At 37.1% G+C, this 288,358-nt stretch overlaps 4 protein-coding genes across 10 annotated transcripts; 3 read left to right on the plus strand and 1 right to left on the minus strand.

Annotated features, from left to right (window-relative positions):
- Nucleotides 1–232: 232 nt before the first annotated feature.
- On the plus strand, nucleotides 233–89,563 carry rapgef4a (Rap guanine nucleotide exchange factor 4a). Of its 3 annotated transcripts, XM_051905060.1 has the most exons (32): nucleotides 236–394; nucleotides 11,112–11,254; nucleotides 11,609–11,697; nucleotides 16,775–16,921; nucleotides 49,229–49,301; nucleotides 52,744–52,808; nucleotides 60,199–60,249; nucleotides 60,385–60,491; nucleotides 61,675–61,796; nucleotides 62,066–62,249; nucleotides 62,584–62,668; nucleotides 66,068–66,128; nucleotides 66,310–66,386; nucleotides 66,635–66,781; nucleotides 68,870–68,967; nucleotides 69,095–69,180; nucleotides 70,991–71,069; nucleotides 71,268–71,418; nucleotides 71,579–71,667; nucleotide 72,151; nucleotides 75,398–75,427; nucleotides 75,516–75,594; nucleotides 75,875–76,021; nucleotides 81,722–81,819; nucleotides 81,930–82,055; nucleotides 82,173–82,351; nucleotides 85,678–85,768; nucleotides 85,861–85,911; nucleotides 86,032–86,119; nucleotides 88,052–88,116; nucleotides 88,193–88,247; nucleotides 88,337–89,563. In XM_051905060.1, exons 1-32 carry the CDS (start codon nucleotides 312–314, stop codon nucleotides 88,465–88,467), a joined length of 3,078 nt encoding a protein of 1,025 aa, XP_051761020.1. In that variant the 5' UTR covers nucleotides 236–311; the 3' UTR covers nucleotides 88,468–89,563. The 3 variants fall into 3 exon arrangements, 1 of the variants encoding a protein (XP_051761020.1); XR_007931552.1 differs by lacking the exons at nucleotide 72,151; nucleotides 75,398–75,427; nucleotides 82,173–82,351; ... (4 more) ...; nucleotides 88,193–88,247; nucleotides 88,337–89,563 and having other exon boundaries at nucleotides 233–394; XR_007931553.1 differs by lacking the exons at nucleotides 60,199–60,249; nucleotide 72,151; nucleotides 75,398–75,427; ... (5 more) ...; nucleotides 88,193–88,247; nucleotides 88,337–89,563 and having other exon boundaries at nucleotides 233–394.
- Nucleotides 89,564–91,651: 2,088 nt separating this feature from the next.
- map3k20a (mitogen-activated protein kinase kinase kinase 20a) lies at nucleotides 91,652–143,965 on the plus strand. Of its 2 annotated transcripts, none has more exons than XM_051905062.1 (20): nucleotides 91,652–91,825; nucleotides 96,185–96,375; nucleotides 98,250–98,337; nucleotides 103,509–103,610; nucleotides 106,337–106,402; nucleotides 106,508–106,536; nucleotides 106,659–106,796; nucleotides 110,409–110,495; nucleotides 110,588–110,662; nucleotides 113,284–113,390; nucleotides 115,272–115,407; nucleotides 124,987–125,031; nucleotides 125,108–125,135; nucleotides 126,066–126,199; nucleotides 128,517–128,579; nucleotides 128,911–129,009; nucleotides 139,147–139,263; nucleotides 139,525–139,599; nucleotides 141,555–141,705; nucleotides 142,726–143,965. In XM_051905062.1, the coding sequence occupies exons 2-20, from the start codon at nucleotides 96,217–96,219 to the stop codon at nucleotides 143,403–143,405; spliced, it is 2,379 nt and encodes a 792-aa protein (XP_051761022.1). In that variant the 5' UTR covers nucleotides 91,652–91,825; nucleotides 96,185–96,216; the 3' UTR covers nucleotides 143,406–143,965. The 2 variants fall into 2 exon arrangements, with proteins under 2 accessions (XP_051761022.1, XP_051761021.1); XM_051905061.1 differs by having other exon boundaries at nucleotides 125,108–125,134; nucleotides 126,062–126,199.
- A 277-nt stretch (nucleotides 143,966–144,242) lies between these two features.
- Nucleotides 144,243–150,016, plus strand: cdca7a (cell division cycle associated 7a). 2 transcript variants are annotated; one of them, XR_007931554.1, is made up of 11 exons: nucleotides 144,243–144,408; nucleotides 145,126–145,263; nucleotides 145,376–145,504; nucleotides 145,608–145,841; nucleotides 146,086–146,163; nucleotides 146,645–146,836; nucleotides 147,839–147,973; nucleotides 148,123–148,272; nucleotides 148,387–148,523; nucleotides 149,614–149,744; nucleotides 149,853–150,016. XR_007931554.1 is itself a non-coding variant. In XM_051905063.1 (10 exons), exons 1-10 carry the CDS (start codon nucleotides 144,397–144,399, stop codon nucleotides 149,642–149,644), a joined length of 1,236 nt encoding a protein of 411 aa, XP_051761023.1. In that variant the 5' UTR covers nucleotides 144,243–144,396; the 3' UTR covers nucleotides 149,645–150,016. The 2 variants fall into 2 exon arrangements, 1 of the variants encoding a protein (XP_051761023.1); XM_051905063.1 differs by having other exon boundaries at nucleotides 149,614–150,016.
- A 73,430-nt stretch (nucleotides 150,017–223,446) lies between these two features.
- On the minus strand, nucleotides 223,447–239,050 carry sp3a (sp3a transcription factor). Of its 3 annotated transcripts, none has more exons than XM_051906262.1 (8): nucleotides 238,861–239,050; nucleotides 238,534–238,607; nucleotides 238,290–238,397; nucleotides 235,115–236,116; nucleotides 232,546–232,762; nucleotides 230,364–230,454; nucleotides 229,983–230,179; nucleotides 223,447–226,874 (listed from the first exon to the last, which is right to left on the minus strand). In XM_051906262.1, the coding sequence occupies exons 1-8, from the start codon at nucleotides 238,865–238,867 to the stop codon at nucleotides 226,555–226,557; spliced, it is 2,016 nt and encodes a 671-aa protein (XP_051762222.1). In that variant the 5' UTR covers nucleotides 238,868–239,050; the 3' UTR covers nucleotides 223,447–226,554. The 3 variants fall into 3 exon arrangements, with proteins under 3 accessions (XP_051762222.1, XP_051762221.1, XP_051762223.1); XM_051906261.1 differs by having other exon boundaries at nucleotides 230,364–230,553; XM_051906263.1 differs by lacking the exon at nucleotides 238,290–238,397 and having other exon boundaries at nucleotides 230,364–230,553; nucleotides 238,861–239,040.
- Between the last annotated feature and the right edge of the window lie 49,308 nt (nucleotides 239,051–288,358).

The following is a 288,358-nucleotide window of genomic DNA, read 5'->3' on the forward strand; positions in this document are numbered from 1 at the left end:
AGTAAGGCATTTAAGGCATTTAAATGATATGTTAATTTTAAAAAAATTTACGTTTGAAAAAAAAATTGACAAAAAATTACACAACGTGGTGAAACATACAAAACCACTGCATATGATACGTAGGCTACTTTTGACTCAAAACCTTATAGCGCTTGTGACAACTTCCCTGTGAGACAACTAGCCCCGGTGTGTTTCCCTGTGTCAGCTGTGTGGGCGGCAGCAGCATCGGTCAGACTCGAACTCGATCGCTCTCAGTAAAGTCACATCTGCTCATGATCAGGTGCGGACGATGCGAACTGTAATTTTACTCCATGATTTCACCGAAGATGGTCGCGGCACACAGCTCCAGCCACGCGTCTGCTTCTGCTGAGTGGATCATCTGTCTGGACAAGAGGTACCATCGTTTACCCTACAAAAACTTAATTCTTCTGTCTTCGTGTTGTTGTTCTGATTCACCTGCAGCAATCTTTTACACATCAGTGCCTCGTGAAAAAGACACCCCAAGCTCATTTGATTTGTTAAACTATATTAGAATATAAGTTTCATCTCATAAATGTCAAATGCGATTGTTAGTGTGATTGATGTATTCATTCAGATGCAGCATTCATTCTCAGCGCGACAGATTGTAGATGAGAGATGGATTCATTGCAAGCTTCACGTCTTTCGCTGCTTTCAGTGATGGTGAATTGAAGTGTTTTTGAGTGTAGTTTGTAAAGGGTTGTTTGTCACCTGGAGGAGGTCACCAGTGCTGCAGTGCTTGTGTTACTGCAGACGCATGAAGTGACACTTTCTGCTGTGAAGGGCTTTAGTAACAGAGACGAAACTTAAAGGAATATTTCACCTAGAAATTCACCCTCATGTCATTCCAAACCCTACTGTATGCATTTCTTTCTTCAGTGGAACACAGAAGGAGAAGTTTAGCAGAATGTCCAGGGTGCTACTGATACAGTAAATAATAAAATGAATGTGATTTGATGGCTCAAGACTATTTACCAGCATTATTGAAGCAAAGAACTAGAATCATTATGAATGACAATCAAATTAAAAATTACAGATAAATATAAAACTATAGATTTTATAGATGATGCTTATGTTTAGAAACCACACATTTTACATGAATTGCAAAATAAACATTTTGTATATATGCATATTCTGAAATAAACAAAATTTAGAACACTGCGAATGACGTGACGTTATAGTCTCCCAATGCTCAAACTACTTATGCATATACAGTATAAAATATTTATGTTGTTTGCGTGTATGGAGTAGGCTGGCCCTAAAAAGTTATTTTCACACGATTTTCTTGTTTTGATTCTCTGATTGATTGAGATTTCTTTGCAGAATCATGGGTAATGCAGTTTTTCATGAGGAATTCCTTCGTTAAACACAGTTATTTAAGAAATAAGTTGAAACATTGCGAGCTGATGCTTTGCATTCTGTATGTCATCATAACACCATAACTAGGGCTGTCGAGCTCCAACGAGGACTAAAAGTCACAATTAAAGGGATAGTTCACCCAAAAATAAAAATGGTATCATCATTTGCTCACCTTCTTGTCATTCCGAATCCATAAGACTTCTGTTCATCTTCAAAACACAAATAAAGATATTTTTAATATTCTTTCATAATTTTAATTTTAATTCATCCTCCGCATATAAGCTTAATAAAGCCTGAACTTTGTCGTCGGTCCATCTGTCGTATTTTTAAACTCTATTGTTGATTCGAATAGCAAACAAAAAAGAAAGTTCCGGAACTTTAAAAATTACTACCTCGTGAGCAGGGACTTTCTGAGGGGGGAAATTTTTACCCGGAACTTCATTTAGACCCTGGTTCCTGCGGTTGAAACACACTGAGTACCACCCAAAAGTCCTTAGTTCCTGGGGAAAGTTCCTACGGTGGAAACGCGGCTTAAGCAACCAATATTTACATAAAGACATTGTAAAAATAATCCTTGTGAATCGAGCTGTTTAATCCAACCCCTCCGAAGAAGCGATCGCTTTATACAATGAACAGGTTTATTTTAGGCTTTTCTTCACATATAAACAGTGATCAACACACATTCATAGAGCACATCAAATATGGCAAATGGAAGTTCAAAGTGCTTGTTTAATGCGAGAACCAATGAGAATTGAAAGCAAGTACATTTGATAAACCGCTCAATTTATATGGCCATTATGTCTTTTTCTACTTTTGTACTACTTTTCTACTATGAATGGAAGTTTTGGTTGCATGAACTCTCAATGGATGGACAAAAATAATTAGATAATATTAAAAATATCTTAATTTGTGTATTGAAAATGAACAGAAGTCTTATGGTTTTGGAATGACATGAGGGTGAGCAAATGATGACAGAATTTTCATTTTGGGGTGAATAATCCCTGTAAAGTAGTCCATACCACTAGTTGAAATATGAGACATAACTTGTATGGACTACATTTGTGATACTTTTATGGTGCTAATTTCAATTTTTTGACGGCCACTGGTCTCTGTATGCTTTCACTGTGTGAAGAACAGCCAGTGAATTCTGTTAAACATTTCCTTATGTGTTCCACAGAAGAATCTCATACAGGTTCGGAATGATACACGGGTAAATGATGACAGAACATTTTTTGGGTGAACTTTAAGAATTTTGGATCTCTTTAAGAATTAAACATTTTTACACATTACACTTTTCATTTGTAATAATAGCAATACTGTGAGTCTATGGACTCTGCCCATGATAGCCTAGAAACAGGACATCTAGTATATATCCAACATTATAAAGCAGTTAACAAACATTACAGTCTCCTTGTCAAACATGGAGCAGAGATTTGTGTGTAATGTGTTTATGACACACTCTAATGGCTCCGACCGTCTCTTCCTGCAACGAATGGCTCCATCTCGCTGTAGATCAATATTTACACATCTAAAGCAGATGGACACAGGTCTGTTGAATTTAGTAAATATGCCAGCACTCAACTCTCTCCATTCCTGTCTTTATCTCCTTTTACCTGACATTGTTTTAATGGAGAGATAGATGCATAACAGCAATGTCCAGATGTGTTGAGTGGAGCTGTATTTGATTTTCACTGCAGTGGTTTCCCCTCTGACTCAGACGACAGCACATTGATTGCTCTTTGAATTATATGAACGTCATAAATTTCACTATTGAGGCTGAAAGTAGTTGAGTGCTTAGCTCTTTACTGTTTCAAAATGCAAATCTTCAATGAAAGATTAAGAATATGATAACAAAGTCCATAAATGCCCAAGTTTAATTAACACCTGAATTAAGGAGGTTGTTCAATTCATTAGCCCCTTAGTTTGAGCAATAGTACTTGCTACCTAACTAACAGGGAATGCTCTCAAAACTTTGGCTACACACTGTTAAAAATGTTAGTGTGAAATTACAGTATATTCCAGGTTAGTAATTGCATTATTTTCACGGTAATTTCACAGTAGGACTTCTCTTGTATCTAACTGCTCTTTCATTTCTTGTAAAATCTACAGTACTTTACTGGCAATTTTTGTCAAGTTTTTACAATTGTACTGTAAAATAGCTTTTTACATTTTGCTGTGAGTTTACAGGATTGGAAAAGACAAAAATGACCGTAAACAAACAACATCATACTGTAGTTCTATCTACAGTTCATATGTACTATGAAGGCACTCAGAATGCAATGCAGCATGAATAGATTATTCTGTAGAGTTATTTGATACGTGTTGGCTTTATCTGTGCTGCTGAACTTATTTTTTGGTTCACTTTTAGCAGTTTGTGTTGTTGGTTTGTATTGTAATGTCGGTTTATGTTGTAAGTGGTTTTTTTTTTTTATTTGTTGAGTGTCACCATTGTTGTGTTTTATATGTCTAGTATTGATATCTGTGCAGCATTAGGTGATGCTTATAAGAAAAAAAATCTTGTCTTGCAAGATGATGTCACATCTTTCATAGAAGTACCTCAGAAGTTGCTTCACTATTGTGAAAGATCCATCTATAAACAGGTATGAATTTGAAATAATTTATTGGTTAATCTTCATGCTTAAATAATGCTAAAATAGAATCTTCATATTCATACTAAGAACTTTACTTACAATCAGCCAATTAGCCAATTAATTTCATATTCTAGCTTGTCTGACTTGGCTAGATCAGAAATTTGAATATTAATATATACGAGGTCCAAGATCCCAAGCAAATGAAACACTGATCACCATTATGGTGACTTCAAAACAATTACAATGGTAAAGAATTACATTTTTTACAGTGGCATGTCAACTTTATAATATGAATTCACATTAAAACAAGAGCAGTAAATTACTGTGATGCTAACATTATTCTGCTGTTGATTCACATTTTTAAAATGTTACTACTTGTTTCAGAATGTTTAGAGGATTTTCAAAAGTAACTTTCCCTCAATGTTTGCACAATGGTAAAATGCAATGTTTCCTTCCTTTAAAAAACGTTTTGAAAATTCAGAGAATGTTTAGAAATAATGTTTTCATAACTAATGGGAACGTTAGCAAAATATATTTAGAACATATTTTGTTAGCTAGGTTAGGAGAAAATCTGTATTCAAACTGTTTTGTTCCGATGAAACCTTTGGGTTACACATGTTGGTCACATTGATAGTGTTATTTAGGTTTTGATGTAGAACTGTTTGCATAGTAAATGGATTTTTAGTCCCTGTTAAACACCCTCAGACACACAGAGGCACATGCTCACATACGTGGCTTATTGTTTGAACAGGTGTGTCTGACCTCTAAGTGGACATGTGCTGTTTAGTAGAAAAAAAAGACACTGTTTTTAAAACTGACTTCTAATTTTAATCTTAGGCTAATTTTATATTTAAAATGTTCTTTATATTTAAATTCTTTAGTTCATTTAATGGCTGTCAGATTACATCACTGCAGTTGTGTGACAGAAAAACAGTTGTAACAAGTGGAGGAAGATGTCCTTTGCAGCTAAACGCAGACATTTATTGTTGCAAGCCGTTAAACAAACTCTCTGGACTGATAAAACCTGTAATGATTACCCTACTATTAAAGCATGAATTTGATGTAAACAGTAGATCTACATAATATTAAAATGAATAAAAGTCATTATATTTTTGGGCCATTGCATTACATGGCATTTTGCAACTTGAACTAATCTTGCCACATCATAAAAAGGTCAAATTATCTTATATTTTAAGATACTTAGTTCGTCTTTGCCATACAGCCATGGGGGTCTGCAGTGGTCTTTTCTATTATGTAATTTCCTGAGTTCAACAAAGATATTAAACAGCAAAAACTGTTTACATTGATAATAGTATAAAATGTTTCTTGAGCAGCAAATCAGCATATTAGAATGATTTCTGAAGGATCATGTGACACTGAAGACTGGAGTAATGATGCTGAAAATTCTGATTAGCCATCACATAAATAAATTACATTTTAAAATATATTACAATAGAAAATAGTTATTTTAAATTGTAATAATATGTCACAATATTATTGTTTTTACTGAATTTTTGATCAAACAAATGCAGCTGTAACACTCTGGGGTAGCAGGCAACATGCACAAACTAAGAATTCTCTTTGAATAGACTTTAATGCTGAACACGGGAGTACCACTACCACATTACGCCACATTACATAAGACAATACCCGTCAAAGGACTAAATAGAACAGAGAGTATATATGCAGGGGATAATCAGGAACTAAATAAGTTCCAGTTGATGATAATTAATCACAGAAACAAACAGGGACATAATCAGAAACCAAGGAAACAGAAACTAAACAGAGCAGGAAACAGGAACTAAAGGAAACAGAACAGAATATCAATCCTGACAGTACAGCTGGTGATGGACTGTAATGAGGAGGAGTCAGTGGAGAGAAACATCACAGTGGAGCTGACAACGGGAGGAGCCAGGGTGGAGCTTTGGCTGCATGCCCAGGTGGAACCCAGGGACTGACTGATGAAGGCAGAACCAGGGTGCATGGAGAAACCGGCAGAGCAGAGAGGCCTACGAACCAGGGTGACATTTACGGCCCGGAAGCCCAAGGTAGAGCTGCTGGCTCACGGGACCGAACGGAGACGGTGGCTCGGCAGACCAGGACGACGATGGAGGGAGTGAGGACGATGGGGAAGCCAGAGGAAAGGAGAAGGCTGGTGGAGGATCAAGGCATAGCTGGAGACTGACTTAGGCTGAGCCGGAGGGACGAGTCCTAGGGCTGACAGACCACTCAAAGGAGTTGAGGCCTGGAGGCTTGAGGTGAAGCTGGTGAATCGTATCCTCGTGCTGAGCTGGTGATCGGGAAACCCGAAGCGAATTTGATGGGCTGCATGGAGTTAGCAGCGGGGACAGAGCCGAGGAGCTGGGCGACACCAGTGAAGCCATAGCATCCAGGGGACTGCACTTAACCAGCGGAGGACATGGGACTAGGAAGTTGGGCAGACACATTGGAGGAGGAAGATTTCCGGATGGGACCGGAGCATCCAGATAGCCGGATGAGACCAGCGGAGAAGGTGAAGACACAAGAGTGGGGACTCGAGAGGGAACTGGATCCGTGGACCACAGATCTATTAGGCAGAGGTCTGCTCCTGGCTCTGAGATGGACTGGGCAGCTTGCTTCGACTCCAGAAAGACCCAGGTAGCAGGCTCTGGCTCGGGCTCCTTCTCTGCCTCACTGATGGTGAAAGGGGATGCACCCACCACCAATATTCCACCAGCGATCTCTGCTCACAGGTGGTGAGGCGACCCAATACTGGTAAGTCCATTCTATATTTTTTTGGTCAGTTATTCTGTAATGCTCTGGAACAAGAGCAAAAGCAAGAGCAAAGAGACTTATTTTTAAAAAAAATATTTTTGTCTGCATGTTGGTTGCACCACATGATTTGATATACAGGATTGAAGCAGTGAAGAATTAAAAAGAAAATTTTTTATATATATATATATATATATATATATTTTTTTTAATATTATGATTGTAATGTTCAGGTTGAGGAAGAAGATGAGGCGAGCATAGCGGATCTATTAGCAGCAAAAAAAAAAAATGTATTTGCAAATACAAAAGCAATCTAATCTAATCTAAAATGAATAACAACAAAACAATGTGCTAAGGCACATTCAACACCAGAAAAGGAACATCTGAAACTGAGGACTCTATATAAACAGGAACTAAGGATCTAAACCAGGAGCAGGTGGATGAAATCAAACACACAATGAGTAACTATGACAATCAATGAAATCATGCTTAGAAACCATGACAACCAAGGAAATAAAGGAAACAATGAGAAAAAAAAAAAAAACATGAAAACGAAACTAATCCGGGGAGCCGGCAGTGGATGAGACCAAGGGGAGCCAGCAGCAGACGAGAGCCCAGAGCGACCCAGAAGCTGGCCAGGAGGATGGTGACCCACGAAGGAACCAATGGAGGGAGCCAGGGTGGAGTCATGACTGACTGAGGGGACGTTGGGAGTTGTAGAGTCCCAGGCAGAGTCTGATGGACCAAGGGATCAGGTGACACCAGAAGACCAGGAGACCAAGGCAGAGCCACAGTGATGAGAGGCCAAGGTGGAGCCAGGTTGCTGGAGGACTAAGGCAGAGCTGGTGGGAGTGTGGACTGAGGTGGAGCCGGAGGTAAGGAGGAACCCAACGGAGCTGAAGAGGTGGAGGACCAAGGCGCAGTCAAAGGCCCAGAAGTCCATGCCGGAGGTAGAACGATGACTGACCAATGTGGAGCCGGAGGGACAAGGAAGCCTGGTAGGGAGTGAGAAGGATGACAGTCCCAGATGGAGCAGAGGGGGTGAGGAGCCAAGGTGGAGCCAACTGGTCAATTGGGGAAAGTTGGAGTAGTGGATTCAGCAGAGAAGAAGACTTGGAGCTGGGTAAAACAAGTGACAACGAAGAAGACTTGGAGCTGGTTGGAACCAGATGCGGCGAAGAAGACATTATGGCCAGGCAGGACCGGTGAAGCCGAAGGAGAAACCGAAGAACACTTGGGGCTGGGAGGAACCAGCAGAAGAGGAAGGGCTTGGACACAGGAAGTCATCAGGAAATCGATCACTCTGGATTGAGGTAGACTAAACTCCAATTCTGGAGGATGGGGTGACCACCCACTTCTTCATCCAGCTCCAACAAAACTCCTACTGGGGTGGGTGTAGGAACCGGCTCACACACCTGGTCAGACTGGGCGGCAGGTTTGTCTCTGGGATGGACAAGGCTGCAGGCTGTGGCTCCATTGCGAACATAGGCTCTGGCTCTCGCTCTGGCAGATCTATTGGCAGCAAAATCTTTATTTACAAAAACACCTGAAACTGAGGACTACATGAACTAATGATCTAAATGAGGAACAGGTGGATGAAATCAATCAAACAATAAGAAAGTATGACAACCAGAAAACATGCTTGGCAACCATGACAAACAAAGAAACACAGGAAACAATGAGAAACTAACTAAAAGTCCATGAAAACGAAACTAACACAACAACTATACATGACAAAGATATTAGGACAGTTGTATCACCTTGACAGAGAAAATCTCAAACATGCTTATCATATAAGAGGTGTATTCAAGTCACTGTGTGTATGAATTGTATTTTTAGTGTATGTTTGAGTAAATTAATAGATGGGACAAGAAAATCTGCATCACGTTATTGACCCACATCAAAACAAACCGTGGTTGTTTTGTTTAGATTTGGATCAGACAGTGTCTTTCTGGTGGTTCTTTGCCGTGATATGCTGCATTATGACTTCATGTCAATCGTAAAAGTTATGGCTATGCAAGACTGATCATGTTGTTGTCACTTTGATCTGAGTGAAACCTAGAGATTCGGTCACACAAACTTGTACCTCTTTAGTTTGCAAGACATGCTATGACTGCAGTGTTTTGCTTTACTTGCTGTGTGTGTGTGTGTGTGTGTGAGGTGTTAATTAGCCATTACTGTCAATATCTCATTACTCTACGCTGCTTAAACCTTTAGCATTCACATGTGATCGATCTCAGTGCCATTCTGATGACATGGAAGTTACTAACAGTACCTACACTGTATCGGCAATCATTCAACCTGCTCTGTCAGCACTAACATTAGTCATTAAAATCCCATATCACTCCACCACTAGCTTTGTGTCACATATATATCATGACTTGTTGTCATTTGTGTGATATTGTGTTTCCTCAGTGATCTGTGATGTTTGTGTCCAGGAATGATGTTCATTCTCTCTCTGAGCTGGTGCTGAATAAATCAGACCTGCTATATTGCAGTTCTTGAACTGCTTCAGGGGACAGCAGCAGTCAGAGGTCCCTTAAACATTTATAAACCTAGTCTCACATATTGATAGGTTCATTTAGCTCACTGTATTGGTACATATTATCGTATGTGCTTGGGTTTTGGTTTATCATCAGAACTTCTAAGATGTTAACAGACAAACCAGCTCCACCATAGTGTGGAATTCAAAAAATACTTTAAAGTGTTTATTTTATTGTACTTCATCTACTTGTGTCTGTAAATTTCAATTACAGTACATATCTTTAAAGGCCGTTTTTGTTTCTTTTTCTTGTGCACTGAGCCAGAAATCCCACACCAGCTTTACATACATCAAACTTTACTGTTTTATTCATATCTATATTCTGAAGGTTTGTTTGTTCATATATTGCCTGATTTTATAAAACATTACATTCCTAAAAACATGGTGAAAATGTATTTCTTTGGCTGTTGACAGTATTTTCTGATTTATGGAGCTCTGATTTAAGAGATATCGGAAATCCCTACTGTAAAAACCTTTGACTCTAATATGTCAACAAAATGACAAAATGAAACAAGAATTTTGAACCTGGTTTCATCCAATTTTCACATTTCTGTTCTGGAAATGTACAGTACTCAGCGTAAATGAGTACACCCCCTTTGAAAAGTAACATTTTAAACAATATCTCAATGAACACAAAAACAATTTCCAAAATGTTGACAAGACTAAGTTTAATATAACATCTGTTTAACTTATAACATGAAAGTAAGGTTAATAATATAACTTAGATTACACATTTTTCAGTTTTACTCAAATTAGGGTGATGCAAAAATGAGTACACCACACAACAAAACCTACTACATCTAGTACTTTGTATGGCCTCCATGATTTTTAATGACAGCACCAAGTCTTCTAGGCATTGAATTAACAAGTTGGCGACATTTTGCAACATCTATCTTTTTCCATTCTTCAAGAATGACCTCTTTTAGAGACTGGGTGCTTGATGGAGAGTGATGCTCAACTTGTCTCTTCAGAATTCCCCATAGGTGTTCGATTGGGTTCAGATCAGGAGCCACTGAATCACTTTCACCCTGTCCTTCTTCAGAAATCCAACAGTGGCCTTAGATGTGTGTACACTTTTTTTCACCTTTCTGGTGTAAAGAAATTATTTTCTTTCTCAGGTCTTGCGACATTTCTCTTCCATGTGGTGCCATTGCTGACAGCATGAAATGGGAAGGGGTTTTAACACCCTTTTATAGTAAACTGTCTGCGTGACACCTGTGTAATGAATAATTAGACTCACATGTGGTTGAATTCTTGTTATATTAGACATTTGTAGTCTAAAATTTAGCTTAGCTCCAGAGACTTTCAGTGGGGTGTACTCATTTTTGCATCACCCTAATTTGAGTAAAACTGAAAATGTTGTTCTCCAAGTTATATTATTAACCTTACTTTCATGTTATAAGCTGTTATATAAAACTTAGTCTTGTCAACATTTTGGAAATTGTTTTTGTGTTCTTTGAGATATTGTTTTAAAATGTTACTTTTCAAAGGGGGTGTACTCATTTATGCTGAGCACTGTATGCAAATTAGTGCATATTTAATTAGAGAATGCATCATTTGCATATTTAAACATAACAGTGCAGAAAACTTGCAATGCAAAAAATGTTTGCAATTCTTAATGGAATCGATCAACAGAGGAACTATGGTGATATCTATTAGTTTTTACCATATTCACCTATGGTGTCTTGCTCAATATTAGCTAAAATCACTTTGAATTGACAAAAGCAGCATGAACATTCTGCTGAAGAATGTCATTCAAGTTTGGAGCAACATGAGGATGAGTAAATAATGACAGAATTTAGTATTCCTGTAATTTGATTTGTGTGTGTTGTATGTGTGTTTTTATGCAGACCAGAGGAGCGTTCGGGTGAGGATGTGGACATTATCTTGGCCCGTCTGAAAAGTGTGAAGGCCTTTGATAAGTTCCACCCTGCTCTACTTCAGCAGATCTGTCTGTGTGGCTTCTATGAATGTCTGGAGAAAGGCATCACATGTGAGTCAAACACACATACACACACACACACACACCGTTTAGTATGTTTTTTTAAGCCATTTGGTTTACAAGGACACAGGAAGTGTCCTCATAAACCATGTTTACGTTGTAATACCCATGTCATTATACACATTTGTGTCCTCATAAACCATGTATACAAGAACACACACACACACACACACACACACACACACGCGCATTCACACTCACACATATATATGGTTAGAAAACTTTGTTTGTTGACAGAATTACTTAATTTAATTTGTAAATTCACACAGGGTTGCATTTGGTGTTATAAGATGATTTCTTTAAATACAGAACTCCTCTGTGTGTGTGTGTGTGTGTGTGTTATAGTATACAGGCAGGGTGACATCGGCACTAACTGGTACACTGTCCTATCTGGTTCTCTGGATGTCAAAGTCTCAGAAACAGCAAACCATCAGGTACATTATCACTTTAGTTCTGTTTCTGTCTCTGTACTATGAAAGAAATGAAAATGTTAATGAAATTTTAACCCTGTCATTTATTTGCATCATTTACCCGTGGCAGTGAGACACATCACCAAATAGTAATTAGGCTTGTCACTACATTAAATTGTTATAAATTGAACAAAACCTCACAGGTTTCAAAATAAACACATAACAAATAATAATTAATAATAAATTATACATCTACTCTAAGTATATGCAACCTCACCCAGATACATACAGTACACTTGCGTAAAGCGATATGTACTAAATAGCAAATCTTGGCTTCATGATTGTTTATATCATAGCAAATTAAACAATATTATCACACAGCTCTCTATATAAAGTTAGATATACAGTATATCCAACTTTACCTGCATACTGTCACAAATGGGTTACACAAATTGCATGACAATAAAGAATTCAACAACAATGTCTTTAATCACAAACTTTGAAATATGCAGGAGAACTTAGGAATCATACTCGTAGGAAGCAACCACGTCAAACGCAATGACAGTCAACCCTGAACAAAGAACTGTGAGAAAAGAAGAATTAAATACACGGATTAATCACCGGAACAGAGAACAGGAGTGAAACTCAAATCAGTAACTAACAATATCAGGGAACACTGGCAAACAGGAACAGAACAAAACCAAAAAAGGGCATGTTTACAAAACAATGATGTACTAAAAACAGTTTGCGTTTTTCACTTACAGATGACAACATTGTCAAAGCAATCCTTGATCACACAGTTCTGCAAAAACGTTTAAAAATGCTGTATTCTGCTGCCAGGCCAGTAGTTGGCAATGTCACTTTGTAAAGAAACAGTACGCGCCTAGAGACTGAACATGTAATACACATGTGCATGCCGTCACCGTTTTCACAAATTCGTGTTTTTGTAGTTTACATGGAGATTATAATGGGATTGTTTTTAAAAAATGTGCACTTTGAAATCCGCTTTCAAAAGTTTGCGTTTTCAGGCCCCCAAAACGGCATTGTCGTGTAATGAAAGGCCAAAATGCATAAAAAGTTATTCGTTTTTAGTTGAAAATTATGTTGTGTAAACGGCCCCTAAAACACAAATAGAACTGAACATAACCCTGAAACATACATACAATACACTCACTTAAAGCAATAGTGTATATACCTATATGGCAAATCCCAACTGCTTGATTGCTTGTATCATTGCAAAATGTGGACAATATTATTGACCAGCTCTGCATGAATTTAGATATATAAGTATGTCCAACTTTATCCGCATACATACAGTACACTCAAGTAGAGCGAAATGTACATACAGAAGTGAAAAAAAATTGTTGGTACCCTTGATAGTTATGATCAAAGATGACTGTAAAAATAAATCTGCATTGTTTATCCTTTTGATTTTTAATTCATAAAAATTAGCAAAAATCTAAGCTTTCATTGGAAGAAAATAATTGAAAGTGGGGGGAAATCACGTTTTTCTCCAAAACACGTTGGCCACAGTTATTGGCACCCCTAGAATTTTTTATGAGTAAAATATCTCTGAAGTATATTCCCATTCATATTTACATTTTTTAGCACACCAGGGTGATCATGAACATGAAATTGTCCAGCCATGAGGAACATGAGGAAACACAAAGGCCAAATTCCCTTAATCATTTATCACAATGAGAAAAAAACAAAGAATATAGTTCTGATATGCAGCAAAAGATTGCTGAGCTTCACAAAATAGAAAATGGCTGTAAGAAAATAGCTAAAGCATTAAAAAAATCCCCATTTCCACTATCAGGGCAATAATTAAGAAGTTCCAACCAACTAAAGATGTTACAAATCTGCCTGGAAGAGGACGTGTGTCTAAATCGCCCTAATGCACAGTAAGGAGGAGAGTTTGAGTGGACAAAGACTCTCCAAGGATCACAGCTGGAGAATTGCAGAGATTAGTTGAGTCTTGAGTCTCAGAAAGCCTAAAAAAATTATCAAACAGCACCTACATCCCCACAAGTTGTTTGGGAGGATTTCAAGAAAAATCCTCCTCGCTCATCCAAAATCTCCATTATAATTATTTGTCAGACAAGACTGGAACTTCAAATGGGACCAGCTTCTATGGTCAGATGAAACTAAAAAAAAAAAAGCTTTTTGGCAGCAAACCCACCAGATGGGTTTGGTGCACACATGGATAAAAAGTACCCCATGCCCACGGTTAAATATGCTGCTGGATCTTTAAAGGGGACTTATTATGCCCCCTTTTACAAGATGTAAAGTAAGTCTCTGATGTCCCCAGAGTGTGTATGTGAGGTTTTAGCTCAAAATACTCCACAGATCATTTTTTACAACATGTTAAAATTGCCACTTTTGGGGGGTGAGCAAAAACGCGCTGTTTCAGTGTGTGCCCTTTAAATGCAAATGAGCTGCTGTGCTCAGCATAAGAGGGCGGAGCTTCAAGAGCTTGTTCTTCGGTGTCAGGAGTCAGTCAAGACACAAAACTTTACAGATGAGTTTTATGACGTTTATTGTGCACAAAATATGAAGTGTCTGTTTTCACTCTAGAAAATCACTGTAAGAGCTTAATAAAACACAGTGCACGTGTGCATTAAAATATTATCCATAAACTCTCTCTCTCTCCCTTGCATTATCATCAACATACACAACAAAGTACACAGAAACACTCGTTACAACTAACTGTAAACAAATATATAAAGACCTTATGCCTTTTCGGGTGATGTTTAATAAACTGGTAAACTTTATATCCTGTAAATCAACTCTACTGTAATAAAGTGCTCTCACCTTTATTACTGCTGTATCCAGTATCACTCTGGAGACTGTAAGCTGGACCATGAACAGTACTGATTAGCTCAACCTCTGTTTTGTATTGTCCCTGTATTGACATTCGTTCACAAAGCAGTCCGGTGTGAAATGATTCGCGCAGACATAAACTAATTTCGGTAGAGTTGAGGGAGCATTTTCTTCGAAAACAAAATTAATCCACCTCGTCTTCAGTGGCTCAGATTTCAGGAGTAAATGGGGAGAGCTATGTGGATTAATCCATCCAGCTACAGAACACCTGAAAATCTTGGGAGACATTCTCGTCAGTGCAGCAATGGCGGACTGTACAACTCGCTGTGAACTCACTCAGGGCGGTTCTATGTTAAAACGGCAGTGTCTGTCAACATTCGTGGGCGGGGACTGTGGCTAATGTGACGTCGCACTGCCAGGAACCTGCAAACGACTTGTTCTGAGACACTGCTTATGAATTATGGGGATTAAAAAAAAAGGAGTGGGTGGATTTTTATCATTATAGGGTGGTTGTGTACACACACTGCCAACACACATTTATAGCCAAACACCATGCAAAAGTGAATTTTGCATAATAAGTCCCCTTTTGAAGGGAAAAAAAAATAAGAATCAAACAGCACCTACATCCCCACAAGTAGTTTGGGAGGATTTCAAGAAAAAACCTCCTCGCTCATCCAAAAACAAACTCCAGCATATTCACTTGTCAGACACAACTGGAACTTCAAAAAGGACCGGCTTCTATGGTCAGATGAAACTAACAAAAGAGCTTTTTGGCAGCAAACCCACCAGATGGGTTTGGTGCACACATGGATAAAAAGTACCCCATGTCTACGGTTAAATATACTGCTGGATCTTTAATGTTGTGGGCCTATTTTTCTGCTGGAGGTCCTGGACATCTTGTTCAGATACATGGCATCATGGATTCTATCAAATACCAACAGATAAAAAAATCTAAACCTGACCACTTCTGCTAGAAATCTTATAATGGGCATGGTTGCATCATTCATCAGGACAATGATCCAAAACAAACACAAAAATGTGTCACTCAGCACAAAATGAAGCTTCTGCCATGGCCGTCCTAGTCCCTGACCTGAACCCTATAGAAAATGAGTGGAGTGAACTGAAGAGAAGAAGCACCAACATGGAGCTGGGAATCTGAAGGATCTGGAGAGATTCTGCATGAAGGAATGGTCTCTGATCTCTTCTGAGGTGTTCTCCAAACTCATCAGGCATTATAGAAGAAGACTCAGAGCTGTTATCTTGGGAAAAGAACGTTGCAAAAAAATTGAATAAAAGGGTGCCAATAATTGTGGCCAACGTGTTTTGGAAAAAAAAACATTTATTTCATAATGTGATTTTCCCCCCACTTTCAATTATTTTCCTTCAATGAAAGGTTAGATTTTTGCTAATTTTATGAATTAAAGATCAAAAGGATAAACAATGCAGATTTATTTTTACAGTCATCTTTGATCATATTATCAAGGGTACCACAATTTTGTCCACGTCTGTATAGTCAATCCCAACTGCTTGATTGTGTATATCATTGCATAATGTAGAGTATATTATCTCCAAGCTCTAACCTGCTGCTTTGAAACAGTTTGTATTGTGAAAAGTGCTATACAAATAAATTTGACTTGATAATAGAATATGTGCATGCTCATGTATTCACTGGTTTAATCATCATGGATAAACATAAACTTTCATAATTCACATAACTGTAATGTATCACATTAACAGGCCTCCTTAGACATCTCTCACCTGTAAAATATATATTTAGATACAAGACAATTACGATAGAATATTTACAGTTTGTCACTGCAATAACTGGCCAAATTCTGTTCTGGTTGTTTTATGTGCTTCAGTTGTTCCGTCTTTCTGTTCTTTAACAGTCTGTTCTTGTACAATCTGAATCGGATCCAGAATCGTTAAACTCCTTACGATTCCCACCCCCAGTGAAACTAATAGGAACGTACATTCAGCGGCTCACAGTGGAAGTTTTCTATTGAGTGCAGCTGCTTATTATAGACCGCAGCAGAAAACTAGAGCAACTCCTAACAGAGCTGCGTCTTACATTACAAACCTTAGGGACAAATGAGCTGACCTTTCTCGTTCTCTGTGTGTTGGGTGAAACTGCTCTGTCCTTGAGAAAAGCCTGAATCTAATTGGAAGTACAACAGTCTCTCAATCAGGAAAACATCAGCTTTCTATGATTCCTCACCTCTTATCTCTTCCTCTTTGAAAGTGTTTTGCTCTGACACGTGTTCTTCCTCATGTTAAGGATGCTGTCACCATCTGTACTTTGGGCATCGGCACAGCTTTCGGGGAGTCAATTCTCGACAACACGCCACGGCACGCCACCATTGTCACCAGAGAGTTCAGCGAACTACTGCGAATTGAGCAGAGGGAGTTTAGGACCCTGTGGGAGGTATGCCAGTCTATTGACAATACACCAATGATGACATAATCATATTTGAAAGTTTGATGTACATGCTTTGTATTTACATTCACTTATTTTACGGTTTTGATAGAGAAGGAAAACATTTGGAAGAGTTATTTTGTGTTTGTTTCTGTATAAAATGTAGAGTAAACTTGAATTTAGAAATCAAAATTTCCTTGATGTTTTGACATATAAGAGGTCATTGTACTGTAAAAACATCCTGTAAGTTTCAGAACTCAAAACTTCCTTGTTAGTCCAAAAACAGCTTTTATTGAATCCAAGCTCTGAAAATGACTTGTTTCAGATTTAGTCACATTATTTATTTTAAAGGGGACCTATTATGCCCCTTTTTACAAGATGTAGTATAAGTCTCTGGTGTCCCCAGAATGTGTCTGTGAAGTTTCAGCTCAAAATACCCTACAGATCATTTATTATAGCTTGTCAAATTTGCCTCTATTTGGGTGTGAGCAAAAACACGCCGTTTTTGTGTGGCACTTTAAATGCAAATGAGCTGCTGCTCCCGGCCCCCTTTCCAGAAGAGGGCAGAGCTTTAACAGCTCACGCTTCAGTTGCTCAACAACAACAAAGCTGGAGAATCTCACGCAGCCAAAATGAGGACTGTCAGTAACGGTGTTCAGCCTTACATTGTTCAAACCGGAGTCGAACACTGACGGAGAGGCTCAGGAAGAAGTTACAACTTTTAGAATGAAACTGGACGTTTCTAAATGGTGAGTGGATAAATTTATGTGGTTGCTGTGGAGTTGATTCAACTCATCGACTAGCATGTGCCGTCATGATAAACTTTTGTGCAAATCCAGTGAACTTTGAGCATCATAACTTTGCAGATGTTGTTTGTGCTCAGACAGCAACATTACACACTAACTAAAGTTAATAAAGTGAAATCATAATCAACCACCCCCTTGAACTATGTGAATGTCTCAGTAGAGCATTATTTGTTTGTTTGGTACATTTTACTATAGATCCTTTGGTAAATCAGTCACAATTTTGGTCAAATGTATCATATTGTTGAAACATTAAATATAACTTTAAAATTACTCAAGTGTCAATAAGTCAGACAGTCAGCATATCATAAACATTGACATTAACACACAGGAAAAATGTGCACTTTGCAAATGCAAACAGGGGTAAATAGTGTGTTTTTGTGTTAACTTTGGCAGCATGTCACATTATTTATTACTTATCAGAGCTGTTGAAACTGGATTCACACTGGAAATCATTTGGCATGCCTGTGTTTTTATAAAAATCATATAATCCACAGATAAGATGAACTCATCTGTGAAATCATTTTAGATGATGCCCATGTGCATTTAATATACAGATGTTTACTCTAACAATTGATAGAAATATTTGAAGAAATTTTTGAAGCACACTATAAATCTGAATAAGTTGGGCTAACTCAAAAAATTTGAGGTAATCAGTTACATCAATTTTTTTGAGTTATGATGTTCCCAATTTTAAGTCAGCAGAACTATCAAGTTTTGAGTTTGTAGTACTCATGCATGTTAATTGCTCCTAACTTGAAGTACTGAGTTAGCTAACTCATACATTTTGATAGCAATTAACATAAAATATTTAGTTAATTAACTTTTTATTTTGAGTTCTTGCAAATCAAATTAGTTATTTACTTCACTGAAAACCCTAAGAAAATACAAAAAATGGCAACCTGTTAGTTTGCTAACATGATAACAATAGCATGGTAGAGCACTTACTGAATGAGTACAGCAACTTAAAACTTGTAACTTCCTGCTCTCAAACCAAGCCGCATATGCTACTTGTCACCATGATGGTAACTCTCTAAAAACCCACATTAACAGAAACTCTTCTAAATTAGCATAACAAAACATTAATCACTACTAAATCGCCCTTACCATTAATCTTGTGCAAAAAAAAACATCATATAACACTTCATTTTAGCATTTACTCTCCCTTTCAAGTGCCATGGGCAAAGCATGCTGGGAAATAGAAATCCCAGCCCAGTTTCAGTTAAACTTAAGTTAGTCTAAATTAAAAGAAATGAGTTCATACAACTCAAAACAATGAAACAGTTCAGTTTACTTAAAAGATATCAGTTCTGTGAACTCAAAAGAATAAGAAAGTTCTAAATACTCATAGCAGTTAATTTAACTGAACTAATTTGTTCAATATAAGTTTGTCCTACTCAAAACAATTAAGTGTTTTGAGCATTAGGGTTTACAGTGCACGCACTGTCATAGAAAGCTCCATGTACTAAGTCCTAAATCTTGTGGTAATGAAAACAGTCCAAACAGACAAGCTTTATGTGTACAGTGTTTTTATTTAATAGAGAAAACATCACAGAATCACGCTTCTCAGTGCAGTGATTTGATTGGCTATTTGGGCTGTCACTCATTTATCTGTCAGACTAGGACAACTTCAGCAAAAAAAAAAAAAAAAAAAAGTATTTTAGCTGCTTTATCACCTTTAGCCAGCAGGGGGCGGTGGAATTATAAGAAATGTTCTTTTCTCTAATCTTAATATTTTTAAGTCATCCTCTAGTGGAGTCGTACCCACTTTTAAGTGGCCACAAGAGGGTTTAAAACAAGCTTTAAAGTAAGCTAAAACAGCATTAAAAATATCCATTCTTATCTCGTATTCATGAACCACTAGAAAAGTGTAAATTCATTGGTCATAAAGAACTCTGAAGAACATTTTGTTCTTGAAACTTCTGGAATTACAAAACATAAATATTTTAATTTTACTTATTTATAAATAGTTTAATATATTAACTCTCCCAGTTGAAAAAAATAGCTTTGTCAAAACAGCAGAAGTGCCAGAAATATCTTAGTCTATATGGCTTTGAATGTTGGGGAGCCTTGGAGTCAAAAAGGTTGAGAACATCTACTCTAGTGTGACACTAGAAATACAGCATTTCTGTATCTTTTATGTACAGAGTTGTACTTAATTCCCAGAACTCAATGAATTTTCTATCACTCATTTCTCCATAGAAGAATAAAAAGCTATTTTTCCCTTTTCTATCTTTGGCAGAAAAGACAGCAGTGCTTCTGCTCTTTAGGGCCGTGAGTTTATTTCTGTCGTAGGCTTTCATTCTCTCATTTTGTTCTTTCTAGCCCGTAGGCAATCAGAAATTCTGGGCCTGATGGGAAGCTTTTACTGGAGCAGGTCAGAGAAGGACAAAGAAGCCTGGAGCTTTAGCAGAATGAGAGGAAGACAGGGGGAAAACAGGAGAAAGAAACACAAATAGAGGAAAGGAAGGAGAAGGCTGGGGAAAGATACCAAGATGGAGACACAGAGTTTCCCCTGAGAGGGACTGTCCCTCCACAGAGAGTGTGTGTGTGTGTGTGTGTGTGTGTGTGTGTGAGAGAGAGAGAGAGAGAGAGAGAGAGAAGCACACTTGGGAATTGAGAGGACCAGCAGAAGTTCTCTGCTCTATCTGATAACTCAAGGTGATGTCTTATCTCATCATTTCTGTGTCTGGCTGGCTCTATTTGTAATCAGATTTATTTGTATAGCAATTTTCATGATATGCATCATTTTAAAGCAGCTTTACAGAAAGTCATACTGTTATGTCTATAATCCCTTAGTGCTTTACCATAGAGCCAGTTTTAGGGCTGGGTGACATGATGATGATATAAAACAATGGTACGAGTGATTGTCTGGGTTTAGGTTTAGCATTATTGTATTTATAGTGTTGTCTAGCACATGTATCAGTGCCGCTGTGGCATACGTCTGAGCGTTCAGTTAAGAGATTTAAATATTGGTCTGGTATTGAGACATTTAAATGTTGGTCAGTTTTGTCCTAAGCAAGTGTTTCTCAAAAAGTAATAAATGAAAATAAGATTGGATTAAAAACATCTGATGCATGGGCAAGAGGACAAAATAAGGGATTTTGATTTTAGATTTTAGGTTTTGTTGTAAGCAAGAGTAAACATTTAGCATCACTGAAGGTACGATTGTAAGTATAGATATGGCTTTAAGCAGTAGCATCTCCGATTTCAGGCAGAATTACTGTAACACAATGGTGTTCCTTACTGTGGTTTAAAATTACACAGTGGTGAAGATTTTGGTTAAAAATGACTTACAATTTAGTAAAGATTCTGGTCTACACCAACCTATAAGTAACTTAAAAAAGGGAGCTGCTAGAACATCTAAAGACTTAATCATTATGGCGACAGTGGCATGGAACAAAAAACTCTATTTTGCTAGTAACAGTAGATATAATATGCATATAATTTAATAATAACTTAATGTTTTAGATCCTTAATTTTTTGTCATGCTTTAAAGAAGTGCACTTATTTTGATATGTTGACTAACATACTGAATCATGTAAAGTACTTGATTATATATAAAAATGATAATTTTAACTGTAGTGTGGTAATCAGTCTTACATTTAAATGTACTAAATTGCAACTTCATCATTACAAATGTGTAATTACAAATATATTTAAATATGTGACAGAAATGACATTAAAGTATATTTTAGTTGACCATAAATGCTTCATTTTCATTTCATTGTAATTAACATGTAATTAAATGAACAAAAACAGTACATTCATTTTGCATTTAAGTATATTCTTTTAAAGTATATTACTAACAAGTAATTACATTACAAGTAATGCATTATAATATTGCGTTACTCCCTAAAAAAGTAACTAATTGCGTTAGTTACTTTTTATGGAAAGTAATGCGTTGTTACTTTTGCGTTAATTTTGCTTTACTTTTTCTCATCTGGGCTGCGCTTGCTTATTTGTGTTTTAAATACAAAAGGCAAATGTAAAGGCCCTTTCGCACCATAAGTGAAATGAATAAGCCTCAGGCTGAAGAAAATGCAAATTCACACCTCTACAGTAGAGGGCGCAGCTCAGACAAGAAAGCTCAAAACTCTTCAACAATAAAAACAAAAAATAAAACACAAATGTGATGTTTATCTAAAGTAATTTTTGCTTATTAGTATGGTTGAATTGGATCGTTGAAGGTCAGCAGCAAAGACATAATAATAATGGTTTATAAAGTGAGATTAAATACATAAAGTATATTTGTGTAATTCAACATTTAACTAGTGCAGGTTTGTGCAATATTCTGAGGTTGCATTTCACTGTTTTTATTCATTTTGAGGAATACTGAATGTTTTTGTGAGTTGAGTAAATGCATGTTCACATTTAAGTAGAACTACAATAACCATCATGTTCACACAGCACACACAACGCCTCTGCACTTTATTTCTCTCAACATGAGGACAGGAGAGTTGTCAGTCAATAAATGACAAACAAAGCAACTTGCGTTACATATTTGAAAAAGTAACTCAGATATTTTCTTGTAAATTTAAAAGTAATGCGTTACTTTACTAGTTACTTGGAAAAAGTAATCTGATTACGTAACTCAAGTTACTTGTAATGCGTTACCACCAACACTGGTCACAAGTACTCTTTTTAAAAGTATCTTTACGTGTACTTTTTTTTCACAAGGGTAATGTGTGCTGACCAGCATATACTGTTGCTTATCATCAAGCTAAGTTGCTGCTGAATACTGAATATTGAATAGGAGTTGATGTGTAAATGTGGGTGGTCATATGTTAATGAGATCCTGGTTGTGATATTGTGCGTTGTTTTTGCAGTTTGGTTTCATTAAATGTTCTGAGTGGACTGGGAAGGGTGTTTTTTTTTTATTGTAAATGATAGACTATGTCTAGATTACACATCACTTTCTTTTACTACAAAACAGCAAGAAAAATGCTTTTTGTCCATGATTTTATCACTTTAAGATTCAGTTTAGTGTATGTTTAAGTTGTTTTGTAGTTGTATAGAGTCAAAACAAAATAGTGAATGACTGCCCAAATGATTTATGTCTTCTTTCCTTTGTACAATTATAGATGTTATTCACATGTCTGCTGGGAAACAGAGGTGTGTTTGTGTATGGGTTTGTAGTGTAATGCTGGGTCACTGGGTGGGATGCAGAGAAAGCTGACTAACAGGAAATTAGAGAGACACTGACTGTGTGTGTGTGTGTGTTTGTGGGTTTATGGGGATTTTGGGATGGGCAGGATGGCCAGGATGGCCATGTTCCCTTCCCGCCCACACCAGGTTACACATGGATGCATATAAATACACATAGGAGATGTAAAAACAAAAGTTTCTAGAATGTTTCCTTGAGCTTTTGAAATGTTTTAAATCATCAGCTATATGCAAATAATATTTTACTTAAAAATATGTACACATTCACTCTTGTTTTTATGTCTAATATGTCAAAAACACAAAATGTTTCTTGTCTTGTCACATTCAGTTATGAATAACATGGAGTAGTTTGCATTACTGTATATTACTGAGGATCGTTGAACATATCTATCATAAAACAGCTGTAAAATGTTAAATGTTTAGCTACTTACATCTTACCACACATTCTTTTACTATAAAAATGAAAAACGTCACATTGGAATTCACACTCGTCTTCAGTGAACAGTAAGCCCCGCCTTCTTTGATCTGATTGGCCATCATTTACACACACAGTCGAACGCACAGCCTTGCAGAGTATACTTCATTTGACTCGTACGCATACACAGGTGTTCATGCGCAGTTTTGAGCAATCTCTCATGTAAACATCTTTGTATTCTTTCATGCTAGAGCTGTACAAATTAGGGTACTTTCTAACCTCTTCACACAATCTCTCGTCTATGTGGCCTCCATTGTCGCTGTAGCTTGCATGTGTTCCGGTCTGTTCTGTTTATGCAGTTTTTCTTTGACTACCTTGTGAACCCCAGGGTAAGGTTAATTACTAAAATAAATATAAACTAATTACTGCAACAAAAAAAAAATTAAATGTGCATGTGCGACCTTTGCGTACTCTTCTGATGACAAAATTCACATCACGCGCACTGTACACTGACCCTCATGTACATGTAAAAAGTGAACTATACTTTTGGCTTTAGACTGCTTAGGCAGACCAACCTAAAAATGTAACTTTTTGGCCATTTCTAATTATTGGGCAACTTGTCATTGAGATCATATTAGTTTTTGCTTATCAGTCATGTCAATTGTGGCTTTATGTTACATTTTATGATGGTGTTTTGGATGTGTGTGCACCTTCTATATATATTTATTTATTTCAGCTTGTAGAAAAGCTTGTGATGAACTTTGATTCATCATGTGAAGGTGGTTGTCAGTATATTATGAAGTAAAGGTAATAAACTAAGCTTTTAGTAATTTGGTATATTATCATTATTTCAGTTAATGAAATATACATTTTTACTGTAAATTTAAGGTCAATCTGTAAAATTTAAAATGTTGCTACTGTATTTTTTTATGGTAAATTTCTGGCAACCACAGTTTCTGTTTTTTTTTTACTGTAAATTTCTCAGATTGGTTCCAGATTGGCCAGTCACATTATTTTGCAGTCAAATATTTTTGTAGTAAACACTAAGGGCCAGATTTACTAACAGCTTGCTCCAGTGCAAACCCTCTTTTGGTGTTAAAAACTACTGTCAGGATTTACTAAAATCATGCACTGAAAAATTAGCGCTTAAAAATTAGTTATTTTTGTGGCTGACTTTATTACATATGCATATGTAGGAGTCTCCCTTGCAGTTTTCCCTTTCATGAATCATGTGAGGTGATTTACTAAGGTTTGCACTAGTCAATTTTTTACTATTATTTACTGGTATTATTTACCGCCCCAAAAAAGCATGTCTTAAACCAGACGCTAATTTGCACTGCTCTTGGTAGATTGTGTTGGTCATTATGGAATGATCCAGCTGCGTTTGTGTTTTTTAATTTGCGCATCATCAGTAGGTCGCGTGTCGAATTTTCCACTCCTGTCGCTCTTTTTGAATTGCGCTTTCACGCTAATTTGCCCTGTTTAGTAAATCTGGCTCTACAACTGCACAATTTCTTACTGATCACAACACAGCATGTAATAATGTGTGTGTATGTGTGTTTGTGTATATACATACACACACATTATATAAATACAAATTTATGACAAATAATTATATAAATACTAATTTTATGACACATAATTCATTTTGATAACCAATATGATGGCTGAGATAACATAATCTTGGTCGATACCAAATGCATCCCTAATTTATATTTCTTTCTCCATATAATTATCATTATATAATGTTGTTATAAATAGTACCTGGTGTTCTCGTTTTGGCTGCTTATTGGCATTTAGAGGAAACTATATTCATAGATAAAAGAACGCTTTGGCAGAAACCAGCAGCACCTGTAAGTAACTCATTTCTATTTCAAAGCCTGAAGCTCTGCGCTGGGTAATTGTGATGTTTGCTTGAATGACAGTTGTCTCTTTTGAAGCAGCATGTCTCTGTGCCTTTATAGAGGGACAGCTGGCCTTTAATCTGAGACAAACAGATCCTATCACAGCACAGACTCTGCCCGTCTCTGAATTAAACCCGACTGCAGACACTGTGTGTCCATAGGAACTGCACAAATTGAATGTGGCTTTTCTGATCCAATATTTCTATCCAAGGTTTGAGGAGGCAGAGATAGAAACTAGAGCCTGCGACTTGGACTCGATTCGCACTTAAGTCGCAAAAAACCCCCCAAAAAAACAACAACTTGCGACTTGATTTGGATCCTGGCCTTTAGGGACTTGTAAACATGTCTATGAGGAGGGTTATTTCACCACAGAATATTTCCCCAAAATTTTTAAGATTAAGCATTTTGTGTGTCAGTATTTTGTTGTCAGTTCACGTTGTTGAAAATGTCTGGAAGGGCTGTTAATGTGACGCAGGACTGATGAAGACCAGATACACTTTATTTCGATGGTCCACTTTAGACATTCTACTAACTATAAGCAACTACATGTCAACTAACTCTCATTAGAGTATTAGTACTGTTAGGTGTTAGGGTTAGGGTAAGTAAAATAAGTTGACATGTAGTTGCAAAGTTGCTTATAGTTAGTAGAATGTCTAAAGTAGGACTGTCAAAATAAAGTGTTACCCGAGCATTTTACAGCACTGGTTGGTGCGCCCATCTTGATACTCACGGGCCGGAAACATGCTCTTTGTCAGTGGTTCTCATCTGACTCTCCTTCAAGTGATTTTACATCAAGAGGTGACCCAATACGGCACCATAACTATGGAATTACAATAAGATTAAATCCATTAACATTAGTTGCATTAAGTATTAACATTAACTAACAGTGAACAATAATTTTATGAACTGTTCTTTTGTGTTCAGCAGAAGAAAGAAATTCATACAGGTTTGGAACAACTTGAGGGTGAATAAATGATGACAGAATTTTCATTTTTGGGTGAACTATCCCTTTAATGTTAATTTCTACATATACATTTTTTTTTTTTTTTTTTAATTTCAAGTTGTATACATTCACATTTGTTAATTAATACTTTTATTCAGCAGTATAATTTATAAAAAGTTACAGTAAAGACTTTTACATTGTTACAAAATCTATTTCAAATAAATCCTGAAAAAAATATCATGGTTATTTCAAAAATATGCAGCAGCACAACTGTTTTCAATACTGATAATAATCAGAAATGTTTCTTGAGCATCAAATCATATTAGAATGATTTCTGAAGGATCATGTGACACTGAAGACTGGAGTAATGATGCTGAAAATTCAGCTTTGATCACAGAAATAAATTACATTTTAAAATATATTCATATAGAAAACAGGTATTTTAAAATGTAATAATATACTTCTCAATAATACTACTCTATTTTAATCAAATAAATGTAGCCTGGGTGAACATTAAAGACTCAAAAACATTAAAAAAAATCTCTTTGACCCTAAACTTTTGAACGGTAGTGCTCGGTAATGAATGTCCAGGATGAATGACCTCACTGGGTCACTGATGCTACATTTGTCCAGTCCTTTGATTATCTGTGATGGAGAGCAGGTGTGTCTGATTCCTCTGTCTCATCAGCCCACATGGCCAGGCTATTGCCGTCGCCCAGAGCAACGCTAACAGGTGCTCAAATGACTTGCCATAATAGCAGACATTTCCTTTTACTGCAGTGATGCTGCTGCCTCCAAATCTGAAGTTCAGCCTCAGTGTGAGAGAGCACCTCTGTGTCTCTCATTCAGTCTGATTATCAAAGTTCTGCTAAAGACCAGAGCACCAAACACATGACGACATGTTAAAAGCACATATATTATAAATTACTTGCAGATAATAAAATATTAATGAAATAAAAGACCACTTAAGTGTACTAAAGAGAGTACACTTTCATCACTGTTACTCAAGTAACTTAAAAAGTACACTTTGTAATGTCAAATTAAAAGTTTTACTTTAAAGTACATTTTAAATCATTATGTTTCAGTAATCTTTTGTCATGCTTTAAAGAAGTACATATATTTTGATGTGCTGACTAACATACTAAAGTGCATGTAAAGTACTTTAATATAAGTGTAACTGCAGTGTGCCATTCAATATTACATTTAAAGTTAATGTTTAAGATGTACTAAATTGCAACTTCATCCTTACAAATTTGTAATTTCAAATATGTTTAAATACATGACATAAAAGTTTCAATGTAAAGACATTTAAGTATATTTTAGATCACCATAAACGCTTGTCATTATTGTACATTCAGCAGTAGACTTTAACCATATTTCAGATTTATATTACATATAATTTAATATATATTTAAACTAATACATTTTCATATAATTGCAATTAACGTGCATTACATTCAGTTCACACTTAAGTATATTCTTTTAAAGTATATTATTTCAGTAATAAGTAGACTACTGTTTTTAAAAGTAAGATAAAGTGTACTTTTCCCACAAAGGGAGTGCAAGTCACTTTTGTTTTTATATATTTTAAATAGCTTATAAATTACAGAAATGGGGAAGTTGGCTTTGTTTTACTTAAAGAAACATATAGAAATTCATGTTTCTAACAATTGTATTCTTCTCAAATCAGTGTTACATAGCAAAATCCCTGGTGTATATGAGATTTTTCATATTAAAATTGATTACATTTGATTCTCTTTATTGATGTCTTTTATTCATTTCTTTTATTAATTTTTCCTTTTGTGAATCTTATTAAACTTCTTTACAAATTAATTGATAGCTATATCAGGGTTTCTACAGGATTCATCAAATCTAATTGAATTCTTTTTAATGCCTTCTTAATGCCAATTTTTAAATTTTTAATGGCATATATATATATATATATATATATATATATATATATATATATATGTCGGTAAATGTCAATAGATGACGTCATACAGCAAACAGAATATTCATCATGTCGTTGTTGTATTCGCATTCTGCCAAGTGCCAGCCCTTTACATTTGTTTGCTTCTCTGGTGCTACCCTTTTTGCTCACATAATATATTTTAATACAGCCAAATTCCCAATAAAATTGTTTCATCTATATATTTTCTTTTTGTGTTTTCAGACAATATGAAATAGTGACTGAAATGTGGCCCATTAAGACTACATACAGGGCTGGACATTAAGCCTTGTCATGTGCTTGTACGATTCTTGTACGATTCATGTAAAATTCATGATTCATCTTTCATTTTAAATTCTTAAATTCGATCAATAAATTTAATTAGAATAAGACACTAAGGGCTGTTACCAATCAAATTAAATAATTTACAATAAAAAAATTACAACTGCATTAAATAATGTTATGGGATTGTAAGAAATGTTAGGGGGAAATGATACTTTTAAAAATGAAACTAAACCACCAGTAGGCGGCGTCAAGTAACCGTCTTAATAAGTGAGTCATTCATTTAAACGATTCATTCCAATGGCTGATTCATTCAAGAATGAGGCAGTTGTTTATGAATGGGTCATTTAATCTTTGACTCAACTGATTCATTCAAGACGCTGAATCATTCAGTAATGAAAACAAGGCTGAGTGTTGCGCTATGGTACTGCTGTGATCTTTGTTTGAAAATATTTTTGCAGCTAAAATAGAACAAAAACAGCCAATGTTCCTTCTAAAATGTAAGTGACTTAATATTGACTATTTGTTAACTGAACAGTTGTATGAAATCAATGTCACATTTTTAACCGTGATGGTAGCCTATTTAGGAAAACAGCAGTCTTGGTCGTGTTATTTTGCTTACCAAGTTTTAAAAACTTCTTTTTGTGTGTGCTTCGCTCATGTTTCCATTTCTCCTCGAGATGGTGCGCGAGCCTCAACAGTGCAAACTTGTTATCATCACTGCATTATACAGCCTATTATCATCCACTATCAATTGCCACTTACACTAAATGTAATAAAATCAGTCATTCTCACGTTTTTTTTTTTTTTTTTTTTTTTTGGTATTGACGTTTTAATCAGGTCCTTGCCCCGCCGGGCAAGTAAAATTCTCTTTCACTCGGCCCTTAAAAAAATACACTTATCCTGGACTAATTGACAAGCGTTAGTGTCGATCCCTGACATGTTAAACAAGCGCTAAAATCCTGATTTATAATCGAGACGTTGTCTGACAAAATCACCATACACATAAATATAAAGATATTTGCTGTGATTTTGGCTATATGTACACGTAAAATTATAACTCAGGTTAGAAGCAATAGTATCTATTTTATTTGTTCTCTGACATCCTGAGCTGAATGCGCTGCTACTCTCAGCCACTCACTGAACAGAGCAGACACAGGTGCGCCTGCGGCAGGAAAGCAAGACCTCGCGCTCCTGCGGCAGTACCGGGGAGTGTCGGAAGCTAGATTAGGTTAACAAGTATATTCGTCACAATGCGCTTTCTTGGAAAAAAAGTCGCAAAAGGGATCTGAAAAGTCGCTAAGTTGGCAACACTGATTCAACCTTCCGTCTCCAGGTCCCAGCCCGCCGCTGTCCAAAACGGCGTTACGTTAATTTTGCACCGGCCTGAGGCAATTACCAAACTGGTTCCGTGTGTGTATCACACCAATGTACATATTTTGCGACAGCAAATCAAAGTTATTAATTATGAAGGCTATATTCATTATAAACTGGTATTATTTTCCTTCAAAACTATCTAAAAAATTAATTCCTGTAGGAATAAAATTTAATGCTTCTTAATGCCATTTAAGGCCTTTATTTTTTTTTACAAAATCCATTTAATGACTTTTAATGCTTTTTAATGCCCCGCGGATACCCTGTAAATATTCATTTAATCATCATTAATAATTACCTTATGTTGCATGATAATTCGTTTACATGTTATTGATTTCTTTAATCATTTACATACATATTCTACCATACACTCTGTTTGTTTGATTATTCTCAAATGTATGATCTTGTGTCTCTTCTGTGCTGTAAGATTGAGGGGTTCATCCTGTTGACAGGATGTGTTTTCCATCAGAATTGATTACGTGATGTACTTTGGTATCAAAATAGATTTGTTTCCATCTGTGCAGACGTGAGGTAATATAAGATCTGCGATATTCTCTTAAAGGTCTTAAAGGTGTTAAAACCACAATTGCTTTTTTAAGTTGTTTCATTTGCCTTACAAGGACCATGGTGACCTAATAAGACCTGCTAGTGTAGGTTTTGTCTTAATTGCATCATTAAATGGTTGCAAGAGAAGTTTCCATAGGTACTTTCCCTAGTCCCTTCCTGTCCCGTAGACGCAGCATACAAAATGTCTTACTTTAAAACTTATTTGCTATTACAATTTTAATATTTACTTTATTTATTTATTTATTTTACATTTTAAAATGTGTTATTCCTTATTTAAATTTGATCTCTGACATAATCATTGCTTATCTGCCTGGATCTCACAGCACTCATTTTTTCCCCTGGAGAGTGGAAATGTTAAAAAGCTTTTTTAGTAGAGCGAATAAGGCATAGCAAACGCACACCTAAAAAGGTGCAAGTTGAAGAAAATTGCAGTATAGTAAAAGGAAAACAACTGCACACTCACTGAGGCACAGGCTGAATATTTATTCACCAACGTTTCGACTAGTAGCCTTTGTCAAGATATGACAAAATCATACCTTGACAAAGGCTACTAGCCGAAACGTTGGTGAATAAATATTTAGCCTATGCTTCAGTGAGTGTGCAGTTGTTTTCCTTCTACTAAAAAGCTTTTTTAGTCATGACTTTAAAGTGGGCATGAAATGGAAGTTGCAATAGTCTTTTCTTCCCTATTGTGACGTATATGGGTCAATGACATGGCAGGTAATTTTTTTTTTGTCCTAAGGTCTTAATAATAATAAAACACAAAGATATGACATACAAAGCATGTAAGGTAGTACAACAAGATCTCTTTTATTGAATCCAAAAGGTTTTAATTATATTTTGCTACATATAAAGTTATTTTAAAGATTTTAAAGTGTCAAAAGGTCATTCGGTTTAACCGTCTACAGTCCAATACAGCCATTTCATTTGTGATTAAAATATCTTAAAATGTAATAAATGTATCCATTTTTTATTCTGGCATGATTTTATAACATCATATATCAACAGTGCAACATGGTATTAAAATTATGTGTAGAAGTTGTTGCTTTGCTATGAGAAAGAATGTCCAGAAAAATGAATTTCATTGATGTCATTTGGAGTAACCGATATAAAGGGACCATTTTGTCATGCGGTCAATATTATGTGACAGGATGGGACATTATTCAGACACCTGCAAAGGACCACATGGTCATGAAGCAAAGTAACTAACTTTCTACTATTTAACTATTTAAAAAATTCATGTTTTCACTTGCTCATACGCATGTCCCGAAACATCAGGTCATTCGGTACAACCGCTATAAAACATTGAAAATGTTGTAATATTTTAAAAACTTGTACTAAATATAAAATGTTTGATTGTCCTTTTGCTAGCTAGCTAGCAAGCTAACTAGCTGGCTAGCTAGATATCAGCCTGTTAGCATTGTTTGAAAATATCGTCATTCGGTATAACCAAAAGTGTCTTTCAGTAAAACTGAAATTTTGGTTAAACCGAACGACTTTTTTGGGGACAAATTTTGTCCATCTTGTAAAAAATGACAAAAGCAGTGTAAACTGATTATAAAAAAACCCACATAATCTCATTGTTAACACTTAATAAAACTTAAAAATTAATTATATCTCCATTATGTTTTTTACACTTTTAAAAACCGTATTCATCAATGAACCATATATCTGAGTGAAGCAGCTTCTCAAATGAGAAAAAAACAAACAAAAAAAATGTAGGACGGGACTTGATTTTGTCCATGGTGAAATGATTGGATGGTTGTGGTTTGCTATTGGTGGATCACATGTGAGTAGTAGGTTGTCCCACCCTGGTGCCAGTAAACATCATCATAGAAGAGATGTTGTTGAAAGAGGTAGGGGAAGTAATTTTGATTTAAAGATTATGAGGGCACATAAATATAAAAAAAAATATGTGCACAGATAAATCATTTATAATACTTTTATCTAAAATTTAGAATTGTCATTTTGATTTCATGGTGACTTTAAGGTTTGTGTCTATACAAAAAAATTGACTTTCAGAAGTTGTCTTAACGTGGGAAATATTCACTGGAGTTAAGTGAAAACTAGCCCCAGTCTCCTCTGTATACATGCTTGGTTGTTGTCAGAGGGGCATGTAGTTCAAAATCCAAAAGAGAGATGCGTGATAGAGAATGAATGAATAACCAACACATCAAAACAGAGACAAAGAAGACCATGACAAGAAACTAAACAAGACAAGGAAACTAAACATGATCGTGACATAACTCCCACCCCCCCCCCCCATCCCGAAAAGCGTGTCCTTGCACAGTAAACAATAGTCTAAACTGAGGAGGGAGGGAGGTGGGGGCTCTAGAAGAGGATGAGGAACAGGCAGAGGGAGACAGCAGGGAGAAGACGACCAGAGGAACCAGTGAGGAGAAGAAGGTGAGCTGCAGGCAGGGCGACCGAGGTGGAAGCATGGGCTCGGCAGACCAGGGCAGAGATGGCGGTAGTGAGGACAATGAGGCGGGAATGAGGGGCCCGGTGGAGCCAGAGGGGTGGAAGGTCGAGGTGGAGTTTGGGGCTTGGAGGCTTGAGGTGGACCTGAGGAATCCAAAGGCCAGGGCAGAGCTGGAGACTGGAAGGCTTGAGGCAGCGGATCTGAGCAGTAGAGTGGAGCCACCAGAGGAGGAGCTGGAGGGACTGAAGGGAACCAGTGGAGGCCAGGCAGAGGAACTGGCTGGCTTAGGCAGAGAAGGCGGGAGAGGGAGGCTGGTTGGGACCACTGGTGATGAAGGAGACTTGGAGCTGGGCAGGACCAATGGTGACAAAGGATACTTGCAACTGGGCTTATGCAACAGTGACTTAGACAACTTGGAACTGGACTTAACCAGCGCTGACTTAGATGACTCAGAACTGGGATTATCCAGCAATGATTTAGACGACTTGGTATTGGGCTTATTCAGCGATGATTTAGACAACTTGAAATAATAAACCAGAGTGAGTGGTCTGGGAATTGGGTGAGGCATGCCAGAGGGAGCAATCTCCTTGTTCTAGCTGGAGCAAACGGACAGCATGTAAGTCAGTCCTTTACTTCTGCTCTTTTAATCTTTTCTAGGTCTCTTATTCTGTCAGGGGTGCATATGTAGTTTAAAATCCAAAACAGAGATGCGTGACACAGAACGAACAAACAACCAAGACAAAACACTGAGAACAATACTGCAATACACAATCCATAAACGTTACACACTAAACAACTTTAAAGAGACAAAATGAACTGAGGGCTTAAATACACGAAGGAAGATCATTAACAGGACAGGGAACAGGTGTGGACTAATCTGAAACCATGACAACTAATGACGAACTCGTACACAGGCAAAACAGAGACGTGTCTGAAATCGCCCTCTATACCCTTAAATAGGGCACTATTTGAGGGAACAGCCATTTTTAGTGGTGTCTGAAACCTTAGTGGACATTATCGAGTGCACTCATTCAATCCCGCAAAGCACCACAATAACAAGTGTACAACTGATGTACGCTTGACGGCTAGAGAATACCCATAATGCACTGTGAGAGTCAGTTTCTGAATGAGTCTCATATATAATATATCAGTACATACAGTAGAGTACTTTCACTTTATATCTGTGTTCATCTTCTTGAAAATACTGAATTATTGAGTGAAGTCCTGTTACCTTTAAAATGCTTGAACAGACAAACACAATTTTAAGCATGTTAGGCTGTGAAAATGCTTGTTTTTGAGTGTTTAACTTTCTTTGTGTGCGGATTCATCTTAAACATGAAATTATTATATTAAATTATTACTGAAGACCTTCAACCTTTTTGGACAAAAATATGATGTCAGGTTCTGAGTGGGCTTGTTTTTATATGTACATATGTATGTTTGTGTGTTTGTGTGCATGTGCAGTCAGTAGTCATCAGACCATGATGATTGGAGTACTCAAATTGCCTAGCAACCACTCTGCTCTCAAAGGGAGGGGGGTCAGCTGCCCGTTCAGCCCTACACACGCGCTCACTACATCAGCACTCTTCCTAACACACACTCAGACGCATTCTGGCTGCCGCCCGCCACACACACTAAAGCATGCTTGAGCTGTCATAGAGCTCTCTATATTAGACACTAATAGCTAAAGTGACAAAAAGAGAGATAGAGTAGTACTGATTGCTTCAGTCCTTCACTCATGGGTCCGTCACTACTGTAGGTAAGTGTCTGAGCGGTCACTTGATCTGCTTTTCTTTATTTTTGTTACTTAGAGGTCAGTGTTTGACCATGTGCTTGATTTTTCTCTGTTTCATCTTGGGATGCAATATGTGTAACTTTCTGCACTCAGATTTAGGACAGTGGACCACATGCATGTGCATGTGTGGAGGCATGCAAGTGATATTGAGGTTTGATTTTGAAAGTAAGTCTTCTGTTTGCTTTCGATGAGCTGAGGTCTCGTGAGAGGAGAATAAGTTATGCTGAGAATGTCTGTATGTGAATTATGTAATGAATGTGTTTTAAGCAACAAAAGAAAAGTGCAGTGAAGCGCAATTATGGGATGCATTTGTTTGTCAAGCATGAAAGAGAGACAATTTAACACAATTCTCTCATATTGCTGTAAACAGAAATCAGTAGAAAAACACAAAACGTACTGGTAATTTTAAGTTTATAGACATTTCTTTAAACCCTAAAACACAACAGAATGCAATGCGTAATTTAAAAAAAATCAATGCAGAAAATTCCTTCATGTTAACAGTACTAATAGGCCTCTATATTTATAGAACTTTCTTAGAGTGTATAATGTGATGTTTCTTGTACTTGTGTCTTACTGAGTAAGTTCCTTTACAAAAACATAATGTCCTGCCAAACCCTGTGGCAAATTTTAGTGAATGTTACTGCAAATGTGCCACAAATTCATATCTTCGCGATCAGATTGGCTTTGCAGTTGTTGCAACGCTAATTGTGCACTGTAAATTTATTGTGTACTATAAATTTGCAATATTCTAAATTTAAAAAAAAAAAAAAGACTTGGCAGACAGACAGTTCTACTTTATGCTGTGGATTCAAGACAGTACTTTTAGATTTATATCATCAAAATCTTGATTTATATCATCAAATCAAAAGAACTGTGCCGATAGTGGCAGGCAGTTAATTATTGTCAAATGTTTACTGCCAGTTCACCTCCATTGCTGAAGACTGGTACTTGTTAGAAATCCTAACAATTACAAAACACATTCATGTTGAGATATGACGGCATACGCTGCAATACAGTGCAGTATTATAAAATGCAGTAAATAAAATGTTTATTTTGCATATAAAAAATCTACGTGAATTACTTTTATGAAGTTTTATCTTGTACAGAGAGTCTGATTAGTAGGGATGCACCGACACCATTTTTTTAAGGACCGAGTATGAGTACTGATACTTTTTAGTACTCGCCGATACCGATGCCTATACATTTATTAATTTCTCTCTCTCTCTCTCTTTTTTTTGTTTGTTTTGGAGATGTTGCAGTTTTCCAAGCACAACAGTGAGACTAATGAATGAAGGACAGCTTCTTTATTATTACTCTAATGAAAAAAGTAATAATTTTTATGTGCTTGTCACAAACTTAAAGAACAAATATTTCACAGTGTCCAATAACCTTCAAAGGAGATAATTACCAATATATATATAATTGTTGTTATATAAATAGAAATGTACAAACAATGCAACAAATACTATAGAGATACAAATTAAATAAACTTGTTCTTCAGATACAGTAGGTTTATTTACCATGTATACATTTATTTAACATATTTTGTTGTTTTATTAACATCAATGACAAATATAGGCTACGGTCCCTTTAAGACCGAATTCACGGATACTGACACATATCCTGTTTTCACCCAAATGTTTACGTCCACTTAAGCCTTAACCGACTATATTTACGTGAGATACTCCACACCATGGACATTTTGACAACTATGTGTGCATTTGACCATTCAGGCGCGAGGAGAACTGATCGCGCGCTGTCTGGGAGAACTGGGATCGCGCGCAAGAAAGAGAGAGAGAGCGCGCACGCGTGAGAGAGAGCTCTTCTGGTCTGTGTCATTCAGCGCGATTCCGCCTATCTCGCCTTCACTAAACGATAACAAATTGTAATTGAAAGCTTGCAGTTCGCAATATGTGTGTTGTCATCATTAATTTTGAAGTATTTCTACACCCTTGAGGCTGACATTGTTTCTGCTGCTGCCGCCGGTGTCTCTGTGCACGGAAAATTCTGTCAGTTACATCAAGTGAGGTATCGGTCTTTGGTATGGGGGGTATTTTTACGAGTACTAGTACAAGTACATGAGCTTGGTATCGGCCCAATACTGATACTAGTGCATCCCTACTGATTAGCAAAACAGCAGCTTAAACACTAAATAATTTTTAATAATTATATTCTAACATTATAAAAACATATAGCTGCGAGCAGTAATTATTGGGGTTAAGGCGCTTTAAGGCCTTTACGCACATGCGTAAAAAGGTATTATGTTTTATTTAGCAAGCCTGTAACTATCTTGATCATAGATGAAAAAGAGAATAGTTTTTTGTGTAGTTTTTTTAATAGAAGATGTATAGTTTTTAAAGCTATAAACAGTTATCGAGGTTGAGCCAAAAACCTAGGACTAGTTCGCCAAAGTTGGTTTTTGAAATAATCTCTAATATTTAAGGAACGATTTGATGGAGAGCGGCGGTCCTAGAGGCAAAGTTGCTCAGAATGAGAAGCTCTACCATGAATGCCGTGGGCGTGCGCGAAAAATCGCACGATACATGATTCTTTACACACGTGAAAAACACAAAGGCGGCCCCCGGTAGCCGATTTCTTTCTAATTTCTCACAGGCCTCTAGGGCCATGAGTCAAAAAAGCCCTGCATGTTTTGCTCCGATCAGCCTCCGTTAACCTTGTCTGATAGCTGCTCAAACTTCAGTGGCCGATGGCGGACATGTTTTTCGAGATGCGTCAATGTCCTCATAGACAGTCATGGCACCTCGGACGAAGACACAGCATGCCAATTTTCAAGTCGGTGAAGTAGTTGTAGCCATTTTCATGTTTTTTTTCCTGTTATAGCGCCACCAAGTGGCCGGTCACCACGTCCTTTTTCACGCAACCACAGAATGAACTCTTACATAGGTGTGTTGAGTTTGGTGAAAATATCTCATTCCATTCACAACTTAGTAAAAGTGGCTCCACCCACTTCAAACGTTTTGGCGGCCCTTAGGGACCGTGAATTGTGAAACGTTTTTTTGATAATTATTGACAATAAAATCCAAAATGGCCGAAAATTTCGCAGAATGCTAAGTAAATCCGGTATCTTGTCCGTCTTGATCCAAGGATTCCAACGATATAAGACACTTGATCCTACGCCTAACAGCTATGCGCTTGAACCCCTAAATATTAAAAAGGTTCAGGTTTTGATGACACTTGTGCACTGCAGTTTTGTAATAATTCTGGAAATTCTCAGCTGACATTTACCTGTTTGTTTCTGAGCCAGTCCAGTGTTAATTAGCCTTCCGTTTGAATCACTGTCCTTGAAGGAATTTATCCAAGATTCAGTTCAAGTTTCTTTTGAATGTTTCCATGTATCCAGTATGAGCTGATGAAAAGCATCCGTGCAGGCGTACCTCCTCCATATTTCACTCTAGGTATGTGGATGTGGGCAGTGTTAGATCTAGTCCACACTGAAGTTTGCTCATCCACACAGCTTTATCTTGCTCTCATCTCACACAACATCTCAGTTGCGTCATTATTGTGCTTTTTTGCCCCAGACATGGATTTTTTTGAGTAAAGCCATCTTTCTGATGGTTGATCGCTGCATCTTTCCTAAGTTCTCAGCTTCTGAACTTTGCTGGCGTCTCTTTGAGGTGCCTGGATGATTTGGCTTTCATCTCCTAACAATTGTACCTTCTTCCTAATTGAAGCATTGGTTTGACTTTACTTCTATGTTCTGCCCTGTTGATTTATAACCTGAATAATGATCCTAATGATTAGTAGTTATTGGTTGAAATGATTATATTTACTATAAAAACAATTAATTTTAGGTTTTGTTGTTTAGATCAAAGAGCGGTGGGCTACTGAATAGCATATATTGTTGTTTTCCAGCAAGCAGTTTGAAGCAGAATGTCTGTTAATGGTCAGATGCCCCGCTGATGCTGGAAACAGACCTTCATCTTTACAGTCAAAAAACTCCCAAGTCAAACTCTAATTATCTCAGTGCATGAAGCGGGCTGCCGTTGTCATAGCGATGAGACACTCTTATTAGTTCTGTATATTATCAGGGTGGCATATATCTAACAGATGGTCTATGGTTTTTCATAAACTTTTTCTTTTCTTTTTTGCGTATCATTTGTGCAGACCACCTTCACAATGGCTTATTTCAGTGAAGAGTACTTTAATTTCCTGGTGATATATTGGGTTTCTGCATTCTTACAGATGTAATCGACTAGAGTTTACTGTAAACGCATGCTGCAGCACTAATGAGCAGATTATTGGATACGAGTTTTCATTACTCTCACAAAACTAACCTGATCATTTATATGAGAGTGGAGAACAGGATCTATGAGATGAGCAACCCTTAAAAAACTGAATCAATGTAGAAGACTTATAGCAAAAAATACTACTTCCCAAAATAAAGACAAATCATAAATGTCATCTCTTTATTTACAGTCAAGTCAAAATTTATTCAGACACCTTCAACATTTCACACATTATCCCAGTTTATTCTATTCTATTTTATTACTATAATTAAAAAAAAATGGTAATAAAATATGACAAGATCTCAGAGTTAAACTGTGTCAGAAAAAAATAATCTTAATTATGTCAGATAACACTTAAGAAAAACACGGTCAGGTCAAAGTGTCTGAATAATTTTTGGTTCCAAATTTTTATCAATTTTACTGGTAGTCCACTGTATGAAGAATTTTTGGGTATAATATGTCACAGTTTACTTTATTTTGCTATCCTCACTTATATAAATGAACTATAGTGTCCTGCACCCACTAGTAAAAATATATCAAAAATGTCTGAATAATTTTTGGTTTGACTGTACCTCACTGGTTTCTCCTAAACTTCATGAGATAAAATTTAGAGCAAATGGAGACTTGTTTAAAGATCCTATTAAATCAAAATGTGAATTTTGTTGCTTTTAAACATTAATTTCTGTCAGCTGTGAGGTAATGTATGTTCACCTGCAGTTAGGCAGCATTTATTCAGACTGCATTTATTTGACCAGTAAAAACAGAAATATTACGCAATATTATTACAATTTAAAATCATTGCTCCAGTCTTCAGTCACATGATCCTTCAGAAATCATTCTAATATGATGATTTGCTGCTCAAGAAACATTTCTGATTATTATCAGTTGAAAACAGTTGTGCTGCTTCATATTTTTTGTGGAAAACATGCTACATTTTTTTCAAGATTCTTTGATGAATATAAAGTTCAATAGAACAGCATTTATTTGAAAAAGAAATATTTTGTAACATTATAAATGTCTTTATAATGACATTTTTAAAAAGTTTTTGACAAAAACTTTTGACACGCCTCTTCAACATTGCATGGGAGTCGGGGACAGATCCCAAGGAGTGGCAGACCGGGGTGGTGGTTGCCCTGTTTAAAAAGGGGGACCTGTGAGAGTGTGTGCCAATTACCGGGGTATCACACTTCTCAGCCTCCCTGGAAAAGTCTACTCCAAGGTGCTAAAAAGGAGGGTGCGACCCATAGTCGAACCTCAGATTGAAGAGGAACAATGTGGATTCCGCCCTGGTTGTGGAACAACAGACCATCTCTTTACTCTCGCGAGGATCCTGGAGGGAGCTTGGGAGTATGCCCAGCTGGTCTACATGTGCTTTGTGGACCTGGAGAAGGCGTATGACCGAGTCCCCCAGGAGATACTGTGGGAGGTGCTGCGGGAGTATAAGGTGAGGGGGTCCCTTCTCAGGGCTATCCAATCCCTGTATTTCCAAAGCGAGAGCTGTGTCCGGGTTCTCGGCAGTAAGTCGGACTTGTTCCAGGTGGGGGTTGGCCTCCGCCAGGGCTGCGCTTTGTCACTAATCCTGCTTGTGATATTCATGGACAGGATATCGAGGCGTAGTCATGGTGGGGAAGGGTTGCGGTTCGGTGGGCTGGGGATCTCATCGCTGCTTTTTGCAGATGATGTGGTCCTGATGGCATCATCGGTCCAGGACCTGCAATACTCACTGGAATGGTTCGCAGCCGAGTGTGAAGCAGCTGGGATGAGGATTAGCACCTCTAAATCTGAGGCCATGGTTCTCAGCAGTAAACCGATGGAGTGCCTGCTCCGTTTAGGGAATGAGTCCTTGCCCCAAGTGAAGGAGTTCAAGTACCTCGGGGTCTTGTTCACAAGTGAGGGGACAATGGAGTGGGAGATTGGCAGGAGAATCGGAGCAGCGGGGGCGGTACTGCAGTTGCTTTACTGCACTGTTGTGACGAAAAGAGAGCTAAGTCGTAAGGCAAAGCTCTCGATCTACCGGTCAATTTTCATTTCTACCTTCACCTATGGTCATGAAGTCTGGGTCATGACTGAAAGAACTAGATTGTGGGTACAAGTGGCTGAAATGGGTTTCCTCAGGATGGTGGCTGGCCACTCCCTTAGAGATAGGGTGAGAAGTTTGTCCATCCGTGAGGAACTCAGAGTAGAGCCGCTGCTTCTTTGCGTTGAAAGGAGCCAGTTGAGTTGGTTCGGGCATCTGGTAAGGATGCCCCCTGGGTGCCTCCCTAGGGAGGTGTTCCAGGCACGTCCAGCTGGACCCAGTACTAGGTGGAGAGATTATATCTCCACGTTGGCCTGGGAATGCCTCGGGATCCCCCAGTCAGAGCTAGTTAATGTGGCTCGGGAAAGGGAAGTTTGGGGTCCCCTGCTGGAGCTGCTGCCCCCGCGACCTGATCTCGGATAAGCGGTTGAAAATGGATGGATGGATGGACAGTCACTTTTGATCAATTTAATGCAGCCTTGCTGAATAAAAGTATTAATTTCTTTAAAAAAATATTTTACTGAGCCCAAACCTTTGAACCTTAGTGTGTATGTTGTTGTAGTATTAGTTGATTAAATAAAGACATTATCAAAAATATATCATACTTCATTATATATTGAATATCATGGAAAATATTATTTTTTTTTTTTTGCTAGATCACTCTGGCCTACTCTTGATGTGTTTTCACTAATCTGGTGAGTTTAATATCTTTGTTGTTTTCTGTCTGTTCAGAGATTTGATTCTCAGTAGCTTGTGTAAGTGTAGGGGTGGGTTATGTAAGAGTTTGCTCGAGATATTCACACACCCTGAGCATGAACGCTTCATTACTCATTACTGTGCTCAGGTTGAATGCCTGCAACTTAAAGAAACAAATCCTGCCACTTTTAGTATCACTCTACACAGCACACGAATGTTCATTTGTATATCAGCTGTGTGTGTGTGTGCAAGTGTGCTTGTCTAACGTGATTGTATTCATTGTGTCTCATAGTTATATGTTTGAGTGAGTAGACATGAGTGATATTTATATACTGTATTTCACATATAGTACTTCATTGTCTTCATTTCCAGATTTGTGTGTGTGTGTGTGTTATTTTCTATTGTGTGTATTGAGGGTCTGGGTCTTCCCGCTATTGGAAACTCAATTTAAATCGAACTCATTACTGTCTTGAGCATCAGGCTGCTTGTTTAAATTGACAGCACTGCACAGCTACAGTGATCTAATTAATTAAAAGGAATTTTTTTGTATTTAATGCTGCAGAAACACTGTATAAATATGTGATTTTGTGTGTGCTGTTTGTGCGTTTGTGCATCTGACTGTGTAATTGTATATCAGCCTCCACTAAGCACCTCTGGGCTGTCACGTCTCCTCCAATCACAGCACTCCACTAAAGCCCCAGGGGATGCTGGGTAATCTGTCATGTTCTGTTGCTGTTTGTACATAATTTAGGTCTTTAGAGTTTAGTGTATAGCATATATGCTACATATGGTACATGTATTTAGATTTTATATATTTTTTTATAATTAAAGTGCCCCATTATGCTTTTTCGATATACCTTTCATGCAGCGTGTAACGATCGGCCATTTTCTAAAAAAAATAAAAACGTATATACTTTTTAACCACAAATGCTCGTCTTGCACTAGCTCTGCGATGCATTGGAAATGTCACGTGATGACCGATCGTTTCGCTAGATAAGACCCTTATTCCTCGTCTGGGATCTTGTAGAGCCCTTTGAAGCTGCAATTTGGACCTTCAACCCGTTGACCCCCAGTGAAGTCCACTATATGGAGAAAAATCCTGGAATGTTTTCCTCAAAAACCTTAATTTCTTTTTCGACTGAAGAAAGAAAGACATGAACATCTTGGATGACGTGGGGGTGAGTAAATGATCAGGAAATTTTAATTCTGAAGTGAACTGATCCTTTAAATGTGTCCAAATGATCCTATATCTGTAAAAATGTGTTCCACTAGGCAGGATTTAGAATGAAAAAAGGTTCTTCAAGACCTTAAATAGCTTACTTATAGTTGACTCTGCATGACACGACACTCTAACATGATTTACCTTTATCACTGCCTCAAACAAGTGTCACCCAGAGAACTTAACACATGTGAAGATACAGACTACTTCAAACTGATTGCCCCCAAATTCTGTCACCATGGAAACTACTAAAGTGATAATAGCAACCCATGTTCAGCTCATCTTTTTAAATTAAATTGTTAGTCTTTTTCATCTTTAATGTACTGGACGATAGCAGGAGGGACAGGCCACAGTGGTAAAGGACCTAGACTCAAACTCCACTCACAGCTGCACCATATGTTGGAGCGCGACCTAAAAGACAGTCGGTTGTTTTTATGAAGAGTCTGTACTTGCTGGAATTGTAACCTTTGACGCTGTGCCTGGTGCTTGTATACTTCTCCAAACCCACACACAATCTGTATCTACAGGAAGCACCTCAGAGTTCTATAGTCATTCACAATTCTACACATCTCTCCCCTCTTGTGTGTTCATAATGTATTTTGGCTAATTTTATTGTGCTTTCAGCCACCAATAAGTGGATAGTACTCTCAGGTCTGTTATAGGTGTATAGGTTATAGGAGTACAGATTGGAAAATTCTGGATATATTCCATGAAAATCAGTGCTGAAATGTGAAATTTTGTGTGGGTCTGCCCACCACTAACTGAGACTGTGTTAAAACTGATTTCACATAATTATATAAGAGACCATTTTTGTGATCTGTGGAATAATGAGCTTTTACACAATAATCATCATTAAATATAACTGTTGCAGAGTCTACTCAAATGAAGAAGCGTTTTGTGCATTTAGACTGATTACAATACAAAGATAAATCATTACAAATACAATAGAAACATGACTGAGAGGCAGAGCAGAGTCATTTTCAATTAGCACTCTGCACTGGACTGTCAGACATATTAGAGCTGTATAATGTGAGCAGTTCCTCTCCAGAGATGAAGAAATTATTGATGACTAGAGTAATTTCACATAAAAAAGTACTTATTGCAGAAATAATATATTTTTAAATGATTAAAATTACACTGAATGAAATATTTTTGATCACTTAACTGCACATTATTTGCAATTAAAGGTACACCATATGACTTCTTTGTTCAAAATTAACATTTAAATAATGTGTCAATACATCATCAATCGTTTTTCCAAAATGTGTTTTTGTCTTACCCTGATTCAATATGGTAAGCCTGTTATAAGTGTTTATATTTTAGACCTGTCAGGATTGTTTTTTTTTGCAGGAAATTGCGTTCATATGTCTTGTCATATCTGTAAATAGAGAAAAGTTGCTCTGGTACTTTGACACATGTCTGGTGTGGGAGTGGCATGGTTAGTTGTCACAACGAGCAGAAAAGGTTGAGATGGAGCATGCTAAATCTCCAACCTCTGGGGAATCAACCATTTTAAACAAACGCCGAACAGAGGAGAGTCTGCTGACAAAAAGAGAACGAGACAGAGTTCGTAATAAAATGAGAATAAACATTGGCTTGGCTTTTTGGAGATGGTGAGAACTGAGGGACCCTTAAGAGATTAGAAATGTTGTAAAAGCGATGCAGAGATGGCAGTTTTATTACTCAACAGGTAAGGTATTTATTGAACAGATAAAATGCCAGATTTAGCTCTCTAACAGAGTTCATTGTGAAGCATTATCTATTGTGAAGAATAGAAGTCATTTCATTATGGTTGTTGTAGTGTTATGCTGGAATTTATTTTCAAGGAAGTACTTTGTCTATTAATGGGTTTAGCTACAGTAACATCTTCAGCTAGTCAGCTTGAGATCCTTTCCATCTAAATGTTATCAGTTTGTAGCAGTAAATGAAGAGGTATATCGATCACAAGTTTAGTATGGAGTACCACAAGGCTCAGTACTAGGACCGTTGCTTGCTTGGGAGATATCATTAGGAAGCATGACGTTAGTTTTCTCTGATGATACTCAGCTCTATATTTCTTAACGCCCTGACGAAACATATCAATTCAAAAAATTACCAGAATGCATAGTTTATTTAAAAAATTGGATGACTAGTAATGTCCTACTACTAAATTCTGAAAAAAGGTTTTAGATATTGGACCAAAAACCTTCACACATAATAACCTAGAATACTGTCTAACAATTGATGGCTGCTTTGTTACATCTTCATCGTCAGTTAGGAACCTGGGTGTGTTATTTTATAGAAATCTTTAATTTGAAAGCCACATTTCTAGTATTTGTAAAACCGCATTTTCCATCCTAAAAATATCTAAATTACAACACATGCTCTCAATGTCAGATGAAGAAAAGTTAGTTCATGCGTTCATGACCTCAAGGCTAGATTACTGTAACGCTCTACTGGGTGGTTGCCCTGCACGCTTAGTAAACAAACTCCAGCTGGTACAAAATGCAGCAGCTAGAGTTCTTACTAGAATCAGGAAGTATGTCCATATTAGCCCGGTTCTGTCAACACTACTGGCTCCCTATTAAACATTGTATACATTTTAAAATCTTGCTAATCACTTACAAATTTCTAAATGGTTTAGCTCCTCAGTAGTTGAGCGTGCTCTTAACGCATTATAGTCCTTTATGTCTATTGCAGTCTCAAAATTCTGGCCAGTTGATAATACCTAGAATATCAAAATCGACTGTGGGCGGTAGATCCTTTTCCTATTTAGCACCCAAACTCAGGAAAGGTCTTCCTAGCGTTGTTCAGGAGGCAGACACACTCTGCCAGTCATACAATCTGTAATGTATAAAGGGCACTAGAGCCCATAAGTTTCATAATGTACCTTTAAATGAAAATTTATTAGTTTAAATTTATATTAAATAAGATAACCTTTAGAGTGCTTTATGACCCACTTAAGTAGGACTGAATGTAATATCGAATAACACACTAAAGTTAAAATTATAATCAAGTACTTTACTCTTTATATACGCTTTAGTATCTTAGCCAAAAAAGTGTACTTCTTTAAAGTACAACAAATCCCAGAACATAAATAGGTGCACTCTGACCAATGAGAGGACTAATTAACTCACACGTGACTTATATTAACAAATTTTGGTCCATTTAGAAATGTTGCCTTGTGAAAGCAAACCGAACCAAGAAGAAATTGCAACATCGTAACAATTTCAATCCATGTTTCGAACAAAGTAAACAATCTACAGGTCTTTAAACAGGTCTTAAAAACTCTTAAGACACACTTTGACACTTTTGACTTTGACATGAATGTTGTTGCATTAGATAAAAAATGAAAATCTGTAATCATTCATTCACCCTCATGTCAGCACAGACTCATATGACTTTCTTTTATGCAACAGGACAGTACTGGTTGCTCTTTTCCATTTAAGAACAATGAATAGGGTCTAAAGCTTTAAATCTTCAAAAAAGGACAAAAAATATCATAAAAGTGGTTTATATGACTTTTCATATGCTCTGTTCAGTATATGCTCTATAATTCAAGTCTTTTGAAGTCATATGTTATCTTTTAAACCATTTAAACAATGATTCAATGATCATTTTCCACTCTAGTGAGTTGTTAACCACTGTTGCCGAATCATTCAGGTAGTGATTCCAATTCAAGACTCATTTAGTCCAATTCATGAATGAATCATTGTGAACCAGATCATCCAAATCACTGAAAAAATCTGACTTGTGGAAGAAATACAGAGTTATGGATTTGGACAACATGATGGTGAGTAAATGATAACAGAATGTTCAATTTTAGGAGAACTGACCCTTTAAGTGTCCAAACACATTTTGAAGCCCACCATACGCAGACTCAATCTCTGACTGTTGTGTTCACTGTTGTGATATTTATTGATAGACATAATGACATATTAGGTTAGGTTTGTGTGATTAATGGGATGTATCCGTCAGAGATAATGACTTGTCCTCTTACAGAGAGACTTCCACTCCCCTGAGAGCAGGACACTCACATCTGTGCCCCAGAAAGGCCACATTAACTGTCCCAGGTGTCCTGGTTAATGGCTCAGGCCGCCTCTGTGTCATTAGTCACTGAGATTCATTTATTGGCACCTCCTGTTACTAAAACATTCAGCTTTGAGAGTGATAAAATCTGCTTATTCTGTCACACTCCTATATGATGATATTTATGAATCATAACTCAATAACTGCTATATTGAATTGCATTTTCTCAATTCTGAATCCTATAGAGACAGTGATGTATAAGGTTAAGGTCTTCAGTTCTGTATTGGGTTTGATGGATCAAAACAGATATGAATTGAATTTATCGACATATTGAATATGGTCTTTGGGGATGTATGAACCTCTGCATGTGGTGGGGTCTTAAACACATTACCTGACCTTGATGGACGAGCTGGACTTTCTGCTCTCTTGCCGAACACTAAATGGGCACTAATCTCTCTCATGTGTCTATAATTAGAAGATGTTTTTGTCCAAAGCAACAGAAAGTATACTAATGCTCTCCTCCAGAGAAATCCAAGGTTAAGTGCCTTGCCCAATAGCACTATCTGTCCGTCTATCTATGTCTTTCTAGAATTTGATGTCAGCTTGAACTGTCTAGTAACTTTGACTGTGTGATCTCTGATTATCATCCTTTTTTCAGCAACATATTTTATTTCTTAACACTGTATTATTTCTTAATAAATTGCTAATTGTTGTTAGTCCAGAACACCAGAAAAATGAGATTCTCACAAACTACTGAAAATAATTTCATCCCTATGATCACTTAACTGTAATATTATGATAAAAGAAAGCTTAGTAACATTTTCCGAAAAAGAAGTGTGCTTAATTGTATTGAATGTGTACTTCAAATCTTAAAGGTACAGTATTTAAAAACAGTACTTGCAGATAATATAATATTAAAGAAATAAAAGGACACTTAAGTGTACTTAAAAAAGTACACTACACTTTCATAGGATTCTTAACACACTTAAGTAAACTTAGAAAGTGTACATTTTAAATCATTGTTTTAATAATCTTTTGTTGTTTTAAAATACACTTACTTTGATGTGTTGACTAACATACTAAAGCACATGTAAAGTACTTGATAATTTTAACTGTAGTGTGTTATTCAGTATTACATTTAGAGTTAATATATTTTAAGTGCACTAAATTGCAACTTCATCATTACAACTGTGTAATTACAAGTGTATTTAAATAATAAATCAATTAATACAAATGACAATATAGTATATTTTAGTTTACCATAAATGCTTGTCAATATACTTTAACCATATTTCAAAGTAATATTTCAAGTAATTGTGAAATTACATATGAACATTTACTTAAGTCCTACTTAAGTGGGTGAAAAAGCACTCTAAAGTTCAACTATTTGCATTTAATATAAATTTAAACTATAATACATTTTCATTTATTTGCAATTAACATGCAGATAAGGTTCTGAAAACATCATTCACACTTACGTATACTCTTTTAATGTATATTATTTCTATAAGTACTCTATTGCTGAAGTGTACTTCTTTCTCACAAGGGCTATCTTTAACGTTGTGAAGTTAAAATTTGGTCTGTGATACTAAGACATATTTGATAGAGGTATAAAAATACATTGCATAGTGAAAAAGACTAAAGGGGTGGATAAGAGATAAGAGTTGGTACCTGCAATAGTATTTGAAATGTTGTAAGTGTGTGTGTGTATGTCATGAGCTCTTTGTCAGCAATATGCATATGTGTCTGACCTGTGTGTGCTGTCTGATCTTTGATTCAGAAATATTGATTTAATCCAGCGTAATCCCTTCTGATCTGCAGTCAGACCTGATTAAAGAGATTACAGATGGCACTGCCTCTAAACTGCTTTCTTTATGTGTTCTTAGACGAATCCATCGTTCTCGGCTGCAACTCCAAAGAAAAACTATAGATTTTAGGCGACTATGGCAAGAAACTTCATTGGATGTTTGGGTACTAAAAAGAAAATCCAGACTCAGCTGGGGGATGAGGTTTATGGTTTCTTTCATGTGTGTGCTTTCTCTGATGACTATAGCATTTACATAACACTGAGCATATGTGTGTGTTTGTGTGTGCGTTCATGCATATGTGTGTATATTATTCATATACAGAATGACAAACTCTTTTACCCAATATGCTTTAAGTTCTCAAGAAATGGTGTTTATAATTCACTTACCTCTGCAATCTGATGTATTTCCAAAAAAAATGTGGGAGGGGATTTGATTTTATCCATCAGGAGTTGGCTGGATCATGAAAAACAGTCTCTATACCAGGAGATTTGTAGGGAAGGGTTAAAAATAGGCATTGGTGATGCTCAATACAAAGGAAAGATGAAAGATTGAGAAGACAAACATGTTTTTACTGTAGTAACTGATGATGATTTCACAAAAAGACCAGGAACAAATACTAAGAGATGTTTTAGTCATTTATTACTCATTTACTCAGTTTCTTTGTTTATGCTGTCTTGTGACTGGAGTGTTTGTGTCTTTCAGAATTATCGTCAGTGTATGGCTGGTCTACTGGTCCCTCCCTATGGTGTTATGGAGAGTGTCTCAAATGCTGACAGTAAGTACAAACACTTGTCTTACTCGGTTTACTCACTGATGTTGTTCCACACCTATGACCAGAGGTGGGTAGAGTATCCAAAATCTGTACTCAAGTAAAAGTACAAGTACTTATAGAAATATTTACTCAAAGTAAAAGTGAAAGTAATAATCTTAATAGTTACTTGAGTAAGAGTAAAAAAGTATCCAATGAAAAAACTACTCAAATAGTTAGTTACTAGTTACTTTGTAACTATATATGTGTGTGTGTGTGTATATATATATATATATATATATATATATATACACACACACACACACACACACACAACAATACAATAGCCTGTTATTATTTAGATAGATATTTAAATTATTATCATAATTAGATATCTTTGCAACAGACACAGAGGAGACAAGCATTATTTATGGCATCTGTAGCCCAAATATCATTGCATGTTCTTTGCTTTGTATAATAATAATATATACAGCTACATTTGAAAGAAGAAAGAGAGAAAACTCTTTACATGTGCTCGCGCTCATAACTGCTGAACATCTAAACGCAATGATAAAATGCACATTGACGGATCTTCTTCCGTCCGTTCTCCAAAATATAATCAAATGTATATTTCTGCAGGCGCGTGTAAACTGGTTAACTGTGTCTACCCCAAGGCGATAATTTTCAAGACGAACAGGTCGCCAGCGCCGCCACTGCGCAATACCCACAAATTACCGCGGGACGGCGGGTGTTCATTTCATACTCTCTGAACAATGGTAGCTTATTTAATGTATACATTAAGATATATGTCCATAAAAACGGTAAAGAAATGCTACATACTTTGTTATCGTGGCGTAATCATTTGTTTGGTTGTAAAATGTCGGCTATTTGGCTGTATCATGAATTGAAATCGAATGAAATCGATACCTGTGGAATTGTTCACAGACAGCATACGCAGTTCAACTAATAAAGATCTTTTCTGATCATCGCTGGCATACAATAGGATGTTTTTGCACATTTGCTTTTAATTGACTGTAGGTCCACTGCCACTTCATCCAACGCTCCGAGTGAGAAATCGCTTCAGTCGATTCACTGCGTGCAGGGAACTGAGTAAATCATTCAAAATGATTCATGTCAAGTCTTTGAACAGAATCGACTCAAAAGAGCGATTCATTTGTGAATGGGGCATCGTTCATGAAAAAAGAGACAGCGCGCTCGCAATAAACTACGCATTTCTTAACATATACACAGTACTGCATTAAAATAAAGTAACGAGAGGAACGTCACCCAACGTAGCGAAGTAAAAGTACAGATTTTTCATTACGAATGTACTCGAGTTAAAGTAAAAGTACCCACATTTAAATCTACTCTAAAAAGTACAAATTTTCCAAAAAACTACACAAGTAAATGTAACGAAGTAAATGTACTTTGTTACTACCCACCTCTGCCTATGACTGTCATTCTTCTGTGGAACACAGTTGTTCAGAATTTCTAAACTGCTATTTTTCATAAAACTAAAGCACATTGTAAAAAGCAAAAATCACCTTGAAAGTATCATTTAAAGTGCCCCTATTATGGATTTTTGAAAATGACCTTTCATATAGTGTGTAACAGCTCTAAGTGAATGAAAACATCCTGCAAAGTTTTAAACCTGAAAGTGCACCGTATATAAAGTTCTTGTCCCTCAAAAGTAAGAGTCAACTCAAAGTCAATTAAACGAGTCGTTTGTAAAACGAATCCCCAAGCCGCTTTGTTGTGACGTCAAGACGAAACATTAGCATATTGCCCATCCACTTATTGCGTACGCAGACGCCAGGGAAAATTAATTTTTTCAACAATACCACAGCAGTACAATCTTTTGTTGTGTTCCCATCATTTTACTGACGACTGCTTCTCAAACCTCGGGGAGTTTAACGCAGGATTCACAAAACGTTTGGTCTTAAAATATGGATCAATGCCCAGTTTATTTGGACCAGCTTGCTCTTTTGAATCTTAACCTGTAAGTATGATTAATAATTGATGTTTATATTTTCTAGCGATTGTTTAAAATTCGTAGCTTTGTATGTTATGTTGTGTAACGTACACCCTAGTCTGTATGTCTCCTGCTAACCAGCTAACTCACATTTATGTAGTTCCGCTATTCAGATGTGGGTCCAATATTGTCTAAAAATGTGTCGATTAATGCAGCTTGTCTGTCTTATTACTTGGAGTAACGATCAAGGATGGAGCACGACTTTTGTTTACAAAATGTAATGCAATATCAGCGATTCACGTTTGTGCTCGGCTAACGTGGGAGTTTACAACATACAAAACAAACTGTTTTTTTTCCTCTGTGTTTTTAATATTACAGTAGAGTGGAGCTCTATCTGTATTGTAATAGGATGTTAAGATGCTAGTCCGCGCTACTTTCTCTCTGTAAACAGTAAACACTCATTGTAATTGATATAGCCATTTTTTAATTTGTTAATAGTTATGACGAAAAAGTCTGTGCACATCTGGCATAATGTTTATCTTATGTTAGAGGTTTTCAGCTTCGCTTGGCATTCTGTGCACCTATATAAAGTATAACAGTGACGCTGCTATCACGTCTTATAAATAACTAAGGTGACACTTACCATATAGAAACGTCTTACTCCAGTCGTGATTGCAAATCAGTTTCTGGTTGATCGACTACTTCAGACTTTCATCGTCAGACTCGGGCTCAAATTGATACGAATTGATGCTATCTTTTCTGTCCATACATCGTATACAATGTCTTGCAAATTGATAGCTGTCATTCAGTCATGGCAATGGGTGCGTGCAGTAGACCAATCACAAAGGATTGGGCCATCTGACCAATCAGAGCAGTGTAAGCTCACAGAAAGGAGGGGTTTAGAGAGACTGATTCATTGAACTGCTTCAAACGAATCGTTTACCAATCTTTGGTGAACTGAGGTGAAATTAAATGTATATTATGAGAAAACGAAAGTGTTTTTTGACCTTGCATTTTTGACTCCCAAAACAATATTAGGAACCTTAAATAGGGCATAATAGGGGCACTTTAATGCAATGTTAACTAATAGGACCTTATTGTAAAGTGTTAGCGATATTTCTATGTTGATGTGCAGAATTCAGTAAGAGACGTTGCTCTCTATGTATATAAAGAGGGATGTGCTGTTTTATCATAGATGAGAGTCTTCCAGGAATAAGTTATTGTTCCTGAAGGAGAAAGCTTTTGTGTTGTGGGTAATGACCCACCCCTGCTCCCCGCGGCCCCTCAGGACCCATTACTGAAGATTACACACATCCTGCATCCCCATGATGACTTTACACACATATTTAATCTTCTTACTTAACTATCACTTCTGCTGAATCTGCTGCATTTTACTCTTGCCTTGACTAAATGATTGATACTCATCTTAGATTTTAAAGTCTTGATCTTTATTTAATTAAATGTGTTTGTCATATTTATTTATTTTTTTTTCCACAGGAATGCCCGACAAAGAGAATCTGAGCAACAGTTCTTCCGGATCATCAACCAAACACTTAAATAAGGTTTGTTTTAGCCCAAAAATACAAGTTTCTGACTTTGAAATCACTGATTATCTGTACAGTCATGCCACATGTTCACTCTCCTGTCCGGAGTCATGACCATCTGATGACAGTCTCTGTGATTGTCATCCTGTGGACCCCAAAAGTGAAAAGTCTGTCATCATTTACTCATCCCCATATAATTCTCCAGTTAAACACAGAAGTTTAGCAAAAATATCTTGAGTGCTCTTTCCCATGCAATGAAAGAGAATGAGGGACTGGTGCTGTCCAACTCCAGAATAGAAAATAAAATGCCCAAAAAATATTTAAAAAAAACCATATGACTCTTTTGACATATTCTCTGAGTTGTTTGTAGTCGTATAATATAATATGTGAGGAACCGATTGAAATTTAAGCAATTTGTTGATAATCTTTCCCTCTGCCTCATTCATGTTAGCTTGCATTCAAGTATGGCATGTAAAGATGCACATAAATTAAATACATAAATATTAATAGAGTTTTCATTTGAACTGTTCCTCATTCAACAATATTAAACTATCACAGTGTAGGACTGTGCATGCTCACGTCAGTCTGCATAATAACTGTTTTTCAATATGTAATTTTTGCCTCATTTTGAGGTGGTTTGTGAAAAATTTAGTGCTGCTGTGAAATCTGATACAAACTCTCACACCAGGAAGCAAACTTTCGATGAAACAACTTCAGCTTCTCTTCTCTTTATAAATAAGCAATGTCCAAAAACGTGCACAGAGAATAGATTTCTCCTAGTCTGCTAATGAGAAGTTCCTTAAAGCCCGTGTTTGCCTCACCTGATGAGCAGAGAGAGTTTGATTTTTATTTTTATTTCTCCTGTTTGCGTCAGTTCTGATAAAACTACATCCTTCCTTCCCACCATCTCCTCGACAGAACAAGAATACATTTGTTTGAAATTTAAAAATGAACTAGACAGCTCTGGCATCCTCTCTCCCATTTCTGAGCATGTGTCCATTTAGAGATCCTGTTCCTCTGACCTCTCGGGTCATTTCCCGTCCGCTGCTCATCCACTGCTCAAGTGCTTTGTTTTCCTTTTTTTATTGTTCTATAAGGATGCATCTAAATAGCAGGCAATCAATATTGGCCACAACAGAGTGTCTGTTATTTGCATAATGGTGTTGTTTTATTCACTTAAGTCTGTTTGTGGCTTTGGTAACAGAAGGCAGAATCCGTCTTACAGAGTCGTTATGTAATGTAGGAAGACACTTCCTCCAAGTGGACAAATATGCTGTAAGAAGACTGACACGCTTAAATTGATTTGAACTTGGAGGATTTCACTGTTAATACTGCTCAGAGTCTGTTCTGTGTGAGTGTAGTTTGGCTGGATTGCAGACAGAATGTGTTTGTTTGGAACAAAAACAAATTTGAGATATTTTTGCTTCTTAGTTTTTAGTTTCACTTAAAGTTTTGAGATTATTTTTATAGTATATTAAATATTTTTTTTCTCAAAAGATCAAGGACTTTAATTCATATATACTATATTCATAAACACTATTTTCAGTGCATTTCTTTCCATTTTTTCATTTCCGTTTTAATATACATTTATTATGGTCCTTTTAAGGCAAGACAGCACAGGTGAATTGGGTAAAAATGTAACTAATATCACCACACTTCCCCAGTTGTTTAATCACTACACACTAAGACAATACATTTTGTATTACAAGATTTCAGAAATGTTATGTTTAAATATGGAAATGAGGCTTTATCTAATTAAAAATGCACTTATTTGCATACATTACCAGAACAGAACTGTAAACACTGGATAAAGCCAGGTTTAAAATTAGTTCACTTCAGAATTAAAATTTCCTGATAATTTACTCACCCCCATGTCATCCAAGATGTTTATGTCTTTCTTTCTTCAGTTGAAAAGAAATTATGGTTTTTGAGGAAAAGATTCCAGTATTTTTCTCCATACTTATAAGGGTCTTGTCTAGCAAAACGATCAGTCATTTTCTAAAAAAAAACAAAAATGATACCTCAGATGCTTGTCGTGCACTGCTCTGTGACGCATCGCAGACATAAACATCTTGGATGACATGGCGGTGAGTAAATTATCAGGAACTTTTAATTCTGAAGTGAACTAATCCTTTAAGGGTATTTTGGATATCTATTTTTTATCTCTCCATAAGTCAGAAAATGCTGTCAACAGCCTGGAAAAAAAAAAGAAGTGCTGCTGAACTGGAGATTGCTTCCACCCCTAACAGCTTCCACTCTTCTGGGAAAGCTTTGCAGAAGATTTTGGAGTGTTTCTGCAGGAATTTTTGGCCATTCATCCAGTAGAGCATTTGTGAGGTCAGGCACTGATGTTGGACGAGAAGGCCTTACTCACAATCTCTATTCCAGTTCATCCTAAAGGTGTTTGATGGGGTTGAGGTCAGGACTCTGTGCGGGACAGTCAAGTTCTTCCACACTAAACTCATCCAACTATGTCTTTATGGACCTTGATTTTTGCACTGGGGCACAGTCATGCTGGAATAGACAAGGGCCTTCCCCAAACTGTTCCCACAAACCATAGCACTGTCTAAAATGTCTTGGTATGCTAAAGCATTAAAGGGTTAGTTCACCCAAAAATGAAAATTCTGTCATTAATTACTCACCCTCATGTCATTGCACACCCGTAAGACCTTCGTTCATCTTCAGAACAGAAATTAAGATATTTCTGATGCAGTCCAAGAGCTCTCTGATCCCCCAAAGACAGCAACACAGTTACCACCCAGAAAGGAGGTAAAGACCTCGTTAAAAAATTCCATGTAACTACAGTGGCTTAACCTTAATTTTATGAAGTGACGGGAATACTTTTTTTGCACAAAAAAAACAACAAAACAAAACAAACAAAAAAAAAACCCAAACAAAACAAAAAGAATTACTTTATTCAACAATTTCTTCTCTTCCGTGTCAGTCTCAGAATCTTTTCACATTGTAAACACAGTGCAGTGCTTCCTGGTTCTATGTCAGAATGCATCAATGCATCTATGTCAGAACCAGGGCTGTCAAGCGATTACAATTTTTTATCTAATTAATTACATGATGTGACGATTAATTCAATTGTAAATTAAATGTACATCAAATTTGGCTGAGAAATTACCCCCAAAAGATCATTTAAAAATCATTATTGTGTAAAACAAATAGACATTACAAAAAAAAATAGTTTTAGAAAGAAATATTTTATTTGATTCATCGCATTTACACTTGTGCAAGTCATGACAAAAACAGCACTGATATTGCGCTAATACGCGAGTAAAATAGCTTCACTATATCATATGATGTAAATATGAGACGAAAACTCAAACTGTGGAATTTTTGCCCCCATATCTTGAATTTTAGAGTCATTCTAACTACATTCTGTAGGCTACATCACGTAGTGAGTTGTTGCCCTTCATCATATTCATCATCAATCAACTGTATGAAATGTCAGATGACCTATGTAGGTCTGGGGCGGGGCAAGTGTGTTAAATGCGTTATTTTTTACAATTAATTAATCTAAATAATGCATAGAATCATCAGCCCTAGTCAGAACGCATCAAAAATATCTTAATTTGTGTTCCAAAGATGAACAAAGGTCTTACGGGTGTGGAACAAAATTAGTTGTGAGTAATTAATTACAGAATTTTCATTTTTGGGTGAACTAACCCTGTAAGATTCCCTTGACTGGAAGCAAGGGGCTAGGCCCAACCCCTGGAAAACAGACTCATACCATTATCTCCCCTCCAACAAGCATTACAGTTGGCACAATGCAGTCAGGTAGGTAACGGTCTCCTGGCATCTGCCAAACCCAGACTTGCTCATCAGACTGCCAAACAGAGAATCGTGATTCATCACTCCATAGAGCACATTTCCACTGCCCCAGAGTCCAGACTCCATCCAACACTTGGCATTGTACTTGGTTATGCGAGGCTTGCATGCAGCTGCTCGGCCATGGAAACCCATTCCATGAAGCTCCCGCTGATATTATGCTGATATTAATGCTAGTGGAAGTTTGGAACTCTTCAGCTGTTCCTAAAGTCTTCCACTTTACAATAATTCCACTTACAGTTGACCATTGACTCTAGCATGGATGAAATTTCATGAACTGGCTAAATGCAAAGGTGGCATCCTATCATTGTACCAAGCTTGAATTCACGGAGCACATCAGAATGACCACTTTTCCCCCCACAAATGTTAGATAATACAGACTGCATGGATAAGTGCTTGATTTTATATACCTGTGGCAATGGGTCTGATTGAAACACCTGAATTAAAGAACTAAGAGGTATGTCCCTAAACTTTTGTCCATATAGTGTATCTCAAAATTGACCAATACTTGGAAAAAAAAAACAATGTATTTGCCTGTAGTGTCTTGCCTCAAATGTAATGTGATAATTCTACTGGCAAAACTGCACCCAATACTTACAGTATACATCACAGAAACTCATTGATTGATAGAAGCACTGTGAACTGCGCCTAGTAATAAACACTGTGTGGAGTTTGATCGTGGGTCATGTGTTGTTGTAGAAGTACAGCCTGGGTGAGGATGGTATTGAATATTTGAAAAGGTTTGGTTAAAAATGCAGCACCATGGCCCTGGCACAGAGTTGTTCCTCCAGTGCGGCAGGAGGGAAAGCAGTGCCACAGACACACCTTCTGTTCAATGCGCTGATAAAAACTGCAGTATCACACGGGTCTTGCTTGACATAATGACATGAATTTTTATGTAATATGAGAAGAGAATATCTGGACATCAGCAGAATTCTGCACAAGCTGCTTGTGATGACATTTGTTCTGATATTAAAGCACATGCTAATAGATTTATTATGACAAATTGGCACATTCCGAGAATAGAGTACAAAGTAATCAATGTGTGTTTGTGACCATAATTTACTTACCACATTAGTGATGTGTAAATATAGTTTAAAAAGTTGATTCATATGGATTTCATTTTTCTATAGCAATTAATTAAACATATTATAGGTTCAAATAAGTGAGTAAGACAGACAGTAAGTACATACACATATGCCAGACTACAGGCAACAGGGTTGTGCGAAAATATAGAAAATGGTAAAAATCATTATTATATTATTATAAATTATTATTATTATTAGGGGTTCAAGCATGTAGTGCTGAAACCCTATTGTAATTGTAAGGATTTTTATTTTTCTTCTGCCGTAAAACGAATCGTACAGCCCAAACAGTAAGGCCTAGAGACTTGAAACTTTGCCAGATGATAGTCCTCAATTTGGGGAGAACCTCAGAAGTTATGACCCCAATTGGCCAGTTAGTGGCGCTACAGCGATCAAAAATGCGAAACGGCTCATACTCATAGACCGTTTGTTGTAGACTCAAGAGTCTTATATCATTGTAATCCTTGGCCTTAAAACAAATAAAATGTATATCTCCGATTTCATTTCAATTTTTCCACCATTTTGAATTTTGTCCAAAACCTACTTTTGCGAACTAGTCCTAGGTTTTTCGCCCGATCGGAACCAAACCAGTGCAGAAATGTTCTCTGGAGTCTGAATATCAAAAGTTATCAAAAAAAAGTTGAAATTTTGATTCACGGTCGCTAAGGGGCGCCAAAACGTACGATGAGGGCGGAGCCACTTTTACTAAGATGGCTATAACTCGAGAACGAAATGAGATATTTGCACCAAACTTGGTACACATGTGTAAGGGCTCAATCTTTGGTCATGATTAAAAAAAATGCATCGATTGGACACTAGGTGGCGCTATAACTTGAAAAAAACATGAAAACAGCTGTAACTATACAACCGTTAGTCCGATTGACTTGAAATTTGGTATACAGTGTCTTGGTCCAAGGGGGCATGATGGTCTATGAGGACATTGGCGTATCTCAAAAAACATGGCCACCATCGGCCAATGAAGTTTGAGCACCTATTAGACAAGGTTAACGGAGGCCGATCGGAACACAACTCAGTGAGCATGTTCGACTCATGGTCCTAGAGGTCTGTAAGAATTTTGAAAGAAATCGGCCACTAGTTGGTGCTAACGAGTTTTATGTCTCAGTAATCACGTGGTGTTGCACAGATGCACACAATATGCATATCATTTGATAGATTTCCTCATTCTGAACAACTTTGCTTCAAGAACCTATGCTGCAAATATGTGAAAAACCTACTTTTGCGAACGGAACCACTGCAGGACAATTTCTCTGGACTCTCTAGATCAATAATTATTAAAAAAAATTTGAACTTTACTCTTTGGGTCGCTATAACAGGGTCATTTAGAAAGTGGGCGTGGCTAAATATACCCAAAAGCCTATAAAACCTAAACGAAAACTCAGAACTTCACGAAAATAGGTGAGCACATGCAGCATATGACTCTAAAGAAGCACACCAATGTTTGTACAGATCGGACCATAGGTGGTGCTATAACTGTTAAAAACCTTTAAAAAACATATGTTTTTAATGGTTTTGGATGAAAATGTGTATAACGTGTGGTTGACTTATTTTCACGGGAGTCATGTCCTTAGACTCCTGAAACCATGCCGAGTCCAACGATACCAGACTTGCCAGGTTTGGGCTTATGGTTTGTGCAATGTTGTGATTTAGCACTTAAAAAACTTTTGCGAATATCTTCGAAACCGTTAGTCCAATCGAGACGTAACCAGTGTAGGAAACACGAAACCTAAGTTGATTAACTAACCGCCAAAGCCCAAATGTCAAAATTTTGATAGGAAGTGGCAAAAAATCCAATCAAAGACATTCTTGGATCATTTTTTATGCTCTCATATATGTAAGTGTCTATAACTTAAAAACGAAATGAGATATTTTTACCAAATTTGAAACACGTATGTATGGACACACTCTGAGGACACCCAAAAAAAGTGGTGGAGATCGGGCAATAGGTGACACTATAACTGTCAAAAAACCTTTAAAAACCATGTTTTTCCTTACTAAATTGCCTGTATTGACTGTAAATGGTCTTTTCCATCTATGATCTAAGTGTTTACATGCTTTCTAAATAAAATATAATACCTTTTTATGTGCGGTAAATGCTGCTTGCAACTTTAATTATTATTATTATTATTATTATTATTTATATATTATCTTATTATTATTATTATATTAAATCCAGTGACACTAGTTGTAAATTCTTTTTGTCATGCTTCAGCAAATGAGATGTTATGACATTTTACCATATATATATATATATATATATATGTATATATAGTCAGTCTGAATATAGTCTGAATATTTCACAGAAAGCAGTCATTTATTATTGAAGAGATTTACAGTGTACTCTGTCAGCCAGAACCAATATAAAACTGTTTGCCAATATTTCACTGTGTATTTGTGTTGTATAAAGGTTAACAAAACACTGAAGAATAAACCTAATGGTCCCACATTATCATCCTTTTGTTTTCCAGAAATCATTCATTCAAAGTCCCACCAAACATCACCCCAAATCCATTACTCAGGTATTACAACCATCCTGTTTGTCAGTCCATCTCCTGTCAGTCACAGTGTTGAAGTATAACATTATGTTATGTATAGAGAGGTTTATGTCTGTCTCTCTCTCTCTCTGTTTCTCTGTATTAATGTTTGTCTCTCAGGTGCCATCAGAAAAGATCCTACGGGCAGGTAAAGTGTTACGAAACACCATCTTGTTCCGGGCACCACAAATGATCAGAGACAGGAAGTACCACCTAAAAACATACAGGTAAATACAAGTATTATTTACATATATTTTTCAATTTATACTTTATTATCACATTTTATTTAAAGTGCACTTTAAATAAATAATAAGTATATAATAAATAATTTAAAATGAAGACATTTACTTTAAAATACATCATCATCGTTAATCAATAAATCATTGTTTTAATAATCTTATTTAATAATCTTATTTTTATGTGTTGACTAGCATACTAAAGCACATGTAAAGTACTTGATTATAATTTTAACTGTTATTCAATACTACATTTAATGTAAACACATTTTAAATGTACTAAATTGCAATTACATCATTATATGAAATTTCAAATATATTTAAATACATGACATACCGTCAGGCGCTGTGTAGGCTGTAGTAAACGCACGATCACAAAGGATAACAAAAAGAGTCTTTAATAATAAATTCCACTACTAGAAACACATAGGAGAATCACATGGAAGAAGCTCAGGAAATAACCACGCTTAAACAAAAACAATACCGAACAATGAAACAAAGGAAACTGAGGGCTTAAATACAAGGGAGAGTAATCAGCTGAACAGAAACAGGTGCATGGAACTAATTAACAACCAAGGAAACTAACTAGGGAACACAGGCAAACCAGAACAGGGAAAACAGAACCAAAACACAATGAAACTAAACCAAAACAAAACATGTTACACATACAAATTTAAATAGAAATGACATTATTATACGGCAGAGGAGAAGATGCATTGCAATTAATTCGCGTTATTTTAACATTATGTTTAGTTTTTACCTAAAACGATCAGATGGTAATACACAAATACGGACATGTCCATATTCAGGCATTTCACAAAATGGGCTTTAAAAGCTTGCTCCTTTACAGGAGATTTAGTTCACAAACAACTGACAGTTGTGACCTAAATATGATTTTCATTTGTATAAATCGTAAGATTCGACATTAGTAACTTACTTTTCGCGCCATCAGTCGTACGCGCACTCGAGCTCAGAATCTCCTGCTCTTGGCTCATTTTGAATCAGACTTGTGAATTCAGTGAACTGGTAACTGGAGACACACTCTGACCAGATAATTTAAATCAGTGAGTTGTTGATTCAAGAATGAATCTTTCAGTGTGATTCAGTGTGAATACTTGTGTTGAGTGGATTAATGGATTATTTTAAGTATCCTGCACACCTGTGTTTGTTGTAGGCGGTGCTGTATGGGCACAGAGCTTGTTGATTGGCTGATGCAGCACACTTCCTGTGTGCACTCTCGTGTTCAGGCTGTGGGGATGTGGCAGGTGCTGCTGGAGGAGGGAGTCTTAAACCACGGTGAGGGTGTCATACTCATTGACTTTCAAAAGTTTAGGGTCATTAAGAAATATTAAAGAAATTAATACTTATATTCAGTAAAAGCATATTAAACTGATCAAAAATTACATTGTTACAAAAAAGGCTAATTTTACTGTTTTTCATCAGATATTAAGATCTATTATCCAGATGATAATTTCCCTTTAGAGTGGCACTACAAATGTGATGTGGTCGAATGTGTTTCTGTGTTTATATATTCTTTGTGGTTCCTGTTCTGTGTTGTGCTGCAGTGGACCAGGAGCTGAGTTTCCAAGATAAGTATCTGTTTTATCGCTTCCTGGACGATGAGACAGAGGAGGCACCCCTCCCCAATGAGGAAGAGCAGAAAGAGAGTGATGAAGAACTGCAGGACACCCTGCTGCTCCTCTCTCAGATCGGACCTGACGCCCATCTGCGAATGATCCTGCGGAAACAGTACGTTCTTCCTCAGAAACATCAGCGCCTGCTAATATGAGTCATTACGTCCCCCAGAGGACTCTGGGTTATAAAGAGAAGTGCCTCAAAGTGATCTGATCTATATCTGCCACTGTTTGGCTGCTTTCCTATGAACTTTCCCACAATTCTGATAGTCTGAAACTCTCCAAAGACAGATTAGACGTTTATATGCATGCTGTAACTGAAGCAGAGACCTTTTAAAGGTCCTTGAAGATGTAAAATCTGCACCAGGACAACACTTTTTAAAATGTCAGATAGTTCCAAAGTCATCACTGCCTAATGACATCCTTGTCCTTTCTGCTCTGCACTGCAGGCCTGACCAGAGGACAGTAGATGACCTGGAGATCATTTACGAGGAGCTGCTACATATTAAAGCCTTATCACATCTCTCTACCACTGTAAGTCCACATGACAGTCCCCTAAATTATCGCTCTGTGTGCGTACGGAACATTCTGGCATCTCGCGTGTTTAGTATCTGCTATTTTGGCTGAAGTAATATTACAGCGACAAAAGACTTGTTATGTTCAACAATTTTACCTAAAGCACAGTCGACGGAGGTGTCATGTTTTGTTGATGCTTGTAGGCTGCTTTACAGAGAGAGCGCTCGCATTGTTGCCATGTCCACTTAATATAAGCGTTTTTTGGGCTTGTTTAAGGTTGGCTCATAAAGCGATCAAGTTTATGGAGTTATTAAGTAAGCAGGTGCGGCTCACGATATTTTGGTATTATTTTCTGCATAAAGCATTTTGATTTATTTCGTTTTTTTATGGGCTTGTTCTTATTTGCTGTTTTTCTAGCAGGATCTGGCAACACAAATGAGTCAAGGCTTATACTGCTTTCCCCGTGATAGCTTGCACTGCACATACAGAAGAGAGACACATCTCTGATATGTCATAAACAACTAGCTGTTCAGTTCAGTTCCATACATACCGCGGTGAATTTTTCACTACCTGCAGTTAATTCAGTCATAGAATGTGGATGTCACTCCTGTAAACTACTGACCGGTGTGTGTGTGTGTGTGTGTGTGTGTGCAGAACAGATTAAGCACTAAAAGCTGAATTGACAACCGAATTTTGCTGCAGTGTGTACATGGCCTATATAAGGTTAGAGGAAATGAGTTTTGTATACACACATTTCAGTAAAAGAACGATTAAGACAAAAATGAAAATTCTATCATCACCTGTAACACTTTTTTTCTTTTGTGCAAAATAAAAGAAGAACTTACGCAGAATGTTTTGCTGGCCTCTGTTTCTCATAAAATGAAAGTGGATGGGAACAGATGGTGTTCGTCTCCACAAAGGACAAAAAAGCACCATAAAAGTAGTCCCACCCATACTCTTGTGATAAAGAAGTGCACTTCAAATCTTTTCAAATCTTTTTAAAAAAAGTATATATGTATAAATGTATAAAAAACTGTATTGTACTTACAATATTATTGAAGTAAAAGGACACACAAGTGTACTTAAAGTGCTCTTAACACACTTAAAGGATTAGTCCACTTTCAAATAAAAATTTCCTGATAATTTACTCACCCCCATGTCATCCAAGATGTCCATGTCCTTCTTTCTTCAGTCGAAAAGAAATTAAGGTTTTTGATGAAAACATTCCAGGATTATTCTCCTTATAGTGGATTTCAATTGATCTTTCGCCGGGAGTTTGATTGACAAGCGATCTAACCAATCATAACGCAGAATCCGCCATTTTGTCTGACAAAGCAGTCAGGAGTTAGAAGATTAACCTCGGTGGACTTGAACTTAAAAAAATGGTGTGGACTGACGTCTTTCCGCATTTGAAACAACATATCTTCTCATGTTCATTCATGTTTATTTGATACTATAAATTAACTAGTAGGAAGAGATGATCGGTTTATGAACCGCTTGAGCTGAGGCGCTACAGCGATCTGTCACGACACATTAAAGAGCCACTCTTTGCTCTTTTCACTCTGTGTGGCGTGACAGCGCCATGGTTTGTCGGACAAAGCAACAGTAACTAAGGGGGGCGGGTCTTTGCGAAGGGTCAGTTGGCCCTTCAAAGGGCTTTAAACGATACCAGACGATGAATAAGGGTCTTATCTAGTGAAACGATCAGTCATTTTCTAAAAAAATAAATAAAAATTATATACGTTTTAACCATAGACGCTCGTCTTGAACTAGCTCTCTTCTTCTTCTTCTAGTAGAATCACGGCAGTGTAGACGCTGCTATGTGTATTACTGCCCTCCACAGGTCAAAGTTTGAACTAATTGTTATATACTTGCACTAGCATATTGTATATGACAAACTTTGACCTGTGTATATAACGTATATAATTTTTTTTTTTTTTTTTTTTAGAAAATCGTTTTGCTAGATAAGACCCTTATTCCTCTTCTGGTATCGTTTAAAGCCCTTTGAAGCTGCACTGAAACTGACATTTGGACCTTCAACTTTTACTTCGTAATAATGTCAAATTAAAACTTTTATCTTAAAGTACATTTTAAATCATGAAAAGTACTTGATTATAATTTTAACTATAGCGTATTATTCTATATTACATTTAAAGTTAATAAATGTACTGTACTGCAACAATATTAATACAGATTTCAAATATATGTAAATACATGACACAAGCTTCAATATAAATTAAAGTAAAGTACTTAAAGGGTTATTTCACCCAAAAACGAAAATTCTGTCATTTATTACTCACCCTCATGTCGTTATACACAAATTAAGATATTCTGATGAAATCCGAGAGGTTTATGACTTGTCCATAGACAGCAATATAATCAACACATTCAAGGTCCAGAAAGGTACTAAAGACATTGTTAAAACAGTCGACGTGACTGCAGTGGTTCAACCTTAATTTTATGAAGCGACGCAAGAAAGTATTCTCGTCGCTTCATAACATTAAGGTTGAACCACTGCAGTCACATCGACTATTTTTACGGTGTCTTTACTACCTTTTTGGACCTTGAAAGTGGTGGTTAAATTGCTGTCTATGGACGAGTCAGAGAGTTCTCAGATTTTATAAAAAATATCTTAATTTGTGTTCAGAAGATGAACGTAGGTCTTACGGGTTTAGAACGACGAGGTAATTAATGATAGAATTTTCAGTTTTGTGTGAACTAACCCTTTAAGTTCTACTTAAGCGGGTAAAAAAGCACTATAAAGTTCAGCTAAATGCGTTTAATCTAAATTTTTACTATAATACATCTATAATAAATTTAATTACAATTAACATGCAATTAAGTGTCTGAAAACATTACATTCAGTCCGCATATATTCTTTTAAAATATATTATTTCCATAATAAGTTCTCTTTTTGAAAGTGTTCTTCTCGATCACAAGTGTACATAAGTCTATACTATATTTAATATTTAATAAAAGTCTTTTGAGATCAGGTTGTGTGAAGAAACAGACTAAAATTGAATTCATTATTCACTGAAAAAGCTGCTTTGAGCCAGGTTTGACTTCAGTAATGAGATATTCAATAACAAACATTGTCATCAATATCAAACCTGGCGTGGCATATCTTGACACGCCACATTTGAATGTACATGAATGAGAGGTATGATTTTCATTAAATTATTAATTTCTATGACTCCGCTCTACAGTTTTCCACAGAGGGGAAAAAAAACAAGTTATATGGGTTTGGAATGACACAATTGTGCATAAAAATGAATAGCAAGCTGAACTTTAATATGTGTGTATTGTTTAAAATATCATCTGCTTTCAAATAACGCTGATTTTCCTTTTTTCATAATTACATGGTGACATTTGTTTCATCAGTAATATAGAGTCTATTGTATTCTCTTTCCTCCTCAGGTGAAGAGGGAATTAGCTGGTGTTCTAATATTTGAGTCACATGCAAAAGCAGGCACAGTGTGTAAGTGTCAAAATGATTATACCATGAACATGTTAACTTTGCAAAATTAAGTCAAACCACACAGAAACAAACAGATTTAAAAGACTACTGAATTTATCTGCCTAATCTGTGCTGATAAATGTTTCTGTGCTATTATAATCAGATAAGTTTCATGTTAATTATTGATCTCTTTTGTTCCTAGTGTTTAATCAAGGGGAAGAGGGGACGTCATGGTACATCATTCTGAAGGGCTCCGTTAACGTGGTGATCTATGGAAAGGTCAGACTAGTAATTCTCTACTAATGCTTCATGTTCAACAGACTAATTAAGCGTTTAATGTGTGATAATGCAGGCCAGCTAATGACTCTCAAGCCAATTATAGTACATGCAAACTGTGCCAGGAAAGTGTGTGTGTGCAAATTCAATTAAAGCTAGAATATGTTTTCATAACTGTCTGTGCTGTTTGCTGCTTTGTCTGGCTCTCGGCAGACAGCAGCGGGCTGTTGAGATGTAATGTCTCTTCGCAGGGTGTAGTTTGTACATTACACGAGGGAGATGACTTTGGGAAGCTGGCTCTGGTGAATGATGCCCCCCGGGCAGCATCTATCGTACTGAGAGAGGACAACTGCCACTTCCTGAGAGTGGACAAGGAAGACTTCAACAGAATCCTCAGGGTCAGCGCTAATTATTCACTATCTGTGCTTAACAACCACAACAAAACAAATGGCCTGCACTTAAAAAAGTGCTTTGTCAAATATTCTACACTGTAAAAAGTGGTGCAGTTGATACCCTTAAATTTTGTTTTGTTGCTGTAACCTAATGTATTTAAGTTAAATTTAACTGTATAAATATTACAGTGTAATTTATAAAATCATAAAAATGCAGTACTGCAGTGGTAATACGGTACAGTGACGATAACAGATATATAATGTAATGTCGTGGTACACTGGTGTATACGCTACCAGTTATTCTTAAATATTTGAAATTATTTTGTAGACAAATCTAAATTGTAGTGTAGTATGATTTATATACTATTATAGTATTTACTAATATTTAGCTTTTGCTTTATATTTTCAGGTATTATTAGTTTAAGTTTTAGTAATTTTGTTTGTTTCTATTTAGCATTATTATTTTTTTTATTTCTGTTTTAGTTTTAGTAATTTTAGTACTTCAACTTCATTTCATTTAGTTGCCAGAGCAACTTTTCTAATTTTTAAATTTCTTTAATTTTCTGATTTTTAAAGTTAGATTTTTAGTATTATTGAAAATGTATTATAGTTATAATTTAGTTTATAATTTACTATATAATTTTTTAAATATTTTGAATTAGATTTTATTCTTTTATTTTCTGTTTTTACTTCTGTTTTAGTAATTTTGTTGTGCATTTTTGTCATTTTAGTTTAGTTTTTCCTTTAATATGTTTTATATATAGTTTTTAATCATTTTTATTTATCAGTTTTAATTCATTTAGTTTTAGTTAAATTTAAATGAGAAATGTTGCTTTGGCAGCTGGCTGAAATAAAAAAGTTTTTATTTTAAGTAACAAAAATGTTTTTTCTTCTTCTTTTAGTTATAGTTAGCGATAATAACCCTGGTACCTACATATGAATTTCTTTACACACATTGAAATGGGTGAGTTGTAACAGTTAGTGAAGGAAACATGTGAACTCCTTCAATATTGATTAAAATATTGATTAAAACAGAGTAAACAGAGCTGGAATATAGACAAAAAGAAGCTCAAATTTAAAAGTTACTACATAATTCCCCTAATTCCATTTTTGCTAGTGTATTTTCAGCCTAATGACTATGTAATTATCGTCGAACTGTTTTCTCATGCTGTCTCTGCATTTGTGTGTGTGTGTACAGTATAATCGTCCCTCCATCACCAGCACAGGGGAATCTCTGTCCCAGCGCTGTGACAATAGGGAGCTCAGCTCAGGAAAGCCAGAGCAGTGTCTAAGCGGAAGCTCAGTCTGATAGTGAGGGTGTGGGTGTTAGTGTCTTTGGCACAGACAGAAACAGGATGCCTTCTATCTAAACAAATATAGAGAGATTTAGTGAGATTTCACATTCTAGGGTCATTTGTTGCATAGTTACACACAACATGATGCAACTGAAAAAAGAAATTGTATTCACGGTATCAGTTTATGATGGATGCAACAGATATAAATGGTTAAGACCTTACTGAACATTTCAACCATTATTACATAGAAAAAATATACTGTTGATAAAATATAGCAGCACATATTTGTCTCTGATGCAAAAATGTGTCATAAAATGTATTATTCATTATATAACATTACTTAAAATATCTACTTTTTAAAAGAAAATGCTAAAGTAAATGCTAGTCATTTAGATCACGAGTTCAACTGCAAAAAAAAAAAAAAAAAAAAAGTTGGAACCCTTGCTATAAATTGAGTGTGAGTCTCCCTCTACTGGTAATGATGCTGAATTACAACAATACATTACAGAAGTGACATTGTGGAGAACACCTCCATTTGACTCATTCTTAATTCATCTGTATGATCTGGGCTCTCAGTTCAGTGCTGTGTAACTGTGAGTTTAGTGCTGACATCAGATACACCATCACAACAGCACTAATCCAACATTAGCTGAGCACATCATTTCTGTCTGTTGTGATTTGTTTCCTGTGTGTACCTAACCAGCCATTTTTGTTAGTACATCAGAAAAAATATATAGTTTGATTAGTTATGATTAAATCTAATTCACATACTGTATTTCATCTGTGTGTGTGTATTCAGGATGTGGAGGCGAACACGGTCCGTCTGAAGGAACATGAGGAGGATGTGTTAGTTTTGGAGAGAAGTAACAACAGGAGCTCCAGCTCTTCTCCTCTCAAGTACATTTATCTTCTTCTGTTAATTTTAACATTAAGAATTAAAGACTACTATAGAAAAACTATAAACTGTTATATGTCAACAACCTCAAACTACATGTCAAACCGTGACCTTGGAACTGTTCTTCAGGTACACTGTGATGTCAGGAACTCCAGAGAAGATTCTGGAACATCTTCTGGAGACAGTGAAACTTGATTCCCAATTCACAGAGTCAGGTACAATGCATTCAGAGAAATATGTGCAGTTAAACAGGGAAACTGTAAATAATAATCCACTGTAGGCAAGTTTGATAAACCCATGTGCAGTTTTATTTAATCAAATGTGAACAAATTCAAAATAAACAAAAACTTGACTTGACACCAATGATACGAGACAAACAAACATGGCTAACATGAGGGCTAAGTACAAAACTATTGGTGACCAAAACAACCAATGACAAGGTGGAACTAATGAACATGAAGCAATTAAATAATGGAACTGATAACAAGATAATGAACCAATGAGAAGATGACACATGGCAGGAACAAGGAAACATGACTATAACAAATTTCAAAATCAAAAGACATGAAAACATGGAGAAAACCTATATAGATGTGGCATATCGACTCCTCAAAGGGCTGCTCCCGACGCAGAACCCCCACCCAAAACACACGAAAAGTTCAGGAGGGTGGTGAAGCGGAAGAAGTCCAGGGGGGAGGGATGGACAGCCTGGCCGGAGGAAGAGGGCCTGGATGGTGGCCTGGATCATGGAGTAGAGGCGGGCATGGACTACAGAACAGAGGATCATAAGGCAGTAAGCGAGGCCATGGACAGTTAAGCAGAGGCGAAACCCCTGGGGGCTCAGATGGCCAAGGTGTAGCCAGTAGAGCAGGACACCACCATGGCGGAGTTGGTGGATCAGGAGGTCATAGCGGAGCAGAAACATAGACAGACTTCATAATAGAGCAGGCATGGATGGCCTCCGTGGCTGTGATATGAAGCACAGGAAGTTTGTGAACAGCTTCCATGGCCATAACATGGGGCACAGCGAGTACATAAATGGCCTCCGTGGCTGTGATATGGCAAGCAGATGGTTCAGATGGAGCTGTGGCGGATACCGCCACCTCTGAGGATGTGTGTGTGACCCTACACATACAGAATAGCAATGGCCACTACCTCTGGGACTGCTGGACTTGGCCTGAGACCACCAGACTTGGAAGCACTGGGACTACTGGGATCGCTGGTCTTGGGAGTGCTGGCTTGTGGGCATGGGACCAGCCTCCATTGCCAGGAGAATGACAGCCCTCCAAAAATTTCTTTGAGAGATTCTGGCTTGGCGGCCTTGATGTTAGGAGACTCTGGAATGGCGGCCATGACATGAAGAGGCTCTGGCGTGGCGGGTACTGTGGAATCGCATAGTTCCTCATCTGCGTTTCCCACAGTAAATGATGAGCCACTCAACAACAGGGCATAGTCAGAGTCCAGTGAGGAGTATTTTTAGGCATTAAGTAGTTTATAAAGTCATTTAGACCATTCCAAAATATGTCCTTTTAAAGCTAAATCAATAAAGCCCCCTTGATAGCAGAGACCACAAAAGTCTTCAACACAAGCCTCCAGGGGACAATCCGTCTGACGTAGACGCAGTAAACTAACAACCACAAACTACTGAACACAAGTAGCCCTTGTGTACAGCTTTTGTAAAACTTTATATAGTGCTATAGTGATGTTCCTTTTCTTTTGAATCATTTATTTTCAATGAATCATTCAAACTGGTTGAAAAAAAAAATGGTCTAAATGATTCTTTACTGAATCAATGATCAAAATGTTTTTTAAAAAATCTTTCTTCAGTAATTACAAATGACTGGAAATGCTATGAAAAAGTCATGGAAATTCAAGAGTGGGAACTCTGTAAACATACATTTACTGTACATGCACTGTGAAGAAACCAATCATTAACCACAATAAGTTATTAACTATGCTCAGTGTTACAAATTGTAGCTTCCTTGAACTCACCTAACTAACTTCTTTCTTTCTCCATCTCTGTAGATCCTGCTCTGGATGACTTTTTGCTTATGCACTGTGTTTTTGTCCCAAACAGTCAGCTGTGTCCACTGCTTGAGGCCCAATATCCTTTACAGCTCTACTGGCTTATGGCTGAAATAAGAAGCTGTAGTCTCCGTAGATCTATGTGTAACACAGTGCTTCAGCTCAGTTAAGGGTGCCAGTGTCAGTGTGCCTTAGCTGTGTATTTTAGGAATATTGTTTTCATTTGATTGCGCTTGTGTGCGAGTCTCTTTGTTTTAAGTCCTTAGCACTTGTGCACCTATCACGCTCAGGCATCTCAGGGCAGTGAACAGGAGCAGATGGATTACACTCTCAATAACAAGCGCAGGGTGATTCGTCTGGTGTTACAGTGGGCCGCCATCAACACAGACCACCTACAGGAGGAGGACAGCTCCTTCAACTTCCTCCAGGTCAGCAGCTTTACTCAACTTCAGTCTGGTCTGTTCAGCCATGTCGGTTGACTGAAGTTTTTAGACAGTTCACAAAGCTGTTCATTTTGTGGAGACTTTCTGGTCCCGCTGTGATTAAGTGTGTATTTCATTGTCAGTCCGAACATGTTGTCTGTTGCAGGAGTTTTATGAGACAGTGTGTGAAGATTCCAGACTCATTCCAGCTCTGAAAGATCAACTGCCTGAACTAGAGAAGATCATAAAGCAAAAGTAAGAGCAGAGTCTTACACATGAGAGGTTTTTAACCCTATGAAGCCTGACATATAAAATAATAGTCAGACAAATCTAATTTTTTGAAATGAAACAGTTTATTGAACCTTTAGAAAAAATCTTTAAAAAGTATTAATAAAAAAAAAAGTTTGCATATGTGTTATTTGAGTATCATATTTGATACATCAGGTTTTATGGCTCATATAGTTTAATATAGTGAGAATATGGAGCTCATTCTCGAGGAGGTAAACAATTAATTCAGAGGCACAAACTGAGCAAAAATATCCAGTTTGGTGCAGTTGCTGTTATTTATATGGCCAAAAAGTCTAATGAAATTCTGATGCTTGTAATGTATATCAATGAGATCTGTATAACAGTATAACAGACTACTTACATAAAATGTCATCACTCTATATCCGCCAATAATATATGTCGTAGTAAGATGATATTAAATTTCTTAGTTTTATGATCAAAGCTCTGTAGTGTTTATTGTAGGGGGCAAAACATACTGTATAATGCAATGCAAAACAATGATGATTGAGAGATTAACAAATAAACGTTCCTCAAAAGCCTGATGATCATATTTGCTGCTTGAGTACACTAAGTGTTCGTCTTGATGTATTACTAACAATATAAAAGTTATTCTTACGTTAAAGATTTCACATCAAAAAGACATGTGAACCACGATCTAAAGGTGGACTTACAATTATACTAAAAGGCCTTTAAACTTCCTGAAAAAAAGTATGAACTACAGTATACTATCACGATCACCTGTCACCTCAGCACTACATTTCCCATCATCCTTCTTGGCTCCCACCTGCACACACCCACACCTGTCACCACACAGACAATCTTCGTCTGGTCTACGACTAGGACTCACCAAAGCATTGGATGATAAACTTACCTGTACTACTTATTTCAGTGTTTTTCTCCTCATTACCGCTCCCTCCGGATTCCTTCTCCAGTCTGCTGTTTCCCAAGTGTGAGTCTCCAAATACCTGAAAGACAAAGAGAATTATCCTCAAGTCATTGATTACAGCTACATACTGGTGTTCATGTGTGTGTGGTGTTGCATACCTGCCTTGACTGATCCCCTTCATCTGCTCAGTTGTTGTTTACTGCAAATACTCACCTGGGGCACTTCTGATCATTAATAAATCTGTGTTATCTTTCACTCACCATTCTCTACGAGTCTGTTTCCTGACAGAAGATCAGGCCTTAAGAGACAGCACCTAACATGGACACAATATCATTTGACCCTGCGAATGTGCTCCTTTCCATATCACAAGATGGTCGTTCGATCGAGGACTACGTAGAGGAGATTCTTGAGCTCTCCAACTTGGTGCCATGGAATGATAGCACCTTGAAAATAGTCTTTTGGAGCAGATTAAACGATCATTTTTGTCAACAGATACTGGCGTCAGCTGCCACATGTTCCCCCGAGACTGAAATTCCAGAGTCCGTTCCAGTGAGTGAAATTCCAGAGTCCGTTCCAGTGTGTGAAATTCCTGAGTCCCACTCCAGAGAGAGCAGTTCCAGAGCCCACTCCAGAGAGAGCAGTTCCAGAGCCCACTCCAGAGAGAGCTGTTCCAAAGCCCGCTCCAAAGAGAGCAGTTCTCCGCCCCAAAGAGAGTAGTTCCAGAGCCTGCTCCAGAGAGAGCAGTTTCTAGAGCCAGCTCCAGAGAGAGCAGTTCCAAAGCCCACTCCAGAGAGAGCAGTTCCAAAGCCCGCTCCAGAGAGAGCAGTTCCAGAGCCAGCTCCAGAGAGAGCAGTTCCAAAGCCCGCTCCAGAGAGAGCAGTTCCAGAGCCAGCTCCAGAGAGAGCAGTTCCAGAGCCCGCTCCAGAGAGAGTAGTTCCAGACTCCGCTCCAGAGAGAGCAGTTCCAGAGTCAGCTCCAGAGAGGGCAGTTCCAGAGCCCATTCCAGAGAGAGCAGTTTCAGAGGTTACTCCAGAGAGAGCAGTTCCAGAGCCTGTTCCAGAGCCCACCCCAGAGAGAGCAGTTTCATAGCCCGCTCCAGAGAGCGCAGTTCCAGGGTCCGCTCCAGAGAGAGCAGTTCCAGAGTCCGCTCCAGAGAGAGCAGTTCCAGAGTCCGCTCCAGAGAGAGCAGTTCCAGAGCCTGTTCCAGAGGCAACTCCAGAGAGAGCAGTTCCAGAGCCTGTTCTAGAGCCCGCTCCAGAGAGATCAGTTCCAGAGTCCGCTCTAGAGAGAGCAGTTCCAGAGTCCGCTCCAGAGAGAGCAGTTCCAGAGTCCACTCCAGAGAGAGCAGTTCCAGAACCCGTTCCAGAGGCCACTCCAGAGAGAGCAGTTCCAGAGCCTGTTCTAGAGCCCGCTCCAGAGAGATCAGTTCCAGAGTCCGCTCTAGAGAGAGCAGTTCCAGAGCCCGCTCCAGAGAAAGCAGTTCCAGAGTCCGCTCCAGAAAGAGCAGTTCCAGAGCCCGCTCCAGAGAGAGCAGTTCCAGAGTCCACTCCAGAGAGAGCAGTTCCAGAGCCCGCTCCAGAGAGAGCAGTTCCAGAGTCGGCTCTAGAAAGAGCAGTTCCAGTGCCCACTCCAGAGAGAGTAGTTTGAATGCCCGCTCCAGAGAAAGCAGTCCCAGAGTTCAGCCAGGAGGGGGGTGGGGGGCTATCCGTCCCCGGCCATAGTGACTGTTCCTAAGTCCAGTGTTACCAGCTCCCTAGTCTGCCTGTTCCCTCGTTATAGCCACTAAGGCCAATAATGTATCCTCTGTCTGTACTGTCCTGGCCTTGAGGGTTGTTCTCCTGTCCTCTGTTTGTTTCAGCGTGTCCCTAGGTCTGTCCAGTCCATTCCTGTCATTCTCTAGTCAGCAGGCATTCTAGATGACCATCTCTTAGCCACCACTCCAGATGTCCGTCTCCCAGCCAGTGCTCTTGATGTCCATCTCGCAGCCAGCACTACTGATTTCCATCTTGCAGCCGGTGCTCCAAATGTCCATCTTGCAGCCGGCGTGCCTGATGTCCATCTCCTCCTCGGCTTCCTGTGTTGCCGGCACCTACTTGATTTTCTGTATCGCTTGTGACACCTTGGAGGGTTTCCATCTTCCCTGCATCACCCTGGTTTCCTGCTCCCGACCGGTCATCTTATCCGACACCAGGGTGCCCGGGAGGGGGAAGTACTGTCACGATCACCTGTCACCTCAGCACTACATTTCCCATCATCCTTCCTGGCTCCCACCTGCACACACCCACACCTGCCAGCTATCACCCTCATCAGTGCCTCTCTACAAAAGCCTTTACCACACAGACAATCTTCGTCTGGTCTATGACTAGGAACTACCAAAGCATTGGATGATATACTTACCTGTACTACTTACTTCAGTGTTTTTCTCCTCATTATCGCTACCTCCAGATTTCTTCTCCATCTCCTGTTTCCCAAGTGTGAGTCTCCAAATACCTGTAAGACAAAGAGAATTATCCTCAAGTAATTGATTACAGCAACATACTGGTGTTCACGTGTGTGTGGTGTTGCATACCTGCCTTGACTGATCCCCTTCATCTGCTCAGTTGTTGTTTACTGCAAATACTCACCTGGTGCACTTCTGATCATTAATAAATCTGTGTTATCTTTCACTCACCATTCTCTACAAGTCTGTTTCCTGACATATACAAAGTACGGAGTACAGTACGCTTCATAAGGTTAACATAACAGATTTAGTTCAGTCACTGAAACCTTTTAATTGCTCATATTCATAACACTCATAACATTTATTCGCAGCTCGATGATGGCCTGCCCTCTCAGAAAAAGGTGAGGGGAAAATAAAAACAAACACAGTTTCTGTAGTATTTCCTTCAGTGCTGAATAAGTGTCATGTGATAGTCCTCTCTCATTGCAGCACAAAGTCCTGCTGCGTCAGTTCAGCACCGGGAACGACAGACTGCAGAAGCGACAGCCAATCAAAAGCACAGATGAGAGTGAGTCCGTATCTGCTCTCCAATTCAGTAGTTGCATTAGTACATGACTAAAGGCCTGTTCACACCAAGCATGATAACTATTAAGATATATTAGTATCCACACCTCTTCCACACATCTTTCTCATATAAATGTTTAATCATATCAATCTCATATCAATGAGCCTATCCCAGTTTCTTAGGCCAGAGGCAGGGGAAAGCACCCTGGACAGATAGATTTATTTGGAATGCAGCCATGTAATGTGAAATAATGAACAGTTTTTGTTTTGTTTTGTTGGTGCAGTCCTCTTTAAGGTGTACTGCAGTGATCACACCTACTCCACTATCCGAGTGCCTGTTGCTGCGTCTGTCAGAGAGGTCATCTCCGCGGTTACCGATAAGCTGGGGTCAGGCGATGAGCTTCTTCTCATCCACCTCAGCTCCGCTGGAGGTAAAAAAAAAAAAAAAAGACACACACACACATACACACACACACTACCCATTTTTCCATTCTTATCACTGTATTGACAGCCATTTCCTCAGTTTTCATTCGTGTTTGATTAATTGCAGGTTTATTAATTCCATGTTTGCAGAGTGTGCTGTTGTACTGACTCTTATCTCTTTGACCTCTGGCTGACAATATGAGCTCTTTGCTGCACCCATCTTGCTGTAGCATTTCAAATTCTGCATCCCAGTGCTGCTGCTCTCTATTAGTGTGTGAGACAGATGTTCCGTTCTCACTGCCAGTCACGTCTGCTACACTGTGACCTAGTGCTGACATTACTGTGGCCGCACACTGTAGCAAGTATTTGGACACTCAAGCCATACTGATAGTGTCACTGAGTTAGATAAAATATAGCAAGGGCCAGTCTGCTTTAAAACACACACGTTTCTGTTCCAGCGTTCCTTCTGTATTATTAACGTTCCGAAACCGTTTTTTTTTAGAAAAAATAACGGTTAATAACGTTATTTTTTTTGTTTGTTTGTTTGCATGTAGCCTACTTAATAATAATAATACGTACAGCATTTTATTTATTAAAAACAAAGAGAGTATTTGCCGTCTTAGCCAATAGGCCTACAATTATATTTTATAACAAGATTCTGTCCAAATGTAAACCTAAACGAAATTAAAAACTATCAACTATTTATAAAGTATTTTTTCAAGATATTTTAAAATGTTTGCTGCATGCAAAATACCGATTCTATTCCTGAGAGGAAAAAAGATATGTCGCATATACGTCGCATTTTATTATTACATTCAGAAATAATGTAAATTATCGGTAAATAAAGTAAAATGTTTACAAATAGCCTAACCATATAGCTTTGTTTATAATGTTTGTAAACATAAATTATGAACAAAACTGCCCTATTTTATTTTAGGCCTACCACAAAACCTCTAAAGTTAACAGCCTATTCAGGCTATATATGTCAAGCCAAATCGAAAAAAAAAAAAAAAAAAAAAAAAAAAATCTCTTTTCTTTTTTAACGCCATTCCAGCTTCTATTGCTATTCAAGGCGAGAAACAGGTTTATCTATTAGAAATAAAACTAAATAAGATGCTAAACGAAATAATTTAAAGTGAATCTGAAGCCTACCTTTCTCATTCGGCACTGTTTCCATTTTCGAGACGAATGCTAAACTATTATTTATTATGTAAAGCTTTGTACTTCACTCGCATTATCGACATCATCCTTCACATAACAGCACAGTCAGGCGGTGGTCACGGGCGGTAAACGGCAGATTGTTTTACAGAATTGAATTGAGCAGTGTAACGTGTTATATGTTTGGTTGATTGTATTTTATTTTAATTATTTAACAGGCTGCGATATCAATGCAAGAATTTGTGTGCGCGCGCGTGAGGCGCCGGCGCGACCACTGGATATTTTTTCCTTCTTAGACAGTAAACTGTACTGCGTAATTTATGGTCACACAGGTAAAAGCAAGACATAATTCATATATTTACAAAAGACACTTAAATAACGAAAACAAGCAGAATGTCTGTTTCCTTTCCTAGATCTTTGGAGTGCGCCACAATGAACCACTTTCGTTTTGTTAGGCTAATAGACCTAATTATTTAAGTGAAATATTTCGCGTAGCCTATAGGCCTAAATATTCCCTTTTATTGTATATGTGTTATGTAGGCCTATAGTTTTATTCTGTTTTCTCTGTTCACAGAAGTGCTACATGTGCGTGATGTGACATTGTGTGAACTCAAGTTCTACATATCCTGCAACTTTCGCTGGTTTCAAAACGCACGACAAGCTGCATATTAACCTACTTGACATTCCAGTAGTCGGTACCAATACCATAAAAATTTTACGGTTCTCGGTACCAATTTCTGTACCACAGCAAAATCTGTTGGAACTATTTTACTATTTTATGCCTATTTTAAAAACATATTAAATATGGTAATCATACATATAAATATTTGGAGCGTGTGTGTATGTTTGTGTGTGTATATACAAATTTTGAAATATATATATATATATAAAAGAAAAAAAAAAGCTCAAACATCCATCTTACAGATGTGCGTGTTTATTTTAGCTATTCCTTCAATGAAACGACACACTATAGCCTGTAAAACTATGAAATAAATATCGGTAAATAATGGTAACCTAAATAATGAGAAAGTTAAATATTTAAAAAAAAAAAAAAAAAAAAACATTCGTTTTTTATTTCTACACAAAGATGCGTCTTATAGCCTACTGCTCTGCGCTTTGAGAGGGATGTGGGACACGAGCAGGAAAGAGACCATTTCGCTTTAATAATATCTTCATGTTATCTCCTGATGTTACAAGGAACTGACACTTGTTGTAAAAGGTCTGAAGAGCGAGTTTTATCTTCACACATTCAGGCTATATTTGATTTAGCGCTGCCAGGGAAAGCGAAAGTAAAAATCACCAGCGTGTGTGAAAAGCGCTATACAAATAAACTTGACGCGCCTTATGAAGTCTAACAACAAGCACAAACTGTGTTAAATAGAAATTGACGTGCAAGCAAAAAGGTTTCTGTCCTACGGTGTTTTTTTCTACTTTACCACAGTAAAGCGTATGCGACAGTATGCGAATAGCCTATAATAGGCCTAAAAGCGAACGAAAGGAAGAAACGCCCCTGCGTGAGTGAAGATTTGGGAAAAGAAACAGAGTTTCCATGTTCAGTGGAATAACTAATGGAATATTGTTAAATTCTCTGCTAATCGGGTGACCAGATCGTGATTCGCAAAACAGAATACAAAGCTTAAATTTATGGACTCACCTACCTCTCTCATTTGGCATGAACCAAAATGTTTCCATGGCTGCCATGTCACATTTAATTGGTAACCTATTATTTCTTTTGTAAACAAAGCTTTGTGCTTCACTCGTGTCATATTCAAGTAAATATCCTATCAGTGGTACAGAATATACCCGGATTCTCGGTACTACCGGTACTACAGAAATGCTGGTATCGTCACATTTTCAAAATTTCAGTACCGACTTGGTACCGAAGTACCGGTACTTTTGACAACAACTATTTGAATTCGAGATTGGTTGACTGCCAAAAATGCCAAAAACTGAAAAAATAACGTTATTAACCGGTTAATGGTCATTTCAAATGAGCGTTTCTGTTCAGAACGATTAAATGTGATTTCGTTTCCGTTTCTGGTTACGTTCCGGTCAAAATTTCGTTTCTGGTTTTCGTTTTCGTTCCTTGAACCGGTTCAGAGCCCTGCACAGAACTTAAGTTTTTTTGAGGAAAACATTCCTGGATTTTCGTGACGTAGGCGGAAATACCGTGGTAGGGTGATAAACTCCATCTAATTTTCTCCTCCAACTTCAAAATCGTCCGACATCATTGTTTTACCTTTTTTTTTTTTTTTTTTGTAAAGGCCTTTTGACTTAGTCTTTGCATGTTTGCTTTGCAGACACTGGATCGGTACTTCCGCCTACGTCACGTGTGATTTTTCCAACGTGATTACGTAATGTGTGGTGCATCACAGAGCAGTGCAAGACGAGTATTTGTGGTTAAAAAGTATATATATATTAATTTTTTTTATAGAAAATGGCTGATCATTTCGCTAGATAAGACCCTTATTCCTCGTCTGGGATTGTGTAGAGCCCTTTGAAGCTGCACTGAAACTGAAATTTGGACTTTCAACCCAGTTAAGTCCACTGTAAGGAGAATAATCCTGGAATGTTTTCCTCAAAAACCTTAATTTCATTTCGACTGAAGAAAGAAAGACAAGAACATCTTGGATAACATGGGGGTGAGTAAATTATCGGGAAATTTTAATTCTGAAGTGAACTAATCCTTAAAGGATGTAGAATATGGTCATGCAGTAAGGCATTAATATCTGCTTTATAAGTACTAATATAAAATGGTTAGTTCCTGTCCTTGATTCTGATTGGTCAATAGCTGTGTTTTATTCACGATAAAACACAGTTATGACCGCTTCACCCACGGTTCTGTGTATCACTACACAACACCCTTAGCAGTCACTCTTAGCAATGTAAACTGTTTGTTCTCAATTGATATTGTTCATTGAAGCTTACTGTATTATGTAGAAGAGTATTGTGAGAAAGAGATCGAGTGAGCGAGTTTATTACCTGCATTCCGATTTAGCACTTTCCTTCAGGTCGGTCCTATGTTCATAATAAAACATCTGTTTAAATGTCCGATGTATTATCTTGTCCTTTTAACAGTTAAGGGGTTTTCCCGTGGCTGACAGCGCTAGTCAAAGCATTTTGCAGTCTGTTGCGTCTTGTTCCGTGTTCACAACAATTCAGTCTTTTCAATGTAAAAGTCTTCGCTACTGACTGACACACTCATAAAGACAGTCTTTGCCGCCATCTAATGCTGTTCACGGTCAGGGACTATTTTTTTCCGGCGGAAGGAAGGCTTTAGTGAAAGTTTACTTCATGAAAGTTGCATTGATAGATATTTTTGGCTTTAATACTTGTATTGTGTGGTAACCGTTTTTTAAAAGCAATAAGGTACTCGAGGCTAGTGCTGTATCGTGAAAAAGTCACGGCTGAAGGGCGTTGTTAGGCACGACGCAAAGACTTCCTTCCGCCGGAAAAAAATAGTCCCTGACCGTGAACAGCAAGTACAGATTTCTTGTGTACTACAAGTTTTGAAGTACACTACAAGTGCAGACTTCTGAGGCAGCATAACTGTTTAATGATATACAACAAAATAGAGATTTGCTTAGTTATCACCAAAGCTCTATTTATTTACTACAATACAAATTTTTCTCACTAGGATTTACATCAAAAGTGGAAAAAGTTGATCAAAAATGTATATTTACACACAAACTGACCACCAACTGCAACTTTTAGATTCAATTTTTATTTTTTAGCTCAATTGTCACAAACTCGCATGCACATTATTAATTTTAAAAACAATGCTGTATTTTGTGTAGTTAAATAAGAGAAGGTATACCGCCATCTTGCTCTGACATCATACACACGACTTCCCAACTCGTAAGTACGAACGTCCTACCATTAATTAGTGGATTATGTTGACAGTTCATGTGGTTCCTCTGCTTAGACACCTGTGTGAACTCGAGGAATACTGACTTCATACATCATACACGAAAAATCCTCAAAACACCAGCTGATTTAAAGACATAGTGAAGAGAAAAGCTCCTGCAGCATTTATTTGCACGAGACTTGGATTGATATGCAGGTGTATCTCTGCCATCACGTTGCCGTGTTATTGATGAAGAGAATGATTTAGGTTTAAGGTTTTTATGGAATGCAACCAGACACAATAACAAACCATGTGACCCTGATGTCAACTCAAGCCAAAGTGGAATTATGTGTGTGTGTTCTAGCAGGGGATTTTTAGCTACAACAATCAGTAAAAGCTGATAAGAAGCTGCCGGTTGAAGTTGATGTGCAAATGTGAAAAAATAAATAAATAAATAAATATATATATATATATATATGAGTGGTGCCAAACACTGTTCTTAAGTTTCCTAAGACTTTTGAAATGTAAATATTGCAAAATTACTTAACTTAGTGATTTTAATGAAGCAACTTCACTGTTTAGTCAATTGAGAAGCAGCTGATAATAACTGACATCTGTGCTTCTACATTCATGAAAAAGCACCTACTTTAAAAGTGTATTACTCTGTCACACTGACTGATGACTTTGTGTTTGTGTTTTTCAGATAAAGAGCTTCTAAAGCCATCTGATGTGTCCATCTTCTCATCTCTGAGTATTAATGGCCGTTTGTTTGTCTGCTCGAGGGACCAGATCGACACTTTGGTGTGTGAGAGCCCCTGGAGACTGCGTTTAAAACACACATCTGCTGTAAACACACATGCTTTGTCTTATTGATTGGCTGACTAACTGATCAATGGATTGACTGTTAATAGACTCCACTGCCAGAGCAGGAGGGGCCGTCTGCAGGGTCCATGTCCACGTTTGAACTCATGAGCTCTAAAGATCTGGCTCATCAGATGACTCTCTATGACTGGGAGCTCTTCGACTGTGTACATGAGGTACATACACACAGTTCTGCTTCTGTTTTAACAGTCCTCTCACTTATTAACCACCAGTTCTAGTAGTCAGTTCTAGTAGCTACACTTCTAGTAAGTTTGTATGCATTTCTGTTTTAGCATGAGCTGATCTACCACACGTTTGGCCGTCAGCATTTCAAGAAGACCACGGCTAATCTGGATCTGTTCCTGCGGCGGTTTAATGAGGTGCAGCTGTGGGTGGTCACAGAGGTTTGTTTGTGTCCCACGCTCAGCAAACGTGTCCAACTGCTCAAGAAGTTCATCAAGATCGCAGCGCAGTGAGTCTCTGATGTCTTTACTAACATGTAACATTAATGTGTGTGATGAATCATTTTGTTCAGCAGAGTTAACAATATTAATGTAATGTGGTTAAAGTGTACTGCCAATAAGCATTTATGGTAAACTAAAATATACTAAAATATAATTTCTATTGAAACTCTTATGTCAGGTACACATTTTTAATGATGAACTTGCAATTTATTACATGTAAAATATTAACTTTAAATGTAATATCAAATAACAAACTACAGTTAAAATGATTATCAAGTACTTTACATGTGCTTTAGTATGTTGGTCAACAAATGAAAATAAGTGTTCTTAAAGCATGACTAAAGATTATTAAAACAATCATTTAAAATGTACATTATTACAAAGCGCATCTTCTAAAGTGTGGAAAGAAACATAGTCATGAAACTGTACTTTAAGTACACTTAAGTGGACTTTTATTTTAATATTATGTTATCATTTTTAAAAATATACTTTTAACGTTTGAAGTACACTACACGCATGAACTCAATACAATTAAGCCTATTTCTTTTTCACAATGATGTTTGTCATGTGTAGTGTAGTTGCGTTTCACAGTAGAGAGTGTGTGATGTTTATTAACCCTTAAGCGCATACTTTGGGTCTTTAGCGACCCGGGATGTCCCCCTGGGACACTATTTTCCTCACTATTTTTAGATATCACTATAAGTTAGATATCAACCTTCTTAGCATTGCTTAACCCCTTTAAGCCCTGAGGGTATTTTTTTTTTTCTGAATGACACACAAAAAAGTAGACACGTAACTCCAAAACTATAGCAAGAAGAGTCAAAAAGGTTGGAAGGAAACTTTTTAAATTTTAAAATAATATTTTTCTTTTTTTTATTTATTTATTTATTTTTTTATTTTGACATTCTCATGCTGAGAAACTGCAAATAGCAAAACAAAAAGGTGGAAAAAAGGGAACATTTACATATCTGTCTAATTTAAAATAGAATATCTCATGAAGGAAATAAGGTATCGGGTTCTTTTTTGGTGATGTTCCTCTATATATGCACTGCATCTGGAGCAAATTTGGTGGTGATCGCATAAAGAAATCTAAAGTTACAGTATTTGGAACCAAGGTAGCCTTTTTGTTTATCCATTGGCGCCCCCTGATGGGCATTTTTAAAATCGTTATTTCACGTGGAGTAACTTGTGATAGGCTTATTTGATCTTATGTTGATCTTGGACTCATTTCGATCGGGAGAATCCACTGTAAGTAATGATGTGCCATTTTCTACAATCTATGCATGTTTCATGAAGTTATAAGCTGAAATGCCAAGTGATAGCTACATTTTAGTTTTAGTTAGCATCTGTGCGTCTGTGGGGTTTTATGTGTTGTAATTGCGTGAGCAATATTTCGTGATCGTCTTATTGGATTATGCTGATGTTGGACTCATTTTAATCGTGATAATCTGCTGTAAATAATGATGTCCAAATAATGGATTTTTCACAATCGTAGCTTGTTTCTTGAAGTTACGAGCCAAAACGTGACATAAATGCTGCATCGGTTTATTATTTACATGTGGGTCTTGCGGGGCTTCACGTACAAAAACTCGCTCAAGTTTAGTCAAAGCCCAAAGCAGTACTCGTTGTATTCTATTCTGTGAGACCTTTCAAATTACATATAACACATGATTATCTGAGCTGTATGATGCTTTTGACACATTGGAGTACATATTACAAAAAAAATATTTTAGGATTATTTTTTTAGGAAACAAATTAATTAGGATTTTTTTTTATTATTATTTTTCAACAAATAACTCAGTAGTACTTGGGAGTTAATCAAATTGGCTACATTCATTGTAAAGTTCAGACTCTAAGCTTTAAAATGACACCTATTTTGTGATGATCTAGGCAGGAATTTTGAAAAATATGATTATTAATTTTTTTATAGCTAGGTTGCGCCCGCGGGCAGTACACTTTGTTTTAGAGTGATGACTCAGCACTCATTAAGAGTACAACAAAATGGTTGGATGCATTAAAAAAAGCTGTTTCTTAAATTTTTTCGTGGGGGGTGGTGTCCTGCTGGCGGGACACTTTAGGCTTAAAGGAACACTCCACTTTTTTTGAAAAAGTGCGTAATATCATTGCGTAATATCATTGCGCCTGCTGCACCCATGGTACGACAGCAAAGTTCCTTGATCATTACACCGGAATGACAGTATAGTTCCTAGTCATATCGGCCTAGAAAATCGCAACTTTTAATTTTCCTTCGGTCTTAGTACACGATGTAACTACAGAAGAGTCAAATTTTAAATAGGAAAAATATTGAAACTCTTTAGTCATTTTTTAACGAGATGCTAACGGTCTAATCAGATTCAATGAACTATGCTAAGCTATGCTAAAAGTGGTACCGCCAGATCCGGAGATCGGCTGAATGGATTCGAAAACGGTAAAACTCAACTGTTTAACTCTAGGGGAGCTGGAAAATGAGCCTATTTTCAAAAAAAGTGGAGTGTTCCTTTAAGGGAATAAACTATTCATTATAAACAATATAACACGGAAAAAATATAAATAAAACTATAAATGATATATATAAAAAATATATATAATATAATTATATATATATATATATATATATATATATAAAAAACTATAAATTAATGTCTATTTAATTCTATTTAATTTTTTGTAAATGTTTATAGAGTCGTTAGCGACCCGTTGAATGTAATATTGCAAGTAAGTGCAATTCAAATTTATCCCTCAAGGTGGCAATGTCTGATACACAATGTTGATGTGATGTTTCACTCATAATTACTGCAGGCATAAAACAAAAGGATACACAAATATCATTAGGAAAAATTGAAATGGCTCAACGATTTACAGCAGAGCAAATATACTGCATGCAATAACATTTTTGTGTCACTGTCGCTTGATGCTGGATCTGGTGAAGAAGCTGACAGCGATCAAAATATTGATTTTGAAGATGTTGCAAATGATAGTTTTTAGAATATGGTTGAGAATGAGAATATGAACCAGATGCTACTGGGGAAATGAGCTCTGGCGATGACAGTGATTATGGTCAAAAGCATCTGCTCAAATTTAACCCTTCCAAGTTCCAAAAGGTAATGAAATATGCTTTATTTGATTATTTTGTAATTGTTATTAAAATATCAGGAGAATAATATACTATTGCGACAGTTAGAGATCCGTCCATGTTTGATACAGATCTGTGATGCTAAAGACCCAAATATGTAATAATGATTGACGAAACATTCATGCATTTAAGGGTTAATCAGTGCAGACACTATGCTGTTCAGACTGCACTTCTCTAAACGGTGTGTTCGCTCTTTTTAAGCTGTAAAGAGTTTAAGAATTTGAACTCATTCTTTGCCATTATCATGGGCCTGGGAAACCCTGCGGTCTGTCGACTCAGTCAGACATGGGAGGTGAGCATTCACTACACACATGCACACTGTCATGGTTGTTCCTGTTTAACACTGATTCAGCTCTCACAGAATAAGAGTTTGCTCTCTCACAGAAACTGCCCAGCAAGTTCAAGAAGTTTTATGGAGAGTTTGAAAACCTGATGGTGAGTTCAACATGGCAACCTCATAAACAGATAATGCTAATAACACCCTGCTAAACATTTAACCCAATATTAAAGCTACTTCAAGAGAACATCAGAGATCTGTTGTTTTTCTCATTGCAGGATCCCTCCAGAAATCACAGAGCGTATCGACTTACAATGGCCAAGTTAGAACCACCGATCATCCCATTCATGCCTTTATTGATTAAAGGTGAACTTTACACTGTAATCACAAACACCAACAAAATCTGACACATCTACATGGTCTTTATTAGTATAGCATTTTCAACAATTATGAATAATAGTGGAGACAGCACAGCTATGAAATATGAAATGGAAATATTGGAACTCCATCACAGTATATTTTAAATGAAATGTTTCATAAAGAAATTCATAAGGAGACAGTATATATTTGTCTACAATTTTTTTTTAAAATTAATTATTAAAATATGTGACGTGTGATTACATGATTTAATGGCATTTTCTTTTTAATGAATTTCTAATTAATTAATATGTTTAAAGGCACACACATCTAGATCAAAAACATATAAATTTAATCCAAATTAAAAATTTTCAAATTATATAATTGATTAAAATTGATTTTAATATTATATGATTAAATGGTCAAATCATTGTAAATATTTTTAGAACATTTAAATGACAAATTTGACTTATCTAGTTGTAAATAAATATTTATAAATAATATTCAGATATATAATAAATATTATAAATAATACATTTACTTTAAATATATAATTTCATTTAAGACGATAATAATTATCATAACAATAATTCTTATTTTGTTATCAAAATATTAAGTATATATTTACCTTTGTTATTTATTATTATTAAAAATCATTCTTAATCAATGAAAAGAATAAAATGCGTTCTACCATTATAGGGTTAGTTCATCCAAAAATGAAATTTCTGTCATTAAGGTTGAACCACTGCAGTCACATGGACTATTTTAATGATGTTTTTACTACTTTTCTGGACCTTGAATGTGGTAATTTCATTTCTTTCAATGGAGGATTAAAAAAAAACCTCTCAGATTGCATCAAAAATATCTTAATTTGTGTTCCGAAGATGATGAAGATCTTTCGGCTTTGTGACGACATGAGGGTGAGTAATCATGTTATGAAGCAATGAGAATACTTTTTGTGCGCAAAAACAGAAGAAAAATAACGACTTTGTTCAACAAATTCGTCTGTCCCCTGTCATTCTCCTACGCTGTTTACGTTGCAGAGCTTCTGTGTTTACGTCCGAACGCCGGCTCATTACTGGCTGGCTCTGGTCACGTGAGCAGCACATGCGTGTGATGCTGACGCAGGAGCTCTGCAACAAAAATAGCGTAGGAGAATGACAGGGGAAAGATGAATTTGTTGAATAAAGTTGTTATTTTTGTTTTGTTTTTGCGCACAAAAAGTATTCTCATCGCTTCATAGCATTAAGTTTGAACCACTGCAGTCACGCTGACTATTTTAACAATGTCTTTACTACCTTTCTGGACCTTGAATGATGGTAATTTCGTTGCTTTCAATGGAGGATAAAAAAAAAAAAAACTCGGATTTTATGAAAAATATCTTAATTTGTGTTCTGAAGGCAAACGAAAGTCTTACGAGTGTGGAACAACATGAGGGTGAGCAATTAATGACAGAAATTTCATTTTTAATCAAGTGTTTTACCATACTGTACATTTGGATATTGTCACAGATATGTTTAGTTTCATTGTGTTTTAGTTTGATTTTCCAGTGTTCCTATTCCTTGTTAGTTTCTATGGTTACCACTTGATTGTTTGATTATGTGCACCTAGTCTTTATCTGATTTATTTTGTTTGTGTCTAGTATTTAAACACCTTATTTCAGTTGCTCTTCATCTGTTCTCGTTTATGTATTGTTTGGTTTGCGTTTATCCTGTGTGTTCGTGGGTGCTGACCAGCAATCCTGTCAAATATATATTCATCCATATTTCACACATGACTCTGTGTGCAGTCAAAGTAATGAGAAACTAATAACAGGCTACATTAACTGCAATATTCTACTGAAATCAAGAGTCAGAAAACAACAGAATGAAGAACTGTATAGTTTCAGTTTGACCCAGAAAAGATGCAGAATGTCTAACATCTCAATTTTTGCACTTTCAGATATGACTTTCACACATGAGGGGAACAAGACATTTACTGACAGATTGGTCAACTTTGAGAAAATGGTAAGTTTGCAAAGAATCACCATCTCTGAGACAGTTTCAAATTAGACTTCCTTAATGTTTTTGTGTGTTCTTCCAGAGAATGATTGCTAACACAGTCAGAATCATGAGATACTGCCGAAGTCAGCCATTCAGTAAGACAACAGTATGAACTGAATATCAAAATCATGTTTCAGTTAAACTGATTCTGATGCATTTCTTTCTCTCTCTTTGGTAACTATAGATCAAGAAGCACCACAGGTGACTGGTAAAAGCCATCAGGATGTGCGGAGCTATGTGCGTCACATCGGTGTGATTGACAACCAGCGCACCCTATCACAGCTGTCCCACAGGCTCGAGCCGCGCCGGACCTGATTCTATACAACTACTAGATCAGTGCTGCTTTACCTCTGCCAGTGAATAAGCTAGCTGTGTGAACAGATCCTTCCTCTCCTGCGGCGTATACACACAGTACAGTCGAACATGCCTTGGCACAAGGGCTTTCCATTCTTTGGCTGGTTGTGTGAAATTGTGGCTTCATTTCAGTGTGCAGCTGCAGGATGTTTGGACCTCTGTTTATGACCTTTAATATTCTGCCACAGATAAGATGTTGCCCCTTACTTTCAGATTGTGTTTCTTAACAGTCTGACACATGGTGTGTTTAGAATTTGGAATCATCAAGTTTCTTTCAAAGAGTGTTCTGTGGAAGCTTTTTGAGACTCTTTTTATGCTTTGAAAGAGATTCTGAGAATGTTGTGTTTATGTTGGTCTTACACTACCATTTAAAAATTTTGGGTCAGTAAGAATATTTTTTTTTCTTCTTTTTTTTAAAGAGATGAATATGTTTATTCAGCAAGGATGCATTAACTTGAAAGTGAAGAAAAATCTATTTTAAATAAATGCTGTTCTTTTGAACTTAATCAAAGAATCCTGGAAAAAAACTGTTTTCAACAATGATAATCATAAATGTTTCTTGAGCATCAAATCATCATATGATTTGATCAGTGATTTCTGAGGGATCATGTGACACTGAAGACTGGAGTAATGATGATGAAAATTCAGCTTTGATCACAGGAATAAATTACATTTTACTATATATTCACATAGAAAACAGTTATTTTAAATTGTAATAATATTTCATAGTTTTTACTGTAGTTTTGGTCAAATAAATGCAGCTTTCAAGAGCTTTCATGACGTCTTTCAAAAACATTAACCCCAAAATTTTAAACGGTAGTGTATATCAATCATAAAGCATTTTGAATTTCAAATTTTCGAATTTCAAATTTTTTTCTATTTCTTTTTTGGACTGGATGTAAATTAAAGATATTTAACTTAAGCATAAAATTAAGCATGAAGTTAAAAAACTAACTAAATGGTGAACTGAGAACATATGAGCACATTTTGAAAACCTATTGGTGGCTTGTCTGCAAATTTTGTGTGTATTGTGTAAATAAAACCATCATAAGATGCATATTTACTGACATCTTTTTTTCATTCATAGTTGTGTGATCCTTTTCGACTTGTTTCAGTTCATATATAGCTTACAGTTTAAGAAAATATTTTATAAATCATAATAAATATATATAATAAAAAATTGCATATTTTAATTGTATTGATTAAAAACAATCATAATATTTCAATATTTTGTTATTAAAAATGTCACATTTGTTACATACTGCTCTGAAACTTGAAGGATTGGAGATCCAAACACAGTTTTAATAATAGGGACAATCCAGACACATAAATCCAAAGTACAGGTAAGGTCAAACACAGGCAGCAGTCCAAACAAAAAAACAAACAAACATAAACAAGGCAGAAAACATGAGCAAAAGAGTAATCCAGAAGCAAAGCAAAACCTCACAGTGAACAGGCTAGATATAGGCAGAGAGGTAATGAGGTAAATGAGACACAGGTGTAAACAATCATGAAAGATTAGTCTTTGCAAAGGATTATGGGGAATGGAGTCCGTGTTAGTGATAATAGTCCTGGGTGGAGTGCCCTCTGGTGGTAATCACGGTCATTCTCACAGGTGATTGTGAAAACATTAGTGCTCGGTTTCACAGACAAGGCTCAAAGGGTTAGTTCACCCAAAAATGAAATTTCTGTCATTAATTACTCACCCTCATGTCGTTCCACACCCGTAAGACCTTTGAACACAAATTAAGATATTTTTGATGAAATCCGAGAGGTTTATGACTTGTCCGTAGACAGCAATATAATCACCACTTTATAACCACCACAGTGGTTCAACCTTGATTTTATGAAGTGACAAGAATACTTTTTGTGCGCAAAAACAAAACAAAAATAACGACTTTATTGAACAATATCTTCTCTTCTGTGACTTTCTCATACGCTGTTTACGTTCAGAGCTTCCGTCGACGTCAGAACGCAGACTCATTATTGGCCGGCTCCTGCGTCAGCATCACACGCATGCGTCGTGCTGCGTGTGCAGCTTCGATTAATACCAAAGACTATAGAATAACACAAGATGCGTCACTCATATTATTATGAATGGGAGAAAGTGCAACACGCAATATGGCGGATTAAGTCCCGCCATCTAAATAAGAGCCAATTGCCAATTGGTAAAGTCATTGCGTCACTGCAGCAGCCGTTAGAAGCTCCAGTTCCTATAGAAACAATCGGACGCATGCCTCCGAAATGAGACACAAGACGTATTAGCTTGATCCATCCTGGAAAAATACAGTTTTTTTGTCATGATTTGAGCGTTTAGAAACAAATTGTATGAGACAGTTGTTGTCAGCTTTCATTGGTGATTTCGAATATGAAATTTAATTGAAAGCTTGGCATAAAGCTTTGGAGAATTTGATATTTCCCCATTCAAAGTGATAGGAGCTGCACTTGCATGCCCAAGAGGCGTTTCAAAGATGGCCGCCGAGTGAAATGACTTGTCTCAAAGGGACTTTGCTAATACCGAGCCGCATTCAAATGTCGCCAACTCTAAAACAACATACACAACAGCCAAATTTTCTATATATTGTAATCATTATGATCACAATTTGTAATAATTGATTTATTGAGCTCATTGTTTCTGCCTAATTGAATACATGATTTTAGCTAACCGCATGATTTGTTTTATCTCAGAACAGAATATTCTGACATTTGGACATTGCTTTGACACAGTCACCTAGGCTACTCTGAAGAATTGTAATGTAAAAACGTGAATTTTCTGTAAAGCTGATTTACATGTATTGTGAAAAGCGCTATACAAATAAATGTGAATTGAACTGATTCGAAAATGTGTCAGAGCCATTGTTTTGTCTCAAGATGAACCCCAGTAATGTTTTTTTAAGGCACCTTTATAAAAGCTACTTAAATGTCCTGATTTAACTAAGACCTAATCCTGTCTGTGAAACAAGGCCTAAGTATATATGAGTCGTTCTAAAATTACATTCGTTTTAATGAACAGTGTGCGTGTGTGTGTGTGTGCTGGATTCGTGTGTCACTTTTTACCTCTCGTGTTCGCGCGGCTCCCTCTTTGCTCTGGTGGGCTGTACAGGTGTGTCCGCTGGGTGTCGCTGTTTTTCCCCGGCTCTGCTGCGTCACTGCGCCGATGTTGGCAACAGCTCTGTTCAGGAAGAAGTTGTTACACGTGAAATCACCGGACCGGACACTGACTGGAAATATCTGACACTGAGTCACAAGTTGACGCAAGAACTTCATGACTGCTGTCCATCTCTCCCGGGAAGACTGACAGCAGAATACAGGAGAGCGGGTACGTTTGTGTGTTTGTTTGTCTGATGTTACACTGTAATAACAACAGTGTGAGATGTGGACCAGTGCTCGTGTAGCTCATGGATCTGTTGGGATCTGTCTGGACCTGTTCCTGCATTATCCCACATCACAGACAGGGAAAGTTTATGATAAAATGATCACTTATTAATGATTAATATTTGCAAAAATGTTCTAAATCTGCTCTTCTAAAACCTTAAAGTCAACCAAAGCACGTGTGGTTTTGGTTTAGAGTCTGGTTTATGTAACATTTTGCTGTTTGCTGTAATAGAAAAATTCATATAGGGCACGTTATATAACTGTTAATGTTTACACTAATTATAGCATGTTGAATCCTTTACAAAAAATTACCAGAACAGTGATGATATCAGATGATTGCCATATTCATGTTCTTGACATGATGCTTCGAGGGACTTCATAGGAGTAATATACAGTATGTGCTTAGAATGTAATTACATCGTAATAATGCATTTATTATACATGTGCATCATAACTAAAATGATTCTGAGGGAGGGGACAGCCCTGTTCTGTTAAATGACTGTTGATGTTGATGTTTTTTTGATTCTTCTGGGGTGAAAGTCATTCTGCTGTCCACTGCATGCTGCATTGTATGATGCACAGGCCTTCACTAGATGAATGAGAAAAATCCCAGTTATTCCACTGGTTTTACTTTCTGTTCCACTGCAGAAAGCATGTGCTGGGAAATGAATGGAGGAATGTTGCTGTGACCCTATTGGTTCAGAATTGAATGAGGAAATACTGTACAAGCATTGAAATGCAGAGAGGTTATCAGAATCAGATAAGACAGCAATCCCAAAAAGTATTTGGACACTTCATTCATACTTGAAAATGAGAAAAGTGTCATTTATTGTAAAGAAAGTTAACACAATCAGAAATGTCGAGGAAAACATTTCACAAACAGAACGTGTTTGATACAGCAGTAATGAAATAATGATTATATTGTTGACAATACTGTGACTCGTTTTGGTTATCAGTGTTGATAACCACGTGCATATTTAATGTGCATATTTAATGTGCATATTTATCATGTGCATATTTAATGTGATTCTCTACACCTGTGGTTAGTTCACCTGTGTGAACTTGAGAACAGACTTAATCCACTAACAATGACCAACTGATTAAAAAACACTGATTGAGCAAAAATGACTAAGAACAGTTAAAAAAAGAAGTGGACTATGAATGTAAACTTGTGGTGTACTACTTCAACTCCAAAATGTATATTAAAAACTTGCAGATAATATATTAATAAAATAAAAGTCCATTAAGTGTACTTAATAAAAGTACACTTTCATAAGTATGTTTCTTAACACACTTAAAGGGTTAGTTCACCCAAAAATGAAAATAATGTCATTACTCACCCTCATGCCGTTCTACACCTGTAAGACCTTCGTTAATCTTCGTAACGCAAATTAAGATATTTTTGTTGAAATCCGATGGCTCCGTGAGGCCTACATAGGGAGCAATGACATTTCCTCTCTCAAGATCCATTAATGTACTAAAAACATATTTAAATCGGTTCATGTGAGTACAGTGGTTCAATATTAATATTATAAAGCAACGAGAATATTTTTGGTGCGCCAAAAAAACAAAATAACGACTTATATAGTGATGGCCGATTTCAAAACACTGCTTCAGGAAGCTTCGGACCATTATGAATCAGCGTGTCGAATCAGCGGTTCAGAGCGCCAAAGTCACGTGATTTCAGCAGTTTGGCGATTTGACACACGATCCGAATCATGATTCGACACGCTGATTCATAACGCTCCGAAGCTTCCTGAAGCAGTGATTTGAAATCGGCCATCACTATATAAGTCGTTATTTTGTTTTTTTGGCACACCAAAAATATTCTCGTCGCTTTATAATATTAATATTGAACCACTGTACTCACATGAACTGATTTAAATATGTTTTTAGTACATTAATGGATCTTGAGAGAGGAAATGTCATTGCTCCCTATGTAGGCCTCACGGAGCCATCGGATTTAAACAAAAATATCTTTCATTTTTGGGTGAACTAACCCTTTAAATACATTTTTAAAATTGCACTTTGTCAAGAAGTCAAATGAAATGTTTTACTTTAAATTTTAAATCTTAATGTTTCAGTAATCTTTTGTCGTGCCTTAAAGAAGTACACTTATTTTGATGTGTCGACTAACATACTAAAGCACATGTAAAGTATTTGATTATAATTTTAACTGTAGTGTTATTCAATTTTACATTTATTGTTAATATATTTTAATTGTACTAAATTGCAACTTCATCATTGCAAATGTGTAATTACAAATATATTTAAATACATGACATACAAGTTGCAATAGAAATGGCAGTAAAGTATATTTTAGTTGACCATAAATGCTTGTCAGTACATTCAGCAGTAACTTTAACCATATTTCAAAGACAATAGAAGTAATTATGAAATTACATATAAAGATGTACTTAAGTCCTACTTAAGTGGGTCAAAATATAATGCATTTAATATAAATCATTGCATTTAATATAATCTATAATACGTTTTCATTTAATTGCAATTAAGTGTCTGAAAACATTACATTCAGTTCGAACTTAAGTATATTCGGTTACTAAGGTGTCTTTGTTACACTGTAATTATACATGTAAGTACTGAGTAATATTAAGTAACTTACTATAGGGTTAGGGTTTGGTTTTTGTTCATGTATTTATTCAAAATGTATAGTCTATTACTATAGTAACTACATGTAACATGTAAAATAAGTGTTATATTCTTTATATTATTTCACTAAAGTCCACTTCTGTTTCACAAGAGGAGAAAAGCTCCTGCAGCATTTGATGACACACTTGCTTTGATATTTTCTATCTAATTCAATGACATTCATATTTTTATGTGATTCCAAACAATTTTGGAGCCATTTTGTATTAATGAAGATGTGAAATATACAGTATATATATATTCACTAGAGTGTATTTCTTTCCTGTGTGCTTGAACGTAAAGCACTGGTGAGGTAATCTGCTTCCTGCGTTGCTAAATATAACACAGAGCTCAAACCTGCTGTGCACCCCAGCAGTCCAGCGCAGACCTCTAAAAAACACAAATACTTCTATAGAAATGTGAAACCTTTTTAATTTTATTCTCCTGTGTCTGTTTTAACAAGATGCATTCATAGTAATATAATGAAGTTTTTACAGAAAAAAGCATTTTACCCCATTCACTACCATTATAAAGCTTGGTAGAGCCAGGATATTTTTCAATATATCTCCGATTATGTTAGATACACCTAGGATGGCTTGAGGGTGAGTAAATCATGGGATAATTTTCATTTTTGGGTGAACTATCTCTTTAAGTACTTAAGTTGTCATTTCATAATTATTTTGAAACATTGTCTTTGAAATATGGTTAAAGTGACCTGCTGAATGAACTGACAAGCATGAATGGAAAACTAAAATATACTTTAATTACATTTAAAATATATTAACTTTAACTTTTTGAATAACACATAAACACAGTTACACATACAGTTAATTATACTTGTTAGTGTGCTAGTCATCTTTAAAGCACAACGATTATTAAAACATAATAATTTAAATTTTACTTTAAAAGTAAAAATTTTAATTTTACATTATTACAAAATGCACTTTTTAAAAGTCTACTTAAGTGTGTTAAGCATAGTCATGAAAGTTTACTCTCTTTAAATGCACTTAAGTGGCCTTTTATTTCATTTATATTACAATATAATATCTACAAGTATGCATACTTTTTTAAATATACATTTAAGAATTGAAGTACACATTCAGTACAATTAAGCGCACTTCCTTTTCACAAGGGTACACGTGCTGGAATGATCTACACTTATGCTGTCAGCTGATATCAGATCAGTGGGAGTGTGTGGATCATCTTGTGTCATGTGGTCTGATTGCAGATATGAGGAATATCAGGACTGTTGAAAGGAGCGTCCTACGGTATAAGACACAGTGCACTTGTTGATCATATGCCACACGTTGTGCTTTCTGTCATTAATTGAAGCTGGTTGTTATGAATCTTGCTGATTTGAATATGTCACTGTGATAAAGTTATGCAGCAGGACAGGCATGCAAACTGTCACAAGTACACATAAACACACAGAGCCAAATATTACGTTCACACCAGCCTGTGACACTCGAGCTAAACTTGTTAGTGTAAGTGTGCGGAGTCTGTCTGACAGCTCGCGGTGTGTGTGTGTGTGTGTGTGTGTTGATTGGAGCAGAAGTGAGCAGTTCTCTCAGTGGCAGATCAAATCACAACATCTCTCCTCTGAGGAGCCTCGTCCCTCTTTCTCCTCTCATCCTCTCCTCTTTTCTTCGTTCTTCAGGAGAGAAGCGTGTTTCTAAGTGCCATTATGAGATGGCATCTCTGGGCGGCCCCTTTGTGGAAATCAAATCCGATGACATCCTCTTCTACGAGAACTGCGGCGGCGGGAGTTTCGGGAGCGTGTATCGCGCCCGCTGGCTCTCGCAGGACAAAGAGGTGGCGGTGAAAAAGCTTCTGAAGATTGAAAAAGAGGTGGGAGTGAGAGTCGCCCGAGCTTTTCATACACATGCTTTAATTGTCAGTGTGATAATCATTTTAATTGCCTCTCTGTGTGTCGACTCCAGTCCGACCAGCGCGGTTACGCCTCCCCTCTTCTCTACGGAGAGAGACTCGCACTCTCACAGCGTCTTTTGTGAACTGAAATTCATAGACTATGTCTTTAAGAGAAAATTGTCACATAATTAAGTCATATTAGTTTCAGCTGAGTGCAGTGTTTGTCTTTGGGGTGAAGTGTATTTACTTTTAAGTGCTAGATTCATTGTTGTCTTTGTTCTTCACATATAGTGATTTTCGAGCATAATGGCTCTGGTAACGTTTTGGATGGTACCATTTGGTTGGGGGAAAAGTGACATTAAAAATTATAATTTGACTAACTGCTTAAAAATTTAGTAAAATTACACAAAAGTGTTGTCAGCAGTCAAATTAAATTTTAAATTCATCTGATTCACATTACAGACTTTTTAAAGGGGACTTATTGTGCCCCTTTTCACAAGATGTAATATAAGTCTCAGGTGTCCCCAGAAAGTTTCAGCTCAAAATACCCCACAGATCATTTATTATAGCTTGACAAATTTGCCCCTATTTGGGTGTGAGCAAAAACACGCTGTGTTTGTGTGTGTCCCTTTAAATGCAAATGAGCTGCTGCTCCCGGCCATCTTTCCAGAAGAGGGCAGAGCTTTAACAGCTTATGCTTTGGTTGCTCAACAACAACAAAGCTGGAAAATCTTACGCAGCCAAAATGAGGATTGTCTGTAACGGTTTTCAGCCTTACAGTGTTGAATTGACCCTCGTTTGTGAAGCAGTCCGGTGTAAAATGACGGCAACAACACTCTACTACAACAACACTTCCTCTTGTCTAAAGCACCTTAACATGGCCTCGCCCCCTTTATTGCGTGTTCTTGGGGGCGGGGTTTATGTAAATTCCAGACTGTGCTCCAAAAAAACCCCCGACCCTATAGGTCATTTTTTCAAGCACCTTATTACGACCTATATTTACGTTTTAAAGTCATGCGCCCTCTAGCTGGCATAAAAATAATGACAGTGTCGTGTTACGTCTGTCGTCATGAAATGACGTATGACCGTCGTTACCAATCAAAATGCGTGATAATTTAAATGCAATGTGTGGACTTTTTACACGGCCCCTTACCCGCCATTTGTCCTATTTCCATTTAGCAAAACTCATTTTTTTATTAACATCTACACCCACCCCACCCCTAAACCTACCCTTAGTGATTTATAGTGCATATCAAACCATGTGATCGCATGATCACATGATTGCGTATTGTTGTATATTGCAGTGCTCTACCATGTGAGCTATGCGAAACCTGAAATATGACGCAGATAAAAGGGTACAATGCATTAAAATGAAAGTGTCCTGTTGTCGATAGGGGCGCAACTTTAGTAAACACTCCTATGGGTCGTATTTCAGGGAAGTGACAAACGACCTATATAGGCGTATTGGTTGGAGGACATGTTGGTAAATTCACTAACCAAGGAAGAAGCTTGTTGTAGTCCCTAGCAGCCGTTTGTTGTAGTCGTTAAACAGAGAATTCTGTAAAAGAAAATATCTCTCTTTGCATTGAACTTTGAGCGTCGTAACTTTGCAGATGTTGTTTGTGTTCTAACAGCAACATTACACACTAACTAAAGTTAAAAAAGTGAAATCATAATCAACCACCCCTTTAAAATCAGCTTTTAACTTAAATGATGCTGTTAATATAATTTGTAATTAAATTTTCTTGTATTAAATTAGGAATGAATGTACATACTGAATCTGCATCATGAATCTGTTTTGAATCTGTATCATATTGTCATGTTTCAAGTCTTTGTTCCGGCTGTATTTGCAGGCGGAGATTTTAAGTGTTCTCAGTCATCGAAACATTATCCAGTTTTATGGAGCGATTCTGGAAGCTCCCAACTATGGAATTGTTACAGGTCAGTAAAACATGACTCATCACTCTCATTCGCAACATTTATTACAGTGTTTGCAGGGCAGGGCGGTTCTGAAATTCCTCAAACATTCTATCTTTATTATTCACCAGAGACTCCATTAAAACTTTGCTCCGTAGATCATGTGTCTTTTATTTATAATTAATAATTCTTTTCTGCTTTAAACTACTCTATAAGAATTATACTTTAAGAAATTGAAGACAAAAGTTAGAAAATTATGTAACTGTTGTCATTTGAATAATAAATTGTGATTGGTCTTCCTTACATCTATTTATCCATCTATATTATATATTAATACACATATATAACTGTCTGATTATTTGTTCTTGCCAAAAATGTTTTTGCTGAATTGCAAGCACTAGTACTTCCTCCAGGAAATGCTAATTTCCCAGTTGATCTCAGGCCAGTTTCATTTGCATTTGGTTTATAATAAGCAAATAACAACAATAAACAAATATCCATTGGCCTCTAGTTTGTGAATTCACATAATGAAATGTAGATTTCCTTCCACTTTAATAAATGATCTGAGAGACAAATATATTACCAGTCAATTTGCAGAACTAGTGTTCTTGTAATTTGATTGAATATGTTTTTTATTATTATTATTCCATTGATTCTTTATAATTGGGATAAATCAGACTACAAAAGTGCAAATATAAAAGTTATCTACCACATTTTTTTTTTTCACTTTTTTTTTTCATAATGTGTACTGTATTGAAAATATAAATTTTTTAATTAATCATGGATTAATGAAATTGTGGGACCTTTGTCCCATAACTGAAGAATTAGTGACAACACGTCAGGTCTCAATGAGCTACACTGATATAATGCTGTTCTTCATGTCAATCTTCCTCAGATCTCAGTGAGATTAAACTCTGTCTGTAATGAGATGTGGTGTTTTAGTCTGCTTCTGCTGTGTTGAGCGAGTGCGACACAAATGATGATTGTAAAAGATCATAAAGTTCTGTGTCATTGGTCTGCAGTACTGAGAGACAGCTGAGTCTCTCTTTATGAAAAGTAAATGTAATAAGAGCAGGTGAAGGTGATGTTTATGACCAGATCACCTCTCTCAGTGAGGTTATTAATTTCCCCTGTGTGTATATCTCTGTTTGAACCTGATAATCTGACCATTATATGATGTGTGCTCACAGTGACCTAAACCAAAGCTAAACATGCTATATTTATGAATATTAAAGGATTAGTTCACTTTTAAATAAACTTTTGCTGATAATTTACTCACCCCCATGTCATCCAAGATGTCCATGTCTTTCTTTCTTCAGTCGAAAAAAAAATTAAGGTTTTTGATGAAAACATTCCAGGATTTTTCTCCATATAATGGACTTCAATGGACACCAAACGGTTCAAGGTCCAAACGACAGTTTCAGTGCAGCTTCAAAGGGCTTTAAACGATACCAGACGATGAATAAGGGTCTTATCTAGTGAAACGATCGGTCATTTTAGAAAAAAATACAACTGTATATGCTTTATATAAACAAACGTTTGCCTTCTAAGTGCCTCCGCAAAAACCGCATTTCTGTATGCTCCAAAAAGCTTACGCTGTATGTCCTACGCCTTCCCTATTCAACTTACGGAACGAACACAGCGCCAGTTACGTTTTTTCCGTAAGTTGAATAGGGAAGGCGTAGGACATACAGCGTAAGCATTTTGGAGAATGCGGAAATGCGGTTTTGGCGGAAGCACTTAGAAGGCAAACGTTTGTTTATATAAAGCATATACAGTTGTATTTTTTTCTAAAATGACCGATCGTTTCGCTAGATAAGACCCTTATTCCTCGTCTGGTATCGTTTAAAGCCAGTTGAAGCTGCACTGAAACTGTCGTTTGGACCTTGAACCGTTTGGTGTCCATTGAAGTCCATTATATGGAGAAAAATCCTGGAATGTTTTCATCAAAAACCTTAATTTTTTTTCGACTGAAGAAAGAAAGACATGGACATCTTGGATGACATGAGGGTGAGTAAATTATCAGCAAAAGTTTATTTAAAAGTGAACTAATCCTTTAACAGACTCAACTGCACTCATATGTGTTATGTAACGTTAGCTGTATTTGGATACTTCACATTCTTTTGGGAACATGTATTTTGTAGTGGGACATGCTTAAATCCTAATTTATTTATTTATTTTGATTTACTCATTTTAAACAGAATTGTATTCATTATTTTTTATTACATATGCAGGGGCAGATCTACCGGGGTGGCACGGGGTGGCAACTGCCACCCTAAGAAAAAGCTTTGCCACCCCATCTGCCACCCCAAAATTATCACAGAATAAAATATAAATGTAAGCAGTGTTTCAAGTACTGCTTTTCAGCAGCGGCGCTTCAATGTGATGACCTAAAAAAGTAAATAAACTGATTAATTAATGCAAAATAATGGCAAGAAACACGTCTTTCAATGTGCATGATGGTTACACGCAGCGCGCCCAGTGTAGTCAGCTTCATTAACAAATTACTCTTATGAACCGGTTCTTTGGGAGTCAAAAACACACAGCGCAGCCAAGTTCACGTACAAATTTTTTTCCCATTTGTTCGTGAATCGGAAAATTACTGCTTCCCGGCTAACTCAGAAGTCCTGTGAGAAATGTAATCCCATCCGAATATGTCTGAGAGTCATTTTCGTAATTTTTTGGCGAAAAACGTTGTACACCTTCAAACTTGTGATTGTCAACTTTCTTTGTAGGCATTTGTTATGTGTAACCTACTGTATTTTTGCAGAACTGAGAAATGACTGCCTAAGGATATAGTCTTGTGTCAGAAGACCAATACACTGCTATAGTACTGTATTGTATTGAAATTTGGCCAAATGTGCAGAGAATGCTGAATTTACTGTATTGTGGTGCATACCAAGTTCATACATATTTTTCTCATGCTTTTCATCTACTGCAATATCAATTTACAATAGTAAAATGAAAAAAAAAAATTTCCCTCCAAAAGGTCATTGCTGTATTTTACTGTATCTGCATCTGTAAATTTATTTTTGTATAGTGTAGTAGACATTGAGCTGCAAAATAATTCCTGAATCCCAATAAGATAAGTTTTTGTTTTTGTTACAGTGTTATATAAATTGATCTGACTAGTGTTCACTGGGCAGTGCAGTAGTCTGTGTATTTGTAATGTTTTGTGTCATCTGATGCCAAAGTTTGATTTTGTCAGACAAGAATAAGTTTTTGACTAGAACATTTTATTTTGACCTGGAAGTTTGAGGTTTGACCTGGAAGTTGTGAGAAAAGGTTGAATTGTTTCATGAATTGTGTGTTAGCAATCAAGAAAAACAATAAGACTGAAAAGTTTGAAAGACAAATTTATGCTGGCTTGTCATAAAGTCAACTTAAAGTCTTGTTTAAAAAACGTAAAAACTTTGGTCAGAATATAGATGTTCTGGGTGATTGCTAAAGTGTTGCTAGGTGGTTGCTAGGAGATTCTGGGTGGTTTCTAGGCTCTTGCTATGCAATTGCTGGGGTGTTGCTAGAGTATGTAGGTGATAGGGTGTTCTGGGTGAACACACACAGACATTCCCACCTCAGTTAATAACAGAAACTCAAAAATTGTTTGCAAAAAACAAGTTTTTGTTGTTCTTTAACTTGCACTAAAACATGTGATTTATACCATTGAAGTAGCCTGTGTAATATTAATAAAACTGCTCATCACCTTTAGTGATACAAGCTCAGACTCATTAAAGAATCTGTTGATGTTTTTCGTATAGTGTCTTGACTTGGTGCCATGATGGATATTGAAATCTTCTTATTTTTTTTAATTTTAAACAGTATAGATGATTACTTTGTGGTAATGCAATGTTTGTGACGCAACTGTGTATGTCAGGCCATAAATCTCCAAAAAGTATGCATGGGCGCTTGCTTTGGTGTTGCCACCCCTCATAGACCTCATGCCACCCCTTTGCCACCCTATATATCATTTTCTAGATCCGCCCCTGTACATATGACATTTTTATAACCTAATATTACTGATATTAATTTAGACACTACATGGAGTACTGGTACTTGTAATAGTACTAATAAATCAATTTGTAACAGAAATATTTAATCCTGTGATTCATTAATTATTAAATCACAAAGAAAATGCTTTTACTGCAAATCTTATGAATTAGTAATTTTATGTATAATATATTCAATCAAAATATATTACATGATATAAATGTTGACTGTTTTAATATATATATATATATATATATATATATATATATATATATATATATATAAAATAGTAATAGTAATATGAAAACAATTATTTCTTGTTATTTCTTGAGCATCAAATCAGCACATTAGAATGATTTCTTATACTTATTCAACTTTGAAATACTTATTGCACTCATTAATACTTAAAAATACTTATTAAAAATCATGGTAACACTTTAGTTTAAGACCCAGTTCTCACGATTAACTAGGTGCTTATTAGCATGCATATTACTAGGATATTGGCTGTTTATTAGTGCTTATAAAGTACATATTAATTATTATTCTGCATGACCATATATTACATCCCATAATCCTACATAATACGTAAACTTAACAACTACCTTACTATTAATGAGCAGAAATTAGGAATTTATTGAGGCAAAAGTTAGTTAATAGTGAGAATTGGATCCTAAACTAAAGTGTGACCAGAATCATATTTCCTCATGTCAATCACATGTATCAGTAGGGTCGTATGGGGCATCTAAACATGAAATAACTAATTAAGGTGTGTCTTGAAATGGGGTCAAAGTCCACAGCTTAGCACTCATATGTTTGTTTTTCAGCAAAAAGGGCTGTCAGAGATTAAAACTATTTTTTATTTAATCATTTTAACTTTTGCCTTTAAACAAGTATCACACCATGCAAATAAATGGCATTACAGTTGTGTTTCTTCTTGTCCTGTGTGCCGTAGATGTCAGTGTTTGTATATTGTGTGTAGTGATCGTATATGGTTCCAGTGAATTTAGATGATGTCATTGAGTATTTGAGCTCAGAAACAGGATATTGTGATACAGTGTTTAACCGCAAGTACTATAGCACAGTACTCAATGACAACTAATACTAGTGCACTACATCCCACAGCAGTGATATGTAAAACTACTGCCCAGTACAAGAGATTATGCATTTTAATTTGTATTATATGTATATGTGTGTGTGTTTTATGGTAGAGTATGCCAGCGGTGGATCTCTGTTTGACTATCTGTCCAGTGACGAGAGTGAAGACATCAGTATGAAGCAGATTATGACCTGGGCCATGGACATTGCTAAAGGTATTATAAACACTCAAACACACATAAACTGAAAAAAAAGATGAGATTAGATGTTCTAAATGTAAAACAAAGCACATTTGCAGCGGAAGCCTAGAACAAATGTGCTCATTTTGTTTCAAAAATATGACCAAATATAAAGATATAAGGACAGGACTGGAACATACCAATGCACTGCAAGTGTGCTGTCCATACTTAGGGGAGACCAGTGTTTTGGGAGCTGCTCTGAGCAGCTTAAACCAGTCACGACCAGCAGGGAGGTAGATTACTGTAAACATTATACAGTTTAACTAATTTTAACTAACTCCCAGCTGTTTCTCTGACCGGACTTGACCTGTGAGAGGAAACAAACTGAACAGTTTACATTAATATGTGCACCTCTTGCTGCAGCGCTGACTTTTGCGTTCACATACTTGTGTAAAATATGTTGCAGTGTTTGGATTAACATTACACATGGTCATGTGACACTGGTGTGATATAATCAGTTACCAATCTTGTCTGTGCAAAGTTGTATCAAATCTGTATGTACCCGGTTGCTTTCAATTATTCATAAATCACTGTTTACATGGAGCAAACGACACCACACATGAAATGAAAGCATAATATTTAACCAGAAGTTTGTCTGTCTGGAAAAGGACATTATGCCGGTCAAAAGTTTGGAATAATTAAATTTTTTTAAAGGGGTCATGACCTGCATTTTTTAAATATTTTATGTTTCCTGAGGTGCACTTATGATGTTGGTATGATTTTTACTTCAAAAATTGTCATGATGTAGAAATAAAAGGCCATTTTCTACCCTGATTTTAGCCCTCTGATTTGAACGCTCTGTTTGAAGGGGCGTGTCTGCTGTGAGACTTCAGTGTAAACGCACACTGCTGTGATTGGCTAACATCTTTGCATATGAAATAAGTATTACAATTGAAACTCTTTTGAAAACATTTACTATGTTTTTACTATTACAGTTGTCGAGATTAACTAATCGTGAAAAGTGTTGATTAGCATTATATTTAGATCTACTCCGGTCGCATGAAAGTTTGCAACGATGAGAATTGTAGCCGATGACAGACATGTCTGTTGAGTGCATGAAAGCAGTGATCTCATCATTGCAACTCAATTTCTGCACTCTCATGAATGCTTTCATCATAACTAACAGTGCAAAGATTATGTAAATGAATGCGTAGACAGTGTCATTGCTTATAATGTGAGTTTTTGGCGAGAGTCCAGAACTTAATAGCTGATAAACTTGCACTGTGTGATTGACAGCTCCAGTGATTATAAAGGGAGCGTTCTTTGATTGCTTTCTATATGTACTTTAATCACAATTTAAATAACAGATTATATTCATGCTACTAAGAGAAACAATGTGAAGTTGATCCTTTAGTCATTCGCTTGATTTCCTGACATATAAACAGCAATAAACTAATTCATGTCTGACTGTGCATGAATTATTACATCATGTGACAAAATCCGAAACCAGTCATTTTCTGAGCTTGGATTCAATAAAAGCTGTTTTTGGACAAACGAGGAAGTTTTGAGTTCTGAAATGTACAGGATGTTTTTACAGTACAATGACCTTTTACATTTCAAAAGATCAAGGGAATTTTGATTTCTCAATCCATGAACTCTTTAAATGTTTTTGCAAGAAACCTCTTATTCTTCCCAATATTGCATTTATTTGATCGAAAATACAGAAGAAAACAGTAATAATGTGAAATATAATTGCAAATTAAAATAACTGTTTACTATGTGAATATATTTAAAAATGTAATACCTGAAGTATTCCTACCTAACTAATTTATTCCTGTAATTTGATGCAAACATCACTGGTGTCTGTGACGTCACAAACTACCTTGTAACCAATCACATCAATGTGCCAGCGGGCTTTAGCATATCATTATCAGTGAACTAGCAGGGAGAAGCCAGGTTATCCCGGTATATTTGTCTGTTGATATGAACAATCAGGTAGATTATAGTGGGTGTATGATGAACTTTATGCCTTTCTCCGCTGACATTCTGAGTTGTTCAAAGCGTCTGTAAGGATACTGATTGTTAGAAGGCAGCTGTCTGACTCTGACATGGCGAACAGGAACATGGTTTGTGTAACATTAGCAACACATTATTAGCTGTTTGATAACATAGTCAAGCAAAAGGCTAATATTAATTACCGTTATGTGTCTGATGTTGTAAAGAGCGATACCATTGTGCAGCGTTTACGCCAGTAAGTTGACCGAGTGGATCTTTGAGCTGGCGTGAGCAAGTAGAGGCGGGGCTAATTTGCATATTAATTGGTCTGCGTATTTTAAATTAGGCAAGGGTGTAGAGTTACATTCAAGCTATTTTAAGGCATGAAGTTTTTTTTTTTTTTCACAGGAAAAAACATTTAAATATGTCATTTTGGTGATTAAAGATTAGTTTTAAGGGATAAAATTGTTGCCTACTGGGGGACTTTAATTATTCCAAACATTTGACCGGCAGTGTAAGCACTTTAACAAAACTGTAAGCTTTTTACATTTCTGCGATGAACCCCTCAGGCCCACATGCCTTCTAGGTCTTTATTGTAATCGCAGTACTGTAAACACATTTCCTGTTTGTTTATGCTCACAGAGACAAAGGAGAAGCAACAGATGCTGTTATTTTAACTCAAATATTCCAGTGTAATAATGACTAATAACAAAATCAAATTCTAGTCTTTCACAATTCATCTTTGTATGTTGTGTTTTCTCTCATAGGCATGCACTATCTGCACGCTGAGGCCCCGTTTACAGTCATTCACAGAGACCTCAAGTCCAGAAATGGTTTGTAACCTTGTTAAATAAAGGCTCTGTATATATTTATTTGAGTTCAGGAGTGCTTGAATACTGTCTGTTTCTATAACCTGAAGATCTTGTGTTTCTTTTCAGTTGTGTTGACTGCAGATTCAGTACCCAAGGTACATGATGATGTCTATTCATACATACAGACACAAGTTCTCTATATTTTATTAGTTCTGCATGAAAAATGGCAACCCTTATTGCAAAGTCTGTTGATTAATTGGACTCTTCATTTCCTCAGATTTGTGATTTTGGGGCATCCAAGTTTCACTCTCACACCACCCACATGTCTCTGGTGGGCACATTTCCCTGGATGGCCCCTGAAGTCATCCAGAGCTTTCCTGTGTCTGAGACCTGTGACACATACTCTTACGGAGTGGTGAGTGTGTGAACGTGAACGCTGGTGCTTCTAGCTACTTGTACTGAAAAAAGTGAAAAGGCTGTGTCATCCATTAGGGGTTCAAGTGCAAAACGCTGAAACCTTATTCTTATTGTAAGGATTTTTATCATTATTCTTCTACCGTAAAACTGATCATGCAGACCAAACCGTAAGGCCTAAAGACTTGAAACTTGGCCAGATGCTAGGTCTCAATTTGGAGAGAGATTGACTTGATATCACCCCAAATGGCCAATAGGGCGTACTACAGTGATCAAAAGTATGAAATCGCTCATAATTCCTAGACCATTTGTCTTATACCATTGGAATCCTTGGCTCAAGACGGACAAAATGTATTATCTCTGATTACTTTTGCGAACTAGTACTAGTTTTTTTGCCCGATCAGAACCAAACCAGTGCAGGAATATTCTCTAGATTCTGAATATCAACAATTATCAAAAAAAAGTTGAAATTTCAATTCACGGTCATAAAGGGACGCCAAAATGTTCGACGTACACTGAGCCACTTTTACTAAAACTCTCGAACGGAATGAGATATTGGCACCAAACTCTGACCATATATGTAAGAGCTCTATCTGAGGTCACAGTAAAAAATCACCACGATTGACCACTTGGTGGCGCTAAAACATGAAAAAACAATTGTTTGTCCGATTGACTTGGAAATTGACATGCTGTGTCTTTGTCCAAGATTCCATGATGTTTTGTGAGGACATTGGCATATCTTGAAAAACATGGCCGCCATCGCCAATGAAATTTGAGCACCTGTTAGACAAGGTTAACAAAGACCTATTGGAACAAAACTTGGTAGGCATGTTCGACTCATGGCTTTAGAGGTCTATGAAAAATTTAAAAGAAATCTGCCACCGGGGGGCAATATCGCGTTTTTACGAGTTCGTAAACAATTGTATATTATGCAATGTTTCACACATACACGCAATATTGATATCGTATGTTAGATCTCTTCATTCTGAACAACTTGGCCTCAAGAACCACTACTGTCAATCAAATCGTTTGTGAAATATCTGTGATTATTTAAAAAAAAACCTACTTTTGCAAAGTAGTCCTATAGGTTTTTCGCTCAACCTTAATAAAACCCAAAAATATACCCAAAATCCTAAACAAAAACTCTAAACTTCACAAAATTAGGTGAGTACTAAACAAGCATGCAAACTTTTATGGAGATTGGACTATAGGTGGCGCTATTACTGTTAAAAAGCTTTAAAAAACATATATTTCCTTAGTAAATTGTCTGTATTGGCTGTAAACGGTCTTTTCAATCTATGATCTAGGTGGTTACAGGATTGCTAAATAAAACATAATACATTTTTACATACAGTATCTCACAAAAGTGAGTACACCCCTCACATTTCAGCAACCATTTTAGTATATCTTCTCAAGGGACAATACTATAGAAATGAAAATTGGATATACTTTAGAGTAGTCAATGTGCAGCTTGTATAGCAGTACAGATTTACTGTTCTCTAAAAATAACTCAACATACAGCCATTATTGTCTAAATAACTGGCAACAAAAGTGAGCACACCTTAAGTGAATATGTCAAAACTGTGACCAAAGTGTCAATATTTTGTGTGAGCACCATTGTTATCTAGCACTGCCTTAATCCTCCTGGGCATGGAATTCACCAGAGCTGCACAGGTTGTTGCTGGGATCCTCTTCCACTTCTCCATAAAGACATCACGGAGCTGCTGGATGTTAGACACATGGTGCTTCTCCACCTTCCGCTTGAGGATGTCCCACAGGTGCTCAATAGGGTTCTGGTCTGGAGACATACTTGGCCACTCCGTCACCTTCACCTTCAGCTTCCTCAGCAAGGCAGTTGTCATCTTGGCAGTGTGTTTGGGGTCATTATCATGTTGGAAAACTGCCGTTCGGCCCAGTTTCTGAAGGGATGGTATCATGTTCTGCTTCAGTACATGTTGGAATCCATGTTTCCCTCAATGAAGTGCAGTTCATCAGTCCCAGCAGCAATCATGCAGCCTCAGACTATGATGCTACCACCACGCTACCACATCATAGTCCATGCTTGACTGTAGGCAAGACACAATTTTCTTGGTACTCCTCACCAGGGCGTCGCCACACATGCTGGACACCATCTGAGTCAAACAAGTTTATCTTAGTTTTATCAGACCACAGGACATGTTTCCAATAATTCATGCTCTTGGACAGGTTGTCTTCAGCAAACTGTGGGCTTTCTTGTGAGCCAGCTTCAGAAGAGGCTTCCTTCTGGGACGACGTCCATGCAAACCGACTTGTTGCAGTGTGCGGCCTATGGTCTGAGCACTGACAAGCTGACCTTCCGCTTCTGCAACCTCTAAAGCAATGCTGGCAGCACTCATGCATCTGTTTTTTGAAGCCAGCTTCTGCAAGTGACGCACAGCACAAGGTCTCAACTTCTTTGATTCAACTTCTTTGGCCTGTTCTGAGTGGAAAACCTCTCTCTATGACCCTGGCCACTGTACTGTAACTCAGTTTCATGGTGTTTCCGATCTTCTTATAGCCTAGGCCATCTTTGTGGAGAGGAACAATTCTAATTCTCAAATCCTCAGAGAGTTCTTTGCCATGAGGTGCCATGTTGAACATCCAGTGATCAGTATAAGAGAATTGTACTCAAAGCACCAAATTTTAACTGCTCTAATACAAGATCCACACATTTATATGGTCCTGTCAAGCAGACAAAAACATGAACATGATGAATAGGACATGTGGCTTTTCATGGTTAAAAGATGTAGAGCTGTCATCACTTAGGGTGTACTCACATTTGTTGCCAGCTATTTAGACAATAATGGCTGTATGTTAAGTTATTTTCAGAGGACAGTAAATTTATACTGCTCTACAAGCAGCACATTGACTACTGTAAAATATATCCAAGTTTCATTTCTATAGTATTGTCCCTTGAGAGGATATACTAAAATAGTTACTGAAATGTGAGGGGTGTACTCACCTATGTGAGATACTGTATGTGTTTAAAGGCCTTAAAGGGTTTGTACCTCGATAATTGCTGCTCGCAGCTATATTTTAAAGTGCATTCTTATATTTGTTCAATTGAAAATCATCTGGTTTGAATCTGTTTTGTTCAGTTTATCTAAAATACGGATGTGCGAGACTACTTGACTATATAATATTGCTGCTGCTAGTGAACATTAAAAAACTAGTTTAGTTTTTTTTGTACACTTTAAAAGTGGAAAACAAAATCATTTCATTTTACCTCAGAAAACAGAAAAGTTTTGTGTAGACTGTCAAACTGCCATATAACAATTAAGCTTGCTTATAGGCTTGTTATATTACTGGTTTAAAGGGGAAAAATTATGAATGAAACTTAATTGACAACATGAGGTTATGGTCTTTTGGAATTATGATGTTTATAATAGATAATCAAATTGTTTTGTGTTTGGGAAAATAAATATTTTATCAATATTTAAGTTTTGAATCAAATACAGTATAATTTGAGAAAAACTAATAAATTTGGCTGTAAAAAATTAGAGTATTTTTGGTCAGTTGGTGGATTCACTGGGTTTGTTGGCACATATAGTTCTCTTTTTCATATAGCTGTGAATTATAAGTATGTTTCTTTCAGGTCCTGTGGGAGATGTTGACGCGTGAAATTCCCTTCAAAGGTCTGGAGGGGCTGCAGGTGGCCTGGCTGGTGGTGGAGAAGAACGAGGTGATGGCAGATTCTGATTGGCTGTGTCACGGATGATGTGTGTTCAGCAGTTTGATGTGTGGTTTTTGACATGTTTCATGTGTTTTTTGCAGAGGTTGACAATTCCCAGTTGCTGCCCAGCCAGTTTCGCCTGTCTGATGAGAAGCTGCTGGGTGACAGAACCAAAAGTAAGTTAAAAACATGCATGTTTACCACAATATGTAAATGAGGTCATAAAGTAGATCACGACCACAGACTAAAGCAAACCCAGTCAAACAGGTTTGGGACGGCATGAGACAGATGGATCAACTCTTTTACAGTATGATTATCCTGATCTTATTACAAATACAGTATAAACTGGTATGGTCTTGATATTGCATAACAAACATACAGTAGAGCTTTAGATAATTACATACATTGCAGAGCATTAGCAATATGTTGCAGTATACAGCAATTATGCAGTGCTTAAGAAGATTTGTAAAGTGCAATGCCTGAATGCATGAATAATAGATAAGACATGCTGTTTGGTCAGGACATTAATAAACACTGTCTTTATTAATATATGACTGTCTCTTATCCTGACATTTTTAATTCATCCAATCAAAGTTTATTTCATCTGCATCATGTCAGGGTTTGTTTTTTCCCCCTCTCAGTTTCACTCTGTCAGGTCACACCTCTCCTCTGAGCGCTCACACTCATTTAAGTGAGCTTCATAAATTCATGTTCGCTGGCGCTGACGTCCGCCTATCACTCACAGAGTGCGGGCGTGCCAGAAAACAGTATCATAACACTCAAAAACACTCAGATTGCAAGTTGAGCTACACATCTGTTGTTAAACTCTGATAAGTGTCATATGGACGTTTCTTCAGTGCATTAAACTGATGAAAACCCAAAACATTTAACTGAAAAAGCTGTTAATGTGTCACACAGCCTGCTGCTTTTATCAACCGTTTCAACCTTTCAAGCCCTTGTGAAAAAGATGTGCACTTGATTGTATTGAATGTGCACTTGTAGTGTACTTCAAAATCCTAAAAGTGCATTTTAAAGAAACTGTACTTGCAGATAGTTAATAATGAAATAAAAAATCATTCAAGTGTACTTAAAGAGAGACTCTTTCCTAACACACTTAAGTACACTTTTAAATTCACTTTGTAATAATGTCAAATTAAAAGTTTTACTTTAAAGTACAAAAGCATTGTTTTAATAATCTTTTGTTGTGCTTTAAAGAAGTACACTTATTTTGACGTGTCGACTAACATACTAAAGCACATGTAAATTAAAATTTTAACTGTAGTCTGTTATTAGATATTTCAGTTAATATATTTTAAAATTACTAAACTTCATCATTACAAATATGTAATTACAAATATATTTAAATACATGACATACAAGCTTCAATATAGAAATGGCATTAAAGTATATTTTAGTTGACCATAAATGCATGTCATACATTCAGCAGTAACTTTAACCATATTTCAAAGACAATAGAAGTAATTATGAAATTGCATATAAAAATGTACTTAAGTCCTACTTAAGAGGGTCAAAAACACTACAAAGTTGCTTTTAATATAATTTAAAATTTAATTGCAATTTATTTACAATGAAGTGTCCAAAAATATTACATTCAGTTCACACTTAAGTATATTCTTTTTTTAAGCATATTATTTCCTTATTAATTACTCTTTTTAAAAGGATGCTGAAGTCTTTTTATCCAGGTAAAAATAAAGTATAATTGAATACACTAAGAAAATACACTATAAATAATAATTAAAAGTATATTTCTACTTCAGTAGTACTTCAGTGCGCTTAAAGTATACTAAATACCACTAATACTTACATTTATTTTTAGTGCATTGAAATAAAGTGTTCTACTGCAAAAATATACAGTTTTATTAGTGTATTTCTTAAAAGTGTGCTTTGAATGCTTTAGTTCTTTTATATAGTAATCCTAAGTTTAAATTAAATTGATTTTATTAAAAATATATTACTAATGTACTAGTTATAAGTACATTTTCCCAACTGTGGTACTTAAGTACACTTAATATAAATGCACTAATGTGCACTAACACTTTAAGTTCACATCATTAAGTTCTATTTTAATGGATTTTCATCAAAAATACGGCAGAAATGAATTAATTGCAAGTAAAACACCATTAACATATACTTAACTACATCATACAGTATAAAGGGAATATTAAAATAGTTACAATACATTTGAAATGAATTATTTAATGTATAAAAATATGTGAGCAATACATTATAAACACATTTTGTATATATTTATTATATATTATTATTAATATATTAAATAATTCATAAGTCTATTTTCTATGTCTGATAAGTATATTTAAAAGTGTATGAAAGATGGGTTCAAGTGTACTACAAGTGGTAACTAAATAAATTTTTTTAATACAGAGATAGTATGTTAAAAGCACATTTTAGATCATATTCATGGTGTCACACTGAGATGTTCTTAAGATTATCTTAAGTACTAAAGAATAATTTTTAGTATATTAAGTACAAAATTAGTGCGTGAAAATAGAGCACTTTAAGTTTACTAACTAAGTGTACTGCAAAAAAATAAAGTGTATTTTAGTGCACTTTTTTCACCTGGGTTCACTAGGGAGTGTTTGTGAGATACTGGTGTAGTGCTGTTTATTGATCAGGTCAGAATTTGAGTATGTTTAATTGGTCACGTATACCAATCATCAGTGTATAACATATTTACAGTCGTTTCGAAGAGTTCAGTGTTTCAGAAAGTGTGTGTTGCAAATGCTGATGTTCTAATGCAGATGTGATTGTGTTGTAGGACAGGCCAGTGTTCAAAGACATCCTGTCCACGCTGGAGTCCATGTGGAACGACAGTCAGTTACCTGAGGAGTGCAACACCTTCCTGCACAATAAAGCAGAGTGGAGGTACAGTAACACGCTAATGATTACAATATCATTGACCTGCCTATACACCATAACCTGTCTAACTCACACTATAAAAAATGCAACCCGTTTTGATTTAAAAGCTGGAGTTTAAATGCTATAAATTTTAATTGAGCAATCAAAGTGGTGCTTGAAATGTAATATGATTAACAAACTACCATGTGAGTCCCTTCACACACACTGTGTACTGGTGGTCTAGAAAGTTCTGGGTGTTTGATGCTATATTAAGACCCTCTGGAATTGGGCCAGGTTACAGGGACGGGTGGTTCTCGTCCCTCCCTACAGCTAAATAGAGGAACAACAAATGAAGAAAAGAAATGTGACGTGTCAAAAAGGGGAACTTTAGGACACATATGATTGTGAAATTCCAATAGCATTTATTAGAAAGAGACAGACAGGGAAATCAGTCACACAGGAAGTGTGGGGTTGAAGTTGGGCAAGCAGGGCTTTAGGGGTGGAGCTTAACGGGACGGGCCCTGATGGGAGGTGTTTGAGGACGTAAGTTCCAACTTCTGTCCATTTATAAATAACTGTTGTCTGAAGACAATGTGTAGCTCCCTCTGCTGGATAAGTCAGGTATTACACATTAACAGTGACTCAGGCTTGACTGTACTCACCTAGAATTAAAGAAACACCAGTGGGTGATTCTGCACTAAATGTTGCCTGCCAGCTTAGAAAATGCCTTACTTTTGGCAGCATTTATTCTGTCTAGGGAATAAAGACAACATTCATTTCATACATTTCTTTGTATATAATGCATTTGAACACAGAAAATAGTTCAATAACTGATTATTGAAGATTATTCTGATTATTTTTAAAGAGGCATGATCTGGGTGACACCATGGACACTGGGTCTTGTCTTAGAACAGCAAATTTGAAGAAGTGTTTATATATATATATATATATATATATATATATATATATCTTTGAACAATTTTGAAGAGGTTTTTTCTTTTGTTTTGGCCCCAAAGTCATGATGTTGTTAAATTGTCAATGCAATCCAAAAGTGTGGCTGTGGATATACAGTTTATCTAAATTGAAAGCAAAAGATAATATTTTTATTATTATTTAAACAATATTTTTTCATACAAACATTTTTGTGTGTGTGTGTGTGATATTTTGGCCCCAGAGTCCAGTGAAATTTTATTAATGTTGTTAAATTGCCACTGTAGTGTGACTGGGTATAAAATTTGTCAAAATTGAAAGCAGTACGTAATATTAAATATTAAAGTAGTACATATTAGTAATATTAAAATGTTAAAACAATAATATTTTTATTAGTATTAAAATAATTATATTTTTCTTTTAACAAATATTAAAAAAATAAAATAAATAAATCTCTGTTGTTTTGGCCCCAAAGTCCAGTGAAATTTATAATTATGTTGTTAAATTGTTATGGAAGCTTGTTTTTGCCACTGAATAAAAAATAAAAAAGGTAATTGTGACTTTTTATCTCACAATTCTGACATTTTTTTTCTGAATTGCGTGATATAAACTCACATTTGCAAGAAAAAAGTCAGAATTTTGAGAAAAAAGATTATTTACGGAAAAATAGTTGCGGAAACAAACTTCCATAAATTGTCGATGTAATCCAAAAGTGTGTTTGTGAGTATAAAATGTGTCAAAATGGAAAGCAATTTGTAATGTTTAAATGTTCAAAAAAAAAAACTTTTTTAAAATCTAATCTTAAATATAATCATTTACATCTCCATAAATATTTTTATATTAGTACATCAATGTATGACACATCATGCAGTAAATATTTAGGTATGTTCTCATTGGCTAATCACTTGTTTATGAATATTGATATGTTTATGAATAGGGATATCGTGTTGATGAATCTGTTGTGTATTGTGTGAGCAGGTGTGAGATTGAGGCGACTCTAGAGCGTCTGAAGCGGTTGGAGAGAGATCTGAGCACCAAAGAACAAGCGCTGAAAGAAAGAGAGAGACGGTTAAAGATGTGGGAGAGAAAACTCATCGAGCAGTCCAACACACCGGTGAGTCTCTCTCTCTGAGGACCTCGACTCATCGCTCTAACTGAAAGCAATGGTTTAAAGCCAGTTGTCTGTCATCATTTACTCTCATGTTTTTCCAGGTCTTTTGTTTCATTAGTAGACCATAAAAAGAAGAATATTCAGTTTACAGTAGTGGCCAAAAGTGATGTTTAGAGGGGATATTATTTTTTTTTTTTTTGATCCTACAAGTTCGATTAAACCATCAAAATATGAGGAAATAATATTTTATATTTTTTAAATATTTTAAATATAAGGGAATAACAAAATGATGAACTTGGTTAGGGTATTTTTCTGACAAAATTATTTGGCAAAATACAGCTACAGGTTGTATTTTTCTATGCAAAAAAAGCATAGTAAGACAAAAAGCTCACAGGAAAATGCATATACTGACAACAGCATAATCAGTTATTAATATTTCATTGGTCTCTCTTGTTTTGCATGTGTTCATAATTTTTTTTTTTTTAGCCAAAAATTATGTCAGCACAATTTGGCATGTTTTATTGCGTTATTAACACAAATAAAACAGTCAACTCCAAGCACAACTACACAAAATGCTTACAAAATAGTTAATAATATTTGAATAAAGAGTGAAAATATCAATTTTCCTATCACCCTTGGTCACTACTGTACTTCTTTAAAGCACGAATAAAGATTATTATAACATAATGATTTAAAATGTCCTTAAAATGTTTAAAAGTATACTTAAGTGTGTTAAGAAACATAGTCATGAAAGTAAAAAATATACCTTAAAGATTTGAAGCACACTACAAGTGCACATTCAGTACACTACACTTCACATAGAAAAAGTTGTTGTGTGCCAGTTTTCAGCAGTTTAGTAAATGAAGACATTTTGAGTGAACTGTTCTTTTAAGAGGTCTCACATTAACACGAGCCACTCACGTTACCTGCAGCTCACCTGTCCATCACGGCATGCAGTGTTTCGCTGCCTGACTAAAACAGACTACAGCCGCAGCAGATCCTTTACATTTATATAACCATTTGGCAGACGCATTTATACCAATCAGCTTACATTTGGTACACTTTTCATTAGGGCTGCAACTAACTCGATTAGTTGGTCGATTATTTTTTTGAATAATCGGATAAAAATCCTATTTTTATTTATTTTTATTTTATTGACAAAAAAATAAAAACGTATTGCACGTCCTGCCCAGTGTACTTCAAACAAATGTGTCAACTGAATGCTATGAAACCATACAGTGCTTCATTTATTACACTAGCTGTCATAATAAAGAGAGAACACACATATTTTAAGAATCTATCAAAAACTTTTTTAAAGCTAAAAATGGTATTGCCAGGAAAAAAACAAACTGAAACAACTAAATAGTTTCTAAATAATATTCACACATAATATCCAAAAAAAACAAAAAAATGTAATAACAGTCTCTGTTCTTATTGACTGTAATTGGGCATCAAAAAAAAAACAAAAAAACAACAACTATAAAGTGTTTTACTTTTTCCCGCCTTTCTTGTAAAACAGTAAAATCAAAAATTCATGGATAACAACAATAAATATTTTGTAGCTTTATAAATACTGCTTTAACTAAAGAGCTTACACATACTGGTGGATTAACCATTACAGAAACATGAAAAATGATTTGAGTAATCACCAAAACTGCCCTGACCTGTGGCACAAACCATACATTGGGTATCAGATGTCTAATAACTTTAGCACTGTATATAGTGAACATAGTTTAAATCTCTACTCTACATTAAAAATGAAGATAGTAATAAAACACAAACTCAGTGTTAAGCAACAGGCAAGATAAATGTTTTGCAGGAACACATATATTGACTCTGGACACAATCACCTCTTACTGTCATTTCTTTATCCTCTAAATAGGCTATAAGAAACGTCTTACATTTATATTCAATTACATGTTGTTATCCATTTACAGTTACTACTCTCATAAAATACTTGAATGACATGTCGATTTTTAAATCTAAATGTAACTTTAAACAACAGATATTTCAGCAAAATGAATATTTTTGTGCTGAATATTATTTGTGTCCCTCTCTCCTGCGTTCCGTCCGTCTGATGCGGGTGCGCGCGCCGGCGCTCATTCAGTAAAGTTTGAAGTTTAATGCCGACTGTCAGGACGAACCTTTATGTAAAATGTAAATGCTCATGTGAATTTGTAACATTTACAGATAAGGATATAGACATAGAATGAACGTTTTGCACTGAGGACGCACATGCATCTGTCAAAGCGCCTGATAGAGCAAGCCATTATGCTAATGCATTAGCTTGAAGCTTAAAATAAAGAATTCTCATGTTTTGATCACGTACCTTTCCCGCAGCTGCTCAATCTGTTTCCTTCACTGTTTTTAGATGCATTTTTGTCCATAGAAATGCATTATTCAGTTCTGTAATTTGACGCGACTGGCCGAAGTCTTCCATGCACGGTGGGCAGACTCAACTAATCGATAATGAGAATCGTTGTCGATGATTTTCATTATCGATTATTATTGATTTTATTGGATAGTTGTTGCAGCCCTACTTTTCAAACCCATGACCTTGATGTTGCTAGTGCCCTGCTTTACTGTATAAGCTACAGAAACGCTGAACAAATAAACATGTCAGCAAAAACGTTGTTAGGTTGTTTCATGAGTATTTAGAGCACAATTTCATGAAGAGGCCAGTGCTGCAAAAAAGGAATCCTTTCATTGGCTGCTTGTCTTCAGCTGTACGCTTGGTAACTCTTTAATTTGATGGTCCACTTTAGACATTCTACTGACTATAAGTAACTTCGCAACTACATTTTTTTTGTTTTACCTGCCTGGGGACTACAGATGTAAACAACCTGATCTCATGGATAAATGTACCTGTGGGGAAAATTTTTGCAAAAAGCAAAATACGTACCAACATGTACATGTCACTGCAGTTTCCAACAGAAATGAACACTAGAGGCAGTAAAACAGCAAGCACTTTTAATCGTTTTCATACACAGTTATTATTACAGGGTCAGATTATGGATTAATAAAGACTTGTTTTCAGGTCTCCTTGCATAATATTATGTTTGGATCTCAAAACACATTTTACCAAAGTGCATGATTTGTAAATAAATACGTTTTATACTTTGCATCACTTAACAAGCTTGCTCGGTAGCAGCTGGTACGGAATTGTAGCCTAATTAGGAACAAAAACAAGCTTAAATGGCATGATTATGAATGCTTTTTATGTCACATTATTCAAAATTAATCATTATTAATGATTAATTAAGTTACAAAAGCTATTCAGTCAAAAGCAGTGAGTGATTTCCTTGTATTTTGTTGTTTGATTAATATTAAAAACACATACAGACAGCAGGAATATTAGGCTGCTGTCACTTTAATGTACGGATACAGTACACTGACGCTGAACACATGCGTTCTTGCGAGTGTTTAAGTTCACTTAAGACCTACTATGTTTGCTAAGATACTTGCCAAGACGGGCATGTTAATTTTTGTGTGAATTTGTCCATTCAAGCGCAAGACTTGAAAGAGAACTGGAAAAATTTGCACGCTGTACACACGCTTCGGATGAGTGCGCAAATCTTCTCACAGTGCGTGCGAGTTTCTTTTGCGTCTTGTGCTCAAATGTTAAAATTGGCAAGGCTTAAATGAGCTTAGTTTAAACACAGATATCAGCGTGTGCTGTTCAGGTCTCACCTGCGCTCGCGCGCTATCAACACCCGGGTAATTACGCTGTAAATGGCTGGTCATATTCAAGCATACGGCACTCGCATTGAACAAAGTTTAGAGGAAGCCAGAATGCGTATCCATCGACAGAAACATACATTAGCCTAACTGTGTCTGTCTGTCTGAACCGCGGTGCAAGTACGTGCCAAACCGTGTGCGGAGAACAGTACGGTTCAATTTTTTACCGAGAACCATTACATCCCTAGTAAAAAGTGACAGTGACGAGCGCTGCGTTTTACCAAAAGTTGAACAGTTTTCAACTCTCAACTACATAAAAAAAAAGACAGGGCATACAAACTCGTGAAATATTATTATGGTATATAGTGCATCAAAATGCAGTGTCATCATCAGTTTGCCTAAAATAGAACATTTGAATGTTTTACACAACATTTACACATGTAGATAGCAGGTGTAAATTTCTTTTGTACCAAATAACATTTTGAAAATACGAACTTTGCGGCTTTACAAATGATTTACACTGCACTCTCTAGTTGCAGTCACTTATAGTTAGTAGAATGTCTAAAGTGGACAATCAAAATAAAGTGTTATCGTACGCTTTTCATTCATTGCCTTCTAAAATCATTCTTCTTTCAAATCTGGTTTCTGTTTTTGGAGTTTATGAACTGATTTCATTTCCTTCATTTCTTCTTTTTCTGTGTCCTTTTTTCTTTATCTGTGTTTTTATTTATTTTAATTGTCACATTCTCTGTCTGTTTTCATCTGCCTTTCCTCGTTCTCTCAGTTCTTTCTTCCTCTGGCCGCAGCGTTAAGCTCAGAGTTGTTTTTTGAGTCGAGTGTGGAGGACTTGAGTTCAGAGGTGTCGTGTCAGATCGGCAGTGCTGCTGATGGAGAGCTGCAGGCCATCTGGAGGGAGTTTGGTGAGATGTTTCCACTGGAGTTCCCATCAGCTCCTCTGCTACAGGCCGATCACATCTCCTCCAAGACCTGCTCCCATAGACAGGGGCGCAAGATCACCATGCCTTTGAGCTTGGCTGTGTTTGACTCATCTGATGACAGTGATTAGGATTGTAATAGGCTGTCCATTTATTTTGCCTACCCCTATAGTGTGGATAAAAAATGAATTTATATGCTTAATATGTCAGATATAATTTGAGTACAATTGATGAATAATTATGCTCTGAATAAGGATAGATCTTTATTTAAAATGTAAAAAAAATATATATTTTAACCTAAAAAATATACACTACCAGTCAAAAGTTTGGACATACCTTTTTTTAAAATACTTTTTTTTATAATTACTGTTTTATAGAAGCTTTCCACTTTTGGTGCATTTATATCTCACAATTCTGAAAAAAAAAAAAAAGTCAGAATTGCAAGATATAAACTCACACTTACCTTTTTTACTTTTTATTATGTGGCTGAAGCTTCCATAGATTTTAGAAAAAAATTAAATTCATCAAAACACAAACTGACGTAAAACAATTATGAATTATTAGGAAATAAAAATTATTTTAAAGTACCCAAATTATGCTGTTTTTATAAAGGATCCTACTTTTGGAGTCTCCTACAACAGGTTTACATGCATCCAAGGTCAAAAAACACTTGAATTTTCTCATAGTATCCATTGCAGCATCAGCTCTTTTCTCACAGTGACTGAAACAGTTCGATCAAGGATCCGGTCCCTCTAAACCCTGCCTTTCCGAGAGCTTTCTCTGCTCTGATTGGTCAGACGGCCTAGTCTGTTGTGATTGGTTGACCGTTTACAGTGTGTGTCGGAAACGAAACACCCATTACCATATCTGAATTTCAGCTCCAGATCTTCCTTAGCACTTGATACACAGTTATACGAATCCTTTTGAAATGAATCAAAAACAGTGCAGAAAAGAGCGTCTTCTCAACACGTCGACAACACAAACCAAATTCTTCCAGTCTCAGCTACAACTACAGTGTTTGAGAGTCAAAGTAGATGTTGTTCACCAGCAGCCAATGAAGACATTTTTTTACAAACATATATAGGTTCACCAGGAAGTGAGACTGGAATAACTGACGACTCGTTTCAGGCGGTTCTTTCTTTTAGGAGACAAAAACTCCATTTATCTGCACTTTGATCTTTGAAACTTTGCATGGCTTTTACATTCACAAACAGCTATATTACACACTACATTAAAGTGTTAGTTCACCCAAAAATGAAAATTCTGTCATTAATTACTCACCCTCATGTCGTTCCACACTCGTAAGACCTTCATTCATCTTCAGAACACAAATTAAGATATTTTTCATAAAATCTGATGGCTCAGTGAAGCCTGCATTGCCAGCAAGACAATTAACACTTTCAGATGCCCAGAAAGCTACTAAAGACATATTTAAAACAGTTCATGTGACTACAGTGGTTCAACCTTAATGTTATGAAGCGATGAGAATACTTTTTGTGCACAAAAAACAAAAACAAAATAACAACTTTATTCAACAATATCTAGTGATGGGTGATTTCAGAACACTGCTTCATGAAGCTTTGAAGCTTTACGAATCTTTTGTTTCGAATCAGTGGTTCTGAGCGTGTATCAAACTGCCAAAGTCACGCCCCCCAGTGGTGAACCATTGAAATTTCGAAACACTTATGACATAACGAAGCCTCGTTTACTGAAATCACGTGACTTAGGCAGTTTGATATGCACTCCGAACCACTGATTAGAAACAAAAGATTCGTAAAGCTTCGAAGCTTCAAGAAGCAGTGTTTTGAAATCGGCCATCACTAGATATTGTTGAATAAAGTCGTTATTTTGTTTTTTTGGCGCACAAAAAGTATTCTCGTCGCTTCATAACATTAAGGTTGAACCACTGTAGTCACACGAACTGTTTTAAATATGTTTTTAGTAGCTTTCTGGGCATTGGAAGTGTTAATTGTCTTGCTGTGAATGCAGGCCTCACTGAGCCATTGGATTTTATGAAAAAATATCTTAATTTGTGTTCCGAAAATGAACGAAGGTCTTACAGGTGTGGAACGACATGAGGGTGAATAATTAATGACAGAATTTTCATTTTTGGGTGAACTAACCTTTTAAAGGTAATATCCAAAAAAGCACTTTAAACTTTAAATAGTATATGCAGCACACTCTTTACTTCAATATTCATTTCAACTCATTCAAAAAGAACATTTTAGTTTTTGTAAAGAAAGGCACAGTTTGTTTTGTCCACACATTTCACTGGTAGTGCACCTCAAGTGGTCATATCAAAATGAACTGGTTTTATTCAAGTTTGTTTAGAAATCAGATGAGAAATAGCTTCTTAAGGCACACATTTAGTTACAGTGTGTATGTGCTATTTGAATCTTTTTTCCATCAGGAACAGTATTTATTTGCTGGAGAAAATATGCTGTTTTTGTAAGAAGAGTTTTAAGTGGACATAAGTCGTCTGTCGTGTGCCGTGGAGGTTAGAGCAGTCACTTTCTTTGATTCTCTGTAAAGGCTGTATTAGGTGAGGCCGCTTGACGCCCACCGGGTCCTTATGGATGTTATTTATGGCAAATGAAGTGGATGTATAGCCACATGCTGAGGAGAGCGAGAGAGAACAGCATGTCAGCGTGGCAAGGACAGCGCGCACTTACGAACAACTGACATTTCACTGACATTAAGATTGGCCAATTTGAGCAGTGTGAAGACTGTGAGGAACTCACACACCATCAAGAAAGAGAGGGAGAGAGAATGAAAAACATGAGCAAGAAAGAGTATTTCAATATTTCTTCCAGTAGAAATGAAATGCGTTACAGTCAAGTAGCTGTTCCTCTTTTATTCACACTTTCCTAGGAAACCTGTAAAAAAAAAAAGAAAGAAATGACAGCGCTGTTCACTAGATATACCACTGATATTAATTCAGTTAAAGACTTTTATAGTATATTTTAAAAAAATAAAAAAAAACTAAGTATAATATAATATTAATAAAATAATTAGCTACTACTACTTACAGAGAGCGCACTTTCATTAAGTACACTTTTAAAAGTGCACTTTGTAATAATGCCAAATGAACCGTTTTACTTTTTAAATCATTATGTTTGAATATTAATTTTGTCATGATTCAAAGAAGCACAGTGAAGGGAATGTTGAACAGGTAAACGCTTTAAACTAGTTGGACGCAGTACTAACGTCATCTTAATGAGCAATATCACACTCGTAGCAGAGCGATATGGCTGTATATCAGCACGGCTGTGATTCGGCTGTGATACGATTCTTATTCGTTCATTCTGACTGAATTTGTACTCTGAGCTCATTTATCAGAAAGTTACTGATTTGGAAAACTCTCCATTTGTGATTATACCAAACTGTTCCCGTAGGTTTTTTTCAAAATGTATTTATAATCAACATTTCAATCGTCTCATCCACCATCTTGGATTTTTTTCTTCCCACTGAGCTCTTCACAGTGGATTTTGGGATTACTTTTGTCATATCGACATCACTAATCAATGCTTTTGATATTTCACTCAAAAATGAATTGTTGGATTTACTTAAAAAAGTAGTGTCAAGTGGTTTCATGTAACTATATTGAGTACTTTGTACAAATAACAATTTAGTTGTATGAACAAAAGAAATTCAAGTAAAGCTGACAAAATTTCTTTGAGTAAATACAAATCATTTGAATTTGTCACTGTTACATAATATTTATATGTGCAGTTTACTTAATACAGCCTAAACACAGGCGCTGCTCTTCTGCATAATTGTAACCACAAAATTCAAAAACATTACAGAAACTTAACTCCAACATAACTGAACATTAAACACTAACATAAGCAGCAATGTTAAGTTGACTGAACAAACACTTATTAAGTAAAGCTGACAATACTCATTTTAGTAGAAACAACTCAGTTAAATTAAGTTCATGTAGTTACGTGAGTTTTTAAAGAATGTAAACAAGGATGTTTTGTGTGAAACTAACAACAGTTAAAGTTCATTTTTTGGGTTATTTGTTATAGGTAAAACTGTAATGACATTATGAGCATTAGTTTTGACACCATTAAAAATATTGATATGACCCCCCTCATTGTTTCTTCATGCTGTCTTTATATTTTATCGTTGATAGAGTGTCTTTTCTCTATGAGAAATTTCTCTCATATCAATTATGTAAGTGAGACTAATATCCTGTAGTGATGTCTAAAAAATGTATTTACTGAAAACACTCAGTACATGCAAAATTGTCATGCTGAAATAAAAGGACTGTGACTGTTTTAACTTGTAACACAATGATTAATCTTATATTGTGTGACAGTCTGTCTGTCTTAATGTCTGTCTGTCAATCAATCTGTCCATCAGATGGAACATGATTATGTTCTTAGAATTTTGAATAAAGTTTATGAAATAGTTGAACTTAACACATAACCTGGGACACAACTTCACATCCTGTTAATAAGCTGTCAATTCAAAAACAAAACTGAGATACAGAATAAAGACCAAATGCCAGCTTTTATCTCATAAAAGAATCCAAATTTGCTAATAAAGAAATTAGATCAAACACCATCAAACATCCTCATGAAGAAAACACACACACATACACAAATAAAATAATGGATTTTTGCTGATGTGTTTAGAAAATATCTAGATGTAAAATGTCTTTTAATTTTTTTTTTGAGTAAAACTTTGCATCGGTTTTTCATTTTTTTTTTTTACACATGTAAATTCATTGCTATAAATGACTGACTTATTTGCATTACAAGTGAGCGTCATATACTGTATTACGACTGAATCAAACATTGGTCAATTGAGTGTGGCTATTCAATCGTTCTTGTTGTTAATACCCAAACTTCATATTATAAGAACACTAGCTGAATATTTGGGTAAATTTGACAGGTGAACACAATGACAGTAGCCCGTACGCACATGTGAGTGTTTCTGTTCTTCTATCCGTCTCTGACAGCTTCTTCCAAACCTGGCGATCCACTCCTGGACTGAAGAACATGTGGTGGGTAGAGTATTTTCTCACGCTATAGAGATAACTTTCAGATTTCTGTTCTTTTTTAACATCTTTGTATTTACAGCATTTCTGGATGGAGCAGATCTTTGAAGGTGAGATTCTTCTTCACCTCTGTTACTGATTAACTGTTTATTTAAAGCTGCTTTTGAACTCTCTATTCATTAAAGAAACCTGAAACATATCTTTGATAATAATAAACATTCATAATAATAATAAATGTTTCTTGAGAAACAAATCAGCATATCAGAATGATTTCTGAAGGATCATGTGACACTGAAGACTGGAGTAATGATGCTGAAAATTCAGCTTTGATCACAGGAATAAATTACATTTTAAGATACACTGCCCGGCCAAAAATAAAGTCGCTGTTTGGATTTAAATAGGCACATGCTTAAGAGTCTATGACTGGATCATTATTGCTGTGATTATTATGTTTCTAGCTTGTTATATGTTTGGGAGCAGTTCTTTTAACCCTAAAAGATGAAGTGTGTAGCTTTTCATTTCTTAAACAACCATGTAGGAACACGTATCATGGCCATATTCCAGGATCACAGTGTCAAGATTCATCAGGCTCAAATTGGAAGGAATGAAGGAATGTTTGCGAGGGAGCATGAAGAAACATTTTCACACATGAATTGGCACCTCTGATGGAAATAAATGTTGTGATGTTATTTCTATCAAGAGGTGCATACATTTTTGGTCAAGATGAAAGAGTTGAGCACTCTTGTCAATTTTGGCCGGGCGGTGTATATTACAAACATTACATTTTAAAATGTAATAATATTTCACATTATTATTGTTTTTACGGTTTTATTTCTTTCAAAAACATTAAATCTTACAGACCCTAAACTTCTGTACGGTAGTGTATTTTCATATAAAGTAATCAGAAAGGTTTCTTTGATGATTAAATTTTTAGGTGTAAGGCTAGAGGATAGAAAATATCATTAGCTCAGTATAAGAACAATAAAAATTGATGGTATGATGGAGAGATGAGCGTGTGTGTGTTTGTGTGTGTGCTGGAGGTGATGGAGAGCTGCAGCAGTACGCTGAGGTGTTCAAGCAGAATCACATCACAGGACAGAGACTCCTGCTGCTGTCTGAGAATGACATGAGAGATCTGGGAGTGACGTCGAAAGGACACATCATACATCTGAAGGTGCTGAGCTACTTCCTCCACGATTACGGCTCTTAACTTTTGAAATGTTAGCAATGGTGCTATAATGGGCTAAACAGTTCATTAGCACACATTTAAATGTATTAGCACACTGAAGAGTTATATATGAAATTTTTGTATTAATATTATTTTTAAATGATTCATTCTTATTTATTATGGTATTTATGATTATTTGTCTCTGAAAACTTCTCCATGGAAACATCTATCCTAGTATTCTAGAATCCTAGTAGGCTTCTAGAGATTTGTGGATTTTCCAAATGCCAGAAATGAAAGTTAGTGTGCAATTTGAATCTCACATGCTCCTCAGATTTAAAGTGCATCCTTAAAACCATCAATCCAACAGGATTGCAAAATATATTAGGGTCCCACTTTATATTAAGCGTCTTTAGCCACTTTGTACTAACATTTTTTTTTCCTTTTTTTTTTACTTCGTTCGAATGGTACGAAACTTGGTAAAGGTTTTGGCACTTGCTGTGTGAACACACACACACAAAACATGATTCGAAAAGGTTAAATGGTCCTGAAAAAAAAACATCACACTTGTATTGTTCGCGGTCAAAAATTAGCGGATTGGAAATGAATCGGAGATGAATTTCATCTAGTGGAGATGTTTGGTACCGCACACAAACAAATTCTTACTGAAAGCTCATTTTTTGAGATATCAACCTCAAATTTGGAGCACAGCTTGTTTAGATTTATGGTTTTGATTTTCTCACAGTTTTAGAATGAAACGTTTTTTGGAAGATATATATTTCATATAAATATTTTATTTTTTTCATAACATGAAATGTGTTTTTTAAACTTTAAACTCAGCAATAATCTGCCAATTGTCATCTTCAAAAAGAGACCAAACTTAAGTCTGTGCTCCAAAGCATTCAAGACTTATGACAGTTTAAGTTGGAAATTTAATTTTCAGGTCCATGCTCAAAAAGTAAATAAATGGATTATAACTACTACTTAAATATAATTTAGTACCATAAAATTCCTATAAAAATACAAAATATTAAATAAAAAATATTATTGAACTGCAATATGGTATGTCATTTCATCGAGGAAAAAAAAAAAAAAAAACATCATTTTTTGACCGACATGTGAACAGTACCAGAGGGTTAATCATTTGATTTGTACTTATATTTCAAAAATACTTGCATGTAATTAGTTACACCTTAACCCACTTTTAAACCTACCCCATACCCTGTCCTAACCTTACCTGTATCCACCTCAGTTATAAGCACAAGTGTTTCACAATTAAACATCAACACAAGTACATTGTACCAAACAATTAGTCAAAGACACCTAATATAAAGTGTGACCAATGTTCATTGTTTTCATGCGTTAGATCTAGGTGATGAGTAAACAAACTGAACTAGCTAATCCACAGGAAAGCAAAATCATGAATGAGATCTCCTTATTAACTCAATTACTTCTCCTAGACAGCAATGAGACTGAATGGAGAGCAAATGGAAATGTTTGCTGAGATCTCCTGCATCAGATTGTTCTTCTAAAGGCCATTTCACACCTCATCGACAGATGGATCAGTGTGTTACCCCTGTCGGAGCCTGTTGGCGTCTGTTGGAGCTTGTTTTTGCTGATTGAAATGCCATTAGAATGTCTGAGAAGCGACGTGCTGTAACCTGGTGACTGTCGGTGTTGGTCTGCATCTGTCGGTGCAGGGTGAATTGGCCTAAAGAAATCGAGCAAGAAATCTCACACATTTCTCACGTGAATTTTCTCAACAATGCTCAAACTGTGCTCAGAAAGTCCAAGATCTCAATATGAAGTCATATGCACAATATGAAGACCAAATCTGAGCACTGCCACATTCATTTTGGAGCTTGATACTGTATGATACGATCGATTTATTTGTCTCTTCATTTCCCCCAATTAATTTTAGAAATTTCCGTGACAGCGTTGATGTTTAATTGAAAACTCCATTATGCCGTATTGCTAAGCTTTGAAAGAGCAACCTCTGAGAAATAATTTTTCCTCCTCTGGGATCCGCTGCTAACTGACATCACACATCTGATCTTGTAATGCATTAGTATGTGCGCTCCGTAGAGAGCCTGATTTGTTGAATGAATTACTCTAGATGTATATGACATATGCCAGAACACGAATTATATGTTCATAAGTGATACACAATGGTATTAATTGTTGTTTTGCTGCTGAAAGTCCATTAACAGGTAATAATTGTTACATTCACACACAGCTGGTCATTGGCTGATTGTCAGTGCGCTGCATAACTGCATAAATCCATCTCGTAATGTTTTAAACATTATGTCAAATCTTTCTTTTTCAGACCGAAATTGAGAAACTTACCCACGACTACCTGAGTCTGTTCCACTTTCCTCCGTTGATCAAGGCATGTTGTCTTTTATCGCTTTCTAGATGATCTTTTACATAGACTTTACATGATTTTGCATTTTTGAACAATCGCCACACTGTTTTAGCGGAATTCTTCCTTATCCACCATTCTGTAAAAAAAAAGAAAAGTAATTGCTTTCAGTAAACTAAACTTAATTTACTGGGTTTATCCAATTAATTTGTCGAATGTATTTGAATTGACAAGCTATTTCAACTTTTAGAAGTAAGTAAAACTCTAAAAAGCCCATGCAAAAAAGAAACAAAATGTGATTTTTTGCAGTAAAAGGTCACAGCTAATGTGTTTAAATGTTTCTTATGTGCACTCTTAGAATGGTTTGGTCACTGAGGAAGAAGACGATGAGTGGAGGAAGACCGTAAATCTGGAGTTGGTGTTTGGATATCACTGGAAAGCAGGCACAGGCCAGACGGTAAATCACACGCTACATATCATGTGTAGAAGCCCTCATAAGCTGTTTCCATCTAAAGTTGCGAATTCAACTTATGCGTAAAATTGGAATCTCACATAAAACATTTGCGAATAAAGCAGTGTTTCTATCCACCGAGCCAAAGAGAACAAAATCGTCACTTCCTGATAAACTGGTGCAAAATATCGCTAAGAAAAGTATGAGAAGCCACTGTAAATGATCATTTTTGTATATAATACATGACTTGCGTCTCAGAGCACACAGATGAAACACAATAAACGTGTTATCTTGCTTTCGGAGGCGGATGCTGCTGTTCGGGAATGCAGTTCTGAGGTAAATATATCGAACCACTTTGACTACAGATTTTGCTCAGGCGTTTATGCTATCGCATCATAAAGTCAATGATTTTTTTTATGTGCATCGAGGAATTTATTCGGTAAATGTGTTTCCATTGTAGTTTATGCGCATGTTTTCTTATCGGATAAAAAATGTATCTGACTCAAACCAGTGCATATGATTTTTATGCGCATTTTTAGCATTTATGCGCATCTTGGCGTTTCCATTTAGCAGTTTTTATGATATATCCCAAAATGTGCATAAAAATAGGTGGATGGAAACATAGCTAGGTTTATGGTACACAACTTAGGCCCTGTCCCAAATAGCACACTTCATGTGCACTTACAATCTTGTGGACTTTTACCGACAGCGGCATGGCGTCACAAAAGTGCGGAAGATTGCAAGGGCTTAGTGTCCACCAAAGCATTTTTAGCTAGCTGAAAACGCCAGAGCTCTTCTCAAAATGCCTTTCTGCTGGTGCTTGAGAGCGCTTCGGCGGCGCAGTGTTTTTTCCAGTTGAGACGCTATATGTTCTATGATACATAATGTCCGCGGAAGTGTTACTACTATCTGATTTCGCAAATAGTTTGCTTCTGAATATAAAAATGGTGACTCAATGTAATGCATTTGCTCTGGCACTCGTTTTGGACAAAAAGATGTGCTCATTGTTGTCATTTGGTATTATTGTACAAGCAGAATGTGATGATTGGTTGGTGTTGTATTTGCCCCGCCCATCCTCCACTGTGATTGGGCAGCTTGGTAAAAAGTGACAGTGATTTGTCATTTTAGGTTTCTTATCCAAAGTTGAACATTTTTCAACTCTCGGCACTCAGCACCTTGTCTTGCTGTTGCCGTTTTAAAAAATGTGGTGCTTCCATTGAAAACAATTGGAAAAATACGCTAGGCTCGGGAAGAAAAAAACACCTTAGGGTTCCATTTGAGACAGGGCCTTAATCCATGCGGTCTTTGAGTTTGGTATAATTTTATTCTGTCAGATTTTTTTATATATTGTTCACACTACAAAAGAACTACTTGATTTTCTCAAGAAAATGTGAGTGATGCTTGATTGGGTTGTTGCCCAGGCGTTGCTGTGTTTGCTAGGATGCTGTAATGCTGTTGAGTGTTTTGAGTGGTTGTCAGGGTTTTGTGGGTGGTTACCAGAGAGTTACAGCACATCTGTGGTTGCTAGGCCATTTTTAGGTGTTTGCTTGGGTGTTGAGGCTGTTGATTGGTGAAAATCATATGTGCGTATATCAATAGGTACGTTTCCATCCACAAATTTATATGCGCATTTTTACGCAGATCGAAACAAGATGCGCATAAATTCTTAAAAAAATTTTTTTAAGGACTCTTCTTATGCATCCGATAAGAAGACATGCACGTAGATTATGATGGAAAAACATTTACCAGATAAATTCCCTGCAACAAAAAACTATGTGACTTTGCCTCAACAGTGGATGTGATTGGATAACTGGACTAACCAGCCGATCAGTTTCATCGCACAGCATCTCAAATGTTGGTTTGATCATTCTGAAAAGTCAAAGTCTGTCATCAGAATGATTTGGTTTAATTTCCTCCCAGAAGCATCTCACATGATTGCGTTTCTATAAATAACAGCATATAACTAACGCAAGAGAACATGACAGCGTTTGTTGAGTTTTGTCTGTGTGCTCTGAGACGCAAGTCATTTATGATGGAGGAAAAAAGAGCCAGTTTCTTCCCAGATTGCAGCAACTTCCATTTTTATTACAGATATTTTGCACCAATTTCCCAGGAAGTGACTCTTTTGTTCTCCTGAACACATGAGATGGAAGCGCTGCTTTTTTCGCAAATGTTTTATGCAATATTTCAATTTTGCGCACAAATTAAAATCACAACTTTGTATGAAAACATAGCTAGTGACATATATATTAATTTATTCAAAAATACTTTAAAAGATGTGATTCAACTTCTGTATTAATATTTATTTAGATTTTTGCGGCATAAACTTAAATAAGTCATAATGAAGCAAAAAGCCTCAACCTTAATAAGTAGTAAGGCATAATGTATAAGAAGAAAACTAACCAGAAAATAAATAATTATTTATATTTTAAATTATTTGAACAAAACTGCCTCACTCCTTGTGGTCCAACCAACATGCAAAGGTGTGCAGAAAAAAACATAAAACAGGAAATGATATCATAGAGAGGATCCCTGCAGACCATCGTGACTGTGTCAAGGTCAATATAGATAAATAAAATATATAAATATAAAATATTGGATAATTGAACAATTCAAGGTTAGTTCAGAATGTAAAATGTCATTCAGTGTAACTCCCCAAAAACATAAAAAAATCATGATTTTGTAAAAAAAAAAAAAATATATATATATATATATATATATATATATAATTTTAACTTGAAATATATGTTTAAAAATGTTTTGGAAAATAATGATTCAAATGTTTACACTCACATGGATTCAAAAAATATTATGGTTACACCTCATTTTAAATTGGCTTTAAATCAAAACTTTTCTTGGAAATGTTTCTAAGCTGATTACATTTGTAAGAACTTCTTATTTAAACACATTTTTAAAAGGGTTTTCCTCGTCATTGACTCATGTCCGCTCAAAAAAGTAATTGCATTCCTCTCCTCAACAAGATGCATGATGGTCGATTGCTAATCTGAATATTGGAGGAACATGAATGCAGTGTTTGTTCTTTTTAATGTATGGAATGTTTGTGATTTGCTGTCATTATTTTTGCATCACCGTCTGTACATGTTAACAGGGGGCTTTTGTTGGAGGTGTGATGTCTTGTCATAACTGAGATGTTTTGTCACAATTGCGGCGCTCCTTGATTTGAAGTTGTCTTCCTCAAGTAAAAGATGCCTGTTATCACCCTCCTCCGAACACTGACCTGTCTCGCTTAACGCATTTTCGGTTCCCAAGCCTCTTGTTTTGGTTCCTCTTTTTCGTTCACTTAAAAAAAGCTGCGAGAGATAAATAATTTTTCATGTAAGGCGAGGCGTAGCATCCACCCCCTCTTGCCGGCGAGCCTTTGTTTGGGCCCCTGACACAGGAGAGCGACTGCGTCTTCACTTTCCGTTTGAATTTAATCAAAAATTTAGCCAGAAGTCATTTTCTTTTTAAAAGGCAAATGTTATTTAATCTTTCAGCTGTTCATTGTCCCATCATAAATAGTCCCCTTTCAACGCGTGCGGCGGGGCTGAAGCGGGGCCGCTAATTGCCTCCTATTTCTCCTGACATGTGGTGGTTTGGTTGGGAGGAAGCTCAGCGGGAAGAAGGAAACAGGAGTCTGAGAAAATGAGAGCTAATTATTTTCCCCTGCCTGGTGTCAGCCTCCGTGTCAGCCTTGTTTTTACAAACTGCAAGGTTTTTTGCACTAAATAAAACAAACCCGCTTCGCTCGAGGTTTTTTTGCCGCCTTTTTTTGCTCTCTCTCTCTCTCCATCTCTCTCTCTCTCTCCTGGCGGTGTCGTGGTACCAGCTGCACTTCTCAAAGCCTAAATGAGACCCTGCGATTGTGCTTTGCCCATCTGACAGCACAGAGTGTTTCTGTTAATGAGGATATCAGGGCTTAGTCGCCGGAAAGGTGCTGAATTATGTATGAGGTGTCATTAGACGCTTACCACGCTGGCCGTCATTACCGCACATTGTTTCTGCTGCTGCTATTAGGCAGGGATAACGTTTGGCAAACGCTTGGTCAGCACTCGGCCGACTTGTTACTGGACGCCTTTAAGCCCCGTCCAAAAACAAACAGGCACACGCTCTCGGGTGCCTGTTCAGGCTTGTGTAACAGGGTTATATATATGGCATTTGTCTCCACTTGCCAATAATGAACCATGATCAGACTGAAAGTTGATTGGACAGGAAGGGGTTAACGGGGTTTCCTATTGGCTGGTTGTCTCTCTGTGCTGCCAGAGGTAAGGAGTGTGATTGGCAGCTCTTTAAATCAAACTTTTATTCATAACACTGTCATTGAAATGTGTGGTATGTTATTTTAGTATCATTGAGATATTATAGTTTTTATTCATATTTTCAAATAGTTTTTTCTGTTTCATTTTAATTTGAAATTTTTAGTAATTTTGTTGTATGATTTTGACATTTTAGTATTATTAGTTTTAAATATGTCTTTATTAAATTTTATTTTAGTACATTAAGTTAAACTAACTTAAAAAAAATTATAATGTTGCCTTGTCAACTAAAATAAAATACGTGTTTGTATATTTTATATTATTCTATTTAGGGTTATTATAGTTAACTAAAACTAAAACCATTAAAAAAAATAAAATAAAATAAAATAATAAAATAAATTTTAACTGAAATAAAAATTAATAAAAACTATATAGACATTTAAAAAAAAAAACACTTGACATAAATCAAAACGACAAAAACACAAAATTATTACATATTTAACTAAACTTAAAACGGAAAATATAAAAATTAAAACTAACACTGATTTCAGTTAACGTTCATTTTACTTCAAGTAATGAAAATGTTTTGTATGGTTTTAGTTAACTATAATAACAATGAAATTGGTTTCTGTGCTTCCTTTCTGTTTACTGATTATGCCCTAGTTTGTTGTCATGGTTACTGATTGCTTTGTGCACCTGTTTCATGTTCAGTTTGTTGTCACTTCATGCGTTTTCTCGGATCCGATAGCTATCCGATCATGAAAAGACCAAGTGTAAATGCCTTCCGAAACGCATTCGATCACTCAAACCAATTCAGGAGGTGCTTTGAGACCCATTACCAGATGAAACTGGACAAGTGTAAATGCATTTGGTTGTTGAAACCACAACGCGCATCACCGCAGCTGAGTATCTCAACACACAATCATCTTTATTAAAAGTAGTGAGACTAAATGATCTTACCAGTGCTGATGCCGCTCTCTCTCCTATTGCAGTCTTTGATCTTGAAATTAGCTTGTGATAAATAAAATGAAGCTCAAATCTGTTACATTTCTTGATGTGAACTCATTTCATTTGCATGTAGTGTGGGAATTGAACATCAGATTTATATTTGTTTTGCGGAGACACATTTATGTGGCCAAGTGTCCTGTAAATTGTATATTTATAAGAAATCGGATAGCTGTCCATCTGAGCATGAAGTGACCAGGTGTAAACAAGCTGTTAACTTTTCCTATGCACTGTGGTTTTTGATAATCTTCTTTGTTTCACCCCCATGTCATCCAAGATGTTTATGTCTTTCTTTCTTCTGTCGAAAAGAAATCAAGTTTTTTGAGGAAAACATTCCAGGATTTTTCTCCATATAGCGGACTTCACTGGGGTTCAATGGGTTGAAGGTCCAAATGTCAGTTTCAGTGCAGCTTCAAAGGACTCTACACGATCCCAGACGAGGAATAAGGGTCTTATCTAGAGAAACGACTGGTCATTTTCTAAAAAAAAATTAAAAATTATATACTTTTTAACCACAAATGCTCATCTTGCACTGCTCTGCGCCACGCATTACGTAATCACGTTGGAAAGGTCACGCGTGAAGTAAGCGGAAGTACCGATCCAGTGTTTACAAAGTGAACGTGCAAAGACTAAGCCAAACGGCCTTTACAAAAAAACAATGATGTCGGACGATTTTGAAGTTGGAGGTTTTTTGTTTTTCGCCCTACCGCAGTACTTTCGCCTACGTCACGCGTGACCTTTCCAATGTGATTACGTAATGCGTGACACATCGCAGAGCAGTGCAAGACGAGCATTTGTGGTTAAAAAGTGTGTACATTTTTTTTTTTTTTTTTAGAAAATGACCAATGGTTTCGCTAGATAAGACCCTTATTCCTCGTCTGAGATCGTGTAGAGCTCTTTGAAGCTGCACTGAAACTGACATTTGGACCTTCAACCCGTTGAACCCCAGTGAAGTCCACTATATGGAGAAAAATCCTGAAATGTTTTCCTCAAAAACCTTAATTTCTTTTCGACTGAAGAAAGCAAGACATAAACATCTTGGATGTCATGGGGGTGAGTAAATGATCAGGAAATTTTAATTTTGAAGTGAACTAATCCTTTAAACAGAATGCAAATTCGTAAATATTGTGAACTACAAATATAACTACAATAAAAGTAGTTTCTGTACTATCATTAAGACAATAGTAACAATGACATAATAGATGCAATACAACAAAAGAGAGATAAAGTGCATTATTCTGAATATTATCTAAGAATACGTTAGGCTCAGAGTTAAATACGTTATCAATGAAGAAGGATGAGTTTTATGAATGCACAACGCAGAAGGGACAACAGACAGTTACACTTGCACAAGGCCTCTCTATCAAACAGCGTGTAAGTGTGTGTAGTGTGAACAGCCACATGCTTTAAGCCGTTCCCTTTGACCTCGGCGCCGGGCTGGCAGATTGGACGGATCATTACCGCTCGGCTCAGCCGTGTCTGGCGTGGCCTCTCGGTAAGGGGCCTCATCTCCATTGCTAATGTGAATGAGAATGGATGTTAAGGTCTCTCGCTCTTGTTATGCCTGAGAAAGGAACACGGTCGCTTCTCTGCACTCTGATCTCTCGTAGCTTCAGTCTTCACATCATTCTGTCTCAGAAACGTGTGTGTGAATGAATACTCTCCCGTTGACATTCAATGATTCATTCTCACGCTTGGCTTCCTCAGGGATATGTTTGCGTTTACACGACACAACACAATGTCTCACAGCTTTACAACAGAGCAAAGTTCAACATTATCTGTAACACTCGTAAAGCTAGTAGTAAATGTGTCGCTTTATAGCATTCATCAATTGTCCTGTTGTACGTATATAAGGCCGTGATAAATCAGATGAGAACAAAACTTGAACTGAATTGAGCTCAATAACACTGCTTTATAACTGAATTAAATTCTTTCATATTTGAAGAATTTTGCAACATTGACGTTATTGAACTGAAATGAATCAACATTGTACTAATTCAAGCTGAATAATGACACTATCGCCTTCTGTAGAGCTGCTTATAGCCTAATTGAACTCATTTCATTATTGATGAACTTTACACAGTTATTGAACTAAAGTGAATCATTTTGGCCGAACATACAGCCTTTCAAAGTATACTTTTATTTGAAAGTGTGCTCAACCTCAAGATGGTTGACACATGCGCTTTCATTAATTTTGTCATTAAGTACTCACCCTCATGTCGTTCCACACCCGTAACACCTTCGTTCATCTTCAGAACACAAATTAAGATATTTTTGATGAAATCTGATGGCTCAGTGAGGCCTGCATCGCCAGCAAGAACACTCCCTTTTTCAGTGCTCAGAAAGCTACTAAAGACGAATTTAAAACAGTTCATGTGACTACAGTGGTTCAACCTTAATGTTATTAAGTGACGAGAATACTGCGCCAAAAATAACGAAATAGTGACTTTATTCAACAATATCTAGTGATGGGCGATTTCAAAACACTGCTTTATGAAGCTTCGAAGCTTTACGAATCTTTTGTTTCGAATCAGTGGTTCAGAGCGCCAAAATCACATGATTTCAGTAAATGAGGCTTTGTTACATCATAAGTGTTTTAAAACTTCAATAGTTCACATAACTTGAGTTTGGTTTGATGTGACTTGCAGTTTGATACACGCTCCTAACCACTGATTTGAAACAAAAGATTCTTAAAGCTTCGAAACTTCATGAAGCAGTGTTTTGAAATCGCCCATCACTAGATATTGTTGAATAAAGTCGCTATTTTGTTATTTTTGGAGCACAAAAAGTATTCTCGTCACTTTACAATATTAAGGTTGAACCACTGTAGTCACATGAACTGTTTTAAAAATGTTTTTAGTAGCTTTCTGGGCATTGAAAAAGGGAGTGTTCTTGCTGGCAATAGAGGCCTCACTGAGCCACCGGATTTCATCAAAAATATCTTAATTTGTGTTCTGAAGATGAACAAAGGTCTTACGGGTGTGGAACAACATGAGGGTGAGTAATTAATGACAGAATTTTCATTTTTGGGTGAACTAACCCTTTAAATGATTTACAGCACAGTAACAATTTTATAAATAAAATCTACACAAACCTGTATTTTACCGAAGAAATGCACCAATTCGGTGTCGCTGAGAGCTGCTCTCTCCTGAAGAGGATGCAAATAGCTTTTGATAAATAACTCAACCACTGGGTTGTTACATCTGTCCTGGGTAACTCTAAAACCACAGGGACCCGTTGTTCAATGTCTATGCTATTTCTCTCCAGAATTTACGATGACGGATAAAAATGCCTTTGTATACCTAGAGTTAACCAAGAGTTGCAAATATCTTAATATCACACAAGAAATTGTTTAAAAAAAAAAATCAACAAATTGGGCCCCATCATACACCCTGTGTTTTTGCTAGTTTCAGCCTGACGCAGTTATCTTTTTCACGTACAGCACCCACATTGTTTAGATAGCAGAAGCACTCGTGGCCATCTGTTCACCCATGAGCGTGCTGGTCTGAAAACGAGTTGTGTTCAGGCACATTGTTGGCGTGTTGCTATTTTGAGGCAACTGAAAACAACTGCACCATTGACCAACAAAAACCTGGTCTAAAGTCAATGGCACAGTATTTGTTTTGTTATTAGTAATATGCGCCTATATGCGGGTGCACAACGTGTGTACACTCTGCTTTTTACAGACACAGGGACGCACAGCAGCACACAAACATGACAAATATTAAAAATAAAAGGATTAATGTAAAAGATTATTTTTGTGTCCATAAAGATAAAAATGCTTTGGTGGAATCCGGCTTGTCCCATAGATGGTCTGCTCACACGCTTTAACCTCACGCACGAGCAGATCCGTTTCCTCGCTAGAGAAGTGTTTAGTTTTTCCGCTTGCAAATTCGGTCATGTAAATAGCAAATCCGCCATGACACGAGCGCAGCTGGCTTTTAAAGGGAATGGGAGATGAGACTCTGATTGGTTTATTGCATGTTACGCCCAAAACACACCCATTACTCATTAAGAGAATAGGGACAACCCTTTTAGACCATGCACCGGGCGTGCCGACCATTTTTCCTGTCGTTAAACTAGCAGAAGTGGATTCGGACACGCCCTAAGTGCACTTGCGCCGTGGGCTTCAGATCTTCCGCTTAGATCGTTAAAATAGGGCCCATGGACTTACAATGAAGGAGGGAGCCAGGTCATATCTAGAGACCAGCGGCCAATTTGTTAAGACTGTGTGTTATGAACTGATTTGACACACTAGGAATTAGTCAAAAGGTAATCCGTCTAACTTTTCTGATTCAAATTATTAGACAGAGCTACCTTTTTATGCAATTGACTTTAAAAGGTTAGGACCAGCCTTGAAGAAAAAAAATAGATGACTAACTTTTAAGACTAGTCTAAGCAGTTTATGCAACTGGGCCCAGAATATCACGTAGATAACTTGAGAGTAACCAAAACACCCTACAATCCACATATAAATGCATCAAAAAACTTAGAATACCTTAGCAACACCCTGGCAACCACCCACCTGTTTTTTTGGGGAAGAACCACTGAAATGTTCTTCAGAATGTGAAGAAATTAAGATATTGCTTTTTTAAGCGATTACATTTATATTTATGAGGTGGGAGAAATTGTGAAAATCTAGTTAGATTAAAGTGTGCAGATAGATTCACCCTAGTTTGTGCTTTGTGTGTTCTTAATTCCCATTGTTGTCCTCTAGGTTGTGCTGTTGGGTTATATCACCCTCAAACTGCTAAAATCATACGGTCTACATTTCTGCATTAAGTCTCTGTCCACATTTACCTGCATAAGATGCTACACTTTAACCTCATCCTACCCGCTGTTTTCTCATCTGTATCTCATGCTGTCTTTCTGACCTCTGCAGGACTGCAAATGGAAAATGTACATGGAGCTTGATGGGGATGAGGTGGCAATAGCATATATCAAAGACGTGACCTTTAATGCTAACAGACCAGATGTAGATGTATTAAAGATGACCAAGGTGAGAGATACCATATATCACTGTAAATGATGTCTCCATTAGTTTCCCACTGTGTTTTGAGGAATACAGAAGCCAAGGCATTAGCACAGTTTGTTTCCTGAGGTCATATACCTGAGATAATTCTACCTCACAAATATTTACTCCACCAACACAAGACTTAAATGTGTCATGAGTAGAGTGAAGACCTAATGCATGTTATGATGCTGTCATGCCTTTCTGATGTGCTTTACTGTTTGTGGTAAAATCTAAATTACTCTCCAGCCTCCGTTTGTCATGGATAAATGGATAGTCGGAATATCTGGCACACAAACTGTTGACTGCATTGTAAACTATGAGGTAAGTACCAGTCAAAAGACTAGAACTTTATTTTATAGTCTTGTTCTGCATGTACAGCACATACTACATACTTATTATAGTAATTACAAGGTACTAACCCTGAACTCAACCCTAAACCTAACCTAAACACCTAAACCTAAAACCTAAATGTAGTTACTTTAGTGTACTTACCTAAGAAAGTACTGAGTATAAGAGCATTGTAAGTGCATAATTACACGGTAAAATAAAGTGCAACAAATATTTTTGTAATGTGGTGTTTTTCAGAGTGAAACTGCACATTCTAGCAAGTTTTGATGAAAGATCCCGAAGACATTTTTTACAATAATGTACACAATAATACTAGCTTTGTGAAAAAGAAGAACTATATTTAGCTTACTTTAAAGAGTACATCTTACTTTAAAAGTAACTTACTTGAAAATAATATACTTAAGTTCAAACGGAATATAATGTTATCAGCCACTTAATTACATATTAAAGGGTTAGTTCACCCAAAAATGAAAATTCAGTCATTAATTACTCACCCTCATGTCGTTTCACACCCGTAAGACCTTCGTTCATCTTCAGAACATAAATTAAGATATTTTTGATAAAACCCAATGGCTCAGTGAGGCCTGCATTTCCAGCAAGACAATTAACACTTTCAATGCCCAGAAAGGTACTAAAGACATATTTAAAACAGTTCATGTGACTACAGTGGTTCAATCTTAATGTTATGAAGCGACGAGAATACTTTTTGTGTGGCAAAAAAACAAAATAACGACTTTTCAGCAATATCTAGTGATGGGTGATTTCAAAACACTGCTTCATGAAGCTTCAAAGCTTTACGAATCTTTTGTTTCGAATCAGTGGTTCGGAGCGTGAATCAAACTGCCCCCCAGTGGTGAACCATTGAAATTTCAAAACACTTATCATGTAATGAAGCCTCGTTTACTGAAATCACATGACTTTGGCCGTTTGATACACGCCCCCAACCACTGATTCGAAACAAAAGATTTGTAAGCTTCGAAGCTGCAATTAAATTCAAAAATGTGTAAGAGTAATTCATAATGAATTATAATTGTCTTTGAAATATGGTTAAAGTATGGTTAAAGAGCATTTATGGTAAACTAAAATATACTTTAATGTAATTTTTATTTAAACTTGTTAGTCATGTATTTAAATTAGTGCTTTTCATATCGATTAATCATGATTAATCACATCTAACATAAAAGTTTGTAAATATGTGTGTGTGTGTGTGTGTGTGTGTGTGTATATATAAATATGTATATATATATATATATATATATATATATATATATATATAGTTTGATGTGATTAATTGTGATTAATCCATTTATTTTGGATAACCAACATTTATAATGATAAAGTTGCAATTAAGTACATTTAAAATATATTAACTTTAAATGTAATATTGAATAACATACACTACAGTTAATATTATCAAGTACATGTACTTTAGTATGTTTGTCAACACATCAAAATAAGTGTACTTCTTTAAAGAATGACAAAAGGTTATTAAAACAATTATTTAGAATGTGCTTTAATGCAAGACTTTGACATTATATAGTCATGAACGTGTACTCTTTAAGTACACTTAAATGGACTTTTATTTCAGTAACATATAATCTGTAAGTACAGTTTTTAAAAAATATAATTTTAATAATGTACATACAATACAATTAAACACTCTTCTTTTTCACAAAGGTAGCAATGCATATTAAGAATGTAAATGGTTGATTTTAATTTCATGTTATCTTTAACATCTATTCATAGCATCTAATGTTTAGCTACATAAATATTACAATAACCCGTTTCATGAATCTCCTTATGTGCAACTTGCTTAATAGTTTATTCAGTATGTCTTGTAGTTACTTGAATACGGCAGGTTCAAATGTGCCATCAAGGTTATAAGGGGACACGAGACTGTTTTCAACTGGTGCCTTGTTTCCTGACAGAGTAACGTGAGATCTCCGAAGTGCACGAGACATGTGCACACAGTGCAGTGGAGTCCGGACAGCAGGAGGGACGTGATCAAACCAGTGGAGCTGGTCATTGAGACAGCGGCGAGCATCAGGGAAAGTTACAACAGAAGCAGGTCCAACTCAGGTAATGCGCTACTGATTAATAGAGAGCATATTAAAATGTATTACATTGAACTTTCTTTTGAGCTATTTCAATGTAATTCCAAGAGATTCATTCAAGTAAATAATAATTGTTTACACAAATTGTTGACTGTATTTGTCACGTTTAACCATTCAACACTGGTACCGAATTTATAGTAAAAAAAAATTCTTTAAGTAACTAACTGGTGCCATCCAAGTAAATGCTTCTTTTAGGCAAATATTTTGCCCAAGTTTTATTTAGTTAATTATTTTATTCATTTTAGTTTTATTTGTATTTTAATAGTCCTGTTAAATTGATTAATTGCAATTAATTGCATCTAGCATAAAAGTTTGTTTATATAATATATGTGCGTGTATATATGTTATTATATTTATATTTATATATATATACATACACACACACACACACACATATATATATATATATATATATATATATATATATACATATATATATAGTATATGCTTCCATATGTAAAGTGATTTGAGTACCCATAAAAGCACTATATAAAATGAACAAATTGTTGTTATTATTATTATTATACATATGTGTGCATGTGTGTGTATGTATGTCAAATCGATTAATCGCAATTAATTGCATCTAACATAAAAACTTAAATATATAAACTTTTATCTTAGATACAATTAATCGGGATTAACCATAACAAAATCCTTAAAATCTAGTGCTGTCAAATCGATTAATTGTGATTATTTGCATCTAACATAAAAGCTTATATATATATATATATATATATAAACTTTTATGTTAGATACGATTAATCGTGATTAATCGATTTGACAGCACTAGATTTTAAGGATTTTATTTGTTAGCAAAAATTGCAAACCCCACATAAAATGAATGGAAAATAAACCAGCTCATATAAAATTGAATTTGACCTCCTCAGATTTCATTTATTTTCATCTGTTTTTAAAGGCCCTGTTTTGTAACTACTTTGTAAAATCGTTAAAAATGGCTTGGTTTGTCATTCTGTTTCTCAATCAGGTGTTGATCCCAGATGGATTTACAATCTGAGAATGAAGCAGATGAGAGAGCAACCTAACCAGGAGTCCGCAGGCAAGATGACCCTCCCTCATTTCCTGTCTGTCATCAGCAACCAATCATCGTACGCCGCTGCTGTGAGGAGGTCACCCAATCGCAGCCCTCTCACTCCATGGACAGACTCGCGGAGTTCCTCTCCCACCCTTTCTGTCAAACTCTCCACCATCCACCTGGGGTCAAAGGGCAGCAGCCCGTCCAGCACAACATCCGAGAGCGCCTCAGAGCGAGAGCGCCCCCCTAGTGCTGGAGCTAAACACACCTATAACAGAAAAACGTACTATGACCACACACTGAAAATCACTGGAGGAGGAAGAGGAGATGGAGAAGCCAGGAGGTATAATCAGGTGACACCGAGAGGATCCAGAGGCTTCCAACATGCTGGACGGCCACGAAACAGTTATATAACTCCACCGAACCACCAACGCCCAATACCGGGGATATCAATTGTCACTGAAGGGGTGAAGCAGAAAGGGGAGCCTGAAGAGGCCGGGTCTGGCGATGGGGAGTGGATTAAAGTAGAAAGAAAGAAGCCTAATAAACAAGAACATAAACATCAGGAAGGAAGGCAGGCCAGAAACCGCCCACGCAGAGGAGGGAGGGGAGGAGGCCGTGGCCGAAGTTGAGCGTGTATTCTGATAGAAGGGGTGGTAATGAATCAAGTTCGATTCACAGTAAGGGCTAAACGGGGACCTGATCTTATAACCAAAGAAAGCACTTAAATCTAGTTGTTCCTGGATTGTTAGTGTATTGTAAGTACACTTAAATAAAAGTGTCTTCTAAATTGACACTGATTAAGGGCAAAAGTTCGCTGTGAAATGGATCTTAAATGTCATAAATTATTATGCTGTTCCTGAAAAAGGCCTACTGTCTTTGCTCTTTTAAAGTTGATATTTCCTTTCTAGGCTTAAACTTGAATTTGCCTCTCTTGAAATTTTGTTTTGTGTGTGTGTGTATTGGAACTATGCCGAATACTTCAATGGCGATCATAATTTTGGACATTTTCTATTAAACTGTTTTGATATTGTCTGCCTGCAAGGCAAATGTGGTTATATTATATTGTGGTATTTTATTGTGGAGGATTATTTCATTTATATGATATAAAAGATGTATTTATTATTATATTGGTGGAATTTTAAACTTGGTCAATTTATAAGATATTAATAAAATGTAAACTTTGAACCAACACTTTGCTTGTTTTATCTAGTCAACATTTCGCGCGATTTATGTGTCCTTATGCAAAAGAGCTCTGAGGTTTGGCGCCACAGCTGAAGATCCTGTAAGCGCATGTAATGTCAAATATACATATAATTCTATTCGTCTTTATTTTAATAACCCCGGACTTCTAATGCGATTGTATCACTAAGTTTATACTGAACTCATAATTAAATGAATAATAAAGTTATTGAATCTTCAACGTATTCGACTGGGTTACTTTATTAGCTTTACACACCTTCCAGGACTCTCGAGTGGCGCGGAAGAGAGTCACGCCTCTTTAACATTTACCCGCCAACTTCCAGACTAAACACCGCGCCACAGGATAGAGACACGCACTCGCTGAAGACTCGGGCACATTGTAAACTTACACCCCCTCAAACCACAGCGAACTACAACACGATGCGCTCCAAGGTACAGTAAAATTTACCAGCTTTTGTTTTGTATTGACTTGAAAGTATAGCTGCTGTTATAAGTGTGTGTTTTGCGAATGAATGAAGGCTGCCATGGCGTTTGTAGTTAAAAAGTGCGTTTCAACGCTATGGAAGAGTTAAAACACCAGTTAGGTCGATTGTTCATTTGATGTCTTTGTTTGGTACGTATATAAATTCGAGAGCATATTTGTGTTTAGTGGGGGCAGGGCTCGTCCCTAACTTCAGAAAAACATCTTATCAACTACTAAAATTAATTATTTACCAAAATTATTAAAAAAAATTAAAAAAAAAAATTTCTACGTAAGTTAAAATTAAACTTCTACAACGCTGTACAAATAATGTAACTTTTTAAATGTTCTTACAAAAATATTTTGTATAAAAAGAAATGCATTTAATTGTTAAATTAAAAGTTTAAAAGTTTCTGCGGCAGAGTTCACGCCCCCCAGACACAGATGACGTGTGAACAGGGCTGGTTTTGACTTTTACTCCCCAGTATTTTAAATTCTTGTCTAAAAATGATTTACAGCATTTTAAAGCCATACTTTCAGTGTAATATTAGAAAATATACAGGCCCTCTTATTGTTTCCAGCAGCAGATCTGAAACCTTGATCTTTATTAACCAGTCCGACGTGTGTCGGTTTTATTTGGAGTATTTGCTGGACTCTCGTTCTTCATTAACGGTATGAATATTGTACAGAGGCTGCAGGCGTCTCCACCCTCCACCAGGATGAACCTGCGCAGTTACAGGAGCACTGCTGTGGTTCCCATGGAAACCTCCTCTTCCTCCTCGGATGACAGCTGTGACAGTTTTGGATCCGATGGTTTTGGGAACTCGGTATGACATGAACTTTTCCATATGTAAAATTGACCAACAGTTGTGTTAGTGTCTTTCAGCTACTGCCTGCTCATTTGAACCCATGATGACAATTTTTTTTTTTTTCTTCTAGAAGAGACCACTGAGACAGACGAGAAGCTCGGCTCAGATTGAGAAAGTGTTTAACGTTCTCCCTGTGACTGAGGAAGAGGACGCGTGCAGCGGTTTTGAGAACGACCTGAACGATGACATGACTGAAATGGTTTGTAACTAAAGGAAACACTTCAGTCTCAGCTTGCTGCTTTATCATCATAATGGCTTTTGAAAGGAGGCTTATGTTCAATTAATCATGTGTTTCCTTTCAGAAAATGGACTCCGACGCTGAGACCTGTTCACCTCCCAGAAAAACTCGCAAATCATTCACGCTCCGAGTAGCCATGAAGTTCCCGAACAAACGGGCCAGTCCGTCAAAGCCGGTGACACCCGTGTCCAAACCCAAACCTAAACCTGAACCCAAACCCAAAGACCCAGAGCCTGACTCTGAGAGTGACAACTTCATGCTGAAGAGAGCGCTGAACATTAAAGAAAACAAAGCTATGGTGAGCAAGTCAACTTCTACATGCACGTGCATTACCTTATGCATTTAAAAAAAAAAAATAATAATATTTATTTTTAAATTATTTATAAAATTGTCACACAGCATGTAGCCATACCACCCAGGCCGCCTATTATTTTGCATTTATGTACTTGAAGTTTGAATGTAGTTCTAATGATAAGAGTGTGTGATTCCAGTTTTAATAGAATTGTGAAGTTTATTATTATTTTTCCCCCCTCTCTTTGTAGCTTGCTAAACTGATGGCAGAGCTGGATAAGGTTCCTGGACTCTTTCCTGGGAAGGCTGCTTTGTCACAGGGCAATACGGTAAGACTTTAGGGTGCTGCTATTAATATTATTATTATTATTATTATTATTATTAATACAGTTGATAATCTGTGTTAATTCCAATACTAATAATAATAAACAATAACATTATTAATAATAAAAGTATTACTATTTTTATTTTTTGTTAGTGTGACCTGCGGATTCCGATTTTCTTTCTAAGAACTATAATTGACAGCATACAAACAAAAATCTAGTTTTCTTCAATGTAAAGTACTATTTTCATTAAAAAAAAAAAAAAAACCACACCGTAATAAAATAAGAACAAATAAACAGCACAAATAAATGCAGTAGAATAAAGAGAGATATGAAACTTTAAGTTTTTCAGGTTAAATAGGTTTTTATTCAGGTAAACTATTATTATTATTATTATTATTATTATTATTATTATAATAATAGTGTTGTTTGTTTTGTTTTTTTTTGTTTTGTTTTTTTTTTTCTCTCTCTGTTTCTGCCTGCTCAGCCTCGTCGTGTTCCACGCCGCTCTTTGGACCCCAATGCAGCTCGGCGGAGAAACCCCGAGCGAACGTCCCGCCCTCACACCCGTTCACGCTCGCTGGTAGATGGACCACCCTCCCCCCCTCCAGAGGATGAACCCGAGGACAAATACAGCCTGGTTCGCAAAAACAGAAGTGACGACGATGATGAGGAAGAGGTGAGTTTCTTGGCATTAAGTAAAGGTTTTTTGAAGTTACACACACACTTCTGTTCAAAAGTTTGGGGTTGGTAAGAAAAAGCATTTGTTTGAAATATTTAATTTTATTTTTTACTGTCACTTTTGATTAGTTTAATGCATACTTGTTGAATAAAGCTTAAAGGGATAGTTCACCGGAAAATGAAAATTTGCTGTTTATTTACTCATCCTCAGGCCATCCCAGATGTAGGTGACTTCTTTTTTTTTTTTTTTTTTTTTTTTTTTTTTTTTTTTCTTCTTAAAGTGACAGCACCCATTGACTTTCATTATATGAATCACCAAGGTTTCAGCTAAAAATCTTCTTTACTGTTCTACTGAAGAAAGTCACTTACTAGGGCGAAATGATTCTGGATCGTTTCTGATATTTTCAGAGTCCATTGCAAAACAGTAGATGGCACTGTGTGCTTTAGAAACAGCCGTACTCTGCTTGCTTCCAATTCCTTAAACACACCACTTGAACCTTCATAAAGTTCGAAAAGGTTGAAGTGAATTCCAGGGGTGTTTGCAGTGGGCTGCTAATGTTAATCTCGCGCCATAAAAGCATTCTGAGCTGCGAGTACATTCTCAGACTCTGCCGAACACACTAGCGCTCTTCTTCGTGAGCATTTGAGTGTGCGGTTAAAAACTAGCCTAGAGCGCCATCTGCTGTTAAAAACTAAACTCAGAATTGATTCAAGAGAGAATCGCAATGCATTCGGAAAATCTCAGAATTGATCCAGAATCATTTCCCGATTTGTGACGCATCGATTTATTGTCCCTGCCCTATCACCTACATCTTGGATGGCCTGAGGGTGAGTTAATTAACACCAAATTTTCAGTTTTGGGTGACCTATCCCTTTAATTGTTCAGAGAAGTGCCTTACTGACCCTAAAATTAACTTTTGAACAGTACATGTTGTCTCAAAATGGTTAATTATTGCCATAGACAAATCACTTTTTTTTTTTTTTTTTTTTGCTTGAGTAGAAAGAACCACGGCGGCGCAGTTATAACAGCACTCTGACGATTCCTCACGTCGTGAGGCCTGTGGAGGATATCACTCAGGCTGAACTGGACAACATCTGCGTCAACGTCAGAGAGAAGATTTACAACCGTGCCACCGTGAGTCTCCTTCAAAATCTAACCTGGAGATTCTCCAATGCTTTCTGTTCTCCAATGGCATCTGTTTGCTACCCACGCTTCTGTTTCCCAGCTTGTCTGACGTGTTCTAGATTTGTACGTGACCGTGTGGCTGTGCTTTTGTCCATCAGGGTTCCACCTGTCATCAGTGTCGCCAAAAAACAACTGACACCAAGACCAACTGCCGCAACCCAGAATGCGTGGGTGTTCGCGGACAGTTCTGCGGGCCTTGTCTCAGGAACCGCTATGGAGAAGAGGTCCATGATGCCCTCCTGAACCCGGTTAGTGTTTATTCATGTTTTGACATCATTAGCACTGGAATATAGTTTGTGATTAGATCAGCATTTCTCTAAATTATTTGAGCATATTGCTGAGGTGTCGTTGTGTTCTTCTAGGAGTGGCTTTGCCCACCGTGCAGGGGCATCTGTAACTGCAGTTTCTGCCGTGCCAGAGAGGGGCGCTGTGCTACAGGTGTGCTCGTGTACTTGGCCAAGTACCATGGCTATGACAATGTCCACTCCTATCTCAAAAGGTAATGGTTTTTAGTAGCTATTAATGTTCATTTTATTGTAACACTATTGTATATAAACACTGCAACAGATGCACTTTTTTTTTTTTTTTTTTTTTTTAAAGTTAAATATCAACTTTTTAATGGTATAATAGTTTTTACTCCAGTTTGTTGTTGAAATATAAACATTTTAATGGTGGCTTTAGTAACTTTTCATGACATTTCATTTAATGTATGCTTGAATAAATCTAATTTGTAATAGTGCTTATATTTATTAAAATGCTCCTCCCTGGAGTTATTTCTAGCTAACAAACAAGTTTATGAACATTAAATGGTTTTTCTGAGGTAAATGTAACATTATGTGACCCTGTTTACAAGTAGTTTTTCAATAAGTTGTACTGTATCTTTCAGCATTCCTTCTGATGTTCATGTTTTTTAGTAGTAAAGATGGTCCGTTCATGTGCCGCTTGAACTGATGCACTACTGCGATCTCTCACAACATTAAAGAGCCACAAAACCACATTTGTTTGAATTTCAAGATTAAAATTGACATTTGAAAGCTCAGACTTTTTCTGTCAAGCAATAAAGCACAAAGCTCGTTGCGATTATTGGATGGGAGGTGTGCTACAAATAATGTTTGAAATTTTGTCGCATCAACAGAAAACGGCATAGACTAAAACATCTCAGTTCATCAAAATGAAGATCAGTTTAATGAGAAATCAATATTGTCAACCCAGTGCTAGTACTAGCTGATGTTTACTTGTAGCTGATCCACATTGTGCACACGAAACACTGACATGGTCAAAATGCACCATCATAGAAGCGCTAATTAAACGCCACTGTTTCAGCCCTCAAAAACAAACAAAGACTATATTCGTTTTCAGCCAAAATTTTTTGGTTGCTGAAATTTGTGCACCATAAACTGTAACAATATAAGTGTAACTGTTCCTAACGTGTTGACTGCCTATCTATACAGCTATTATATCTATACAGCATTATAGTTGCTGTGTATGTAGACTTCTCACTAAGTTTGGGACAGAACTATTGTCAGTCACTTGGTGGCTTTTGGGGAATCTACAAAGGTTTAATTGATGTCTCTAATCTCTCTCCACAGTTTAAAGAAGGAACTGGAGGAAAGTGAATAAAATGGTCGCCATGTTTTGCGGGGTCCAACCAGAACTGACATCGTCCTCAAGTGTCTTAATCGTTGACGTGATTCACAGAGCTTCCTTAAACCTGCTGCAGGTTCATTTTGAGTAGACCGTTGGGAGTCTACATGAAATCTTAATAAATTTGCATTGTTTTAAATGTATTTTAATTTTTTTTTTTTTTTCTTTGTTTTTTTTTCCAAAGGGAGTGGTTTTATCTCTGTACTGTATTGGTTACTTTGAAAACTGTTGGCTGCAATACTTGTTCTTTATTGTTTTTACCATCTTTTTAATCAGTATGTTCTTCAGACGCTGTTTTGACTGCGCAATGTTCTGCTGTAGTAATGGAATAAAATTTGTGCTTTTTAAGTTCTGTTGTCTTTATGGGTCAATGAATGTTCAAGGGTAAAATATTCATTCATGTTGGTTTTGTTTTTAAATCTTTTATATTTTTTTTTTTTTTTTTTTTTTTTTTTCTCCCAACTAGTTGATTTGAGGTTAAAATGGTGTAATCAAGTCAAACATTTGTCCTCGTGTCTTCAGTAGATTCACGTGTACATGTAGCATTTCAGTACTTTTGAAACAAAGTCATCGGTTTGTTAAAATCAAATTTAAGGCTGTTTAAAAGTTTTTTTTTTTTTTTTTTTTTTTTTTAAATGGTTGCACAAATAAAATTAATACCATACAGGCAGAGTAGGGCAATGTATATGGAAACATGAAATTGTAAACTGTTTGTAAAACCCACAATTTAAACCACTTTACAGTTCAAATAATCCAGGTTTTGACAAGTTTTATACAAATATAGATTAAACCACATGTCAGCCATTTTTTTTTTTTTTTTTTTTTTTTTTTTGACTGGCTGAATCAAAAGTATAGTTTATATTTATGCTGCGTAAAAATAGGTTAATTTCTGCATTGGTCAAAACTGGCAGACGTGCTTGATAGTATATGGCACTTATAGAGTTGGAGTTTAATGTTTAAACTGGCAAGACTTAAAAACAAGTGATTTTATTGTTCAAGCACAATAAGACGCAGAAGAGCAAATTCTGTATTTGCACGCTGTCTGAGAACACGCACATCTCTGTGCTTCTACACGGTCAAAAATGTTTAAATGCCCATCTTGGCGAGTATACACGTGAACACAGCTGGTTATGTCTTAGGTAAAAGTAAAATGAAAAATTGGTGTTAATATATTGGATGTGTCCATTTGCATATTATTGGATCTATTGTATTTATTTGTCCTATCATTTGTGATTAGAATGTTTATGTACAGCAATCTTGAGAACTTTTTACATACATTGGTTACTTTTTACTGTGCTAATAAAAGTGACAGGACGGCAACTTCTAATTATGAGGCCAAAAGACATAATATTTATAACCTATTGGAAGCAGTAGTTAACTTGCCAAGAATGACAAAAACAATAACTGATTTTCTCTTTTTTTTTTTTTTCTTTTTTTTTTTTCGTGGGGCTAGTGAAAAAAAACCTTGTGTTGAGCCTGGAGTCCATGCTTGCTCACTCTGTGGAAAAAAAAAATATATATATATATATATTGATGTTATTTATTTACTGTTTATTATAATAAATAATAAACAGTAAATAGCTTTGTACTATGGTAAATATGAAAATATGGTTTATGCAGGTGTGGCTTGTATAGGCAAGCAGGGCAGAGTCCTAACAAAATATTCATCCATTTGAAAACAGATCTATATAATAAACTGGCCCAATAATGTAATTTGTTAACCATAAACACATTAAAAATGCTGACATGTCATAGCCTATTTCATTTTTGACAAGAATTAAATCTTCTGTAAGTCTGTCCCTCACAGCCTCGTTTTCATCCATGTAAAATTCAAAATTCAAAAAACTGAATTTCACATTGAAAAAGCTGTTTCACTCAGAAATGTCAATATAGTGGTCTAGCTGGCCATAACTCCCATTACATGTTTGTTAAGCAGGATACTATTAATGAGATTATGTGAAATAAAAAATCAAAATGACAAGATGCAATAGAGGTTTACTTTTGATATTGAGTTAATGACATACAATAGTAGACTCGGACTTGAGTTAACTCGACTTGGACGAGCTCAACACTTCTTACAGAACAGCAGAAATATAGCGGTTACCTCTGTAAACAAAGCAGCTAGCGCTGTGCTTGTAAAACTACTGTATTTGGCATTATATGGATGTATTATGAAAAGAAATTGCCATTGAAACTTTCCTTGCCAAATGGCAACGTATAAGGTAAACATGGTCATAATTCATCAGTGCTGTTTTAACTTTGAAACATGCAACGCTCACATTTATTTAAATCATCGCCTTTTGAAGTTTAATGATCACATTAAGCCATATCGCAATTCCTGGTTTTCTGTCCCTAAATTTAAGACCTCTTGACGTGATAATTAAGACACATGCCTATACCATTTAAGATATTTAAGACCTTTTATGGCCTTAAATATGAAAAAACGTAATTTACAACTTAAGGGGACCCTTGTGTGAGTATTGAATTTATTTGTCAACATAAAGTGACCTTTGCCATGTAATGCCATGTCTTTTGACATTTCAAACTGTCTTCTCTGATGACGTGTTTACTGCCGTGAGGGTGGAGCAACCTGTCACTCACATCAGATCCACCAATAGCAAACCACAACCATCCAATCAATTCCCAATGGACAAATTCAAGCCCTATTTTATTTCTAGACCTGGAAAAGTAATGTAAATTAAACTTAAAACTCTATGAGCATTTTTATAATTAATATATGTTTTGTAGTTAGGGATAGAAACTGTAAAAAATATATATATATATTTATTATTATTATTATTGGACAATAAGGGTCCTTGGAATCAAAAAGTTGGTCTGCACGGTTCGTCTCTGGAATGTTCCCTGATCATGGCTTTCTCAGGGAGAAAATGGTTTCCAACATTTCCAACACATACACTATATTGCCAAAAGTATTGGGACACCCCTCCAAATCATTGAATTCAGGTGTTCCAATCACTTCCATGGCCACAGGTGTATAAAATCAAGCACCTAGGCATGCAGACTGCTTCTACAAACATTTGTGAAAGAATGGGTCACTCTCAGGAGCCTCAGTGAATTCAAGCGTGGTACCGTGATAGGTTGCCACCTGTGCAATAAGTCCATTTGTGAAATTTCCTCACTGCTAAATATTCCACGGTCAACTGTTAGTGGTATCATAACAAAGTGGAAGCAACTGGGAACAACAGCAACTCAGCCACGAAGTGGTAGGTCACGTAAAATCACAGAGCAGGGTCAGCACATGCTTTCTGCAGAGTCAATAGCTACAGACCTCCAAACTTCATGTGGCCTTCAGATTAGCTCAAGAACAGTGAGTAGAAAGCTTCATGGAATGGGTTTCCATGGCCGAGCAGCTGCATCCAAACCTTACATCACCAAGTGCAATGCAAAGCGTCGGATGCAGTGGTGTAAAGCACGCCGCCACTGGACTCTAGAGCAGTGGAGACGTGTTCTCTGGAGTGACGAATCACGCTTCTCTGTCTGGCAAACGAGTCTGGGTTTGGCGGTTGCCAGGAGAACGGTACTTGCCTGACTGCATTGTGCCAAGTGTAAGGTTTGGTGGAGGGGGGATTATGGTGTGGGGTTGTTTTTCAGGGGTTGGGCTTGGCCCCTTAGTTCCAGTGAAAAGAAACTCTTAATGCTTCAGCATACCAAGACATTTTGGACAATTTCATGCTCCCAACCTTGTGGGAACAGTTTGGGGATGGCCCCTTCCTGTTCCAACATGACTGCGCACCAGTGCACAAAGCAAGGTCCATAAAGACATGGATGAGCGAGTTTGGTGTGGAGGAACTTGACTGGCCTGCACAGAGTCCTGACCTCAACCCGATAGAACACCTTTGGGATAAATTAGAGCGGAGACTGCAAGCCAGGCCTTCACGTCCAACATCACTGCCTGACCTCACAAATGCGTTTCTAGAAGAATGGTCAAAAATTCCCATAAACACACTCCTAAACCTTGTGGAAAGCCTTCCCAGAATAGTTGAGGCTGTTATAGCCGCAAAGGGTGGGCCAACTCCATATTAAACCCTACGGATTAAGAATGGGATGTCATTAAAGTTCATGTGCACGTAAAGGAAGGCATTCCAAAACTTTTGGCAATATAGTGTATATGTATATAACATGCTAAGCTACTTGGGTTATACCACATTAATATATTAATATTAATTTAATTTTATAAAAAATACTTTTATTAAAATATTTTTAATTATTTTTTTTTAATAGATTGGGACAATAACAAGCGTCAGGATTCTGTAATTCCCATATTTACCATATTAATGGAGAACCTCCTCTTACATCTGACAGAACAGCCCCTACCAAACATTTCATATTACAGCAGTGAATCCGCCTCAACATCTATTTCAGCAGAAATTCAATCAGAAAAGAATATTGCAGTTATTTGAACATGCCCTTAGCTCTTGCCCCTCTGTGCCCCTGTGGGTTAAGAGGGCATAAGGAGGGGGAAGGGGGGGCTATTACCACGACCCCCCAACCGGAGCCCTGCAGAGGAGAGCGAAAGCGCTGTGATATACTGCAGTCTGCTCGTATCCCTCATTAGAGAGCTGCCACTAATGGTGTGGAAATAATTAGCAGACTCTAATGGGAAATCTTATACCTGTGAATCATTTTTCCCTGTTAAAGCTCTTTCACAACCCTCAGCTCACTCGTTCTTTCCTTTTTTCCTTCCTCTTCAGATCACCATGGACTTGCGGATTTCTGATATTAAACGGCCCTTTAGTATAGGCCAATTCACACTGCACAGACAAACGCCAACAAACACGTCTGTCAGAGTTTGTTGAATCAATGTGTTACCCCTGTCGGCGTCTGTTGGCGTTGGTCGGAGTTTGTTTTCACCCGACTGAACATGTTCAATCGCCGTTTGTCGGGTCTTTGAATGTCTCAGCAGTGTGATATGATTTTCCAACAAATGCCAACAAACTCTGATGTACTCTAATGTAAACATCCTTTATTGATATGAAAATACCCCATACCTCATGAAAATCACATACAAATCATATACTATCATAATCGTGTGTGTTTATTAGCTTCATGTTTCATGCATAGAAACATTTCTCTGGGAAATGAAAACACAAACAGAGCGCAGGAAGCCGCCAATGGTCATCAGATTGCATAAATCAGTGGATTATGAATAGAAATGATGATTTTGTTTAATAAATATTAAACTAGCTTGTGTAAGTATATCATTATTTCTCCAAGTATGCGCACTTTTGGACTTTTGGAAGCCCTAACAGCAGTGCTGCCAATTTAGCAATTTTGTCGCTAGATTTAGCGATTTCCCCGCCGCTTTTGAAACTGTTTCAAAAGCCTAGCAACAAATCTAGCAACTTCTTGGACAAACTTTATCTAGATTCCATGACTCGCCCACTGATCTATATTTATATTAATATAGATCAGTGGACTCGCAAGTATGACGTCATCTAGTGACATTTAGCGACCAGTCTTAGCTACTTTTAGCTGAAAGCACTTGGCAACACTGTTCAGTGCTGCTGTGTGAACACAAATAAACCACAGCAGACATGACTGAACATGAATGCGTTTCAAAATATCATAATTGATTATTTTGCACACCTGACATAAATTAAGAAATTGCTGTCACTGCAACTGAATTTTTATCATAAACAGTGAACAGATATCGAAGCTGGAGTATTAATCTTTCTAATGAAACAGTTTGTCCAGATCAACTGCAGTTCTCTGCAAAAATTCAAGTATGCGCCCCTCTTTCCCGTCGCAGCAACCACAGCTTCACCCACAACCTCTTTCTTTTAGGTTTTAAACAATGATTTTCAATGAAGAGAACTTTCTACTGACTCTGAAAAACACCTGGAGAAAGATGCCAGGGCTCCTTGCGTGAACGTGCCATAGTCCTGCTGCAGGAGGCATGAGGACTGCAGATGTGAACAGAGCAATAAACTGCAATGTCTGTAATGTAAGACGCCTGCTACAGACAGTGCTACAGGGAGACAAGAAGGACAGATAAAAAGCAGTTGGAAGTGAGAGGATGCTTCTTTTTTTGCTGAATTATAAGTACAATGGATGGTATTACCGTCATATATGGTACCAGCAATTAAATCTGTGGGTATACCCAAAGTGACCACAGAGCACATGACTTTTGTCTTGTTGAACATCCTGAAATCTTGATCAGTGGTGATACTTCCTCTCAGCAACCCTTCAGTTTCCGTCTGAAGGATTTCATCTGAGGCTATGCAAAAACAACACTAAAAGTTAAAAAAAAAATTCAATAAATGCTTGTGTTAAAAAGTTTTATTTTTCTTGCCTATGTCTAGCATTCATGTAATTACACACTTCTATAAGAGACTCTTCGAACAAAAAGTGAGAGCACAGTACACCAGAGTCTCTAGATACATTTTAAAAGTTTTAAAATACAAAATGGCTAAATGCAATGAAATGGTCAAAGACATCCATCTAGCGCAGGTTCACATAGGAAAACAATTGAAAAACTGTGCAGGTGGACACAAACCCTAACAGGATTCTGGCAAGCTAGGTTCTCTCAAAGTTATGAACAAACGTGCTTCCAGTAAGATTAATAGAATGTTCGTTTTGAGTTATCTGGTCTCACAATGTTAGCACAAAAATGCTATTTATACATTTATGAATCGAACGTTCATTCGGAAATAACGTTTTCATAACTTAATGGAAAGGTTAGCGTTAGCTGGGAATTGGGAAAACACTTTCAGGTGTGAATGGCTTCACTTATTCAAATGACAGCAGCAGAATTTTCTCAAAGTTACCTCACAAAAAGTAGCCTTTATTTTCAATTGTTTGCAGATGAATATCCACTTCATCCAGCGCTGTTTGTTCTCTGTGTTATCCAGTATCTTGTTGCTGTCTATTTGTCTGGCCATTTCACTACCATCACAACCTAAAAAGAATGATTAGCCTACTTCACGAATAAGTTTTACGAGTTTTACTTCCATTTTAATTTCTAAGTTGTGGCTTATACCAAGGTATCACAGTTTTACAACAGTATATCTGTATAACTATGGTATTTTGGCGGAAACTACTGGTATGATTTTTTATTATTAGGGGACTTACATGGCATGTCAATCAATGCTGGTCTCTTTTGTCAGTTCAGGCTAATGTCATGTTTCATGCCTATTTTTCCCAGAATGCTCAGTTTTTAATTCTGAGAGTGAATCTTTTCGGATCTGCAGGAAACAAACGCTTCAAAAGTATTTATTTGCATAATAAAGATGCACTCGAAAATACTGGTATTAAATACCAATGATCATCCACTTTAGGGTGATGAATATTTAGGGAAATAATTGTTTACGACGCTCGAGCGTCGAGCTGATCTGGTAATCAGGCTATGAAATACAATATTTATTCATTAGAGCGAACTTAATGAGGCCTCGCGGCGCTAATTATGAAAAGCAGCGTAGCGCTAAATGAGCGCGAGAGAGACGGCGCGTGCGAGGGAGCGCGCGCGCTTTCTTACCTGTTTCCCGCGCTGCAGGGTCAGTGGGCATCACAGAGCTCTGCGTGATTATATGCGATGGCCCCATAAACACTGCAGCATTGCAGCACAGACTGGCAGAGGCAGGAGTGGTCGTGACTGCTGGTCTATCCGTGATTAATAATTATGTAGAATATTGAGTATTTATTATGGGGCCCTTTCATTGCGCATTGTTCAGATGTGTGCTTCTGTTTGCCTGTTGAGAAGAGAGACCAGAAGAGCAAATTGCTCCCACAATCTCCCGCGGTTAAACATTGATTGAAAGAGCAGGAGGAAAAGAAGGGGTGAAATTAGATTTCTAGTTGCTTTATAGGAGTATAGTAGAATACTGAGTATAATAAGATATATGTTTCCCTTTATTAAAGAGATAAGAGTATTTTAAAATATATTAGGATGCATCATATTAGCTCTCACATTGACTGGCTATAATGGAATGCCAGCATGCTGCCATTTGCAGAATAATGCCTACTTAAAATAATAATAATAATATTATGTGACAACATGCAATTATACATGTAAAACATATTTGGAATAGCTAGCATAATATTATTTATGCATTATATAGTATGTTGTCCACATTATTTGCAATGTGATTACAGTCACAATTTTAACCTTTATTCTCATTTTAAGTCAAGTCACCTTTATTTATAGGCTACCTTACATACAGATTATTTCAAAGCAGCTTATAAAGTTAAAAGAGTTACAGAAACTAAAAGTTATAAAAAGGAAATTCACAGAATCAATAATGCAAACCTTCAAATATGAGACAAATTCAAATTCTGCTTGTTCAGTAAGCAGAATAAGAAGTTAAAAGTCATGACTGATATTACTTCTGTTTCGTTTGTCACACTGGATAAGACCCATGAAGTGTGCTCTGTGTTATACTGCACATTTTGGCAAATGCATTATTTGCATACTATGCACTACTGCAGTAATTGTAAGAGTACTCTATGCTATTTCAGACATCTCAACAGAAGGTCATAGCTCTCTGGACTGGACTGGACCGCATGCTGATCGTCTGCAGTGTGTCTGAGGTTGGTGGGAGTTGGATGACAAGTCCCCATCAGTACTGGCCCAGCTCTGCGTGCTGATGCTAACAGGCGTTTGTGTCAGAGACGTTATCAGGGAGAGACGCCCGACTTCAGTGGTTCCATCTCACAGGAAATTGCTAACTCACCCTAACAAAAGAAAGCACAAGTGCACTCACAGTGCAGTCCTCAGAGCAAGCCAGATAAGATGACATTATAAATAGTGAATTTCTAGAGAAGGAGGTGTTGGGGGGGGGATTGAACTTCTCAATTCTGATACTCTCTCTCTCTCTCTCTTGCTCTCTCCCCTGTGACATTAAGGCTGTCTGAGAGACTTTGAAAAGCAATTTGAAAAAGTGCCTCATGTCTTGAATAATATCACAGGAGGATGTACGTGATAATATACAGATTTAGAAATAAGATTAAAGAAAAAAGGTATAAGTACATTTGGTGCATATTCTCATTTACAGCCACAATCTAAAATGTAAAACACAGCAAAATATAAGAAGAATAGCTAAACCAGCTAGTGCTAAAATACTACTATTGAAATATTACTGATCACTACTTAATAATTAGAAATGCATATACACAGAGACCATTTGTTATAGGTTTCAGTAAGGCTATTCCTGAAGTCACTGAGGAAGTGCTGTGCCGTGTTGCTCCTGGAGGGGGAGCTCTGATACAGCACACTTTCTGATCACCTGTGTCAGAGACAGACTCACTACAGCTGGACAAGCTGGACATTTACACCCTTATATTATAGTCTGAATTGTGGGAGTACATATACGTTTTATATTTGTAGTCTAAAATTATATCATTGACCAAGAGGGTTTTGGCCACCAAAGGGGAAATTAAATTTTAGGCTAGACATCTTGCTGGTCATTGACAACCCACTTTGGTCAATCTTTAGTTGAAACTTTTAAATAATACAAAACAATAAATGTTTTAAAAGATTATGTTATGTTTACAGGACAGAAATCAGGTTTCCAGTTGCTTTATACACTGCAAAATTTCCACCTATTTCAACATAAAAACTTAGTGCCTTAAAAGGTTATTTCACCCCCCAAAAAAAGAGAATTCTGTCATCATTTACTCACCCTCACATCATTCCAAACCTTTAAGACTTTGGTTTATCGTCAAAACACAAATGAAAAGCTTTTAAATGAAATCTGAGAGATTTCTGTCTCTCCATTGACAGTCACTACCACTTTGATGCTTCAAAAAGTTCATAAAGAGATCGTAAAACTAATCCATATGATTTGAGTGGTTTAGTCCACATTATCTGAAGAGACACGATCACTTTATATGATGGACAGATTAAACTTGGGCTTTTATTCACATGTAAACATTCATCAACGCACACATCAGTTGTAGCAAATGGTAGCTCAAACATGTTTGCTTGATGTGCAAGAACCAATGAGGTTCATTCTCGTGTTACGCAGCACGTTTGAGTTTCAGCAAGAACCAATGAGGTTCATTCTCGTGCATCAAGCAGGTTCGGTTGAGCTTCAGTTTATGTTCACTGATTAATGTTTATATGAATAAAAGCCAAATTCTATTCATCATATAAAGCGATCGTGTCTCATCAGAAAAGTTGGACTAAACCACTCAATTCATATGGATTAGTTTTACAAGTTTGAAGCAACAAAGTTGTAGTTGTGTAGCTGTCTGTGGAGGGACAGAATCTCTCGGATTTTATTAAAAATATCTTCATTTGTGTTTCAAAAATTAACAAAAGTCTTACTGGTTTGGAACAACATGAGGGTGACTTTTTTTTTTTTTTTTCATTTTTGTGTTAACTAACCTTTTACATTTTTAAGTAGAATCAACTTGTTCATTTAAGTCATTTCAGCTTAAATTATATTAAACTGACTTAAATCGTGTTGGATCTTGTATAACATAAAAGTTAAAACTGAAATTTTGATGAAAGTAATGGAAAAACGTAAGTCTTTACACACACACACACACACACACACACACACACACACACACACACACACACACATATACATATATATATAGAGAGAGAGAGAGAGAGTAATGGACTAAAATGAATTAACATGCATCTTATGGCCCATATGCTCTTATATTGACAGTGACTAAGTTCAGAATGGGATATTATGCCTATATGTTTCAGACTTATTTGAATCACTCAAAATTAATTTTGATTTGCAAATATAAGAATATTATAAATAATATGAAATATGAAGAATGTAAGACAAAGCACACTTATGGAGTTCTGCATGCCAGACGCTCAGTCGCATAGAATATCATCATCAGTTTCACAGTAATTAAACTTGGGAAGGGTTGATGATGATTATTATTAATCAATCTGATGTGCTACTGTAGATCTATGTTAGAAGCAAAAGAAGCTGTTTAGATTCTGAATTAGGTTAAACAGTTAAGTTAACCTTCTGAACAACAACAAACTGCATGGCTGAATTATTCTTGCAAACAATAAATCATGTTTTTTTATGTTTTATTTGTGCATATATGCCAGAAACTGGGAAACGGTGGCTGTCCTGTGCAGTGTGGAGGTGTGTGGAGTTATGTAGGAGTATAATGTCTCACATAAGAGAGAGCGAGTGGAATGGACGGGTTTTATTGAGCTCATCGGTTACGAGTGCAGGCATAGAGAGTCTCTCAGCTGTGATGTGGAGGCACTCGTAAGCTTCATTAGTTTTTACCTCATTAATCTGTTCTCTCATAACCTGTAACACACAATTCACCTCTGTTCATTACACTACACGGCCCGCGCGAGAGGGCTTCATTCATATAAAAATATATTGTTTGAGAAGGATTGTTGGAAAACAAACAAGTAAACGTTTAATTCATTTTATTTTAATTCATTTACTCAATTGTTACAAGTGTTTAATGAGATATTGTAAACATGAATAATTTCAAATAATTAAAATCAATCTATTAATGATATGAAGTTGTAAGCCGCATTTTTTCTTACTCTCAATTATCTCAACTAAAACACACATTTTATAAAAGTACACTCGGTGCGAGTGTACTTTTATAAAATACTTATATCATACTTGCTTGCAGTCATATTTATTCTTGCAATGGGATGAGTCTCTTACAAAACAAAGTGTGTTCATTTATTTGATTAACTAATTGCATTTATTAGATTAATTAATTTATCCAAGCTAGTCACTTAAGGTTGATGGCTTTTTTAATAATCTTGTTTTATCAGTCATACCCATACAGAATAATACACAAATAAATATTTTTTCCTCCCAAATTTCACCATTTCACAAACTTTAATTTTCTTTAAAAATATAATTTTTTTCTTTCTCTCTCATTCATAGCTATTTTACCAGTCCATTAAGATGATCTCATCATACACTTAATGATTTTATTTCCAACGACTCTCCATTTTTGGTCATTTTATTAAAAATAATGGTTCTTTTTCTTCTTTTTTCTTTAAAAGTACTGTCTGGTTGTACAGTAACAGAACTCATACATTAGAATTAGCATAGAGATTCTTAGTACGAAAAGCTAAAGATTTATTGCTTTCATTGAAAAACATTTTTGGCTCAAAAATCATAATTTCTCTTTTGTTCATAAGGATTCCTTGACTTGTTGTTTCAGACAGAGCTCTGTTGCAGTGGGCTCTTGACACAGACGTCAGCTTCTCGAGTGTCTCCTTCTGTTTCATGGATCATTCGTTTAATACCAAACTAACTCCACAATATCAATGTGCCATTAAAAGTGTGTGTGTGTCCTCATGTGTGCCGTGCTGTGACACTCAGAACAATGTCCTGCTGTATATCAACACTCACCTTTAGATGGAGCGCAGGCAGTTTCCCACAGCTCTCCTGCATCACATCCAAGTCTCTCGAATGATTCTGTATAATGTATAAAAGGGGGTTGGTGTTCTGTTTAGCATGAATTGCAATATTAATTTGTAAATATATCGTAAGTTGTCTTTTAAAGGTGTAAAGCATACTGAAGATGTGTTATTTCCCCCGTTCTTATCCTCCAAATGTAGCCTGATGAATCCAGACCATTAAATTTGACCTGACACTGATGCAGAGACAGTAACACAATTCATATTAAATCAAATGAAGGAATGAATGTTCTGCAATTAATCTAATGATTTCATTGCCCTTCAATATTCCCTGTTTGATTGAGCCTGAACTATTGAAGTGAAGCGTATGTGCTCATTATATCAGCTCAGAGTATGAACACAAGCTTAAGCTTTCTTCATTCCACAGACATTTGAATGAACTGAATAGAAACTACATGATTTGAGATTTACATCATCAGAAAATAAATAGCTCGATTCAAATGGATTAGTTTTACAATCTCTTTATGAACTTTTTGAAGCGTCAAAGTGGTAGTTGCGTAGAATCTCTCAGATTTCATTAAAAAGATCTTCATTTGTGTTTCGAAGTTTTATGGGTTTGGAACGACATGAGGGTGAGTAAATGGTAAATGATGACAGAATTATCATTTTTGGGTAAACTAACCCCTCAAATTATCTAAGTTTGATGAAATAAGTATGACTAATATAAAACACATATGAGTATACTAATTCAACATAACCAATGCTTCTGCTTTCTGAAAACATGAAAGTTCATTTCTACAAAACAGGATCACATGCAGCGTGGATGTCTGCATTCTCCCGAAATCCCAGAAGTAATGTATTGTTTAAAAACCCCTAATATATCCCAGAGCTAAAATAATTTAAATAATACATTAAAAATTGTCATAGGAAAAAAAATGTAATTGCAAAATATCAAATTACACCCTGGAGCTTGATTCTTTAACCAAACATGCTCTGGCTGGTTAGGTTCTGTCACAGAGGACCAGGCTGCCACGCACACATTAATTTCTCCTCTCTCAGAGGCAAGAAAACAATTAGGTGTCTGGAAACACATTTCACCATCAGCCACTTGACACAGTTTTGGACTTATCACAGGGGCAACTGTCTGCGGAAGGGCGAAAGACAAAGTCATTACAGTCAGACTTCTAGGAAAAGCTCACAATTTAAAAACATTTCAATTAGGAGTGATATGAGGATGCTAAATAGCCTAATGCAGTGATTTTTAACCATCGGATCATGACCCGGGTCTGTTCTGACAGCAGGGGAAAACAACGCAAATAACAATGCAATAAACCACAGTTAGGACGGCTAAATAATTTAACTTAATTTTCGAAGGGAGGAGAAAATGCTTCCCATATACAACCCGAATTCCGGAAATGTTGGGACGTTTTTTAAATTTGAATAAAATGAAAACTAAAAGACTTTCAAATCACATGAGCCAATATTTTATTCACAACAGAACATAGATAACATAACAAATGTTTAAACGGAGAAATTTTACAATTTTATGTACAAAATGAGCTCATTTCAAACTTGATGCCTGCTACAGGTCTCAAAATAGTTGGGACGGGGGCATGTTTACCATGGTGTAGCGTCTCCTCTTCTTTTCAAAACAGTTTGAAGATGTCTGGGCATAAAGGTTATGAGTTTCTGGAGTTTTGGTGTTGGAATTTGGTCCCATTCTTGCCTGATATAGGTTTCCAGCTGCTGAAGAGTTTGTGGTTGTCTTTCGTTTAATGATGCGCCAAATGTCTCTATAGGTGAAAGATCTGGACTGCAGGCAGGCCAATTCAGCACCTGGACTCTTCTACGACGAAGCCATGCTGTTGTAATAGCTGCAGTATATGGTTTTGCATTGTCCTGCTGAAATACACAAGGCCTTCCCTGAAATAGACATCATCTGGAGGGGAGCATATGTTGCTCTAAAACCTTTATATATCTTTCAGCATTCATAGTGCCTTCCAAAACATGCAAGCTGCCCATATCGTATGTACTTATGCACCCCTATACCATCAGAGATGCTGGCTTTTGAACTGAATGCTGATAACACACTGGAAGGTCTCTCTTCTCTTTAGCCCGGAGGACACGGCGTCCATGATTTCCAACAAGAATGTCAAATTTGGACTCGTCTGACCATAGAACACTTTCCACTTTGAAACAGTCCTTTTAAATGAGCCTTGGCCCACAGGACACGACGGCGCTTCTGGACCATGTTCACATATAGCTTCCTTTTTGCATGATAGAGCTTTAGTTGGCATCTGCAGATGGCACGGCGGATTGTGTTTACCAACAGTGTTTTCTGGAAGTATTCCTGGGCCCATTTAGTAATGTCATTGACACAATCATGCAGATGAAAGATGAAGTGTCGTCTGAGGGCCTGAAGACCACGGGTATCCAATAAAGGTCTTCGGCCTTGTTCCTTACGCACAGAGATTTCTCCAGTTTCTCTGAATCTTTTGATGATGTTATGCACTGTAGATGATGAGATTTGCAAAGCCTTTGCAGTTTGACGTTGAGGAACATTGTTTTTAAAGTATTCCACAATCTTTTTACACACTCTTTCACAGCTCTGCCCATCTTTACTTCTGAGAGACTCTGCCTCTCTAAGACATCCCTTTTATAGCTAAACATGTTACAGACCTGATATCAATTAACTTAATTAGTTGCTAGATGTTCTCCCAGCTGAATCTTTTCAAAATTTCTTGCTTTTTCAGCCATTTGTTGCCCCCGTGCCAACTTTTTTGAGACCTGTAGCAGGCATCAAATTTGAAATTTCTATAAATATTTCATTATTTTATGTGTGTATATATTTATGTGGTGTTGTGAAAATGTATATACTCACCTGAATACTTACCCACCCATGTTTGTAATGGTTTTAACAAAAGGGGCGGGGCTTGGACTATAAAGAGGAGCCCAAAAGAAGTATGTGTTGACAGTTAACCTGGCGAGCGAGCGTGCAAGTGTGGTGCCGTGAGCGATTTATTTGTCATTGGAGTAGTTTGCGTGTATATATTTATATATATATTTCTTTGTTCTTATGTACAGTTTTTGTTTGTTATTTGATTTTTCTTTGTTACTTTTGTATATAGCTTTGGTCGTTTGTCTACTGGGACTGTTTCACCTGTCGAGCACTGTAAATAAACATCACTTTACACCTTACATCTCTGCGAGTATTGCCATATTTTTTTTAGGGACCCAGTTTCGCCTGACAGCGGGCCTGCCCCAGTTAAAACATTTGTTATGTTATCTAAGTTCTATTGTGAATAAAATATTGGCTCATGTGATTTGAAAGTCTTTTAGTTTTCATTTTATTCAACATTTCCAGAATTCGGGTTGTACTTTACATTTGACACCAAAGGTCCAATCCAATCAATCTACATTTTGGCATAAATTCATCTGTCACTTGTTAGACGCTAGACAAATTAAACAGATGCCCTCATCCATGAAAACCATTAACTAAACTATACATAAAAATATCAAGAAAATATATAGTTAAAAATAAAATATGACCCAGACTAGATTCAATATGCATGGGTTTTTCTAGGATAAAGGATAAACAGCTACATTGCACGATTTAAAGTCACACTGTGAGATATAAAGTTGCAATTACGAGAAGGAAAAAAAAAAAAACAATTGCTTGATATGAAATCACATTACATGATCAATATTTATAGTTGCAATTATGATAAAATTGAGAGGCTGCTCACTACAGAGCCAATGGGTGGAGCTTAACTTCCAGCCCCTCCTCTCTGGATGTAGTGGGTGGAGCTTGACATCCAGCTCCTCCTCTCTAAAAAGTTACAAATCCTTTTTCATTCTTTTTATATATTTATTTTTTACTGAGGCGGAAATGGGCTTTCATCCACAGTTTGCAAATTGCGTAAAGAAAAAAAAAGTTAAAATGAAGAAAATAAATTCACATAGTGAAATATAAAGTTGCAATTACGAGAAACAAAATCGCTATTGGGGAATAAGAAACATTACAAGACTGATATGTATTGTTGGAATTATGATAAAATGTGAAATTGTGAGATATAAAGTTACAAATCCTTTTTATTTATTTATTTTTTAAATCAAGGTGGGCATCTATACCTATGCAGTTCGCAAATTGCGAAAAAGTTTCAAATGCGAGATATAAATTGCAAGATTTGCAGTTTTGCAATTTATTTGTTTGTTTGTTTATTTATTCGCACTGTGTTGGGTCGTCACCTGATGTCTGTGTAAAGTCTTGGTACTGAAACAAAACCAGTTAAGAACCACAGGTCTAAGACTTTTTAGATGTCAATTGTGTGTGTGTGTGTGTGTGTGTGTGTGTGTGTGTGTGTCAGGGTCTGGAGCTCCCTCCTCCACCTGTGTTCTCATTCAACTCTCGGCTCCTTTCAAAATAAGGTAAGGTTAGTAATGTTGCTGCGTTTCGATGATCAAACAGAACGCTATCACGTGTGTGTGGTGACAAGGGCAGTGCGTACAGATATTCTTTAATTGTGGCAGGCCTTACTGCCCCTGCCTGTCAATCACAGCGCTTTGAATTGCACGAAATTTGCTCCATTCCTTCAGTTAAATGATGTATCCAATTAAAAGCGTTAGAATTCATGATCTTCACTCAAGGTTAAATGAAGGCACTCGCTGCTGTCACTGAGGGTGATTAAACGCTGCCTACATTAGCCACAGTCGGCACAAAAAATTCAAATTTGGCTCTAAAGCTTGAATCTTTATTCATTATCAAACACACTCGCAGTATAAATGCGTCATACTTTTCCTGCTAATCACCAAGTTCATTCTGAAACTGCCCACTGCTTCCACACTGAAAAGGATGTGATCTTTAAATTGCGCTACTTTAGACACACACACACACACACACACACAAGCAGGTGCAGACACTAGCGACGATGTTCAAAGGCCTCTCATGGGGAAGATAAGGCTGTTTTGTCACACTTTTAGTGTCTCAGATCAAACTCAGGCACATTTGAAAGGAAACTTTGAATTAGTCCAACAGGGAGAATGTGAAATTATCATGAAGTGTTGTGGTAAACATGACTGTGTGTGAGGTCTCATTCTTTTTGGTAATTAAAATAAAACAATGAATAACTTCTTGTGATTGTTGAGAAAATCAAACTCAGTAGCTAGTATAATAATAGTAAATCATGGTGCTAGCAACGCCAAGGTCATGGGTTCAATTCCCAGGGTATTTATGAACTGATAAACGATGTATACCATGAATGCAATGTAAGTCGCTTTGAATAAAAGCATCAAATGCCTAAATGTAAAGGTAAAAGACTCAGGCTGTTTTCACAATAAAAGATCCAAAGTAGTTTCAGACTAGAGGTCCGTTCACACCAAGAATGAAAGATAACTATAATGATAATATATTTGCGTCCACACCAACGAACGATAACGGTCTGTTTATTCTAAGCTCACGTGCTGTGATTTCAAAGTGTGATTTCAAAGTGTGTTTTGGCTGTTCTTGTTGCATTTACCCCACTTTAACCAGCAGATGTCCTCAGCATGCTATGTTTCGAGTGAATAGCTAGTGTAATCGATCTAATCTAACAGTGAATTTAGCTGACTTAGTCTTTTTCACTGCAACTTCAAAGGATGCTAGACAATGATGACGAAGCTAGCGCTGGATACCTGAGGTAATTTTATGTTACATTGTTTGCTAGCCTGACATTATGATCTCATTTTTTGACTTGTCAAACAGCGGTGGCTTTTTCTGGACCTCGGCGATTAACTTCTCAGCAATGACGTCTGCTATTCTGAATGCGCGAACCCTTAAATTAGAATGGATTCTGATTGGCTGTCAGGGTTTCATCGTTCAACAGCAGGAAAAAAATCGCTCTGAAAGTGATCCCAACAATATTGTTTCTCTATATCAGTATCATTATAGCTGTGGTGTGGACAGAGCTATTCTTTTTTTTAATTAGAACGATTTTTAGAGCTATATCTTTAACGTTATCTTTATAATTATCATTTTTGGTGTGAACGGGCCTTAACTGTTGTATATGAAAATGGACCCTATTTAATTTCTTAATTCATGCTCTAGGTTTTCAAGTGCACGATTCATTGGTGCAATTTATTCGAAATTGTTTACTTTCCTCAGCACTGAAAAGACATTCCTTGTTGTCTGACTGTAATATTAACCAATTAGCTATTTAGCACTGTTTTAGCCTACTGTTGTAAGAAATGAAGCATTGCTGATATAATGACAGCGGGCGTTAAAGGGATAATTCACCCAAAAATGAAAATTCTGTCATTTATTCACCCTCAAGTTGTTCCAAACCTGTATGAATTTCTTCTGCTGAACACAAAAGAAAATATTTTGAAGAATGTTGGTAACCAAACTGACTGACCTCACTGACTTCCATACATACTATGAAACTCAATGGGGTCCTCAACTATTCTTCTAAATATCTTATTTTGTGTTCAGCAGAAGAAAGAAACTCATACAGGTTTGGAACAACTTGAGGGTGAATAAATGATTTTTTCAGAATTTTTATTCAATTTTGGGTGAACTATCCCTTTAATATAATAAAGGTATTACGGCAATATGTTACGGACTGCTTTGAGACTTTGGTTGAAGATCCAAATGCAGCTTTAATGGGACAATCCAGAATCATAATCCATATAACGAGCAAAGGATCAAACAATCCAAATAAGCAACAGGGCAGAAAACACAGACAAAGAGGGTAAATCAGAAAAAGGGCATTGTAACAACATACAAGACTTCGCAAAGAGTGAGCGAAAACACAGGCCTTATATACACAGACATCAACAAGGTAATGACACACAGGTGGATGTAATCATATGATAATGAGTCCAGACAAAGGTTTATGGGAAATGTAGTTCATAATGGAATGGCAAAAGACTAGGGAGGAGGAGTGCCCTCTGGTGGCTATCATAGGCACTCCGGCTGGCAGGCACAACACAATAAAAATAGCATTACCAATAGGATACGACAAGATGCCTTGGACACAATCAACAGCAAACGCAGAGACCCACAGTTCTTATGGTACAGAACGCCCACTTTTCACTAGCACACTTTTCAAAGTCCTGCTTTACATTTAAATTATTCACTCATAAATGAAAAAACGTCAATGCAGTGTTATGCCTGTGATTAGAGATCTTTGTTGATGTTTGGTATGCACTGAAAGCCATGAAGAACAGATGTCCTCACTCACCTTCTCCAGAAATAAAGGCATGATTAGCTTCATTTCAACAACCCACACAGACCCTTAGAATCTGGCCCTCTAATGTGTGAATTACCTGTCAAAGAGTCTGGGAGTTTCACAAAAGTACAAAACATTCAGTGGACTAGAAAATGACAAAAATGAGGCATAACGTGCTGCGATGTGCATTAATTTGCTCTGGTAAGACAGATTGTTGCGGGGGTGTTTATATGCATGCGTATGCTGGGTATGTTTTGTGTTGAGGGGTGATAAATGTGGCCGACTCCAGGAGGACAGCAGTGAATTATGACCTCATGATAAAAAACAAATCAGCCATTCCACACCACACCACTTTCCTGCAAACTTTCCATTTTAGTACTTTTAATTAGCCCTTGAGGACTATATTTTTCTCATCTACAATAACTGAATAAACAGATAAATCAGTAATCACTGACGCTTTTCTGGCTAGTAAAAAAAGGAGAAAACAAGACAGCAGTTTTGTTAAAGGAATAATTTACATTCCCTTGTGAAAAGAAGTGTGGTTAATTGTATTAAAAGCGAACGTAAATATATAATATATATATTTAAGCGTAGATAAAACTGTACTTGCAGATAATATAATATTAATGAACAGGCCACTTAAGTGTAAATTACAAAGTGCACTTTGTAATTATGTCAAATTAAAAGTTTTACTTTATGTTAAATCATGTTTTAATAATTTTTTATCTTTTCATGCTTTAAAGAAGTACACTTATTTTGATGTTGACTTAAAGCACATCTAAAGAACTTCATTATAATTTTAAATGTTATTTGAAATTACATTTAAAGTTAATATATTTTAAATGCACTAAATTGCAACTTCATCATTACGAATGTGTAATTACAAATATATTTAAATACATGACATACAAGTTCACTGTAAAAAAATCAGTAAGTCATGGCGACTTATGTTTACATTAGCTCTTCAAAATAATTTAAGCAATTTCAACTTTTTTTTAATGTTATATGAGATTCAACTCAATTTTTAAGTCATTTTAATATAATTTAAGTTGACATGACTTATACAACCAAGTTGATTCTACTTAAAACACTGTTTTAAGGTGACGTAGTTACATGTTACTACATGTACTTACTATAGTAATAACAGAAATTATGCATAATTACAAGTAACTAACCCTAAACCAAGCCCTAACCATAACCGTAACTCTATAGTAAGTACATGTAATTAATATTACTCAGTACTTATTTGAGTAAGTACAATGTAACTACATCACCTTAAAATAAAATGTAACCAAAATTCTACTTTAAAGGCAGCAACTGAACTTAAGTTTTTAAGTTGAAATCGTTGGAAATTTTTAACAGTGTTAAAGAAATGACATTAAATTATATTTTAGTTTACCATAAATGTCTCATATTTATATTTACAATAGAGGTAATTATGAAATTACATATAGTATAAAGATGTACTCAAGTCCTACTTAAGCGGTTCAAAAAAGTGCTCTAAATTTCAGCTAATTGCTTTTAATATAAATTTAAACTATACATTTTCAGTTAATTTCAGTTAATTGCAATTAATGCAGTTAATTGTCCTAAAGCATTAAATTAACTTTGCATGTACGTATATTCTTTTATATTTAGATTTTATTTATTTTTATATAAGTAATTTATTTATGTAATAAGTTAAAAGTATGCTAAACTCTACTTCTTTTTCCACAAGGGAGTCTCCAAAATGTCAAAACAATGAAATTAACATAAATCCAGACTTCTGAAGTCATATAATAACTCTGTGTGAGGAACAGACCAACATTTAAGTTCTCATTTGCTGAAAATGTCCCTCTCTACTGTATCTCTTTAATATCATTCGCACTCATGTATGTATATGTAAGACGTTGAGATATATCATGTCAGGTTTGTAATAACATTTCAGTCAGTAAATGATTTTAATCTTAAAAATGTGAAAATACTGTTCACACCACTACAATCACTCATTCTTCCTCTCAGTACTATAAAACGACACACGTCTCCAGTCGTTTAGGGCGGCTTTGATCATTTCACTGGCTGACAGAGTGCCGTTTCCCACTCAAGGGTGCAACATTTATAAATAACATTTTGGATAACAGGAACACGACACTGATGGCAGCAAAACAGCGAGTGTTTACCCAGAGAGCATCACCCAGAGGAGCAGAGCTCAGAGTGAAAGCAGCAGTGGGTCTCATTTAAACAAGTCTGAGACAGCAAGCAAATAAATAAGGCCTGCAGCTCTCTTGCCCTTTAATGTATTCAATTAAACCAGTCCCTCTGGAGACAAGGAACACACACACACACAGACACACTGCCGTAGGCGATATGATGAGGATCTGAATGCTCTGAATACACTCCATCTTAAATCCTCATTGGAAATTTCTCTCAACAGGCTTCTCCTAATTAACCCTCCCAAAAGGTGATGCTCTCCTACGCAGACGGGAAAAAATCAAATTCAAACACATTCAATGAAACTTTCGGGAAATGGCAGGGAGCGAAATGAAAGAAAGTTGTTTACGAAGACATTGTGGCGGTTTCATTCATCTGGTTGGAAGGCAAAAGAACAGGTATACAATAGTCCCTGTGCATGAGGGGAAAAAAACATAATTACACAGCTGGATGTGACATCGCTTCAAATGTCACGGCACTACAACTTCGCTGGAGGATGGCATAAAAGATAAACGACAAACGTATAAACTTCACGACTGTGTTTCTGGCCCCCCGATGTCACTCTCTCGAAAAAAGTGGATAAAATAATATGAATCTTACAGTCATAAGCGGCAGGTGAACTCAGACATGAGATGGCTGGTGCAATTATGAGAAATATGTCTGTGACAGAATTAATCTAGTGTCCCTTTGTACTTCCAGCTAATTTTCCATGCAGCCCCATTGTGTTTCAAAACCCCACTGAATTTGTATCTATTAAAATGAATCTCTTATTACGGTGCCTACATGCCTCTCCTCTGCCCTCACATTTTTTTCCATAACAAATCAACTTAATCAAGCTCATTAACTGTCATTATTAGACATTTATTGTTATCTTTCCATGAGCTCTCTTGACAGGCGGTCCCCTCCCACACACGTCCCAGCAACACGGCGGGCACCACCGGGCCCTGACACACACACACACACACGCATCTTCTTTGTCTTCAGGTGAAACACACACACACACACACACAGAGCCATTTTACCTTCAGGTAGCTGCATGACAGCATCATCTGTAGCACTGCGTGAATTTAACTTCACGTCATGCATACAGACATGATGAAAATATCAATAATATGATAAAAGAAAACATTATTGCTCAGAGGTTTCTCTTTCAGAGCTCAGGAGATTTAATGGAGCTCTTATTCATGCATTTGTCAGACGCGTTTATCCAAAGCAATTTTATAACTCCATCATTTCCTGCAAACCAACATTGGCATTGCTAGCACTAAAGGAATGCATTAACCAAATATTAATTTTGTTTTAATTGTTTCTCATAAACTCTTTCCAGATCTTTTGGTCTTCAAAGAATTAGATGAGAAATGTTTGAGCTCATATTGAGATTTCTGACTTGATTGCAGACTTTGGCAAATCTGAGTATTTGAGGCATTGTTGAGGATACACGTGAGATAACATTAATGAATTTGATTCCCCTTGTGAAATAGAAATATACTTAATTATATTGCATGTGCATTATAGATTTCTTCGAATATTAATTTATATATGGGCCATTCTACAGAACTGGTTCAAAGTCATAGTTGGAAACATCTTAAACAAATGTGTTTTTCCACAAATTTTGTATGTATGCAAATTGTACAATTGTATAAAATCTAAGGTACATATTTCTAGTAGTTAGTAGTAATAATTCTCATATTGTATTTTTTTTGTCTCCCCAAATTTGTCACTACCGAAACACAATGATAAATAATTTAATAAGAAGGGTTACATTGACCTATTAAGATTTTGTTTACATCTATAAAAAAAGTTTTCACAGGTAAATCAATAACACTTACAATTTTAACAATATTTCAAGTGTAATTTATGAGATTTGTTGTATTTTGAATCCCATTTTTCTTTGTAAAAGGCATAAAGTTTATCATTCTGATTTCAAAGTGAAGGATTCATTAGTTTGAATATACATTGAGCCAAACACTATAATAACATCTTAGTTGATAATTCAATTAATATACTTTATTTTTGATAAAACATCCCATGTTTCGGTCGTGACTGCACATTTTCGGTAGTAATAGTAATGTGTTGGTGGTGACCACATCACGTTACAGAATTTTAACTCACATATTAAAACACTACTAAAACATATTAAAATACTAATGATGTGCACAACTGTACTAAAATCGTTTATTTTCCCCCAAATAAATGATTGTGTGTTCCCTTTTGTCACTACCAAAACAACGATGACATGTTTCGGTCATGACAGTTTCGGTAGTGACAATTTTAGATACTTTTGAGTCTAGCTCAAAGATACTAATCAGCACATAATTAGCTAGCGCAGTTCTGAACAGTTGTACACACATAAAAATTTAATTTTATGGAATAACACCCCAAAAAAATTGTTTAATTGCAGAAAAAAGGTGTTTGGTAGTGACTTTCCTTAAAGTTACACAAAGATTTCTAGATTTTTGAACACATTTAACTCAAAACGATGGTACCTATCTACTCTGAAAGAGAGCTGAGAGGGAGGGACACAGGAATATTTCCTGATCAAAAATATAGAAGTGTGCTTAAAATCAGGCTCAGCCAATGGACTAAAACATACACTGTTTCAGTAGTGACATGAAAATACAGGACACATTTTTTTACATAAAGTTTCATGATTTAAAAATAAAATGTAAAACAAATATATATTTTTTAACTTCTTAGTAAACATCTAAAATTTGAATACTTAAATGCTTTTTAAATGTGTTTTTTGGTTGTGGGACAGCGGTTTGCACCAATTCTGTAGAATGGCATATAGTAACACTTTATTTTAGGTGATATAGTTGCTGAAATTACATGCACTTAATATAGTAATAACAGTAATTGATGCATAATTACAATCAACCTAAACCTAAACCAAACCTTAACCCTAACCTTAATCTAAAGTTAATTAATATTACTCAGTACTTGTGTAATTACACTGTAATGTCACCTTAAAATAAAGAGTAACCAAAAAAAAAAAAAAAAAAAAAAATATATATATATATATATATGCAGATAATATAATATTAAATATAATGAGTATTAATAAAAGGCCACTTATTTTTATGTGTTGACTAACATACTGAAGCATATGGAAAGTACAATTACAGTTAATATTGTTTTAAATGTACTATATTGCAACTTACAAATATACAAATATATTTAAATGCATGCCATACAAGTTTCAATAAAGATGACATTGAAGTATATTTTAGTTCAACATAAATGCTTGTCAGTACAAATGCTGACTGCATTTTATATGAATTTAAATTATAATACATTTTCATTTAATTGCAATTAACATGCAGTTAAGTGCCCAAAAGCATCACATTTTCAAGTATATTATATCTGTACTCTTTTGAAAAGTATGCTAAAGTGGCAAAAGACTTGCATTACATTTTATTATTATTATTATTATTATTATTATTAATAATTCTTTGGGAATCAAACCAATGTTCTGCTGTTTGAGCTACAAGAACACTACTCGATTACTCTTTTTCTCTGGAAGTTGGTCTTTCAAGGTTCAGGATAAAAGCAGACACAAGTGTTGTCATACACTAGAGGTCTATAAAATTCATGTAGATCATATAGCTCAGCACATTTTGTCATGGAAAAATGTTTGAGCTCATATTGATTATCATGATTGCAGAGCAGACTTTGGAATCTTGGCAAATCAGAAAATTTATTTTAAAACATTGTTGAGATCTCTTTTGAAATTCTAGATCAGAGATTACTTTTTTTTCTCTCAAACAGAAACCTGAGGACAGATTATTTAAGAAAAATCCTCAATTTGTTCAGCAACAGATTCAACATTCTTATTGGCTTCGGATGTGATTCAGTGCCAGAGTTAAAAAGAAGTTGGTGAAGTTAGTTTACTGTATACACATATTCCTCTGAATTCTTCTTCCTGACAGATGACAGCTTCCTTCCTCTCTCCCACACACACGCTCATCCAGCGCTCTGAACAGCCTGCTAATTAGAGTCATCTCTACTGTTGTGAGCTGTTTAGTGTGACTGATTATTGCTGACACCACTAACATCTACCAGACCAAGACTGAGTACATGTGAGTGTGTGAAAAAAACATTTAATTTTGTTAAATTAAGATGCTGCCTAAAGATCCAAATGTGATGTTCCTAATATGAGTCTATTTTATTACTTTGAGAAAATGAAGAGAGATCAGTGACAATTTTAAAATGTTTTTGAAAGACATCTCTTATGCATATCAAGGCTGCATTTATTTGATCAAAACATAAAACAATGGTATTATTGAGAAGTATTGAGAAGTTTTATTCATTGCGGTATAAAAATATTAAACCACCCCCCAAAAAAGTTGCTGACCCTACGTTTTTGAACAGTTGTGTGTATGTCTGACAACATCCCAATATCTCACCTGTTTCTCTAAAGTAACAATGAGAGTAAATAGAGATCAGCGAATTTCTTTTTGTTCTAAAATATTTACAAAAATTACGTTTTAGGTAAATTTATCATATTTAGATATAAGAAACAACCCATGCTCAGAAAAACATGCCTGCAGCGACATCTGCAAAATAATATTAAATCGCTTCTTGGACGTTTCATGTCACCTTCAAAGTAAAATGTCCAGTGGCACTAAAAGGATGTTCAATTTTCGAAACGAAGAACATGAAAACCTTTTATTACATTGATTGTTGTATGTACGCGGCAGTTCAGAAATGAAATGTCTGGTGATTCGCACTAAAAGGCTAATGCTCTATCATGTTAAAGGGATCATAACATGGATTTTTGAAATTATTTTAATGTTCTTTGAGGTTCACGGCATTAAAATAAACCATCCACTTGTTCCTGACGCTGGTATTCTTCTGAAGTTGGGATTGAGAGACACAAACGAGCTGTTTAAACAAGACGTGTCAAAGTGAACACTCCTTTACACTTCTATTTACTCTTGCATTTGTCCTGTTGTCGACAGACTGAAGCGTGTAGAGTAAAGTGAACGGGCATCTGTATATTGTATCAGTGTAGACAGCATCAGTGATTATAATGGGTTCAGAAACTGAATACATCTGTATACTGTATCCAGTGTAGACAGCGTCAGCGATTATAATGGGTTCAGAAACTGAAGGCACATCTGTATACTGTATCCATTGTAGACAGCGTCAGTGATTATAATGGGTTCAGAAACTGAACGCACATCTGTATACTGTATCAGTGTAGACAGCGTCAGTGATAATGGGTTCAGAAACTGAACGCACATCTGTATATCCAGTGTAGACAGCGTCAGCGATTATAATGGGTTCAGAAACTGAACGCACATCTGTATATCCAGTGTAGACAGCGTCAGCGATTATAATGGGTTCAGAAACTGAACGCACATCTGTATACTGTATCCATTGTAGACAGCATCAGTGATTATAATGGGTTCAGAAACTTAACGCACATCTGTATAATGTATCCAGTGTGGACAGTGTCAGCGAATATAATGGGTTCAGAAACTGAACGCACATCTGTATACTGAATCAGTGTAGACAGCGTCAGTGATAATAATGGGTTCAGAAACTGAACACACATCTGTATACTGTATCCAGTGTAGACAGCGTCAGTGATTATAAGGGGTTCAGAAACTGAACGCACATCTGTATACTGAATCAGTGTAGACAGCGTCAGTGATAATAATGGGTTCAGAAACTGAACACACATCTGTATACTGTATCCAGTGTAGACAGCGTCAGCGATTATAATGGGTTCAGAAACTGAAGGCACATCTGTATACTGTATCCATTGTAGACAGCGTCAGTGATTATAATGGGTTCAGAAACTGAACGCACATCTGTATACTGTATCAGTGTAGACAGCGTCAGTGATAATGGGTTCAGAAACTGAACGCACATCTGTATATCCAGTGTAGACAGCGTCAGCGATTATAATGGGTTCAGAAACTGAACACACATCTGTATACTGTATCCAGTGTAGACAGCGTCAGCGATTATAATGGGTTCAGAAACTGAACGCACATCTGTATACTGTATCCATTGTAGACAGCATCAGTGATTATAATGGGTTCAGAAACTTAACGCACATCTGTATAATGTATCCAGTGTGGACAGTGTCAGCGAATATAATGGGTTCAGAAACTGAACGCACATCTGTATACTGAATCAGTGTAGACAGCGTCAGTGATAATAATGGGTTCAGAAACTGAACACACATCTGTATACTGTATCCAGTGTAGACAGCGTCAGTGATTATAAGGGGTTCAGAAACTTAACGCACATCTGTATATCCAGTGTAGACAGCGTCAGTGATTATAATGGGTTCAGAAACTGAACGCACATCTGTATATCCAGTGTAGACAGCGTCAGTGATTATAATGGGTTCAGAAACTGAACGCACATCTGTATACTGTGTCCAGTGTAGACAGCATCAGTGATTATAATGGGTTCAGAAACTGAACACACATCTGTATACTGTATCCAGTGTAGACAGCGTCAGTGATTATAATGGGTTCAGAAACTGAACGCACATCTGTATACTGTATCCAGTGTAGACAGCGTCAGTGATTATAAGGGGTTCAGAAACTGAACGCACATCTGTATATCCAGTGTAGACAGCGTCAGTGATTATAATGGGTTCAGAAACTGAACGCACATCTGTATATCCAGTGTAGACAGCGTCAGTGATTATAATGGGTTCAGAAACTGAACGCACATCTGTATACTGTGTCCAGTGTAGACAGCATCAGTGATTATAATGGGTTCAGAAACTGAACACACATCTGTATACTGTATCCAGTGTAGACAGCGTCAGTGATTATAATGGGTTCAGAAACTGAACGCAAATCTGTACACTGTATCCAGTGTAGACAGCATTAGTGAATATAATGGGTTCTATTTCCTTTTGACGCGACGTGACTCTTACATCAAGTGTAGATGAATGTCAGCCGTTAAGCGACTGAATGCCAGTGGACGGGGCCTAAGGTGCAGTGATGTATAACTATTGGTCGATGTCTTCCTCTGGAGGCAGTCATATGCAAATGTGTATGTGCATATGATGTCACAAGTGATGTCACAAGTCCCCCAATATCTAAACGAGCCGTTTTTGGAGCTTGATTAAATGAATGCTTTATTTATAATGAGGCCATTTTAAGCTCTGAAACTTGCAGGATGATTTAATGGTACAAAAACCTATTATATGTCAAAAGATCAAGGCAAATTTGATTTCTCATGTCATGACCCCTTTAACCAAAGCAAGCCTGAAATAAAAACGCATTTGCTGAAGCAACCATGATATTTTAGCTTGCTTCTACAAGTCTTTGAGCTTGTACTCATGCTCTCGACGTCACACGTGCAGTGCTGTACCAAGTGAGCTACCAAGTAAGTTTACTACAGGTATAAAAGTGATACATATGGAGCTGCTTATGTGATGGAAACATAAAAATGTATTAGTTTACAAATGATGCACTAGTTAAAAGTGTTTTGAGGTCATAATGTAGTAATGTAAAAGGAACAGCATGAAATAAGTCTTTATTATCATTAATCTGCCCGTGTAATCAGAATTTATGTGAAAAGAAATAAAAGTGGTTGGTGTTTTACTTTTTACTGGTGTTTTCATTTCAGCTGAATACTGCTGTGAATTGTATCTTTAAGTACATATTCAGAGTTTTGCAAAAATGTAGATGGAGGCACATTTTTCAACCATGACAATGTTGCAACAAAGCAAAAGTGTGAAGTTCTTTCCTTTATAGAAAAGCAAATAGTCAAATGATAACCATATATGATAGAGACTGGGCCATAGCAGTTCCCTTAAAACTTGAAATGAGCACATTTTCTTTTTTTAACCAGTCTTAATTGCATCGCATTAAGCAGTTTCTTGAAAAGTGTGCATAATTGCATTACAGTCTGGAAGGCAGAGATATGCAGAAGATAGTCTTTGCAGGTTTGAAAAAAAACCTTATGGATAGAGGTTGAGAAATATGCAAATGAGAAAGATATTTGTTCCTCGTTAATGAGCCACACAAGTAAAACTAAAACGACAGAGTTTCAAACTTAAACGCACAACAACAGAAATGTTTAACCCCTGCTAATCTTACATGTCCGAGACACACATAAATCCACCATTAGTCTGTCCGCACATCATTAAATTTACACGTTTAGTCACGCAGGAAGTTTGCGTTTCTTTGAACCATTTGTTACTTTGTAGTGATTTCAAATGCCAAAGCAAATGCTAAGGACAAATAGCATGTGACTCCAACATTCAAATGCTTCAGACAAATATCAAGTCATTCCAGAAACATTTTAAGGAAACACTTAAATAAAAGGGTTCCCTTGAGAATGTGGTGATAAAGAAAACTTAATATTACAGGTTTGGAAACAACATTCTCAGAGTTTGATATTTATGTTCTTAAATATAATCCAGCATGTTCCCAAGTCTCTCCAACACAGTTTAGAGAGACAAACTTTCCGGTAAACAGTGTGTCTGATTATATCCCAGCAGTTCTCTCGCCTACAATCAGGAGAAAAATATACCGGCAGGAAAAGTGACACAGAAATTGTAGGATTTTTGTCAGAAAGTCTATTTACAAATCAGTTCAATAGAGAGTGTGTACGAGAACACCAGCCATTTCCTTCCCAGCAAGACTCGCTACATTACACGAGCTCATTTTCATCTCTCCATTTCAGACTTTAATCAGACTTTAACTGCCGCAATATGAAAGTGTCTTAAACAAAGGGCTCTGCTCTCTACAATAACACTTAAAAAGGCCCTTTGTGTGGCTTTTTCCCCCTGCGAACAATAGCAAATTATATCGGGGTAAGAAATCTTTTATAATGAATCACACATTTGCTGATTGCAAATAATTGCGTTAGGCGTGCGATATTGGCGGGGTCGTAGAGGTGACTGTGCTTGGAGTAATGTGAGGATTTGATCTCTGGCCCTCGCTGATGAGGTCTATTCACAGCACCGCTGACCTGCGCTCCCCCCTCTCTCACCGCCACTTCACTGTGATGAGGAGAGTGTTGGTTAAAGTTTGGAGCGAGGTGCGATTAGAACAGAAGCCCCTCTCAACCCGTCCACCCCCACGCTCCCCTGCGCTGTACCTGCTCGCAGCCGCGCGGGTTTCTCTGACCTCGGCGTGAAATGGAGTCTGCTGTAGAGAACACACAAAGGATAAAGCGCCACTCAATTACCTGCTCAAACAAACGTGGCACAGGTCAACCCATGATAAAGTTATAGACAATACAAAAACTGCTAAACGTTCATGCAACATCACTTAAGTAATAAAATAGCTTTTGCAGAAAACTAATCTGCATTTAAACAAGGGCCTATGTGGTCAGAGCAAAAGTGTGGTCGCATGCAACACGTGTCCTGTATTCCAAGTGTTCAGGGGTATACGATAGGGTTTGGTGAAAAATAAACAGAAATTTAATGGAAATCCTGATCTTGGCCGTTGGCCTTCTGTGCACGACTGCAGGTTCATGATCTGTTAGCACCGCAGTTCACTCCGACTCGCCCAGGAAAAGCGCACAAGTTGTGAGAAATCAAGATTTATGAAACGCAACATGAAATACAATCCATGTACTTTCTTTCCTGAGGTGAATATCTTTTAAAAGTTATTGCGTTCACATCCAGTAGAGGCTACTGGCCATAAATTTAGGTAGGCCAGATTCTATGGTTGCTAGTTTATGATAAACATTTTTTTATGTTTTATATTCTAATCGCTGAATTCTATGTCCTTGCGTTATTCAGCCTGAGGGTGGCGCTCTAATGATGATTGACAGACTTTAGTACACACAACAAACGCATATAATTCCATCTTAGAATTGTCTATTAATAGTATTTATTACCTCTGAATGTTGTTTTAGAATATTGCAAGTTATGAAGGAATTCCAGTGAGGAAAACAAAGTCATGTCTGTTCTTAGAACAAACATAAAACGAAAACACAACAGGGCTGCGTTCAGCCCCGACAAAACGTTGCAAAACGTTTTTTAAACGGAAACGGTGGTGCATTGAACACCCTGTTCTGATGACGCAAGAGTTGCAACTATGGCAGCTGAGAAGGCCATTCTTTGTGTTCTTTTTGAAAAATTTTCGGAGCCTGATGAAGTCGGTATAAATACGTGTTTAATACTGCAAAATACGCTCGATGTTACAGTCACTGCCCTTGCCATCCAGAATAAAAGAGAACACATTTGTAAACGACTTTACTTGGACCCATTATGCGAGCTGTCTGTTTAATACCGTGTGGTTTATATACATGTTGATGCTGATTGGGCTGAGATATTTGACACACCCACCAAACAAGAGAAAACGTATCTCAAACCCCGTTGCACACCGTTTCCAGGAAACATGTCGTTCAACCCGGAAAATGTAGCAAAACGTTGCGCACCGGTTTGAGTTTGAACGTGCCCCAGAACTAGGCTATTCACGTGATCACGTTTAAACTAAAGGATTTATACTTTCATTTATTTGATATGTTACTCCACATAGGAAGAACAGACATGCTAACTAGTTACTGACCTGATGCAGACACTAGCTGAAGCTTAATGATATCGTCTTGGTCTGGAGTGAGGTTTACGTGAGGTAACGTGAAAATAAGGGAGGCAGTTGCTTTCAATTAGAGCGCGCTGCAGTTCCATTTTTCACCACAGATTTACATTGGAAACTAGTGGGGCGCTGTAGAGCTAGAGACCGGCTGCCCCGCTTAGTATCATGAATACATGCCTGTCGTAGCCATGCTCTAAATTTTAATATATCCTGCTCACTTTACGACTTAAAATAGTCTAGAAAATCTGAAAAATGTTTGTTGCAGAATGAGGAACACATTTACAATTTATTATTAATTCAGTGTATATAGAGGTCTATGTTTGGATGAATATTTTGGTACGCTCTATGGCCTACGGCCTTCCCTATTCTATTTACGGAAAAAATGTAACTGGTGCTGCGTTCGTTCCGTAAGTAGAATAGGGAAGGCATAGGATGTAAAGCGTAAGCTTTTTGAAGAATATGAAAGTACGGTTTTGGCGGAAGCACTTGTAAGTCGATCATTTGTTTATATAAAGCATATACATTTACATTTTTTTTCAAAAATGACCGATCATTTCGCTAGATAAGACCCTTATTCCTCGTCTGGTATCATTTAAAGCCCTTCGAAGCTGCACTGAAACTATAATTTTGACCTTCAACCGTTTGGAGGCTATTGAATCCATTTTAAGGAGAATAATCCTGGAATGTTTTCATCAAAAACCTTAATTTCTTTTTGACTGAAGAAAGAAAGACAAGGACATCTTGGATGACATGGGGGTGAGTAAATTATCAGGAAAATTTTATATGAAAGTGAACTAATCCTTTAAGTAGGACTGCATTGCACATTAATGACAGTTATCAAATTGTCAGTCTTGTCAGGTTGTTAAAATCAGTGTTTTTGCAGAAAAAAAAGTGTTTTACATGAACTTAAAATGATCAGGCAAATTCTTATTTTCCGATTTTGTCACTGAAGAATTCAGCACTTATGTTATCTGATCAGTTTGTGCATTTTTTTTTTTTTTTAATTGAGGTTGTTATTCACAGAAACTTGTTTTGCAGAGGTTTACAAATGTCATTGCAAAAGAGACATTAAAACCAGCGTGCTGAAATCAGTCACATGACATAGAGCCTATGGCATTCAACATCATCATCAACAAATCTGCACATTTTGAGGTGGCAAATGTCGAGATTATGAATGAGAGAAACTGAGATATGAGAGTTTTTGCTCAGGTGAGGATTTTCAGGGAAAATTACTAAAATTTCACTGTGTTCCTCATACAAAGCTATTGTGTGGCCTCAGAATACAAGTAGAATGGACAACTTTTATGACACTTTTATGGTGCTTTTGTCATTTTTGGAGCATGACAGTAAATATCAGTGTTCATGTTCATTGGATGGAAAAGAGTAGCTCCTTTATGCATAGAAGACAATCAAATGGGTTTTGAATGACATGAGAGTTCATTTTAACCCTAAAGGTTTAGTCTTTGGAAAGTAATAGAATCCTCCAGCACTAGAATGACATGTTGGAGGAAACGTCACCATGACTGATGTCGAGCTGGGAGTTTTTAGTTTAGTGTGATTTTTTTTTTTTTTCTCCTTTCCAGAAACATTTAATGGTTCAGACACTGCATAACCAGGTCAACTAAATATTAACCTGATTCACAATTGTGAATTGTACAATAGCAGCAGCACAGAACACATTCTACTATGTACCGCCTCACCTCCCAAAAAGAAACAAAATAGATCAATAAAATAAATGATTACATTGTGACATGCTCCTTTTGGATTTGGATTGTTTTGTAAAACAAAACACCATTCAGATGCATTGCACTGCATGATTGCCGTTTACACACACGGAAAACCTGAAGCTCTCCTCTGATAACTGACAAACAAATGTGTGTGAATGAGCTCTGAAAAACTCTGAATTAACTATCCCCTCGTTTTCATGCGCCATTGTTTCCTCATGTGCAAATGCCACAGAATTTAGCGCAATATGAAAAACACTGTGGTGTGTGTCAGCGGCTGTCTGACCCTGTCATTTGGCAGCCCTCAGATATGAAGTTTTAGGCTGGCAACAGATGAACATGGCTTATTTACAGCGCTCCGAACATAATAAATACAAACAAACATAATCGAGTCATTGAGCACATTGTTCTCCATCTGAAAGGAACTATCCTGGGAAATCCTCAAAGGGACAAAACATAAATTTGAAATGAATTCCTCTTTAATTACTTCAGGGTATCCTGAAATTCTCTCATGGAATTTGCCATAAATGTTGTGGTACAACCACAGGATTTGTTTTTTTTTTAAAGAAGGGAAAAAGAAACAACAGGGAGGACCAACACCTCAGGGAGCCCATCACACACACACACACACACACACACACACACACACACACACACACACACCACAGCTTTCACCACTTCCTCTATTATAAAACTGTTTTTGAATTTTTGTATGAAAACCAACCAGCATATTTACATTTAGCTGTAGTTCTTTAGTTTCCTGTGTGAGACTGCCAGTAGTTATTTACTAGGAATGGAAGTATTAGTATACACACAAGTAGAAATAATGCCATTTATACCTTACCATAGAGGACCTCATATATGTTTTTGAGCGACAGCTACTGTGAAGTTTATTTAATATTTATACTACGGAGCTGTTGAATATTCAAATCTGATTGGTTGTCAAATGTTCTAAGGTGTGCTATTATTTTCAGGGAAATGCACGGCTAAAGTAGTTATATTAGGTCTTGACCGCATTACAGTTCCACATCACTTCGCCAAATGATTCCAGTTATTTCAAAAGGTCCTTACAGCCTAACAGCAAAAGAAACAAAACCCACAATGACACTGACCAAGCAAATAAATATAGTAAACAATAGGATAAAAAACGACAAATTATTGTCATGGTTTTTGCTACAAAATACGCTTTGTGTCCTCTCCCGCTCTCTCTCTCTCACTCAAACGGACACACTCAATACGGACACACACTTGCACATGTTGTCCGCGATTAACTGCATTAATAAATATACAGGCTCATGCCTCCGTTACTAGTTCTGAAATGATGTTTTGGAATGAGCAACGGAGGCTTGGAATGAGATGCGTAAGAAATTAGTCCCACACACAAGAGTGTTTTAAGGACAAAAACCTGACAAATGTCTTGAAATACACCATCTGAACAGTGTCTTGAGTGTGGTAACTGTAGTTTAAGTGGAATAACTGACTGTTGAATTATTAGAAAATAATGCACACTCTGCTTTGCGTCCTGGCCACATTACCACCTCGGGTGTGCATTATTTTCTAATAATTCAATGGCCCGTCGTAATTTTTTCCTTACTTAGTTTATTTGATATTTAGTTTAACTTAAACAAAAACTTCCAGGCATGTTATGTTAATGTAATATTGCTTACAAATAAATTAAAATGTATTAAAGTTTACTTTTAAATTAAATGACATTAGTTGAACTAGAATGCTTTTTGACCCACTTAAGTAGGACTTAAGTACATCTTTATATGTACTTCATAATTACTTCTATTGTCTTTAAAATATGGTTAAAGTTACTGCTGCAGTTCATTCAGCATATTTCAAAGACAATAGAAGTAATTATGAAATTATGAAAACAAGCATTTATGGTGAACTAAAATATGCTTTAATGTCATTTTTACTGACACTTTTATATCATGTATTTAAATATATTTGTAACATGTGATGATGTGATTATATATTTAAAATACATTAACTTTAAATGTAATATCAAATAACGCACTAGTCAACATTTAAAATGTACTTTAAAGTAAACATTTAATTTCACATTATTATAAAGTGCACTTTTTTAAAAGGGTACTTAAGTGTGTTGTCATGAAAGTGTACTCTCTTAAATGGTCTTTTACTTCATTAATATTATAATATGCATGTACAGTTTTTTAAAAATCTACTTTTAAAGATTAGAAGTATACAGTTAAGGACACTTCTTTTTCACAGTTTATTTTTAGTTGATAAAAAGTGAATGTCCAGACTTCAAAATAATTTTAAATTGTTGACGCAAATAACAGACTATTAATAGATATTTTTGTCTCTAAATGCTGATGAGTCATATTCAAGGCTGTATTAAAATTAGGGAACATACTGCATTAATTAAACTAATATGTGATTACAGGTGTGTGTAAGTGCAAACAGTCAACACCTGAATTATATCACTTAGAGTTTAAGAAATATTAATAATTAGTAATAATGTATTGAACATTGCAGTCTTTGTATCATATGGCTGATCCTGCCATGAGAAACTGTGCATTAGTTATTTTTTACGACAGCTAAGAAGGTTTTAAACAACATGTCACCTCTTAACTGTGATAAATAATTAAATAAAAAGATCCATCAACAATGTCTATAGTGCAATCTGTGGAATCCCAACACAGTGAGAAGCATTTCCACACCATCATGCTCCATAATGTGAATCCGTGATTAGGAGACTGTTAGCTATCAGCTTCTTCGTGACCTATGACCGCAATGTCACTGAAACTGGCCCAATGAAGAAAAATCAAAAAGTCATTTTCACTGGTTCAAATAAGTGTACAGCATAGCACGACTTATTGGTTATTGATTTTAATAATGTGTTGGGAAATTCATCAGAGAAATCAATTACCCAAGAGCACAAAAGAACAGGCAAATTTATTAAAATAAACTTGGAGAAAGATGGAGATGGAGAATGCACTGTTTCAGTTATAATTTTGCTACTTATAAATATTTTATTTAAAATCTATAGGTGTGTATGATTGTGTATATGTGACCCGTGCTGGCGAAATAAGTCACAATGAGCAAATTTTCAAAAATTAGTTATTATTATTCTCATATTTTCTATTAAAAAACCTTCAAAATGATGTATGATTTGTTGGAACACACCTGTTTGAAGTCGATAGAGTCAGCAAAGTCAATTTCGAGAAAAATCGAGCTAAAGTTTTATGAAGGTTCCAAAACAAAATCACCATCAACCAAACCTTAAAATCCCTGGTAATACAACCAAATTTGGCACAAACCAAGTCAAAACCCATATCTTTAGGAAAAATATATATATTTAACTTTTTTCCATGATTCCACAATTGTTTGAGTAACATTAATGAAACAGACAGCCTATATAATAAGACCCCTACTGTACCAAACAGATCTAATATAGCGTTACACATCAGATGTTTTTCCCCAACAGTTAACCAAATGTTCACTTAAGACATAACAGATAATGTTTGCGTAAATACTCGCAAAGACAAATTTTTTTAAATACTGTAATTCTGTGTATATGTGTATATTGAGATCGCACACTGTCTGAGGCGTCTTTGTGTGAGCGCTTCGGATCGGTCAGTCAGCGCGAGTAAGATCGTTTTATTTACATCAGCATGTGTTTGAAAATCACATTTCATTGGTTCAGACTTATGACATCGAGAGTTCACTGTGAATATTCAAAAGTTGGAATGCTGCGCTTTAAAACGATACCAAACTTGTGCTGAGGGAAGCGTCAGTCGTTGAGAAGCGAGCAAAGGAAAAACGGCATTTTTCATGATCAAAGGAAAGGTACTTCTCTCAGAAAACGCACAGATAAAGATACTTTTAGATGTTTAATTGCTATTTGGAGCATTGGGATCACTAGACGAGGGCTTAATGAACTCATTTTTGTGAAGACCTCAATTTCGACCAAAATTGACATTTTTCACTTGTTTGCCTGTGCACATTCCCACTCATTTTGCAACTTTAGTAATATGATATTACTTAAAGTTTTAGCAATGTAAGGCTTCCTTTTACTATTCCAAAAAAAGCCTCTTGAATCTCAAATAAGGCGAAGAGAGAAATAAAAGGTGCGAGAGTGATTTAGAGCAGAGCCAAGGCACAGACATAAGGTCTTTTGAGAGTCAAAGCTACATCCTAAATATTCCTCATGAACTTTCACCTGCTCCATTTGGGTCCACAGCCTATTTTCACCTCTCTTATAATAATTTCCATGTTTTCTGTGAGCAGCCAGTGTACAGCAGGCACTAAGACTCCATCATCCCGAACGATCGCGTCTGAAGGGATCCAGGGGCCTTTCTCTGTGCAAATGAGTGACAGCAGAGAGGGCTAAAGCTCCGAGCGCACGCACTATTACCGACACCCCGGGCCAGGAGCAGGAAAACTGCAAAAGCAACAAGCGCAATCTTCACACTGACTCCTTCTACCAAGCGATTATCAGCTTGAAATGCAATTTTATGCATTATAACTCCCTTCTCCTCAAATGGTTTTCAAAGCAAAAAAGGCCTGACATGTGATTACCAGTCAAGGAAACAATCCTCTTTCCTTCCTGTCGGTCGTATTTCCCCGGCCGGGCCCCTGCAGGCTCCCCCCTCGGACCTGTCACCGTAGACGTGACAGAGGTGACGACGGGCGCCCAGGAGCTAAACCCGGGCTGGCGGGTGATGTTCTTTGATTTTTAACCATTACAGAGTTTTCATAGAGCTGCAGTCAATTTATTTTATTTATTCTAATGAGCAGCATTAGTGGTAACGTGGTTAGCGGCACTCGGGCTCATCGGGTCGTTAATCACACTCTGCAGACACTCGCAAATCAACTTCTAACAGCAAGCACTGAATCAAGCTCAATGGAGCATGCACTCCTTCACAATTTATGATCTTTCAAATTGCATCTTTTCAACCATTAAATTGCAAGATACCATAAATTTTTATCTCCTCTACTTTAGTCCCGGCATTCATTCTGTCCTGTGAACAGCAGAAAAGTAGTAAATTCAGGGTAGTTAGGAAGAATTTAAGCTCTGTCTCCTGAAAGGAAATCCAAGCGTAGGGCGAAGGCTGTTAATTTGCCATTGAGGACAAATACCAGGAGTGATAAAGTTTAAGAGCTCAACAGGGAGCTAAATTTGGCCCTGGTTGGCAGCGGTTCCCTACAACCTTGGGTCCACTTTCTGTGTGTGTGTGATATTTCAGGTCTTCTGTCAGATTTGACTAGAGGTTTGAGCTTCATTTGAGGAAAGACTCATCTACAGAAAGGTATGATGAGGATGATGTAGATGAGTGGGTCACGGAGAACAGTGAAAAACAACAAGCAACCATAGATGCTGGCAGAATTTTTGTTAGCCAATCAGGAGAGTTGTAAATGTTATGTGCTTGATCCTTCTAGAACCTCAGTGACAACACTGATTAGCTGATCACTCGGCCGAGTTATAGTGTCATAGGTAGTATACCTATGTCCATAGGTAGTACCCTATAACTATAAGTACCCTACAAAACCCCCCTTACATCTGCTATACAGCCCTACAAGGCAAAACATGGTAAATACTTCAAAACTGGAATTGAGAAAAATCACTTCAAAGTTTTGTTTGATTGAACTTTGATCGATTTGAAACCAAATTTCACAGGATTGCTCTGAATCTGAATTGTTGTGCAAAACCCCTCTGCCATGGGACAGATCATGGTCTAATACCCATTTTCAGTTAACTTAATTTTGACAAAATGAGCATAATATAACAATAAAATATACACTATATATCAAATATACTGCAATATAATGGCATATTTGAGATTTATATATTGCTTGCGAAAAATACTATATCTCATTTCATGGCAAATGGTGTAGTTATGTCATCTACCAGCAGGGGCAAACTACACCATACTAACCAGCCTAACCTTGACACCTGGTCAGGATTATAAAATTAATGTGATTATCCCTTGAGAAAGAAGTAGAGTTTAGCATACTTTTAAAAAGAGCACTTATTATGTAAATAATACTTTAAAAGAATATACTTAAGTGAGATGTACTGAATGTAATGTTTGCAGACACTTAAGTGCATGTTATTTGCAATTAAATGAAAATTTATTATAATTTAAATTGATATTAAATGCAGTTAGTTGCCATTTAAAGTGCTTTTTGAAGTAGGACTTAAGTACATATTTATATGTAATTTCATAATTACACTTTTGTTGTCTTTGAAATATGGTTCAAGTTACTGCTGAATGTACTGACAAGCATTTATGGCAAACTAAAATATACTTTAATGTCATTTCTATATAGTGTAATGGGTATGGAAAGTATGCAATTTAGTACATTTAAAATGTATTAACTTTAAATGTAATGACACACTACAAAAAAAATATAAAATTATAATCAAGTACTTTACATGTGCTTTAGTTAGTCAACACATCAAAATAAGTGTACTTCTTTAAAACATATTAATAAACAATGATTTAAAAAGTACTTTAAAGTAAAACTTTAATTTGACATTATTACACATTGCACATTTTAAATGTATTTAAGTGTGCTAAGAAACAGTCATGAAAGTGTGCTCTCTTTAAGTGCACTTAAGTGGCCTTTTGTATCATTAATATATATATATATATATATATATATATATATATATATATATAATGATATAATAGGCCACTTAAGTGCACAATTACATTTATTAGATTTGAACTACAATACATATGCAGTTTCATTACAATTAAGCACACTTTTTTTTTTTTTTTTTTTTTACAAGGGAATAAAAAGGTGCATTGAGTAGTTTGGTGCTAATTTAAAAGGTTTTAAACAATAGGAAATAAAGTGTGTTTTTGTGAAGGGAGTCATCTGAATGGTGTACACTCATATGAGATGAAGAATGTACCCATCTCATAATAGTTTACTAAAACGTGTTTTAATTATGTATTGTGTGGGTTCCACCCCCCATGTATTTCGCCATGTTGAAATGGTGTGACCCATGGTGTTTCACTAAACATCAGAGAGAATCTTCACACTCATTGGGCCCTATCATACACCTGGCACAATGTGACTGAAGTGTTTTATGCTAGTTTCAGCCCGACGCAGTTATCATTTTCACATCCAGCGCCACGTTGTTTAAATAGCAAATGCATTTGCGCCCATTTGTGCGCCCATGAGCGTGCTGGTCTGAAAACGAGGTGTGTTCAGGCGCATTATTGACGCGCTGCTATTTTGAGGCAACTGAAAACGACTGCACCATTGACCAACTGAAACCTGCTCTAAAGTCAATGGTGCAGTATTTTTTTTGTTGTTATTTAAAGAGTGTGTTAGTAATATGCGCCTATGCACAACGCGCGTACACTTTGCTTATTATACACATACAGGGATGCGCAGCAGCACACAAACATGCCAAATATTACAAATAAAAGGATCACAATGTAAAAGATAATTATTGTGTGCATAAAGATAAAAATGCTTTGGTGGAATCCGGCTTGTCCCGTAGATGGTCTGCTCGCGCGCTTTAACCTCGCACATGAGCAGATCTGTCTCCTCGCTAGAGAAGCGTTGTTTTTTTTTTTCGCTTGTGTAATTAGCCATGTAATTAGCAAATCCGACATGGCGCAAGCACAACTGGTTTTTAAAGGGAATGGGAGATGAGACTCTGATTTTTTTATTGCACGTTACACCCAAAATACACCTATTACTCATTAAGAGACTAGGGACAACCCTTTTAGACCCGCCGACCATTTTTCCCGTCGTTAAACTAGCAAAAGTGCACTTGCGCCGTGCGCTTTAGACCATGCGCTTAGATCGTTAAAATAGGGCCCATTGACTGCTGCCTCTATAGATACGCTAGTAGCGTAGTGCTGTTTGTGAAGCGTGAAAATTAGAACACCAGAACATTTCTTGCTTTAACAGTGGAGACAATGGGAGAATCAGTACCTGTATAGCCGAAGAAGCAGAAATGGTTTGAAGGCAAAAGACACAAAGACGGACAAAGACAAAAATGAGTGTAAACAATGGTATGGCATACACAAGGTCAGAGTAGTGATGCCCAAGATTGTTATTTTTTGTTGGACAGGTAAGGGAATTAATTATTGTGTGGACCGCTCTCTAAAACTCACTAGTATCAGTGTAATTTACATAAAACTCAGAGACAATCATACTGATCTATCTTAATAAAACACCATTGTGGTATCAGTTCTCAAAGTACAGTGATGCCAACGCTATAAACTAAAGAACTAATGAAAGCATATTTAACTTTAAAGAAGAAGACACCCCTGTCTTTTTTTGTTTTTGACATTCATCCTAATTAGTGCTTTTAATAATTTTATTTTTGTTCCTACTTTTCCTGCCATCACACTTGATGTCTAATTTAATATCTGGGTCTAAACCAGTTAAGAAACTGATGTGGTAGAAAAAAGAAATAAGTTGAGTAGAACATCAAAATAAGTTAAGGTTTCTAATAAATGATTTGATTGCTATTAAAATAAAATGGCCATTTATACCGCTTAGCTCCTGCACGAATCAGGAGCAGCCAAGAAGTTGCTTCTCAGCTCATAAACTTCGGCTAACTACCCACTAACTCTTGAGACTCCCATTCTAGACGATGGTGTTCGAGAGGCCATTGAATGTAACCTGACGAAGGTGGAAAACAAGCTACTTACCAGCACCATACTGTTCTGAGGAATTGTCATAATTGTTTCAGATTACATCTCCTGTGGCAGAGAGCAGTAAGGAACACACTTGTCAAACAATATGGTCAGATTAGCTGTTTCTGATTGGGTGCGTGTTGAAGCGATCTCTCTCATTACACACCTAAGAAAAGAAACAAAAGATCGCTTTAAAGTGACTTAATTATCCACATAAAGAACAGAGTGACAAAGCCAGTAGCTGGGCTTGAAGTGAAGGGTTAACCCTTTCACTCGATGCAAAACTCTTTAGCCCACTTCACACGGTGCAGGAATCAAGCCAAGCGACTGCAGGGCGCCGAGCATGAGCAAATCTGTACATGGCTGATTGGTACAAGTGGCAGTCTATAATGTGTGAGAGCGGAAACTGAGCAGTTTAAGAACATTTAGAGAGACTTCTCTGTAGGTTAACATGCACATACTACAGGTAAGAGGTGGCTGTCGTGGAGACTGTAGGTCATAGGTGCACATATTGAGTGCATTGATATATCATTTCACAGGAAGTGGACAGGTAAATCAGATTTCAAATTTAACTATCTACCTATACACTGTATTATAATTAAATAAAAGCCCACTTAACTGTACTTAAATATTTGTAAATTATGGGTGGGCGATAGACACAATTAACTGGTAGAAATCTGTCAATTAGTAGAGATTTTGGACTATCGTCTTTATCGCGGTTATGTGCATGAAAGCTTATCATTTGCATGCGTTTTTTTAAGCATTGCTGATTTTTAAACTGTTAAAGCGCAATAAGCAGTGAAAGAGAAATCATTTCTGTATGTGTGCAGCACTGTCCGAGAGATGGTTTCTGAGCGCAGTCTGAGAGACGAACACATGGAGCCGCTGCTCATAGAGCGTGTGAGTACTGAACTGAGTTCTTTTTGCCGCCCTATTGGGCTTGAATGGTCAAATACCAGCCTGGTCTCATTGTTAATACGTAGGTATTAATAAGTAACTTTCAAAGACAAAAAACGTACATTTTTGTACGTTTGGATAGGTGCTGAAATGTACAATATAGACGCATTGGTAGCATTGTTACGTTTTTACAGCGAAAAAAACATAAAATATTTACAAATCTTTCATGTCGTAAAGAAATATATAATTTCCCTTATATAGATAAATTATATCCCTTACATATTATATTGATTTATAGATGTAAGATCCCTAAGCCCCATGGACCTAAACATACCCATTTTATACAGAATATTAAAAGAATAAAACATAATGGACAGAAATGTGTAGGAACATGACACTTATAGTAACAATATAGCATTAAAACAATATTTTGAGCCTCTAATCCTACACCTACCCCTAAACCTACCCATAACCATTTCTTAAAACTACATACTGTTATAAATAAAAGAATAACAGACAAACAAGCGTAATCACAATAATTTATTTATTGCGAAAATGTCAAAAGTGGTACCAAAAGTAGTTCAAATGATGATGAGTTGCAGTCGCAGTCCTCTCTGGCGGTAATAGTTTTTTTATAGGGTACAGAGCAGAATTTAAATTATTAATCCATTAAAATATGAATCCGGCATCTCTCCGTGAAGGCGTGCCCTCATTTCAAATGTCAATCCACTGAAAACACGACATGTCGCAATCTGTGACTAAGCAGGTGAGAACCAATGAGCGTTCGATATCAGTGCTGTAAACAAAGACTATAGAATAACACAAGACATGTCACTCGTATTGTTTTGAATGGGAGAAAGTGTAACGCTCAATATGGCGGAATAAGTCCCGCCTTCAAAATAAGAGCCAATCGCCGACCTGTAAAGTCATCGCGTCACTGCAGCGGCCGTTAGAAGCACCGGTTTCTATAGAAACAGTCAGACGCACGCCTCCGAAATGAGGCACAAGAGACGCGCATTTAGGTCTGCGCATGCGCATTAGCTTGATCCAGCCTAAATACTGTTTTTTTGTCATGATTTGAGCGTTTGGAAAAAAAAATGTTATGAGACAGTTGTTGTCAGATTTCATTGGTGATTTCAAATATGAAATTTAATCGAAAGCTTGGCAAACAGCTTTGGAGAATTTGATGTTTCCCCATTCAAAGAGATAGGAGCTGCATGATGCCCAGGATGCCCGAGAGGCGTTTCAAAGATGGCCGCCAAGTGAAATGACTTGTCTTAAAGGGACTTTGGCTGTAAACCATGTCGTAACGCTTCTCGAGGGCGCAACTTTTAAATTTCAAATGACAGCAGCCTAATAAACCTGCATCTGTCTGTCATTAATAACCAAACAACAAATGACTCACTCAAATCTCTCACTGCTCTTGACTGAATCACTTCTATAACTTGACTAAGAATACATTTATATTTAATTTTATTTACACAGTGAAGATGCAGTGTTTTTTGTACATTTATTTAGTGTTTGAAGTTTTTCAGGTTGGTCTATTTCATTTGTGTCTTTGTTCTATTGTGGTTTTGTCCTATTGCTTGTAATTAATTTCTTTGTTCTTATTTTATCACTGACTGTTTACTTTTCTTCTTCTTCTTCTTCTTCTTTTTTTTTTACTTAGGCTAATATTAGTGTTTTTTGTCATATTGAAATTGGTTATATGAAATTTCAATGGTAATCATAAAAACCTTAAAGCAAAAAAATCTATACCGTGATATATATCGTTATCGTGAAATAAAATTACTCATATTGTGATGTAAGATTTTAGTCATATCACCCACTCCTTTTATTTATAGATATAAATATTTACAAATATTTCAGGGGAAAATGTATCTGCTATCTCAATTTTTCCTCAGATGAAAACTGAAATCAGTGACCACAAAACCCAAACCTCCATGTTAATGTAGTCCATCGAGAACAGATGCTTCTGGATGTGGGTTAATTGATTTAGGCACAGGGTAAATGTCTTCACTGAAGTGCTTTTAGAGCAACTAAAGATCAAGCACACTCTCATTGTAAAGGTCCATCAAATGTCATGCATGTTATGGTAGAAAAATTGCATTTCACTTTTTTCAGAGACAGACGAGGACTATTTTAACATAAAATGCAAAGCAATCATATGATAGCGTCGCTGTAAATGAATACCTGTGTGTGGAGTTCATATTAACTTGTCAACTGTTCCAGGAAGTCCAAGAAGCACAATTGACAGAAGAGCACAAGTACTGCAAGCGATGTTATTACTGCAGGAAACGCACACATTGTCTCAAAAGTGTCTCAAAAAATGGCGACAGTAAAACATGCCTGAAAGTAGAATGGGTAATTGTGCATCAAAGACCTTAAAAGTCTTTTTCCTGCATAAACAAGATCACATTTTTCATAATGCACAAAAACTGATAAAAGGAAAATAACTTTGAGTTTTATTGAAGTTTAAAGGTACTGCACTTGGTGACACAAAAGAAATGTGACATTTTCAATATTTTAGATAGATTTAACAAATTATCAAACGTTTTTGTCATAAAATTGAGTTCAAATAAATGACAGAATTTTCATTTTTCCCTAGTCCTTCAAACAGTAAATAACAGTTTCAGATCAAAGAAAATGCAAACGTATATTTCTAATGGCCTTTTGGCGAAAATATCTATTAATTATTTAATTATCAAAAAACCAAAAAAACAGGAATTATTTATAACATTTTATTTATTTATTAAATTTTCTTATCTAAAAAGAGGTACTCAAAAACATCCCAAATGGCATAATAATTTTATATTTTTATTTCTGAACTGTGTCAGAATTGTATGAATTTTGTTGGCAACACTTGAGGAGCTTGAGATACAATCCTCCGTGAAGGACGCTAAAATCAGCCACATTCTGTACACACATACATCTACATATGATGGGCGAAAAAACTGCGAATATGTGTATACCGCGTGTGTGTTTGTGGACATATGGACACTATGCAGTGTTTTTCCAATGAGGGATGGTGGAATTTGCTTGGTAAATTGTAAGTGGCAAAACAAATAATAATGAAAGGCATAAAATCTCACAAACACTGAATTGATCAGACAATTACAAACCATCTGGCTTGTTAAACCCAATCTGCCGGCCAAGTTCTCACACCAGCTCAATCTGCAGTTACTGACGCAAGACATCTCTGCATCTGGGGAACAACTACACACAGGTGAGTGAGGATGAGAATGGGTTGTGCCAAGACACACACACACACACACACACACACAAGGGTAAGAAAAAGGCAGACAGTCTCAAAAACTGTAAGCAGAAGAGACAAATACTGACGACCTTTGTGCACTGCATCAGAAATGTGTGGGCAAATGGTCACTTCAGTGATTTGTTATGAAATACAGTAGATTTAGACTCATTAATGATGTTTAAGCCTATGCAAATAATAATATTTAATGCATCAGACTACAACATACTGTGATGACTCTAATCTGAAGTACATACTGATTGTCCAGTTCTGAGCCAGTCAGGCTAATCATGAAAACATTACAGTAATTATACATGTTTACCACATGTGAATTGAATATAAATACAAAAGCTAGGTGAAAGTAATGCCCTGGCAGTTCAGTAAAACTGCCCTCTGTTTCAACCATTACAGAGAGGAATGCAAACTACACTTTTTTTTTTTTTTTATATTGAAACTTTCTGTTCATCACCTCCTTACCTCTCTAAAAGGAAAGGGAAGATGGAGCGGGTTTTATTTCAGCTGAGAGACAGTGGCTGTTCAGAATGGAATGCTGGTGTACTGCATATCCTGCACCATAAACCTCATACTATTTACCCTATAATGCATACTAATTTATGCTATCTGAACCACCCGGATTGGTTATGCCGCAATTTGACTTTGGAGTTTTACATTGACTTGGCATTGCAGTTGGGCGGGTCTGCATTTACTCTGGGAGTTGCGGATGGGGAACGCAGTACACACAGTATTCAGTATCACAGATAACTCAGCCATCATAGCTGCCACTCCAGAGTCCTCAGAGCTTCTGTGTCTGGAGGTCCCAGTGCTCTCAAGTCCGGTGGTCTCAAGTCTGGTAGTCCTAAGTCCGGTGCTCAGCGCTTTCAACTCCGCAGGTCTCAAATCTGGTGGTCCCAAGTCCGGTGGTCCCTAGTCCCATGGTCTCTGCGCTCCAATATCCGGTGGTCTCAGCACTTCCAAGTCCGGTAGTCCATAGTCCCGTGGTCTCTGCGCTCCCAAGTCTGGTGGTCTCAGCCCTTCCAAGTCCGGTGGTCCCAAGTCCGGTGGTCTCAGCACTTCCAAGTCCAGTGGTCCCTATTTCGGTGATCTCAGTGCTCCCAAGTCCAGTGGTTCGAAGTCTAGTGGACTCTAGTGGTCTTTCTACTGTCTTTGGTGCTGCCTTTAATGGCAACCATCATTTGGTGTGTTTGGGCTGCACACACCTCTCTGCAGTACCCCCTGAGGCATCAGCATCCACTACAGCTCCTCCTGAAATGGCAGTGTCCACTGCAGACATCCCTGAACTCTCTGTGCTTCCAATTACGGCCTTAGAGGCTGTTTCTTGACTCTTTGTGCTCCCTGTTATGGCCGTAGAGTCTGTCCATAGACTCTCTGTGTGGATATGGAGACTGATTCTGAACTTTCTGTGGTCCATGTATACTTTGTTAAAACCACAGAGGCCGTATCTGAACACTCTGTGCTCTTTGCCAAGGCCACAAGGCCATATCTGAACTCTCTGGGCTCCCAGATTTGCCAGCCCCACCATGGTCCCCAGCTCTGCCGTCTCCATCATGGCTTTCTGCTTCACCCTGGTGGTCTCCAGCTCTGTCTGCTCTGTCTTGGTGTTCTCCTGCTTCTCCTTGGTGGTCTCCAGTTTTGTCTTCTCTGCCTTCGTGGCTCCTTTGTACGCCTGCTCCGCCCTGGTCACCTGCTCAGCTGGCTCTGCTCTGGCTACCTGCTCTTACCCAGATTCCTTCCCCACTTCCACCTCATGGGCCTGGCCCTCCATCCCTCCCCCTTGTCCGCCTCCACTCTTCCACCCTCCTGGACTTTGTTTCTGTTTGTTTATGGCGTCTCTGTAATCTGATCCTAAAAGGAGGGACTTTGTCACATGCTCCCCATTTTGTGTGTCATTTTGGACTTTTATGTTTAGTCTAAGTTTCTTTGTTTGCTGAGTCCTCAACCATCATGGCTGCCACTCCAGAGACCTCTGCGCTTCCGAGTGAAGTGCTCCCAGCACTATCTAGACTGGTGGTCTTGAGTCCAGTAGTCCCTAGTCCAGTGGTCTCAGTGTTCCCAACTCCGTTGGTCTCAATACTGGTGGACTCAGTTTTTTAGTCCTTTTGTAGTTCATTTGGCTCCCCTCATTACTCCCTGATTGGTTTCAGGTGTGTCTTGTTTGTCAATTACCTCCTGTGCATATAAACTCTTGTTTTTCCTGTGTTCTTTGTGTCAGGTGTTGTCCATGAATGGATGTCTCGTTAGTTTGCTCAGTTTGTTCCTTGTATTCCTTGCATTCCTGGTTTTCCGAATCTGTTTAGGTGCTGATGGTGGTTGTAGGACCTGAGGCATGACGTGAGTGCTTGGCATTGCAGGAGATGGTGAAGGGCTGACAACCTCCTGCAGAGGCAGGGCTGGAGTACTGGCAGATGAAGGCTAGACAGGGTCACAGGTAACAACATTGTCCATGCAGGTGTTTGTGCTGTCAAAAAACATCAATGAAGGTTCAGAAGGAACAGATAAAAAGTTCAAACAATCCATGGTGCTGTTCTAGGAACAGTGATGAAAAATCTGAAAAGGGGTGGGATAGGGTGGGAGATGATACCTATGCGGTGAAGTCCATCAGCCAGTCCTCAGTCTCAAATTCCAACAACATACCCTCGGCCACTGATGTCGTGGGCTCACACCCCTAGTCAGACTCACTGGGGGGCTCCTCTTCCGGGATGAAGGTCCGCGCTGACCTCTTACCTTCGGGCACTGGCTGACGTGTTGTGGCGAGTGGTAGCTCTCCATCTGCGGGGGCATGCACAATTCCTCTGTGGTTGATGGTGGTGGAACGAACTCTGGGTCCGGAAGTGTTCTGGACCGGGGGTAAACACTCTCCAGACACCGGATGATAGTGTCCCTCCAGTTCAGTCCAGAGGTGTCTGGGAGGTCTATGGGGTGATGGTAGTTTGTCCCAATCCAGAACAGTGATTTCAGGGTCTCGTTGTCAAAGGAGCTGGTGATGGCAAGAAGTCAGGATTAAAAAATCCTGGCTCTCAGGAGCCAAAACAGAACATTGTGCTGCATATTCCATTTGGTCTGTTGATCTGTCTGACTGAAGGTGGGATTATCAAATATAAACTGGGTTTTATTTACAAGAAGGCAGGCAGAAGTAACAGAGCATGGGAGTATAAATGTAACATAAACACTACACGTACACAACATCAGCCGACAACTAAAGACTGAACACAGAGGAACTAAATACACAAAAATAATGAACTAAATGATGTGCAGCTGTGGTGGAAGATTAGTGTCCATGGGAACAGATGAGTGGCAGGAAACAAAGAAACATGTGACTGATGAAAACTTACTGAAAGTCCATGAAAGTGAAACTAAAGATGAACGAGTCCAGATAATGGTGACAATAAGGTTAAGGTTTGGTTTAGGGTTAGTTTCATGCAATCATACATAATTTACTGTTTTTACTATAGTAAGTACATGTAATGTGTAACTATGTCCCCTTAAAGTGTTATCCACGTTTAGGAATGTTTTTTTAATACACCTAACTTTTTAAAAGTTCACTTTTTAATACTGTCAAAGTTTTACTTTAAGCTACATTTTAAATTATGTTTTAATAATCTTTTGTCATTCTTTAAAGTACACTTTTTGATGTGTTGACTAACAAACATGTAAAGTACTTGATTAGAATTTTAATTGTAGTGTTATTCAAAATTACATTTACAGTAAATATACTTTAAATGTACTAAATTGCAACTCCATCATTACAAATATATTTAAAACATGACACAAGTTTCAATAGAAAAGACACTGAAGTATATTTTAGCTTACCTTGTCAGTACACTTTAAGCATATTTCAATGAAAATAAATGTTATTAAATTACATATAAAATTTACTTAAGTGTGTCAAAAACACTCTAAAGTTCAGTTAATTGCATTTAATATAAATTCAACCTTTAATACATTTTTCATTTAATTGCAATTAACATAAAATAAACTGTCCAAAAACATTACATTCAGTTCACACCTAATGTAAATAAAAGGTAAATTATTTCTTCAATAAGAACTCATTTTAAAAGAATAATAAAATATACTTTTTCTCAAGGGTAATGCAAACTTTGCACAGTACACTATACATACTCATATGTACTGTTTTAATAAATGATAAATAGAAAATGGAATACTATTCCACACATACCCAATGACTTAACCTCTTCTCCAATTTGTTAAAGGCAAAAAGATGAAAAGGACAGAGACAAAAATTATCCACGGAATGACTGACACCTTCAGACAGATGATGGCAAAATGACATGGAATGCATATGAAGATCATTCAGATACTTTTCTATTCATAAAAGGACAGAGGGGGAGAAAGACAGAAGAGTATGAGAGCAAAATTGCAGCAGCCAGATTTTAGAGTTAAACGAACAGTGATCTGAATAGCAAGTGTGTGTGTGTGTGTGAGGTGCAGCTGTGGTGTTGTAATAGGTGGTGTAATTGTATGATGACAGTGTGTCTGTGTGTTCTGTGCTCTCCTGGGTATTGTGATCATCTTTGACAGGTGATGCTGCTCCTCCGGGAAACAGCTTCATCTTAGAGATGTGCTTATTTTTCCATATAAACACACACACACGCACACGCACACACACGCACACACACACACACACACACACACGTCTCTGTCACCAACTGAGCAATGCATTCTGACACAATGAAGATTTCAAGCAGTGTGAGCTCTTCTAACATCAGCATAACTGCAAAAGAGAGACACAGGGGACACTAATGCAAACATGCTGTCACAGGGGGACGCCGCATGCACAATACGCATCTTTTTATAAAGTCTTCATCTCAATGTACATCGTTTTTCCAAAGTACTATTCATGTCTTTCTGTGAAAAACCTTTAATGAGGAGGAAATTACTGAGTACACCTACACAAGGCTGTAATTAAGCATTTTTCTGCTGACCTTCAACTTCATAACATTCAACCCAAAACATTTAACATAACAGGGTTGAATGGCTGTTGCCAAAGAGAGAGAGAGAGAGAGAGAGAGAGAGAGATTTGTCTGTTTTGAGAGAGAAATGTTATTTTTTTCAATGATATTTATTAAAAAGGCACAGTGAAACTGAGAGATACTGCTTCAGTGGCATGATGCACATTTATTGTCTGCACCTATTAATTTACTACAAAAGTGAAAACAATGACTTGAATACTATGAGCATGCTTTAATTTTTGAACAAAGGTTATCAGAGAGATACAACTGAATGTCCTGATATTATAATCAAGTAAAAATCATTAAATGAATTCTTGAAAATAAAACCTTAATAACCATCATTTTTTTGTGCGGAGAAAAAAAAAAAAAGCTTCACTTTTTTCAAAACTTTTGTCCTGCAAAGTCATGTGGAGGAACTAACATGCAAAACAAAACAAAACAAATCAAAAACAAGTGCCAGTCGTCAATAAGTCTCATAAAATATAATAATTTGATTATTTTATTAAGGTTAGTTCAAGATAAAATCTCATGTGGTGTGACTCCCCCCCAAAATCATGATTTTTATTTATTTATTTACTTATTTATTTATATTATTTTTTGAAAGAAATTAGTAAATTTATTCAGCAAGAACACATTAAACTGATCAAAAGTGACAGTAAATACATTAATAATGTTACAAAAGATTTCTATTTCAAATAAATGCTGTTTTTTTTTTTTTTTTTTTTACTTTTTATCTATTTATCAAATAATCTTGAACAAAATATTAAGCAGCACAACTGTTTTCAACACTGATAATAATCGGAAATGTTTCTTGAACAGCAAATCATCATATTAGAATGATTTCTCAAGGATCACGTGACACTGAAGATGAGTAATGATGATGAAAATTCAGCTTTGATCACAGGAATAAATTACAATTTAAAAAATATTGCAACAGTAAATAGTTATTTTAATTGTAATAATAACAATTTACAATATTTATTTTTTACTGCATTTTAATCAAATAAATGTAGCATTAGTGAGCAGAAGAGACTTCTTTCAAAAATATTTTAAAAACTTACCGCCCCAAACTTTCCCAAAATTGTTTTTCACGTATATAAGGTGTATGTGTGTTATTAATATGTTATTATATGCTAATAACATAAAATTATTGAAACCTTTCCTGAAAATGGTATGAAAGTTTTTCAAAACCATATGAAACCAATATATGACCAAATAACCATATGAAACCTGACATGAGTACCGTATCACCCATGAACAAAATCTAAACCAAGTCCTCCTTAATAAAATGTATCTGCTACATACAAAAAGCGAACAGCAGCATGAATAACCAAACTAGCGCTTGTTCTGCCCCTCTCTGCTTGAGGATGAAAGTGCATTGTGCACTTTTTCTCAGCGCTCTGCAGTCTATATATAAAAACGACAGTATGCCAAGAGTCATAAAACATGCCGTGTGCCTCAATACCTGCGGCACGACATCCACTCCCATATCTGTGTATTACCACAGAAAGACTTTAAATGCTTTCTGCACTCACGCGACAGGACACAATGCTACAAAACGAGAGAGAGGCCCAAATCTGATCGGATCTATTGAGAGAGGTTATTGAGAAGTGTCTGAGGAGGTGCTAATGCATATTTATGGGGACGGGAGGATTTGCAAGTGAATACAAAAGGTGTGTGGATTAGCAGAGGAGGCCTGTACGCCAGTGTCCTGCTGTGGGTGTGCACTTTATCTGATCTCTCTCTGGGAGAGACACACACTACAGCCTTATCTTTACCCACACTCTCAGAGTTTACAATTTCTCGCTTCACTGGAGCTTGAGCAGGGCTTGTTAGAGCAACAAAGAGAGAGAGAGACAGAGAAAGAGGTCTATGGTGAGCACAAAGCGGCACTCATCTCTCTGGACAGAGCGTTTCCGTTCCTGATAACGGAGAGCTCGCGTAGCAGCGGAAAACGGCGCAATACTGACAGATCTCACAGAACTAAACTGACCCGCTGGCTAATGATAGCAACCGAGCAGCTCCATATTACCTGGGAAAATCTGTTAGCATTCGTTTCCATTTCAATGCCAGTTGCTTGGATTGCACAGAACCCCCCTGGAAGTATGTGATTTAAAATATAGCATCTTTGCTCATGGGCGTTCAGCTTCTGAAATGTTTTTCTTTTGAACCAATCGCCTGAGCCGTAAATGCCATGTGACTAATCACTTTTGAGCTGCAGGAAAATGACATCATGGCAACACTGATTGGCTGATGGCGAAAGCACAGGGTGCATCCGAAATAGCATACTCTCTTGAGTAGGTACTTATTTTGAATAAGTAATGACTAGTGAAGGTTACCTTGGAAATGTAATAGGTTACAGATTACAAGAATGTAATAAGTAGTGTAACAATTTTGAATTACTTTACTAAAGTAGTGTAACTGATTACATTTGATTACTATTTGATTACTTTTCTACATTTCTAACAGATATTTTCAACTGTTAATCATTTTCTAACATTTAAACCAGGCAGGGTTAACCTTACAGTAGTACTCAACACTGATTACTGTCCGACTTTCAAAATCCTTCATCACTTGAATTAAGATTATAATAATTTAATTTTAAAGCACAGCCACCACAAAATCAGACTTTAGCACCTTAAAATCAGCCACATAGTCTCAAACCCTTTGTAGGTGGGGGATCCATGTCACTCCAACTTGTAGAAATATCAAAGTTTGTCCCCCACACTTTTTGGGCAAAAATTACAATAATAATAATATTTTCATTACAATTATATCATTATCATTATGCCAACTCAATCTTTTGGACAAAGTGCTGCAGTGATGATGTATTTTTGTGGATGTTTGCATCACCCAATAGGATTTTTCCATTAGCTTTTGGATTTTTGCAGAAAATAATCTCTGTGACCAGCAAAAGTTTAAGATTCTTACACATTTTTTTTTTTCATCAAGATAAACTGAACTCAACTTTTATTAATTTTGAAGCCTAAATACAATCTCTAGAAGTAAAAAGTTAAAAGTAGGCTATAAACGAATGGTCACATGACTTCAGCGTCACCAACATTAAACTTTTGACAATGCTTTCATTCTTTATTAAAAACATTTTCCCTGAAAGTTTGAGTTAGCATAGTTTGCAAGTAGGGATGCACCGATACCAGTATCGGTATCGCCCGATACCAAGCTCATGTACTTGTACTCGTACTCGTAAAAAAACCCCGATACCAAAGACCGATACCTCACGTGACGTAACTGACAGAATTTTCCGTGCACAGAGACACCGGCGGCAGCAGCAGAAACAATGTCAGCCTCAGAGGTGTGGAAATACTTCAAATTATTGATGACAACACACACATTGCGAACTGCATGCTTTCAATCACAATTCGTTATCGATTAGTGAAGGCGAGATAGGCGGAATCGCGCTGAATGACACAGACCAGAAGCGCTCCCTCTCGCGCGCGCTCTCTCTCTTTCTTGCGCGCGATCCCAGTTCTCTCAGACAGCGCGCGATCAGTTCTCCTCGCGCCTGAATGGTCAAATGCACACATAGCCTAGTTGTCAAAATGTCCATCGTAAATAAAATCCAATGTACACGTAAATACAGTCGGTTATGGCTTAAGTCGACGTAAACATTTGGGTGACAGGATATGTGTCAGTATCCATGGATTCGGTCTTAAAGGGACCGTAGCCTATATTTGTCATTAATGTTAATAAAACAACAAAAGATGTTAAATAAATGTAGCCTATACATGGTAAATAAACCTACTGTATCTTAAAAACAAGTTTATTTAATTTGTATCTCTATAGTATTTGTTGTATTGTTTGTAATTTGTTTGTAAATTTCTTTTTATAACAACAGTTATATATATTGGTAGCTAATTATGCCCTTTGAAGGTTATTGGACACTGTGAAATTTTTGTTCTTTAAGTTTGTGACAAGCACATAAAATTATTGCTTTTTTCATTAGAGTAATAATAAAGAAGCTGTCCTACATTCATTAGTCTCACTGTTGTGCTTGGAAAACTGCAACATCTCCAAAAAAAAAAAAAAAAAAAGAGAGAGAGAGAGAGAGAGAGAGAGAAATTAATAAATGTATAGGCATCGGTATTGGTATCTGCGAGTACCAGAAAAAAAGGGTCGGTACTCGTACTCGGTCCTTAAAAAACGGTATCGGTGCATCCCTAATTGCAAGAGTGCAATTATAAACACAATCAGATGATGAAAGCGACTCGTGAGTAGATGAGTTTATTGTTCCTACAACCTTGAAGTCCCATTTAGCCACTTAACCTTTTTTAAAAATCACAATATATTTCTGTCTCAAGGATAAACGTGAAAATATCTTGATCTTGTGTTAACCACAGACCGTTTAACCAAAAACCCACTGACTTTAGGACGATAAAACCAGAAGTGCTAAAATGCTAACTCGTTTCTGGGGTTTAGTCTACAAAAATAACGTCATCCTTGCAGCTCTCTATTGACGAGAACTGGTGTGTTCAAGTCCTCCTGGGAAGTTTGTATTTATGAGGTGGGAAGTCGTGTTTATGACGTCAGCTGCGTTCAAGACACTTTTGTTGGAGCAAGGCGGCAGTGTATCTTCTCTTATTTAACTAGACAAAAATACAGCAAGGTTTTTAAATTCTACTTCTAGAATTTAGGTGTGTTTTCCATCAGGTGTGTTTAGCTTTTTTATGTTTTTAATTAATTTATGAAGCCACTGTAAACTTTATCGTTACATATTATATTGTTATATTGCGATGCTATCATATATTGTGCAAGCAATTAGCTTACTTCATTGTAAATAGAAAAGCCTGACAATATCACAGCTAAATACCTTACTAAAGAACTGTGGTTTTTGGCCTTGACACACTCCCAACTCATAAACCCGGGGCTTAAAGAAAATCCCGAGCTTCCCACTCGTATTGTGGTGGCATTCATGTGCGTTCAACTCGTAAATACAATTTTTCCGACATGACTTGAAAGCACCGTTAGACCATGAGGCAGACCCCCCTAAAAATGTTACTTTTTAAACCGGTTGCTTCGCCAGCCAAATGATTGTCCAATCGGTGACCTGTATGCTTGATATGGCTAACGCCCACTTACCAGATTTTCAGCAAATCAGATGGTCTGTAACCTAATTAATATTCAAGATCACAGCTGATATATACAGTATATTATAATATGTACCACCACTTTTTAGATCAATCCTACACCTTGATGTTAAAGGCACAATATGTAAGATATTTGGATTAAAATATCCAAAAACCACTAGAACATGTTATATATTTTGTTGACTTGTGTACTTACACTATCCCAAATGTTTCCAACAATGTTTAAATCCAGAGAAATAAGCAATTTTAACCAGGACATGGACTGTGTCCGTGCGTCGCCTATCAATGACATCATACACTCGTTACCCGTCTGGTTTTATTTTGTAGAAACCATAAAAACACCAAAGACGCTTTAATATATTATATGTCTCATTAGACAGGTGAGCAACTGTTTGGATACATTCATCAACAGAAAACTAATCATGTGATATAGCTGGAAGAAGCGGAAGCAGCGACTGCGGCATAATTAAAGCTCCGCTGCTCTCGAGTCGTGTGTTGTGCTCGTCTCTCGTTAGCAATCTCTCCATTGGCCTCATTTCTACTCGGCCCTGCTCTGCTTCATACAGCAGTAACATTAATAATCCCATCCATGAATATGATTTCTGCCCGAGTCCCATCAGATTCTTTTCCACCGGCTGTAGACGTCTCGGCATCATCAAGCTACACCTTTGTTTTGAATGAGCGACCTCTAGCGGCGAAAATTTACATAGTGTCCCTTTAATAAGTATTTATATGTTTATTGCAAATGTGTTTTGTCAAAATACAGTACTGCTTTTGAATGACCGTCAATGCCCTCAAAACTTTGTAGTTACGACATCGGGACCACGCTAACCACTGATAGCAACATGGAGACATCAGATTTCAGTCAGACATGAAAATACTTTCTGGTGCTCTAAGGTCAGAAAGGTGACCCTCTCACCAGATCTAAAAGCCTGCTTGAAAAGTTCAGGTCAAAGGTCATATTGCCACTGAATCAGTAGAATATGGACCGAAAAGAGACGCGAAAGCAGCAATATCATCTAAAATCATGACGTCATGGGGATGAGCAATTCCCAATAATTCCCTGACCACCTGACATCAAGAAGCATCCGTTGGTGTCACCGGCTGTAAATGCAGCCGCAGAAGGTTCGAGCGCACGCCAGAGTTTTGAGCTCGCGTTCGTGAGGTAGGCAGAAATGTAGGAGGCTGTCTAAGATTGAGACATTCTCCCACTGTGAGTAAATAGTGACTGGGCCAATTTCATCAGACACAGAAATGCTCCCGGTGACAGCGCCTGCATTGTTTTCCTCCCAACTGCATGCTGCGAAATTCTATTTTCAGTTTTTCTTGCCGCAGTAATTATCTGCATTGTTGGCGAGTATAAAGAGAATAAAGGGCATGAATGTGTCCCGGTCAATCGGATTCTGTCAGTTCAGGCTGAATTGGGTACACACATGCGCGGCGCTTGCCAGATCGTAATAACGAAGCTGTTTGCATGGAACGATTTCCCCTACGCAGCTCATCAGCGACAGAGAGAGTCTGTCAGCGCGTTCTCAGACTGACACGGCTTCCGCATCTGTGTCTGTTATTAGCCCGTCTCTTAAGACAAGCTCAATTATCTGACACTGCCCGTAATTTTCACCCCCCTCTCTGGCACAATGTAAAGTTCCTCTGCTTTATTTCTCAAGCTGTTCATTTGGAGGAGAAAAACAAGGAGAGAGACGAGAGTGGGCGGAGGAGAAGACTTGACGAGATAAACTGAGGGAGGGGGAAAAAAACAAGATGAGTCAAAAACTAATTTGATGCTTACTTTACAAGAATAAAGAGTTTCGGAAGACGCTTTATCAAATATATGTGGAGGATATCTGAATGAGATAACATGATTGATGTGTATCAGATAAAACAATGACTTTGCCGCTCTGATTTCTTTTGGCCAGTGTGGATTTAAAATGTGGCGTTAAAATGTATTTTTCTTTTTGTTTTGTGTTGATAATAGGTGAGGAAGCTTTGTGATATTCTTCTTTTTACTTGATGGTCTTTTTTGAAGTAATTATTTAGCACATGGTATATTTCAATGTACTATCAGAAAGGATCCAGTGTGTAATTATTTGCATATTTATTTACTATTTTTCGATGATTACTAAGGTTGTCAAACTCATATTAGTTGAAACACTACATGGAATATTTTTAATAATGCATTTGTCATGCCATAGGACCATTTAAATGAAAAAGTGAAGGAAAAAATTGATGAAATATAGTGGGATAACTTAAAAGAAATGCTGGCCAGTTACATCTATACGATTTAACTTCAAATCTTGATGTCGATCCATGGACAAATTATGCATCAACCACCAAAAAACAAAACAACTCCTTATTCACTCCTTTTTACTATGATTTGGTACCATGGATAGGCATGTTACAATGCTAATACCATGGTTTTTTTTTAATTAATTTGTCATGCTGCAGGTCCATTTAAATGAAGTAATGAAGAATACCAGTGGGAAAAAATGAAATGGCAACCAGTAATAGAACCTAAAAGATATTGATACATGGGCAAATTATGCATCAACTACCAAAATACTGTGGTGGTACTATTATGAATAAGGATTATTACCTCTCTTTATTACATTACCCTGGTTGGACAGTGCCATGATGGTATAAGTACTTGCCATGGTAGAAGAAAATCATACAGCATCATGGTTCATATATATATATATATATATATATATATATATAAACCACGATTTTATCATTGCTTTTAGTAAGGGCTACTTCTTTTCAAAGCTGTTAGACAACAATATCCGCTGTTTATATCCTTTCTCCTTACCTGCTTGGAAAAACAAGCATTCACAAAACTTTAAATCAAAAACGTTAACCTCCACTCTTGACTTCCAATCGAATCTGTGCTCGAAAGGTCCTAACAGAAGGCAAGGCCCGACTTTAGCCTGACAGCTTCACCTCACACCAAAGCGACACCTGCTAATGCCGCTCTGCTTGGCTGCTAGTTGCTGTGGGAACCGGCGGAAAGTGGTAATGATGGCAGGCCTAACGCGGCATAAGAGCAGTAACGCGTGTAAGAGAGGGCAATCATCTTGATCCCACTTCTCCCACGGGAACACGCTAATGTGCTAAGGAACGTGTGCTAATGCGCTATAGTCTGTCTGCTGAGCGGCAAGCGACTGTCAACAGTGAAATCTCACCCATTTAGAGCCAGGCCTAATGTGAGAGATAAGCCGACAACAGCAGGAGGGAGTAGACGGAACATCTTGGAGAAAATAGATTCAGTCGATCTTGGGGGTTGCGTGTGCTTGAGACGAGGGAATTGTGTGTGAGACGGGCTTTCAGAAGAAAAGTGTTCCTTCATGTAAAACACCTATTCTACCATCCACTTACTCGCTGGCATTTTCAGCGGCGCGCGAGCGCTCGCGGACCTTCGTTTGGGGTCAGTCCCTTAAAGAGGCCTATTCAGTAATCACAGGTACTCTCGAGACGCATGTCTGAAAAGAAAGAGGTATTTTTTGAAGTTTCCTTGTTCTTTGTGTGTCCTCCTGACGGATGAAATACAATGACCTTGGGAGCCGAATGAATCTGTACGTGTCTGTCAGCTGCTGTCGTAGCGGCATCCATGTGTTGTGTCCGCTGTACAAATGGTATGGAGATTGTTGTGGCCCGCGGGGCAGTGCTGTAGCAGCTGATGGCGTTGTGGGAGCGCCGAGGAGGCCGTGCACTCAACATGTTTTTCTTGCGGTAGATGGACGACTGTAATCAAAGGGAGAAAGACTTCTGTCCAGATTACAGTCTTCAATCAGTCAGCCTGGGAAATGATATGTACATCATTCTCCGTATGGATCGTACTGCCTCTCACGCATTACCTGTGTCAACCTTGCCAAAGACATGATGGGAGATATGGAGAGCCATCGGCCACCTGCCAGTCTAAAGGAAAGGGGTTAGTTTTCACTTCTCTCAATGAGTTCTCCCGGCAACTGTCACCATGGGGACCCCGTCCTGACCTCCTTCGATTCAGACGCTGACACCATTTAATGTACATTTCCACAAAACAGAGACGATTCCCGGCTGTCTCCTCTCTGGCAGAAGCTCGCTCTCTTTCGGTGAATGGCTACGCGTGGCAATTTTTCTGTGAGAGGGCACAGCAAAAAATGAGCTTTCAGAGCCACTAAATGGAAATATGGAAAATAACTACATACATGAGGAGCACATGTTAGGATGTGTGTCTTGAAGAAAACAGAATGCTTTCTTGACTGTTTTAGGCATTAAATACCACAACAGCATATTCATGAGCCTGATCTGACTATTATTTGAATGTTAAAAGAGTGCGACAGTCGGGTTCCGGAAGTAAATACTCCATTCATTTTCTCCATAGGGAAATTGATTTTGAATGCTAAATGATAAACCTTTAGAGACGGTATTTTCTTCTGTTAAAGCCGTCAGCCCGCATTATTTAAGCTTATTCTTAAAATAAATGTGTTTAACAGCAGAATTCCTGGTGAAAAACTACATTACCCATGATGCTGTACAGAAAATTACACCAATCAGTAAGTCAAAAAAAAGCAAAACAAGTGCCAAAAGATCTGGTTAGCTCCGCCCACTCCCATGAAGCACTGCGAATGACGTATTTGTGTTGATCTCTCTACGCTCTCAAAATATTTAAATGTTTATATATATATATATATATATATATGCATATTTTGCGATAAATTTAAAATATATTGTTTATATATATATATAATCAACCTTTGTAAATGAGTAGTTTTATGTTTCTCCATCGTTTTTTTTTAATTCAATTGCGCTGTTGCGCAATGCTTCATAGGATTGTAGTTCTTTCCATCACTAAAGCAATGAAGTTCACAGTCTTGTACCTTTGTCTTTTTGTCCGATTTTCAAATACATTTTTGCTTCAAATCAATGTTTGTAGTGTTGTGATTCTCCTTGTAGCTGGTTGGCTTGGTTCACGAAGACTTTTTTAAAATCCCGATAGGAAAAATGAATGGAAAAATTCTTCCGTAACCAGCGCTGTTGAAAAAGGGGGCGGACACTAATGCACTCTGTAACAATGAGTGAGTCATTATGAGTGCTTCTGAGCATTCTGAGGCTGTTGCTAGGGTGTTCTTGGTGGTTGTCAGGGTGTGGCTATGCAGTCACTAAGGTGTTTCTGAATGTTTTTTTAAAAAGCTGCTAGGGTGTTCTCACAATTTGCGATATTCATGTCCTTAGCACAAACAGTTAAACACCAACATATAATGCTTAGAGTTAGAGGTTTGTTGTAATTGCTTATCCTAAGATCAATAGTAATAGTGACGAACTAAGTGGATACAACAAAAAAGAAAAATTTCTGATTCTGATGGCATGTGTCCGAATGCATATGCAACAACAAACAGAACACAATCTTAAAAACAAAGACTCGAGATGGTGGCAAAGTATCGCTTAAACAACTCTTAAACAAACAATGATGACAAAGAATAAACTATTTAAATTTTCCTCCCTGGAAGAGCAGGGACATACAAAACCTGTAATTTCCTTTGAAACAAGAAAGCACCTAATTAGACCCTGTGAATAGAAACACACCTCTCGGCCAGAGCAAAACACATCAAGCAATTGCAACCCGGGGTGTTTGTGCTCTTTCCCCCCTCCTTCCATTTAAAATTCCGCATCTCTCAATCTCGCGTCCACCCAAACACCTCAGTTTAATGCAGATTACAAATAATGGCAGGAAACTTTCAGGCAGAGACAATCCAGAGCAAAGCATTCTGGGACTGCAGGGGCATCGTTTGCATAATACCCACCTTGCCTCAGCTTCCACAGGTTCCCCACCACCTTGAGACTCCCGCCACACACACCAACTCGGACCACTCCCATAGAAATTCAATGAGCTATTCTTTCACACACACTCACACACACCCTTGAGCCCATGCTGGCACCATAGAGGGAGGTCACACAATTGTCTCTGCTTGGAAAAAAAATCACTGACCTACTGCAAAATTGGCCATATTCAGCTGTGGGGGAATATCAGGTTATTGAGTTGGTCCATGCTGAGTCTACTAGCCTGCGGAAAACGATCAGCTTCAGCATACGCCAGTTCTGCAGTTGATCAAGGACACACGTGTGTGATGAATGCAGAGAGCTCTCGCTCCCTAAAGACACTTAGAGGAGAAAGCAACTCTCAAACTCTCTGCTAGAAGCAGCTTGACTCCGTCATCCAAAGAAACACAATGTCACTACATTCAAATCAGACAAGCACAATACTGTGTAGATAGATTTAGGGGAAGCCTTGTGAAAAGGGTTTAGCATACTTTTAAAGAGTACTTATTAGAGAAATATACATTTTAAAAGAACACTTAAATGCAAACTGAACATTTTTGGACACTAAATTGCAATGAAACTGCATTAAATGCTATCAGCTGACCTTTAGAGTGTTTTTGGTAACACTTTATTTTACAGTGTCATTGTTACATATGTTACATGTAGGTACAATAGTAATAACTATAAATTATGCATAATTACATGCAACTAACCCTAAACCAAACCAAACCCTAACCCTATGTAGTTACTTAATGTTACTTATTGTACTATAATTACAGTGTAAAAAAAGACACCTTAAAATAAAGTGTAACCATGGTTTTTTGACCCACTTAAGTACAGTATGACTTAAGCACATCTTGATATGTAATTTCTAAATCACTTTTAATATTGTTAAAGTGTACTGTCGAATCTACTGACAAGCATTTATGGCAAACTAAAATATAATTCAATGCCCTTTCAATTAAAACTTGTATGTGAGGTACTTAAATATATTTCTAATCACACATCTCTATTGATGAAATTGCAATTTAGTCTGTTCAAAATATATTAACTTTATAATATTGAATGTATACACTGCTGTTATAGGAAAGTAACACGCTTTAGTTTTTTTCAGTCAAAAAAAAAAAAAAAAAATAAGTGTACTTCTTTAAAGCATTACAAAGATAATTAAAACGATGATTTAAAATGTACTTTAATGTAAAACCTTTAATTTGACATTATTACAAAATGCACCTTTTAAAAAAGTGCACTTAAGTGTGTTAAGGAACATTAAAGTGTACTCTCTATGCACTTAAATAGCCTTTTATTTCATTAATATTACATTATCCGCCAGTCCATTAAAAAAATACTTTAAGAAGTACAAGTGCATATTCAGTACAATTAAGCACACTTCTTTTTTCGCAAGGGAAATGACTTTAATAGAGGTGTCTGTTTTGGTTTGAATGATCTGTCTGTCATTAATGAGGGTCCTTAGTTTCAATCTGACTGCCATATGAAGATGATGTTGATGTATGAAATTAAGGTGGGTCATAGCTAGAAATATGTGGTTAAAAATATGTGTGATTTATATATTGCTTAACTATTTTATTGTGTTATAAATTTTTGTTAGGTCCATTAAATAATATTAACAGATGCAACTTTTGATTTTAATAATGTATTAGTAAATGCTGAAATTAACAATAATTTTTATTTTATTTATTTTTATTTTAGCCTTTATTGATATCCTCTCTGAGATTAAAAATCTTTTTCACAGGAATGTCCTGGCCAAGATGGACAGCAGTACAATCAGTTTCAATCACAGGTTTACAAAACAAAAATCAACAAACTAAAAACAATTACACATCATTGAGTCATCTTCCAGTTGCCAAATAATAGATTTAAAATGTTCCATAGACACCAAGTTTTGTAATTTCATTTTTGACTGGAGAAAATTCCAGTCAGACGGAGCTGCATACATGAAAGCCTTTTTTCCCAGTTCAGTTCGGACGAAAGGAACAGAGAGAGTACGACAATTTTGAATCGGAGGGAATATTTCCCAACACTTTTCTGTTGAGTGAGACAACAGAGATATGAAGGCAACAACTCCAAAATGGTTTTGTAAATGATTAAATACCAGTGCATTTTTCTTCTAGTGGAAAAAGAAGGCCAAGCTACTCTGTTATACAAAGTACAATGATGTGTTGAAGGTTTACAATCTGATATGAATCTTACAGCGCCCATGATAAACAGCATCCAGAGAAGAAAGAAGATACGATGGGGCAAATTGATACACTACATCACCATAATCGAGTACAGGTAGAAAGGTGGCAGAAACTAGTTTCTTTCTTACGTTAAATGAAAAACAAAACTTGTTTCCGAAATAAAACCCAAGCTTTATTTGTATTTTTTTCTTTAGTTGAGTAATGCGAGAGCTAAAAGATAATGTGTCATCAACAAGGTATTTATACTGTTTTACTGACTCAATCTCATAAGGTCTGGAGAGAAATTAGATTATCAGCATTCAAAACAAGTTTTAAGTTATAAAGCCATGACTGAATGACATCAAAAGCTGATCGAAGCTTATGCAGGGCTTGCTGTTTTGAGGAAGAGAATATATGACAGTGTCATCTGCAAAAAAGTGAAAATTAGCATCCTGAATGTCATAATCAAGACTATTTATGTACATAGTAAATAAAAGGGGCCCCAACATAGATCCTTGGGGGACACCTTTAGCAATCTCCAATAGTTCAGATTAATAAATTAATTAATGATTAATAAATGCTTTAGAAACACTTTGCATTGTTAGTTAATGTTAACTAATGTGGTTAACTAATGTTAACAAATGGAACTTTATTGTATTGTTACCTAAATTTTATTCAGTCAGAATTAAAATGACTGAGAATAGAACAAAAGACACACCAACAAACCATGATTTGCTACTTGCTATTTAAGTATTAAACAAAAATATGTAGAACAATAAAGATTTGTGTTCCATTTTCCAAGACGAATAAGACTATCCACTTTGGTAAACTTTTAAAAGTAGTACATGACTCAAACAGAGCTGGACTAAAAGCCATAAAACACCAATTTCATTGTATTGTCTCGTACACTTATGCATTACTATAAGCAGCGACGCTAGTTTAACTTTACTTCCCTGCATTTATTCATATATATCATCAATATAAACATATGTGTAGTATGGACATGAACGACAGGTTTTAGATATCACACCAGGATGTTTTCATATCTGTGCATGTGGCAGGGATTCTCATGGCACATGTGTGAATATACATTAGGCCTCCATATCAGCACATTTACCAGGGCTGAGAGACACCATGGGTAAAACCATATGTGAATAGCACAAAGTGGCTGAATGAAACACAGAGCACATGGCACATGAATGCAGCTCTCAGAACGATTCTTAAGACCCTCTTCGCAAAGTTGTTGCTCTTTCAATCTCATTGAATAGTGGCCATTTTGGGAAATTACTGCCTCATATTTAACCACCTCAAAAGCGACAGAAAGGAAGAGAGAGCGCGCGAGAGAGGAGCAGTTAGACTAAATGGGAGAGACCGAGATGAAACCTTAGGCTTTTTGAAATGTGCTATATCCTGAGGTAAATATAATAAAATAAACCATTTCTACCAACTGTTCTCATTATGGTCCTGTTTCACAGAAGCCCTTTCCCTCAGGAATATCAAATTGTGTCACAAATGCAGCTGAAAATGCCTTTATGTTATTTCTGTGTGGGCTTTCTACCGCCCTGCCAAATCTTCAGTTATCTTATTTATATATTTTGCACATGAATTGAAATAAAAAAAAAGTGGAAGACTGGGTCCAATTACTCTAATTCGAAGTGAGAGGGCCGGTCCAGGACCAGCACTTCACAGACAGCCATTTGGCAGCTCAAACCACAAACAGCTCCACAGATGAAAGAGAATACCTGAAATTACACTCAGCCTCACGCGCCTTGCGCTAAATTGCAAAATTCTCCATTGCTTTTACTTTAAAACCTACTGTATCTTGCTACAGACGATTCTCCTGAGCTCACGGGCAGAAGTCTTTTACCCAAACACAGTATTATAACAGCTGCATCTATACTTCAACAAACCTTGTACACACCACAAGGTTCAATCGTATATCATGTACATTTATTTCCTTAAAACAAAATTGCTTAATTGCTTACAGAACATTTTCCAGTAGGCTATAACTTCACATTTTTAATTAAATAACCTCCATTTAGCATCTTTGGGGTAAATTTGCATTCTGCCCTTTCATCTACAGAACTTGTTCCTCGAAACTTTAATAGGCTACTAATACTTTAATGCTCTTTTTTTTTTCTTTTCTTTTCTTTTGATTCCTTGCTTGTTGCCTTTGGCTTGCTCAGTTGGGGTTTAAAAGACAATTTATATTTAACCAAAATTTAACAAACATTTTTTTAACCAAAATTTAAACTCATTTCAACTAGATAACTCCGCTAACTTTGCATCATCGACACTGTTGAATTGAACTGAATCAACATTTAAGAACTGATGAGTGTTTACAACATTAATACTGTTATTTTCCTGTTTATTAATGTGAACAGTCTGTTATATAAATAAATGTAAGGTCAACTTGACTTTCTCAGCACTTCTGTTCATTTTAAGTTAACTTCCCTTTACCTTTCAGCTTTATGCTTAGTATTATTTGCAATAAATAAATAAATAAGTAAAAATGCAATAATCCCCACACTGTAAAAAAAGATTTGTTGGTTTAACTTAAAAAAGTAACCTTAAAATGTTGAGCCTTAAAATTTTGAGTTCATTGAGTTAATACAATGAAGGCGATTGGTTTAATCAACAGAAACTCAAAATATTATGTTATCTGAACTACATTAATTATCTAAGTTGATTTGACAAAAGAAAAAAATGTTGTGATAACAAATCAGGAAAATAATTTTTTTTTTTTCACAGTGTACACAGTTCATAGAGGCAAGGAATATTCTACAGAAATCAATTAAAATGACCATGAAATCAAAATGGACAATTCTTCTTCTTTTTGAAATAAGAATGATTAAAAATGATTTATCTGTGTGCAGAATGTGACCCTGGACCACAAAAGCAGTCATAAGGGTCAATTTTTTGAAATTGAGATTTATACATCACCTGAAAATGCAAAAAAAAAAAAAAAAAAAAAAATCAAAATATTGAGAAAATCGCCTTTAAAGTTCTCTAAATGAAGTTTATAGCAATGCATATTCACTCACAAAAATAAATTTTTGATATATTTACGGTAGGAAATGTACAAAATATCTTCACGGAACTTGATCTTAATATCCTAATGGCATAAAAGAAAAATCGATAATTTTGACCCATACAATGTATTGTTGGCTATTGCTACAAACATACCTGTGCGACTTATGACTGGTTTTGTGGTTCAGGGTCACAAATAATAATCATAATCATAACTAGGGCTGCAAGATTTATGGCGATTAAACCGCACGCGATTTGGCAAAGGCTGCAATGTTTTAATGTGCAGCTTGTCAGAGCTGTACGGCTCTGTGATCAGTAGTAAATGCTTCTCCATCTGAAAGTCAGAGGGCGCTCTTGCACAGAAACTCCAAATATGCCCTGCCTCAGAAGAAGATAACACACCTCATATCGCTGTAGCTGAATAAACAAGATTGAAACGCTTTGATTGATTAAACATGACTAATAAACACACGACTGCCTTATTCTGTGTAAGAAGCCACATCATCTCACAGAAGGATGTTCAACTGTCGTTATGAAGTGAGTTTGGAGTAAAAACATGTTATTAAATGTTGTCTTTTGTTGGACGATGTTAATAAATGCTTCTCATGTCTGGAAAGCTGTTTGACGCGTGTTGCTTTTTCAAATGTTCATTATAAGCGACGCAAAATCGCAGTGCTTTCAGATGGATTAGCATTTGGAGCCGTACTTCATTGACAAGCTGCACATAAAAAAATAATCGCAGCCTTTGCGATTTCATAAAAATCGTACTAAGAATCGTGTTTAAGCGATAATCGTGTTTAAGTTCAATGTTATTTTTCGTATTGTGCGATAAATCATGCAGCCCTAATCATAACAATAACAAATAATTTTTTTAAATTCATGTTCGTCATAATCAAAATAATTTCCCCTCCCTCTTGCAGGGGATCTCTTCTCTGATGACGTGTTTACTGGCGTGAGGGCGGGGCAAACTGTCACTCACATGAGGTCCACCAATAGCAAAACACAACCATCCAATCAATTCCCCATGGACAAAATCAAGCCCCGCCCTACATTTGCTCTTGTTTGAGAAGCCATTACACTTGGATATACGTCACAAAAGGGGAGAAAAGACCATCGCATTTGTCGCCACTATTGTTTCATGGTGACTTTAAGGTTTTGTTTTAGAAGCAGGGTTTTCAGGGACGCTGGGTGTCTGTTATGTTACTGAAGGGGTCTGTGGACTGATACTTAAAACATACAGAAATTTGATAAAAGTATATTTTTCAAAATGTATTTCAAAAGAATGTTTTATAGTTATTGTTTTGGAAACCCTGTTTTACAGCAATTCAAATCTTGAAATTTGAATATGACAATAACAAGATACAACAACTACTGAAAAACAATAACAGCTAGAGAGCTGCATCTGCTCATGCTGTTTTGAGCCGCCCTCCCCGTCCAGATCCTGCTGGAAAACACGGAAGCTTTTATCTGTGCGGTCCAGCAGAAAGTGGCCCATCCACACTAGAGCGATTTCACTTATCAGAGCTGTAGCGTGGCCGGGGGTCCGCGGCGGGCCTCCCATCGATCTTCTCGCGCCGCGGCCGCTGCTTTCACAGGAATATATCACTTTCCACTCTCTTTTCCTTCTATCAGAGGAACCGGACATCACACAAGGTCAAAAAGCAGAAAGAAGTCATCCAAACAAAACTCACCTATCAGCTGGACGGCTGATGCTTTTATCGGTCGGTATAAAGGCGAGGGGCCAGCTGAGTAGCTCCACCATCAGGAAGGCCAGTTCGGCGACTGGAGATGTTTGAGGATTCTGGGTAATCTGTGGAAATGGCTTGGAAAGGTGAGGAGGTGATGATTCATATAGGCCCTGTTTCAATATGCCCCACTCCCCACCTGACTTCAGACACGCACGCCGCTATTACAATATTCAGATTACCGTGCACTGGAAATTAATTGGACTAATTAACATACAAGTAAATGATGATACCGTTAACACATTTCATTAACTCAAACTGTCATTTCATGTTCACCGTGCTCTCTGTATTGCATTACAATGAATTGAATTCATTAAATTATGCAAATGAAAGGTGGCAAGCAACGGACGGCTCCATATGAACGTTTAATAGACTGTTTTCTCTGAATCTCTGCAACAAATCACGTCAAATTCAGCAGCATGTGCTTTTTTCACCTTGATTTGGCAGATAAAAGATTTCAGTGGACACACTTTTGAATATGTGTAGCTGCAACCATGATGAGATAAAAATAGAGCAAATACTGTGACCATTTGCAATTAAGATGCCAAAATTTCAATGGATAGTTATGAAAAGTCTATCTTATGGTAACTATTTTAAGCAAGTTTTTCTTTATAATTATTTTAAGTGCAACGTATATTAAAGGTAGGCCTACACTGTTACTTTTTTTGTTCAAAATATACAAAATTTAAATAATGAGTCAAAACATCATCAATCCTGCAAAAAAGTGTTTTTGTCTAACCCTAATTCACTATGGTAAGCCTATTGTAAGTGTTTATATTTCAGACCCGATGGGATGGTTTTCCTGGAAAATTTTGTACATGCGTCACTCGCCAGTGAGTGTCTCAACATTTCCGTAAATAGAAAAAAGTTTGAGTGGCACAGGTTAGTTATCACAACGAGTGAGAAAGGTTGACATGGAGCCGCTAAATCTCCAACCTCTGGAGAATCACCTGTTTTAAACAAACGCCGAACACAGGAGAGTCTGCTGGTGAAAAGAGAACGCGAAAGAGCTCGTAATAAAACAAGAATCAACATCGGCTTTTCAGAGATGGCAAGAACTGAGGGATTTGAAATGTTGTAAAAGTGACTGCAGAGATGATGGCTTTTTTATTACTCTACAATTAAGGTATTTTTTGAAAAGATAAATTGATATATGTAACTCTCTAACAGAGTCATTTCATAATAGTTGTTGCAGTGCTGTGCTGGAATTTATTTTCAAGGAAGTAGGCCTATTAAAGGGATAGATAGTTCACCCAAAAATGAAAATTATCCCATTATTTACTCACTCCCAAGCCACCCTAGGTGTATATGACTATCTTCTTTCAGACGAACACAATCAGAGATATATTCAAAAATATCCTGACTCTTCCAAGCTTTATAATGGTAGTGAATGGGGGGCGAGATTTTGAAGCCCAAAAAAATTGCATCCATCCATAATAAAAGTAATCCTTATGACTCCAGGGGGTTAATAAAGGCCTTCTGAAGCGAAGCAATGCATTTTTGTAAGACAAATATTCATATTTAAAACTTTATAAATTCAAATAACATGCTTCCGGCAGACAACCGTACGCATACTGCGCAAGTCGACTTGCGCGACAAGTGTAACCCGTGACGCGATGTATGATGCAGGATGTAGGGATATCATAAGCTTAGACGCCTCTCGCAGTTCAAACAAATAGGGCTGTCTAACAAACTGATGCTCCTCTTCTCTTATATCGAAAACCTCCGACATTTCTATTTAAAATATCTTGTTTTAGACTTCTAATTTGTGACCGGTGATTTGTTTTGCTCTATCCTCTGTGCTTCTGCGTTCGTCAATGCGTCGGGTCAGAGGTCACTCTCCTGCCAAAATTCGATGTGTACGGTCGTCTGCCGAAAGCTAGTTATTATAGTTAATAAATATGGATATTTTTCTTACAAAAATGCATTGCTTCATTTCAGAAGGCCTTTATTAACCCACTGGAGCCGTATGGATTACTTTTATGACGGATGGATGCTTTTTTTTTTTTTTTTGCTTCAAAATCTCGCCCCCCATTCACTACCATTATAAAGCTTTGAGGAGCAAGGATATTTTTAAAAATATATCCGATTGTGTTTGTCTGAAAGAAGACATAGTCATATACACCTAGGATGTCTTGATGGTGAGTAAATCATTGGATAATTTTCATTTTTGGGTGAACTATCCCTTGAATGGGTAAAGCTACAGTAACATCTTCAGCTAGTCAGCTTGAGATCCTTTCCATCTAAACTGGTTATATCTCTTAAGCCTAGTAGTGAATGTTTTATGTGCAGTAGGATAACCATATTCATCCGCACAGTCATGGAAGGACCGAAGCACAACAAAAACAACGTTCTTCCACAAAATGCATGCAGTTTTGTTTAGTAAAAGTTACATAGTGTACCTTTAATTGAAAGAGTATGTGGAGTATTTGTGTTTTTAAAAATTCATTTCACACACAGCAAGGATATTTAAAGGGATAGTTCACCAAAAATGAAAATGCTGTCATCTTTTACTCACCTTCATGTCATTCCAAACCCATATTACTTTATTTTTGAGGAACATGTTATTGTGAAATGTTATTTTAAAGAATGTTGGTAACCATTGACTTACATTGCGTTTTTTGTCCATAAAATGAAAGTCAATTGGAACCAAAACTGTTTGGTTACCAACATTCTTCAGAATATCTTCTTTTATGTTCTGCAGGAGAAAAAAGAAAACGCATACAGGTTTGAAACGACATGACGGCGAGTAAATGATGACAGAATTATAATTTTTGGTTGAACTATCCTTTGAAGTGAACTGCAAAAAGGTGGGAAAAATATATAGGTCTATTTTATTTGGTCAAGCATCTAATATACATTTTTCTTTGTATATTAATATAAATTTGAACCTAAAACCTTGATGTAAAAATACAAAAAACAAATCAATTTCCACACAGCTGGATTTAGTATTCACATAAAAACAATATAAAACAGACTCTGATCATGAAAAATGATGTGGTTTTAATATATAAGCCCCTCTAAGAGGAAATTGCTTTAAGTGTATTTCTAAGTGAAAATGAAAAACGCATGAAGGGGAATTTTGTTCACACTTGAGCAAGTTCAAAAATAAAACAACATATTTCATATGCAATTTAAGAGGGTAAAGCTGTGGGTGGACGCTCTTCGTGCCAGCTCTTTTTATACATATTTAACACTGACTATGTCAGAGAAGCTTCTAAACGCATTTGAGGTGAGGAATATATCAACAGACTGAGAGGGCAGGAAGTGGTGGAGGTTCAGCTGGATGTCCAGCTCTGGTGCTGTTGCTGCAGTGACATCTACTGGACTTCATACACACAAAGGTTACACACACACACACACACCCAGGCAGTAGAAGTAGTGATGGGTTTTTAACATAACGGGGTCGAACATTTCAATCACAAAACTTGTGTCTAATACAAATAGTAAGAGATGGATTGAATTGCATAAATGCTTCTGCCTGTTCATTCTGATGTTTAGTTTTACATGTGAGTAAATGCAGGTGGTTGATGTCATACATGTGACACAGTTTTTATGACCTCATATCAATTTACAGACAAGGAACATTTGTATTAAAAAAGAAGGCCATTAATAATAGTGAAAATAGTAAATGTTGACTACATAAAGACATTACTGTTTAAATGTTTTTGAAAAGAAATTTATGCCTACCAAGGTTGCATTTATTTGATCAAAAATACAGTAATATTGCAAAATGTTATTACAAATTAAAATAATTTGAATTTTCAGCATTCCTCCAGTCTTCAGTGTCACATGATCCTTCAGAAATCATTCTAATATGATGCTCAAGAAACATTTCTTCTTATTTCGTATGTTGAAAACAACTTTGTGCTGCTTTGTATTTTTATGGAAACTACAATACATTTTCAGGATCCTTTGATGAATAAAGTAAAAGAACAGCATTTATTTGAACTAGAAATGTATCGTAACAATGTAATGTCTTTACTGTCACTTTTGATGAATTTAGTGCGTCCCTGCAGAATAAAAATAATTATTTTTTTATAAATTATTTTTTTGTGATTTAAAAAAAAAAAAAAAAAAAAAAAAAGTACTGTATGTAAGTACTGTATGTGCATCAGTGTTCTGTGAGAATAAGACAACTGACAAGCCCAGGATTATGTTTAGTCATTTTAGTGTGAAATAAACAGCTGCCCTCAAAAGTGGGCATTGTACAATAGTCCGAAGCTTTCTTGGAAAAACGACCAAATAAAAAATAAAATAAAAGTGACATGTTAAGATGCTATTTATAATGAACAAAATCAAATTAGACTTCACAAACTAAAAGACTAAAATAATGCAATTCTGGATCACTGTGACAGAAGAACAACCCTTATCAACTCAGAAAACAAAATAGTGTTTCATTCTGGACCTTTCCAAACTGTTCATAACAAACTTGGCTACGGGAGGGTATAAAATCCCCAACACAAAAATTGGCAATGGTACTCAGAATCGGCAGATAAAGAGACAATCATGATTAGTTGAAGGAATAAAAACATAAACCGAGAATAATTGTACAGTACCACGTGAAAACAAAGCCATACTTGTACATGGACCGACTGCAAATGAGTGCGTCCTGACTGATGACCTGCTGTGTATGAAAAAAACAAAAAAACTCCTACAAAATGTTCATTATCAAAGTCTTACGAGGACAATCCCTCCCTTTGAATAAAGGCGTCTGAGACTCACGGCTACGGTAAGCAAATGGAGGAGAAGGAGCTCAAAACCTACGTGGATAATCACCGTGAACAGAAATTGTCCCGCAAAGCTTTTGGTTGTTTAACATTGGCTAACACGTCCCTATAGGCTGTGATTTTGACACAGCACTGCTAGAGCGACACCAGAGACCGTGAGCGGCTCTTTTGGTCCTGAAACACAGTTGTACATATTAATGCTGCAAACCATCAGACATAAACGAACATTTTTTGTCTCTATTTTATCAAAGAGTGCGAATTCATTTTGGCAAACTACAAACTGATTCATTTCATACAAATGATTCTTGATGCTGATTACAGTCCAGTCCTTTAAAAAAGTAAAGCCGAAGGGAGTTTTTCCTTAGAAAAGCACCACAAATCCAGATTACAATGTATATAAATATCTTTTTGCTCAAAAAAGACTTCATTCACAACAAATTCATATTGAAAGATCTGATCAACTCCAAGAGGTTTGAGAATTATGGTACATAAAATGCTTTTAATTACATGATTGTTTCATATTTGCCCCATTTGTTGGGCCTGGGTTTACCTACACAAAATAAAATCACATAAAAGAAAACAAATGCATTTTCATGAGGAGCATCAGACACATTTAAAGACACTATTGGACACCTTCATGACTCCCAACAGCAAAATGGCAGGCTTCTTTCTAAAGTTCTCTGTTATACATCTTCCTCCTTGTATGGAGAACTTACACCACGAATATCACTTACGACCTAGAATTACAATGAAAGAAAGAGCTCGCCCGCAAATGGAAATTCTGCCATTACTTACTCCCCCACTTCCTGAAAAGCAGTTCAAACCTACGACGCCGCATTCCCAATCTTCTGGAACTTTGTGTGAGGAACAGATTTGCAACTTCCCATCCACCCAAAGCTCACGACCACATTCAAAAATGCAGAGTCAACGTCACTGACATCAGGTTCTCATATATAGTCACTTAACGTTACAGGGCAAACGGTAAACAAGCTGTGGCAGATGGGATTTTCACTGAACAACAACTTAACTTTTGGTCCATTTCTCACACAATATGATTTCAGATTATTTTGAATAAAGTGCTTGAGTCATAAACTGGCTGTTTTTATGGAGAATTTATCCCTTCTGGAGATTAAAGGGTTGGTTTACCCAAAAATTAAATTTCTGTCATTAATTACTCACCCTTATGTTGTTCTACACCCGTAAGACCTTCGTTCATCTTCAGAACACAAATTAAGATATTTTTGAACCACACATAGGCAGCAACGTCATTGCACCTTTCGAGGCTCACAAAGGTACTAAAGACATCGTTAAAATAGTCCATGTGACTACAGTGGTTCAACCTTAAAGTTATGAAGCGATGGGAATACTTTCTGTGTGCAAAAACAAAAATAACTTTATTCAACAATTTATTCTCTTCCATGTCATTCTCCTACGCTGTTCACGTTGTAAACAGTGCAGCGCTTCCAGGTTCTACGTCATCTACTCACTATTGGCTGACGCTGTTCACGTGAGCAGCACGACACATGCATGTGATGCTGACGCAGGAGCCGGCCAATAATGAGTCGGCATTCTGACATAGAACCTGGAAGCGCTGAACGTAAACAGCGTAAGAGACTGACACAGAAGAGAAGATATTGTTGAATAAAGTCGTTATTTTTGTTTTTGCGCACAAAAAGTATTCTCGTCGCTTCATAACATTAAGGTTGAACCACTGCAGTCACATGGACTATTTTAATGATGTCTTTAGTACCTTTCTGGGCCTTAAAAGTGTTGATTATATTGCTGTCTATGATGGAGTCACATACCTCTCGGCTTTCATCAAAAATATCTTAATGTGTGTTGTGAAGATGAATGAAGGTCTTACGGGTGTGGAACGACATAAGGGGGAGTAATTAATGACAGAATTTCATTTTTCATTTTCTAACCCTTTAACTGTTGTTGTGTGTAAAGATTCTTCAAAAACAGTTCTTTCCCAGAGAAAGCAAACATGTTTGGAATGACATAATGGAGGGGGAAGAAATAATGTGAGAATTTTCACTTTTGGCTAAACGGTTCCTTTAACATCAGCCACCCGTTTGTCACCAGCGCTGCATTCTTTATACAACACGATTATACCCATTCCAACAAGTACACACTGAAACAGATGCTTGACACCCATGAACAACTCGGCCTTTGTACACGACAGCTTATAATACAATATAAGGCATTTCAGTGTTGTATGTGAAAACAAGAAATAATGCTTCCCCCATAAAAAGATGAACAAATCCCCCAATAATTCTATATTTGTAAAATATATATATATGTGTGTGTGTATATATGCATTCACGTAAATGTACATATTTACGTAAAGGAGGGTAAATATGTAAAGGTATAAAAGCAAGGTATATGCGCGAGCGTGGAATCGACGTAGTCAAAATGAAGTCTGAGGTTGCGGGAGAAGAGGACGTGATGTCGTACAGGAAGAGGCGGAACCTTGGCAGAACGTTCTTCCTGTAAGACTCTTCACGGGTCGTCTCCGCAGCCATCACATGGTCACTCGGCCACGTCCCCGGCGGACACGGAGACTAACTGCAGAGGGATCTCGGCTGTGGTCAGCTGGTCCTGTGAGCTAGAGGTGTTGACAGTCGCGTTGACGGTGGCGAGGCCCTGCATGGTGCCGGGCTGGATGTTGGTGAGGATAAGTGTGGTCCCGCCCGCCGTGATGATGCTGTCCGAGGACATGGCCCCGCCCACGCTTGCCACCACGGCTCCGCCGCCTCCCTTCTTGTTCTGATGCGTCTTTATGTGCTTGGCCAGGTGATCGCTGCGCATGAATCTCTTCGAACACTCTGAACACACAAACTTCTTCTCTCCTGATAATGGTGAAACAATGAATGATACAGAAATGAGAAAAAGAACAGAAAAAAGCGGTTAAAAAACCTAGTGAGCTCCCTACATGAAGCCTGCTTAAAAAGCTCATTTAAAATACTCATTTATCTTTATAAAAAAAAATAAAATAAAATAAAAAAAAAGCCTTGTTTAGCCCAAATCTAAGGCAGCATTTTCTAGCTACACTACCATTCAAACATTTGGGGTCGGTATGATTTTTTATGTTTTTGAAAGAAGTCTCTTATTCTCAGCAAGGCTGCATGTATTTGATCAAAAATATAGTAAAAACAGTAATATTGTTAAACATTCATCAAAATGTAACTTATTCCTGTGATCAAAGCTGAATTTTCAGCATCATTACTCCAGTCTTCAGTGTCACATGATCCTCCAGAAATCATTCTAACATTAGAATTTGAAGTAGGATTTTTGTAACAAAGTCTGTCACTTTTTATCAATTTAATGCAAATAAAACTTAAATTCTTTGGTCATATTGTATTGTCATATAATAAGAAAGTTAAATATTATTAAAAAAAATTAAAAAAAAAACATTCGTTTTTTATTTCTACACAAAGATGCGTCATATAGCCTACCGCTCTGCTCTTTGGGAGGGATGTGGGACACGAGCAGGAAAGAGACCATTTCGCTTTAATAATATCTTCATGTTATCTCCTGATGTTATAAGGAACTGACACTTGTTGTAAAAGGTCTAAAGTGTTTATCTTCACACATTCAGGCTATATTTGATTTTGCGCTGCCAGAGGAAGCGAAAGTAAAAATCACCAGCGTGTGTGAAAAGCGCTATACAAATAAACTTGACGCGCCTTATGAAGTCTAACAACAAGCACAAACTGTGTTAAATAGAAACTGACGTGCAAGCAAAAAGGTTTCTGTCCTAAGGTGTTTTTTCTACTTTACCACAGTAAAGAATGCGAATAGCCTATAATAGGCCTAAAAGCGAACGAAAGGAAGAAACGCCCCTGCGTGAGTGAAGATTTGGGAAAAGTTTCCATGTTCAGTGGAATAACTAATGAAATATTGTTAAATTCTCTGCTAATCGGGTGACCAGATCGTGATTCGCAAAACACAATACAAAGCTTAAATTTATGGACTCACCTACCTCTCTCATTCGGCATGAACCAAAATGTTTCCATGGCTACGATGTCACATTTAATTGCTAACCTATTATTTCTTTTTTTATAAACAAAGCTTTGTGCTTCACTCTTGTCATATTCAAGTAAATACTGGCACAGTCCTATCAGTGGGTACCGAATATACCCGGATTCTCGGTACTACCGGTACTACAGAAATGCTGGTATCATCACATTTTCAAAATTTCAGTACCGACTTGGTACCGAAGTACCGGTACTTTTGACAACACTATTAGGTACAATGTACTTCTTGTGTTGATGTTGTATTGTGAAACATTTGTGCTGTTATTGAGGTGGATACGGGTAAGGCTCGGACAGGTTTGGTAGTATAGGTTGGTTTAAGGGTGAGTTAAGGGGTAAGAGAAGGTCAACAGTGTCATTATAGATGTAGTTAATTAATCACAGCTGTAATTACATGAAGGTATTTTTTTAAATATAAGTAAATGTAAAAACATGTATGTACACAGTAAGTGCACTGTATCAAATGATACATTTAAAAGTTACTACATAGTAGTTAAAGACACTTAATATAAAGGGGAATCAATTCTTTGCAAAAAAAAAAAAACAGGTACTGAGTAGGGTTGTCAAAAGTACCAACTTCGGTACCAAGTTGGTACTGAAATTTGGAAAACATGACGATACCAGCATTTGCCTCTCTTTTGAGTGCTGTTGAGTGGATTCTTAAACACCTCTGATTGGCCACTGGGTTCATGCACTCAACAGACATGTCTGTGATTGGCTACAATGATCAACGCTTCAAAAACATGTTGTAAATAGACATCTTTGATGCTCTTCACCGAGCGCTTACACACGGGAGAGTTTGAAAGCAGGCGTCTATCAGTGGAATTTTTTTAATTTATAAAATTTCAGTACTGACTTGGTTCCGAAGACAGTACTTTTAACAACCCTAGTACTGACCCTATACTTTGAACAGTAGTGTATGCGTGTTGACAGCACCCAACTACGAATTAGAAGCTGCTCAAAATCCTGCTCCATCGTATGTTAATATATGTACTGACATCACCCTAGGCTGGAATATACATTTATAGACATTTTTCAGCAATGAATATGATTGTTTTTTTACTTAAAGTTTTAAGTTTTATTTTTTTTTTTTTTAACAGGTGATGTTGGAAGAAAGTTGGAAAAAAAATTAGAATACTGAAAAGCATCAATTAAAATGTGTTATAACATGATTTATAAACAATGACACCAAAATTTTAGATTGTCCTTTGTTGTTTGGTTTACATTAAAAATGCAGATAGTAGCAGGATTATTAGGATGCTGTCACTTTAAGACCGAATGCACACACGGATCATGAGCTTTGTGTTTGCGTTCACTTAAGACATAACTGACATTAATAGGATACTCGCTGAGACAGGCGTTTTTTGACATAATTTTAAGTGAATGTGTCCATTGAAGCACAGGAAGGCATGAAAGAGAGCTCAAGTTGGATATTAAACTTCCAACACAGCGCGTGAGTAACAAATTCCCTTTTGCGTGTTCCAGCGCTTGAATATTTACATTGGAAAGGCTGAAACTTTTGTGATGATGAAGCACTGTACCGTCAACTGTACAGAGAGTAGTTCATGTTTCTTCACGTTTATGTTATCACAACATTGCATTGTTAGAATTAAAAAAATTGTTACTGGCCAATTGGTGAATGACACAGTTTCATATACTCGCCAATGTCGATTTTTCTCTCATTTGGTGCTTTAATTTTAGGCCCTGTATATATATATATATATATGTTTGCCATATACTTTCAGCTGCATCCAACTCAGTTCCAAATCAGTCACTAACGAGACTCTATACTGGTCAGGATGTTGCTTAGACAGTAGCTGCCTATGTAAGCAAGGCACCTCACTAGGTTTTGTAAACAGAGGTAGTCACAGAGGCAGTGAGAAACTTGTGTGTGTGTGAGAGAAAGAGAGAGAGGAAGAGTACCAGTGTGTGTTCTCCTATGTCGCTGTAATTCATCACTGCGCGTGAACCTCTTCCCACAAAACATCCAGGTGCAGACAAAGGGTCTCTCTCCCGAGTGCCAGCGCAGGTGAGCTCGCAAGTGAGACGTCTTCCCGTAAACCTTCCCGCAGCCAGCTATATGGCACACATGCTGTTTCTTCTTGCCCATGTTAGATCCCCTACAACATATAATTAGAAATGTACAGTCAGAATGGAAATATATTACTCACATCCAGTAATGAAGGCATGTAGTCAAACACACACCATAGGGTGTCTGTATTACACATGAATATAAATTTCACTGTGTCTCAAAACAAAATAAGCTGCTAAAGGAAATGTGTTCTCTCAGCAGTTTGATCTCACCTCCCACCTCCCTCTTTGCAGTTGGGGCAGGTGCATGCGACCCTGCGCAGACGTTTGCCCTCCTGGCTCAATCCCTCCATCTCCTCCTCCACTAAACGAACACGAAGGTGAGAGAGGTCATTGGCATTCAGCGTAGAGCTACTGTCCAGAGGCCACTCCTCCGAATCAGGCTCCTCCTTAATCTGAATATCTATAGAGTATAGTATGATCAGCGTTACACTAACAGCACTGCATATTTACCTGCTAAACACATCTTCCCTCTGTAATGTCATTCTTTATCTTGCCTGCTTTATCTTGTTTACTCTATAGGGCCCTAAGATTTACACGAAAACACTACAGAATCACAGAATCCACTCATAAAAATGGAATTTACAGTGTGACGTGGAATGTCACGGAATTTGGCAAGCATTTGAAGAATAAAAAAAAAAAAAAAAAAAAAAAAAAAAAATAGCAATATGGACAAGTGTGAATATTAAACAAACATGAAATTTAAACAAAGTCTGGTTGTTCTGTGCGTTTCTGTGTGAATGAGCACCGCATATTTGGTCTACTACACATGCTAAAGCACACATGGCGCTCAATGCGTTTGCAGCATCTGCAGACTCACTATAGCCTCGTTTCCACCGAAATTACCCGTAACAATTTGTCAGAGGAACTTTTTTCCCCAGGAACTGCTTTCCCCCCCAGACCTGTTTCTGTCTGCGTTTCCACTGCAGTCTAAAGCATCGTGAAGATTAGTCCAGTGACGTAGGACTGCGCGCAACATTTCGTCCTCTGCATATAAGCTTAATAAAGCCTGAACTTCGTTGTCGGTCCATCTGTCATAATTTTTAAACTCCATTGATTTGAATAGCAAACAACTCATACTGCATGCACCACAACAGACTTTTAAAATTGGTGGTTGAAATAAAATGCTGCGTGGAGTCAACCAATGAAAATGCTGCATGAACTAAACCAATCAACATGTTCAGCACCCAAGTCCCACCCCCCCTAAAGTTCCTGAACTTTGAAAAAGGACTACCCCGTGAGCAGGGACTTTCTGAGGGGGAAATTTATACCCGGAATCTCATTTAGACACTGGTTCCTGCGGTCGAAATACGCCGAGTATCAACCCAAAGTCCCTAGTTCCTGGGGAAAGTTCCTGCGGTGGAAACGCGGCTTATATGAGGACACGCTATATGAATTTTATGAGCATTTTACCATTTTATTTGATAAAACTATTGTTAGATGCACATAGAAACTCACTTCAACCCATCAAAATAAAACTTCCATTTAACTTGAAGAAATCATGACAGAAATATATTACTATTGTACATTAAAATGTACTTCATAAAGTCATAATAATAATAATAGAGTTTAAACCATTTAATACCACAAAATATCAAACCATTTTAATTTAATCAGTAAACCTCTGTTGTGCAGCATATTGTTTGCCATGAAATGAAAGGCATTTTTTTTATTTTATTCGATTACACTTTAAAATATTTCATTTAAAACAGACGACACAGATTTTCTGAAACAAAATAAATAAAATGTTTCATAGGACACTATTATTGGTAATATTTTAATGCATTATTAAATTGTTTCATTAAATTTATTTAATAATTTAATTTGATTAATTTCACAAATCTTAATCAAAGGACATTAAAACAGAATCCAGACTAATTAAATTAGAAAACAAAGAATTTAGAAAAGAATGAAACAGATTTCATAGGGCCCTGCATTTATCTACCATGTTTTTTTCCCTAAGTCAGTGGATCTCAACCCTGGTCCTGGAGGAACCCCAGGACCACACCTTTTTGATGTCTCCCTAATCAAACACACTTGATTCAACTCATCAGCTTATTAGTAAAGACTCCAAGACAGGGGTGTCCAATCCTGCTCCTGGAGGTCCACTGTCCTGGAAAGTTGAGCTCCAACCCCAATTAAACACACCTGAACCAGCTAATCAAGGTCTTACTAGGCATGCTAGAAACTTCCAGTGTTGAGGCAAGCTGGAGGTAAACTCTGCAGGACAGTGGCTCTCCAGGACCGAGTTTGGACACCCCTGCTCCAAGATCTCAAATAAGTGTGTCAGAAAAGAGAGACATCAAAAATGAGCAGTGTAATCTGGGACCAGGATTGAGTAAAAGGCTTACTACAGACATTTTCATCACCCTTCCTGAAGCACCAGCTGCTGTACCTCCAGTGCTGTCTGTGTCCTCGGACTGCTGGAACTGAATGCCTGCCTGGCCCACAGTGTTAACCGTCACCGACTGCAGGTTAGGCATCTGTCCTGAGGTCAGGCTGACTGGTGTACCGCCCTGACCCAGAGACAGTGTTTGCACCGGGGCAAGAGTGATCTGCTGAGTTGGAGCTGTCTGGAGCTGAAGGTTCTGGAGGTTCTGAACTCCTTGCACCTGCAGGGACAGATTGGAACAGGAGAACAGAGTGGTGGAATGTTTGTATAATTATAAATAAATATAATTATAAAAATAAAATAAAAATTATAAAAACTATTTTTGCTAACATTTTTAAACAGCAGAATATGGTAAAGGTAAAAGGTAACGCACAAAAAATAAAAATTCTGTCATTATTTACTCATCCTCATGTTGTTCCAACCTAGGGATTCTAACGATAAATGGACGATCGATTAATTGTTGATAATTTAATCGATAAAACATATCGATGGTCGATAGTTCTGGTGGTGCGTGCGGCTCATGTGCAAAACAGACACACAAGAAAAAAAAAATGAAGCGAGCATGCCGTAGTGTCCTAAGTGTGTTAATGTCTTCACGCCATGCAATGGATTAAGAAGGCTAGCCGTTTATTTTGAAACTTAATTAACCAAGGGTCCAAAAAACCCTCAAAACAAGTGATTTTACCGAACATAAGAACTACTTGTGTAAACGCCACAACAAAAGTACATAGAATGAACAAGTAATAAGATCTTGGTTGATAAGTGATGATCTTCCAGCACTGTTTCAGCTCCTATTCTGTGGTGCATGGTACATCAAGACCTATCAATCTGAGTGATCAAACCAATCCAAACACACTCCAGCTGTAAAACAGTGTCCGATTGGTCTCTACACATCGTCTCTACCCACTATACCCAAGATCCAGTTTCAATTGGTTGAACTTTCAAATGACATTTGAAAACAGTGCGTCATGATTGTGATCAGATCCCGGATGTCCTATATCTTTAGCCAAGCAGCATGTCATGTCACTCCAAGATCTATGCATTGTTGTCTTATGTTGTGTTTGGTCTTGTTCAAGACAACCTGCTCTCAATAGATATGTGATCTACTATGGTTTACTAATGTTTTGCAAAGTTACAAACCAAAACGTGGCGCAAAAACATGTGTATACTGTTTACACGTGCATCAACCGATTTTTTTCATACAAATACTTTGTTAATAGTTTGGTCTGTAACTAAAACAAATATGCTTGTTGTATTCTGCTAGTTGAGACCTTTCAAATGATACATGACAAGTCTATCTGTTATGTATGATGATTTTACAGATCACATTTTCATGTAAAGTAGTTATTTTTTCACGCTATGAAAACAGAGTATTTCTAACTTCCAATGTCAGCAAATTTAAAAGCACTTGTTAAGTGATGGTCATATTCTTCAGAAGATGGATTAAACCGCTCAATTCATATGGATTCGTTTTACAACACCTTCATGATCTTAATTTTGGTTTTGAAGGTGAACCAAAGTCTTATGTGGTTGGAATGACATGAGGACAAATGATGACAATTTTCATTTTTGGGCGAACTATCCCTTTAAGCACTCAGTGTTATGAGCCAATTTAAAAATAGTTATTTAAAAGAGCCCGTCTGCATTCCTACATTCAGTCACATTGTAAGTCACGGTGGTACAACCGAAAACCAGCAGTAACCAATCTCAAAAAGACTTTTTACTGCATTTCAAAATCAGTAACATTAATCATGATCAAGACTGATCAGTTTTCATTATAAATCATTGCCTATTTGTGATTGGGTGGTGGTTGCCGGTCAAACAGTATGTTTGTTGTCGAGTGCAGGGCCACTGATGAATACTGGTGCAGGAGTCACTGTTTTATTACTGGACAATCGTTACAGAAGCAGTGAATTAAAAAAAAAAAAAAAAAAAAAGGTTCTTAATTCCCAACCCTAAAATTGTAATTGTAATTTAAACAAATCTGTCACACATGATTTATAACCAAAGGATTGATTTTCTTTTACTAGTTTATAAAACACTGCATAATCCGGAACCTTATTACATTTCCAACTGTCTGTTGAGACAAATCGTAGTTTAAGATCCTCTAGTGCTGGTCTTTTGGCACATTATACAGTAAATCATAAGCAATCTGGATCCGGTGGTACTTCTTTTAGCCACTATGCTCCAAAAATTTGGAATTGTCTACCAAATGAAGTAAAAGAGGCTACTAGCATTCATATTTTTAAAAGGCAGGTTAAGGCATATCTTTTTTTAAAGTTGCTTATGAGTTTAACAATATTGTGTGAAGTTGTGTGTAAGTTTATGTTTTTATTTTATTTCCTGATCCTCTTATAGTTGTTTTTGAGTATTTATATATTGATTTTGGGGTGAAACTGTATTGCCAATTTCTTTATTTTACATTGTGAACCTTTTATAGTATGTTTTCGAATATTTTTATATTGATATTGTGTGAAATTGTCTTTCCCAATATTTGTTTTTATGCTTGTGAGTTGCATTCCATGTATGAAAAGTGCTTTATAATTAAATGTTTATTATTATAGCTACATACCTGGAAGGTCTGCCACTGTATCTGTCCCGACGGTGTGACGGTTTGGGCCTGGATGAGGAATGTTCCTGGGTTGATGAGCTGGATGTTCTGCAGAGACTGCTGGGCCTGTGCAGACACCTGACCCTCACCGGTCTGCATGGGCAGCTGCTGTAACTGGATGACCTGCTGTCCTCCCGACACCTGCACCGTGCCCTGACTGAGGTAGCCCGACCCGTCTCCCTGCTCTCCCGCCACAGGCTGCGTCAACACTCCCGTGCCGTCTATCGTGCTGGCCTGCTGCTGTGAGGACGAGGAGGATGCTGAAGATGTGGTAGGCACAAACATGTCTGCATTAGAGTTGAGCGTCTGCTGCTGTTCCCCTGCTTTCTCCGAGCCTTCAGAGTTCTCCACGCTCTGATTGGTCATGATCAGCTGTCCGTCAGCCGTGACGCCGGTGGCTATTGGCTGGGCCCCCGAGAGCCCGAGAGAGTCCAGATCCACGCTGTTTATGGGCACAAAGGTAATGTTACCAGGCAAACCCAGAGGCACGTTAGTGACCACCTGACCCTGACTGCTGAAGGCGGAGCTTCCCAGAGACATCTGGTGCACTTGGCCAGACTGGGTCATGAGGTGCTGACTGTTGCGGATAACGTCGGCTGCCGTCGTCCCCGTGACGCTGATGGTCTGGGTGCCGTCTGGGAGAATCTGGATCTGCCCTGCGGCGTCCTGCGCCATTGAGGCTCCCTCGACGGCAGAGGCAGAGAAACCCAGCTGCCCGTCGGCCGTCTGCACCTGAGGGATGACTTGGTATTGGATGTTAGGCACTGCGCCGGCAGACGTGTCGGTCCCTGACGTGAGTAAGATGGGCTGGCTCTGGAGACCCTGGAGGCTCTGGAGAGGAAGAACATACTGTCCGTTGGATGTGACGATACCCGTGCCAGGGAGATGCAGGACGCCCGAGTCGTCCTTTACCGCCTCCCACCTTTCAGACGACCCTGTTAACTGCACTGAGAGGTCTGCATTCTGGGGAGGGAAACAAAATAGTTTCACACAAGAAAAAAATATTCAAAGTGATGCCACAACATTGCACGTACACAGTAAAATATCTTGCTGTTACTATGTTGACTGACGCAAAACATGGACAAACCCATCCTATGTGAGAGAATTGTTTGGTCTGAAACACTGAAAGGCATCATGTGACTCTCAAAAGAATCCAATTCTCCACTAATATAGCAATAATTAACTAAATCGCAAGAAATTCAATGAAATGGGGAAAAGGCTCAGCGAGTTTCAAATACGATAAAATGGAGTGGAATTTGGGAATTTGGATTTATTATGGATGTTTTTCATCACTGGATTAAGTCTCTTGTCAATGGAAAACAACATTTGGTTGTGCTTAGTGTTGTCAAGTTGGTAAGTTGGTACCGAATTTTTTAAAAATGTGACGATTTGAGCGCTGTTGGGTGGATTCGTAAACACCTCTGTTTGGCCATTGTGTTCACGTGCTCAACATACATGTCTGTGATTGGCTACAATGATCAACACTTGAGCGTTTGAAAGCACATGGAAGTGTTTAAATTGGAAAGTGTTTTGAAAGCAGAAGTCTATCAGCAGAGTTGCTTTCAAACACTTCCGTGTGTATCTGTGTAAGCGCTTGGTGAAGAGCATCAATGATGACTATTTACAACATGTTTTTGAAGCGTTGATCACTGTAGCCAATCACAGACATATATGTTGAGCGTGTGAACACAATGGCCAATCAGAGGTTAACAAATCCACTCAACAGCGCTCAAAGCGTCACATTTTTAAAATTCCAGTACTGACTTGGTATCGAAGTCGGTACTTTTGACAAACACTATTGTACTAATATGTGCATTTGTGTACTAGCTTGAACATTTTCACTGCACTTTCACTTCATGTGTATTGTCTCATGATTAATTGTTTGTTTGTATATTCTCACTTCTCTAAGTCACCAGACATTTATTGGTCCCAGTCCACTCATTGGCCACCTGATGCACACACAAAAAATGACATCAGCAGGCTTAAAATTTAAATGTTTGCACTCTACAGAAAGATGAACTAATCAAAACTATGTCAACTAATCTTATCTATGAACTAATCTTATCTAAGTCAAAGTTCTGTTTTGTTTGTAAAATAATACTTATTACTACTACTTATTACTTCTGGAGGGACAAACATAAATGCTACAAAAATACCCAATAATTTCTTCCGTTTTTCTGTACAACTCTGAAACTGCCATTAATATCAAGGTACATGCTATATTTAACTTAAAGTGAAAATTGGTCTAAAGAAAGAGTTTACAGATTTTTTTTGTCACTAGGATTTTATTTACCAAGCCTGCATTTGTTTGATCAGAAATACAGTAAAGCTGTAATATTGTGAAATATTATTACAATTTAGTGTTACAGTCTTCAGTGTCACATGATCCTTCAGAAATCATTCTAATATGATGATTTGATGATCAAGAAACATTTCTGATTATTATCAATGTTGAAAACAGTTGTGCTGCTTAACACATTTTTGGAAACAGCTTAAAATATATATTTTTTTTCCCCCACAAGTCTTTAATAAATAGAAAGTTCAAAAGAACAACATTTATTCGAAAAAGAACTATAACAATGTAAAAGGTCATAGCAGTATTTGTCGTCGCTTTTGATTATTTGCAATTACAATCCATCCTTGCTGATATATATATATATATATATATATATATATATATATATATATTCATTTTTTACATATATTTTTTTCCTCTCTTCATGTTGTGACAGCTGAATGATCGATAGCATTCCAACTGAGTGAAAAGACATTTTTGCTTTCTGGGAAAATTAAAGGGACACGGCCCATTAATTTGACTTTTTTCCATGTTGGTCTGTTATAAACAAATAAGCAAGTAAAACAAACTATGATTGGTCCGTTTGGTCTGTGAATAGTTGTGAATATGATTGGTCTTCCTGTGGATAGTTCCTGGTAAAAACGAGACGCACTGTGAACCACACTATAATTTATTCAGTCTAAACTAAGAAGCAGCTCAACTAGATCAGTGCTTCTCTATATCCTTAGCTTTAAGTTTGGGGAGTAAACACGCACTCATTTCAAAGTAAACAAGCCCTAGCTCACACTCAAACCACGGTAAGGTCGAATAAAGGTGATACATCTGTAGTTTTAGACTTACCACCCCAGCAGCATTATTCGAGTTTGCCCCGTTCTCTGCTCCGGGGGCGGGCGAACCGAGGCCGGTGCAAGTGGCGGCGAGCAGGGCGAGCGGCGAGGGCTGTCCGTCCTGACGATGGGCGGGTTTAATACATGAAAGGGGGTGGCCACACAGGAAGTACCAGTGTTTTAACAGAACAAAGTGAAAACTTCACTAAAGCACATGCATTAGAGAATAAGAGAAGAGAGGATTTGATCTGATTTACCTGATCCGCGCCGCCGCCGTCCTGAACGCTGCTGCTGTCCGCCATGACTCCCGCTTTCACTGGCCCTTCAGGCGCTTAAACACACAACAATACAAAACAGCTATTAGAGCCCGTCTACACTGCGCGCCTGCTGCATAGACGGCTTCATCGCGTATAATAGAAGCGTTTTGTTGTTTTATGGATCACTTGAGCTCTGTATTTATTTCCTCCGCGGATCTTAAACTCTCTCAGATTCACCCGCCTGCTAACGTTAGCCTAGCTTAGCATAAACATAGCCTGCACAAAGATTCAAAGCTACCATTCTCACGCTCTTCAAATCCTACATACCGGTCATTACGTGAGTTCTTTAAAGAAGACTGATGTCTGCGTTTAATTACACTCCGAGCATGATTATTTTAATCGGTGCCTGCGCTCGCTTTAGTCCAGTTTGTTTTTTTCCTAATTTGATTGACGGCGGGGCTTCCACTTCGCCAACTGCGTCACCAACAGGAAGTCCCGCCCTTCGTCTCTCATCTCATTGGAGGTTAGGTTGGAGAACTCGCCTTTTGATTGGATGGACGGGATATCTGTCACTTTGACCGGGTTGCTTCCTATGTTTCGTTGTCCTGTAACTCAAGTTTTGTCCGTGAAGATGAACAGTTTCCGTCAGTATGGTGAACGACAGGGTTTTTTTGTTATTGTTTTTGAGGCGTTTACCTAATTGTTTGTCTTTTTACGTTATTATTACGAAAGCCTTGTTTTTTCCTTCACATATTTTGCAAGAATAAGTCTCTTTGCCCGCCAGTTTTTATTCAAACAAGCAGGGAAACTGATGATACATCATTTTTTTTCATGGTCTTATAATCAGCAATTAAGAGGTTTATGGTTTCATGTAAGAGGCCACTTGAGCTCTGTCAAGTGTTTCTCAAGTAACAGGAGTGATTAATGATAATCAGTCATTTCTGCAGCTCAGCCTGAATGCAGAAGGGAGCAGCATCTTTCACAAAGATGTGTCATAGAATGAGCCAAACTGATGCATGTATACTTTAGATAAAAGTTCAAGTTTACCCTTTTAGAAATCTTCCCAGAGCACAGAGAGTAGACATGAACATGAAAAACCTCTCACATACTCCATATCACAAGGAGAAACAACACAAATATAATACAAGGTCCTAAAAGAGAATGCACTCACATACAAACATAGACATGTTGATATACAATAATAATGAAGAAATCACATCAAATCATTTAACCATGAAAGAGTTTTAGGGGATTTTCTAGTGCAACATAATATGTCAATTGTGAATGTGTATAAGTCAAACAGAGATGGTAACATCTCTGGCTTATATAGGCTAATAGCAATTTACAACTGTATCCAAGATTGATATGAAACGTGCCATCCGATGGCAAATGTCCTTGGTCATGGTCATGCATTATTTTATGTATGCATTTATTTATTTATTTTTACAAAATGTACTAATGAAAATGGTTAGATACGTTTAGTATAATTTTATAAAATTCAGTTAAATAAAAGGAAACTTTACCTAATTCATTACATAACTACAAAATAAAACATTCAATAATTGTGGTTGTTAGTTATGCTGAAGCTTTACTACGAAGGGAGTTGTCACAATACACTTTTCGTTCTATTGACTTTCGTTCATAAGCATGCGAATACAGTAGACGGGAAACTTTTTTGTGTGTGAATTTCACTGGTTCCAAAGTTCAAGTTTTGTGAACTCTGCCCTGTGAAATCATGTCGTGTGACCAATATAAGATTGATGCGTCACGGCGTGACCTCTCAGCTGAATTAAAAGTAGGCCTATGTAAACCTGCAGTTTTGCTGTAAAGTGGAATCAAATGTACAGTTTTGGATGCATTATATGTTGAATTATGTTTTTAAAAAAGAGGCCACAGAGTGTGACGTCATATTATCTGTTACAAAGTCTGACCGCATCATAATATTGGCAACACAATTTTGTGGCAATTCGTAACTATTTTATGTTTTGGCGAATTGGTGGCTAATTTGTACGATCCCATTTGTACATTTCGAATGATCTGCTTACGCCCAAGTTACATTTTTCTGTGAGATCAGGTTGAATATTGCACATAATTTTTATCACAATCCAGTTAACCTCAAACCTGATTCTAAAGATTTCACTGGACACGTCAGTCAGCTCGATGAATACGAATCACTAACCCTAACCTAAACCCTAACCTTAAACATAGTAGAGCATTGGTAGCACATCCTGATAGATAGCATTATTGTTTGTCGCAAGTGAAACCATTCATTGGGCCCCATCATACACCCTGCGCAATGTGACGCCAGGTGCGACGCAAGTGTTTTTTGCTAGTTTCAGCCCGACGCAGTTATCATTTTCATGTCCAGCGCCCACCTTGTTTAAATAGCAAATGCACTCATGCTCAATTGTTCGCCCATGGCCATGCTGGTCTGAAAACAAGGTGTGTTCAGGCGCATTGTTGGCGTGTTGCTATTTTCAGGCAACTGAAAATGACTGCGCCATTGACTTTAGACCAGGTTTTTGTTGGTCAATGGCGCAGTCATTTTCAGTTGCCTCAAAATAGCAACACGCCAACAATGCGTATTTATTGATTTATTTTTGTTATTTAAAGGGTGCGTTAATAATATGCGCCTATAGGCGAGTGCACAACGCACGTTCACTCTGCTTGTTACACACACAGGGACACGCAGCAGCACACAAACATGCCAGATATTAAAAATAAAAGGATTACAATGTAAAAGATTATTATTATTGTGTACATAAAGATAAAAATGCCTACATGTCATAATGGATAGTCATTGCATGTATCAGAATTACCTATTTGCAGTAATGATGAATGAAATTGGCTAATTATTTGACCAATCGTGGCAATACACACATGTAAACTGCCTCGTCAGGTTGAGGGTGTCTATATTCCTCCATGTAAATAGCGAATCCGCCATGGTGCAAGCGCACCTGGCTTTTAAAGGGAATGGGAGATAGACTCTGATTGTTTTTTTGCACATTACACTCAAAACACACCTATTACTCATTAAAGGGGGGTATAATGCTATTTCATGCATTCTGACTTATTTACACTGTTAAAGAGTTGGATTATCATGCTAAACATGGCCAAAGTTTCAAAACACGAGTTGGACGTATGACGGAGTATTTCTGTGCAAAAAATAATCTTCCAAATCTTCACGAACTTCGGGGTTTTATTTTCTTCGAGTATGGGCCTGAGTGACGTAAACGGGGGCGGAATTCCTTGTACGAGCACTTCTCCCGGAAGGGCGCGCGCGCACACGTTGACCAGAGAGAGAGCAAGGGCACGCCCATCAACGCGCGTTCGGCTTTACGGAAGTCTTCGGCAGCGCTGCACACGCACAGGTCACAGGACTTTTTGGTTGTGAGGGAAAGATAATTTTGCTTCCCAAAGAACCCAGTATTAAGAGGAGCTGAGAGTTTTGTTCTCACGCAATACATTGATGCGCTCTCGATATTTGTCATTAAAATAACCATAGAAACTGATAGTTGCAATCACGTTTTTATTGGTTAAAATGAATGAAGAATATCTCGTGTTTTTCAGTGGCTGTTCGAGCCCTCAGGATCGGTGCTTATAGTTTTATAAACAAGGTCCAGTTCTACGCTGGATTTACAGATCGTTTGAAACTGAAGCGGTCACAGCGATAATGATCCCGGTCATGAGTCGGAACCGCAGGTGGTGAGTAAAACTGCCTCAAATGTCTGTTTTGTTGGCAATAGGCGCATAAGTGCATATAATGTAAACAACACGCACGTAGTGAATTTATAAATGTATTATTCATCATTAACTATACGCTATATTCATTATAGTGATTCAAAAGTTATCCATGGATAATGCGATGGTGTATTGCGTGTGTGTAAATATATTTGTTTAGCTGACCATTGATAGCTTGCAGCCGATCTCTACGCAAAAGCTGCGCGTGCTTGTGACAGCTCTTCACTCTATCTCCGCTCACACGACACGCCTCCAGGCACTCGGCTGTTTTCGGAAAGACTCGGTACAGCGTATGTATCTTTTACAAATATGATAAAACTAAAGACTTTTCGGCGATATGAAGGATGCTATACTACTCTATAGGTACTCAAGATTAACATGAGAAGAAACTGTGTGTGATACCCCTCCTTTTAGAGACTAGGCACAACCCTTCTGGACCATGCGCCGGGCGCGCCGACCATTTTTTCCGTCGTTAAACTTGCAATAGTGGATTCGAACACGCCCTAAATGCACCTGCGCCATGTGCTTCAGGCCTTGAGCTTAGATCGTTAAAAATAGGGGCCATTATTTTTCTGAACTTTAAACTGAATCCATGAAGTCAGAACTTTTCTTACCAGGTGACTGTGTGATTGAGTTGACCAGTGAAATCAGCTGTGGGGCGGGGTTTGAGGGGAAATCCCACTAATATTGCCCATGCTTAAGCATAGGAATTGGAATCATGATTTGAATTTGAATGGGGATTACACTTTATTTTAAGGTGACATAGTTACATTGTGCTTACTCAAGTATTGAGTAATATTGATTAACTACATGTACTTACTATAGAGTTAGGGTTAGGGTTTGGTTTAGGGTTAGTTACTTGTAATTATGCATAATTTACTGTTATTACTATAGTAAATACATGTAGTAACGTGTAACTACATCACCTTAAAAGAAATTGTTACCAAATGGGGAACTCTGTATTGACAATTAACATGGTAAAACAACAATAAGGTTTGTGTTCTACTATTCTTGTTAGCATCACCGTCTCACAGAAGAAAAAAAAATAGATAATACCATTTCTAATTTTTCCTAACTTAGACAACTGATGTACCTGATTCATAGTGCGTCAAGGGAGTTCAACAGCACAGAATGAGGAAATTAACTTAGGAAATGAGACTGTCTGGGGGGCAAATTCGGCAGATTGTTTTGTTATTCACCAGAGAGCATGAGTGGAAAAAAATGGGTGGAAGTTGATCTCACCAAGATCATATAGAAAAAAAATCACTTTGTATCGTCCTACACGTCTAGAAGGAGAAAAGAGGCTCGGAAGTTTGTCCGCGGCACTGGTGTTGCTTTTATAAACGGCAAAAGATTAGCACGATTGCATTGAGATAACAGCCCAGAGACTTTCTACACTCTCAGCTGCGTTCCTGATCTAAGACTCTGTTCGCTGCATCGTTTCCACTGCGTCAGCTCCTCCCCGAGAGTGACCAGAGAGCAGCGTTTTCCTTCAACCTTCAATTCAAACTTGGGCCATTACAGCCAGACTACAAAAGCACTTTCCTTGCACTCAGGGGCTCGCACCAGTGAGTGGGGGATATTTCCAATCACTCCTCTGTCAATCTGAGTGTCAGGTAAACACAGGCTGGCAGACAGAGCCTTTAGAAAGGCCCGCATCTGTGGCTCTCGCTCTCCTACCCTACCTTGCGCTGGCTTATCCACAATCTAACGCACAAAGACACCCACACTCAAATGGAAAGGCAAAACGCAGCTGTTGTACAATGGCGGCGGTATCTTATCTCATATCTTTAGATTGAAGTACTACACAATAAGTTAATTGCTTTGAGGTTTTGTCTGATGTGTGAGAGGATGTGATTTCAGGCAAGGTGACAAATTGGCTTGCAAACCAAGAACGCAGTCTTGATCGTTGAACAAGCCGAGCTGGAATACAGAACATGGAGAATCTTGTTATTGATTGATTTGGTCCCAGAAGGCATGGGAATGATAGGATCTGTGGGAGTTGTTTTTTTCTTCACAAATGAAGACAACTTTTATGAATCCAGAAAGAAAACGTAGGCTATAAACTAGGGCTGCCCCCTAATAGTCGACTAACCTTTATTCAACGAGAAGAGGCTTCGACCAAAATTTTATTAGTCGCTTAGTCGCAGGGAGAAGAAAAACTCCACTAGAAGTGGTGAAGTCACGCAGTCCGTGACGGACAGATCATTGCACAGGACATCCAAACGCTCAACTATCATTCATCGACCTCAAATATCATCTGAAACATGTAAGTTGTAGCAATTTTACATGGCACTTGCTTTAATGTTAACCTAGAAAAATGTGAGCTATTCAAGTGTTTGTGCGGAGTGTGAAAGCTGAATAGTAGCTTGTTTACTGTATGACCGCTAACATGGAGGCGCCGGTGAGATCACTTGCACTTAAAATACTCCATTTTTGGTCATACAGATAAGAGTAATACATCTTTTGAATCTGTGAAGACTCCACTTTTATTTGTGTGCACATAACAACAAAACATTGTGCTTTTGTAAAATAATGAAAGCAAACAGAGTGTGCTTTCTGCTGTCTCAGTCTCTGTGAACTTGAGCACGCCAAAAAAATAACCGAAACTCCATGTAAACTTGCCTCACAGACATGAAAAATATATCTATAGATATCTATATCTACAGGTGCTGGTCATATAATTAGAATATCATCAAAAAGTTGATTTATTTCACTAATTCCATTCAAAAAGTGAAACTTGTATAATATATTTATTCATTACACACAGACTGATATATTTCAAATGTTTATTTCTTTTAATTTTGCTGATTATAACTGACAACTAAGGAAAATCTCAAATTCAGTATCTCAGAAAATTAGAATATTACTTAAGACCAATACAAAGAAAGGATTTTTAGAAATCTTGGCCAACTGAAAAGTATGAACATGAAAAGTATGAACATGTACAGCACTCAATACTTAGTTGAGGCTCCTTTTGCCTGAATTACTGCAGCAATGCGGCGTGGCATGGAGTCGATCAGTCTGTGGCACTGCTCAGGTGTTATAAGAGCCCAGGTTGCTCTGATAGTGGCCTTCAGCTCTTCTGCATTGTTGGGTCTGGCATATCGCATCTTCCTCTTCACAATACCCCATAGATTTTCTATGGGGTTAAGGTCAGGCGAGTTTGCTGGCCAATTAAGAACAGGGATACCATGGTCCTTAAACCAGGTACTGGTAGCTTTGGCACTGTGTGCAGGTGCCAAGTCCTGTTGGAAAATGAAAATCTGCATCTCCACAAAGCAGGTCAGCAGCAGGAAGCATGAAGTGCTCTAAAACTTCCTGGTATACGGCTGCGTTGACCTTGGACCTCAGAAAAAACAGTGGACCAACACCAGCAGATGACATGGCACCCCAAACCATCACTGACTGTGGAAACTTTACACTGGACCTCAAGCATTGTGGATTATGTGCCTGTCCTCTCTTCCTCCAGACTCTGGGACCCTGATTTCCGAAAGAAATGCAAAATTTACTTTCATCAAAGAACATAACTTTGGAACACTCAGCAGCAGTCCTTTTTGTCTTTAGCCCAGGCGAGACGCTTCTGACGCTGTCTGTTGTTCAAGAGTGGCTTGACACAAGGAATGCGACAGCTGAAACCCATGTCTTGCATGCGTCTGTGCATAGTGGTTCTTGAAGCACTGACTCCAGCTGCAGTCCACTCTTTGTGAATCTCCCCCACATTTTTGAATGGGTTTTGTTTCACAATCCTCTCCAGGGTGCGGTTATCCCTATTGCTTGTACACTTTTTTCTACCACATCTTTTCCTTCCCTTCACCTCTCTATTAATGTGCTTGGACACAGAGCTCTGTGAACAGCCAGCCTCTTTTGCAATGACCTTTTGTGTCTTGCCCTCCTTGTGCAAGGTGTCAATGGTCATCTTTTGGACAACTGTCAAGTCAGCAGTCTTCCCCATGATTGTGTAGCCTACAGAACTAGACTGAGAGACCATTTAAAGGCCTTTGCTGGTGTTTTGAGTTATTTAGCTGATTAGAGTGTGGCCCCAGGTGTCTTCACTATTGAACCTTTTCACAATATTCTAATTTTCTGAGATACTGAATTTGGGATTTTCCTTAGTTGTCAGTTATAATCATCAAAATTAAAAGAAATAAACATTTGAAATTTATCAGTCTGTGTGTAATGAATGAATATAATATACAAGTTTCACTTTTTGAATGGAATTAGTGAAATAAATCAACTTTTTGATGATATTCTAATTATATGACCAGCACCTGTATATCTATACCAGAGAAACAAGCGTGCCGCCATCTTTATTAGAATATTGTCTTTGAACTTCCATTTTTGCGGTAGCTCTGTATATTTCTATGGCATCGCTGTTGAAGAATAATTAGCTGGTGAAGTGGATTTACCTGTTGTAGAATTAATGAAAGTTATCATGAGCATTGTTATGTTTAACCCTTTGAGCGGTACGGTCCCACATATGGGATTTCGAACGTTCAGCGACGTCACATAACTGCCAGATTCAAACTGTGCTTTCGCGCTTTGGCTGTGAGACGGACGCGCGCAGCTCTTGTCATATACCAAAGCTATGCAGTGTTTTCAGCCACATAATGCTTCTTTTAAGGTTTCAGACATTTAAATACGCATAAGCACCATTAAAACAATACATTTAGAGTTTATAAAATACACACTGATGTCAGACATCAGTGAAAGCAGTAATAACAATCCATTTAAATTAAATTTGCCGACATTTATTCATATCAGACACACATAATGGGCCTAAGTAACTATAAAGTTTACTCTATTATTCTTCCAGTTCACCAGCCACTTACTTGCATATATTTCGGGAGAAACTGATGAATTCACATGCTGTAAATCTGACTGACAGGACTCTGTGAACTGCAGCGCAAACTAAGATGGCGGCGCCCATCTCGCGTTATAGATCAAGATAAAAATCGTTTATAAAGGTTTTTAAACGACAGAACATACTCACTTACACATATTTGAGAATCGGAATATCATATGGTTGATGACATGGTAAGCAAGTTTGCGAATATTTTAAATAAAAAAGGAAAAACAAAATAATAGCGATCCATCTGTCACACAGTGTTATTGTGGCTGCGTTCAGCGCTCGTGACACGCAAGACGCGTCGCCATGGAAACAATAAGGGCAAACGTTCTAAAATAACGGTCGCCTTAAAAAAAACTCACTCTGGAATAGTATGTCTAATAGTATCAGTTAGAATATTTTAAACTTACGCTTGAAAGGGTTAAAGCAGATGTCTTAACAAATGTCCGTAGACCGGGAAGATTTTATAATGAGCTGTTCTTTCATAAATACATAAGATCGCTGTGGTAATACAAGCCAGAAGTCAAAAGACAACGAGCGCAGCGCTGAAAAGGGGCGGGGCTACATAAGGTCTATAGAAAGCAAAATTTGTAATTAATTTTAAATGAAAACAAATATTCTCATGTTATGTAATCCGTATGAAACGTGCACTACTGCGGAGATGACAAGTCAGCATTGTTGACTTCATCACTGCAGCCAAAAATACAGAAAACAATAGTTTATCAATTAATTATTAAAATGTTAAAACAATCTCCTTGCTAGAGTTAAACAGTTGAGTTTTACCGTTTTTGAATCCATTCAGCCGATCTCCAGGTCTGGCGGTACCACTTTTAGCATAGCTTAGCATAGTTCATTGAATCTGATTAGACCGTTAGCATCTCGCTCAAAAATGACCAAAGATTTTCAATATTTTTCCTATTTAAAACTTGACTCTTCTGTAGTTACATCATGTACTAAGACCGACGGAAAATGAAAAGTTGCGATTTTCTAGGACGATATGGCTAGGAACTATACTGTTATTCCAGCATAACAATCAAGGAACTTTGCTGTCGTACCATGGGTGCAGCAGGTGCAATGACATCACGCAGCGCCTGTGACCCCCTGCTTGCACAGGGAGCGTGCCTTGCAACCATGGAAACATTTGTGAGAGACGCTGTGTGATATCATTGCGCCTGCTGCACCCATGGTACGGCAGCAAATTCATTGATTATTACGCCGGAATGACAGTATAGTTCCTAGCCATAACGGCATAGAAAATCGCAACTTTTCATTTTCCGTCGGTCTTAGTACACGATGTAACTACAGAAGAGTCAAGTTTTTAAATAGGAAAAATATTGAAAATCTTTGGTCATTTTTGAGCGAGATGCTAACGGTCTAATCAGATTCAATGAACTATGCTAAGCTATGCTAAAAGTGGTACCGCCAGACCCGGAGATCGGCTGAATGGATTCGAAAACGGTAAAACTCAAGTGTTTAACTCTAGGGGAGTTGTAAAATGAGCCTATTTTCAAAAAAAGTGGAGTGTTCCTTTAAACATATGCATTCGAACAGTGCAAAAGATCACCTACTTTCCACCTACTGACCTAACACGAAAACATGATGGGAAGTGCTCTAGCCAGATGGGATTTAAACTTTGTCCGCTGAAGACACAAGTTTGGTTTGAAAACGAAAAACGTACCAAGCACAATGTTCTCTCACCATTCCTGATTTCTAATACACAGCGTTCGGTCGGTCTTGCGGCTGTCATTGCAGAAATGAAAGGATGGATCTCCGTATGTTTTTCCGTTATCTCCGGACGCATTCATATGTAAATTGCTTGAGCTTATTTTGTCCATTAGATCGAAAGATCTGAAAAAAAAAACCCATATATTTACCCGCCCATAGACCCTCCCCTTGAAGAAATCAGGACAGAAGTGGTTAAAAGTGGACAAAAGAGAATGGGAATGTGTCTTCCTCGTCCTCTTGTGATCCGATAGATCAAAATGCATGGTGGAAACAGGGCCTTAGTTTGGTTTCACTTCATGGCAAATCAAGTGACGACCCCATGCTCTACTCTGTATTCAGTGTTGTCTGAGTCATTAGGGCCCGAGCACCGATGGTGTGAGGACCCTATTGTAATTGCTCAGTCAATTATTCTTCTTCTCCGAAATGAATCGCATTTTTGAGGGCCTAAACATGCTCAAACTCATGAAACTTTGCACACGCGTCAGAAGTGGTGAAAATTTACGCCTGATATGGGTTTCAGAATTAGGTGTGGCAAAATGGCTCAATAGCGCCACCTACAAAATTTCAATTAAGCGTCCTTTGCGCTATGTTTTGAAATTCTGTAGACACATGTAACAGCCCAATACCTACAAAAAAGCCCCTGGGTGCAAAATCTGTAAACCCAACAGGAAGGGACATATTTTGAATTCTCTGCAAAATTTTTGCAGTTTTTGCCATTTTCCAGACGTTGTACTTTAACGAACTCCTCCTAGAGCTTTAATCAGATCAAGGTCATATTTGGTCAGTCTAATCTAAAGGCCTTTGAGACGTTAAATTGTGAAGATCTAGAGTTTTCACTGGAGGACGTGTCCATGGCGGCCTGACAAAGTCTGATGTTTTGCCATGAAAGAGGAAGCTGTTGTAACTCAGGCATACAATGTCCGATCTGCCCCAAACTTCACATGTGTGATAAGAGTCCTGGCCTAAAGACATCTATATGCCAATATTCAGTTAGTCATAGCGCCACCTGCTGGCAACAGGAAATGGCATGCTTTGCACTGTAATTCACTCCCAGAAACACATTTGTATATGCCATGAAGTACCAAACATGCTAGAAACACGTGAAATCATGCAACCCTTGGCTAAGTGCTAAAGTAGGCGATTAACGCCACAAAACAGAAAGTTGTTGCAACTCAGGCATACATTTTACAGTCTGCCCTAAAATTCACATGATTTATAATAGTCCTGGCCTGAAGACATCAACATGGCAATATTCATTTATAGTCAAAGCACCACCTGTTAGCAGCAGGAAGTGTGGCACATCAAAATGACTTTGCCATATTTTTCCTATATTTACACACTTAAATGCAGGTCGCCCACTGTTCACTGTTTTCCTAAGGCGGCAGTGGCGGTGGCCCCGGGTGTGAGGGCCCTTTCATCGCTGCTTGCAGCTTTAATACTTTATTTGACCTTGCATAGTTTAGTTCATGGTTTTAGAGGATGAGAACATGCCAAGCAACACCTTTTGATCTTCTACCAAGTGACAGATGAAAATGCACCAAAATATGCTAACAAAACTTGTATTTGAACGCTTCTTTTGTACACACATTAATGCTTTTCAAAACTTCAAAGCTGAGGAATATAAATTCTGTAATTTATGACCTTTCAAAAATCTGCATGCTTAGTTCGGAGAGAAAAAATCAGTCATTTTCTGGTATTTTGTAAAGCGCAGAGGTGAGACGTGTTCTTCGTCTACTGGGGTGAAAATAGCTGGGCCTGCTTACCGCATGAATATGAGTTGTTTCTGAAAGCGTCATATTAACATATTGGCGGAGCCGCTTGCTGGGGCCGATCTACAGTGGAAGGGACCGCGTGGAGAGAGTCTGCCCGGCTGGAGGCTCCCGGTGGCCTGGGTAAATGGATCCTCAATGGGGAAGCTTCAAAATGGCACCACAGGAAAGACTGCGGACAGAATATCAAATGTGTCTCAATGACACATGAGAGAAGGGACCACCATTCGGACACCACTGAGGTGGAGACAGAGGCTCAGGGGAGAGGGCTTTACTGCGCTAGAAGCTTAGGCTCATGTTTAAAGAAAAATATCTCCATTAGGGTAAAATGTTGCTTTTTTCATGTCTTTCTCTAAACGTCTGCCCGTGCAGGAAAAAAACAGCTCCCACAGATGTAGTTATGATAAAGGAGGAAGCATTCACATGAATTTCCCTCCCTGCATTCATTTTGCTTTAACTTCTGTACAATGCATCGGTGAACTGAGCTTCTGGTTTCTTTTGGATAATCTGACACATAGATGCTAGTTTGATTCATACGGTCTGATTATTTCCTCAAGTCTCTAGCTGATGAGTTGAACCGCCATTTGCCTATATGCAGGATATCATGTAGAAATGTATAAGGACACACTTCGAGCCTTCAGTGAGAAATATATTTGGGTGAGATTATAGTATGCTTTCCCTTCACAGAAAAAATGTTTTAGAAGACAATTGTTAAAAAAATACAATTATAATTCATGGACATGAAATGTAACCCTAAATTGTAGAATGACTCATATGGGATGTGACACTGTTTATGTTATCTTGAAATTAATAACTGCCGTTGCACGACTTTAGCATGAAAACAACATCAACAGCATTCAAAGCCCATTTTACGTCAGTTATATAACAATATATAGGTGGGTTGGAATTTTATCTTCTAAGAATTGGATTGTTGATCGTGGTCTCTATATATACAGTTGTGCTCAAAATTATTCATACCCTTGGTAAATATGACCAAAGAAGGCTATGAAAATAAATCTGCATCGTTAATCCTTTTGATCTTTTATTTTAAAATCTACAAAAATCCAACCTTTCATTGGAGAATAAGAATTTTAAATGGGGGGAAAATCTCATTATGAAAGAAATGTTTTTCTCTAATACACATTGCTCACAATTAATCATACCCTTTATTCAATACTTTTTGCAATGTCCTTTTGCCAAGATAACAGCTCTGAGTCTTCACCTATAATGCCTGATGAGTTTGGAGAACACATGAGAAGAGATCAGAGACCATTCCTTCATACAGAATCTCTCCAGATCCTTCAGATTCCAGCTCCATGTTGATGCTTCTTCTCTTCAGTTCACTCCACTCATTTTCTTTAGGGTTCAGGTCAGGGACTAGGACGACCATGGCAGATTTATTTTCATAGCCTTCTTTGGTCATATTTACCAAGGGTATGAATAATTTTGAGCACAACTGTATACAGTATATGAGTCTACGTGGTTAGATGCGAGGAGATGAAAAATAAGATGGCTTTGTGAATTCATTCAAAAAGGGAAATTATTTCAGTGTTGTTTCATTAATGTGAATGACTTGAAAGATGAAAGATTACAATGGCAAATATTTGGAATAATGTGCACCAATAATAAGACTAGAATCATGGATTAAAGTCAGCATGAAATGGAAGCTCTGATAGTTATTTCTTCCTTACTGTAACGTATATTTGAGTGAAATGGCTTCTGGAACAAGAACAAATGTAGGGCGGGGCTTGATTTTGTTCATGGAGAATTGATTGGATGGTTGTTGTTTGCTATTGGTGGAACTCATGTGAGTGACAGGTTGCTCCACCCTCTCGCTAGTAAACACATCATCAGAAGAGATGTTGTGTGTGTGTGTGTGTGTGTGTGTGTGTGATTTCATGATGTCTTTAAGAATGTAAAGAGTATCAATTCTGATTCCATGTTCATTCAACAACTAAGAAGCAAAGTTAGGGTTGAACATTTTTCCTTACAGCTAATGTTTTTACATAACTTTTCTCAAGATTGCCTTTAATTAAAGGTGCATTTAGCTTCATCTGAAATTGTATACTCTCTGAGGTACTTATTTTGAATGTATAATTACTTTGTTAAAAAAGTAAGTTCTCTGTAGCGTGAATGGTGTGTAGTATTAATGTAATCTGGACATACTACATCCGTCAAGTTGTCATTGTCATGTGACCTATAAGCGACCTGTGTCGCTTCACTTCCATTCACAAATCCTCTCTGGTGGCCTCATGGGATAGTAAAGTGTCCATCGGATGCACACTTCAGAATCTCTCCAGAAGTAGTACATCATCCAGGTTCTTTCCACCTACTATTTTTTTTAATTCAGTGAGACTACTCTTTCACATACTTTTTAACCTACTGGTAAGTAGGGAAGTATGGATGCTTCTCAATACTCAAATTAATGCTTCCTCATTACTTGCTTCTCTGTCCTACAGCCTGTGATCCGGAAACCGATCAAAGAAAGCCATCTTGAAGGACATCTTCAGCAATGTCATTGCACCTTTCAGGGTCCTGCAGAAAGGTTGTAAAGACATTGTTAAAACAGTCGACCTAACTACAGTGGATCAACTTTAATGTTATGAAGCAACAATCGCATACTCTTTGAGTGCTTATTTTGAACAAATAATTACTTCACGATCACTAAAATGTATGTTCTATATAATATGAATGTGTGAACGTACTACATTTGCCATATTGTCATTATCATGTGACCTACCAGCGTCAGTTGCGTCACTTCACCTTCATTCACAAATCCTCTCCTGCGGCCTCATGGGATAGTAAAGTGTCCATCATATGCACACTTTAGAATCTTGCTGGAAGTAGTAGGTCATCCAGGTACTTTTATGAGTACTGTGAATTCGGACATACTTTTTTTTTGTCACAAACAGATTTTCGCCTGTAGGGAAGTATGCAGTTTTGGATGCAGCCTTTGGCCAATATGGCAGTCAGACTTATACTGACATCTAGTAATGTGGATGGAGCATCATTCAAATGCAGTAATTTCTGCATGACTATAGAGAGCTGTGATGACATATTTTTAGGCCAACCCGGAAGTTCACTTGACAAAAACCCAATAGGATTTTTTTTCCATTGCCTTTTGGATTATTGCGGTAAATAAGCTCTGTGACCAACAAAAGTTTGTGATTCTTACAAGTTTTGTCCATCATTATAATCTTCACAAATGAACACAACTTTTATGAATTTTGAAGCCTAAATAGAATCGGGAGAAGGAAAAAGCTAAACAGAGGCTATAAACGAACAACACCACAGTCGCATAACTTCAACGTCGCCATCATTAAGCTTGCAACAACTATTTCAGTCTTTTTTTAATCGCTGAATGTTTGAGTTGTAAGAGTTTTCAAGAGCCTGATCATAAACACAATGAGGCCTTAAAAGCGACTAGTGAGTAGACGAGTTTATCTGTTCAGTGTGACGTTTAATGCCCCCGACAAACTCTGTAGTCCCATTTAGACACTTGTTAGCAACCACCTTTTTCAAGACGAGTAAAATCTTAAACACACACACACACACAAGGGGGTTTTACCTATGTATGTGACAAATATTTTGAGCTTGTGTTCACCACAGACCTCATTACAAGCATTTAAAGGGTTAGTTCACCCAAAAATGAAATGAATTACTCACCCTCATGTTGTTTCACACCCACAAGACCTTCATTCATCTTCGAAACACAAATTAAGATATTTTTGATAAAATCCGATGGCTCAGTGAGGCCTGCATTAACAGCAAGATAATTAACACTTTCAATGTCCAGAAAGCTACTAAAGACGTATTTAAAACCGTTCATGTGACTACAGTGGTTCAGCCTTCATGTTATGAAGCGACGGGAATACATTTGTGCGCCAAAAAAAAAACAAAATAATGACTTTATGATAATATCTAGTGATGGGCGATTTCAAAACACTGCTTCATGAAGCTTTACAAATCTTTTGTTTCGAATCAGGGATTCGGAGCACCAAAGTCACGTGATTTCAGTAAAAGAAGTTTTGTTACGTCATAAGTGTTTCGAAATTTCAATGGTTCACCACTGGGGGGAGTGACTTTGGCAGTTTGATATACGCTCCGAACCACTGATTCGAAACAAAAGATTCATAAAGCTTGGAAGCTTCATGAAGCAGTGTTTAAAAAATTGCTGGTCATGTGATCTCAATATGTCAGCCTCCATGAGGCGACCTGCTCCATATACAATAAAACATGTTTTTTTTTTAGGCCACAAAACATGACTGAAGTCGTATGTAAGTGGACATCATTTTAAAAATATTTTTCAAAAGTGCTATTCTTTTATGTCAGAGCCAAAGTCTTGTAGGTCATAATCACTCCAACATATAACAGTGACCCAACATCTCATACTCTTCTGTCAAATAAAAGCAAAAATGCACCTTTAATGAAATGTCTTTCCCTGATTGCTGTCGTTCTTAGGTATTGTTTGCTCTTAGAACTGTCATGTTAATTTATGTGTTTATTTCTCTCCGTCCCATAACATTTAATGTTGAAGATTGTTTGTATTTTTCCGAATGTTTTTGGGTTAGCGCTGTGCTGGTATGATTTATAGCAGCAGGATTTGGCCTTTCATGGGTGCAGTCCTTTATTCTGTCTGTCTTGCTTGGTGTGGTGCCATTGTGGTTTTTGCCTCCGGGCGGAGTGGCACCAGCTGATGGATGGTTATGACAACATTTGTAGCGCAGATACCCAAAAAAAACCCCAGCCACTAATCGGTCTTTGATATCTTCTAATCCTTCCTCTTCATTTCACAAATCTGTTACAATTAAATCAAATGAAAGCAGTCCAGAGTGGAGAACACAACTGGAGTCTCTCTGATGTGTATTTTATCCACCGAAGTCAATTGAGTTTTCTTCATTGCCCGTACATTCCAGACATCTTTGCGCAATGACGTGTTGACATGCGAGAGCGGTTTATTATGTTCCGTCTTATGAATTACATATGCGCTGTTCTAAATAACTTTATTATTGTTCCAGAAATGTTAGTGTCACTGTATGCAAAACAAAACATTGTAGCCAAGCCACAGAAAACAACTTGTCGTTCCTAGCTCATTTAGGTCTGACAAACAGGCCTCAATAATGGGTTTCAGCTTTGGCTAGCACAGCCCTGGGAGTGAGACAAGAAACCCAACCTCTACTTATCTCCCTGTGAACTTCTTAATGGGAGAAACCTCTGTGGCTGCTGAAGAAACGCTGCAAAGAGACTGATCCAAAAGAGCGAAAATGTTCCTCGCTTTCTTGTGCACGTTTCCTCCTTGCCGGAGCTCAGCTGACCCATTTTCTCGAGAGCTGGAAATACAACGTGATTGTACAGAAGTTTAGGCGCTGTGGCGGGGCCTGAACAAAGATTAAAAAATAAAAAGCAGTCTGGACCCATCAATCGTATATCTAAAATCGTCTTTCCCTAAGAGAAAAAAGGGATTATACAATAAATGGCTGAAATCACAAAGAAATGTGTGCGTGTGTATGTTTTCACGGGATGGAAATCAGGCAGTGAAATCAGTATGCATGGTTTCCCCATGTTCCTGTGGAGCGAGCCAAAATATCCCTCTCTATGACCTACAATCAAAACATGTAAAGTACTACAATTTAAAATATTCTGTCATCTCTCTCTCTCTTTTTATCATACACATCTTCTATTCAATCTCCCCCTGAAGTACAGAGACAGTAATACAGAAACGGTTTTGTTTTCCCATATCTGAGAGTGCAATTTCATCCAGGAACACTATACTACACTGCATCAGCAGCACTGACTTTGTCTCGTAAATATGAGAAAGATGACAATTTATGCAGACTCTCTGTGGAGTGTGTGTGTGTGTGTGTGTGTGGTAGAGAATACTCTGAGCTCAGGGCCGATTGTGTGTGTTTTTCTTCCAGGTTCCTGCAGAGAATGTGATCACACCGTAGAGTCATTACCATTCCATTACACACGCATATACTGTATGGGAGAGTGCATAGGGTAAGGTGTGCCGGCTTATGCTTAAGTTGTTCTCTAGGTAATTCAAAATAATATAGAGGTAGAACTATATCTTTGTATGCTTCTTATCAACGGAAATGATAAGACAGCATCCATGTGGCATTATAACTGTACCTTATGAAAAAAAATGTGGTCAAGTGACTTAACTTCCTGGGCCATGCATGGGTAAATTAAACTATTTACATTTAACAGTAAAGACATGTATGTTATTACAGATAAATGCTAAAACATAATTATACTAATCCAAATATTTAGCTCTACATATTAGTTTGCTACTGTTACTATTGTTCACACTTAGGGTTTGAACTTCTGTTCATCCCACACTGTGTTACAGACATGAGTAATGCATACAATCCTGTGGTTTATTCAAATGTGCTGTTGGACCTATGATAAAAAAAAAGGTTAATATTCATGTTTCAATGTTTATAAGCGATGAAACAATAAAAAGAACATTTCAGTAAATAAAAAAGAAAAACAGTATACACTTTAAAGGGGTGGTTTATTATGATTTCACTTTTTTAACTTTAGTTATTGTGTAATGTTGCTGTTTGAGCACAAACAACATCTGCAGAGTTAGGATGCTCAAAGTTCAAAGCAAAGCAAGATATTTTCTTTTAAAGAATTCTCTGTTTAAGGACTACAACAAACGGCTGCTAGGGACTACAACGAGCTTCGTCCCGTCACTAACCCTAAAATTTACATAAATCCCGCCCCCGAGAACACACAACAAAGGGGTGAGGCCATGTTACTGCATTACAGTATGTAACTCAAATGCAATAGCATGTGATAAAAGCAAGATGCCAACATGACAAATTATAACTGTAATTAAACTAAACTATACCTGTTCTGTCTTCATGCAGCATATATTCTCTGGTTCTGTAGGCATCTTACAACAGTTCCACACAAGCGATTTAAAGATTATCATGACAGATTATGCTAATCAATGACTTTCAAATATCCTACATCAACTACATAAATTAAGAAACTAACTGTTCAGAAACGTCCTGTTGCATTCTCCATGTTGTCACTTCTCTTTGATTCTCTCCATCATTGTCCGACTCCGGTTTGAACATAAAAGGCTGAACAGTTTCTGACATTTTCAGTGAGTCTTCCTGAGGTAATCGGCGCTGCTAACACTATAGAGACAGAGCACATTTAGTATAATCTGAAAACCACACCCACCGTGGGGGAAAACAATCCAACCGTCTCCATTGACTTTGTATTGCGTGAGGCTGCCTCCTTGTCATTTCTGACTTATTACAAAAAACAGAACAATGTCTAAAAGCTGCTGTGTGACAAGATGTACAGCAAACAAGCTAAAAAACCCAGAAATAAGTTTTTATAAGCTGTCGACCCCAAAAAACGAATGTTTAAGGACACAAAAGTGGATACAGGCAGTGAGACAGAGCGCAACGGGTCATAATACTATAAGAAATACACTGGAGGTGAACGTAATCGGCGAGAGGTGAAATAATTCTTTGACATGGTTAAAAGTAATGAATGGTTTGTTTTTGTTTGTTTGTTTAGCATATGTTGTCGCCGATTACGTTCCCCTCCATTGTATTTCTTATAGTAATATGACCCGTTGCGCTCTGTCTCACTGCCTGTATCCACTTTTGTGTCCTTAAACATTCGTTTTTTGGGGTCAACAGCTTATAAAAACTTAGTTCTGGGTTTTTTGGCTTGTTAGCTGTACACCTTGCCACACATCAGCTTTTAGACATTGTTCTATTTTTTGTTATAAGCCAGAAATGACAAGGAGGCAGCCTCACGCTATATAAAGTTAATGGGGACTGTTGGATTGTTTTCCCCCCCGGTGGGCGTGGTTTTCAGATTATGACGCGTGTCGCTCTGTCTCTATGTGCTAACAGGAGCTCTTGAAACCCCGCCCTCTGCTTAGGAGCAGAAGCTTATTTGCATTTAAAGGGACACACACAAAAATGGAGCGTTTTTGCTCACCCTCTAAAAGTGACAAATTTAACATGCTATAAAAAATGATCTTTGGGGTATTTTGAGCTAAAACTTCACATACACACTCTGGGAACATCAGAGACTTATTTTACATCTTGTAAAAATGGCATTATACCACCCCTTTAATTCAAGGTGATATTGTTACAGTGTAATTACACAAACAAGTACTGAGCGATATTAAGTAATCTACTCTAGGGATGTAGGTTAGGGTTAGGTTTTGGTTTATGGTTAATTGCTTATAATTATGCATAATTATCTGTTAGTACTGTAGTAAGTATAACGTGTAACTACTATATATCAACTTAAAAGATTAGTTCACTTCAGAATTAAAATTTCCTGATAATTTATTCACCCCCATGTCATCCAAGATGTTTATGTCTTTCTTTCTTCAGTCGAAAAGAAATGAAGGTTTTTGAGGAAAACATTCCAGGATTTTTCTCCACATAGTGGACTTCACTGGGGTTCAATGGGTTAAAGGTCCAAATTGCAGCTTCATTGCAGCTTCAAAGAGCTCTACACAGAGAGTCATTTTCAAAAAAAAAAAAAAAAACGTTTTAACCACAAATGCTTGTCTTGCACTGCTCTGCGATGTGCCACACATTACGTAATCATGTTGGAAAGGTCACGTGTGACATGAGGAAGTACTGAGAAAATGTTTACAAAGTGAACGTGCAAAGACTAAGTTAAACGGTCTTTACAAAAAAAGGTAAAACAACGATGTCGGACAATTTTAAAGTTGGAGGAGAAAATGAGATGTAGTTTTTCGCCCTGCCGCGTTACTGCCGCGAAAATTTTCTGTCTTGGAAAATGGATTCAGTTTAGTAAAAAAGTAATCATCCAAATTTCTGTACAGTGACAAAAAGGAGAATAAAAAAAAAATGGAATTTAAAAGAATTCCAATATTTATTATAGCTACATATTCAATCATATTGTACTTGAATATGAAAGATTAATCAAAATATATATACATACCAAAATACTGAAATATAACTGTTTTCTATGTGAATATATGTTAAAATGTAATTTATTCCTGTGATCAAAGCTGAATTGTCAGCATCATTACTCCAGTCTTCAGTGTCACATGATCCTTCAGAAATCATTCTAATATGATGATTTGATGATCAAGAAATATTTATGATTATCAATGTTGAAAACAGTTGTGCTACTTCATATTTTTGTGGAAACCTTGAAAAAATTTTTTTTTCAGGATTATTTGATGAATAGAAAGTTTAAAAGAACAGCATTTATTTGAAATAGAAATATTTTGTATCACTTTAGCGCATCCTTGCTGAATACAAGTATTCATTTCTTTAAAAACTTAATGGTAGTGTACACACACACACACACACACACAGTTTGTCTCAGGGGGTGGCTCATCTTACCCCACTACACACTTATACGCATCCCAAAAACAGAGAGGCAAGTTGTGAAGTCCTGAAGAAAATTAAGATTTTATTACGTCAGCACTCACTGTCTTCCTAAAAAGTTGAAAAATCGTTTCATTCACAATAACAGCGTCACAGCGGTGCATATTCTTTTTCTCCACACTCAAGCAAGGAAACAAAAAAAAAGGAAATAAAGGTTAATCCAAGTCTCATTTCAGTCGTGCAGCTCTTCCTGCATGAGATAATCAGGATGGCACACTTTGGTCAAATCCAAATCCCTCCACAGATACAATTATCCCCGTCCCTCGGCCTGCCAGTCGCTCTGTCAGCCCACTCTTTTAATTCTGTAATCAGAGTCGAGCAGCCCCCGTATCGCTGTCTCCACACAGCAGCCAGTCAATACAGACATCCCCAAACACACCTCGCCTGATTCCCTCAAATGTTTTATTGAGTGTGGACATCTGGGCTACTGTAAAACACGCATTATCTGAGCTGGGAGGAGAGCAGCACCCTGCTTTGTCCCCGCTGTCAGCCGTGGCAGTGTCGCCGCGTTTGATGGAGATTAATGAAGTATCAGGAGAGTAATACGCTTCTTCGAGCACTCTTACAATCTGGAGGAACGGACCGTCCCCGTCTTAAATAGCAAAGCTGTCAGCGCTGAGAGGACCTTTCGCTCCGGCGCAGAGGTGTACAGTGCTCGCGAGAAGAACGGACACAGATGATGCAGGTGGGGGCGAGACGGCGGCCTCTCGGCAGGTAGCTATCAAAAGCTAATTCCCACAACACGCCGCTGTTTGAATTCATAAAACAATAGGGTACTTCAGATAGCAGTGCGAAAATATTTCATTTAAGATAATGACGAGGTAGGCTATGAAAAATAGGGATTTGTCAATACATTAAAACAAGCCGTATTTGCACTCTCCGTATGCGCGCGCTCATAAAAATGTCCATGTGTTATTCATACGGCATCTGAAATCCCAGAGGGCGACTGTACCTCTTCCTCTGTCAATTCCCATTCAGACGTACAACTAAAATGGAAATAACTCTCTTTCATTTGAGTATTCACACTTCCCGAGGAAACAAAATGACTCCCATCAGCTCCTCGTATATGTTGGGCCTGTTTGTTCCCTGTCCGGCCGAACTCAAAATAATTGACTTGAAGTGCAAATACGAACGAGTTTATGCATTCTGCTTCAGAACGGCGCACAATTAATTAGAAGAATCAATGTTCCTTTTAAAAACCCAGGAGACCATTTAATCCGAGCTCAATACCGGCAGACTGGCTGGATGGAGGGGGACACAGAAAAAATCAATGGCTATTTGTGAATCGTGAGTACGTATTAAAGGCGGCCTCGTCTCACTGCTTCATTTGCACTTGAAAGCAGCCATCTGGAGCAGCAGGCTTGGCTTAAGCAGATATGATTACTAATAATGTGATATAGCCGTACACTGGCCTATTCAGACGCCCTATTCCCACTGCTGAAATGAAAAAGCGCTGCTTTCTGCCTTGGGAGAAGTCAGGGACGCACACATGCAGACACAAACACGCACGGATGCATAAACAGCCTGCATGCGTCTAGCTGGAGTGGGGGGATAAAGAGACGCACCGAGGGGCCTTCAGCAGTTTGCCATCGCTGACACTCTCTGAACTTCCCTGCATGAATGCATGTTTACTTAGATACACTTTGCTTAGCTAAATCTGACAAAACCTCCCTTTTGGTTTTCAGCGGATTCATAAATCTGCTTCTTATAGGGGTAGGTTTGGTTTGGTCTGTATAGTATAGACAGCATCTGTGACATGTTATGTATCAACACACAATCACAAAAATCAAATATAATATATTTATTATTCAGCTTATTTAAACAAACAAAATTGAGTTGACAGTTACACACTTGCACTGAAAGTCAATGTGGCCCTTTCAGTGTTGGGGTAACGCATTACAAGTAATGTGAGATACGTAATCAGATTACATTTTTCAAGTAACATTTTTCATGTAATTCTATAGACAAAATATGAGCATTTACTCCTCTGGAGCATTTACTCTCTGGCATCTCACTTGCACAAAAACAGATTCAGTATTCCTCTAAATGAATAAAAACAGTGAAATGCAAACTCACAATATTACACAAGCCTGTAATAATTAAATATGGTCAGCACCACAAGGCGTATGGTCCAAAAGTGTTGTGCTTAGTCTCTTAATAAGTCATGGGTGTGTTTTGGGCATAACATGCCCAGAGTGTCATCTTCCATTCCCATTAAAAGTCATGTGCGCTTGCACCATGACGGATTCGCTATTTACATGGAGGAATATAGACACCCTCAACCTGACGAGTCAGTTCAAATACATGTGTGTATTGCCACAGTTGATCAAATAATTAGCCAATTTCATTCATTATTACTGCAAATAGGTAATTCTGATACATGCAATGACTATCCATTATGACATGTAGGCATTTTTATCTTTATGTAAGGAATAATTGACTCCGGGCCGTTTTCTTAGAAAATAATGCACACCCGAGGTGGTAATGCGGCCACGACCCGAAGCGGAGCCTCAGAACCTCGGGTGTGCATTATTTTCTAATAATTCAATGGTCTGGAGTCAATTATTCTGCTTAAACTACGGTTACCACACTCAAGACACTGTTCAGATTGTGTATTTCAAGATATTTGTCAGGTTTTTATCCTTAAAACACTCTTGTGTGTGGGACTAATTTCTTATGCATCTCATCCCAAGCCTCTGTTGCTCATTCCAAAACATCATTTCAGAATTAGTAACGAAGGCTTGAGCCTTGATAGCAGAATAATACCGTTGATACAGTTATTAACGCAGTTGAGAGAGAGAGAGAATAAGCAGCATATGTGAATTACCTGAGTCTGTGCGGCTCTAATGGCAGCAGTGTCTCTACTAATAGCGAAACTATAAGTTTATCTCAAGAACCGTATATACAGTATGTGTGTACGTTTGAAAGAGAGAGAGAGAGAGAGAGTATGCGCTTTCAGGACAAAATAAAATGTATTTTGTGGAAAAAAACATGATAATAATTTGTCGTTTTCATCCTATTGTTTACTATATTTATTTGCTTGGTCAGTGTCATTGTGGGTTTTGTTTCTTTTGTTGTTGTTAGGCTGTAAGGACCTATTGAAATAACTGGAATCATTTGGCGTAGTGATATGGAACTGTAATGCGGTCAAGACCTGCTAGAACTACTTTAGCTGTGCGTTTCCCCTGAAAATATTTGCACACCTTAGACCGTTGGTCAACCAGTCAAATTCGAGCATTCAGCAGCCCCGTAGTATAAGTACACAATAATAATCTTTTACATTGTAATCCTTTTATTTTTAATATTTGGCATGTTTGTGTGCTGCTGCGTGTCCATGTGTGTAACAAGCAGAGTGAACGTGTGTTGTGCACCCGCCTATAGGCGCATATTACTAACGCGCCCTTTAAAAAAATAAAAAATACTGCGCCATTGACTTTAGACCAGGTTTCAGTCAGTCAATGGCACAGTCATTTTCAGTTGCCTAAAAATAAACACACCTCGTTTTCAGACCAGCACGCCCATGGGACGAACAGATGGGCGTGAGTGCATTTGCTATTTAAACATCGTGAAAATGATAACTGCGTCGGGCTGAAACTAGCAAGAAACACTTGCGTCACACCTGGCATCGCATTGTGCTGGGCGTATGATAGGGCCCTCTGTGTGAAAGGACCTTTACATTTGCCAAAAATAGAACCTTTTTTGTTATTAAAAAACACACAAGCAAGCCCAACCCACACGAGAAAAAGTTACGCAAAAAGTAATGCACCACATTACTTTCCATAAAAAGTAACTAAGTAATGCAATTAGTTACTTTTTAGTTAATAACGTAATAATGTGACGCATTACTTTTAAAAGTATCTCTCCTTAACACTGGGCACGTTCCCAAATAATAGAGAACATTCTCTAAACTGAACGTTCTGGTAAGGTTCTCTCAAAGTTAAGAACAAAATTTCTTCCAGTAACATGATTCATGATTCTGATCTCTAATAATGTTGTCAAAACATTATTTATACATTATTCATTGAGTGTTTTTTTCTGAAACATTTTAGTTGCAAGTTAATCTAATGAATTTAAACGTTACTAATAACTACTTGTTTCAGAATGTTCAGAGAACTTTCAAATTGTTCTCATAATGTTTGCAAGATAATAAAATTAAACATTCCCTCAATGTTTTCCCTAACGATCACAATAACCAAGAAAAAAAAATTGTTTAAAAAGACTTAAATGTTCATTCAGAGGACATTTAAATAACTTAATGGGGACGTTAAAAAAAACATTCTTAGAACATAATTTTGTTAGCTGCGTTGTTCCTTAGACTTCCGCTGTGCAGTGAGTTTCTGCAAAGACTTGTTAAAATCATCAAAAATATTTTCTGTATAAAAGTTAAATTGCGGCTTATTTAACACGTAACATCCTTGATTTACAAGGGATATACAGGATGAATGGAGACAAGTAGAGTATATTTAGAGATTACAATGAGGACAACAAACCGTATGTGTCAGATCCCTTGGGCTATTGCTAATAAGGGTTAAAGGGCTGTCTCAATTACACACACATACACACAGGGATTACCGCCTAAGACGCTTTAACTCAATCTCCTTCAGGCTACTGATTAACCTGATCCATCCTGATAAAATATCACTTAACATCTCTCAGTTCGCACACTGATTGAATTTTCACACTTTAAACTGATTTATAAATACAAAGTGGTTTGTGTTATGACTTTTCCAAAGTACAAACCAGCCTTATATAGTGTATTATATTATGGTATATTATGGGAGCATACATATATAATAAAACATGACAACATTTATTGGAATACTGTTAACTTTGAACAGATGGAGTTTATTTAATTAATGATATGATTAGTTTGTTTTATGAAATGACTCCTTGCATAATTAGTTCATTATTATAATTATATGATTATAAATAACATAATACCTATCATTTCTGCCTGTACATGTTTCTGTTTATAGTACTCTCATAATAATAAGAACTTTAAATATACAGTGGCCTATAATGTATTTGAAAACGTAAGTCACATTTTAAATGTCTGATTGTCATTGGAATAGATACAAATGATTTTAGTTACTCTGATAGGACAGCTGTGTGAACTGACTTCATACATCCACAAAAAATCACCAAAACACTTGTTTATTAAAAGTCTGTTAAAAAACAAATCTGAGAAAAGCCCTTGCAGCATTTAAATGCTTATGACACGTGCTTTAATATCTAATGGAACGGCATTAAGATATTTTAAATGTGTCTTAAATGTCCAAATATTTGTGATGCTCACTGTAAACGATGAGCTGTGTACTTATCTCAGGTTCAGCTGAGAGCTTTATGCACAGGTTGTTCTCACACCCTGCTTCTGTCCTCTTCTTAAGACCTCATTAGTTTAAACAGGTGTTGTGCAGTAGGCTTCATACCTGCAGGGCTCACGTTCCCTCAGGGATGGCATTAAACAGCTGCTCTGCCACAACAATACTGTGCGTTAGAATGCAAATCCACAGGTATTAAGGAGAGTTTCCACAAGGAGGAAACCTTCTGTTTTCATCTGTGGTCTGTAGATGTCAGTGGATCCTTGTATGGTTCTTTGGAGATTGAATAAGATGTGTTCTTCAGATCTGCACATTGGTTTCAGAGTGGATTATTGTGCACAATATAACCTGCATAGTTCCTACTATTTCTCAAAAAATTGGTTTCAGAGTGGATTATTGTGCACAATATAACCTGCATATTTCCTACTATTTCTCAAAAAATAGAATGTGAAACTATACTCATTTTGGACCGATAAAAAAATGTTGAAATCATACTCTCACTTTTATGTTTTAAGAGTGCAAAGCAGGAATTGGGTTGCAAGTGGTTTGATCCAAAAGACTGTCTCTTGACCACTATATCTCCACTTCCTCCATTCCCCTGATGCAATATCCCTGAAATCCCACCAGAATATCCTCCACACCCAGCAATCTTCCCAGACCCCCCACTATCCCCTGTGCTGTCCGTATCCTGTGACGTGATGGGTTCTGGAATGCTATTCCCAGCCTTGGGCATTTCCTGCAAACACTGAGATGTGTCACAATGGCATTACCTCAGCCAGTTAAAACAAATGTCTCACTCTTACCAAAGACACACACACACACACACACACATCTGACTCTGAGATCAACTGCTTCAATTTATGACTTAAAGTTGCAGTGTGTCATTTTTTCAATGTTAAAATACTTCCTCCTATCACAGTTTAATATGAAAACTCAACTGTGAAAATAAAGCCATTATATAAATACTATATATTCTGATGTATATTATACTATATAAAGCCATTCTTGGGTTGATTTCAGTGCGGGAACTTTGTGACACTTTGAACAACTCGACACAGCAACATTGGCTCAGCCAATTTGGGTGGGGACAACCTGTTTTCCCCAGATTAATTCCAGAAATGAAAATTCTGTCATCATTTCTGTCATCGCCGTCATGCCGATCCAAAGATTTTAGTTCATTTTTAATGAAACTTGAGAGGTTTCTGTCCCTCCATTGAAAGTCAATTCCATCAAAACTTTGATGCTTCAAAAAGTTTATAAAGACATTGTAAAAGTGAATCGAGAGGTTTGAGCTAAGGGCCAGATTTACTAATAGCTTGCTCCAGTGCAAACCTTCTTTTGGCATTAAAAAACTACTAAAGTCACGCACTGAAAAAATAACGCTGAAAAGGTGTGGACAGGGTTATTTTTGCGGCCTACCTTATTTCATATGCATTTGTAGGAGTTTTCCTTTCAGACGCAGAATTTATGGTAGGAGAGTATTTAAATGAATCATGCAAGGTGATTTACTAAGGTTTGTGCTAGTCAATTTACTGGTATTTGCGTCATTATTTACTGCCCCCCAAAAAGCATGTCTTAAACCAGACGCTAGTTTGCGCTGCTTTTGCTAGATTGCATTGGTCGTTATGAAAATGATCCGGCTGCGTCTGTGTTCTTAATTTGAGCGTCGTCAGTAGATCACGTGTAGAACTTTACACTCCCATCTGCGCTTTTTGGAATTTCGCTCTCACGCTAATTTGCCCTGTTTAGTAAATCTGTCCCTAAGTCTTCTAAACATTGTAAACCCTAACGCTCAAAATAATTAATCGGTTTGAGTATGACAAACTTAATTTAAACAAATTAGTTCAGTCAAATTAACTAGTATTTAGCACTTTCTTTTTCTTTCAAATTCACAGAACTGATATATTTTAAGTAAACTGAACAGTTTCATTGTTTTGAGTTTTATGAACTTATTTCTTTACTTTAAACAAACTTAAGTTTAACTGAAACTAGGCTGAGATTTCTATTTCCCAGCATGCTTTGCCCATGGCACTCAAAAGGGAGAGTAAATGCTAAAATTAAGTGTTATGTAATGTTTTTTTGTGCAAGATTAATGTTAAGTGGGAGATTTAGTAGTGATTAATGTTTTGTTATGCTAATTTAGAAGAGATTCTGTTAATGTGGGTTTTTGGAGAGTTACCATCATGGTGACAAGTGGTGCATGCAGCTTGGTTTGAGAGCAAGTATGTTAAATGTTTTATACTTGTTTAGCTGTACTCATTCAGCAAGTGCTATCCCATGCGATTGTTAACATGTTAACAAATGAACAAGTTAGATTTTTCTGAATTACCATGTTATAGCTAGCTAAGTTTACACAAAAATGTTTACATTGAGGTTACATGATAATTTTAAGTTAAATGTATAAATTAGTGTACTCAAACATTTAAAGTTAAATTTATGAATTAGTGTACTCAAACATTTAAGAACATTTAAAATGTATGAGTACAAAATAAAAATCTGCCAGTTCTGCTTAATTAAACTTTGAATTACTTAACCTAAAAATAATGAGGCAACTGATTGCCTCAATTATTTGAGTTTTGCCAACTTACTCGGGTTTACAGTGAAGAGACACGATTACTTTATATGACAAACAGATTTAAGCTTTTATTCACATATAAACAGATCAATGCAGACACATAAAGCACATCAAATATGATAAATGGAACGGTGACACACAAGAATTTCATTGGTTTAAAGTTTAAAGCTTTTGTAACCAGCCCCACATCGTTTGTGCTTTAGACATGAATCATGCCTCAATGACCAAGTTTACCACTTTCAACTGATGTGCAATAAAATAGGGGGAAAATGCTTGGAACTGCATAGAAATGTTTTGGCAATGGCACAAGCAACCACATAACAGTGTGGTAAAACCACTCAGAACAACCTCGTATTGTGGTGGCAAGTTTGCATAGTCAAGCATCATTCACATTTCCTCAAAAAAGCAAATAGATTATTGCAATCATGTTTGGTGCCAGATTATACACTGCAGCTTTAAACCAGTACTATATATATAAAGAACATGAAGCACTTGTAACATGTTAATTACTGTATACACACACTGTAAGGAGTGATAGACTGAGCAGTGGTGTTAGGTTTACAGCTGGAATCAAGCTTTAACACCCATAAGCTGCATGAGTCAGATTTTAAGACCTGTTCGTGCTTTAACTCGATGCTTTTGTCATTACAAATCCACCATAAAATTCCCTTACATATGGCCAATCTGTCTGTGTGCGAAAACACAGCGCTTGTGTTAAAAGGTCACAACCCATCAGCAGTCACAAAAAAGATATGCAACCCTTTATCCATGCTCCCTTCATCCGTGTAACAGTCCTTATGTTAAGAATTTCACACTTTATTTAACTTGCCTGTTGGTATCAGTGTCAGTGCAGTGCACTAGATGAAGGGATGAAGCACATTCTCCTGATAAAAAGAAATCAGTCACGGGGTCTGTTCTGTGAGAGACGGCTTTGAGGATCCAGTCAGAGATGTGGATATGAGTCTATGTAGAGTGGATTTCAGACTGGATTTGGACATTTTGTCAGCTGAGGGCAGTAATTTCTCCCCCTGTGTAAAAGTGAAGATGTGTGTAGATGTCTGAGCTCTCTGATCACTGGAGGCTGTGCTCATCTGGGCCCTGACATCCTTCCCTCCGCCGGCCTCTTTATAACGACCCAGTTTCATCACATCAGATGTAATAAAGCCCGCCTCCGTGTCCTCACGGATTACTCCAGGATACCTGCGGAGAACTCGGCTTGTGGAACAGAGAAAGGGGGCTAGAGACAGAATAAGCTAGACTTAGACGTGTGTGTTAGGGTTTCTGTGGGCGTAGTGAGGATTTATGGGTATAAGGGACATGTGGCTGCAGGTGATTTCTTGAAAACTCTTCCCTCATAAACACAGAGCTTCAGTCCTGCTATCAACACACACCAGCCTTCAGTCTCAGACATGTGTTATTGATTGATTGAGAGACCATAAGTACACATTTGTGATAAAGCAGACTTTAACGTCTGGTTTATGGGGCTGGTTTGGCGAACTTCTATGAAAAGAATTTAGGCAAATCGGGCTGTACTGAGAGTGAGATATTTTGAATTTTCTGGCACTTATGCAACAGAGACCAGCAGAGTTTAGAGCCAACCCTAATTTAAAGGGGTCCTTGATTATGATTTCACTTTTTTAACTTTAGTTAGTGTGTAATGTTGCTGTTTGAGCATAAACAACATCTGCAAAGTTACGACGCTCAAAGTTCAATGCAAAGGAAGATATTTTCTTTTACAGAAATAGTTTTTAAGGACTACAACATACGGCTGGTAGGGACTACAACAAGCTTCTTCCCGGGTGGGTGACATCACTAACCCTAAAATTTACATAAACCCCGCCCCCAAGAACATGCAGCAAAGTGGGTGAGGCCATGTTGGGCTGCTTTAGAGAAGAGGAAGAGTTGTTGTAGTAGAATGTTGTTGCCATGCCGTCATTAAACGCCGGACTGCTTCACAAACTAGATTCAATTCAACACTGGATTTGCACAAAAGATCAACATGACGGCACATGCTAGTCGATGAGTTGAATCAACTCCACAGCAACTACATAAATTTATCCACTAACCATTCAGAAACATCCAGTTGCTTTCTAAAAGTTGTAACTTCTTCCTGAGTCTCTCCATCAGTGTCGACTCCGGTTTGAACAAAGGCTGAACACCGTTACTGACAATCCTCATTTTAACTGCGTGAGATTCTCCAGCTTTGTTGTTGTTGAGCAACCAAAGCACGAGCTGTTAAAGCCCCGCCCTCTTCTGGAAAGGGGGCCGGGAGCAGCAGCTCATTTGCATGTAAAGGGAAATACACAGCTCTATCCAGCATAAACCAGCCTGGACCAACATGGAATTCATGCTGGATTTTTGTCCAGTACGATAAAGATCACTTTTTAACCGATCTAATGTTTGCAGATGACAGCACCAAATTCACAGACAGCGATGCTGAAGCTATGAATATACTGCAAACTATCACTCTCATTTCTCATTTATATGGCTTAAAAATCAATACAGACAAAACCAAAGTGATGGCAACAGACGGCTCTCAGGTCATTGTCAACCTCGAGGGCACCCAGATAAAACAGGTCCAGGAATTTAAATACTCAGGGTTGCTAGTCCAGGAGAAGAAAGTGGCATCCATTGTAGAGATTCGTAGCAGAATTGGACAGCCAGCCATGGCATTCGCTTGCCTCAAATGGTGCCTGTGGAAGAGGACCAACATCTCCATAAAAACCAAAATTCGCCTCTTCCTGAACCTTGTTATGCCAATTCTTCTTTACGGATCAGAAATGTGGACCTTGCTCAAACCAGGCCTGAACAAGCTTGAAGTGTTTCAGATGCGATGCCTGCAACAGATACTGCGAGTATCACTTTGCAATCGTATCCGGAATGAAGTCATCCATCAGCGATGCGAGCTGCAACTGAAGGTAGAGGAACAGATACAGCAACGGCAGAATGACCGATAACAGACTACCATACGGATTCCTCTGGAGAACACAACCTTCTCAATGGAAAGTCCAGTAAATGGCACCAAAGAAAACGTGGGTGAGGCAAGTAGAAGAGGATGCAAAGAACCGCTGTATCAGCCTCAATCAAGCAAGGAATATCATGTGACGCAGATTTCATCATCAGCATAGTACACACACAATCACTTTTTTCTAACCGCGCATGCAGTGCGCGCTCTGCTCACATATGTGCCTTGAGGTTTTTTTTTTTTACTAATTAGTTTGTCCACAAGGTGGCAACATTGGCCAGGACTGTTTCACAGTCGAAAAATAAACCAATGAGAGGAAACAACAACAAACTACTGGAGACAACAACAGCCTTCTGCGTTGATGAGTGTTTAGTTTAAAAGAGTACAAAGACATTTTTATAGGTGATAACTTCTGGAGAGAAATAGAACAGACAACTAGTTAACTTTCTACTGCGCATGTGTCAAGCACCAATGTTTGCGTCAAAACTGAAGCATACTTTGGCCTTTAGAGGAATAAGTGTAACAGAACTGGTAGAAGATAACTGTGCAGGTGCACTTCACTCTCCTGGCCTCAAGAGCTGCTCTAGTGACTAGTGTTGCAGTCTTTAGTGTCCTTGTTAAGGCCATGACACGCCAAGCCGACAATCGACCAATGTCAGGCGTCATTGAGCGTCTCTTAGGTGAGTTTTTGCAGTGTGTTCCGTCGACGCTGTCGTCGGCTTTTTGGCCGATTGGGCAACAAAGTCATCGATGAGAGAAATCAATCTGATTGGCTGTTCAGCTTAGCAAACCAATGCATGAGAAGAAAAACAAAAGTGAACACAAACAAATGACAAAGTCAAAAGGCACACACAGATAGCTCCTCTCATTTTACATTTTATGTGAGCATTCCAATATTTTCATAACAGCAACTGTTCAACATGATTCATATTGAACATGGTAAACAAGTGCTGCATTGTTATGGGCTGCGTCCGAAAACTGAAAAATGCTGCCTCCGCAGGCAGGATAAGTTGGTAGGAAGGTAACAAGGCACGTCTGAATCTAATGACCGTGCCACATCCTGTCTTCTGAGATACCTTCATCTGATTGATTTTTGAAGGCAGCATAGATGTATCCTTCGCTGCCTTTGATATCCCACAATCCTACACGTTCAATTCCCTGACTGTTGAGCTAAAAAATAAAGATGGCATCTGAAATTTGAGTTTGCTAGTCAGTTTGTGTGTAAAGTGTACAGTTGGACCAACTTTCCCTACTTTTGATGACATTTCTAGTCAAGTCACGTTTATTTATATAGCGCTTTTTACAATGTAGATTGTGTCAAAGCAGCTTTACATTGATAACTGGTACATTGTTTGGCTGCACAGCAGCTCTTAAAGAATAGTGTCAATGCAGGCAGATCAAAGCACTGTTGAATATCAAATGTCAAGTCAAGTGTCCCCAACTAAGCAAGCCAGAGGCGACAGCGGCAAGGAACCCAAACTCCATCAGGTGACATTAGGTGGCAGACAAGTGGCAAATTGGTGTTAAAATGGAGAAAAAAAACCTTGGGAGAAACCAGGCTTAGTCGGGGTGCCAGTTCTCCTCTGGCCAACAGTGCTTTGTTACAATTCAGGTTGCTATCTTAAGTCCAATAGGATCGCAACATTTCGCAACATTTTTCTAGCGAGAAGTTAGTAATTAAATATTCAATTTGTTGTCTCCAAAGCACTCTGTTTTGTTATCTATCATTAAATCGTTACGCTGCCTCAGAAGTCTGTCCGAAATCAGTTTCGTGAGGTACCTTTGTGTGCAAACGCTGCCTGCTAAGTCATTGCCTGACAGGGCAGCGAGGCAACAAGTCACCTACCTAGGTTTTCGGATGCAGCCATGTTGTATCCACAGTTCTTGTATATACACAGTTCTTGTTCCGGTTTCCCTTTTTGAATGATGAATATAGAGTACTGCCACCTGCTGGTATGTAGAGTTTTTTCTTCTCATGCAGGCGCAGAATGTACATACTAGTTGCCCGTTAGCTGTAGTCTTCACTGAATGTTCAAGCACAACTTTTTGGCCCAGACGCATGAGATGTGAAGTGACAACACAGTGATCTTTCGTCTGTGCTACTTCTTTGATGTTGGCTTGGTGTTTTATGGCCTTTAGCATACCGGCTATTGGTAGTTTGAGCAGAACTGGTGGCATTTAGTTGTGCAACACTCAATGCCTTGTTCAGAGGATTGCCAAAAGTGTTGTTTATGCAGCTGCTTAGATGTTGTGTGTGGTTGATAAGGCAGTACATGTGATTACTTAAACTACCATCCCAGCTAACAGATTTTTATTATAAGAACGTTCACTAAATATTCAGTATTGGTACTGGGAATGTAAAAAATGTCCAGTTTTCTTGACGTTAGAAGAACGTGTTTTAAAAGGTATGATGTTCTTCAAATGTTCTTTCAACTTAATTTTAATCAACAAATTAACATTCAAGAAACATTGATTTGTAACATTCCAAGAACGTAAAAATGTCCAGTTTCCTTAATTTTAATAGAATGTTATTTAAAGCTTAGTATGATGTTCCTGAAGCATTCTTTCAATCATTCAAACAACTGCTGTGAACAAACACTGAAAGAAAGAGAAATAAGAACACCTTTCTTCCGCCTTAATCTACTGAAAATAAAAGGAGACATTAAATCTCTCAAGATCTCAGCAGAGGATGATTAAACAACTCCACAAACAGCATTACCAGCTTCACTTATTACTTACCAGATTGACTTTATTTCTGTCAGAAGTCTTCAGCAGTTCTTATTGAGAATTAGGTTTAGATGTTGATGTTTGTTTGAAAATGTTTAGTTTGAAGTTACCATGATGGTGATCAGTGTTTACCAAAAGTAAGGGGTCAAGAGCCCCATATACGGCGTTTGCTTTAGTTGGGCTCTTGACCCTTGACTTCTGGCAAACACTAACACAAACTAACCATTTTCAACCAAACATCAACATCTAAACCTCTGTTAATAGATGAAATGGTTATTTATTGCACGTTTTATGTTATCAAGAACCCTTTTTTGTCTGTGTAGGGTTCTTGAGTTTTTGATGTTGTATATAGTTTTTGAGGTTTAAAAGGTTCTTAACCTTGTTTGATAGGTTCTTCAGCTATGTGTTTTCAGGGTTCTTTAAGAACATAATGTTTACTAAAGAATGAGAGAATAAAAAGTTGGTTGTGCAAATTACAAAGTTCTCTTATGGCATCAGTCTGTATTTTAAGAGTTTTTGACTGTTACACAGATGTTTCTGTACAACCAAGTTTTTGTTTACACAATCACCAAGTTTATAACATACTGATGTACTTTATTAAAAACCCACATGTAAACAACTGAAGAGTTGCTTTTGTTACAAAAGCAGCAATTACAAGATACATCTGTCTCAATGAAATCAAGTTTTGTAAATCAGACTCTCCAATAAAAAACAATTTATATGCACAGCCGAGGGAACGAAGCTTTGACAGATGAATAAAACAAATGACGTTCCGGCGAAGCATCAATTTGACTTGCGGCTGTCGGTGAGCAACCCTGCTCTACCGCACACGGCCGCAGAACTGTTGAACGCTTTTAATTATGTGTGTAATAAGATCGGGGTCAACATATTTCATGCCAGGAAAATGATGTGTATTTAATGGCTCCCATATATTACCTTCCCTGTGTAACATCTCTGACAGAGTGCCTGTAAGTTTAGCTACCATTAATCAGCATCAGGGTTTGTCTAGTTAGAGAGGAACAGATGAGCGTGCGATGTTCTCTGTGTGGGGCATTCTGGGAAGGGGTGGGGGGTCTTGATGCAGAGCAGGCTGATAGATAACATTCAGCTCAAGGGTGCCTAATAAAGCATGTTACAGGGCTTAGCAGGGCAGCGTTACAGAGTGCAGTTTTTACAGTGTAAGATGTATTGGGTTAATATAGCTACTCACTGGTGCTTACCTGACTAAGTGCCTTTCGTTCGGGAGCAAGGCTGCCTGTAATCAGTTATGCGGCCGGCCCGGCTTTGCCTAATGAGCTGACTTTCTTGTTGCTGTTGTTCGGCTTTAAAGTGAACATGAATCGCCATTCACAGCCCATTTTACTTGTGGAATGTGAAGTCTGAGGCCATTTCGAAAGTCTGGGATTCAAAATATTATTTAAATAATTCAAATAAACTGAATGTTTAATGGTTTTATAAAAAATAAAACAATAAAAATGAATTAATTACACAATTATTAGTCCTGTAGCGCCTGATATATAAATAATAGTCAGAAAAAAAATCTAATTTTGAAATTGAACAGTTTAATGAAAATTTAGACAAAATCTAAAAAAATATTGAGTATCATATATGATATAGGAGAATATGGCATTCTTACTTGAGGAGGAAAATATGGAATTTGGTGCAATTGCTGATATTTATGGCCAGAAAGTAAGATGAAATTCTGATAGCTTATAATGTAAGGCCATCAGATCTTTTTTTAACAGATTACTTACATAAAATTCATATAAATATCATTTGTCACTCTGTATCTCCCAATAATATGTCTTAGTAAGATAATTTTTAATTGCTTAGTTTTATGATCCCAGTCTGGGGGAAAAACATATAATTCAATGTAATACAATGATGACTGAGAGATGAACAAATAAATGTAACATGATTTTTCTAAAAAATGATGTTTGGATAATCAAGTATCTAAGTTGCTTCAGTCCACTTCATTTCGAAATATTACTAACAAAATAAAAGTTATTCTTAGGTTTACAAATAAAAATCAGTAAAAATTGCACCACAAAAAGACACGTGAACATGAGATGATATTTTACAATTATACTAAAAGGCCTTTTACTTGCTAAAAAAGTATAAACTTTCAATCAGACAACAGAAGGCTTGCAGAAAATTGTGTACAACGATTTTGATCATGTTAATAATTGTGTCAAATATGATACAGCAGGCTTTAGTATTAATTTAAAAAAATACAGATCTGTTTACTCAAATTGGTTCCATGTTCGGTAGAATTTTAGGGTTCTTGACTCAATTAAGAATGCTTTATGCCAAAAAAGTTCTATATAAGGAGAAATGTCTTAAATGATTGCATAATAATTTCATGTTTAATAGGTCATTTCAATTTTTTTCTAGTGATAAAGTATGTTTACGAGCTGCTTAATTCATAAAATGTAATTAAAATTTAAAAAGAATGAATTCATTAAAACTACCTCCATAAAATGATCCCATGATGGGAATATATATATGAAGCGCATGATGGAACACTTCAAGATTCTATATAGAACCTTTTCTACTAGTGTAGTTTAGGACATCAACAGAAAAGAAAAGAAAAGACAAAAATAGATTGTTCACTAGAATCTGTTAGTGAACTGTTTGGCTGCTTTTGAATGCATTATGGTTGTTAAAAAGCTGAACGCAAATTCTTAAATAGCATAGTTTAAATCCCTTTATATTAATACTTATGACCCTCCTCTGACCCGCATCCCACTGTAATGACAATAGGAGGCTCAGGAATTCAACAAGTCGCAGACATCATTACAAACTCCTTTATTCTCTTAAGAAACATTCTCTGGAACAAATACAAAGGCAAATATCTGTATCGATGCAAATCCCTCTGGTGTTTGCTGATGTGAGCGGCACTCAGCGGTGTGAGTGTATCCGAGACGGGGGTGTGGAGGAACAGACCCCCCCCCCACGCAGAGCCACACGCGGCCGCATGAAAAGCCACATCAATTTCAGCACAGACAAGCGCCGTCACACAGATTAGGCAGCCACAATGCAGTGGGCTCTTATCTCCACCCACAGGAGGAGGGCAGCCTGATCTGCGCAGGATGGAAACATTCTCACCACGTAATGGACAAAATCAATTGTTGCCCTCCTCAATCAATGCGACCCCCTCGCTCTCTGCTCCGAGAATCCCGCTGTAATTGAAGTTCTCCGTGCTGTGGGATGGTGGCTTGACCGGGGTGGAGGCCGGTGATATCTGGCCAGGTGCCTACGGCTCGGAACAGCGGGAGCAGGTGGAGTAGAATACGACTCACCTGGATGCTTCTCATATAGACACACCTGGTTAAGCCAAACACAGTGGAGCATTATGGGTAGAGAGAGTCCACAGTGATCATTAATAAATAAAAAACTGACATGGAACTGGATAAACTTTCCTCCATCCTGTCATTATTTTTTGTTTTTGACCCGGATCCAAACTTTTAAACTTACATCATGACAATGCATCATAAAAAATAAAAATTGTATTAAATCATTACAATTTCAAAACAAAAGGTGGAATAATCATAAACCATTGTATATAATTATTGTGTGGAAATGATTTGCATATGTTTTTACACACTAACAACTGTCCCTCAGGCATCATTTCCATGAAAAAAAATATGTTATTGTAATATTATTTATATACTATTATAGTTTTTTTTTTTTTTTTAATTAATATTTTAAATGATTTTTATTTGAATTATTATTATTTCATTTTAATTTTAGTTACTTTTTTTTTGGTGCTTTTGTCATTTTTTTTTTTTTCTTCTTCTTTTAAATATTACTGTTTAGGTTTAATTTTGTTTTTTCAAGTTTTTCATATAATATTTATATTTTATTATATTTCAACTTTATTTAAATATTGTATTTTTGTATATCAAAAATGATTTTAATATTTTTTTTTTTATTATGTTTTGTGCAGAAAACAAAGAAAATCTATTTAAATATTAAAGATGTTTGAACAAACTATTTTTGTATCATTTCCAATGGAGCAGTAATTTTGTCAGTTTATGCAAGTGTGACAATATTATTTAATTGTGTGGATTTATTATTAATACATACAATTCTAGCTTTAAAAATAGTCTCAGCAAGACAAAGATGTTGGCCATTTTATTCCAAAGATTAAAATATAAAATTAAAATAAAGCCATAAAATAAAGGTGATTTGAGATGTGATTGAAATTGGTCAATTAGTGAGAATGTGAAAAATGTGTTTATTTTCTAATTGTTCACAAAGTGCCCATAGTTGGGAGAAGGAAAAAAAAAAAGGAAAAAAAAAAAAAAAAACACTCGATACAATGAAGTCGTCCTGGAAAGACAGCCACATTACCTCATCCTGAGACTGATTAAATATATTAAAATAAGAGCAGGATTTCAACTGCATTATTGGCCTGTGAGAGAGTTTGATTAATTAGCATATTTGCTTTCTCATTTAGAGGCATTGAGAATTCCTCCTAAACATCATTTTCCATGCGCCTAAAAATCCGCTGTCACAATGTCTTTTCTCCGTCGAGAATTTCACAGTGCGAGAACAATGAACCCGAAATGTCTAAGTTATAATTATACCTAAGATGACAGATGACAGTTAAAAACTTAATTTAGAATAAAAATCTCTTTTGACTGAGTTGTGCGGTGGAGAGAGAGAGAGAGAGAGAGAGGGATCTCTCCTTTAGAATGGTAATTACTCTGCCATTTATTATTCGATCAGCTCACGCAATTAAACGGGTGTGTGGAGGACACAGCTGATAATAAAGTGAAGGGAAAGAGAATGCTAATTAACCTCAGGGATGGCTGCTCCTCGCTCTTCATGTCTGCTGCCATCCTCCCAAACTCCTCTGTGGGCCGTCTGGTGGTGCCGTGACCCGGTCGGCCAGGTCCAAACTTCTGCATGGTCATCTCCGCTAGAATCTGCAGACAGAGCGCCTGACAGATAGGGGGTATTTATTATTCACAAGCGTTTGTATATTCATGATCGCAGTCACGCCCGTGAACCACACTGTCAGAACCATGATGTTCCAAGGTCACGCTGTACACTTGTATCACATTGTGTTACTTGAATTGTATTACTTCCTCTGGTGAACCATAGGAAAATACACTCTAAAAAATGCTGGGTTAAAAACAACCCAAGTTGGGTTGAAAACCCAGCAGTTGGGTTAAATGTTTGCCCAACCTGCTGGGTAGTTTTATTTAACTCAACTATTGTTTAAAAATGACTGTATTTCTTGCTTAAAATGAACCCAAAGTATTTTGGAAATTAACATTTATTAATATGTTTAATAAATGAACATTTATTAATACGTTTTTAATGAATAATAATTAATAAAAATAAACATTTATTAAATTGCTTATTAATAAATGTTCACCTTTTGATTATTATTGTTGCCTCTAGTAATTATGTGTCTGATTTTTCCAACCTATTTTGGGTTCATTTTAAGCCAGCAATATAGTAATTTTTTAAACAATAGTTGGGTTAAATAAACCCAACCCAACCGCTGGGTTTGTCCATTTTTAGAGTGTATAAATATACAGTGGGTACGGAAAGTATTCAGACCTCCTTACATTTTTCACTCTTTGTTATATTGCAGCCATTTGCTAAAATCATTTAAGTTCATTTTTTTTCCTCATCAATGTACACACAGCACCCCATATTGACAGAAAAACACAGAATTGTTGACATTTTTGCAGATTTATTAAAAAAGAAAAACTGAAATATCACATGGTCCTAAGTATTCAGACCCTTTGCTGTGACACTCATATATTTAACTCAGGTGCTGTCCATTTCTTCTGATCATCCTTGAGATGGTTCTACACCTTCATTTGAGTCCAGCTGTGTTTGATTATACTGATTGGACTTGATTAGGAAAGCCACACACCTGTCTATATAAGACCTTACAGCTCACAGTGCATGTCAGAGCAAATGAGAATCATGAGGTCAAAGGAACTGCCTGAAGAGCTCAGAGACAGAATTGTGGCAAGGCACAGATCTGGCCAAGGTTACAAAAAAATTTCTGCTGCACTTAATGTTCCTAAGAGCACAGTGGCCTCCATAATCCTTAAATGGAAGACGTTTGGGATGACCAGAACCCTTCCTAGAGCTGGCCGTCCGGCCAAACTGAGCTATCGGGGGAGAAGAGCCTTGGTGAGAGAGGTAAAGAAGAACCCAAAGATCACTGTGGCTGAGCTCCAGAGATGCAGTCGGGAGATGGGAGAAAGTTGTAGAAAGTCAACCATCACTGCAGCCCTCCACCAGTCGGGGCTTTATGGCAGAGTGGCCTGACGGAAGCCTCTCCTCAGTGCAAGACACATGAAAGCCCGCATGGAGGACTCCAAGATGGTGAGAAATAAGATTCTCTGGTCTGATGAGACCAAGATAGAACTTTTTGGCCTTAATTCTAAGCGGTATGTGTGGAGAAAACCAGGCACTGCTCATCACCTGTCCAATACAGTCCCAGCAGTGAAGCATGGTGGTGGCAGCATCATGCTGTGGGGGTGTTTTTCAGCTGCAGGGACAGGACGACTGGTTGCAATCGAGGGAAAGATGAATGCGGCCGAGTACAGGGATATCCTGGACGAAAATCTTCTCCAGAGTGCTCAGGACCTCAGACTGGGCCGAATGTTTACCTTCCAACAAGACAATGACCCTAAGCACACAGCTAAAATAACGAAGGAGTGGCTTCACAACAACTCCGTGACTGTTCTTGAATGGCCCAGCCAGAGCCCTGACTTAAACCCAATTGAGCATCTCTGGAGAGACCTAAAAATGGCTGTCCACCAATGTTTACCATCCGACAGAACTGGAGAGGATCCTCAAATCCAGGTGTGAAAAACTTGTTGCATCTTTCCCAAAAAGACTCATGGCTGTATTAGATCAAAAGGGTGCTTCTACTAAATACTGAGCAAAGGGTCTGAATACTTAGGACCATGTGATATTTCAGTTTTTCTTTTTAATAAATCTGCAAAAATGTCAACAATTCTGTGTTTTTCTGTCAATATGGGGTGCTGTGTGTACATTAATGAGGGAAAAAAAATGAACTTAAATGATTTTAGCAAATGGCTGCAATATAACAAAGAGTGAAAAATTTAAGGGGGTCTGAATACTTTCCGTGCCCACTGTATACACAGTATCTCACAGAAGTGAGTACATGCCTCACATTTTTGTAAATATTTTATTATATCTTTTCATGTGACAACACTGAAGAAATGACACTTTGCTACAATGTAAAGTAGTGAGTGTACAGCTTTAACAGTTTAACAGTGTAAATTTGCTGTCCCCTCAAAATAACTCAACACACAACCATTAATGTCTAAACTGCTGGCCACAAAAGTGAGTACACCCCTAAGTGAAAATGTCCAAATTGGGCCCAAAGTGTCAATATTTTGTGTGGCCACCATTATTTTCCAGCACTGCCCTAACCCTCTTGGGCATGGAGTTCACCAGAGCTTCACAGGTTGCCACTGGAGTCCTCTTCCACTCCTCCATGACAACATCACAGAGCTGGTGGATGTTAGAGACCTTGCGCTCCTCCACCTTCAGTTTGAGGATGCCCCACAGATGCTCAATGCTGGCAGCACTCATACGTCTATTTCCCAAACACAACCTCTGGATATGACGCTGAGCACATGCACTCAACTTCTTTGGTCGACCATGGCGAGACCTGTTCTGAGTGGAACCTGTCCTGTTAAACCGCTGTATGGTCTTGGCCACCGTGCTGCAGCTCAGTTTCAGGGTCTTGCCAATCTTCTTATAGCCTACACCATCTTTATGTAGAGCAACAATTTTTTTTTCAGATCCTCAGAGAGTTCTTTGCCATGAGGTGCCATGCTGAACTTCCAGTGACCAGTATGAGAGAGTGAGAGCGATAACACCAAATTTAACACACCTGCTCCCCATTCACACCTGAGACCTTGTAACACTAATGAGTCACATGACACCGGGGAAAGAAACTGGCTAATTGGGCCCAATTTGGACATATTCTTACATTCTTACACAGCTTTCCAAGCCAAACAGTGATGCTTGCTTTAGCAAACTCCACTAAATTAAGATGTTAGAGGATGGTTAGGATGAATCTATAGGCCACATACACATAAAATGAAAACAGTCATTCTCAGTGGAAGTGCATGAGGACCTTCTTTGTCAATCACATACTCAACAACCCTTTTAAATGGATTCCTCTGCTTTTAACACACAGTGGGACACCTGACACAACGGGATAAATCGGGAGCACCTTTTGAAAATGGTCAGAACAATGTGTGTGTGTGGTGGGAAATTATAAGATTACACCCATATGCTTTCAGACGAACTTCTGGACTTCTTTTAAGGAACTAAACCTGGTTTCTGACTGGTTTCCACACACTGATCCTGACAACATTTTGGCTCGATTCAACGCAACACAAAACAGCTTCCTAGATGAATCAATTAACCCTATAAAGCATACTGTATTATATCAGATAAGCAAATTTCTAAGGCCAGATCATCAACATGACCAGTTCTGTTGCACACAATCTACTACCTGTCTTCTGTCAGATTGATAGTTTGTCCTTTTTTAGCAAGTAAAAGGTCTTTTTGTATAATTGTACAAACGCCCACCTTCAGGTCGTGGTTCACATGTGTTTTTACTGTAAAATCTTTACTGATTTTTATAAAGTAAATGTATAAAACACTTTATACTCTTAGTAATATTTCAAGATGAACACTCATTGGACTGAAGCAACTTAGATTTACTTGATTATCTAAACATTATTTTTAAAAAATCATGTTAAAATGTGAGAATCAAATATGATCATCAGGCTTTTGAGGAAGGTTTATTAGTTCATCTCTCAATCATCATTGTTTTGCGTTGCATGATATGTTTTAAATAAGAGTTTTAAACCTACAGAGCTTTGATCATAAAACTAAAGATTTAAACTAGAGATGCACAGATGTATTGGCCAACAATCGGTATCGGCCGATAAAAACTATTATTATCACTATCGGCCATCGGCCGATTGTTTAAAAACTGCCGAAGGTCAGGGCCGATTATATCCTGTCAATCAAAAGGGTGCGGAAAGACAAGTTCAGACTGCAACTCATACATATTGTGTGTGAAGAAAATCACTCTTGTGTTGAATTTCTTCTTCTTATTGGCGGTTGGCAAACCAGCTTTTGTGTTGAATTTTAACGCATTAACCGTTTAAAAATAGTGACGCTAAAGCAGGTTCTTTTTGACCCTATGAATCCCCCGTATTTCAAGCCAGGGTTGCCAGGTCTGCGTATTTATTTTAATTTTTTGCTACATCAAATATTATTTGTAGCGCCCTCCCATCCAATAATTGCAAAAGGCTTTGTGCTTTGTTACTTCTGATAAGAATAAAGGTTTCCGTTTTCAAATTATGTTCATTTTATCATGAAATTCAAACAATAAATGGCGTTTTGACGCTCTTAAATGTGACGTGTCAGATCGCTGTAACGCCTCAGTTCAGGCGGCAGCGCGGAGCGCGAGTCTTTTCTTCCTCTTCAAGACAAGTTATATCTCGAAAAACATGCATGAATATCAAAGGTATGTTGAAAGATATAGCCTAGTACAACTTACCAGAATGTATCACGTCTTATGTAATCACTTTATTTGTGTTTCAACCGCGGAAAGACGTCAATAAAACAGCTTGTGAACAATGTCACATAATGTCAAATTTACCTCAGGAATGTTTTCCAATGTTCACAGTTCCTTAGCTATCTATCTATCTATCTATCTATCTATAAAAAAAAAACACTTTATTTACTGTTAATAGGCCTATGTTTGTGTAAATTTGCCATGAAGACAACAATGCTTATGAAAACTACCTTATGTGATACTAAATTTTATACAAACATTTCAGTTTTTATTTGAGTGTAATTATTATATCTGAAAAATAAACAGCAGCTGAATATAAAACTTCTGTTGTTAATTGTAACCTCTAATATTGTAGTGCACCAAATAAGAGGGTTCCCTGTATAGTTTGCAACATTATTTGGGAGAGATTTTTTTTCCTTAAGAGAAACCAAACTATCGGTATCGGTATTGACATCGGCCGATGTCATTCTGAATAATCGGCAGAGAAATTTAGTATCAGTGCACCTCTAATTTAAACATCTTACTAAGACATATTATTGGGAGACAGAGTGATGACTGATATTTATATGCATTTTACGTGAGTAATCTGTTACACTAATCTTCTTGATTTACATTAAGATCAGAATTTCAAGCTACTTTTTGGACATATAAATATCAGTAACTTCACCAAATTGCATATTTTTGCTCAGTTTGGGCCTAAACTGAGGTGTTTTTTTCCCTCCTCGAGAATGAGCTCCATATTCTCACTATATCAAACTATATGAGCCAGAAAAGCCTGATGTTTCAAACATGATACTCAACAAAAAACACACTGAAATTTTATTTTGTAGATTTTCCTTTGTGTGCATATTCATATTCAAACTTGATGCATCGCGGTTGGTTATAAGACATGAGAAACAATGATATTTGGCAAATATCAAAGTTTTCCAGCAAAATGTCAGTGAGTAATGAATTACACAGTAAGACTTGCAGTTTAGCATATGAGTAGTACTGGTTATTTTATGACATTTGACTTGGAACTTTTGTGGAGATTGGTCACCATACTGTATGTTTTTGTTATATGGAAAAGATCACCGTGAACATTCTGTGAAATTTTTGTGAGCCAAGGTTTGGGATAACATGAGGGTGAGGAAATGATGGCACAATTTTCATTTTTGCCTGAAATATCCCCATCAACTAGGCTGCTCTTAGTAGACTATCGTCCGCTCACACCGCTGAACCAGAGTGATTTCCATCTGTGTATCGAGTGTGTGGCAGATTGAATGTGGCAGATTGATTAAATAAGACGTTAAAATTCAGCTCTGTTGCATTTGGCGTATAAAGAAGTCTCCTCCAGGTGGACTGCACATCTTTCTGAGAACATGCAATCAGTACATGTTGTCATTCTAAAGTAATTCTACAGTATCTGCAGGCCCATATCTGCGTTTTTATAGATCGCTCTTCCACCAGAAGCACTTCAGCTGGAGCTGAGAGTCAAAGCCATCATTCTGAGCTAGTGGCCACTTCTGATGGAGACAAATTTACATTTAGTTGAAAACTTCACACTCGTGAGAGGCGAAGAAAGGAAGAAAAATCCAATCTGCGGTAATAGTAGCTGTAGTTTGGTTTCGCGGCACATTATTTGCATTCCTCAGGTACGGAGCTCTCCTCCGGCGACGCAGTAACGATTCACAAATCACTGTCGCCGCGCCAGTCAAGGGCTGCGCTCCGCTCAATAGACCATTGTACCTGCGAGTGTAATTGGTGAAGGCTTGACAGAGCCGGGAGTCGTAACAAAGATCTCTCGCTTTAGGGCTGAGGGATGATTTTCATAATGTTAGCGCTAAATGAGCGCGGAGGTCTCGAGGTCCTGGCACTGAGTGACACGGGCCCAGATGCGCACACACACATAGAAAGAGAAGAGCAAAACACACACGCTCTCACCGCGACGCCCCACACACACCACTGTCAATTAAAGAATCTGATACGCTGTCAACACTACTTTCACCACCAATTTGAGCAACTTTATGACACGGGAATAGCACAAGTCTCCCCAATTATTTGCCCCCCAACAAACAGCTTGACAAATGGTGATGAAACAAATTTCATTTTAGTCCTTTTACTGATTTGTTATTTTGAAAAGGAGTGTTGTTAAGAAACAGAAATAATTGCTTTTGAATATGTCATATCTTATCAGTTCTTTTCTGTGAAAAAAAAAAAAAGTGTAAAATTGACATCAATAAGCCCCAAAACAGACTTTACGCAAATTTCATATATGCATGACAGCACGAGGCAGGAAACACTTGGTCAAAATGTTGCTGTTAAATAGGCTGCTACATTTTAGCAAGCATATTTCACTGTTGTCAACAATTTGTTAAAGCAATACGTACAATACGTTCAACAAAGCATGTCACAGAATATCAAATATTAGTGTGATTAATTTTAAAGAAAAATAGCACACTTTTCAAGTGATGTTTCACAAATGTTTATAATGTTTGAAAAATGTTCAGAGTTTTTACAGAAAATTATTATAAAAATGCTACCTTAAATAAAATGTATGGTTTTTGGAAGTAAAAAAAAAAAAAAAAAAAAGTAATTTATATTATTTAATGTGAAAACCAGTAGGTAATTCCCAGAAGCCCTTACATATAATCACAAATTTTATTTAAATAGTATTGTTTCTTTTATATTTTTTGCTATCAGTCATGTGCATGAGGGTTTTGTGTTACTTTTTTTTATTTTTTTTATTTAGTGAATGTTTATTGCATTAATTTAGTGTGTTACCCTGATGGTGTTTTGTGTTTGTGTGACCCTGTTCACCGTCTAGGCTATTTGAGTATTGGCCATGTTGTGTGTGTATATATATATATATATATATATATATATATAATTCAAAACAAAGACAAAAAGTATTTCCACAAGTATCGTGTTTTTCAAATGTCAGTGGATGTTCAACCTGCTTTGTGTTGTTCCAATGTTAGTAGTATGTGTAAATGAAAACATTCTCTGTTACCTGGACAGAGAAATTCATGTTTATAAAGTCCGCCGGATGACGCAAAATGCGTCATGGGCTTTTGTAAAAACTACAAATTATACTTCCGCATTTTTGTATCCCCGCCCACAAACAGTCGGATCAACAGAGGGTTATTAACAGAACAGTTAATGTTAATCACTGAAAATTGTATCGGATTTGTACTCTTTAAACAGCATTAGGCCGTGTGTCCACCAAAGCGTTTTTAGCCAGCTGAAAACATTAGGCGCTCTGCATAAAACGCCTATCTGTGAGCGCTTGAAAGCGCCTCGGCAGCGCAACGTTTTTTTCAGTTGAGATGCTTTGTTGCTATGATATGGAATATCCGCAGCACTGTTACTTCTAACTAATTTTGCAGGTAATTTGTTTCAGACTTAAAATGTCGACACGATGTAGAGTACTTGCTATGTATGTTCGGAGACCAGCGATATTAATTTCTCATCCATTTTGTTCCATTCTCTGCTTGTTGATGTCATTTGTATAGCAAGAATGTTGTGACAGTTGGTCGGTGTTGTATTTGTCCCGCCCCTCCTTCAATCTGATTGGACAGCTGGCTAAAAAGTGACAGTGATGAGCGCAGAGTTTTACTCAAAGTTGAACATTCTTCAACTCTCAGCGCTTTTAGCTTGAAAAAGACGCTCAGCGCCTCGTTACGCTCCTGGCGTTTAAAAAACGCGGTGCTCCCATTGAAAACAATTGGAAAAGTATGGAAAAAATGGTTTGTTGAACACGGGGCCTTATGGTAAAGCTTTCTTACCTGTACACAACAGCGTTTTGCTTCGGGCAGAAATGACAGAACGGCAGTTCAATTCCTCTCCATTTGGCCTAAAACACAATGTTCATGTTCATCCAGTTTGAAATGTTCACTACAAACATGGAGGTTTTTCAGATTTTCCGTTGTGGCGTTCTCTCCATATTTACAATTTTTTGCAGCCTTTAGCCACTGCCATACAACACGCTGGATCCTTTACTGAAACCGAAAGTAACTCATCCTTGCTAAACGTTTTCTCTTTTAATTCTTTCACCCAAGAACATTACAAGTGGACTAAAAGTTTGCTAAGAAGTATTTCCTACTAAAGCAAAGTGGTATTTGCTGGATACACTTATTTTGGTAAGTATATCCACAGCAGACTGGTGGGAGTGGCCTTGGACTTTTCTACTGTATAGGCAGCCAAGTTTTATTGAAAACCCATTTTGCCAGTAGTGAAGTTCCCCTTTAATGTGATTCTCTACTGCTGTTTTTACTCTGCTACTACATCTGTGTGATCTTGAGGAGAACTGACATACATCCACTAAAAATCACCAAATTACCAGTTTTCTTGTTTTGATATTTTACATTTTCGAATGAGTTAAGTGTCAAAAGAATTTTTGCTGTATATAACAGATTTATTAAAGCATCACTAAAGCTCTGTACATCTTATGATATTTAACTGATTCACTTGTTCCATAAATTTCACAATCAAACGCATGTAAATCACAGTCAGTGCGGTCACAGATGATGTGGGTCAGGGTTTGAGTGAATGTGTGTTCGGGGCGTCCGGTCTCAGCCCTCACATCCTGAACTGCTGAAGATCATTTCTCAGCCTTGTGCTAATAGAAAGATTCAGCACTTTCTTCATCCACTTCCACTCTTTCTCTCTGAATAAATGATGCCTGAAATTTTTATTCTTTTTATAATGGAATTTCAATGGCCTTCACTGCAAATCTAGTGGAAATTTTTGCATATGAAGAGAGAAAAATTAAATGTTAACCACGTTTTAATGTGATTAAGGCTGACAGAGACATTATTTCAGCTAATCACTCAGTGCTGACGAGCTCTAACGGGCCGTTCCGCTGGTGAAGGTTTTCATCACACGCCGGTTAGTGTTCAGCTGCATTGCTTGCATGTGCTTTTAGTAAAATTATTTGACATTAACAGAAACCATAAACATGTCGATGTAATAAATCAATTAACCATGACCTACATTTGATGCACGTTTTATTTTTCATTTCAGATGTTCTCTGTACAGATGGGTTGTCACAGTAACAAAATTTCAGTAGTCAGTACCAATACCAGTAAAATTTAGCAGTTCTCTGTACCAATTTTGGGTAACACTTTATTTTACAGTGTCCTT

Source organism: Ctenopharyngodon idella, chromosome 9 (assembly GCF_019924925.1).
Source record: "Ctenopharyngodon idella isolate HZGC_01 chromosome 9, HZGC01, whole genome shotgun sequence".
NCBI lineage: Eukaryota > Metazoa > Chordata > Actinopteri > Cypriniformes > Xenocyprididae > Ctenopharyngodon > Ctenopharyngodon idella.

What these genes read in the sequence shown, in the direction of transcription:
- cdca7a (XM_051905063.1), top strand. An exon ending in AGATTTACAACCGTGCCACC is followed by an intron (nt 147,974 to 148,122) that starts GTGAGTCTCCTT and finishes TTTGTCCATCAG; the next exon opens with GGTTCCACCTGTCATCAGTG. An exon ending in ATGATGCCCTCCTGAACCCG is followed by an intron (nt 148,273 to 148,386) that starts GTTAGTGTTTAT and finishes GTGTTCTTCTAG; the next exon opens with GAGTGGCTTTGCCCACCGTG.
- rapgef4a (XM_051905060.1), top strand. Translation starts at nt 312, where the DNA reads ATGATTTCACCGAAGATGGTCGCGGCACACAGCTCCAGCCACGCGTCT. An exon ending in GAGTGTCTCAAATGCTGACA is followed by an intron (nt 49,302 to 52,743) that starts GTAAGTACAAAC and finishes TTTTTTCCACAG; the next exon opens with GAATGCCCGACAAAGAGAAT. An exon ending in CATGCCTTTATTGATTAAAG is followed by an intron (nt 86,120 to 88,051) that starts GTGAACTTTACA and finishes TTGCACTTTCAG; the next exon opens with ATATGACTTTCACACATGAG.
- map3k20a (XM_051905061.1), top strand. Translation starts at nt 96,217, where the DNA reads ATGGCATCTCTGGGCGGCCCCTTTGTGGAAATCAAATCCGATGACATC. An exon ending in CAACTATGGAATTGTTACAG is followed by an intron (nt 98,338 to 103,508) that starts GTCAGTAAAACA and finishes GTTTTATGGTAG; the next exon opens with AGTATGCCAGCGGTGGATCT. An exon ending in TGGTGGTGGAGAAGAACGAG is followed by an intron (nt 110,496 to 110,587) that starts GTGATGGCAGAT and finishes TGTTTTTTGCAG; the next exon opens with AGGTTGACAATTCCCAGTTG.
- sp3a (XM_051906261.1), bottom strand. An exon ending in ACGGCGGCGGCGCGGATCAG is followed by an intron (nt 238,398 to 238,533) that starts GTAAATCAGATC and finishes GCCCATCGTCAG; the next exon opens with GACGGACAGCCCTCGCCGCT. An exon ending in CGAATAATGCTGCTGGGGTG is followed by an intron (nt 236,117 to 238,289) that starts GTAAGTCTAAAA and finishes TTCCCTCCCCAG; the next exon opens with AATGCAGACCTCTCAGTGCA.